This window comes from Calliphora vicina, chromosome 1, assembly GCF_958450345.1.
Source record: "Calliphora vicina chromosome 1, idCalVici1.1, whole genome shotgun sequence".
In the NCBI taxonomy this organism is placed as follows: domain Eukaryota; kingdom Metazoa; phylum Arthropoda; class Insecta; order Diptera; family Calliphoridae; genus Calliphora; species Calliphora vicina.
Window position 1 is genome coordinate 109,759,016 of NC_088780.1, and position 288,358 is coordinate 110,047,373.

The 288,358-nt window shown below is 29.9% G+C and overlaps 5 protein-coding genes across 6 annotated transcripts; 2 read left to right on the forward strand and 3 right to left on the reverse strand.

Annotated features, from left to right (window-relative positions):
• The first annotated feature begins 10,082 nt into the window (after nucleotides 1-10,082).
• On the forward strand, nucleotides 10,083-227,973 carry NK7.1. Of its 2 annotated transcripts, XM_065515479.1 has the most exons (5): nucleotides 10,083-11,082; nucleotides 45,008-45,078; nucleotides 124,664-126,178; nucleotides 152,468-152,826; nucleotides 226,374-227,973. In XM_065515479.1, exons 3-5 carry the CDS (start codon nucleotides 124,705-124,707, stop codon nucleotides 227,640-227,642), a joined length of 3,102 nt encoding a protein of 1,033 aa, XP_065371551.1. In that variant the 5' UTR covers nucleotides 10,083-11,082; nucleotides 45,008-45,078; nucleotides 124,664-124,704; the 3' UTR covers nucleotides 227,643-227,973. The 2 variants fall into 2 exon arrangements, with proteins under 2 accessions (XP_065371551.1, XP_065371552.1); XM_065515480.1 differs by lacking the exon at nucleotides 45,008-45,078.
• Nucleotides 227,974-231,807: 3,834 nt separating this feature from the next.
• spn-B (spindle B) lies at nucleotides 231,808-235,419 on the reverse strand. The gene is made up of 5 exons (XM_065505655.1): nucleotides 235,268-235,419; nucleotides 235,073-235,204; nucleotides 234,677-235,020; nucleotides 234,345-234,548; nucleotides 231,808-232,029 (listed from the first exon to the last, which is right to left on the reverse strand). Exons 1-5 carry the CDS (start codon nucleotides 235,320-235,322, stop codon nucleotides 231,808-231,810), a joined length of 957 nt encoding a protein of 318 aa, XP_065361727.1. The 5' UTR covers nucleotides 235,323-235,419.
• Nucleotides 235,420-239,795: 4,376 nt separating this feature from the next.
• ATPsynE (ATP synthase, subunit E) lies at nucleotides 239,796-240,592 on the reverse strand. Its single transcript, XM_065515484.1, has 2 exons — nucleotides 240,474-240,592; nucleotides 239,796-240,344 (listed from the first exon to the last, which is right to left on the reverse strand). The coding sequence occupies exon 2, from the start codon at nucleotides 240,286-240,288 to the stop codon at nucleotides 240,046-240,048; it is 243 nt and encodes an 80-aa protein (XP_065371556.1). The 5' UTR covers nucleotides 240,289-240,344; nucleotides 240,474-240,592; the 3' UTR covers nucleotides 239,796-240,045.
• A 162-nt stretch (nucleotides 240,593-240,754) lies between these two features.
• Nucleotides 240,755-241,682, forward strand: LOC135963565 (RWD domain-containing protein 1). Its single transcript, XM_065515483.1, has 2 exons — nucleotides 240,755-240,915; nucleotides 240,985-241,682. Exons 1-2 carry the CDS (start codon nucleotides 240,840-240,842, stop codon nucleotides 241,638-241,640), a joined length of 732 nt encoding a protein of 243 aa, XP_065371555.1. The 5' UTR covers nucleotides 240,755-240,839; the 3' UTR covers nucleotides 241,641-241,682.
• Nucleotides 241,668-243,449, reverse strand: CHORD (CHORD-like protein). The gene is made up of 4 exons (XM_065515481.1): nucleotides 243,308-243,449; nucleotides 242,639-242,978; nucleotides 242,165-242,576; nucleotides 241,668-242,094 (listed from the first exon to the last, which is right to left on the reverse strand). Exons 1-4 carry the CDS (start codon nucleotides 243,366-243,368, stop codon nucleotides 241,825-241,827), a joined length of 1,083 nt encoding a protein of 360 aa, XP_065371553.1. The 5' UTR covers nucleotides 243,369-243,449; the 3' UTR covers nucleotides 241,668-241,824.
• Between the last annotated feature and the right edge of the window lie 44,909 nt (nucleotides 243,450-288,358).

The window sequence follows — 288,358 nt, forward strand, 5'->3', positions numbered from 1 at the left end:
TAAAATATTAGGATGATAGGATAACGTTAACTGGTGGCGCAACGACGCTGAAGTTTTGAGGTGCATTTACAAGGGGAAAATATGCAATTTTTTCAGTTTTTGTAAAAATTTTGCCATTAAATAATGACTTTTATAATTTAATTTAAAAGAATCGAAATGTGTACGTAATTGTCGTTATAATAAGATATAAAAGACAAAAATTGGTGAAAAAATGTTAAAGTTATTAAAAAATCGCCAGGCCATTAACGTGTCTCAGGCCACTAGAACAAGAAATTTATGAACAAAATTAACATATTTTGAGAAATATTAAAATAAAAGCTTATTTTTACTTAAAATATATCCATATTTACTTGTACATGAGTTTTTGTCCTCGTAGGATACCGTTAACCTATTCGCAGGTATGACCAAAAAAATTAAATTTTTTTAACGGCAGTTTCAAAACTCCAATTTCAAATTTTTAAAAATTTTGTTAAACAAATTTCAGAATTTTTTGATCATCACATGGGGATTTATTTACAACATAATAGGGAATAAAAATGTGAAAAAAGTATGTCAATACCTCCTATAGTTTTTCCGTACCTGCGATATAAATTTTGCGATTAACCCTTAAGAGTACTTAACTTTTAAAATCACGAAAAACATATTCATTTTGACCCCAAGTACTCTTAAGGGTTAATTTCCATTTTTGTACTGTTATTGTGAATACTAGACTTCATTTTATATTTTTCTTAAGTTTCATCAAAATCGGCCGAAAAATATATAATATTTCGCTATCTTTCCATGAGAAATTCCAAATATTGAAAAAATTGACCTTTGACCTTCACGATTTGAGGGTTAAAGTTTTCCGATTTTAGTAAAACTTTCAGACTATATTTAAAATGACCTGGACTATATTATTCTGAATAGCTTTTACTTAAAAATCATTACAGTAAGGAAATTCTGGTCATTCCCCAAAATATGGCCAAAAAATTAGTTTTTCTCGAAAATCGCAAAATTTATATCGCAGGTACGGAAAAACTATAGGATGTATTGACATACTTTTTTCACATTTTTATTCCCTATTATGTTGTAAATAAATCCCCATGTGATGATCAAAAAATTCTGAAATTTGTTTAACAAAATTTTTAAAAATTTGAAATTGGAGTTTTGAAACTGCCGTTAAAAAAATTTAATTTTTTTGGTCATACCTGCGAATAGGTTAACGGTATCCTACGAGGACAAAAACTCATGTACAAGTAAATATGGATATATTTTAAGTAAAAATAAGCTTTTATTTTAATATTTCTCAAAATATGTTAATTTTGTTCATAAATTTCTTGTTCTAGTGGCCTGAGACACGTTAATGGCCTGGCGATTTTTTAATAACTTTAACATTTTTTCACCAATTTTTGTCTTTTATATCTTATTATAACGACAATTACGTACACATTTCGATTCTTTTAAATTAAATTATAAAAGTCATTATTTAATGGCAAAATTTTTACAAAAACTGAAAAAATTGCATATTTTCCCCTTGTAAATGCACCTCAAAACTTCAGCGTCGTTGCGCCACCAGTTAACGTTATCCTATCATCCTAATATTTTACACAACGTGTTTCTACAATACATAGAACAATTCTATAGGGGGGGACGGTCAAAATTCGCAATTTTATTTTTTTGGAGCACTCTAATACACATGCATACTTACATTTATTCGTAAAAATACACATATGTTGGGGTACTACACCACCCAGCAGTACTAGGAGGCTGTCACGAACTAGTGATTTTATCTATCATTTAGGGTGAAAATTAAATTTTTTTTTTAATTTTTTCGGAATACAGTGCACTCGCGATAATATGAACTAATTAAAACCAGACCAATTCATATTTGCAATATTGTTCATATTTGCGAATGGCATCTAATTCCCATCTACAGCTGGGGAAGTCCAAAAGTTATTAAGCACTTGAATTAGAATTTAGCCACTACCCGGTAGATAGATAAAATACGTTAAAAAAAACAAAAATAAGCTTAGTTCACTAAGTTCATATTTTAGAGTACCCTGTGGAAGTAAAAAGTGTTCATATATTGGGGTGTTCATATTATCGCGAGTGCACTGTATTATTAAAAAAATTTAAATCTTTTCTAGTCATGTATTAAAAATTAACATAAAAATCAAAATCATAAAATGGATTTTTACACAAATTCCAACTATCTCAACTTAGCATTATCTCATTTGATTCAAAAGTTATTATTTTTGCAACGCAAAAACTCAAATGGGGCCACTGTGCGGCGTTTGCGGTGATGATATGGACCGATGACGCCGCCAGCCGAAAAGCCCAAATAGAGAGGGTCCATGTTGATTTTGTAAAAAAAACTAAATAAATGATAGCCAATTCGACAGATGTAGCTTCAATAATATGTATCGATAATCAACTATATATTTTTTCAATATTTCTGAACTTTAATAGAAAATAAAACAAAAACTATCATTTTCTATATTTGCCATATTTTCGGATTGAAAATTATTTCTGATTCTTATTTCATTTCATGCCATTCAATATGCGAGTTTCAAAACAATAAAAAATAAAATAAAACAAACAACATTTAAGCGGCAAATATACACATACATACTTACATTTATTCGTAAAAATACACATATGTTGGGGTACTACACCACCCAGCAGTACTAGGAGACTGTCCCGAACTAGTGATTTTATCTATCATTTATGGTGACAACTCGTTATATAACTGCTTTAGGGTGGCCCTTAATAAACGAAAGTTGGATTTCTCACCCCCCAGTTTGGTGAACATTAGTAAAAAAAATCATCCTGAAAAATTTTTAGGTAAATCGTAACATTAGTAATTATCAGGGAAACCAAAATATGCAAATGCATGTTTTTTCTGGTGAGTCTAATGAGCACATGGATAAGATATTTACACGTTTCAGAACTATTTAAGAATTTTGGCATCGATTTGTTAGTGCATATTTTTGCATATTTTACCCTTAAATACATATTTTTGCATATATTTGTTTTAAGAGCATATTTATGTCATATTTTGCGTTTTTAGAGCATATTTTACTTGTTTAATAGCATATTTTTAGTTTATCAAAAACAAATTTTGTCTTACTTATTTTTCGCTGTTGTGTTACAGGTTTTTACTTCCTTTGTTTAAAATTCAAAATTGAAAAATATATGGCTTTTCACCAAAAAAAAATTTAAAAAACAGAAAATTTTTTTTTAAATTTAAAATAACAATTCGAAAATTTTTTTTAAAAAAATGAAAAAATAAAAAAAAAATTTTCCAAAAAATTAAAAAACTGAAAAAAAAATTTTGTTCTCCTAAAAATATTAAAATTTTTTATTTTGAAGTATAATTAGGTGAAGGGTATATAAGATTCGGCACAGCCGAACATAGCTCTCTTACTTGTTTTAATATAAAATAAGCACTATTTTTATAATAGCTCCATCTATCATATTTTAGTTCTAATTTAAACTTAACCGTTCTAAGGGTTAAAGAAATATTGTCTTTTAAATTTGCTCCTGTAACATCAGTTGATGTCGAAAGAACATTTTCTATGTATAAAAATGTTTTCAGATCCAATAGACAACGATTTTTATTTGAAAATTTAAGTAAATTTTTTTGGTTAAAAATTATGTAAAAGTTTGTTTTTTTAAGAGCATATTTTTTAAATTTTAAGAGCATATTTTAAAGTTTTTACTGCATATTTAAAGCGCCTAAAACGCTTTTTTTAGAGCATATTTCCGGTTTCCCTGGTAATTATATTTACTTAAAACCGGTTAACCGTCTTACAAAACCCGGTTTGTCAAAAAACCGAAAAGTTAAAATAACCGAAACCGGTGGAGTTTATAAAAACGAAAAAACCGGTTGACCGGTTTTCGGTTTCGGTTTTGGATACTCTAGTAAACGTTTAAAGTGACTACACTTTAGGTTACCTAGATACACTAAAGTGACAGTTGAATTCACCTCGGTTACATGGGATGTGAGTATACTTAGCCAAAAAGAAAATAAACTGTATGAGAATTATATCAAAACAATTAGTATTAAACCAGTTTGTACGATTTACTCACAAAACATTTAAACTTTAAATCACTTTAGTCACTTTAAATTTTAAAGTGACTACACTCTGGATTGCTCAAAGACACTAAAGTGACAATTGACTTCATGCTAGATTACCTGGGATGTACAACGTAACCAATTGACATCTATCTCCACTACAAAGACCACATACGAGTCAAATGACCTAAAATATATAAATTGGTATCAGGCATGTGGTCCGACAATAGTGACAATTATTCTCTATAAGGGATACATTGACTACTTGCTTAACTGCTGGGTACATAAACTAAACATACATAATTACAATGTATTTCAGTGTATCATCATCATCATTGTCAATGTAGTTCGCGGTATTCGTACCACCAGTATTCTAAACAATTATTTCTATTTGTTTATTTATATTATTTTGATGTTGTTACATATTTGATTGTAGTTGCTGGGTTATTTTGATATTATTATGTGTTTATTGCTTTAAATGACGAACCAAAAAAAAAATACATAGCTATTGAAAACATTAACCAACATGAATGAATGGTGATCATTTCATTGGTTACAAATAATTCTACTTAAATACTTGAACGATTAAATGTGTGATAAAAACTGCACTTAATTTTAGATTTGCCTTCATTATTTGTTTTATTTCATTTTTTTTAAGTTTTTGCTCATGTGGGAGAGGGTTAGCTATAATTGACAATACATATATTGTAATTAATGTAATATAAATTAATCTAGTTTATCCCTTTAATATTTTCTTATGAGTAACTGACTACTTACAATTCACATATATTTTGGGCTTATTTGATACGTATGTATTTGTAATACAAGTATAAATCATTTGGTTACCTTATACGTTCCAAGTAATCTAGCTCGAAGTCAATTGCCACTTTAGTGTCTCTAAGTAAGCTAGGTTGTAGTCACTTTAAATCTTGTTCTTCCCTTTAGATGGAGTTATTTTACCCATCAGATGTAATTAAAGTGTCCTAAGTTTGTAATCCGGAGTTAATTCATTGTAATCTACGTAGGGTTGTTGACTTCCTCTTAAGACATGCTCATGTTAAAAGGACACATAATTAATTATGTAACCAGTGGTGAACCAATCAATATGTTACCTATGACTAGTTCGGTATAGAATATGATTATTATATAAAATGTTAATCATTCAAAATGTAAAAATTACTCGCCGTACGCCATCGATCATATTTAATTTGAAAAATATGATTTCGTGATCAGTAACCACAAATTAATCTTCAAAATAGTATGTCATTTTGATCTAATATTCTCTTATTGGACGGAATTTAGCTCTCTTGGACACAAACGATGCTTCAGATTGCATCTGCGATAGTAAAAAGAGTGCTATATTCGTCTATGCCGAATTTTATATACCCCTCACCAATTTATACTTATAAAAAGCTGAATAAAAAAAAATTTGTAAAAAAGTGAAAAAATTTTGTTGGAAAACAATTTTTGTGAAAAGAAATTTTGGTAAAAAAAATATTGGTGATAAACAGCTGAACAAATCGAATTAGTCGCGCGAGTTTTATTGCTTATAACTCAGACATTTGTGGCAATCAAATTTGGACTTCAACAGACAGACGGACATGGCTATATCGACTCCGCTATCTATATAACGATGCAAAATATATATACTTTATGAAGTCGCAAATGAAAAATGTAGAAATTAAAAATGAAATGACAAACTTATATACATATACCCTTGCACTCATGGTGAAGGATATAAATATGATTTCTTCTAAAGTGTCTTAGAATAGGGATAGTATTGAGGAGGCTACATATTATTGAAGCTACATCTGTCGAATTGGCTATCATTTATTTAGTTTTTTTTACAAAATCAACATGGACCCTCTCTATTTGCGCTTTTGGGCTGGCGGCGTCATCGGTCCATATCATCACCGCAAACGCCGCACAGTGGCCCCATTTGAGTTTTTGCGTTGCAAAAATAATAACTTTTGAACCAAATGAGATAATGCTAAGTTGAGATAGTTGGAATTTGTGTAAAAATCCATTTTATGATTTTGATTTTTATGTTAATTTTTAATATATGACTAGAAAAGATTTAAATTTTTTTTTAAATTTTTTTAAAAATACAGTGCACTCGCGATAACATGAACACCCCAATATATGAACACTTTTTACTTCCACAGGGTACTCTAAAATATGAACTTAGTGAACTAAGCTTATTTTTGTTTTTTTTTAACGTATTTTATCTATCTACCAGGTAGTGGCTAAATTCTAATTCAAGTGCTTAATAACTTTTGGACTTCCCTAGCTGTAGATGGGAATTAGATGCCATTCGCAAATATGAACAATATTGCAAATATGAATTGGTCTGGTTTTAATTAGTTCATATTATCGCGAGTGCACTGTATTCCGAAAAAATTAAAAAAAAAATTTAATTTATTTTTAAATTTTTTGTAAAATATGACTCACAATCCCTAAAAGAAGATATATTTAGTGGGATTTCACGGTTATATGTCATAAATTTCCAAAAAAAATGCATGCAACAAATTTTTGGAACCAAAAAATGGGACAAGGACCGGCAGCTGGAAATTTTTGCATTAGGTAAATGAGTAATCAATGAACTTATTTTGAAAATATGGCAAATTTAGAAAATTATAGTTTTTTTTATTTTCTATCAAAATTGAGAAATATTAAATATCGATTTACCTTGACAAACACAAAGCACATACATAGTAGAATTTTTTATTAGTTTCTTAATAAATGGATATATCAATAGAATCAAAAAGAATGATAATCCGTTACCTACTTGTCAAGACACTGTATCGATAATCAACTACATATTTTTTCAATATTTCTGAACTTTAATAGAAAATAAAACAAAAACTATCATTTTCTATATTTGCCATATTTTTGGATTGAAAATTATTTCTGATTTCTTTGATTAATGATTGTAGATTCATGGAATTAGGCACTTATTTCTCTTATAAGAGCCCAAACAAAGGTGAAATTAATTAATTCTTAATTGTACTTTTTCATTATTTCCGATTTCTCTGATTAATGAACTCAAATGTCTCATACATAAAGTTTTCGATTTATCTGATTAATAGAATTTGGCACATATTTCTCTGGGTAGGTACTTTTTTGATACGTTTTAAAAAATTCACATAGAAGCACGAAAGTAGTAAAAATTCACAAACGCAATGAATCGTGTTGGCTGTCGCAGTGTAAAGTCAGTAGTGATATTGTGTTAATTATGTTGTGATAACACATCATTTATTTTACTTATTATTTATATTGTTCTTGCAGCAGTTGTATTTTTTAACAATTAAAAATGCCGACGGATTTATACTGTGATCATAACATATACATATGCTGAGTGTTTTCATACATGCGAGTTATTTTTTTAATTTCATTTAATATTTTTTTTCTTTTATTTTATTTTCCTCTGAGCTGTTTTTTCTTGCTTAATTCTTTTTTTTTTTGCATAATTTTATTTTTTTTTTGTTAATTTTATTATTATATCTGTTGTATATTGCTAAGTGGTTGGTTGGTGTGCCTTAGTGTGTGTTTTCAGCTTGAAGTCCCATTAACAACAATATGAAAAACAATTTACTGACATTAATGAACTTTAAATACTTAATTGCTTTTTAAAGCGATAAAGCGTGAGAAATTTGTTAATTTGTTTATTGTACAAGAAATTGTTAATTCTTACGTTTTTATTTTTCTTTCATTTAAATAATTTTCGAAAGAGTGGAAGTGGAAAAAATTAATAGTGCAAAAATTGTACATGTACGAGTATGTATGTATGTATATGAATTCATAGAGATAAAAGGAATGTTTGGTTTTTGAAAGTAGCCTTAATTTAAGCGGCTTTGAATGATTTAATAGAACGAAAAATCTTTAATGGATGGCTTAATTTTAAGTACATAATTAATCATTTTGGAGTTTTAGCAATTTTTGTGAATTGCTAAAAAATTTAATTTGTTCTACTGCAAATCAATTTGATTTGGTTACTCCTTGTCCCTGTGAAACCAGAGATGAAAAATTAAATTTGTGTTCGATCCATTATATAAAAATATAAAATCACGCAAATGTCCACCACAGTTTCGCTGGGTGGCAAGCATCCGAAATGTAAAATTTTCCTTGAATCATAAACCAGGCTGAATTTTATCGATGCCATGTATTATGTTGGTTGGCTTTGAGTGCCGATGTGTTTTGTGGCTTATTCGCGTAGACCTGCGACTTAAGAAAACCCTACAAGAAAGTCTAACAGTGTCAAATCGCACGATCACGTTGACCATGCCCTCATATCGGTCGTGCAGAATGTCCAATGTGGCATGAGCTGTGTGGCACTTAGCGCTTATTGAAACTACATGTCGTTGGAGTTCATATCATCCAATTGAGGCCAAAAGAAGTTGGCTGGCTAAGCCCAAAATCCAAACCAAACAGTAACTTTTTCTAGATGCATTGGAAGCTTTTGGATCTCGTGTGAATTGGTTAAGCCCCAAATTATAAAATTTCGTACTCATTCATCCAGAAGTGTGCCTTACCGTAAAATGGGCGAAGCGCGAGGAATTTTTCCCGAACAGAACACCAATTTTGAATTTTATCATTTGCGCATGTTGTTGAACGCTATATCCGTCAATAGTGATTTGCGAAACATACTGAATAAATGACAACCAATTCGACAGACGTAGACCGCTATCAACTGTCAAAGTCCGGAATTCCATATTGGAAGACCCTTTATAACATTTCCATCGCTTATCCAATTTTTACAGTATTGATCTCACAACTTTTAAAATTTATTTTCCTCCTGTAAGCAAGCATATTTTCAAATACATACATATTCCTAAATTTTGTACATTATTATTTTAATGTCATTTCACTCAAGTAAATGTTCACCTTAAAATTAATGCCATTTTGTTTTCATTATTGAGACATTATGAATCAATTTTAACTTTTAAGTTGGACATAATACACTCAGGTCTCGTTTTATGCTATGCGTTCCAAAAAAATCGCATAAACTGAATTCGCATAAAACGATACTCTAGCTTCATATAAAAATTAATGATTCGTTCGAAAATACTGAAAAACCGCATAAATTTAGATTTTAATTAAAAAATCAGAACAAAATCGCATAAAAAAGTCAACAAAAATACATTTATTTAATTTACTTAAACAATAAAAACAAAATACGTTAAAAAAAATAAACAAAAATATAAAATTAATTCATTAATTACAGAAAAATTGAAAATGATCCAAAAAATTAGCTATCACATTTTTTAAGGAAATTCTGTAAATATGTATGATTAATCTGATTCACTGAATAATTGTCTGCATCGTTTTGGAATTGGTTCAACGTCACTTTCATCACTAGATGATATAATCATATTGGCATCATATGGTAAAATATCATTTTCATCACTAGAATTAATCTAGTGAATTGGGGACGAAATCAAAGAATTTTTAGGAGCTTCAATTGCTTTTTTTCTTGCAAAATAATTTGTCATTAAACATTGCGATTTTGAATTTTTAAGTTGCTTATACAACTCTTGATATCCGGAAAACAGATCAAACTTGGTTTAATTTAAAAATGGTAAAAAAAAAGCTTTAAAAAACATTTAAAATTTCAAAATCTTTTAAAATTCTAAAAAAAAAATTTATTTAAAACCCGCATAAATTTGATTCCGCATAAAAAAAAATCCGCATAAAACGAGATCTGAGTGTACAAAACTTTTAAAATCAATATTTTCATGTCTGATATTTTAGATATAATTTATAAAATGATAATACAAATAATATTAAAATATGTACCTGTATTATACTAGGTCAACAGATTAAAAAAAATTGCTATATGCTTTAAAAAGTAACCTTTATCTTGGCATGTTTTTCCCAACATTTATAATAAACTAAAAATACATAAAAAGTTTATAAGATATAAATTTGTCTTCTCTTTCCAGATACTTATTATCACCTTTTGATGGAAATAAGATCAATAAATAAAAAACGCTAAACTTATCATTAAAAGTGAAAATTTCATTTAAAACATGAAACAAATTAAAGAGAAATAATTAAAAATATTACATATGCACAAATAAATTACAGTGTAAACAAAGTTAAGCAGAAATAAATAAGATAAAAATAAATGAATTATTTAACAATAAAAACAAGAAAAATAAATTAATTAATAAACTTAGCAAAAGCTATAGCAACAGAGAAAAAAAGACAAAAACAAATCCCTCCTACTGTGTTGTGACATACTAAACAATTTAATTAACTAAAGTGGATTAATTTGCACCTTGTTAGTCTAATTAAGGATTATAAACAACAATAGCAACAAAAAGTATACTACATATACCTACATACTTTTACAAAACAAAAAGCAAAAGCAAAAGAGAACAGAACAATAACATTTAGCAAGAATGAATAAACAAAACCCACACACACACACACACATTTAAAAAAATTAACATCGAAGAGGAACTAGAGAAAACATTTCGGAAGAATATTACAACATTATTATAATTATTAACAACAACAGCAGCAACCTCATTATCTGCTACATCAGCAACATCATTATCCACGTTACCAGCATCATAGTCATCGTCAACAAACTCCATCGTGAAATTACAACGAATTATACTCACTCTCTTGCACTCACTATTACACATTGCTACTCTCTTGTTTCAAATTACAAGGATACAAAAGTTTTATTTTACTCATACTGTTGCTGTGGTTTAATTTGTTATTGCTGTGTTTTTTATATTATTGCACATAATATAAATTCATAGAAAAGAAATTTGTTATATTTTTTTAATTTAGAAAAAATGTAACACAGCCAACAACACGTGAAAATAAGAATAAATATAAAATACGAGTACAAGTAAAATAAAAAAAAAATTAGAAAAAACTGTGAATAAAAGTTACAACAAGCTGCAAAAAATATATTTAGTACTGCAGTTGTTTAAGTGTAATTATAAACTAAATTAAAATAAATATTTAAAACAGCAAAAAACTAAATTATTCTGAAACTAAATAAAAAGGTAAGTTTATAAATATATAATTGCATATACAGTTTTTAATGGTTTTATAATGTGAACAGTTTAACCCTTTAGTAAACTACAACAGAACTAGAACAGAACAAGAACAGAACTAGAACAGAACTAGAACAGAACTAGAACAGAACTAGAACCGAACTAGAACAGAACTAGAACAGAACTAGAACATAACTAGAACAGAACTAGAACAGAACTAGAACAGAACTAGAACAGAACTAGAACAGAACTAGAACAGAACTAGAACAGAACTAGAACAGAACTAGAACAGAACTAGAACTAGAACTAGAACAGAACTAGAACAGAACTAGAACAGAACTAGAACAGAACTAGAACAGAACTAGAACAGAACTAGAACAGAACTAGAACAGAACTAGAACAGAACTAGAACAGAACTAGAACAGAACTAGAACAGAACTAGAACAGAACTAGAACAGAACTAGAACAGAACTAGAACAGAACTAGAACAGAACTAGAACAGAACTAGAACAGAACTAGAACAGAACTAGAACAGAACTAGAACAGAACTAGAACAGAACTAGAACAGAACTAGAACAGAACTAGAACAGAACTAGAACAGAACTAGAACAGAACTAGAACAGAACTAGAACAGAACTAGAACAGAACTAGAACAGAACTAGAACAGAACTAGAACAGAACTAGAACAGAACTAGAACAGAACTAGAACAGAACTAGAACAGAACTAGAACAGAACTAGAACAGAACTAGAACAGAACTAGAATAGAACTAGAATAGAACTAGAACAGAACTAGAACAGAACTAGAACAGAACTAGAACAGAACTAGAACAGAACTAGAACAGAACTAGAACAGAACTAGAACAGAACTAGAACAGAACTAGAACAGAACTAGAACAGAACTAGAACAGAACTAGAACAGAACTAGAACAGAACTAGAACAGAACTAGAACAGAACTAGAACAGAACTAGAACAGAACTAGAACAGAACTAGAACAGAACTAGAACAGAACTAGAACAGAACTAGAACAGAACTAGAACAGAACTAGAACAGAACTAGAACAGAACTAGAACAGAACTAGAACAGAACTAGAACAGAACTAGAACAGAACTAGAACAGAACTAGAACAGAACTAGAACAGAACTAGAACAGAACTAGAACAGAACTAGAACAGAACTAGAACAGAACTAGAACAGAACTAGAACAGAACTAGAACAGAACTAGAACAGAACTAGAACAGAACTAGAACAGAACTAGAACAGAACTAGAACAGAACTAGAACAGAACTAGAACAGAACTAGAACAGAACTAGAACAGAACTAGAACAGAACTAGAACAGAACTAGAACAGAACTAGAACTAGAACAGAACTAGAACAGAACTAGAACAGAACTAGAACAGAACTAGAACAGAACTAGAACAGAACTAGAACAGAACTAGAACAGAACTAGAACAGAACTAGAACAGAACTAGAACAGAACTAGAACAGAACTAGAACAGAACTAGAACAGAACTAGAACAGAACTAGAACAGAACTAGAACAGAACTAGAACAGAACTAGAACAGAACTAGAACAGAACTAGAACAGAACTAGAACAGAACTAGAACAGAACTAGAACAGAACTAGAACAGAACTAGAACAGAACTAGAACAGAACTAGAACAGAACTAGAACAGAACTAGAACAGAACTAGAACAGAACTAGAACAGAACTAGAACAGAACTAGAACAGAACTAGAACAGAACTAGAACAGAACTAGAACAGAACTAGAACAGAACTAGAACAGAACTAGAACAGAACTAGAACAGAACTAGAACAGAACTAGAACAGAACTAGAACAGAACTAGAACAGAACTAGAACAGAACTAGAACAGAACTAGAACAGAACTAGAACAGAACTAGAACAGAACTAGAACAGAACTAGAACAGAACTAGAACAGAACTAGAACAGAACTAGAACAGAACTAGAACAGAACTAGAACAGAACTAGAACAGAACTAGAACAGAACTAGAACAGAACTAGAACAGAACTAGAACAGAACTAGAACAGAACTAGAACAGAACTAGAACAGAACTAGAACAGAACTAGAACAGAACTAGAACAGAACTAGAACAGAACTAGAACAGAACTAGAACAGAACTAGAACAGAACTAGAACAGAACTAGAACAGAACTAGAACAGAACTAGAACAGAACTAGAACAGAACTAGAACAGAACTAGAACAGAACTAGAACAGAACTAGAACAGAACTAGAACAGAACTAGAACAGAACTAGAACAGAACTAGAACAGAACTAGAACAGAACTAGAACAGAACTAGAACAGAACTAGAACAGAACTAGAACAGAACTAGAACAGAACTAGAACAGAACTAGAACAGAACTAGAACAGAACTAGAACAGAACTAGAACAGAACTAGAACAGAACTAGAACAGAACTAGAACAGAACTAGAACAGAACTAGAACAGAACTAGAACAGAACTAGAACAGAACTAGAACAGAACTAGAACAGAACTAGAACAGAACTAGAACAGAACTAGAACAGAACTAGAACAGAACTAGAACAGAACTAGAACAGAACTAGAACAGAACTAGAACAGAACTAGAACAGAACTAGAACAGAACTAGAACAGAACTAGAACAGAACTAGAACAGAACTAGAACAGAACTAGAACAGAACTAGAACAGAACTAGAACAGAACTAGAACAGAACTAGAACAGAACTAGAACAGAACTAGAACAGAACTAGAACAGAACTAGAACAGAACTAGAACAGAACTAGAACAGAACTAGAACAGAACTAGAACAGAACTAGAACAGAACTAGAACAGAACTAGAACAGAACTAGAACAGAACTAGAACAGAACTAGAACAGAACTAGAACAGAACTAGAACAGAACTAGAACTAGAACAGAACTAGAACAGAACTGCACTCTAATAAATTTTCATGTAACTTTACTCCATTTATAGTAGGTAACTTTTCTCCTACTATATTTAGAGTAAAAATACATGTTATGTCTAAACTCAAATATTTACACACATTGTATTTAAAATAATAGATACAAAAACTGTAAATTTACCTACATATATGTGTAAAAAATGTTTAGCAACATTATGTAAAGTTACAGTTAAACTGCTTAAAGCTACATATAATACATGTATATTAGGGTGGCCCTTAATAAACGAAAATTGGATTTTGGCCATTCTCACCCCCCAGTTTGGTGAACATTAGTAAAAAAAATCATCCTGAAAAAATTTTAGGTAAATCGGTTGGGGTTAAGACGTGCCGCAAGCCTTCTGAAGTTTTGAGATGCATTTACAAGGGGATAAAATGCATTTTTTTCAGTTTTTGTAAAAATTTTGCCATTAAAAAATTACTTTTGTAATTTAATTTAAAAGAATCGAAATGTGTACGTAATTGTCGTTCTAATGAGATATAAAAAACAGAAATCGGTCAAAAAATGTTAAAGTTATTAAAAATTCGCCAGGCCATTAATGTGTCTCAGGCCACTAGAACAAGAAATGTAGGAACAAAATGAACATATTTTGATAAATATTAAAATAAAAGCTCATTTTTAATTAAAATATGTCCATATATACTTGTATATGAGTTTTTGTCTTCGTAGGATACCGTTAACCTATTCTTAGGTATGAACAAAAAAATAAAATTTTTTTAACGGCAGTTTCAAAACTCTATTTTCAAATTTTTAAAAATTTTGTTAAACAAATTTCACAATTTTTTGATCATCTCATTGGGATTTATTAAGAATATAATAGGGAATAAAAATGTGAAAAAATTATGAAAATATCCCTTATAGTTTTTCCGTACCTGCGATTTACATTTTGAAATTATCGAGAAAAACCAATTATTTGGCAATTTTTAGGCCAATGAGCTCTATTTCCTTAGTCTTATGAATTTTAAGCCAAACTTATTCAGAATATTATAGTCCAGATAATTCTAAATATACTCTGAAACTTTTACTAAAATCGGAAAACGTTAACCCTTAAATCGTGAAGGTCAAAAGTCAAATTTTTCAATATTTGGAATTTCTCTTGGAAAGATTTCGAAATGTTCGAAATGTTGTATATTTTTGTGCCGATTTTGATGAAATTTAACAAAAATATAACACAAAGCCTAGTATATACAAAAACAGCAGAAAAATTTAAATTAACCCTATATAGCACTTGGGGTTAAAATGACCCGAAACTTCTAAAACCATAAAAAAAATTATGATTTTAAAAGTTTGGTGTCATTTTAACCCCAAGTGCCATTAAGCGTTAATTTCCATTCTTGTGCTGCTACTATGAACCATAGAGTTTATGTTATATTTTTGTTAAATTTCATCAAAATCGGCCCAAAAATATACAACATTTCGAACATTTCGAAATCTTTTCAAGAGAAATTCCAAATATTGAAAAATTTGACTTTTGACCTTCACGATTTAAGGGTTAACGTTTTCCGATTTTAGTAAAAGTTTCAGAGTATATTTAGAATTATCTGGACTATAATATTCTGAATAAGTTTGGCTTAAAATTCATAAGACTAAGGAAATAGAGCTCATTGGCCTAAAAATGGCCAAATAATTGGTTTTTCTCGAAAATTTCAAAATTTAAATCGCAGGTACGGAAAAACTATAAGGGATATTTTCATAATTTTTTCACATTTTTATTCCCTATTATATTCTTAATAAATCCCAATGAGATGATCAAAAAATTGTGAAATTTGTTTAACAAAATTTTTAAAAATTTGAAAATTGAGTTTTGAAACTGCCGTTAAAAAATTTTTATTTTTTTGTTCATACCTAAGAATAGGTTAACGGTATCCTACGAAGACAAAAACTCATATACAAGTATATATGGACATATTTTAAGTAAAAATGAGCTTTTATATTAATATTTATCAAAATATGTTCATTTTGTTCCTACATTTCTTGTTCTAGTGACCTGAGACACGTTAATGGCCTGGCGAATTTTTAATAACTTTAACATTTTTTGACCGATTTCTGTTTTTTATGTCTCATTAGAACGACAATTACGTACACATTTCGATTCTTTTAAATTAAATTACAAAAGTAATTTTTTAATGGCAAAATTTTTACAAAAACTGAAAAAAATGCATTTTATCCCCTTGTAAATGCATCTCAAAACTTCAGAAGGCTTGCGGCACGTCTTAACCCCAACCGATTTACCTAAAATTTTTTCAGGATGATTTTTTTACTAATGTTCACCAAACTGGGGGGTGAGAATGGCCAAAATCCAACTTTCGTTTATTAAGGGCCACCCTAATGTATATATAATGTCAATATTCCCACCCCTTTCTATTCAAAAGACATAAAATTAATAAACTTATTTTTGAAGGATATTTTATTAAAAAGGAACTGATTTATTAAGATTTAACACTGAATAAATATAAAAAAATTAAAAGAATATAGACAGAATACATATAACACAAGTTTTTGGATTACGGAAAACATCAGTCAGACCAGATATTTGAAAAATATTGAACTCTTTTACGATGGTACATTCGGATACTTTCTGCTTGATCTTACCACTATCGTTGCAAATCTCTTCAATTCTTAATGCCATCATCTTGAAACAAATTCAAGCCATAATTTCCTTTGGACACTGTACTTTTATAATTTTTGTTGCGATAACTGTAATTTTCGATTTGCATTTGTCCAATTTAAATTCACAACTTCAGCATAAATATTGCAGTAATTACTTGTTCTTTGTTATGGTATTTGTTTCCGATATATAGACACTCTCAGCAATATTTAAATAAATTTCTTAAATATTGAAAATTTTTCTTTGAAGCAATTTTTTGACAATAAACGCTTTCAAACTTTTTATTATTTCAGGAAAATTTGTTTGACAATTCATATTTGTATATTACTCGTTTTGTGTTTAACCCCCAGTAACACGAAGTCTGGTTAGGTGTTAACTAATAGTTATACTGACAGTTTTCATACAAAAATAATTTTAACCAACCGTATAACTATTAGTTAACGCATAACCAGGATTCGTGTTAATGGAGGTAAGATATATATAATAAATTTTACGCACAATATATGTAATTTCAAAGTAAATATGTTTATTTATTAAAAACATGTTTATCAACATTCAATATACTTAATTTTGAATGTATTTTTGCAGGCAAAAGTATGTAATTAATTTCCATAAACAAATTATGTCTAAATTTGCGCATTTTCTGTAATTTTACATGAAAAATTACTTACTTTACAGAAGTAATTTTACATGCATTTTTTAGAGTGTGAACTAGAACAGAATACATAAAGAGACACATTTAAATTTAAATTAATTTATCTATAAACAGCATTTATTCCCCCTCTGAGGTTAATAATGTTTTAATGTAATGCCATAAAAGATGTCCTTGACAAATTCTTCAGCAGAGATAGATTTACACAATGACAAATGTACATAAGAGTACATTTCTTTAAGCTTTTATATAAAATCTGTTTAAAATTTACAAATAAATGTTAAAAGGTAAATTGTAAATTCATATTCAACAAATAAAAACGATATAAATAGAATTGAAAAGAGCAAAATCATTAGTAAATGAAATGTCTGACACAAAACTGACAAATAACTGACACATAATTAAATTTCTGAAAAATATTCTATAAATACTTTTATTGTTTGCACAAATGTCCTTTAAGTATTTTAGTTAGTTTTGATTTAACCAAAAAAAAAAACCATAAACATTTAAATATTATATTGATTACAATTGAAATATTTTATTATTTATTTAATAATTGATACAATCAGTTTAATTGTTAATTACATTTTTTATTTGTTTTTCAATTTAGTTGTTACAAAATGTTATCTATTCATCTAGAATAGTTGATAGTTTAAATGAATTGGAAAAAAAATAAATAAAATATTAATACCTTGATGAGTTTTGTGCAACGAAATAATAACTACGTTAACATTCTATTTCTATATTTTTTTTTATGTTTTTACAAAAAAGTAGCAACTGTTTTTAGTTATTGTAGGTATTTTTTTACTAATTTGTTGATAATTGCTACTGATAATAAATTGTTGCTGCAATAATAAAGTTTGTGTGTATTTTTTTACCCACTTCACCATAGTAAGGAGGTTATATTGGGTTAGAGATAATGTTTGTAACACCCACCTTTAAGTATACCAATCTGCTCAGGATCACGTTCTGACTCTATTAAAATTTAGCACAAATAAGTTGTATATGTATAAGCCGAACTCGCTCTACCAAACTTTGTGACGATCGGTCCATAATTAGTCTCTTCAACTCTCTGTTAGAAATGTTGGTATTCAAATAAAATTCAATACAAATAAGTTATATATATAAGTTATACATATACAAACGTCATGTCTCAAAATTGTATAACGATCGGTCCATAATTAGTCATAGCTCCCATATAAATTTTAAAAGAAAACTGTTTATAATCATCTTCTCGGTGTATGGTATCATATGGTCGGGCTTGACCGACTATACTTTCTTACTTGTTTGTATTGTTTTAGTTGTTGTTAAAAATATTATTGTAATTTAATGACTGCAAAACAATTGTTATAAATTATTAATTACTTTAAATGACTAAACGAACGCCTTTTATATGAATTGTTTTTAAAGCAATTACTATTCTACACTCATTCACTCATACATTTAAACACAGTATAGAATTATTTACTAAAACATTTTCAATGAGTACGAAATTTTATTTAATTAATTTATTTATTTGTGTAAGTAAACACACAAACTTTCTAGATAAGCTCTATGTAAATTTTCTAGGGAATCTCGGTAGAACAGATAATTTGAATATTTCAACTGAATTATTACGAATAAAATTAATAAATATTTAATGCGTGAAATTGTGCAAGTAGTTACGAAAGTTTGAAATTAAAATTCTATGAAATTTGTATTATTAATTAATATGAATTTTTAAATTAATTTAACAAATTTGTTGAAAACAATTTTACTAATAATGGGTATTAAATAAATATTCCAGTAATAAAATACAATTTAACTAATACATGAAGTTGCGAGGGTTACAACTAATGCTTTTTGAAAAAGTTTTTTAAACAAAAATATTATATTAATTCGAAATAAATTTTTAACAGAAATTAGAAGAAATTTGCTGCCAAATCTGAGATTTACACGTCTGACTTAGAACTTTGTTTGCATTCGAATGCTTAAACTCACTCATTAAACTAAAAAATAGTTAATTAAAAAAAAAAAAACACACAGCAAAGCAACCGGTTTTCTATGTATTTTACGAAATGTATCAAGCGACAAGTCACAGTTACTCTAGTAATCCTTGAAATAGGAACTGAGATAAGTTGATCTATCGCAGGGCATTGGAGGACAAAATGAAAAGTTTCCTTTTCGTAACATTTTAGAAAACAGCTAAACAAATGATGGAAAGCTCGTTTTCTCTTCAGCGTCCGCTGTGCTTACTCTCTCCCTTACAGAAGTTCCGAATTGGAAGTAGGTTTGTTCTATTTTTGTTTTCTGTCTTAAAATTTATCATTTATTCCTTTATACTAGCTTTATTCTAGGAAGCGATGTGTAATTTCTTTACAAAATATCTTAGATGGCGACCATCATTCTGTTCTTAGGTTTTCATATGGATTTTGGTGGAATACTTCTTAGAGAATTGTTCCACAGTGTTTCTGCATCGACATTAAATTAATAGCCCAGTTCCATTACGTGTTGTTCATTGGAAACCTGTACCTCTCTTCGGGAATGGCTTTTGATCTTAGGTATAAAACTTGCCACAATCGATTTATTGCTGCAAATATTTCAGTAACATATGAATTAAACAACAAGATCTGGCGATTATGCTGCCACCGTTACATCTAGAAAAAGTGGACTGGTGGAATCATTGGTCATTATCAAGGCATGGATTTTCATGCAATAAAAAATTAAAAATATGCGCTTATAATATGCACTATAAAGAGAGAAAATATGCACTAAAAATTACAAAATTATGCAATAAAAACAAGTTTTTTATTTGAAATATATTTATTAATAAAAGAAAAATATAAATTTCACTATTTTCAGATAGGGCAATTATATAGGGGTTAGGAGAATAATGGACCGATTCTAACCAAATTTTGTCGAATTATCTTTGACAAAAAGACACGATTTCGTTACATCATATGTATGTATACATCCGACGCGTCGGTAAATGCAGACTGTTCTGCAGGTAGTTTAACGATTTCCTGCAAGCATTAATTTTCTGGCATTAGGGTGGTAGGAACAAAGATCAGGTAGATAAATACTAGAACGGGATACTTGAGGTCAAAGGCCCTTAGAGCAAAACATTGGTCTTCCCGAGACAAAAAGATATAACGAAAAATGTAAAAAGGCGACCCCTACGTTCGGCAGAAAAAAAATTGTTCGTAACTGTCTTGCTGAAATACAAGACAGTACGGTGTAATGTACAGTGTACACTAGAGTGCTCCAAGATTGTATGGACGAAAAAAACTTTCTAGGTACAGGCCGTCCCCCCCTCTAGAATTGTTCTATGTATTGTAGAAACATATTGTGTAAAATATTAGGATGATAGGATAACGTTAACTGGTGGCGCAACGACGCTGAAGTTTTGAGGTGCATTTACAAGGGGAAAATATGCAATTTTTTCAGTTTTTGTAAAAATTTTGCCATTAAATAATGACTTTTACAATTTAATTTAAAAGAATCGAAATGTGTATGTAATTGTCGTTATAATAAGATATAAAAGACAAAAATTGGTGAAAAAATGTTAAAGTTATTAAAAAATCGCCAGGCCATTAACGTGTCTCAGGCCACTAGAACAAGAAATTTATGAACAAAATTAACATATTTTGAGAAATATTAAAATAAAAGCTTATTTTTACTTAAAATATATCCATATTTACTTGTATATGAGTTTTTGTCCTCGTAGGATACCGTTAACCTATTCGCAGATATGACCAAAAAAATTAAATTTTTTTAACGGCAGTTTCAAAACTCCAATTTCAAATTTTTAAAAATTTTGTTAAACAAATTTCAGAATTTTCTGATCATCACATGGGGATTTATTGACAACATAATAGGGAATAAAAATGTGAAAAAAGTATGTCAATAACTCCTATAGTTTTTCCGTACCTGCGATTTAAATTTTGAGATTTTCAAGAAAAACTATTTTTTTGGCCATATTTTGACGAATGAGCCGAATTTCGTTACTGTTATGATTTTTAAGCAAAACCTATTCAGAATATTATATTACAGGTAATTCTAAATATAGTCTGAAAGTTTTACTAAAATCGGAAAACTTTAACCCTTAAATCGTGAAGGTCAAAGGTCAATTTTTTCAATATTTGGAATTTCTCATGGAAAGATAGCGAAATATTATATATTTTTGGGCCGATTTTGATGAAACTTAAGAAAAGTATAAAATGAAGTCTAGTATTCACAATAACAGTACAAAAATGGAAATTAACCCTTAAGAGTACTTGGGATCAAAATGAATGTGTTTTTCGTGATTTTAAAAGTTGAGGGTCATTTGGACCCCAAGTGCTATTAAGGGTTAATTTCCATTTTTGTACTGTTATTGTGAATACTAGACTTCATTTTATATTTTTCTTAAGTTTCATCAAAATCGGCCCAAAAATATATAATATTTCGCTATCTTTCCATGAGAAATTCCAAATATTGAAAAAATTGACCTTTGACCTTCACGATTTAAGGGTTAAAGTTTTCCGATTTTAGCAAAACTTTCAGACTATATTTAAAATTGCCTGGACTATATTATTCTGAATAGCTTTTACTTAAAAATGATTACAGTAAGGAAATTCTGGTCATTCCCCAAAATATGGCCAAAAAATTAGTTTTTCTCGAAAATCGCAAAATTTATATCGCAGGTACGGAAAAACTATAGGAGGTATTGACATACTTTTTTCACATTTTTATTCCCTATTATGTTGTCAATAAATCCCCATGCGATAATCAAAAAATTCTGAAATTTGTTTAACAAAATTTTTAAAAATTTGAAATTGGAGTTTTGAAACTGCCGTTAAAAAAATTTAATTTTTTTGGTCATATCTGCGAATAGGTTAACGGTATCCTACGAGGACAAAAACTCATATACAAGTAAATATGGATATATTTTAAGTAAAAATAAGCTTTTATTTTAATATTTCTCAAAATATGTTAATTTTGTTCATAAATTTCTTGTTCTAGTGGCCTGAGACACGTTAATGGCCTGGCGATTTTTTAATAACTTTAACATTTTTTCACCAATTTTTGTCTTTTATATCTTATTATAACGACAATTACGTACACATTTCGATTCTTTTAAATTAAATTGTAAAAGTCATTATTTAATGGCAAAATTTTTACAAAAACTGAAAAAATTGCATATTTTCCCCTTGTAAATGCACCTCAAAACTTCAGCGTCGTTGCGCCACCAGTTAACGTTATCCTATCATCCTAATATTTTACACAATATGTTTCTACAATACATAGAACAATTCTAGAGGGGGGGACGGTCAAAATTCGCAATTTTATTTTTTTGGAGCACTCTAGTGTACACTGATATAAAAATATATCGAAAATAAAATTAAATATGCAATAAAATGAAAAATATGCTAAATATATTCATTTAAAAGAAAAATATGCAACAACAAATCGATGCCATTTTGTTACAAATTCTTCGATTCGGAAAGATAAATTGTCAAAAGTGATTTTAAGTTACTGACTACAAATATGCATTTGCATAGAAATCCTTACCCTGGTCATTACTTTTTCATAGAGGATGTTGGTCAGAACTTATAGTTCAGGTAAGAATTCACAGCATGCCACACAGATAAATTGATCTCAAAGATCACTGAATTATATAGTTATGTATGTTTATGGGGGATTTCATGTTAAGTGATACTAAAGATTCAAAAGAAAGCTTAGGTCTATTCCTAAGCATCCCACTAAGCGACCAAAAAGCTCTTCAATGAAAAGACCTAATCTTTCATTTGAGCAAACAAAAATTAAAAAAGGGTTAATTTTGAAAAAAAGCCAAGAAAGTTTTTGAATTTGCGAAAAAAAAAGTCAAAAATTTTATGTTTTGAGTTACAAAATATTTGTTTTGATAGATATCCAACTCGAATTCCACTAAGCGACCAAATAGGTCTTCAAGGTAAATATCGAAGCTTTCTTTTGAGAAAAAAGAACCCATTTTGAAAAAAAGTCAAAAAAGTTTGATTTCGAAAAGAAAATTGCAAACATTTTTAATTTTTTTTACATCATCTAGTTTGGCAAAGTAATTGGTAGAAATGAATTAGAATATTGATAAGCATGCATTTTCATGAAAATCGCAGACCTGGTGATAATGATTTAATAATTACCAAGGTATTTTCGGACAAAATTCTGAACAAAATTATACAAATTTAATTAAATTCATTCACATACGATTCGTGCGATATAAATTGTCATTTCGGAGCATCGACTATTAGTTCGTGGTTTTAGCCATTTAATCTATTATGTATGTTTATTATTTTTGGTTAATGTCTCATAACAAACTAATTTGCAACTGTTTTCTCAATAATAGCTACAATATAATATATGTAAGTCTAATTTATGTAATAAAGTTTGACACTTTTTGCCACTTCCCCTTGTATGTGATCATAATTATTTATGAACTCATATACAAAATACTACAGACTTTATTACACAGATTAATGATAAATTTTCTGCTCATTATTTATACAATCCTAAAAATACAAATATATGTAAGTATGTTATAAATGCAGACATATCCCAGTAGTTAAGAAAGTAGTCAATGTATCCCTTAGAGACAGTAATTGTCAATAATGTCTGATCATTTGGGTGACTCCAATTTATATATCTTGGGTCATTTGACACTAATATGTGCTCCTTGTAATACAGAGAGAAATCAATTGGTTACTTTGTATTGTACATTCCAAGTGTCTCTAAGTAGTCTGCGAGAAATTCGTACAATATGGTTTTATACAAATTGTGTTGATCTAATTCTCATACAGTTTATTTTCATTTTGCTTAAGTATACTGACATCTCATGTAGCCTAGCGTAAAGTTAATTGTCACTTTGGTATATCTAAGTAACCTAGAGTGTAGTCACTTTAAACGTTTATTTTTTACTGCACTTTAGAAAGTAGTTATTTTACCCACCAGAAGTAATCTATTGGATAGTTGTCGGAGGACGGTTTGTTTATAAAGCCTGTCTATGAGATGTCTTTTTAACTAACTATTGGAGGTTAATTAGCACCCGTACATGTTAAAATAACTAGTTATGCAGCTGATCAAGTAACCAGTTGGGCAGCTAGTAAAGTAACTGACTTTATGTAACCGTTATGTGAATACAATGCAGAGAAGCAAGCCGATTCAAAAATTTCGGCGGCGGCTTATGGGCAACAATTTTCGGCGGCGGCGGCTAGACGGCTCTACGCCGAGTTTTCTACCGGCTGAAAAAAAATTCAGCTTAGCCGAATTCAAACAATATAAAATTAGCTTTTTAAGCAAATTATAAAATATTTTCATATCAATTTGTCTCAACAGTATTCCTACTTTTTATAAATACCCAAAAACGCTACTTTAAATAAAAATATTTTTATTTATTAAAAATTAATTACAAAACAAATAAATCAAAAACCAAGTTAAGGGTATTCATTTCAAAAAAATGGAAAATTACAGAAAAAATCCACAAAAATTTGTATTTTTTTTAAATTTTTTTCTTGTGTTTGTATAAAAGTGTAAAACAATCAGAGTGTAATTTTCCCCTTTTTGGAAATGAATACCCTTTATATTTCTTTTGTGAAAAAATATAACTTTTATGAAAAGTAATAACTGTTACGGTTGCTGACAATAATAGATGTGTTCAGATTTTATATGTATATCTTAATTAAGCTTCACACAAAACAGTAAAAACAAGATAAATGCATATATATGGTATCACTGCCGTTAATTCAATTAAATACCGATTTTCGTTAGTATTCACTGATATTAAAAAATATCCAAAAATTAATTGAATCATAAATTTGTAAGTTAATATTTAATAAAATACGATAGAAAAAATGAGAATCGGCTAGCAATTGAGCCGCCAACCAGCCGAGTGATTCGGCGGCGGCGTGGCTTGTTGAAAAAAATTGGCTGAGCGGCTAGCCGTCAGCCGCGCCGATACGGCTTGCTTCTCTGATCCAATGCTTTGACTACTTCGGACCAGCTATCAGTCAGACTCGTTTTAATCAAAAAGGGTCAATAACTATAACTATAACAATAATAAATAGATGTCACCGTAAGTGATAGGTAAAATCACTATTTCGGGACAGTCAGCTGGAACTGCTGGTATAGAAATACAAATTCATGTGTATCTATTCATACATTTACATATACATTTGCAACATTATGTGGATAGATAAAATATATTTATGTATGTAATAATTCATGCTGTTTTGCGTACAATTAGTTGTTCATTTGTCACTTGTTTTAATTGAATTTAACAGTTTTTGTTAAAAACAAATGGATATTAAGCCAAAAGTACACAATAACAACAAAATCCAACCAACAACAACAAAATAAAAAAAAACACAACAACAACTTAATTAATGTGACAACAATAGAGCGCTTGTGTGTGTAATCTGAACCAGTTTAAATTTTTCTTTTATTCATTTGGTTTCTATCATTTTATATCTCAAGTTGTCGTTGTGGTTTTTAATTGTTTGTGCATGACAATTTAGATTTAACCTCTTCTGGGAGCATTGGAATTATATGTTTACAAGTTCTTTACACTAACTGGAACAATAAATTTAAAAATGTTTTCTGATCTCCTTATATCCAAGGTTGACTACCGATTCAAAACGGTTAAAAGCTAAAGGATTATTTCGGTAATAGTGATTTGGCGATAACGTTAGACCCCTTTCACACTAGGCAATTTAGTTGTGCAAGTCTCTTGTGTTTGTAGATGACAGAGGTAATGTCGGGTTAAGGAGAAGAAAATTTAGCATGCTATTTTGTTGTTGAGCAAGAGACTTGCGCAACTAAATTGCCTAGTGTGAAAGGGGTCTTATTTTGGCTTATTGCGGTAACGGTGTGATTTGAATGATTAATAAAGTTTACAAAAATTAAATACATATAAATTTCATCACGATGGGAAGACACTGATTTTAAAAGTTGGTTCACTTGACATGAAATCCCCCATATATGTACATTTTTAATTCCGTATATTTCATTAAACTTCATTATTGAAATCATTATTATTGAAATAGAATATCGGTTACGGTATTTTGATGTATTGGTATTTTCGATTATATCGGTAACGGTAATTACAGTTACTTCGGTAGCGCTGACGGTAGATCTAAAAAGGCATAAATAACTGCTAACAAACCAGCAGAATTTTGAAATATATGCTTTTAAAGGATTAATTTAAATTTATTTATACAAATACAAACGAAATATTTGATTACATTTTTCTTATTAATAGACAATCTGAGTAGTACGAGTAATATAACAGTTGTTTTTTTTATCTGCATTCATAAGATAAATAGTATGTAATGTTTTTGCAACTTTTATATTTCAATATTTATTTAAATTTATGTCTGTTTATTTTTGCACATAACCATACAAAATAAATTCATTCATTTCGCTGTTTATTAAGTGCTAATAATGTTCATTGAGCTACATTATGGTAAAAGCATATCTAATGACCGGAAATTTACCATATAATAGATAGTTCTATGTAATTTAATAATGTGAAGAGAACTATTTGAAAATTTAAAGATATTTTTTTATTTTGGGGGACCAAATTTCGGGAACAATGAAATATAATGATCCGAAATATAGGGGTCACTGTATCGCCCAATAAATAAGCTCTAAAATCTGTAACTAGAACTGACATTAGGACAAAAACAAGGACAATATAACCAAATCTAAAACTGACACTATACACTGAAACTACATTTGAAAATAGAACTGAATCTAGAACTAACACAAGAACTGACACATACTGACACTATAACTGACTGGACAGATCAGAGATGTTACAAAAACTGAACCTATTTCAAGCGTTTTGCTTGAAAAGTAAGCTTTTACATATCGAGCCCTTAGCGCCAAAGTTTCGTAAGCGACATTTTTATTTTTTTTTATTGCAGAAATTAAAATTTTATGGACCGACTGTTGTTTTAGCGTTCTCAGAATATCAAAATTGTTAATAACTTAAAAAATATAGGGGGTAAGATTTTATCGTAAGTCAATGTTTACATTTTTCAGTAAACAAATTTTATTGTAAACGACACACAGTGGTATAGAAAAAAAGAGGGAAATAAATCTGTAACTTCTAAATGGTTAGATTAGTTTGAATGAAATTTCATATGCGCAAAAAAAGAAAAAAATTGTAGAAGAAACTCGACAATTATGTTTTGAACGTGGACCTCATGGGCCCACCAGGACACCTCGGGTATGTTACATTTTTAAAACGATATTATTTCTTGGTTTGAGTTCCGATTTCAATATAGAATCTTCTCATCGAGCACTACGAAAAACCTCGTCGTAGCTATCAATTATCTCTGATAGCTTAGGAGATATTCGCATTTGAAAATTAAATTTTCAACATTTTTACCCACCCCACTCCAGTTTTTTAATAACAGCGTATCCAAATATTTCCCGATTTTCTCCAGTTTTCCTTTATTGGATTAACAACACATGCATGTGTCAAATAGAAAAAGAATTGTTTAAAAATAATGACTAAGTCCTAAGTTATATGCATTTGAATTTGAAAAATTTTAAAAACCCGATTTTTTGCATCGGGTCCCGATAACCCCGACCCTGGTATCGATATTACAGCCAAAAAAAACCAAAAATTCCCATTTTTGGAATTTTTCAACACTTTTTTGGAAATTGCGGGATTGCTGATAATAAATTTCAAAATTCGTTTATATTTTTCCATTTTAAATAGAAAAAATCTAAATTTCATTAAAAAATATTTATAAATATTTATCTATGCAAAAATTTAATAAAATACATTTTTTGTCATATTTTTCAATAAAGTATTACATGAATTTTTAATTGTCAAAAGTTATAAATATTTTTGAAAAATAGACAAATAGCTTGAACGAAATTATATTATATCACATCATAACATTTTTAATTATACATACATATGTATGTATTAGGGTATTCATTCGACTAATGATCGTTCGATTAATCGAATAATTTCTTACGAATAATTATTCGAACAATTTAAAAATGGCCATTTTCGAATAACGAATAATTCGAACAATTTTATATAGAATAATGGAATAAAACGAATAAATGTTCATACATATTTAAATTTATTAAATTGCTTAAAATTTTTCATAATTTCAAATTTAAATAAGTAATAATGACTCACAAAAATTTGACAAAGACAAAGGGACTTTCGATCACTATAGATGAGTTTTCCGATAGCTCCTTCTACAAATACATATATAAATATTAATGCAAGAAGTTACAATTCTAAAAACAAATCTTTAAAAATTTTTAACTTAGGACTTGAACCAATGAAAATAAAATGTACGGAATAAAATATTTGTTATTTAGCTGGCGAAATATTAGAAGAATCGCAATTAATAATCAAAATATTAACTTAGATTAAAGTGGAATTGAATGTGATGGAGAATGTGATTTTGAAACGGTCGTCGAAAGTGTTATTGAGGATGACATTTATAATGATTACATTGAAATAGATGAAGGCCATGATATTAAAATATAGCACTCTTTAAATGTTGTTAAATCGTGGTTAGCACAAGAAACAGTTTCGGTAATGGAATGGCCACCACAATTACCAGATCTAAATCCCATTGAGAACATTTGGGAAATCGTTAATCAAAGAATCGACACCGAAAATTGCACTAATTCAGATATTATTAATAATATTATGTTTCAAGGATTGGTAGATGCTTGGAACGCTATTCCTGCAAGTTTTATTGCCAATTTGATAGCTTCACAGCCTTGCCGATGTAAGGCCGTCATTGGAAATATAGGATTTGCCACGAAATATTAAGTTTTATAGACAGAAATGTTTTAAAAGCAATTAGTTGCATATGTTTTGGCCAATGAAATATCAACCCATACGTAGTTTTTTAAATTTTTTTTCTTTTTAATGCAAAAAATTCTGAATTAAATTTCATATTCTTATTTTTAAAGCATTAATTAAAAAATATTATAAGCAAATGAATATTTTTGTTTACATCTTAAAGTAGTTTAAACCACTTTTCTAAAATTCTGTTGCTGGTTGCATATGTTTTGACAACCACTGTATGTATATAAGTGATGTTATTAACCGCGTACGTAAGTGTTGCAAAATATTTAATAAATCGAATGATAAACACAAATATTGCAAATTAACGCTTTGTTGCAAGACAAGCATGGAGTTCGTCTTATACATGATTTTGAACATCGTTGAAGATCTTTGTCTAACATGGTAATAAATTTTTTGCGTATTTGTAAATGCGTCAAATATGCACTGACTGACTTCAAATTAGCCACGTTCACTGACAATGATATCAAACTTTGGACAGATTCGCTTTATTGTGTAATTCCCCAAGACCACTTTATTAAGCAAAGATTCGGCAACGTTGATAGAGCTTGATGTGTAATACAATTTGTTATAAATAATTTAGAAATAGTGAATAATTAATTGACTAAAGAATTAGTTACTCAATTTAAAACCCGAATTAATGAACGACATAAAATAGTTCTTAATACGTTTATATTGTATTTGAATTCAAGATCATATCCAACTAGCTTTAAAGCATTGCTCCAAAACGGAAACTAAAAGATTTGCTTGTCAATTTTTTTTGTAGATTGTTCGGGAGTTAATCTGATCAGAATATTTCTGTTGAAAATTTAATGATGGACTTTGCTTTCGAACGTTTTTTAACATTATCAATACTTGAATTGTTAACTTTTGTTTTTCTTTAACAATAAAATATTAAAAAACCGTCATCAAAACTTCATTCTTTACTTTTTTGAAAAAATTTTAATTATTCGAATAATTCGATTAATTTTAAACGTGTGATCGAATTATTCGAACAAGTTCAAATCTCTTATTCGAATTATTCGTTTTATTCGAACAGGAGAAAAATCGAATAATTCGAATACCCTAGTATGTATGTATAAATTTCAAAATAATCAGAAAAAAACTTCTCCTGTAAAATTTGTGTTTTGTCGCTTACGATAATTTGGCGCAAAGGGCTCGATATTTCACAAGTTTTAAGAAAATTAGGTGAATTGTTTGCTAAAACTTTGCACTTCGACTATACTTTTTTTTAAGAAAATTTAATGACAAAAAAACAGACACTAAATTGAAAATATAAATGTTATTTAACTGAAACTAGAACTGCCACTAAATCAAAAGTAGGTATGATCAAACTGAACTGACTTGAAGTAAAATTGGGTCTAGGCCAAGAACAGTCTCTAGAACTGACACTAAATATTGAATTAATACTTAGACCCCTTTCACACTAGGCAATTTAGTTGTGCAAGTCTCTTGCCCAACAACAAAACAGCATGTAAAATTTTCTTCTCCTTAACCCGACATTACCTCGGGCATCTACAAACACAAGAGACTTGCGCAACTAAATTGCCTAGTGTGAAAGGGGTCTAACTCTCTCGCACACTAAAACTGAATATGTGACTAATACGAGAACTGACACACACTGACACTAGAACAGACGAGGACTGACACTATAAATGGCACTGGAACTGAAAATACTACTAGAATAGAAACAAGAATAGAGACTATAACTAACACCAACAGGGACTGATACTAAATTTAAACCAGAACTGACTCTAGATTTGTAAAGAGTCTTTCTTTAAGCGCTTCATATCTATAAATATAAATAAAACAAAGTATGTGAACATTTTTATTTGGCCACTCAGCTCCATGTGAGATGACCATGCCCTCAAACAGCTCGTGCAGAATGTCCAATGTGGAATGATGTGTGGGACATTTAGCGCCTATTGAAACCACATGTCTTTGGAGTTCATATCATCCAATACAGGCCAACTAGAGTTGGTAACTGTAGACGGTTATGGCCTACCCAACGTCGTTCTCAAAGAAATATGAACACCAAATCGACACCAAATAGTGACTTTTTCGGGATGCATTAGAAGCACGTATATCTCGTGTGGATTGGTATCGTCCCAAATTGTTGACGTACCCAATATGGCCGCTATCAACATTCAGAAGTGCCTATTAGAAGACCCTTTAGTAGAACTGACACTAGAGAGACAATTAAAATGACATTAAAACTGACACTAAAGCTGAACATGGACGATAATGATAATTAATTTAAACCAAAAAAGTTATTTAGAAATTACACTTGATTTGACGTAGAATTGTCACTAGAAGTAACCTTAATCATTTAACTGAGACTGATGCAACAGCACTGACACTAGATTGCAACTAGAACTGACACTGAAACTGAACTAGAATTGATACTAAAACCTATCCAGACGTGACATTAGAACTGAACTTATGTTAAATAAAAATTGAAGTTAGAAACGTAAGTTACGACTCCGATAGAAATTTAAACAGACATAAAATAAAACAATTTTATTTAGCAAAATTTCTTCTAGGATTAAATTTGTACAACAGTCTCTTTATCAAAACTTTGTTTTATTGTATTTATATCTGCAATACAATTTCAAAAAATATTATTATTTAATGAAAGCTTTACAAACATGCTCGCAATGAAACCTTAACAACTTAACATCGTACAATTATTTACACAAGTAAGTTGTAACAATGTATGACATTCATTTAAATAATATTAATTAAAGAAAAATATAACATATTAATTTTCAATAGCCACTTTAACGGTTCACATTACAGAATACTAAAATAAAAAAACCAGCTCATTAAATTTTCTATAAATAAAAAAAACATATTAATAATAATGAATTGAAAACATACAAAAAATAAAAAATCTTGCATTAGTTTTACTCTATTTCCTGTGATTAGCAATATTTCAAGTGATAATTGCAATGTCAATTACAAAACCCAAGTAGGTAACAAATTGTATATAAAAGTCTTAAAATGGGAAGGTTGTCTAGAAGACATTAGAGAAGCAAAAATAAATTTTCTGAAAATTTAAGCTATTTTCATTTGATAAAATTCTAATTTTATCAAAGCCATCATTCACACAAATGTCAGCAGGTTGTCAACAGTACGAAAATGTCGTGGTGCGGAAATGTTGTAGAATTTACAATATAGTAGAACTATTGTCTTGCCGACAAACGCAAGAACAGAACTTCTTATTGAAGCAAATTTCATAAGATACAGATGAAATTTCATCTTCATAACTGGTGTAAAATACAAGATTTTTCATCCATGGGGAAAATTATTTATTTATCTTTTATTTCTGGGTGCACTTCCCACAACTTGACAAAATATTGATTGGATTTAAAAGTGCAGCAGCAAAAAGTAAGTAGTTACTTTGATCCGTTTTATTTCACAGCGTGAAAAAAGCTGATAAACTACTTTTTTTTCAATTAAAATAATAAAAATTAAAAATCCCATACAGCTAAGATAGATAGCAAGCAGGCTACTTGACTTGTATTTTCAATTTAAATTTATATGTATATTTTTGTATTTTTTGGTTTTGTGTTAATTTGTAAGTAGCAATACCACTTAAAAATTGCATCTAATAAAATAAATGATTAATTACATTTTAAGTGCAATTCGTTTGCTTTTTTAACCTTCTTTCTTTTACATTACTTTTCGTCATTTATAGTCAAAACTGGTATAAAACGGGCATATTAAAACTAAAAGACCTAAAAACATCAACAACAGCTTGTAGTTGGTTCCAAATGTACAATAAACTTATTTAAATGAATGAACTGACTGCCTGCCTGCCTAGCAGCTTGTTGGCAAAATAATAAAAATCAATTTAATGCTTTGGTGTGAGAATTGTTAAACACTCATGTTTTCATTAGGATGATGAGGGGCGCCTGACTCGAACAGTTTAGTATGGACGGTATTAGTATTCCAACACTCGAGATATTTTGAATATGGGAATTAAAACTGATCTAAAATGTTATTGGTAAGACATTAACTGAAACTAAAACTGACCACAGAAATGTGCAGCAATCCGATACTGATACTGAACTAGAACTGAACTAGAACTGAACTATAACTGAACTAGAACTGAACTAGAACTGAACTAGAACTGAACTAGAACTGAACTAGAACTGAACTAGAACTGAACTAGAACTGAACTAGAACTAGAACTAGAACTGAACTGAACTAGAACTGAACTAGAACTGAACTAGAACTGAACTAGAACTGAACTAGAACTGAACTAGAACTGAACTAGAACTGAACTAGAACTGAACTAGAACTGAACTAGAACTGAACTAGAACTGAACTAGAACTGAACTAGAACTGAACTAGAACTGAACTAGAACTGAACTAGAACTGAACTAGAACTGAACTAGAACTGAACTAGAACTGAACTAGAACTGAACTAGAACTGAACTAGAACTGAACTAGAACTGAACTAGAACTGAACTAGAACTGAACTAGAACTGAACTAGAACTGAACTAGAACTGAACTAGAACTGAACTAGAACTGAACTAGAACTGAACTAGAACTGAACTAGAACTGAACTAGAACTGAACTAGAACTGAACTAGAACTGAACTAGAACTGAACTAGAACTGAACTAGAACTGAACTAGAACTGAACTAGAACTGAACTAGAACTGAACTAGAACTGAACTAGAACTGAACTAGAACTGAACTAGAACTGAACTAGAACTGAACTAGAACTGAACTAGAACTGAACTAGAACTGAACTAGAACTGAACTAGAACTGAACTAGAACTGAACTAGAACTGAACTAGAACTGAACTAGAACTGAACTAGAACTGAACTAGAACTGAACTAGAACTGAACTAGAACTGAACTAGAACTGAACTAGAACTGAACTAGAACTGAACTAGAACTGAACTAGAACTGAACTAGAACTGAACTAGAACTGAACTAGAACTAGAACTGAACTAGAACTGAACTAGAACTGAACTAGAACTGAACTAGAACTGAACTAGAACTGAACTAGAACTGAACTAGAACTGAACTAGAACTGAACTAGAACTGAACTAGAACTGAACTAGAACTGAACTAGAACTGAACTAGAACTGAACTAGAACTGAACTAGAACTGAACTAGAACTGAACTAGAACTGAACTAGAACTGAACTAGAACTGAACTAGAACTGAACTAGAACTGAACTAGAACTATAACTATAACTGAACTAGAACTAGAACTAGAACTGAACTGGAACTAGAAGTATAGCTTCAATATTGATAATTTTATTGACCATATTTAAATTTCAACCACTGTATCATTCACATCTTTAGCAACTATTCGTATTTCGCAGGGAATAAAAACCTGGAAAGACACATGCACTTACGTCGTATAACTCTACTTTTATGAAAATGCATTTTATGAACTTTTTTTTGCTCTATTCCTTCTTTCAAACATTTTGAGATAACAAATGTAAATGGGCGGAGTCATGCTATTTAAAAACAACAGCAACAACAACTACCACAATAAACAATAATTTAAATACTTTAGACGGCTACTGTTGCGGTTTTGTTCAAATACGTTTCACTATACATACGAGTATTTTCTGATTTTTTATGCCGATCTGCATGTTTAACAGGCGTCTAATAAACAAGTTGATTATTAAGTACGACCGATGGACGGACATTCAGGCGGTAAGAAGCATGTACATATGTATGTGTGTATAAATTGTTGTTGTGTGCACTAAATAAACAACACAACACCGAGTACAGTTTAATAGTTTGATTTATATCAAAACGATTATTTACACTTTTAATACAGACTCGTAACCGAACACAGTGAATAGTGGCAAATGTACGCATATGATTGGAATTTATATGTGTACATTAGAGTGACAGCCGTTTTTTTTTTTTTAGATTTCAAAGAGTGCCGGGTGGAATATTGTGACACTAGGCCTAAATGTTAAGTGCTGAAAATTTGAGCCAAATCGGGCAACGATTTCTGGACGCGCATCGAGGTCAAAGTTCAGATATATGCAAAATTTTACTGTTAGTATGGAATAAATAGGTGAAACTCGTCAACTTTCTGCATTGTTTTCTAGAAATGTGTAGATTTATTTATATTAATGAATATTACATTAAAAAAAAATGTTTGGAAATTAACCCTGTATCTCCTTTGGTTCAAAATGACCCAAAAACTGTATTATCGCCAAAATTAGAGAAAAATGCAAATTTTTCAGTTTTTGAAAAAATTTTGCTACTAAATAAATACTTTTGCAATTGAATGCAAAAGAATCGAAATATGTACGTAATTATCGTTGTAATGAGATATAAATGACAAAATTTGATTAAAAAATGTTAAAGTTATTACAAATTCGCCAGACCATTAACGTGTTTCAGGCCACTTGAACAAAAAATTTAGGGAAAAAATTAAGATATTTCGAGAAAAATTAAAATAAAAGCTCATTTTTACTTAAAATATGTCCATATTTACTTGTATATGAGTTTTTGTCTTCGTAGGATACCGTTAACCTATTCGCAGGTATGGCCAAAAAAAATATTTTTTTTAACGGCTGTTTCAAAACTACATTTTAAAATTTTTAAAAATTTTGTTAAACAAATTTCAGAGTTTTTCGATCATCACATTGGGGTTTATTGAGATCAAAATAGGGAATAAAAATATGAAAAAATTATGTCAATACCTCTTACAGTTTTTCCGTACCTGCGATTTAAATTTTGCGTTCTTCAAGAAAAACTAATTTTTTGTCCATATTTAGGTGAATGAGTCAAATTTCCATACTGTTATAAATTTTAAGTAAAACCTATTCACAATATTATAGTCCTTGTAATTCTAAATATGTTCTGAAAGTTTTACTAAAATCGGAAAACGATAACCTTTAAATCGTGAGGGGCAAAGGTCGAATTTTTCAATATTTGGAATTTCTAATGAAAATATAGCGAAATGTTATATATTTTTGTGCCGATTTTAATGCAACTTAAGGAAAATATAACATAAAGTCCAGAATTTAAAATAACAGCACAAAAATGGAAATTAACCCTTAGCAGCACTTGGGGTCCAAATTACCCTCAACTTTTAAAACCACGAAAAACACAACCATTTTGACCCCAAGTCCTATTAAAGGTTAAAATCCATGTTTGCACTGTAGTTGTAAATGCTAGACACCAACATATATTTTCCTCAAGTTTCATGAAAATCGGCCCAAAAATATATAACATTTCGCTATCTTTGATTAGAAATTCCAAATATTGAAAAATTTGACCTTTGACCTTCACGATTCAAAGGTTATCGTTTTCCGATTTTAGTAAAACTTTCAGAACGTATTTAGAATTACAAGGACTATAATATTATGAATAGGTTTTGCTTAAAATTTGTAACAGTAAGGAAATTGGACTCATTCGCCTAAATATGGACAAAAAATTAGTTCTTCTTGAAAAACGAAAAATTTAAATCGCAGGTACGGAAAAACTGTAAGAGGTATTGACATAATTTTTTCATATTTTTATTCCCTATTTGGATCTCAATAAACCCCAATGTGATGAAAACTCATATACAAGTAAATATGGACATATTTTAAGTAAAAATGAGCTTTTATTTTAATTTTTCTCGAAATATCTTAATTTCTTCCCTAAATTTTTTGTTCAAGTGGCCTGAAACACGTTAATGGTCTGGCGAATTTGTAATAACTTTAAAATTTTTTAATCAAATTTTGTCATTTATATCTCATTACAACGACAATTACGTACATATTTCGATTCTTTTGCATCCAATTGCAAAAGTATTTATTTAGTAGCAAAATTTTTTCAAAAACTGAAAAATTTGCATTTTTCTCTAATTTTGGCGATAGTACAGTTTTTGAGTAATTTTGAACCAAAGGAGATACAGGGTTAATTTCCAAAAATTTTTTTTAATGTAATATTCATTAATATAAATAAATCTACATATTTCTAGAAAACAATGCAGAAAGTTAACGAGTTTCACCTATTTATTCCATATTAACAGTAAAATTTTGCATATATCTGAACTTTGACCTCGATGCGCGTCCAGAAATCGTTGCCCGATTTGGCTCAAATTTTCAGCACTTAACATTTAGGCCTAGTGTCACAATATTCCACCCGGCACTCTTCAAAATTTTAACAAAAATTTTTTTCCATACAACTGATTGTCACTCTAGTGTACATGTATGTATGGGTGAGTCCACAGAAAAAATAATAATTGATTTTAACCATTTATACCAGTGACCAGGTATACTTAATGAGAAAATATATTTTAAATAAATAGAATTTAAATGAATAGAATCGTCATTTATGTTTCTAGAAAACTAAAGTGGCTACCCTTCTACAACATTTTCCTTTTTCATTATGGATTCACCCATATGCATACCGTTAATTCTTGTTAATTTCATTTAAATGTTAATTGCTTTGCAATTTTTATGGCTTCAAACACTAGACGACCGACCAAATGCCGTCTATTTATTTATCGTTTCTTTTTTTATTATTATTAAATTTTTTGTCTTTTTGCCATTTTTGTGATTAATTTAATATTTTTATTTCTTAATAATTGCTAGTCGCCTTGTATTTTATGTTGTTTTGTTTTTGTTTTATGTAAAAAAAAATAAAACCAACAACAAGTATCCATTTATTATTATGAATAATTTTATAGTTGAGTTGTTGTTTTAGTTTCTGAATTATTTTGTCTACATACGCTGGAAAACTTTAAATGTCTTCTCATCAACATGTTGATTTCATTATAAATTTGTCTTTCTTTTAAATGAATGACAAGTAATTTCGTGGAATTTCTAAATTGATTAAAGTCGTTGTTTTATTTAGTTTTTTTTAGTGTTGTCACTGTTGTTGTTGGCAGTTGCTGCAAAATAAAAATTAAATAACAACTGACTACAAAGAATGAACTAAAATACAACGGGGGTCACTTGTAATTTGTATGAGATTTATTTTATTCCATTAGACAGACACATATGAGTGGCAGAAATCTATTTACATACAAATGGGAAGAAGCCAGGAATTAAAGTAAACCAAATGATGAATAGTTTAATAGAAACCGAACTAGAACTAGAACAGAACTAGAACAGAACTAGAACAGAACTAGAACAGAACTAGAACAGAACTAGAACAGAACTAGAACAGAACTAGAACAGAACTAGAACAGAACTAGAACAGAACTAGAACAGAACTAGAACAGAACTAAAACAGAACTAGAACAGAACTAGAACAGAACTAGAACAGAACTAGAACAGAACTAGAACTGAACTAGAACAGAACAGAACTAGAACAGAACTAGAACAGAACTAGAACAGAACTAGAACAGAACTAGAACAGAACAGAACTAGAACAGAACTAGAACAGAACTAGAACAGAACTAGAACAGAACTTGAACAGAACTAGAACAGAACTAGAACAGAACTAGAACAGAACTAGAACAGAACTAGAACAGAACTAGAACAGAACTAGAACAGAACTAGAACAGAACTAGAACAGAACTAGAACAGAACTAGAACAGAACTAGAACAGAACTAGAACAGAACTAGAACAGAACTAGAACAGAACTAGAACAGAACTAGAACAGAACTAGAACAGAACTAGAACAGAACTAGAACAGAACTAGAACAGAACTAGAACAGAACTAGAACAGAACTAGAACAGAACTAGAACAGAACTAGAACAGAACTAGAACAGAACTAGAACAGAACTAGAACAGAACTAGAACAGAACTAGAACAGAACTAGAACAGAACTAGAACAGAACTAGAACAGAACTAGAACAGAACTAGAACAGAACTAGAACAGAACTAGAACAGAACTAGAACAGAACTAGAACAGAACTAGAACAGAACTAGAACAGAACTAGAACAGAACTAGAACAGAACTAGAACAGAACTAGAACAGAACTAGAACAGAACTAGAACAGAACTAGAACAGAACTAGAACAGAACTAGAACAGAACTAGAACAGAACTAGAACAGAACTAGAACAGAACTAGAACAGAACTAGAACAGAACTAGAACAGAACTAGAACAGAACTAGAACAGAACTAGAACAGAACTAGAACAGAACTAGAACAGAACTAGAACAGAACTAGAACAGAACTAGAACAGAACTAGAACAGAACTAGAACAGAACTAGAACAGAACTAGAACAGAACTAGAACAGAACTAGAACAGAACTAGAACAGAACTAGAACAGAACTAGAACAGAACTAGAACAGAACTAGAACAGAACTAGAACAGAACTAGAACAGAACTAGAACAGAACTAGAACAGAACTAGAACAGAACTAAAACAGAACTAGAACAGAACTAGAACAGAACTAGAACAGAACAGAACTAGAACAGAACTAGAACAGAACAGAACTAGAACAGAACTAGAACAGAACTAGAACAGAACTAGAACAGAACTAGAACAGAACTAGAACAGAACTAGAACAGAACTAGAACAGAACTAGAACAGAACTAGAACAGAACAGAACTAGAACAGAACTAGAACAGAACAGAACTAGAACAGAACTAGAACAGAACTAGAACAGAACTAGAACAGAACTAGAACAGAACTAGAACAGAACTAGAACAGAACAGAACAGAACAGAACAGAACTGAACAGAACAGAACTAGAACAGAACAGAACTAGAACAGAACAGAACAGAACAGAACAGAACAGAACAGAACAGAACTAGAACAGAACAGAACTAGAACAGAACTAGAACAGAACAGAACAGAACAGAACTAGAACAGAACTAGAACAGAACTAGAACAGAACTAGAACAGAACTAGAACAGAACTAGAACAGAACTAGAACAGAACTAGAACAGAACTAGAACAGAACTAGAACAGAACTAGAACAGAACTAGAACAGAACTAGAACAGAACTAGAACAGAACTAGAACTAGAACAGAACTAGAACAGAACTAGAACAGAACTAGAACAGAACAGAACTAGAACTAGAACAGAAATGTCTTCTTGCATTTAAAAAGCTAAAAGCGATGAGTTTTCCGATAAATATGAGGAAAACACACCGCTATGAATTAAATTGTTAACTATTGTATTCATTTAGAGAAAATATGTACTGAAATGTATGTAAGAAAACTAAAAATTTTATATTTTCACCACTAGATTGACACTGACTCATGCTCACGTATCACAAACCAGCTCCATTCTCAGGTCAAATAATTATTAAACAAAAAAATAATTGTGATATTTGTTAAGTAAAATTAATTTTACTTTCAATGTGAATGTGAACATTTTTTAATTAATTTTTGATATAAAGATGTAGTTTAATTAATTTTGATCAGTAAATACAATCCTAAAATAATTTGTGTTAAAAAATAATCCCTCTCTACTTTAACCAAATTTTAGTTTTGCAAAACAAATAAAAACATTTCTGAATCATTCGTTTAATGAGTAAAGTAAAATGTCAGATATTAATTAGTAAATAAGTAATTGCGGTTTGTGAAAAAAAAAATATTTTTTTCCCATTTTAAATTAAAAAACCAACAACGGTCTTAAGTAGCTTAAAAAGCAAAATCAAAAGTAATGTAAAACGAGACAAAAAAACTTGATATGCATGTTTTCAGACAGGGTTTATAAAGAGTAAGATGTTTATAGTAATTTTGGAAAATAAACTAATTTCCCAGCTACATTTTCAGAGAATCACATTCTCATTACTGATTTTGCTGCTACTTCTGAATTGAATTCTTCATTTTACATGTTTTGTTAATTTTATTTTCCAAATTTCATCGTCTTCAATCCTTTATAACTCAGTTTTGGTGAAATATTTGCAAAAAAAAACCAGATTAATAAAAAAATTCATTAAACGATAACGGTGTTTTGTAGCTAAAAATAAATACAAATCAAAACTAAAAAAAAAACAAGTGTGAGAGCTATATTCGGATATTCGAATCTTATATACCCTTCATTGAAGTATAATTAAAAATAAAGATTGAAAATAAAACAAAATTCTTTTACCATAAATATTTTTTTTATATAAAATTGATGGTAATAAATCTCGGGTTAAAAAATATATTTCCCGATTTTGACCCATTGTAGGTTCGAATTACTATGGCGTTATATGTATGTATATGTCGTTGGATAGTTCTTTGAAATATCTAGCATTATATATCCCTATTGTATATAATTAGACTTAGTAATCCAGATAGAGATCAAAATTAGGTAAAATAATCGTGGTAGTCGTGGATTTTTGCTTATATCTCAGCCATTTGTAGGCCGATTTGTTCGAATTAAATAGCAATAGAACCGGGCCAGATGAATTATGTATGTATGTTATTTGGTAGCTACGGAAAGTTGATTTCAACATACTGACGGACAGACGGACATCCAGAATATATATGTACAAATTACAAATGGAATGACAAACTTATATACATAAGTGAAGGGTATAAAAATAATAATAAATAAAAATCATATCCATCATATTTAGCGACATTTAAAGCATATTAAATTTAAATTGACAAACAATAAAAACAACTGAAAACACTTCTTATAAAAGCCGCTCTGTGTTTAAAAAGATTATAGTTAAAATAATAAAAAATAAACGAAAAAAAGTAATAATTGACAACATAAAAAACGAACATTTCAATAAACGCAATTCGGCCAATGTGTTTATATTATTTTCCATTCTTGTCAAGCATTTTAATAAAACGTTTATTATTGTTTTTGCAAGACAAAATGAAATATTTGTGAAAAAAAGAACCAGTATAAAAAAATATGCTTGTACAACTGACAATCTATAAAGACATTTTAAAACAACTTATTCGACTGTTGTTCAAAAAAATCAAAATGTTCAAAGAAAAATTTAAAAAAATTAAGTTTGTAATAAAACATAGCAGCATTTACTGAAAAAAATCATTACAAGTGGCAACAACATGAATTTATCATTAGTCAAATTAAACGGTTGTTATTTTTATTATGCGACGGATGGAAAGAAAACAAAATTTTTCAATAATTTAACCCAGTGTGCGTGCGATTTTAAAGTGAGCTGGTTGGTGGTATGTTGCCTTAAATAATGCACATGTTCATAAATATAGAACTTATAAACTACTGGTGCGATTTGCGCCAAATTTTTACTATAAATAAAGGAACAGTTAAACTTTCAGACTTGGAAATAACAAGTTATTAATTATGTGTACTTTTAAAAAAAAATAGAAATCACGATTGCTTTAACAATCCGATGAAATATAGCATATATTCAATTGTCAATTTAGTGACCCTAAGTAATCTAGAGTGTAGTGCACATAACTTTGTTTATATTTCACTTTTGGAAATAATCTAAAAATCCTAAGAGTAAATTTGAACTTGGTGTACTTTTGTAAGCAGGAGCATCCTTTAACTTAAATTTTTGTTTTATTTCTCTTTAGTCACTACAAATCATGTATCGCGGGTTTATTGTGATTTTACTGTTACTTATTCGAACAAGTTCCTAGGCTTGATTATAGTTTTTTTCAGAATCTAGCCAATTCTGATACAATTTCTATATGATCAGTTTCAGTGATCAGAATAAGCCTCCTAGATAGGACCTTTAGGATAAGAATACCGACAAGAGATGACTGAACCGCAAACACCGCCCTTCAGGGGAAACTCAATTACAATCTACACCAACGTATCAAATAAATCAGAGAATTTTATCTGATAAACCTGGCCTCTTGGATCCCCTGATATTTGCAAAGAAAAATTCGGATTTCGAACCTTCAACCATAAACATTTACATGGCGTACCTTGCATCAATCAAGGCTATCAACTCCAAATTTCCTTCTCGATTGCATTTACTCAACTTACACAACACCTTGTCGAGTGAATGTGGGTTTCAGGTTGTGAGTGTATTCCGGGAAATGGCATTGCTGGACGTAACTCTTTCGAAAAGGGACGTTTACAACCCCTTGCTTGCAGAATCGAATTTGGCAGACGAATGAGCGTTAGAAAAGACGAAACTCAGGTGGTCTACTAAAGGGTGGTCGGTCCAACTTCGACTGACTAATTTGAAATTTTATTTGTTAGCATCACATTTTCATTTAAATGAATATGTTAATAAAGAGAACTTCCGAATTTAGGGTACCGAAAATTCTAGAGCAGTGAGTGCATCAGCGACATTTACACCCTCTCAGATGCATGGTTTGGTGTTGAATTATAGCTGATAAAGTTATCGGTCCATAATTTTACGAACCAGAAACCGACTGCGGGGCGATATATCGTACCATATTGGAATTTTTTTAGGTAGTTCCCAATAATCCTGATATACATATGTAAAGCATTGTTCACTTAAAATCCGGTCGCACTTAAGCTTTAATATCTACATAAAGAAAAATGCGATTCAATAATGTTCAACCATAAATTTAATTGAATCTAGTTTATTAGCAATTATGAATATGCAAAAAAAACTAGTTAAATATCTATATTTCTAATAAAAATTCTAGTTTTTGACTTGATTGTACCCATTAACTTTTGCAGAACTTTTCGTTCCACCTGTACTGCATATTTATTCCAAGCAGATGACATTTTTTATTGTCGATAATAGCGCTTCTATTTTTCTTTAATTTAGCTTTGACAATAGCCCAATATTTTTCAATTGGCCGAAGTTGGGGACAATTGGGTGGGTTCATATGTTTTGGTATTACATCGACTTTGTTGCAGCTTTGGAATAGTGGCTTGAGGCCAAATCGGGCCAAAACTTTACTTAAGAATGGTGTTGTCTCATAAAGGGTAGGAAATGTTTTTGTGAAAAGCTTTTACAGTGCGATCGGATTTTATGCGAACAATGATTTATTCATTTAGAAAAAATAAAATAACAAACTGTGAAAATTAATAAGTTATAAGCATTTCAAATCAGTCAGTTAAAGTTGGCCCAACACTCTCGCGCACTGCTGCGGTATTGACAGTTGAACAGTTTTCTTTTGGATTAAACCTCCCTGAATTTTTCAATTATATATTTCAATGTTGGTGAAGTTAAATCCATATTCTGACTAAATTTGGTACGAAATTCTCGAACTGTGACATTTTTTCTTATTTTTGAAATATTGTTCAACTCTCTCGCGTAGTGCTCCATTTTTACTAACCCTAAACTGTCAACTGTTAAATCTTACTTGAAATTTGGAACAGAACTATCTATTATTGTGTATCCACTTGGAATTAAAATTATACCAAATTTGTCTTATGGTTATTTTGGCCTCAACTGCCTAATAATTTTAATTTTAATTTCTCGATTATAAAATCAATTTTGAATATTATTAAGTTACAATTCAAAATTCTTAAAAATCCAACCTTTGTGAGACTTTAGCAACAAAACCAACCTCAAACGCCTTATACCTGCCATTAATCACATTTACTGTAGCGTACACAAAATAAGGTAGCTCTGAAGAGCTACAAACAAGACCTGGTGTTAAAATAATTCATTAGTTGTAACAAAAGTTAATAACGACATCAACAACAACAAAAATCACATTAAAAGCAACTAAAGACATTAATAAAAAAATGGCAGTAAATCAATCAAAATTGATTCGAAATAAAGTGGTCAAAAACAAGAAGTCAATAAAAAACATTTTTTCCCTTACAATGTAGTCGTTAACTGGTTGGCACTTATACAAGTATGAAGCTAAAATAAATGTGATTTTATTTTTTTGTTTACTTTACTTTATTTTGTTATTTTTATCGTAAAAAATGAATTATTTATATAATTCAACATGACAGACTTTGGAGTAATTCAAGCAATTTTGAATTTATTATATACATAAATAAATATATAAAAACAACTACATATTGTACATATACAATATTTATTTTGCCCTAAGGCAAAAAATATATAATACAAATTTAATTATAATGTTGGTTTTTCTCTCTATTTTTTTACAGGTCAGTGGATTTTTTTTTAAATAAATGTTTAGCACAATAAAGAAGCCGACGACAATGATCACTTAATGGTGGTAAGTTTTAAGACATAAAAAAATAATTACAATTTGTTGTCAAACATTTTCAAATATGTATAGATGATAAACAAAAAGCCATTGACTGTTCAGATGTACAAAACACGAATATGTGCAAAGCTAGCTAAAATCGATCTATATTATAGATAGCGTTATAGATTCTATAACGATCCACAATATATATAATTTATGGGGTCACAAACGAAAAATGTAGAAATTACAAACCGAATGACAAACTCACATATACCCTTATCCACATGATAGAACTAGAGGCACAACTGAGAGTAAGCTGAGAGTAAAATAATTACTCTCTGCCAAATTGTGTGGCTGACGCAACAACAAAATACATTGATTTACATGTATTTTGTTGTTGCAAGACTTAGGCTTTTCACAACAGAGTTAGATTTTGTATCTCAATAACGCTTCTATGTATATTTTATTCTGTGCCCTTACCCATCAAGGTGATCGGTATAAATATGTGTTATTAATTTTTTGTATGTGAATTCAGGATCGAATATATTTGATAAATAACTACACTATGCACGAAATTTACATTTTTTTGGTTAGCTCTTGTTTTCGAGATATACCGTTATTTTGAAAATTGTGGAGGTTGCAGAACAACGGTTTAGCTTATTGAGTAAACTAAAAAACCGAAATTCCACAATAAAATTTCCTTTAAGTAAGGCTCAAACTTTTATTTAATCTGCGCAGTCGTTTTGTTTTGTAAGATCGAACAGCATTAAATGAAATTAAATTAATTTTTTTGTTTTGAATCATACTAAGTAAAATAAATAATAGAATTCAAATATATTTCATTTAGTGGTTACGTCTTTTTTCTTAAATATTTTGTACTTTTCCCTTGTTTATGTATACCGCTTCACAGCGATGATGCATTGAACCAATTAAAGACTAAGTCATATATTTTGCCATTCCCTTATAACCGCATCTGAGCTTCCTCCGTGGTATCATTTTTAGTTTGTATTTTCCTATCTACAATTTCCCATCCCATAGGTTTTCTAGGGGATTGGTGCAGAAATCTCCAAAATTGGTCAGGCGCTGATCCAAGGGGTATAATCATCGAAAAATGGAGAAGTGAAAAAGGAAAAAAAAAATATTTTTTATTATTTTTGAAAGTAAATCTTCAAAATTGTATAATTCCTGATCGCTAAAAAAAAATTAAGGCATTTGCTTTACAATAAATCGTTATACACACACAATATTTTACAAATACAACTTGTATTTTCTTATTGATTTCCGCACCAGACCTACGAATTTAGCAATGAAAAAACTCTATTTACCTCGAAACCAGCAAATTCAATTAGGGAGCAGCCTGACTAACAGTCAGCCATTTTCCAACCGATTTTAACACATTTTTTTCTGTTTAAAATATATAACTAATATCTTTAAAATGTATTTGTATCCGACTCCAGTCTAAGTATCTCTTATGTTTCTATAGGTGAATGCAGTTCACCTATAGAAACAGTTAACTACAAAAACATAAAATATCAATTAACCTTAAATACATAATAATACAAAAGAAGAAAATTTAAATTCGTGTATTTAAAGAAAAAAAATATTAAAAAACAAACTTCATACAGAATTTCACAATTCTTCATAAAACTGAACCTGCCAACACAAAATACCAAAATCCATTAAAAAGCCTAAAAAGAAGGAAAGAAAAAAATTATGCAAAAAAACAAACTGCACGCAAAATGGTAATCATTTCACTTCTGTAGTCATGAGTTGTAATATGCATTGCGAACCAAATTAAAAAGGGTTTAAAATTAATTCATTTACTGAATACAAACACAACTTGGCATACTTACGAACGAGTATTTTTAAGGACTTCATCATGCAATTTAGCATAAAGAAGTCTGTGGGCAAAATGAGAGAAAAAAATTTAAACCATTAAGAACGTAGTGCAGCAACAGAAAACTCTTTAGTAATAATGGCAAAAATTTACTGTTGCATGTTAAATTTTCATATATATTTTTTGGTTGGCTGTAACTCTTGCAAGAAGGACATTGCAAAAGGGAAAATATGCTGTAATAAAACACTAACAAATATAATAAATTTATTACTTAATAACGTTAAATAAAACAATCCTTCAGCGGCAATGAATTGTGAATGTGGTTTTCTTAATTGTTTGATAAATATAATCAATAAAATTGTTAAATTAAAGAAACAAAATTAAAGTACTTTTGAAGGCTTTTTAAGTATTGTGGGTCACTTGCGAAAAAGATAACTCAACTAGGGTTAAAAAGTTTAGGGTATTACTATAGACTATAGTTATATTTGGCTGTGCCGAATATTGTATATCCATAATCTATGTGTAGTCCGAATTTTACAGAGCGATTAATTTCATAAAACTTTAAATTTTTTTGTTAAGATCATTATAAATAAATTATGTATTGACAATAAAATATTTTTCTGATATAGGGGTTTTATGAGGGGTAGGTTCAACTATGGACCGATAAATATAAAATTTGTTTATGTCCTATTTCATCACGATATTAATTATTATAAGACAATTAGGAATGTTCAAGTCATTTTCTGAGGTGTTCCTTGTATGGGGACTAGGTAAAAATGTTGCCTAATTTCCGCAATCATTTAACGATATTGCTCAATTTCAATGCCAAACAAACTTTATCAACAGAGAATTATTTCTAGCTACTTTCGTTTGGGTCCCAGACAGACGGACAGACAGACCTAGCTAGATCGTCTTAGAATCTTATGAGGACCCATAATGTGGATTAGCGACAAATATTTTGATGTGTTACAAACGGAATCTATGTCCCCTACATATTTTTTGATGGTGGGTATAAAAATTATTTTAAAATAATAGTATATGGATTGTTATCTTTCGAAATATATAGTACATTTCATAACAATTTGTGATGGCCGATTATCTGAATATTGCGTAGGGAACAGCGCACTGTGTATAAATCGCTACAGTAAGCTTACCTTGAAACAATTAAAAGATTTGTTATCTTCTATTCTTTCTCAATGATTCACAAACTAATTTTTGACAAATACCAATTTAAATTAAATAAAATGTCAATATTAAATACTATTAACATTTACTTAGTCCCCCAGAAAAAAAAAAAATAAAATTAAATAATCAATATTTTAAATGGTATGAAATCTGTTTCTGTTCTGGCTGTTTTGCACAATTGCATCTGCTTTTGATACTTCCACTCAATAACAACAGTGTTGTTGGTTTTATAAATACAAAAAAAAACTACAAATAAATAAATAAAAACAATATGTGGCACAGACTTTACAAAAAAATAAAAATAATTTTTAATAAAAAAAAAATGTTTTTTAAATACATACTTGGGTATTCATTCGAAAAATTATGGTTCGTTTAATCGAATAATTTCTTACGAATAATTATTCGAACATTTTAAAAATTACCATTTTCGAATAACGATTAATTTGAACAATTTTATGTAGAATATTCGAATAAAGTTATTAACTTGCTCAAAATTTTTCATAATTCCAAATTTAAATAAGTAATAATGACTTACAAAAATTGTATTGTTTCAGAAATTTGACAAATAACTAAAGATAAAGGGAGTAATTCGATCAATGTAGATGAGTGGTCCGATAGCTCCTTTTATAAATATATAAATATTACCACTATCCCAGAGAAAATTTTGTGAATTTTTGTAATGGCAACTAATTACCACATGCATTATTTTGTAATGAGTGGTGGTTACCCAGCACATTATTTTATTTTCTAGAATAGGTACTTATTTTTATACAGGTTGGTAATGAACTTTTGCATTTAGCACAGCTATCTTGTGTGTTTGACTGGAAATCGCACTAACCTCCCGTTTTCCAGTCTAACAGTCGCCACCAGTCAAAGCCATTAATTTTTTTGTTCATATCATATTTATTTATATGCTGATGTTAAAACTATTGTTAACTTACAATAAAATAACTCGTACATGGAGCAGTGAGTTAGCAGATTGACTATCAAACACAAGCAAATAATGTGACTGTTTTTTTTTAGCTACATATTCTTGTTTTGATTTTAACTACTTATACTGGTGCTGAATGTAAGTACATTTGTAAGCTTGAACCATGAATTTTTTAAAAATCTCGAACAAAGGTAAGTAGTGTTTCAGTCAAATAATAGGTAGTTATGCCTTGGCTGCAATATTACTTGTTGGCTTACTGAGTAAGTAAAGTTTTTGCTGTGATATTACAAGAACTTACAATTCTTTCAAAATAATTAATTTAGGACTTGAACCATTGAAAATAAAAGGTACAGAATAAAATATTTGTTATTTCGTAAAAATAAGCCTGCACAGAAAAAACTATATTTCAATTCAAACATTTATCACATATTGAACTGGTTTCAATTATTTCATAATTGAATCAAGTATTCATGTGCTCAAAAACTAAATATTCTGATATTTTCTATTGAATTTTGTGTTTTGAATTTGATAATTTTGACAATTGAATATACATTTTTCGTTATTGGTTGAATTTTAAATACAAAAATTATTGAATAGATCATTTTCGTAATTGAAAATACAAAAAATAACAAAAATGTGTTTTCAATTACGAAAATTATCTATTCAATAATTTTTGTATTTAAAACTCAACCAATTGTCAAAATTATCAAATTCAAAAATCAAAATTCAATAGAAAATATCAGAAAATTTTGTTTTTGAGCACATGAATACTTGATTCAATTATGAAATAATTGAAACCAGTTCAATATGAGACAAATATTTGAATTGAAACGGTTTAAGAAATAGTTTTTTCTGTGTGAATAATTTTAGAATTGATTTCGAAATAGAAAATTTAGGGTCTAAAAATGACGGGGTGGCCAATGCGTCAATCATGCAATGTCTGACTTCAAATTAGCTACGTTCACTAACATTGATATCAAACTTTGGACATTTTGTGTAATTTCCTAAGACCACTTGACTAAGCAAAGATGCGGCAAGGTTGATAGAGCTTGAGGGTATAATAGAATTTGTTATTTGTTAATTTAGAAAAAGTGAATAATTCATTTACTAAAGACCATGATAAAAATATAGAAGGTAGTTTCAATCAAAATTTTTTTTTTAAAATAAGGTTTTTTGAAGTTTCCTTTTTTTGTGAGCATTATAAAAAGCGTTGCCACACTCCAAAAAATGATTATGATTTTCGAGAATTTTTTTACAAAAAATGTGTAATTTAATTTATTATTTAAATAAAAATGTATTATGTTGTGTTGGGAGTTATTGATTCAATTCCTAACGTTCGATTACTTATTAAAACACGTTGACTATTTTTATATGTATGCATTTTCTTCATTTTTTTTATTACTATGTAAATATTTTATATCTTTTAAATGGAGGTTTAATTATAAGAGACAAGTAGCACACGGAAGAATGTAGTTTCAAGATCTAGCCGAGCACTCTCAGAAAATATAAAAAGTCTTTGAAATCGGATGGAAAACAAAAAATGGCACGCGTTTAACAAATTTACATGTCGAAGGTGCCCTACTTTGGGTCCCATAGCGCCGCCATTGAAGTATTTGTGGGGTTCATTTTCAAATCTTAAACTCGAATATTCCTTGGGTACGCCGTTTAGAAATACGAGATTTATTTTCAAATAATTTCGATTCTACTCCAGTGTGCATAGTTAATGGATTATGATCGGTAATAATCGGTGATATATATCCCAAAATATGTTTACATAATAAATAGTATTTTGAAGTTACCTTGTGTTCATTGGGACAGCATTCATATCCAATCTCACACGCTTTGTTTTAACTGAAATATTACTTTTAACTAAATGGTCGGATCACACCATTGGCTGTTTTGGCAAATCTTCTTCGCAAGCTTTACATATATCCATAAACTGTTGTTGTTGTTGGGTAAATATTTTTTCTATTTTTTTTTAATAATTTTCAAATTAATGAAAATTATGTATTCCCAAAGGGAAAATTTGAAATTGATATGGCATTACTATTTTAACGAAAACGTCAAAATCCTTATGCATGTCAGACGTAGAATTTTAAAAAATAAAGAGAGAGTGAAACTACCTTCTATTTTTCTACTATGCTAAAGACTTAGTTACTCATTTTAAAATTAATTACGCATTAATGAACATATAAAAGTTCTTAATACGTTTATATTGTACACGAATTCAGGATCATGTCTAACTAGCTCAAACTTTTTAAAGCATAGCTCCAAAACGGTTCAGTTTCCATTTTGGAGCTATGCTTTGCTAGTAAATTGTTTCTGTAGATTGTTCGGGAGGGAATAATTCGATTAATTTTAAACGTTTGATCGAATTATTCGAACAAGTTAAAATCTTTTATTCGAATTATTCGTTTTATTCGAACAAGAGAAAAATCGAATAATTTGACTACCCTAAGACATACATACAAATTCACATATTCTATATACATGAATACTTGATTCAATTATGAAATAATTGAAACCAGTTCAATATGAGACAAATATTTGAATTGAAACGGTTTAAGAAATAGTTTTTTCTGTGTGAATAATTTTAGAATTGATTTCGAAATAGAAAATTTAGGGTCTAAAAATGACGGGGTGGCCAATGCGTCAATCATGCAATGTCTGACTTCAAATTAGCTACGTTCACTAACATTGATATCAAACTTTGGACATTTTGTGTAATTTCCTAAGACCACTTGACTAAGCAAAGATGCGGCAAGGTTGATAGAGCTTGAGGGTATAATAGAATTTGTTATTTGTTAATTTAGAAAAAGTGAATAATTCATTTACTAAAGACCATGATAAAAATATAGAAGGTAGTTTCAATCAAAATTTTTTTTTTAAAATAAGGTTTTTTGAAGTTTCCTTTTTTTGTGAGCATTATAAAAAGCGTTGCCACACTCCAAAAAATGATTATGATTTTCGAGAATTTTTTTACAAAAAATGTGTAATTTAATTTATTATTTAAATAAAAATGTATTATGTTGTGTTGGGAGTTATTGATTCAATTCCTAACGTTCGATTACTTATTAAAACACGTTGACTATTTTTATATGTATGCATTTTCTTCATTTTTTTTATTACTATGTAAATATTTTATATCTTTTAAATGGAGGTTTAATTATAAGAGACAAGTAGCACACGGAAGAATGTAGTTTCAAGATCTAGCCGAGCACTCTCAGAAAATATAAAAAGTCTTTGAAATCGGATGGAAAACAAAAAATGGCACGCGTTTAACAAATTTACATGTCGAAGGTGCCCTACTTTGGGTCCCATAGCGCCGCCATTGAAGTATTTGTGGGGTTCATTTTCAAATCTTAAACTCGAATATTCCTTGGGTACGCCGTTTAGAAATACGAGATTTATTTTCAAATAATTTCGATTCTACTCCAGTGTGCATAGTTAATGGATTATGATCGGTAATAATCGGTGATATATATCCCAAAATATGTTTACATAATAAATAGTATTTTGAAGTTACCTTGTGTTCATTGGGACAGCATTCATATCCAATCTCACACGCTTTGTTTTAACTGAAATATTACTTTTAACTAAATGGTCGGATCACACCATTGGCTGTTTTGGCAAATCTTCTTCGCAAGCTTTACATATATCCATAAACTGTTGTTGTTGTTGGGTAAATATTTTTTCTATTTTTTTTTAATAATTTTCAAATTAATGAAAATTATGTATTCCCAAAGGGAAAATTTGAAATTGATATGGCATTACTATTTTAACGAAAACGTCAAAATCCTTATGCATGTCAGACGTAGAATTTTAAAAAATAAAGAGAGAGTGAAACTACCTTCTATTTTTCTACTATGCTAAAGACTTAGTTACTCATTTTAAAATTAATTACGCATTAATGAACATATAAAAGTTCTTAATACGTTTATATTGTACACGAATTCAGGATCATGTCTAACTAGCTCAAACTTTTTAAAGCATAGCTCCAAAACGGTTCAGTTTCCATTTTGGAGCTATGCTTTGCTAGTAAATTGTTTCTGTAGATTGTTCGGGAGGGAATAATTCGATTAATTTTAAACGTTTGATCGAATTATTCGAACAAGTTAAAATCTTTTATTCGAATTATTCGTTTTATTCGAACAAGAGAAAAATCGAATAATTTGACTACCCTAAGACATACATACAAATTCACATATTCTATATACATATATGGTATATATGGATTTATTTATTATACATACATACATATAAACAGAAATTCAATATTTGTTAAGTGGCTGGAGATAAATAATAAATTAAATCTTATTGTATCTTGTTTAAAGTTTCACACAACAAACACTCTGTTAAGTCTAATATACTTTTGGGGGTAGATAGGACATAAACAAACATAAATATGTATAAGAAAATTTATTATTATTAAATGACTTTATTTATTATGTAAAACATCAAATTTAATTAAAGAAATTTATAGTCAATAACAAATAAATAAAAGAAAATTCAAATTTAACAAGTTAGTGAAATAATAGTGTAGACTTTTAGCAATATTGTCATGCTATTATTCATCCTTATTCAAACAAACGCCCACAGTGGCGTTACAAAAATCAAAAATTTCATGTGCCCCTATTGAATAAATCTATTGTACAAGAAATTCTCAACGATTTCAAATATGCTACTCTAATTACAATTATATTTTTTATTCAGAAGATACAGCCCTTTAAAGTTGACCATTTTTAGGTAATTTGGTCCGATTTCAGATACAATATCTCAAAAACTAGGTAACGGATGGTCACTATTCTATTCTATTGATAGATCTATTTATTAAGAAAAGAATTAAAAAAAATGGTACTGTTTGCTTTGTATTTGTCCAGGTAAATCAATATTTACCCACTATCAATTTTTTCTATTTTTCTCAATTTTGATGGAAAATATAAAAAAAAACTATAAATTTCTATATTTGCCATATTTTCAATATACAGGTAGGCCTCCATTGTAAATCAAATTCGCGTAAAACGAGATTCTAATTTAGAACAAAATGCCAATAATTGGGGCCAATAATTTTTTATTTCGCGTAAAACAATACATCAGTCACATAACAAAAAAGAAATTGAGACCTAAAAATCGCGTTAAATAGAAAACACAAAAATATCGTCACCTTAAATGAAAGCGGACGTAACTACACAAAAATTCAAAATCGAGTTTTTGATTGATTGAACAATTGCCAAGAATACTCTATTATTATTGATTTTATAACGTATCCTGTAAAAACAATAAAAATGTAGTTACGTCCGTTTGCATTTAAGGCGACGATATATACTTTAAGTAAACTTATATGTACTTTTAAAAACATACTTAAAATAAAAGTGAAGTAATTAATCGAAAATTAAAGAAAAAATTTCAATTAAAAAAACAAAATATTCTAATACATAAAAGAGATCAAAACATAACAAAAAATTCATAAAAATTAACGAAGTTTTCAAAAAAGAAATCTGTTATTCGCTTGTGTTTTCTCGTTTCTTGTTGTTTGTTGCCGCGTTATATAAAAATCGTGTAAAAAAAGTCGCGTATTTGAAAAAATGGTTGCTAATTTCAGTTCGCGTTATATCGAATTCGCGTAAATAAAGTACCGCGTAAATGGAGGCTTACCTGTACATAATATAAACAAAGAAATTAATGGCTTCGCTTGGTATTGAACCACTAACATCACGTATTTCAGTCAAACACGCTACCAATCTTTGCTAAATGCAAAAGTTCATTACCAACCTGTATAAAAATAAGTACATACTATACTAATTAAAATAATGTGCTGGGTAACTAGTAGGGATGCCAAACGGGACTGGTTTTACAAATCCCGGGATTCGGGATTTCATAAATGTAAATCCCGGGATCCCGGGATTTTTCGGGATCCCGGGATTTTTCGGGATTTCGGGATTTCGGGATTTTTTTCACGTAAGAAAAAAAACTAAATTATTAATGAAAACAATTATTTATTATTTAATAAATTTATTTTAGTAATATAACAAAAACGAATTCATTGATTTAAAACAAAATATAATTCATATTTAATATAAATATGTAGTAAAATAAAAGTTTATAACAGAAAAAATAAAATTCATGTCTAAAATATATGTAATTTATATATAATGTGAGTTTGGTCGTTAATTTGAAGACATTAACGTATAATTGAAGATATTAACATGCGGTGCGTAAATAACTTCTTAAAAATATCAAGGCATCTAAAGTGTCATCAGATAGCCTCGATCGAATTTTGTTGCCAATGTATGCAGCTGACGAAAAACATCGTTCACAGTCAACGCTTGTAGGCAAAATTGTTAATAAGTTGTTGTATGCTGATTGCAAATACTTGCCTCTGTCACCCCCTGAAATAAACAAGTCTATTTCTTTTTCAATATTAGTCTCCATATCATTGGTGACAATATTAACAGTTTTGTTTGGGCTTTTGCACATGTCAATAGCATTATTTAATTTTATTATAATTGAAATATTGGGATCTTCATTTGGCTCCTCAAAAATTGATAGATCAGAATCGGAATCATCTTTAGTAGATCCACCAAAACCCTCTTTTTTCTTAAAATGTCCTATCAACTTCTTTAATTCATTTTTAATAACAAACATTTCGATTTTGTTATCAAATTCAGATTTTAATTTCGGATTTTTTAAAAAATTTAAAAGAGTTGAGTAGAGAGTTCTCCTTTCTCGTATTCGTTTAAGTAGAGATTTCACGAGTTCGTCACTTAACTTGCATTCAATTTTGGAAATTTCTTTAATCATGAATGAAAGTGCAGCATCAGCTTTGCAAAGATTCATATCATGGCGACAGAGGGCTTCAACTGTTACTTTTACAGGATTTAAAATAATTACTATATGTTTAAGTAATTCAAATTCTTCATCTGTCACCTGTTGGGTTTTTAAATCAATTAATGCTTTTTTTATTGGAATTTCCAATTCAGAAAACCGTTGGCACATATCAAATAATGTGTTCCACCGAGTTCGGCAATCTAATATGAGTTTCAATTCTTTTCCTTTTATTTCTTTCACATACTTTTGTAAAATTTCATTTTTTGTTGGCGACTTTCTAAATAGTTTTGCAATTGTTCTGATCTTTTCAATAAGTACTTTTATATGAAATTTATCAGTAAGATCATTTTTAGTATCTCTTAAAAAAAATGCAAAAGAATCAAGTGTTTCGTCATCATCTGAAGATGACAATTCATTTTCGTTTGTTAAGTCTAAAGATTTGTATAATACATCTACCAGTGCGAGGTGTATACCATGGGCTAAGCATATTTGCTGCTTCGGTGTAATCAGTTTGCCAATTTTTTGCATTGTAGAAGCCCCGTCTGTTGTGAAACCTACTACATCATTTGATAGTGACACTCCGAATTCACTTAAACGCTCCTCTAAATACTGAATGCAAACTACTGCAGTAGCGGACTTTTGTATTCTTACCAGGCCAAGATTAAAAAATTTGTCAGATGAATGCATAATTATATTTATATAACGTTTATTAGCAGTTGATGTCCATTCGTCAAACGATAAGCTAAATTTTAAATCATTGGCTCTAATTTTGGTTATTTCTTCCTTCATTCTGTTTTTACACTTTAAAAAATACTCCATAAATTTAGTTTTAATTGTTTCCTTTGATTTTGGAACTTCAAACCCTCGGGCTATTAAAGACTTTCGAAGTTCTGTGGATGTTATGAAAACCGAAAATGGTAAGCCATCAAGAGCCGTCATACGTGCAATACAAGCACCAAGTGAATCCTCTTGCAAAACAGCAAAATCTGTAATTTTTGATATTTTCGGTTGCGGTTCTTCATTGATACCTTTTTCCAATTTAATGTTGTGAATCTGGAAAATTAAAATATACATATGAAACAATTGATATAAAATAATTTATTTTTGAAACTTACACCAAGATGAGTTAGAAGACCTTTTGTTGAACCTCCATTTGTTTTTAAAATTTTATTGCATTCTTTGCATTTAGCCCTTGACGCACCTGTTGCATCACTTAAAAAATAGTACCACACAGAACTTTTGTGGGCACTTTTGGTTTTGTGATTTTGAAAATTCATATTTGTTATTTTTTCGCAAATACTTTATAGCGCTTAGTTTATTTCTCACAGGTATAAACAAACATAACAAAGTTGTTCTTATTTCGGATTCTTATTTGTTTATTATTTCAACAGGGTGTTACATATATATTGCAATTTTAATATTTGTCTTCCAGGGAACGAAAATAACAATTTTTAAAGGAAAACAAAGCAAACAATAAATAATTTTTGTTATTATTAGTTATTTGCTGATTATTATCAGTTATTTTTCTAATTAGGCAAATTTTTGTCTTTGGTAAAAATTTTTTTTTAGTTTAAACAACTTTGCTAATAAAAAATTTTCTATTTGCTTTAAAAAATAAAGAAATATAATTTTGTTTCGGGATTTATAAATCCCGAAAAATCCCGGGATTTTTTTTCACAAATCCCGGGATTCGGGAAATCCCGATCCCGAAAAATCCCGGGATTTTCGGGATCGGGATTTCGGGATTGGCATCCCTAGTAACTAGTTGACATCAGGGCTGTCAGATGTGGAGATTTCTCGCCAAACGTGGCGATTTTTCATTGCCTTTGGCGACCAAAATTTCCAATTGGCGACATGGCGATTTTTTGGCGATTTACAGACTAGTTGGCGATTTATTTGGCAATTTTTAACAAATTATTTGTTTTCTTGAAATAATTTCTTTGATATTTATTAACCCAATAATTAATAATTAAAATTAATCACGTATTATCTGATCATATGGATGCAGGTAGCATATACGATCAAATAGTTTGAACAATATTAATTTTTTCTTCTAAAATATTTAAGCCGTAATCTTTAAATAATAATGGAAATATTGATAACATAATATGTTCATTAAAATTGGCTATTGGATTCTTTTCTGCCATTGGAATCCATTGATTTTGGCACAGAATTTTGACCAGAATTACAAAATATAAAAATGGAGGAATATGATGTAGACATTTTAAAAGAAATTTCAACAAATTTGTTAGATTTTTGGCCACAAGTTTACAATTATTGCGATGCAGCTGGAATTGTTAAAAGCAAACTGAAATCTGGGAGTGAATGAATGTTTTTGTGTATTTATTTCATTTAATACTCAAACAGATAAAATGCAGTGATAATGAAACTGCAATTAATTTTTGAAAAAAAAACTTTTGATATCAATTTAATATAAATAACTAATGCACTATATTTAAACCGAAATAAATTGACTTTATAATTCATAAAATATGTATGTAGAATTCCAAAAAAATTATTTTGGCGATTTTTCGTTTAGTTTTGGCGATGGAGGTAAAAAAAATCTGACAACCCTGGTTGACATTACCAAAATTCTCAAAATTGTAGCTGAGAACTGTTTATTCTCTCTCTTATACGAGTACTGACAATTCAAAATTTTATTTGATTTGATTCAAAAACCTTATGTTTTGAAGAAAGTTTAAGGTTGGCGTAAAAAATTTCTGACGGCCCTGACAAATAAAAAAGTAAGTACATGTATATAATATAACCCTGCAATATTTCGACCAGCGGTACTTTGTTTTTGAAAAAAATAACATAGCGTTGTTTTCTAATCCAATTAGAATAAAAAGACTTTCGAATTAAAGTGTATTTGAAAAATTTTTAATTTTCTTGAATACAAATTAAAGGGTATTTATTATATGACGGGCTTATCCGGATGTACTTACTCATTTTTTTAAGAACTTTATGACTGAAAATGTAGCAGCATAAACAATATCAAGTTATTTTTAAGTAAACTTGCCTCTGGTTAAATTTTGTAGCAAATATTTTGCGTTTTAAAAATACTACAAGTATTTATAGCTGAAATAGTTTAACTTTACACTCTATTACTCTCTATTAAATACCAACATAGTTTTACTGATATTACACTGTAAATAAAGAGTTTTTGAATGAACAAACACAACTCTAAAGAATATGGCACAACTGTGTAAAACAATAATGTATTTAAATACTGCTAAATTAAATATAATTCGTACATTTTACTCAATTAAGGATTACACATACATAATTAAAATGATATCATTAAATAGAGCTATAAATAATATTTTAACAAGCGAACATGCGAGAATATAAGGAGTGAGATCGAAAAACTTTTAACATCCATAAATGTTAATAAAAAAGAAACCACTAAACCTACAGTTTTTTTTTTATTTGATGGAAATTATTATTACAATTTACAAAAAATTTGATTTTTATAGTTGTAATCAATTGTGATGAATTTATGAACATTTTTCCGGAAACCCTTCTATTAAGGTTTTTATAGTGCTTTCTGTCACTTTTGGACACCTTTTTTGTGCTCTTCAATTCTCTTTTAACAAGAGCCCAATATCTCTCCGCTGGCCTTAGCTCCAGGCAATTTGGAGAATTGGCCTCTCTTGGTACAAATACCATAGACCTTGCTTACCATAGCGACAAGACGCCAAATCAGGCCAAAAACAAGTGGACACATTAAGGAGTCTTATGAATGGAAGCATCCTTTTTTGTAAACATTCCTTGTTGTAAATTCCGGTATTTATAGAGCCCTTTGTAACAAATGTTTGGCTTCGTTTGCCGCAACTGCATATTGCTTGCTATAACAACAAATTGTTGGGAAAATTTTCTGTTTTTGGATTCTATACTTTTTTAAAACATTCCCTCGAGCATAAACAACATAAAAATATTGATCCGGAAGCTGCGAAACATACGTTTCGTCATCCATTATGCAGCAGTTATATTTTTTTAATAAAATTTGACTTCAACTTCCGTGCTCTGTCTCTGGCCTCTTAATTTTTAACAGAGTTCCTGTCAGGAGCCTTGTATGTTTTTAAATCTGCATTGGCTTTAATTTTTCGTACCAAATAGATCGAGTACTGAGCTAACCGGACTGCTTTCCTACCGGATGTGTTGGGAGCTCTTTTGAAAGTGATTTTTATTTATTGGTTTTAGAAACATCATGTGTAGCATTCCTTTTATGTGAACCAGGTAGAACATTGGAATCAGTTTGATGGCAGACTTTTGGTCAACTTTTTGTAAGACCTACTTGGGGTTTGTTGAAAATCTATATATATAAAAATGAAATGGTCCAAAGCATCAACATTACTAAATAGCTACCGGGTAGTCATCTAGTATTTAATAATTTTAGTATCAAATAATACTTTTTACAGAAAAACGTGTATTACGGTTTTTTCGATCTCACTTCTTATACAATAAAAACATCTAAATGTATTAAAATAAAAATCTAATAAGTTATAAACAACATAATTTGGCATCATTTTAAATAAAATGCCTAAAAGGGATGTGTCGGGGGTAGAATGTGGAAAATAGAAATAGAAAAAACACTGGGTTTAGCGGGGGTAACAAATTATATTTATTTTTGTGTTTTATACCAACCTTTCTTAACGAGATGAAAGTGTTAACTAAAACTATGTTACATTTCATGTTCTCAAAAGGAGTAGAGATAGATAATTAAAATTATAAATAACGAGTAAGCTCAGTTGTAAATCTTTCTCCACACACTGAGGGATATTAAAATAAAGGCATTATAAATTCTACGTAAACATCCCGGCCCCCTTGCTATATGGCAACATGAGGCAACCGGAAACTTCTTATAATTCAGTTTTTTTTTTTTTTATAATTCAGAAAAAAGGTTACATGAGTAGATATAAAAATTTTTGAGTACAAATAAATGATTGAGGTATTATTTAAATAACAATTTCAGTGAAAAAATTCAGTTTTGATAGAGGTAAAAATATAACATACAACAAAATGCAAAGTATAAAAAATAAAAGAAAACAGCATCCCTTTACACCCCGAATTTGCCAATGATTATCCAGCCTAGAACAGTGTCTTGGGCCATTGGGGATCCCACCGATTCTGGCTGAATACTAGGTTTTATGAGGCGCGGATAAACATCAGCGCCAAGAACGATGTTAATATCAATATGTTTACAGAAACTAGGATCTGCCAGACGTAGATTGGTATATAGCGAGACAACTCTTTCGTCAATGTTTTCCTTCGGTTGTTTGCGTGGTAAGTTTTTATCTACCCTTGCAGTAATACCAAATATAGGGGCATCATCAAAGCGTGGTCTTATTTCAATTTTACACCATCGATCTTCGCCAATTATCTCCACAGACATTTTGTAGCGTTCTACTAAAAATTCAGCTATAGAGCTTGTCTCAACACATGGATTAAGAATTCCTCTAACATTGCCCCAATCTTCTCCAAGTTGAATTTTCACAGTGACGGTAGGTAGGAGAGTAACAGTGCAAAGACTGGAGCAGGTTTGTGTTGACGAGGGTTGAGATGAATGTTTATTCTCACGCAGACGTTTATGACGGTGTAGTAATGTGTGGTGTCTACTTCCACATTGACGACAGCGATCGGTGTTTCGGCAGCGGTTAACCGAGTGAGAGTGTCCGAGACAATTTTCACAGTACCTGTGTCGTTTAACCATCTTTATTTTTTCCGTGACATTCATCCTTTTAAACTTGAGACATTTTCGAAGCGGGTGGTCTTTGTTGCATATGCGACAATCATAGGAATTTTGATAATGACGAGAATTGCGTACGTTACGAATGCTATTGCTCTCTTCTAGTGGTGATGGGCTTCTTCGATGATGACGTGGCATTGTATTGGCTGTAAATAGATATAAAAGGCATTATTAGTGTTGTTCAGGGTTGGGGAGTAAAACTAATTTGACAATAGGCCTTATTACGATGCCATTGGCAGTTCGAATTTCGGCGACTCTGACTCTGTTATCTTTACCCCGAATAACGTTTTCAATGCGGCCAAGCCGCCACTGATTAGGAGTAAGATTATCTTTCCTTATAACGACAAGGTCGCCGATAGCGTAGTCACGCTGGGGGTATTTCCATTTAAAACGCTTATGTAGCTCCTTGAGATACTCCTCTTTCCACCTTTGGGCAAAGTGGTGGTGTAGAATTTTCAATTTTTGCCAACGATTAACGTAGGTCAATGAATGGTTTGATAGGTCGGGTTCTGGGGGTGATAACAACGGGTTTCCAATTAGGAAATGACCGGGGGTAAGTGCACAGATATCGGCGGGGTTTTCGCTAATTGGGCTGAGTGGTCTAGAGTTCAGACATGCTTCGATTCGGGCTAGCATAGTAGAAAATTCTTCGAATGTGAAACTCTGATTACAAGAAACTCGTTTAAGGTGCATCTTAAAACTTTTCACACCTGCCTCCCAAAGGCCTCCCATATGAGGCGCACCTGGCGGGATGAAGTGCCATTCTAGTAAAGCAAAACTGTGTTTATCTAGCAACATCTTACGTAATAGTGATACGAACTGAGTCTTGTCAGTGTCCAGTATATGGGAAGCGCCGACAAAGGCAGTACCATTATCAGAATATATAGCACTTGGGGATCCCCGGCGAGAGAAAAATCGTGCAAATGCAGCTAAAAACGCCTGAGTGGAAATTTCACTCGTAGCCTCGAGATGAATTGCTTTTGTTGCAAAGCACACGAAAACCAAAACATATCCTTTCGTGACCTTGCAACCACGACCTGCATATGTTTTTATATCGAAGGGTCCAGCAAAGTCGACACCAGTGTTGGTAAATGGACGAGAAAGTGTAGTCCTCTCGGGGGGTAATGCAGCCATTATTTGCTGACTCTTCTGATGCTTTTGAATTACGCAAGTTCGACATTGTGATAGTATAGTTTTTATCAAAACTTTTAGTTTAATTACGTAGTAGTAGATTCGCATTAACCTATACAAGAGAGCATTTTGACCGTGAATCGAATATTTGTGCAGATATGTTAAAAACAGCCTGGTGTAGGATCCATGATAAGGCAATAGTATTGGAAACCTTTCATCGTAAGTTAAGGTAGGGGAGTTTGATAAACGGCCGTTAATTCTCATAATGCCGACGGAATCTAAAAAGGGATTAAGGGTTAAAATGTGACTTTTTCTGGGGATTTCAAGGCCTTGAGATAGTAAGCTATATTCATTTTCAAAGTATAACTTTTGGCAGGCAATTACCATACGTGATTTGGCATGTTCAAGTTCCGTTCGTGTGAATTCGTCAGTTGTGACTAGATTATGACGTAATCTTCTGTTGCATCTGTAATAAAAACGAAATATCCGACAAACTATACGCATAGCCTTGGGAAAATCTGAAAAATCTTTTAAAAAATCGGTATTATGAAGTTGAGTCACATGAACTCGAACAACTTTTGCTTCTTCTTCGGTAGAAAAACAAGACGCTGAAGATCTTGGCCATTGGTTTCGAGGAAGTCTGAGCCACGAAGGACCATGCCACCATAAATCATTAGTCATAAGTTGTGAAACAGTGAGTCCACGAGAAGCCAAATCGGCGGGATTACTTTTGGAATCAACATGAGACCAAGATTCTCTCCCCACCTTTTCGATGATGGAAGAAACCCTGTTTTCAACGAAGGTTTTCCACTTATTAGGGGGTTTTTGCAACCACGCCAAAACTATAGTTGAATCGGTCCACAGAAATAGATTATAATTTTTAAGATTGAGTTGAGATTGAATGGATTCAATCATGTTAGCCATCAATTCAGCACCACAAAGTTCTTTTCTGGGAAGAGAAATGAACTTTACAGGAGCGACTTTTGTTTTAGCGACTAGAAGATGAGAGGAAACATAACCTGAATTTTCTGCCCGTATGTACAAAGTTGCAGCATAGGCTTTCTCGGAAGCATCGCAGAAACCGTGCAACTCAATGGAAAAAGATGGATCAAAGTCAACGAATCGAGGAATTTTGATATGTTCTATACTTTCGTAGTCATCTAGAAATGTCTGCCACTGAAGTAAAGTTGCTTGTTTAATATCTTCATCCCAGTTAGTTTCATCCTTCCAAATTTGTTGCATTATCATTTTTGCTACTATTATTTTGGGGGCAAGCCAACCGGCGGGGTCAAATAGTTTGGCGATTTCGGACAAAACAGATCTTTTTGTGATTGAAGTTCGATCAGGAGAGTTCTTTAATTGAAAATAAAAATGATCTCTTCCTGCATTCCAACGCAAACCTAAAGTTTTTGTGGTGCTAGAGTCTGACAGTTTCAGGAACTCTGCATCTAAGAGATGATCGGGAGAAATACCTTTCAGTAAATAGTCATTGTTTGCAGTCCATTTGCGGAGAGAGAATCCAGCAGACTGAAGAACTTCAATAAGCTCATCTCTCGCCTTTAATGCAGCAGAGAGTGTATGAGCGCCGGTTAATACATCATCTACGTACATATTGTTGCGGAGAATATCTGAGACTGCAGGTTTTGTTTCTTCACATACTTTGGCTAATTCAATCAGGGTACGGATGGCCAGATATGGGGCACAATTTACGCCAAATGTTACTGTATTTAGCTCAAAATCCAGTGGATGGTCTTGAGGCGAATTTCGGAAAATAATTCTCTGAAAACGAGTATGTGATGGATCCACTAGTATCTGACGATACATCTTCTCAATGTCTGCATTGAAAACGTATCTGAATAGCCTCCACCGCAACATTAGTATAGTTAAATCTGACTGTAATACAGGACCAGGATAGAGTATATCATTAAGACTATTACCGTTTGATGAGGGGCTAGAAGCATTAAATACTACACGTAACTTCGTGGTAGTACTGTCGGGTTTAAGAACTGCATGGTGGGGTAAGTAATAATTGTTGTTGGTATTCGATGGGGTTACATTGACCATTTGGTTTAGGGATGCATATTCAGAAATGACACGATCATATTCCGCTTTCAGCGGGGGGTTTTTTATTAAACGAGATTCGCTTCTGATAAATTGGGATAAGGCAATGTGACGAGAGGAGCCAATGTTCATATTTTCAGGATATTCACGTCGAAATGGGAGCAAAACCACGAAACGACCCTTCTCCGTTCGATACGTTGTGGACTTGTACACCTCTTCACAATGAAGATCTTCATCAGAAAGTCGACTCTTCTTTGGAACTTCCTCAAGTTCCCAGAATTTCTGTAGTTGGTTATTCAAGGCGATTCCATTAAAATAGGTTGATACAGAGGGAATGCGATTTCCTGTGACAAGTTTTCCCGTAACAATCCATCCGAAGACGGTATGTTGTGCGATCAAATTCCGATTGTTGTCCCATCGCAAACCATTTTTTATAATTTTGGGGTATACATCACATCCGAGTAGTATGTCAATTTCTGAGCATTTATGTAAATATGTATCTGCCATTTTCAAATCTGCAAATTCGCTATCCTTAAGGGCTGATAACGGATAATAAGGGAGTTGACCTGTGAGTTTTTTAACGACAAGTGCATCTGCATATGTTTCAAAGGAGCTATCAATGGGTGAACCGATTCGGATGTAGCACAGTTTAGTCGAGGTAGCAGTCAATGCATCATTCAGACCGTGAACTTCAGTTTGTGATTGTCGAGTTTTTAAAGAAAGCTTATTTTTAAGCTTCTTAGAAATAAATGTAGCTTCAGATGCTGAATCTATTAAGGCCCGAACGGTATATTTAAGATCATTTGAGTAAATGTCGATAAGAGCAGTTCCTAGTAAAATTGTGGAGTTCGAAGTGGACTGTATTTGTGTAGTATACGTTTGACGCATTTGGGCGGCAGCTTCAGCAGAAGTAGATGGATTGGTGTTTAAACACGATGCTTGAGGGGGGTTAACTACACGAGAATTTATAGGATTTGAATTTGGGGGTAAAGCCACGGTTCGAGTGGTTTCTGGGGGGTTAAAATTCTCAGTGCGATGAAGCAAAGTATGATGCTTTTGTTTGCATATTTGACAAACATATTGGCTTCTACACTTCTTAAATTCGTGTGAAGTTCCTAGACAATTTGTACATCGCTTTTGTTTCTTAACGATTGAAAAACGTTCCTCAACGGACATTCCGAGAAAATTAGGACAGAGTCTAAGAGGGTGTACATCAGTACATATTGAACATTTCCCTTTGTTATCGATAGAAACACTGGTGCGATAACTTTTTAGTTTTTTCTGGTCTGACGAATTATGATTTTTCGAATTAGAACTTTTGTAATTATTGGAATTATTAGGACTAGCAAAAGTAGAACGTATATCAGCCACAGACTCTAGCGTTTGGAATCGAGATGTCAAAAAACTATTCATTTGCTGCCACGTTGGCAACTCTGTGCTGTTCGGTAGCGATTGTTCCCATAAATTGAGAGTGATTTCTGGTAGACATGTTGAGCAAATATATATAAAAATGATGTCCCAATTTCCTGTATCAATTTGGAGAAGGGTAAGATTCTTAACACAATCATTGATTGTACGTTGTATACGCCTTATATTGCTGCCGGTTTCCTTAGAAATGGGGGATATATTAAAAAGTGTTTTTAGCTGAGCATTGATTAGTATCCGTTTATTTTCGTATCGATTGACTAAATTTTGCCAAGCCATGTCAAAACCGTCGTTAGTTATAGGGCAAGTCTTAAGTAAGTCACGAGCCTCTCCCTGGGTCTTCTTTATTAAGTGACACATCTTCTCCACTTTAGATAATCGTGTGCTATTTCGGTATAACGCCGTGAACATGTCACGAAACGTTGGCCATGATTGGTAATCTCCATGAAATACCTCAGTGTCACAGGGAGGCAAAGAAATATTAGGCGTAGCATCAACAGGAGAAATGGTAAGGGGGTTTGGAGTAGTAATGGGACTAGCTTTCTGACAAAGGCCATCTAGAAGTTCGTTCGATTTTGACAAAACCTTGACATGTGCTTCGAATGTTGAATAGAAACGAGATTTTAAAGTTTCAACCTGAACTTCTTCCTCTAATTCATTAAATTTATTTAAAATGTCATCATAACATGTCCTAAAATCAGACCAGAGACGGACAATCTCATCCTTTTGAACCTCCAAAGTGTGAACGGAATGAAGATCAGCAGGAAGTCTTTCAAAATAGGCTTGAAATTCTACGACGCGGTCAGAAGCGCGAATAAATGAGTCTAGTATAGACATGGCGAAATCACAGAAATTGAGTAAAAACGAAAGATTTTATAACCTACTAATAATTTAATAGTGATTAATTACAAAACGGGATGTAAAAACTTATATCCGTATTTGGGTGAAAATAAAGCAACAAAATGCAATTAAAAACGATATGTGATTGGTTAGGGATTGGAATAGGAATAAACCAAAAAAAAAAACAAAACAAATTTATATATGTATATAATTATTTTTGTTTCCTTTAAAAATTGGTTTTATTTCATTTAAATGGTTTTGAAAGATGTTCGTGTATCAAAAAACTATTTAAGAAAAATTGTTCGTTGGTATATCAGTGCAGTAAGAAATATAACATTATTTATAAAAATATTTAGATATTATTCACTTGTAACAGATACAAATATGTATGTATGTAAATAAAGATTGTTTTGTTTTTCTTTTCCTTTTGTTTTATGTACAGATTCTTGTTGTATGAGGTTTGAACATACATATATTCTTGTTAAAACTGCTCTCTGTTTATACTAGCTTACAACCTCAAGTTGGGTTTGGTATGAACTGAGCGTAGTAAAATACGGCTCTCTTATATATGTTCGCTTGTACAACTTTTGGTTGGGCACTGTTTGAAGTTAAAGCTTTTTGATATTATTATTTTTTACTATATGTTGTTTACATTTACAACTTTAGGTTGCGAACGATCACTGTTACAAATCTAGAAGTATTTGTATAGACACAATTATATTTACAGACTTATGTTAGCAGATATTTCTATGTTTTTAATCCGAAGAATTTAATTTTTGTTTTTTGTGGAAATCGTTTGAGTTTAAGGGGGATATTTTGTTCGCAAGCAAAATAATAACTGTATAAGTAAATTTGTTTTTGCACTTTATATCATAATATTTTGTTAGCACTTTGTAAATTATTGATTAACACTTACTTTAATGTAGAGTTAAAGGTGATATTTGTTTTATAATACCAAAGGTGTATATCTTCAGCAATCCAATATTCATAAAACAAATTGGGGGGTTTATTCTGTGAATTTCCACGGGGTTAATTTTATCAATATTCCACTCTGAAATTAAAATATTTGTCTAAAATATTTTCACTTTCCAATCCGGTTCGAAGGACCAAAATGTCGGGGGTAGAATGTGGAAAATATTTTTTGCCAAAAAAAGAAAAAACACTGGGTTTAGCGGGGGTAACAAATTATATTTATTTTTGTGTTTTATACCAACCTTTCTTAACGAGATGAAAGTGTTAACTAAAACTATGTTACATTTCATGTTCTCAAAAGGAGTAGAGATAGATAATTAAAATTATAAATAACGAGTAAGCTCAGTTGTAAATCTTTCTCCACACACTGAGGGATATTAAAATTTTTTTGGAAGTATTCTTTGGAAGGAATATACACATACAATCACTTAAATATGTACTTTTCTATGTGTTTTTATTAGGTAGGCCCAAAGCCTGGAATTGTTCTCCGTCATTTATTAACTAAATGCTGAAAATTTTGAAATTGGATAATGTTTAGATGTTGCACATTTTAGAGTTTTGGGTCAAAGTAGCAATATTTTAAAATACGCAAATTGTAATTTAATAAAAGGAATAACGTATATATTTAAAGAAAATATCAAAACATTTTCGAAAAATATCAACTATTTTGGAAGTTATCACACATTTTGACCATAACTCTAGTTCTACTAAACCGATTTTGCCCATTTGGAAAAAATTGTATCCTCATAGGTCCTTTCGTCGAGGCCCTATCGTACCTTTAACGGATAGACAGACGGACGGACATAGCTACATCGTCTTAGAATTTTACCTGGACCCAGAATATAAATGAAATAATCTTTAAACCCACTCCATATTTCAATAACTTGAGACTTTAACAAAAATAAATAAAAAGCTTGAGTGTCTGTAATTCTCATTCGCTGTAAAATTTTATTAAAATAAAACAAAGTGTGCGTGAGATATCATCGACATTTTCTATTCGTTTGGATGGCCTATCGCCATTGTGGAGCGCATTCGAAATGTCCAGTTTTCTATAAGGCTGGCGCATAAATCAAGCTGTGGCTTATAAGAAAACCTCACAAGAAAAAGTCTAATGGGTCAAATTCGTTGAGAACCATGCCATGAAATCGCTCGTGCAGAATGCCTAATGTAGCATGAGCTGTGTGACACGTAGCGTCGTCCAGTTGAAAACATATATCGTTGGTGTCCATTAGAGTGTCCCCTAGAATTAAATTTTTTAAAATGTTGGAACGGTACCCCATTAAAACTTTCGTAATGACCTAAAATACCACCAAAAAATTTTTTAGCTTGTTCTAAGAAGGGCAACCCGTGCCGACTTTCGATTTAGTTTTGAGGTGCATTTATAAGGGGAAAAAATTAATTGTTTCAGTTTTTTTTTTTTAAATTTTTGTCATTAAATAATTACTTTTGCAATTTAATTTAAAAGAATCGAAATGTGTACGTAATTTTCGTTCTAACAAGATATAAAAGACAAAAATGTTAAAAAATGTTAAAGTTATTAAAAAATCGCCAGGCTGTTAACGTGTCTCAGGCCACTAGAACAAGAAATGTAGGAACAAAATTAACATATTTTGAGAAATATTAAAACAAAAGTTTATTCTTACTTAAAATATATCCATGTTTACTTGTATATGAGTTTTTATCTTCATAGGATACAGTTAACCTATACGCTGGTATAACCAAAAAAAATATTTTTTAACGGCAGTTTCAAAACTCCAATTTCAAATTTTTAAAAATGTTGTTAAACAAATTTCAGAATTTTTTGATCATCACATGGGGATTTATTTACAACATAATAGGGAATAAAAATGTGAAAAAATATAAAAATAAGTATGTCAATACCTCCTATAGTTTATCCGTACCTGAGATATAAATTTTGCGATTTTTGAGAAAAACTAATTTTTTGGCCATATTTTGTCGAATGAGCCCAATTTTCTTACCTTTATTAATTTTAAGTAAAATCTGTTCAGAATATTATAGTCCAGGTAATTTTAAATATAGTCTGAATGTTATCCTAAAATCGGTAAACGTTAACCCTTAAATCATGAAGGTCAAAGGTCAAATTTTTCAATATGGAATTTCTAATGGAAAGATAGCGAAATATTATATATTTCTGGACCAATTTTGATGAAACTTGAGAAAAATAAAACATGAAGTATTTAGTATTTACAATAACAATACAAAAATGTAAATTAACCCTTAATAGCACTTGAGGTCCAAATGACCCTGAACTTTTAAAATCACGAAAAACACAGTAATTTTAACCCCAAGTGCTCTTAAGTGTTAATTTCCATTTTTAAGTTGATGGCCCGGCCAAAAATGTACCGATGACGCCCCCAGCTCAAAATCTACACCAAACAGTAACTTAATGTGGATTGGTAACATCCCAAATTCTACAATTTTGTTTGTTGACGTCATCCATTAATCATCATAGATTTTTTAGACCTTGGAAACATCGAAAATCCAAAAAGTGCAATATAAGAACAACCCTAATGTGTATTTATAAAGTTAAACTGAAGATTATATTAAGAAAAGGCTACAAGAACGACAAAACGTTGAAGAAAATGAATGGAGGGAATAAAGCAACAACTTCTAGGAAAAAAGTATATGCAAGTCTACTTAATAATAAGACACGTAATACTGAAGAATACCTTGAATTTAAGCAGCAAATGTATTGCTATGACTGACTGTTCGACTGAATGGGTGTGTGTGCGAGTATCTGTGTGTGAAAGTAAGTGAATTTCTGTTTATTTGTGTATGTTAGTAGAAATTTAGAGCAAGGATATATTTTATTTTTAAACGAACGTACATATATAATGTTTTATAAATATATTCTTGTTGTTAAGTATTTTTTTTAAGAAACAACTTTATTTCTTTCTTTATTATCCTCTAAAATTTCTAGGAAAAGTGTTGTTCTCGTTCATAGCGTAAAGTGCAATAATGTTGCTTGAAATTTTATAATTTTGTTCATAACACTGTTGCCTGGTAATACATTTTAATTAATATTTTCAAGTATTTTGTACTAAAACAATAACAACAAATGTTTGTGTTTAAAATAAGGATATAAAATATAGTGAAAGAAATGAATGGGTAGTAAGTAGAAAGGAAAATGTTAATTAATTGAACCAAGATAAGAATGGAAAGCTCTGCTTAGTTTGGTAATTTAATAATAATAAAAACATATTTTTGGTAAATGTATAACAGTGTTTTAATTGTTATAACACTGTTATACAAAATACAAATACGTTACCGCTAATCTACAGTTACCCCTAAAATACCCCTTCAGCTCAACTATCATTACCGCTTAAAATACCGTTACCGAGATAAGCTGAAATACCATTACGGATTAATCACCGTGTCATTTATTCACGCTTAAAGTTTTGGGCCATGTATTGGGACATTTTCCCATATGTAAACATATACATACCGTGTGATCCATATGAAACTTTGTGTATGTAAAATACATGTTCAATTTTCGCGTGTATAACAGTGTTGTATTTTGAAATACAACACTGTGTGAGTGCAAAATAAAAAACAAAACAAAAAAGAGTAAAGAAAAATCATAACAAAATAAGTTTCATTGCATTAAATATATTTATTGTGATTTAAAAATGTTTTAAATAAACACATTGTTAAAAACAACAAACATATAAACTAATAGAGATTATGTCACATGCAATTACATATGTACGTTTGAACGTGGAAATTATGAATCGTATGTATAACGTGAATTTTGACATGCACATGGAATTCGAATACTTCTCCCAATACACATGCAATACATGCCGTCTGACCCCGCTATTAGTGATTAATAACATTTAAAGTTTTTTTTTCGAAAATATCGAATTTTATCTCAATGCATTGAGACAAAATTCGATATTCGATATCCCATATGAGTTGTCAATATATTTATCAGCTCTTGGAGTACTGACATATTATCAACCAAAATGGTCATATCACCGGCATATCTAATGTTATTCTGAAAAGAAACATTCATGTATATACAGTGGTGGCCACCAATTTAAGACAAATACTTGAATTTTTTTCATCAACTGAATTTTAAGTGCGATAGATCCAAAATAAAAGGACCTCTAAGGGTATGAAATGTATTATTAATGTTTCTACACAGAGAAAACAGATTCGTAATAGCAACCGAATTGGTTGCCAATCGAATGATTCGGTTGCACACATAGAATTTTTCGGTTCTAGCTACAGATAATCAGTGGATAAAGAAGAATTTCGATTGAAGCAACCAAACTTTTGTTACCACTTCTAAAATTGTGTAGCCACAACTGTGAAATTCGGTCACTAAGGCAGAATCATTCGATTGGCAACAAATTCGGTTGCTATTACGAATCTGTTTTCTCTGTGTAGTTTCTAAAAAATGTTTGGAAAAAACGGTAAAACATATATGGGCAAAGATATGTGGAAATACGTTGACACACCTCAGCGAACATCCGCTGTTAATAACATGATATGACCGAAACTAATTGAACTAAAAATACGAAATTTGGTCCGAATATTTTATAATAATAAAAATATAATGATATAAATATGAGAAAATATGTTTATTTAAAAAAAAAAATTGTTGGTCATGTTGTAGAAAAATCTTATGAGTTCGTGATGAATATGTATGAATTGATACAGTCGAATAAAACACACTTGTGTGTTAAAACAGTCCTCATGCATTCATATTTGTGGAAATATTTGAAAAAATAATTGACAATCACATGGAATTTAGCAAAAAAATTTTGTCTTAATTACCTGTCCACCACTGTATACATATATTCCATTTTTAACGTGGTTAATCGATTCCTGAAATATTCTTTAGGAGTTAAACTACTGTAAAGGGGACAATATGCGCCCTTGCCTAACGCCTCTGGATATTACAATATCTTCCGTCAGTTCTCCGTTGACATCAACATTTGCTGTTTGATGCCGGTACTTTCTTCAACACAAAGGGAAGTAATAATTTCTATTATTCTATTTCCAAATGTTATACAAAATATTTTCTATATAAAAAAACACAACATAAAATTGTTATACTACCAACCAACAAATCCATATTGTATTTCTACATTTTATACTTAATTACTCTTAGTGTAAAAATTCATTAACTTAATAGATAATATTAACCACATTTAATTTTCTGTTATTATGTTGCCTTTACCCACTCAGTCAGTCGACATCCAGTGAGCCAAAAAAGGAACAAAAATAAAAACTCACTTCCAACTAAACAATTTTATCGACTCTCTCCCTTTCGGTCGGTCCAACTCTCTGTAAATCCCAAAGAGTTGAGTATTTAGCAAAATGAACGATTGAGCCAGTTTTGTTGTAATTGAAGTGAGTGCATTAACATCATCAGCATTCCTACTTTTAACTTTAATTAATCCTTTATACTTTGTAACTGTAATGTAAACACAGTTATACATACACTCACAATTACATCAAATACACACCAGCACTCTGTTAAATACAGGAAATACACCAACCAACCCACCGGCATATATACCATGCGCTCCGTTACCCCAGATGGAGACAGAATACACACATTTACCCAACTCATCATCTGTTAGCATTACGGATACAACAACAATAATAATGATAACTTTAGTATGAGAGTTGGATACTAATTAATTGCTTGAGTTTTTATTACTAGAGATTTTCACAAAATGTTTTAAGAATTCTTGTTGTTTTTTTTTTATTTGGGTTTCCATTTTAATATAATGCTCTCTATAGTTGGCAGTGACAGGTTAATAGGAAAAAAAATAACTTTGCTTTTATTATAAAGTTACTTAAACAATAATCATGTTATTCAGATCTCTAAGTTACTATTATTTTCAAATGGTTTCCTTTGCATTACCTTTCTCCACCAAAGTCGCTAGTTAGCTATATGTATTATTTAAGTGAACGACAAAGAAATGGAATAATACAACAAATATTGTTATAAATAACATGACAATACGTGGCTCCGTCGATACATAAGATCAAAATAGACATACATATATCTGGACCAAATGTCAATATATTTATCAATGAATTTCACTTATTTATTTAAAATAAAGTATAATTTTAAACAAATTATGTGAATACTGTTATCATTTCCAAACTTGAGATAATTTACATTTTTTTTGTTTATATATTTCTCTCAAGTTTTATTACACAGTACAACACATGATTTTGGGACTCAATTCTGACAATTGCACGTGAAAGTCCATATGTAAACATATACATACCGTGTGATCCATATGAAACTTTGTGTATGTAAAATACATGTTCAATTTTCGCGTGTATAACAGTGTTGTATTTTGAAATACAACACTGTGTGAGTGCAAAATAAAAAACAAAACAAAAAAGAGTAAAGAAAAATCATAACAAAATAAGTTTCATTGCATTAAATATATTTATTGTGATTTAAAAATGTTTTAAATAAACACATTGTTAAAAACAACAAACATATAAACTAATAGAGATTATGTCACATGCAATTACATATGTACGTTTGAACGTGGAAATTATGAATCGTATGTATAACGTGAATTTTGACATGCACATGGAATTCGAATACTTCTCCCAATACACATGCAATACATGCCGTCTGACCCCGCTATTAGTGATTAATAACATTTAAAGTTTTTTTTTCGAAAATATCGAATTTTATCTCAATGCATTGAGACAAAATTCGATATTCGATATCCCATATGAGTTGTCAATATATTTATCAGCTCTTGGAGTACTGACATATTATCAACCAAAATGGTCATATCACCGGCATATCTAATGTTATTCTGAAAAGAAACATTCATGTATATACAGTGGTGGCCACCAATTTAAGACAAATACTTGAATTTTTTTCATCAACTGAATTTTAAGTGCGATAGATCCAAAATAAAAGGACCTCTAAGGGTATGAAATGTATTATTAATGTTTCTACACAGAGAAAACAGATTCGTAATAGCAACCGAATTGGTTGCCAATCGAATGATTCGGTTGCACACATAGAATTTTTCGGTTCTAGCTACAGATAATCAGTGGATAAAGAAGAATTTCGATTGAAGCAACCAAACTTTTGTTACCACTTCTAAAATTGTGTAGCCACAACTGTGAAATTCGGTCACTAAGGCAGAATCATTCGATTGGCAACAAATTCGGTTGCTATTACGAATCTGTTTTCTCTGTGTAGTTTCTAAAAAATGTTTGGAAAAAACGGTAAAACATATATGGGCAAAGATATGTGGAAATACGTTGACACACCTCAGCGAACATCCGCTGTTAATAACATGATATGACCGAAACTAATTGAACTAAAAATACGAAATTTGGTCCGAATATTTTATAATAATAAAAATATAATGATATAAATATGAGAAAATATGTTTATTTAAAAAAAAAAATTGTTGGTCATGTTGTAGAAAAATCTTATGAGTTCGTGATGAATATGTATGAATTGATACAGTCGAATAAAACACACTTGTGTGTTAAAACAGTCCTCATGCATTCATATTTGTGGAAATATTTGAAAAAATAATTGACAATCACATGGAATTTAGCAAAAAAATTTTGTCTTAATTACCTGTCCACCACTGTATACATATATTCCATTTTTAACGTGGTTAATCGATTCCTGAAATATTCTTTAGGAGTTAAACTACTGTAAAGGGGACAATATGCGCCCTTGCCTAACGCCTCTGGATATTACAATATCTTCCGTCAGTTCTCCGTTGACATCAACATTTGCTGTTTGATGCCGGTACTTTCTTCAACACAAAGGGAAGTAATAATTTCTATTATTCTATTTCCAAATGTTATACAAAATATTTTCTATATAAAAAAACACAACATAAAATTGTTATACTACCAACCAACAAATCCATATTGTATTTCTACATTTTATACTTAATTACTCTTAGTGTAAAAATTTTAACCACATTTAATTTTCTGTTATTATGTTGCCTTTACCCACTCAGTCAGTCGACATCCAGTGAGCCAAAAAAGGAACAAAAATAAAAACTCACTTCCAACTAAACAATTTTATCGACTCTCTCCCTTTCGGTCGGTCCAACTCTCTGTAAATCCCAAAGAGTTGAGTATTTAGCAAAATGAACGATTGAGCCAGTTTTGTTGTAATTGAAGTGAGTGCATTAACATCATCAGCATTCCTACTTTTAACTTTAATTAATCCTTTATACTTTGTAACTGTAATGTAAACACAGTTATACATACACTCACAATTACATCAAATACACACCAGCACTCTGTTAAATACAGGAAATACACCAACCAACCCACCGGCATATATACCATGCGCTCCGTTACCCCAGATGGAGACAGAATACACACATTTACCCAACTCATCATCTGTTAGCATTACGGATACAACAACAATAATAATGATAACTTTAGTATGAGAGTTGGATACTAATTAATTGCTTGAGTTTTTATTACTAGAGATTTTCACAAAATGTTTTAAGAATTCTTGTTGTTTTTTTTTTATTTGGGTTTCCATTTTAATATAATGCTCTCTATAGTTGGCAGTGACAGGTTAATAGGAAAAAAAATAACTTTGCTTTTATTATAAAGTTACTTAAACAATAATCATGTTATTCAGATCTCTAAGTTACTATTATTTTCAAATGGTTTCCTTTGCATTACCTTTCTCCACCAAAGTCGCTAGTTAGCTATATGTATTATTTAAGTGAACGACAAAGAAATGGAATAATACAACAAATATTGTTATAAATAACATGACAATACGTGGCTCCGTCGATACATAAGATCAAAATAGACATACATATATCTGGACCAAATGTCAATATATTTATCAATGAATTTCACTTATTTATTTAAAATAAAGTATAATTTTAAACAAATTATGTGAATACTGTTATCATTTCCAAACTTGAGATAATTTACATTTTTTTTGTTTATATATTTCTCTCAAGTTTTATTACACAGTACAACACATGATTTTGGGACTCAATTCTGACAATTGCACGTGAAAGTCCATAATTATTCATAGCTCCCATATAAGACCCGCTTCCGAAAATCACTTTAAAGTGAATAAATCTGTTAAAAATGATGGTATACATACAAAATTCATGATAAATAACATTCATATAGATACAAATCACACGACCTAATTTCATGTTGATCTGTCCATAATTGGATTTGTAATCCAGTTATTGAGCAAAAAAAGTGAAAAATTGGTAAAAAAATTAAAAAAATGGGAATTTTTGCGATTTTTAAGGCACTGGATGCACCTTTTTCGGATAGGTATGTTCCGTACTTTTTTTCTACGATTCAATATCTACAACTTTGTTTCAACCACAAAAGAGATATTCCGTACGGTATACGAGATATAACCGTGCTAAAATATAATAAAAGTGATAAAAATCCACCTTGAGGGAAAAAAATTCGTATGGCCATTAAATTAATACGGCAGCCAACTTGACAAAACTAATGATGCAGAAGTTCTTATTTTTGAGGCTACTTTCACGTGCAATTGTCAGAATTGAGTCCCAAAGCAATGAACTGAAAAATGTTGTACTGTGTTTTATTTAAAATTCATAACAATAATGAAAATATTGGAAAAAATTTGTTCTTCTCGAAATTCGTAGAATTCAAATCACAGGTACGGCTAAACTATGGGAGGTATTGATATATATGTTCCATATTTTTATTCCTTCAGATATCTTCTACAAATTCTAAAGAGCTTTTCTAATAATTCTTAAATTTGTTTAACAAAATGTTGCAACCTTTGAAATTAGTCTTAAAACTTTCGTTTAAAAAATCAAATTTTTTGGCCATACCTGACAATAGGTTAACGATTTCGAATACCAAAACTTATATAAGAGTAAATACGGATATTTGTAAGGTAAATATATGCTTATATAAGAATATTTCTCAAAATATGCACATTTTTTCCCACATTTCGCCTTCAATTGGTCTGAGACACTATAAGTTTTAATAACTTTTAAAATGTTTATCCAATTGTTTTCTTTTATATCTCATTAGAATGATAATTTCGTTCATATTTTTATTCTGTTACATTAAAATGCGAAAAGAATTATTTAATGGCAATAGTTTTGCAAAAAATTATTTGTTTCCCCTTCTAAATACATCTCGAAATTCCAGAGATCCAGTAGAGCTTAGTTTATACTGAATTAAAGCAATACAGACAGTAACTGATGACCTGTGTGCACTGTTTAAAACATTGGTCTCCAAATGTGAGCCCGCGGGCATTGCCTATGCATTAGTGAATTATACATGTGAAGCCGAAATTAAAAAACGAACATGAGTTATTTTACTAGGTGGATCATCATCTGATCGACATTGATGCCATATTTTCGGCATATATTGGCAATTTTGTTGTTGCTTAAATGTATTAAATTAAATTTTAGAACAATATAGAAAATTGTTACTGCTGATTGGGTAGAGCTTCACAAAGTCGTATTTGCCTTGTCTACAGTTTAAGTTTTTTTTTTGTATATCCAGCTTGAGCTTGTCGTTAATTCCTTTTGTTTTGTTGCTCTCATTTAACAAATTAAATTGTATTTTATTTCATTTATTTCCCTTCTGTTTATAAGCCAAAGAGTAGTGAGTGGTAGTGGCAATGTAGATGAAGCGTTGATTGTGGGAGGCAAAAAGGGACAATTGAAAATTAACAGTGGGATAGAAATGTAAAAACAACATTGCAACAAACATTTTGATGGTGATCAAAGAATAAAATACTTGAACGCCCTAAAATATTGGTCTAACACCCACCTTAAAGTATATCGATCGACTTAGAATCACTTTCTGAGTCGATTAAACGATGTCCGTCCGTCTGGGTGGTTGGTTGGTTGGCTGGCTGGCCATGTAAACCTTGTGCGCAGAGTACAGGTCGCAATTTTGGAGATATTTCGATAAAATTTGGTACAAGGACGAAGGCTATTGAAACTGGCTGAAATCGGTTCATTATTTCACCTAGCCACCATACAAATGTCCTCTCGAAATTGGACTTTATCGGTCATAAATGTTTAATTTATATATGTATCTACACAAATTTCGAGTGCTTAAATCACTTAAAAATTTTGGTATATATACAAAATTAAACATAAATAACTTTCATATTGACATACATAAATCACACGACCTAATTTTATGGTGATCGGTGCATAATTGGTCATAGCTCCCATATAAGGCCCACTTTCGAAATCACTCACGAATATAAATTATTGATATTTTATTTTTAAAGAAAAATATTGTTACTCATTTACTTGGTGTAGGGTATTATATGATCGGGCTTGACCGACCACACTTTCTTACTTGTTTTGAATTACCTTTAGTTGAGTTTTTTTTCGATATTTTTGGTATTTGCATCGGAAACAATATGCCATGTGTCAATGAGAGTCAGAGAATTGTTTTCTTTTTTTGATAAATTATGGCTCAAATTTTATGGAATTTTATTTTAATATCAATTCGAATTAATACACTATGCAACAAATGAAGGTTTTTGGAAAACCAAACAAACTGAACGGTATAGATTAGATTCTATTACAACCTGGTAGTAAATTCCTATACTCAGTTTGGCGATTTTGGTCATCAATTTTTGTTTGTGGGCCTCCAAAGAATCTGAAAATCAGTGTGTCCTCAATAAATATAACTCTTGTTATACTTACTATATAAAATCCCCAAAATAGAACTCTTTTTCATACTTTTATCCTACCGTCAATTTAGTGTAAGAGACTTCATAACTTACAGACACTACGAAACAAACATGCAGACAGACATAAATAAACTTCCATTTATATTTATAAAGTTCACAGAGAATTGTATAGAAAATTACTTTCATTACATTTAAAAAGTCATTAAAAATGTTCTGGTTGTTGCTGTTGATGGTCTATTTTTAGCTACAAATAAAAAAAACCCCAACTCTACTTATGGCCATCGAAATGTTTCGGGTAATTTTACCACTTTTTTACGTTTTATTTTATATGATTTTATTATATTTTGTTAATTTTAATGGTTGTGCTATAATTTTTGCGTTCTTATGGCTATTAAAAAAGCTCAAAGCAGAAGAACAAAAACCGAAAAAAGAGAAGATAAAATTGAAATTGTGTGGATGTGAATATAAATGTTGCAAAAATATACTGTACTGGCCATTACGCTCACAGTCAGACAGACAGACGGCTTGAAATTTGAATGGAAATAAACATAAATGGATAGTTAGTCAGTTAGTTATAATAACGAAAAATGATAATGATGTTCTTTGCGTTTATGGTTTTTTCAACATTTAATTTTGCAAAGCTTTTTCTTTTGTCTTTAGTATTTTGTCAATTGTTTTAAACGCTCTGGGTTCCTACTTATTATTACTATTAGAAGTATTTTAACCATTAACTTCAGACTGGCTAAGCTTACTTAACAAAATTGTCAGTTAACTTTTTTTTAATATAAAGAGTGAGTCAAAATAAACTTATACACACTATTACATCCTTGGTCCAAAAAATTATTATTTTTTTAATAACATTAACATTTTAAGATATGTCAGATGTTATATTTTCTAAATCAAAATGGTCACGGAAAAAAAGTACGTTAAAAAAATAATTATGACTTTTCAAAAAAATCAAATATGGACTTTCAAAAAAATAGCAAAATATCTGAAGGTTCATAATCACACTGTTTCAAAGGCCATTAAACAGTATAAAAAGACTTGAACATTGAAAGAAAACCTAGATCAGGAAGAAAAAAAGTCTAATAGATATTGGTAAGGCAAAAGAAGTCGAACAACTCTTTCGAAAAAAATCTTTAAATGATTTCTTTAATGTTTAATGAATTTGTACAATAGTTGAATAAATTTACGTATTTTTGAGAATTTCTATATTGAACGGTTTACGTTTTATTATATTTAATACAAGTATTTGTTTTTTCGGCTCACTCTTTATTTATTAAAAAAAAACAATTCTTTTTAATTTGCAGACGAGATAAAGATCTGATCACATAAATTTTAATGTTATAAAATGAGTTTTTTTTTAATTATTTATTAATTAGAGTCAACACACCTATTTAAAATTAATTTGTTTTTATGTAGCTTTTTAATTAATTAATACTTAATTTGTTTTGAGATAGAAATAGATATAGTAGCAAAATTATAAATAAAATACTGGTACTCTCTATTGGTAGTTTAAATTGAAACTGTTAGCTACTGTTTCTATAAAAGATATTAATGATTTTTTATATATATACATAGCGTTACCGGTTTATATTTAAAAAGTTTTTGTCATACAATTAACAAGCACATTAGATAGTTAGATTTTGTTAAAATTTGTCTTCTAGTGATAAAACTTTTTGTTGTGTTGAAAGGTTTTGCTGTGAAAAAAACTAATATCTAAATCCATTTTCTTAATAACAACTGAATAAACAACTGAATATTCAGCTCAAATATGTTTTATATAAGCCGAACTCGATCAGACAAACTGTGATACGATCGGTCCATATTTAGTTATAGTTCCCATAAAAGTCTTCTTCCTAAAATTACTTAAACTAGCATAAGTCTCTTTAAAATGTTTGTATTTGTCACTACCATAGAGAAAATACATAGAGCGGAAACTCTCCTGTCAAAGACCTAACTCAATTGTCAAAACCCTAAGTGGTGAGAATGTATTAGTAAAAAAAACTATGTGGAAACAAAAACAACACTCGTATGTGTGATTATTTAGAGTAATTTTTTGTTTGAGTTTTTTTCGAATTTCCGCTCTATGTTCTCTATGGTCACTACCAACTAGAGATGCTAAACGGGGAATCCCGTTCCCGAAAATCCCGGGGTTTTCGGGATTTTCTAAAGTGGGGCTCTTGAGTGGGGCTCTAGAAAATCAATTCTTCAACTTTTTTTGTAAGTTATCTAACAAAACTCAATTTAAATCCTCTTCAAATGAAATTGATTTTATCTCAGATGAAGAGCTCGAACAAAATGAAAATATTTCGATTGCTAAAAAGCTAAAAGATATTATTAATAAATGTTAAAACCCCAAATAAGGTACCGTGAAATAACTCCCAAATGAAATAACTCCTCACAAAAATATGAAATAACACCCAACAAATTTTTCATACAACTTAGGACTTATTTCATTATGAAACAACTCCCAACGCATAGGAAGTTATTTCATAATTTTTTGTTGGGAGTTATTTCACAATGCAATAACTCCCAATGAAACAACTCCCAATGAATTTTTTGTTGGGTTTTATATCATTTTATTTTGGGAGTTAGGAGTTATTTCACTGTATTGGGAGTTATTTAATTTTTGTTGGGTTCTACTTTGCAATAGCAGAACCAAAGGCTTTCTCCTCTGGGGTGTATCAAAAGCCGGCTTCGCTCAGAAAAGATTCTTTTTACATCGTCGGTCTTTGTCAGGTTGCAACGATTTCTTAATCTGGTGCGAAATGAAAATCGGCTTTCTGAAATATTATAAATCTTTATGCTATGAAAGAAATCTTTTCTGAGCGAAGCCAGATTTTGATACACCCCGGAGGAGAAAACCTTAGCATCCGGCCGAAGGGCGTTTTGACACACCCCAGAGGAGAAAACCTTAGCGCCCGGCCGAAGGCCGGCAATGCAAAAAATTTTTCTGAGTGAAGCCAGTTTTTGACACATCCCAGAGGAGTAAAACTTTGCGCTGCGCCATATGCCCGCAATGCAAAAAATGTTTGGAAAGCGAAGAATAATTGCACTTCTGAAGTTCCTTATTTTAGATTATATAAATAAATTGCTTCGGATTGGGAATTATTTCATTTCTATTGGTATTTATTCCATTGGGAGTTATTTCGCTTTTTTGGGAGTGATATTTTTAAAATTATGAAACCGCCGATTATTGGGAGTAATTTCATTTTACCCTTTGGTAGTTATTTCATTTTTCAAGTTTGGGAATTATTTCATTTTTGATGGGTATTACTTCATAGGGAGTTGTTTCATTGGGAGTTATTTCATTTGGGAGCTATTTCACGGTACCCCAAATAACAATAACGAAACCAAATTATAATGTAGATTTTCAACTTGCAAAAGAAATACATCATTTTATTTCTAAAGGAACAAGGGGAAAATACTTGCAGATTTGTTATAAGTATTTGCTTATACTAAAGTACGGTTTTTCACCAGTATGTCGATTTTTTTCACGAAAAAAAAAAAATCCTATCGCATTTCGTATTTTATCCAATGATATTTCAGTATATATATTTTTTTTATTGGATAAATGATAAAAGAAATGCGCAAGATAGGATTTGATTTTAGACCTATGGTTTCTTGGAATTTCATAGAATTTTGCGTAGATTGCGTTTCTGCTATACGATTTTTTACGTTTTGATCGTCCATACAAATCGACCCGGCATAATGTACATACGTTATTGTTATTTCTTCTTATATAATGACTCATGCAAGTATTTTATGCATTTTAGTGTCTATTAAAAATGAATTGCTAAATGAAAAATTTACTTTCAATTGTAAAGACATAATTATGTACGTTTCATTCTTATAATTTTCGGGATTTTAGATTTCCCGAAAATACCGAAACCCCGGGTCGGGATTCTTTACCAAATCCCGAACCCCGGGATTTTTAAAAATCAGTCCCGATTAGCATCTCTACTACCAACACACAGTGGTTTAGAAACTTTTTTTTTTTGGAAATAATTCTGTATCTCGGAAACTAATGGAGATATTATAACGAAATTTCAGAAGGAGCTGAGGTATTTTTGAGTTGATTTGCAGTTGTTCAGCTTGTGGAACAAAAGGTACTTTTTTGAACTTTTTCAATAATTGTTTTTTTGGTAGTTTTATAATATTTGGATTTAAATCTTCTAGAAACAATCAAGTTAGGAAATTTTTTTTAATTATTTTACTAAGTAAATTGGTTCTAAAAAAATGTATGCTTAACAAAACGTACAACACTAGTATAAAACGAAAGAAAAAAATTATTTAATTTCAATGTGTATCTGATGTATTTAAGTTATTTGATGTCTATAGACAGTTTATTTTTTATATAATTTGTAGCATTGTAATTGAATATTGTGAAAATTGCAAACGAAAAAGCAGTCAGTTAAAAAAGTCAATACTAGTTTTTGAGTATAACCGACCCTAAATGTTAAATTACTAAAAGCTATCAGGGGATTAATTTCGACTGAAGATTACTTTTGCACCATCTTTAAATTCTGAATCCTATATACCCATTACACGCATGTATGTATTTTAAATTCTTATTTGACAAAGAAGTAACTTTTCTCCAAATCTGAATTCATTAGAAATGTAATAATTAAACTAGCTGTCTCGGCATATGTTGTTCTGCCAAAACTCACACAATATTCTAGATATGCAATAATACATTTTTACTTCTTATGGGAGGTGCCACGCCCATTGAACCTATATAGGTCAATTGTGAATCTAAACCAGAGACCGAGAACACATGCGATTGGTCAGTTGTTGTAGGAAGAAAAATAAGAAAAGAGAAAAATGTATACTCTCATATTCACTACAACACAGGCATGGAAATTTTAATTTTGAAATGGTGGTATTTTAATTAAAAATAATATTTTTAAATTTAAAATTCGTAAATTTTCTGTTAGACTTCTCTACTTACATCAATTTAAGAAAGCATTTTAGATTAAAATTCGTTTCTTTTTGGAAATATACCTATTTAAATGAAAACTTTCTGAGATATTTATAAAAATATTAAGTTTTCCATCCCTGCATTAGTAATCTTCATGTACAAAAGTATGAAACATATGACAACACAACCTTCTTCAATGAACGCTAAAACGAGACCGTTAAGGAGGAGTTCAGTTACAAACACACGTACAAAAGAATTATATATATATACTAGTTGCCCCGGCAAACGTTGTTCTGCCATGGCACACACAAAGTTTGAAGACTCCCACTATAATAGTACTCCACATATGCAATAATAAATTTTTAGTTTGTATGGGAGGTGCCATGCCCATTGTTCCTATATAGGTCAATTGTGAATATAAACCATCCAGGGACCCACTCAAACACACACAACAAATTTCATCGAAATCGGCAAAGCCGTTAGGAGGAGTTTTGTTACTAACACACGTACAGAAGAATTATATATGTATATAAAGATATAAGAATATAATCTCTCTTTCATCAGTAAATAATTAATGAAAGAAATTATCAATTCACCAGCAATATTTCCTTAAATGTTTAAAATATAATAAATTCAATAAAGAATTTAATAGAGATTATTTAAAACAGATTCATTTAACAGACAAGAACAACAACTGCAGAACCTGCTGCATATTCAACATTTAACATACATTAATTAATGATAAATTGCAAAAGAAATTGACTTGTGTCACTTAATTACAATAAAACAAAAAGAATTATAAACGGCTATAAAATCGTTCTTTCGTTTTTCCATGATAATGAAGCAGCCAACTATATAATTGGAGAAATTCCAGACTAAAGGGAGAGCATCAACAAAAACGAAAAAATACATATATATGCAACAATAAAATCAAGTGAATGTCAACCATAATTACGAATACGATGATGTTGTTCATAATGTTAATGTTTGTTATGTTGATGATGATGACGACGTTGACAATGTTGCTGACGAGGGCGATAATTATGTCTGTGATATGATGGTAATGGTGATAATAATGTTTTACGGCTGTTTTATAGACATTCATACAGAATTGTACATAAATAATTACATACAACAGACTTTCCCAACTCAACAACTTTATGTATGTATGTGAGGAATTAATTGTAAAGCTAAGATCTGGGATAACAGTTTTGGCAGCTTTATACTATGATAATAGCTAATGAGTGAACAATTAAAGCGTTAAGTGGATTATTTTGTCAAAAAAGTAGACATATAAAATATGGTCCTTCAAACCAAGCATATTGATCAGTCGTTGCTTAGTTTTGTACTCCAAACGTTACTTGCGATGGCTCAATTTGATATTCTATATAGAACATAAGTATATGTTTGATCATTATTCGCTTTTCACAATTTGGCCCTTCGAAGCGTAACTTTGTTTTCTTAGTAAACTAGAAACTTTTATCAATTAATGCAAATAAGTAAAAAAAAATGGTCCTTCGAACCAACTATTTCATTACCCGGTATATTACTATAAATTCGTTTAAAAATAGTAAGCAGTTATTTCAAAAGTAATCAATAACTTTATAAAACGACAGCTAAGACTCTCTGACATTTATTATACATTGAATTCAAAAAACGTTAACAGTGTAAATATCATTAGATAAAATATGTACAATAACTACTTATTTAGATGGAATGGTTGAATGAATGAATGTATAAAATGTCTGTTTTGTTGCTGACATTTTGCACAATCAAATACGCTTAATTAATGTCAGGCTTTTAACATTAGTTATGCACACTCATACACTCGTAGAAACAATTACATTTACGTCTATCTCTTCTGCAAATCTGACAGTATCTTTCGCATACACCCCCAACACTGTCACATAATTATTATCATTGTCATTATTAATATTATTGCTTTTGTTTTGTATCAAGTAGTCGTCAAGTCACCCATAATTTTACTTCATCATCATTATTATATTCTTTAGTTATGCAGAGTGATACTCATGTAATAAACTGCAAATGCTTTGGTGGCTTGAGGTTGTTTTCAACTTTAAAATTATAATGCAAAACTATTTGTAAAAGTTGTAGGAAAATTGTTTATGTTAAAGTAAACAAGTAAGAGAGCTATATTCGGCTGTGCCGAATCTTATATACCCTTCACCAAATTATACTTCAAAATAAAAATTTTAAATATTTTTAGGTTGGTTTTTTAATTTTTTTGAAATTTTTTATTTTCGAATTGTAAATTTTAAATTTTTTTTTTAGTTTTGATGAAAAAAAAATTCGGGTTAAAAAATATTTTTTCCGACTTTGACCCATTGTAGGTACTGGTCTAATATACGTCGTTGCAAAGGTCTTTGAAATATCTATCATTAGATATCCATATTGTCTATATTAATGACTTAGTAATCCAAATATAGGTTAAAAATAGGTCTAAAATCGAGGTTGTACCGGGTTTTTCCTTATATCTCAGCCATTTGTCGATTTTAAATAGCAGCCGAGCCGGAAAAGTTCCGCAGATATTGATGTATGTATCGTGTATGTAAGTTATTTGGGGGCTTCGGAAAGTTGATTTCAACAAACAGACATATGGACATGGCTTAATCGACTCCGCTATCTATAAGGATCCAGAATATATATACTTTATCGGAAAATTATATTGTGGGAATTACAAACGGAATGACAAACTTATATATACCCTTCTCACAAAGGTGAAGGGTATGCAAATTAAAGGAAAATTAAGTAAAAAAATATTGAAAAATATTTGAACTGAATTCTTAAGCCATGGATGTGTAAATGTAAACTATTAATATTTTCTGGCATCGTTAAATCATTATAATTTGATATCAAACAAAATGTTAAAATTTCATACTTAGATATATCAAATCACAAATTGTATTGAACGCGGTTTTTGTCTTCAATAAATTTATATGTCATTTATTCTCACTTATGGTGTTTTCTTTTCTGACACAAAATGTTGCCTATATATTGTGTACCATTTATTAAATGTTACCCATACCCTCATAATGTGTTGCATTTTTAACGATCACAATAGAACAAAATCATTACCATTTATGCAATTTTCTTTTATGTAGCTACTAAATATTAAAAAACTATACTTTTTGCTTACAAAAAAAGTGGTGCATTTCTAACCCTTTGATAAAATTGAGGGTGAAACATGTAACATATCTTCAGGGTTTTAGGGTAACATTATTAGAAAAGAACACGACCAAACTACATTTTTTCAGAAAAGAACACAAAGAAAGGTAAAAGGCAGAATAAATGCAGCATTTATGCCAGAAAAGAAAACACCATTAGTTAACGAACATTATAGTGTAATCAAAAAAAATTTTTGTCAAACTCAGAATGAACTTGCAAAATCATTGGGAGCTATTTAAGCAGCACTTTCAAATCGTTTGTGAACAGATGGGAAATTGTGTACCATACGATTTGAAGATTTTGCATGTTCGAAATGCTGTTTGAACTCTATAAAAGAAAATCATTTTTGCACCGAATCATTACTTGCAATGAAAAATTAATCCATTACAATAATCCGAAGCGTAAGAGAATCGACACCAAAGCCAAATATCCATGGCGCTGAGGAAGGCGCGGATCTAGGGTTGAAAAAAGTAATTTTCCCCTCCACAAAACCGAAAGGCAAAATAATTTTTTCTTTATTTACCTCCCCCCAATGGCTGACCAGGGGGTCGATTCTGGTTCTGTGAAACGGTGAAATGAAAAGTTTTTTAATATTTTCATAGAGATTCTGTTTCTCGTTTATTGAAAAAATGATAAATAAATTCAAATGTTTTCATATGAAAAGAAAAAATTGATGAACAGGAATCGCAATTTGTGTAATTGTGAAATGATAATATAAAAAGTTCTTATGAAAACGAAGTTTTTTTCATTTCACCGTTACACAGAACCAGAATCGACCCCCAGGATGCGTGCCTGCGCATGCTCAAAATATGCGGCCGATCGTGAATGATTTTCGGATGTTGGCCTTATATGGGAGCCATTACTAATTATGGACCGATTATCATAAAATGACGTGACATGACTTCCGTATATATACAACTTATTTAGAGCGAAAATTGTGTAGAGAGTATGGAGACTAGGTGAAATAATGAACCGATCTCTGTCAGTTTCAATAAGCTTTGCCCTTGTATGTACCAAATCTGATCGAAATAACTCCAAAATAGCGACCTGTACTTTACGCTTAAGGTTTATATGGACAGGCAATCAGCAATACGGACGGATGGACATCTTTAATCGACTCTGAAAGTGATTCTAAGTTTATCTGTATAATTTAATGTGGGTGTTGGACGAATACTTTTGGGCGTTACAAACATCAGCACAAACGTATTATTCCGTTCTCACTAGGGTGGTGTAGGGTATAAATATAAACTATGAACCTACATAAAAACTAAACTAAAGCGAATTTTGAAATTTGTAGAACTTGAAATACTGCTACTTTGACCCAAAACATGAAACTTCAAATAAATTGTGCAACATTTAAAGATTATCCAAATTTTTTCTTAAATTTTCGGTGTTTTAAATTTTAGACCTAAGGAGTACCGAAAATCGAAAAAGTTGAAAATAAATTTCATCTTAAAATTCAAATTGAAAACGTTTTTCAGTAGGTTTTTGTTCAAAAACTATGCTGGATTCAAGGATACATATACAATGCTAAAATTTTATTTGTATACAATTAAAATTTAACCCCTTATCACAGCTAAGATTAAACAAAATACCAGAATAGAGAAACCCACTCGTTCTGAAACAAGTATGTTGCAAACCTGATAAAAAAAAATAAATAAGTATTATGAAATTTCTTTCACAAGATTATATGCCACAACATAAAAAAAAAATATTGAAAGGAAATATTAGTGGCACGTACAACAAGAAAAAGACGCAACAGCCAACAGCCCATGCCACAGAAAATAAGTGTGAGTAAGAAAACATTTATTAGACCGTCCTCTGACTGAATGAATATTTCTCCTTTTGCATGACTGGTAGCTAGTTCGTCGTTTGGCTTGTATTAGCTGGTTGTTTGGTTGGTTGGTGGTGCTGCTCATTAATGATGAGTGTTTTTGAGATGATTTCCGTTTTGATTCATAAAAATTCATGATAATTAAATACAGTTGAAAGATATTTATACAGTTTATAATAATAATAATAAAAATAATAATCACATCCTTTATTTTTTGCTGGTTGCTGCCACTGCTGTTAACTGAATGTGTCTGGGCTGCATGTGTGACTGTCCGTCAATTCCCTTTCATATCCCCTTTGCTCTATTCTCCTTTTCATAATGGAGTTATTGTGTTAATATTGTGATGCTAACAAATGTCTAGTAAAATTATCTGATTTAAAAGTTAAATCAATAAACAGCCAAGCGAACTGAAAATCATTTAACTGTAAAAACATTTTCATTTAAAGGAAATTAATCGTTTCTTTATGTAATTGCTGCTAAAGTGATTTTTTTCCATTTACTTATAAAAAAACGCAATTAATTGTATATATTGATATGTCTACCCAAACGGGGAATTTAGTTACGTAGGATTAAAATAAAAAGAGATTAAAAAACAAAACGAAAAATAAGTAATGAACTGTAACAAATCTAAAAAGGAGGCATATTAAGACGCAATTAAAAACAATGTATAACAATTCATTCTCTATACTTTTTCCTTAACTTTCTTTAATTTTATTGCTTTGTTTATTGTTATGTATATTTTTCTACCTTCTTAATACTGTGTAAATACTTTAACTTTTATTTTTCAACCCCACTTAAGAATATACGTACGTCACAATATAATTTACTTTAACCTATTAAAGATCACAGGGTATCTAAAGACTATGGTCCTTCGGACTTTACATTAATTAACATTATATCATGAAACACGACTCTGAGAATCCCAGTATATATTTATTTCCTATCCTTTTTTGGACTGGGTTTTCATTTTATTTCTCTTTGTATCTTTTTATATATTTTCTTTCCAATTTAATTCATTCTTTTCACACCTAGGTTTATTCCTAAAGAGTATGGATCCTATGAATCTCCGAATGGAATTGTACTTAATATCTAGCTGTCTATCTATCACTGAAATGCAAATAAAATGCAAATATTTATAAGTAGCGCACAGTGGTATAGAAAAAAATAGAGGGAAATAAATATGTAACTTCTAAACAGTTAGTCCAATTTGAATGAAATTTGACGTGTGCAAAGTGGAAGTGTTCTAGAATTTAAATATTGTACTTGGACCTCATGGGCCTACCAGGAGCGCGGCCAGGGATTCCCAAAGTAGGACACCTCGGCTATGTTAAATAATAAGAAGCAAAATCACATTTAACAGCTAAATCATTTGCATCAGAGAAATAAAGTTATTATAATTCATATTCTATGTTTTCTTCATACCGACCACTGATGCATTCGAATGTGAATGACAGCTATATTCGGTGCAGCCTAGAATCACACTGCAACTCTTTCTTTTGATTGTCTATAAGCCAGTGTAGATTTATTGTATACTTGCATCATTGGGTGAGCTGGTTATACAGACAGTAACGACAGGCAGCAAAAATATTTCTTATAAAACTCAATAATTAAGCAACAATATTTCCTGTAGTAGATTTCGTTTAATTTTATTGATTTTATAAGATTATAAATTAAGTTAAATAAACTATGATAAACAGAAATCGAAAATAGGTTCTACAAATCCAGTTTCGCTAATAATGTATTCATACAAATGTTAAGTAAACAAAATCTTCGCCAAATAAGTTCCAGTTCGCGATATCTCAGATAAGACTCGATGTCCAGTTATATAATGAGCCGGACATTCACATAGAAGATGAAAATCTGTGTCCAATTTGATCATTGAATCTTTCACACTGCCATCGAAATACACGAAATATTGTCACACATTTTATAGAAACAAGTTTTTCTAGCATCAGATATCTAATTTGTAGCATCTATCTTAAACTCTATGAAGCAAGTGTCTAAAGATTCCATTTTTAATTGCACTGAGATCAGGCTATTCAAAGCAGAGCCTGCTTGGGTTTGTTCGTCTGTAGTTATCCAAACCAGGGCAATGACAGACAGTTCAGCATTCTTTAACTTTTTTAAAAATGTTTAAAGACAAACATTTCGAACACAAAATTAGCATTTAAAGGGCAGCCTAACAATCCAAAAAAAAAATACTAACAATAAAATTCCTAAAAACCAACAAAAGAGAAAAAACAAAAATGTTTATGAAATCTGTGCAAATGAAGTCGATTTATGCTTTTAAAAAATCATCAATCATGGCTTTAAGTAAAAGTTAATTGCCGACTCCAATCTAACAAAATGTAAAAACAAAACAGGCACAAAAAAACTCACACTCTCTGACTCACTCACTTTACCTAAATACACGCAATGGGCTGGGGTTATTAACGAAATTGAAAAATGTTAAAGAAGGCATAAAATCATAAACAAGCGGAAAAATACTAAAAATAGCAACAAATCTTCAACAAGGAAACTACTACAATGGGAAATTCGCAATAACAACTAAGAAAATATCAAATTCAGAAAAAAGGAAATCTAAATATTGGGTTTAACGTTCAGATATGAAAAGGAATCATTTTGGTTAAAGTCTTTCTTAAAATGTTATACGACTGTACTTCCAACGAAGCTAAAAATTAGGGAACATGTTAAATTTCAGATATTAATTACAGATATTATTAAATGGTGGCCAACTAAATTTTTTTGATTACTATGAGTTCACAATCATCAGCGATAGTCGGTCCTTCCCACCCAGTAACAGCTATTCGTTTTGCTCATCGCTGATATCGACTATATTATTAGGGAAGAAATGTAGATAGGCTTAATGATATTGAATTATGATCGCTTTACTTCAAAATATTTAAGTGAATTGGACAAGCGACATATCATCAGTTTATACTAGGGAATTCAATTAATAGGGTTTCCTGATTTAATCGGTTAATCGAGCAAATAATTAATCGAGGTTTAAATTTAATCGGTTAATTAAATTATTCGATTAACTGAATAATTTCCATTTTAATTTTAAATTGAAAAGAAAAACAAGTAAGAAAGTATGGTCGGTCAAGCCCGACCATATAATACACTATACTAAGTAAAAGAGTAAAAATATTTTTCTTTTAAAATTTCAATAATTTTTATTTTTAAGTGATTTTCGGAAGTGGGCCTTATATGGGAGCAATGACCAATTATGGACCGATCACCATGAAATTAGGTCGTGTGAGTTATGTCTATATTAAAGATAACTATGTTGAATTTTGTGTGTATACGAACATTTTTAAGCGATTTATGCACGTTAAAGTGATTTTCGGAAGCGGGTCTATATGGGAGCTATGACTAATTATGGACCGATCATAACAAAATTTGGTGACATGAATTTTTATGAACATTTATGACCGATAAAGTTCAATTTCGAGAGGGCATTTGTATGGGAGCTAGGTGAAATAACGGACCGATTTCAGTCAGTTTCAATAGGCTTTGTCCTTGGGCCGAAAAAGTAACATGTACCAAATTTTATCAAAATATCTTCAAAATTGCGACCTGTACTCTGCGCACAAGGTTTACATGGACAGCCAGCCAACCAGCCAGACGGACGTACATCATTTAATCGACTCAGAAAGTGATTCTAATTCGATCGGTATACTTTAAGGTGGGTGTTAGACCAATATATAATTATATAAGCATAAATTAAATGATTTCTTTTTAAACGATTTTTTTAGATTTTATAAAACTTGAATGGAAAAAACTCTCTCACTGATTGTAGATGATGGAGAAATCGATAGTAAGGCATGATAAAGAATATCCAATTTCTCAGTTAATTTTTAAGTTTTTTTTAAGCATATAAAATCCTCCATCATATCATGTGAGTCCTTTTTGCATTTTTTTAGATTTTGAATACTTTAATAGTTGCTTTAAGCTGTGATAAAAGACTCGTTTCAGTAATGTCTTCAGTTTCGCCTATTATCGTTCTTCGACTCATTAGGACAAAGTTTATCATAGAACATTCTAGAAAAATGGTCATTTGCAAATTTCTTAGTGTCAGTTTTCGTACTATGCTTCAAAAAACTATTGCTAGAAGAGAATGTTTACGAGTCGAGAAATAAATTGTGTGTGTTTAAAACACTATAATAAAGTTAAAAAAAAAACAAATTTCGGTTAATCGGTTAATCGACACAAATTAATCGGTTTATTTGTTATTTGAAAATCGTCAATTTTGAATTATTCGAACAGTTAATCGACCGGAATTATTCGGTTAACCGATTACCCTAGTTTATACACATGTGGGCAATACTTAAAAACTGTCAAGTTGGATAAAATTCAACAAATGTAAATAAATAAATTTAAATTGTACAAATGTATCAAAATAAAATCTAATTTTATTTTGTATTTAAATTCTCATTGGGTCTGAAATTTCTTGATGAATATTATTTTAAGTCATCTATTACTTCTAAGAATAGTCATTTTTATCAGTTGTCATTGATAAGTACTTAGTAATAGAATGTAATTTTCCAAGTATTTCCAAAACATGTGAATATCATATATATGGGTATTTGTTTTCAATTCTAACAACTAATTCCCGTATTTCTTTCTGTCTATTTTTAGGTGAGTACCTCTTTGTTTGGACTTAAAAACGATAAGATTGGAGTAAGAAAAAATTATAAAAACTCAAAATAAATAAGTTTAAATTATTATGAAGTTGAGAAATTATTTTAAAATCTAACATTAATATAAAACTTATATGTTTTAACTACTTAATTTAAAATTTAGTAATAAATTATCAACATTTTAATACATTAACCCATAGATAAATACACATAGATCGAAAACTCTCCTATCAAAGACCTAACTCAGTTGTCAAAAACCTAAGTGTTGAGAATGTATTATTAAAAAAAACTATGTGAAAGCAATAATAACACTCCTATGTGTGATTATTTTGAGTAATTTATTTTTGTTTGAGTTTTATCTAGTTTCCGCTCTATGTTTACAACTATTTATTTTATATTTAATCATATAGACACAATTATATCGACACAAAGTTCACACTGCAATTTTCTGCTTATTTTTGAGCCACCTTTCACAATTTTAAACCTAGAAGTTTGCTTTAGGTTATAATTATAATGACTCACAATAACAATTGTGTTTGTTTAATTGTATCTAAAGCAACTATTTTTAAACCCAAATTTATTCCTATTTTATTCTTCTTTAAAATGCTCTTTTAAACAATAAATTTGACGTTTATTATAGAAATGCAAAAATAAAAATTCAAAGAAAATAAAAATGAAAAATTGAGTTCAAGACCAGTTAAACGAGAAAAAAAAATCTTGAAGAAAAAAATGAAAAAAACTAAAAAAAAAATTCCTTGAAGAAGGTAATAAAGTAAAAATATACTTTATAAGTACAGTAGCCCAATAAAGTCTACATACATGAATTCAAATTAAATTTCTTTCGTTGAAAGCTGTATTTGTAAGTTAAAAGTAGTGAAATATATTTGTTAAAAAATAAATTCACACTAAAAAAAATTAAAACAACATCACTTAAGTCGGGTTTAGCAACATTTCCTATCACTTCCAAAATTTCAAAGTAATTAAATTTTTTGATTCTAAGTCAAATAACGAACATTTTTTTTGGTTTTTTTGGCTTTAATGTTCAAAATATTATGAAACTTAATAGTCCCGCCCACCCAAAAGTAGGCGTGACCGAGAATAAATTTTTCGTTATTTTACTCAGAATCAATAACTCTAATAACGGTGAACTTTTGGGCGTTATTTGAATTTTTGTTTTTTGCTAAAATCGACATAAGACATTTATTATTATATATCTCATAAAAAAAAACTAAAAAAACTGCTTTAAATTAAAGTAACATAATAATTTTTCCTGTATGTAGACTTTCTTGGGCTACTGTATGTACAAATTTATTATAAAGAAATGTCTTACAACCCAGCTGGCCAAGTCGTCAGAGACTTGTCGCTAAAGCTATGATTACCGACGACGTAAAAAATATCTTTGTTAAAGTTAAGATAAGCGTGAAGTTGTCTTTTTGGGGACATGATAAATGACAATGTTTTAAATATTTAAGAGAGTTAATAGTTACATTTCGTCTTCTCAAAAACTGTTTCGTCGACAAGATGAGCGAGCGATAAAGTGTTGTATGTTTAACAAAGTTGATAGAAACTCTGTTGATGACAAAGTGGGACTCATAATGTTAAATTCAGTTTTCTGCAAAACTATTTTGACGACAAGATGATTGACAAAGTATTGAATGTTTCCATTGAAATAAAAACTGATTTGATGACAAGTTAAGCGGCAATATCATGAAACTAGTGATCTTTTAAACACTTTTACTGGCAATATCCTGAAATTGATTTTCTATTAACCTATTTAAGGTATAAAATTAGCGACAAAGTATTTTATTTTGTATATTATCAACTATGTTGATGACAAATTGAGCGACATAGTCTTAAGTCTTGTGTTTTACTTTGTTAACGATAATATGAAAAATGTATTTTTCTAAACAACTATTAACAAGATTAGCGACAATGTTGTGAAATTTGCCTTTAATTGACCCTTTTCGGAACAAGTTAAGTGTTCTCTGTTAAAATAATTGCAACTCATTTGATGTAATTTTATGTTGTCTCATAAATATCAGCTGATTTAATAAAAAAAACTTTAAAGTTATCGTCTTCTAAACCCTTTTTTTTGACTCAGATGAAGTCAAAATGTTCAAACTAACCTTAAATTTTGATGAAAATGTCTATGAAAATATTTTGATGATAATAGAACCAACAATTTCTTAAATATTGTGTTCTATCAACTCATTTGATGACAAGAATGAACGACAGTATTTTTTGAAAGTTGTTCTTTATTAATATTTTTCGAAACAAAATGAGCGACAAGGTCTTTGATGTTGCCTTCTATGAATTCAGTTGACTACAAAATGAACGAAATAGTTTGAAATTGTGAAGATCATTTCTTTGGAAATATCTTGACGATAGCAGAAGGAGTCTCGAATGTTTTCTTCAATAAACTCAGTTGTTGAAAATAATGAAAAGTTTAAAAAGTGGTCAATTACGATTGGTTTTAAATGAAAATTAAAGAGCATAATGGAATGCGGATACATTGAGGATGAACATTATCTTCCATATAATCGCCCAACATAATGTTTAACGATTAAATTAACAATAACATCGCGTCAATCACAAACTAAGCAATGTTTTCGCTCCTGTAGACTTTCGCGAATGTCGCGACACTTGTCGAAAACATTGTAGATCATTTTTGTTGGCAGCTTTGCAGCCATCGTAGAGGATGTCTTGTTTCGAAAGCTTCATGGAAGATTTGCTGTAGCCATCGCACAGTGAGATTTTAAAATCAAAAATTACATGTGCCCCTCAAAAATATTGAATAAACCTATTTTACAGAAAATTGTCCAATGATTTCAAATATGCTACTCTTATTACAATAATATTTTTGGCTCAGAAGATATAGTACTTCAAAAAAAAATTTTAAATCTTATTTGGAATATTTTAAAAAAATTTAAAAATAAATTTAAGAAAAAACTAATTTTTAAATCTTTTCTTGAATAGTATTAAATCATAAAAAGAAACATAAGAAATCAAAAATTTTAAAAAAATATTTTATTTTACTTCCTATAAAATTGATTTTTCCACAAATTTCAACTTTGCTAACCCATAAGTAGGCACATACTTTTTCCATAGGTTGATCAATTATCTATCATATGCCTTTTAAATTTGTTGATTACCTCATTTAATTCAAATGACGCCACTGTGCGTCATTAAGCTTGCTTATCTGACAAGAGAATAGAAGTTGTCGTCCATATAATCGTTGACGCATAATATCGCCCAATTAATCTTGGACGATAAAATTCAATATATTGTCGCTCTCGTGATCGCTGTCAATGATGAGCGACATTGTCGCTGCAATGGGCGTTTGTCGCAACACTTGTTCGAAATTATCGTCGATGATTTGCTATGGCTATCACTAATGGAAATGATATCTGAAACACATGGCCAACTGGTTAAACGAAAATATGAACGATGTACTGTAATACAGACATAATGTCTTTTTATACTCCTAAACATACAAGTCATAAATGATTTGACAATAATGTGAAACAGAAAACAATAAAATGATATTTCATTTTCCATGTATTTATTCTAAATATATATATAAATTTATATTATAAAGAAACCTTTTCTTGTGGTACCATTCATACATTTCACAAAAAAAAATATCAAAACGGAAATTCTTACTACAAAAGGATATAAGAGCACACATACACAAACATATTGTTATTATTTCATGGCATTGTAGTCAAAGGTATTTATATACAATTGATTTGATTCCTTTAGTTAGTATCATTAACTATGTATGTATGTGGAAAATAGATTTTTTAACCCCTCATGTATGCAACTGATTTGTGGTAATTTAAGTCATTACTTTACATTTATCTTGCTTGAACACTCTTACACTTAGATACATACCAACCTAAAACTTTGAGTATGTCATGTTCTATTTTAGTATTTTTCTCAAAGTATATTTTTATAAGTTCAATTTACTTGTAGATTCCTGTCTGTGTGAGTTCAAGTAAATGTTGTATTGTGGAATTTAAAAGGAAATGAACAGTTTTTAATGCTTCCGTTTTACTTATGATCAAAAGCAAAAGTAAGTAAATGAGTGTTGTTATCAGTGTTGCCAGGGGTAGCAACTAATTTTTGCATAAAAAGTTACATTTACGAATTCTTCTTTAGTAAGTACTAAAAGGTGTTTGTTTTAAGCCCGAAAGAGTTAATTGTCATACAGCGCTCACTTTTTGACATTTATGATCATTATACTATGGAAAATCATCATGAATTGATTGCCAATTGAACAACGCTAAATTTTAACTTATAGACGACTGTTTTATCGCAAAATTGTGTTGAGCGATTGTGTTCTTGCTTAACGGGTTTGTTAATAAACAAAATGCACCGTTTAATGAGGTTTACACGCTGGTGGCATCACCGCATCGTATTTCTTCAAAAATGAACCTGGAGCTCGCGTTGCGGTCAATGGAGATCGTTATCGCAACATACGCCCATGTTCTGAAAAGCGCATTTGAAAATGCCAAACAATTGTTCTGACAAACGAAAACGCTAGAAATTTGTCGTTTTCAAACCGCTAGTGTATACTGAAACCAATTGCAAATCGCGTGGTTTTCAGGACATGCTGAAATGCGTTTTTAAAAGCGTAAGCGTTTTCCAGAACATGGGCGATAGTCAATGACTTTTTGTTTGAAAATACGGATGACGTGGTTCCGGGTAAGATGTCTTTCAACAAGACGGTACCACGTACCATACGGCGATAGCAACCATTGATTTATTGAAATCAAAATTTGGCGACAACTTGATTTTGAAAAATTGACCTGTCAATTGGCCTCCAGGGTTGTGCGAATTAGCACCTCTCGATTTTATTCTGTGGGACCACGTGAATTTACTGGTTGATGCTAATAAAACAGCAATTGACACCTTGGAGTCCAACATTTTCGTATTATTCGTGAAATACGACCGGCAATGCTCGAAAAAGTGTCCCAAAATTGGACGTCCAAGAACAGCCGCGGTGGCCATATGCAGAAGTTACAAAAAATCTAAGAAATGTAACAAAACGGCATCACTGGTTGTTATTCTCTCACATACACTGTGATTTCTTTGAATTTGATGTCATTTCCTGTATAAGTAAATAATTTGTATGTATCTAACCCTTTTGAAGTGTATTTATTACTTAAGTAAGTAGTAGAAATGTGTTTTTGCTCAAAACTGAACTAAAAATATTCTTTCAGTATTTTCCTTGTGCATGCAAAGTGGTTTTAGAATAAATACTTTGACCTAGTAATAATTCTATGTAGCTAACTAGTGTAAAAGGTTTCCCATAAATTTACTTTAGGATTTCAAATATTAAGGACATTTCTTTTTAAAATCAATTAAACATTTAAATGAGATTAATACTGTCAAAAGCAAGTGAATGATAATTAGTGAAATTAGCTAATATCTCTCCATCTATTCATTAAATTTCTTAATTAGATTTTGAAAAGCCATTTCACAAAGGCACAGGGTTACCGTGGGGTCAGCAGAATTGCTTAAACGACCTGGTTTATGCAGATGATATTTGCATGTTAGCATGCAAGTTTCAGGTCTGACAATAAATGTTGCAAAAACAAGGACGACTATTTGTATAAACAATACAAGATATTTTTTTAAAAAGTGGCAACCAAATAGAGGATTTAAGCCAATGCTATCTTGGATGCATTGTATCTAAAACTACTGGGTCAGAGGAAAACATTGATAATTTAATTCAGTAACCACGGCAAATGTCTGGACTATTAAGGTCCATCTGAAGCTCGTCTTCTCGTTCAACGTGTAATTTTACACAATCTTGAACACAAACGTCGAATCAACTCTCCTCTGAGACGTGAAACACTGTCCCAAGAGATATATCAGGCTTTGAGAACAATCTCATCAGCAACCTATGTATATCCATGGAAATAAAAATATGTAAATAACATCACAAGAAAAGCCATAGGTGGAAACCATTAGGCTCATACTTGAAGAAAATAAATCAGCGACAAATTATAGGTTATGATTACAAGTTGGAGCGAAGTGAAAATGATGATGCGAGGCAAGAGCCCATAAAGAGTGAGTCATAAAAAACGTATACACACTTTTCCAGCCAAAACTTATCCTTGGTCCAAAAAATATTTTTTTTTTTTTTAAATGTGTCACAAATCATTAATTTTCATTTGTTATTTCGGTCATAATGGTCACCGAAATAAAGTACGTGAAAAAATATTTAAAAATTTTCAAAAAGATCTGAAGGTTCGCCGCCATACTGTTTTCAAAGCCATTAAACAGTATCAGGAAAAAAAGTCTAACAGATATTGGTAAGGTCGAACAACTCCTTCAGAATATCAGCTCATAAAGTTAAATTCTCTGATTATTTTGTGCGCAGAGCCAAAGCTAATGCTGGCTTGAAGTCGTTCAGAAAGATCGCAATAAATAAAAAAATGGAGGTCCAATTTTTAATCAAACCTGTTGCGTTATTGATGATGAAACTTATGTACTGGCAGACTTTTCACAATTTCCCGTTCAAGTTTTTTTATGTGGTTGATGGACGAGGTAATGTTTAACGATACCGGAAAAAACCAAACAAAATTAACCAAGAAGTTTCTTGTGTGAAAAGCCAATTGCAGTTGTGGCAAAAGAAGTCAATCATTTGTGATATCAGGCACTATAAACACAAAAATATATATTATGGAGTGTCTACAAAAACATCTTTTACTTAGTTTAGAACAGCACAGAGTGCCTTCATATTTCTGGTCCGAAAAAATGCCCTTGATTGGTATTCAAACAATAATAAAAATTTTTTACTACGGGAGGCAAATCCGCTCATCACTCCAGAACTATTGCCTGTGAAAAGGTATTTAAACAAGAGAGTAAATCGATCACTGTTTGTGTTAGATAAGTGGAACGACATCCAGTTGATCTTGTGTGCAGTATATTTATGAGTGCATCCACAGAATGTTATTGCAAAGAAACTCCATTGCATTTGTTTAGGTATGGCTGCCAAACTTTTGCCACCTCTGTAGGATTATAGGCTTTACGAATGTCTAAAGAAACCTCAATGAAGACAGAAGTATATCTTATGAATAGGAACGAACCCAAATTGGCATAATTACTTGTTAGATTATTTTCATTTTGTTTTGCAACAGCAGCTTGAGCACAATACGAATAGTCGAAGGGGGCGAGACCATCAGAACATTTTGTCTACTTCATTAAAGTATTTCGGCAGATCCTACCTAAATTGTATGTAGCAAATAGTCGATGATTGTTACATAAGCAATTTTTTCTGAATCAAATAAAGTCTATATGTTGTTCTAATGATTGAAACAGCAAGAGCTCTTTCCAAAACAAAATCGAAATCCTAACAATTCAGTTAGTGCGGCTTTAAGCACTACGACCCATTGGATCTTTTGTGTAGCCCTAAATTTCATCATAATGTATTCAGGCAACGCACATTGGAAAATCGGATCAAAAATCTGTAAATTTTGAATGGATGAAAATTTTTTAAACATTTTTATTTTGTTGAATATTTGGGACTTTAAGCTTTAATATGTATATTTAATCATAAAAATCTAATTATTAAAAAAAAATTTACGAACGGTTAAAAATACATTTTTGATTTTTTTGGAGATTTTGTATAAAAGTAATAGTACTACAGTAGCTCTAACTCACATATTTTTAGACCGATTTCAAAATTTTAAACAATTATGGATAGACATCGAATAATTCAGTTAACATACTAATTATAACTTCTGCAAATAATTAATACTTGACATCTTAGTTTTACGACAGAACTTGTTTTATGGTTAATTTCAATCATTTGCAAAAATCAATTATGAGATGCATTAACCTTATATAATCCACTGTGCAAGGTAATGATGTTACTTATCCTGTTACCATTTCAGTGATTCACTCCTTACCAAAAACTTATTAATATTCGAACTTACCAAATTATGAAGAAGATCTGCAAAGAAATATTTAGAAAAAAAAAATAATTTTCAGTCATGATTAATTAATGCAAATAAGATTAAAATATAATAATAACACTGTGCTAGTTGAAAAAACTGTCAAGCGGCGCACCCAGTGGGTTATACTAATTCGGGTAAGAAAGATTTAATATGTTTTTAATCTTCACAGTCGTTTTTGAAATATAAATTTTTTTGGCAAACTAAAAATTATTTTTTTTCCGAAATTTCCAAATTTTAGTTTTTGAGTTACACGAATATATGTTGTGTAACCTCCTCCATTTTCGAAATAACGGTATACATATCTCGAAAATACGAGCTAACCTAAAAAAAACGGTTAGCACCACTGAATTCAGCGTACCCGAATGAATTAAACCCACTGAGTGCCCTTCTTGACAGAAAAAAAAGTGTCAATTTCGAGCACAGTGTAATTATTTAGACTGGTCATAATTTCACAGCCTATGATTTCACAACATAAAAAGGTATTAATTTTTCTTAATGTCAAATAAACAATTTAAGACAAACTGCCAGTTAGGAAACATGAGAAGTTAAAATTTTGTTTGAAACCAAACCCTGGCTTAAGTTTTCACACTTATTAAAAGTCTTTGTCATTCTAACTTAAGTGTATTTTGTCGTTCTTTTATTGATTTCCTTTTTGAAACAACTTTTTTTTATACAAAAAATGTACAAAAAAAAAGAAAATTTGAAATGTTATTTCATATTAAGAGAATACTTTTAAAATACTTCCTTCATATTATTTGTATTTTCGTGTATATAATATTATAGCTTTTAAATATAAATACATATATGTATGTACGTTTGTATATAATGCATGTGTGTATATATTTATATACCTGTGCTTCATACAATGTTGATCCTTGTCAAATGTCAAATTAAATTCCTGTTAGAATGCTCGTTCGTTCAATCTAGTACATTGTTGCTAAACAACAAGAGCACGGCAGCAATGGCTGTAGCAAAATACAGTAGCAATAGCAACAACAGCAGCAGCAGCAGCGGCACACAGCAACAGCAACTACAACAATAACAAGAACCACTGAACATTAAAAGCAGAACAGAACAACAAGTTCATTTAAACGATACACACAAAAAAAAATATTGAAAAAAACACACAGTTTAAAAAGCAGTCGAATACATAGTAGAGTCGAGAGTAGAGCATAGTAGAGTGTTAACACTGGCATTGATTTCATTTGGCCTCGTGCCAATTTTCTTCAGTTAAATGAAATACAAATCCTTACACATACAAACAGTCAAACAAATACTAACAAAAATATCCTTCCAAATACCTACCTACATACAAAAAATTAAAGGAATTAAAGTTTTACAAAATAATGTATCTTTAAAACGAGTAAATGGGAAATAAAGAACTCACGATTTTATTTATTTAAATAATACATTATTATTGTATTTAATAATAAACAATTTTATTGATTCAATAAACGTGTCCTGTTAAAAAGAAATTTTTACTTTTAAATAAATAACAAACAATACACAATTCAACAGAACAGAACAGAGCAGAACCAGCAGCAGAACGAGCAAACGAACGAACGAACTGTCATGAATACTAAAACCCAGAATAGGTTTAAACGCCATAGAATATTCTATTCTATATTTATTCTGCTTCCTTTAAACATACGACTGGGCTATAAGTACGAGAAGTATTATTGTACAAATAACGAACAACAACAAGAACAATCAAACACCTACTTCATACTTGTAGTTACATATACCCACACTTCAGTCAGTCACTCATTCACTCACTCCATCCATCATTCATATGGTTCCACTTCATCATCATTCCAACATACATACTTTGAGCATGTTCTAACAAACACTCTATAAATAACGTCGTTATGAACGCGTGCTGCTGATACAGTCAGCTCGAAAGTATTTCTTTCCTCTGCGATTTTTTGCCTTTTCTGTTAGCTGTATTGATAGAGCTTTAAAGGAATGCTGTCGCTGTCGATGTAATTAAGAGGAAGTCGTAATTAAGAAAGTAGCGTCAGTAACGTGTACAATATTTAATAAAACAATTGCTTTATTCTATATATCATAACGATCTACTAAACAATTTCCTTTGATCACACAAAGAAATTTAGTTTCCAACAGTCTTGAGGATAGTGGAGACCACTCTGTTACTATTAAGCTTACTGATTTTTCATATCCTTAGATCACCGCAGTTGTTAACTATGACTCCTAAGAACTCAAAACATTTCTTGTTAACATAGTTAACATAATTCCATTCTTTAACCCAGTCTTAAATTACACGTCCTCTGATTTGTCCTTGAACTCTGCAATTTAATCAAACTTTCTCTCAACCAACTAACTTAGATCAGCACTTATTCTACCATCTGGATCATTCCGATCTATGACAGCTGCTCGTTGGCTGAACGTTTCCAGTTCAAGATTTTCTAATGATCTCCTTGTGGGACTGACTATTATTATTTATTATTTATTTATTAATAGATATAAGTAAATTTTTGTACATTTCAGGAAATTTACAATGTTTTTACTAATCTATATTTGGCCTAACATAATTGTTGTGAGCCAGATTGGCACTATTCTAGTAATAGTATTTTTATTTTCTTTTTTAATTATAATTAATTTATCAGATTTCTTTTAATATAATTACAAACTATTTTTAACATTTTGTACACGCAGAGAAAAAATATAGTTGGGCATGGTTACTGTAACCATTTCAATATTGTTACAAGTTTTTTAACTATATTATAGTAACCATTTACATGATTGTGGTAACCATAATATGGTTAATTTACGATTCACATGATTGTATCAACCATATATATGGTTACAGTAAACAAATATATGTTTGTGACAACCATTCATATGATGAAGGACTTATCATATTATGTTGCTCTCGGCTTAAGGCTTATCATAATCTGAGAACAAAATATTATGATAAAATTATTCATCATAAATATGGTTGCCACAAACATATATTTGTTTACTGTAACCATATATATAGTTGATACAATCATGTGAATCATAAATTAACCATATTATGGTTACCACAATCATGTAAATAGTTACTGTGACTATAATATTGTTAAAAATCTTGTAACACTATTTAATGGTTATAGTAACCATGCCCAATTATATTTTTTCTCTGCGTGTAGAGGAGATTAAAAATCAAATTCATTTATTATTAATTTTCTATACTTTAAGCAAATTTCAAGGTATTTATATAAAGAATATGGGTTTATGCCATTTAGTAAATTTAAAACTTCATTATTATTTAATTGTGTTTTACCAAAATATTTAAATCTAAATTCATTATAAATTGGACACGTACCGATGAAATGCTGCGTGTTTTCAGATTCATCTAGATTGCAAATTGTGCATATGCCAACTGAGTCGTTTCTAAAGGCTCTTGCATTAATATCAAGTAATCCACCACGAGCTCATACAATTAAACTGGTTGCTCTTACTGAACTAATCTGGTATTCAAAATGACCTCCTGCTTCTTAATTCTTGTCTAACCCCAGTGAAATTATTCACAGATTGTTCCCGTAAGGGTATCTTCCCAGAATAACATAAATGATTTAGAATTTGACCACACTCTGCCTGTGTTTCCTGACAAGCTGTCTCTCCCTTGCCATTAACAGCGTAGGATAGCTCCGTGGTTAGGTCAAATACATGCCTTTTTTGTCTTCACCTTCTTTGTTCGACATACGTTGTTAATATATCATGGAAGAGTACTAGGTTCATCTTCCACGGAAACCTGGCGAACTACACTTGCATTTCTAATGTCTTGTGGGCAAGGTTCGCGAATGGAAGTTACTGTGACAGCATGCTCCTTGTCAGTTAAGTAAAACCAAATCCTTAATCAACTATGTGGCACTGGTTAGACCTGACTACGCAACGATATACGTGTGTACCAGAATCGTTCCCTCCCAATGTCTTAGTATCCCCAAAAGCCAAACCTCCATCCTGTTTCCTAGTCCTCAGGTCATCCCACCGGGCAGTCATATTGTTATTATACTTATCCGTTTTAAATGAATTGATGTTGCTCATATGTTGATCCCACTCGATACACATAAACAGAAATCATTTGCAAAAAACAAAGAATTAATCCATAAAATTAAAAAAAGGGTCAAGGTCATATAAACAAAATTTATTGTATAACAGTTAACTGTTTTAAAAAATATATTTTTTATTACAAACAGTCAGAGGTAATTTCTAACACTTGGATTAATGAATGAGTTATTTTCGGTATCTGCTTATACATTTAATATAATAAATACTGAATTAACTTTCTAACAAGAAAAAAAAAACAGTTAAAAATTTTATCATAAATTTCCCCCAACAATAGCTAGATTCAGACCACTTGAATCGAGAAAATTAAATAAATTTTAACTTTTTAAGTAGATTTTATATTGAAAAACTATTTCTTACGATTTTGGATTCTGGTCGGAATTTTAATTTATTATAGCAGCATTTTCAAAATTCCTATTTCAAATAATGTGAAGCAAATTGTAAAAATATTATAAATTTTGTTTGCTGTGTTGATGGCCAAGAAAGAATATGGCCCTTAATGCAATGGGGTCCTAAATAACCCCAATTGATAGTTTGTAAGGTTTTCTTAAAAATCCACAATGTTTTTAAAGTCTTTAAGTTCATTTGGCATCTGAATTACTTAGATTAACTGAGGGAGTTTTGAGATTTTTCGAAACCTCCAAATCTTTCAATTCTCTGGGTATTTTTCTAATGTCAATAATGATTATTGTGATTATGATGACGATGTTGATTGTAATATTTCGTTTCTTGTCTTTTTCTCCTTCTTTTTCTAAATTTTTTACGGAAAATAAAACGTTATAACAAGCCATAAAAATATGCCTGAGAGTAAAATAAAAATGTTGGCAAAAAATAAAGTTAGAAAATAACAAAAATATAAATAAATGGAATTGCTGGAGAACGAAGAATGAACATAACTTAAACTTTGACAGAACAATAACAACGAACAACAACAGTAACTGAAACAAAATCGAAATAGACAAAAAAAAAATGATAAATACTTCTTCCTCCTTTACAAACTGTGGACAAAATCACGGGAGAAAATTTCCAAAAACACTGAGAAAAAATATTCAAAATTTTACCCTGAGATAACTAAAATAAAATTAGAAAATACTATTATATACAATGTTTTCTATAGAAAATACTGTTATACACAATGTTTTCTATAGAAATTACTGTTATACAGAATGTTTTCTATACAAAATTCTGTTATACTTAATGCTTTCAATACATTTTCTATAAAAATGGTAATCACAATATTGTCTATAGTAAATATTATTGTTTTTTGAATAGAATCAAACTGATTTCCTTTGAAATGACTAGAACTCGTATGATTTATATGTATGTATATGTAGTTAAAATCATAGAGGAAACACATAGAGCGGAAACTCTTTTTTCAAAGACCTAACTGAGTTGTCAAAAACCTAAGTGGTGAGAATGTGTTAGTAAAAAAAACTATGTGAAAACAAAAACAACACTCGTATTTATAACTTTTTTGAGTAATTTTTTTATTTAGTTTTTTTTCGAGTTTCCGCTCTATGTTCTCTATGGTCAAAATCATTAAAGTGAATTAAAAATATTTCAATTCATGTATATACGGTTTTACTTCAAATAATCTTAATTCTAATTATTTCAGCTCAGAGATTGAGAATAATAAATTTAAATTTCAGGAATTTAATACAAGTAAATATGAAATATTTCTTAAGATTAGGCTTTATTTGCTCTCAGTGTAACGATTTAGGACGAAAATATTTGTGTTTGTTATTGGTAAGATAGACATTCAGTCAGTCATATACAACAATAAAATCTATGCCAAAAGGCATGTTGCCATCTCAACTCACCAATACACATACAATTCTAACAAACGTTTATAAATAAATTTATAAAGTATTAGAACTGAATCTACCATTAGCTATTCATTCATTCACTCAATTCAGGCAGTCATTCAATATGAGTCAAGGAATGACTGAATAAAAAAAACGTAGTAAATTTTAGTAGAACGCAAAAAGTTTAAGTATCTATGTACCTACATACATCTATATATAAAACTCTTAAGGAAACAGAAAATTATGCTGATGTCAGACAAAAATCACCCACATTTGTTATTGTGAAGGGATGAAATAATCTGTTACATAAAACTCACTTACTTTGTACAATGTACAATTTCGAGAAGCATAAGAAATTCATGTTTATTTGATTACAATAAATTGTCGATTCAGTTGGTGTTTTTTCTTCTAATATTTTTTTGTTCGTGTGGCGTTTCTCAGAACATATGAATTTTTAATAACTTTAAGAACACAACTGACTGGTACTTAGAGACTAAAGAAAATAATTTTGTAAAATTCTAAAGCAAATAGAAAACAACACATCTTTAAAAAGGTTCTTTTTTTTGGGAGGGGGGTTATAATAAAATGATTAAGAAATTATGAGATTACATACTTATTGAAATTCAAATGTTTCCTTTGTTTGATATTGGGGGCAACATTGTTGCAGCAACATGTTGTTTCAAGGATTATGCGCTTTAACTTTTAAACTATTACTCTCCTGTGACATTAAAACATTTGTATGGATATGGATGTGTATGTGTTTGGCTGTTTTAGTAGAGTGGCTTATATTCTTCAACATTCTTTTAATACACTTAAATTGTTTTTCAGTCTGTATGTAAGTTCTGTATATAAGTCATACTGCTACTCACTCAATGCTCTTTATTTACTAACTGGGGTAATAAAAAGCATTAAAGGACACATTAAGCTTAAGGAAAATAAACAACATGTCAATTATAATTTCCGTTTAAATTTTATTAGGACACAAACCGAGAGCAATATGATTCATTGTGTTTTCTTCCTTTTGTTTTTTTTTTCTATCGTTATTTTTCTTTTAGTTTTATATGTTTGTTAAGAAGAATCAATATTGGCAACTGTGTGGAAGGAAATTGAAACAAATGGATTTAAGAATTTGAATTTTTCTTTTGTAGTTGTTTGAATTTAATTGAATTTAAGAGCGACAAACTAATTTAAGAAGAAATATTTTTATATGCACAGAATAAACTATTTCTTAAACCGTTTCAATTCAAATATTTGTCACATATTGAACTAGTTTCAATTATTTCATAATTAAATCAAGTATTCATTTGCTCAAAAACAAAATTTCTTGATATTTTCTATTGAATTATGAGTTTTGAATTTGATTATTTTGACAATTGAATATACAATTTTCGTTATTGGTTGAATTTCAAATACAAAAATTATTGAATAGATAATTTTCGTAATTGAAAACACATTTTTGTTATTTTTGTGTTTCAATTACGAAAATTATCTAAATTTAAAATTATCAAATTTAAATTTAACGAAAACATATCAATAAATACCTGAACGTGATGGTTGCATAATTAGATTTGTTAATTTTTTTAAATTACCTATCACAAATAGTATTTATTTGCTTAATTTTTTTTTTTTATAAATTTTTTAGGTTTTTTTCTCACAATATGTAATTTCAACACGTGACTATAAAAATACCTTTTAATATTTCACATTAATTTTTTTCCTGCTGATTAAGAATATTGTGCTCTTTAAGCTGGCACTTTCAGTTTTCACGATACTTGAAATTTGTTTTTTCAATTAATCCGCAAAATTAGTATGTTTGGCCCCTCTGTGCGGCGTATATAACGCCATAGTACATAAGACTCGGCACAGCCGAATATAGCTTTCTTACGAGTTTTTTTTAATTAGATATTTTTGTGAAATTGATGTAGTATTTGGATTTTTTAAAGGATAATAATAATATTTTTAAAAATTAATTATTATTCCTATGAAATAGGAAAACGTTATTTCTGATATTAGCGAGTTTCTAGACTCATGACTAATCTATGGGGCCAATTAAGATTACCAAAACGAGAGAGCACACGATCAGTTAATGTCTCATATAGTAATTGAATTGTTCCACGTGCTGTACGGCTGGTACTGTCTTGTTGGAAGTTATTTAGGCAGAAATATCTATATTAGGGCGAGCTATCGAGCGCCAGTATCAGTCACTGCTTTACCATACACATTATGAATCCATTTCTTATTCGACAATCATAGGTAGGTGCTCTGAACCCCTAATGAGGCAATTTACCAAAACACGTTGATGGAAATGTGCTTCATCGCTAGAATCATTTTGATCGAACTGTGGCCACCAAACTCTCCCATTTCTTATGTACAATCTTGCTTACGTTGGTCTTAGGAATTTTGGATAGAGTACTCTGTATAATATCAAAAATGGTTTGTTGATCGTTCCCTATATTGCAAAATTACATGTTATAAGTGGTTTTAAAACCATTTTATGTACATGGCTTAACTTTGGTTGGTCTCTGATTAACCTGTATCGTCATATAACGTTTCTTTTGGTGTATACATTTCAAATAAACCACCAAATTTTTAAACAAAAATTTGTTTAATCAATTTTAAATGATTTTTTATTAATTAGAAATTTTAACATATTTCCCCGAGAATCTTTTATAAAAATCATTTTGTAATTCTTGTAACAAATTCCTTAGAATTTATTTCACAAATTATTCATTCACCATAGTAAATTTCATTCACCAAAGTATGGTGTACAGGGGGTTGTTAAAATTTTATCATATCATTGTTAAATACATATATTTGGTGACATTTTTCCTACAGCCATCCTCTTGCACCACTAACTTGCTGTTGGCAAAAGCTTCAGCTGCAAATATTTCATTTATAAGTCTACATATTTCATTAGTTCCATGAAGTATAAAAGCAAAAAGAATACGAAATATGTTGTGTGTGTGGAATATGTGTATCGTGAAAGTTATTTCATTACCAATTTTTAGCTAATTAAATGACGCAGTTTCAGCTAAAATAGCAAAAAAGGGAGACAAACATACAGCAACTCATATAAGTCTACCCCAAAAATAAAAAAAAAACAAGAGAGCTATATTCGGCTGTGCCGAATCTTATATACACTTCACCTAATTATACTTCAAAATACAAATTTTAAATATTTTTAGGTAAGCCAAATTTTTTTTAGTTGTTTTTTTCATATTTTTAAAAAAAAAAATTTCGAATTGTTATATTAAATTATTTCTATTTTTTTCAAATTTTAAACATTTTTTGTTTTTAAATTTTTTTTTGGTAAAAAAAAAATGGGGTTAAAATATATTTGTTCCGATTTTGACCCATTGTAGGTCCAACTTACTATGGTCTTATATACATCGTTGCAAAAGTCTTTGAAATATCTATCATTAGATATCCATACTGTCTATATTAATGACTTAGTAATCCAGATATAGGTCAAAAATAGGTAAAAAATCGAGGTTGTCCTGGTTTTTTCCTCATATCTCAGCCATTTGTGGACCGATATTGCTGATCTTAAATAGCAAACTTCTCGAAAGCATGTCTGACAGAATTAATTACTCCGCTATCTATAAGGATCCAGAATATATATACTTTATAGGGTCGGAAATTACATTGTGGAAATTACAAACCTTTCTCACCAAATTATACTTTAAAACGAATATTAAAAACAATTTTTGTTAAAAGCAAAAATGGTGGAAAATAGATGAACGTAAGCGAGGTAGTTGGACTATAGCGGATATATAGATGATCATGTATGTAAGTTATTTGGGTGATTCGAAAAGTTGATTTCAACAGACAGACGGACAAACGGACATGGCTATATCAACTGCGCCATCTACAACGACCCAGAATATATATTTACTTTACAGAGTCACAAATGAAAAAAGTGAAAATTACAAACGGAATTACAAACATAACATACACCATTCATGATGAAGGCTATAATAATGAAAGGGAGCAAAAAATCAAGGACTAAAAAAAAATATCAACTAATTAAGGAAACTGTGGTATGTTACGGAAAAGCAACAACTCATTACACAAAAAAATGTTAAGCAAGTCGAAGTAAAAACAGCAAATCACGTTTAAATTATTTGTTGCTATAAAACTAAATTTCTCTTTAATTCAACATTAAATTTATTTAACAAAGCCAACTAGACAGCAGATAACTTTCCACTTAGTTGACAATAAAAATAAACAACTTAATTTTAATTCAATTGAAAACTTGACAACTTGACATTTTACTACAATGGCCAACAAAACATCAGCCTACTAAAAATATACATTCACCCAAAAACAAAACTAACAACAAAACCCTTATTAAATTTATCAACAAAATCCCATAAGTGCCAGTATACATGGATGGTTGTAAATAACAATATACATATATCTAAGAGTATATGTTTGTGTGCGAGTGTCCTTTCCTAGTCATCATTTAAACTTATAATTGACCAAAAATACCCCCAGAGATTCATCCCGCCATACATGCACAAACACCCACACACCCTCCCTCATAAACACAGATACAATTATAAATAAGTGTTAGTAGATGTGTGTGTTCTTAAATAAAATAACCCAGCTGTTAGGCAAGTAGTCAATGTATCCCTTAGAGAAAGTAATTACACTTGACTGACTCCAATTTATATATTTTAGATCATTAGACACGCTCTTTGTAGTGCAGAGAGAAGTCAATTGGTTACTTTATACATTCCAGGTAATCTAGCGTGAAGTAAATTGTCACTTAACTGTATCTAACTATCCTAGAATGTATTCAATTCTATTTTGTACTGCACTTTAGAAAGTAATATTTTACTCACCAGAAGTAATCTATTGAAGCAATCGGTCATTGGACTATATATTAGATATCTTTATGATGATCTAGTAACCAGTTAGGTAGCTATTAAGGTAACTGACTCTATTTAACCAATATGTGAATCCAAAGCGTTGACTACTTTGGACCAGTTATCAGAGAGTCTCACTGTAATCAAAAAGAGTCAGTTTAGGACATGCACATGTTAAAATAACTAGTCACGTAGCTAGTTATGTTACTTGTTGTCACCCTAAATGATATGTAAAATCACTAGTTCAGGACAGTCTCCTAGAACTGCTGGGAAATTGAAAATGTTTAATAGAAAGAAAATAAAATCTAAACACGTTTTAATATAAATGAAACTATCGCACACACACCAGTACTAGGGTTCGGGATTTCTTAAAGTTATAATATTATTTCTGCACATATATAGTAGAGTAGCTTAGTTGCGATTTATTGCCAATTCAAATATTCGATTAAAACCAACTTTTGAAATCGATGTCTTCCGATCGGGATGTTCTATTGGATAGTAATTCAGACACCTGTTTTCTCTCAAAAGAAAGCTTAGATATTTCCTTGAATACATATTTGGTCGCTTAGTGGGATACGAGTTGGATATCTATCAAAATAAATGTTTTGTAAATAAATGTTTTTTGAAAATTTAACTTTTTTCCAAAATGGGCCCTTTTATTAATTTTTATACCCTTCACCTTCGTGAGAAGGGTATATATAAGTTTGTCATTCCGTTTGTAATTTCTACATTTTTCATTTCCGACCCTATAAAGTATATATATTCTGGATCCTTATAGATAGCGGAGTCGATTAAGCCATGTCCGTCTGTTTGTCTGTCCGTCTGTCTGTCTGTTGAAATCAATTTTCTGAAGACCCCAGATATCTTCTGGATCCAAATCTTCAATAATTCTGTCAGACATGCTTTCGAGAATTTTGCTATTTAAAATCAGCAGAATCGGTCCACAAATGGCTGAGATATGAGGAAAAAAACCAAGACAACCTAGATTTTTGACCTATATCTGGATTACTAAGACATTAATATAGACAATATGGATATCTAATGATAGATATTTCAAAGACATTTGCAACGACGTATATAAGACCATAGTAGTTGAACCTACAATGGGTCAAAATCGGAAAAAAAATTTTAACCCGAATTTTTTTTTCACAATAAAAAAATTGAAAAAACAAAAAAAAAATTTTAAAATTTAAAAAAAAAAATTTAAATTTAAAAAAAAAAATAAAATAACAATCGAAAACATTTTTTTTCCAAAAAATGAAAAAAACAACTGGTAAAAAAATTAAATTTTGTTTACCTTAAAATATTTAAAATTTTTAAGTATAATTTGGTGAAGGGTTTGGATAAGATTCGGGACAGCCGAATATAGCACTCTTACTTGTTTTTTTTTTTTTTTTTTTGCTCAAAAGAAAGCTTAGGTCTATTCCTTTAAGACCTATTTGGTCGCTTAGTGGGTTGCGAGGGGGATCTATCAAAATAAATATTTTGTAACTCAAGACATAAAATTGTTGATTATTTTTTTCAAAATCGAACTTTTTTTCCAAAATGGGCCCTTTTTGAATTTTTTTTTGCTCAAAACTTTTGTTTGAAGGTTAAATGTATTTTATCTTTTATTATTTTCCAGGCTTTTGTTTAAGAGCTTTGTTTGTTTGCTTATGTTGTTATACTACTAAATAATAATTTATCATTCTCATCAGTGAGAATCGGAAGCGTGTCTATATGGGAGCTATGACTAATTATGGACCGATCATAACAAAATTTCGTGACGATAAAGTCCAATTTCGACAAGACATTTGTATGGGGGCTAGGTGAAATAATGGACCGATTTCAGTTTTAATATGCTTGGTCCTTGGGCCCAAAAAATAATATGTATTAAATTTGATCGAAATATCTTCAAAATTGCGACCTGTACTCTGCGCACAAGGTTTACATGGACAGCCAGCCAGACGGACGGGCGAACGGACGGACATCGTTTAATCGACTCAGAAAGTGATTCTAAGTCGATCGGTATACTTTAAGGTGGGTGTTAGACTAATATTTTTGGGGAGATACAAACATCTGCACAAACGCATTATACCCTTCCGGTACCGTGAAATAGCTTCCTAATGAAATATTTCCCAATGAAATAACTCCCAATGAAATAATTTCCATCAAAAATGAAATAATTCCTAAACTTGAAAATGAAATAACTACCAAAGGGTAAAATGAAATTTCTCCCAATAATCGGCTGTTTCATAATTTTAAAAATATTAGTCCCAAAAAAGCGAAATAACTCCCAATGAAACAAATCCCAATAGAAATGAAATAATTCCCAATCTGCAAAAGTGAAATTATTCTTCGCTTACCAAACATTTTTTGAATTGCGGGCCTATAGCGTAGCGCAAAGTTTTAATCCTCTGGGATGTGTCAAAAACTGGCTTCACTCAGAAAATTTGTTTTGCATTGCCGGCCTTCGGCCCGTCTATAAGGTTTTCTCCTCTGGGGTTTAACAAAAACTGGATTCGCTCAGGATAGTGTTTTGCATTGCCGGCCTTTGGCCGGCCGCTAAGATTTTTTCCTTTTGGGTGTATCAAAATCTGGCTTCGCTCAGAAAATTTTTTGCATTGCCGCTAAGGTTTTCTCCTCCGGGGTGTATCAAAATCTGGCTTCGCTCAGAAAAGATTTCTTTCATTACAGAATGTTTTTACAATATTTCAGAAAGCCGATTTTCATTTCGCACCAGATTAAGAAATCGTTGCAACCTGATAAAGGCTGACGATGTAAAAAGAATCTTTTCTGAGCGAAGCCGGTTTTTGATACACCCCAGAGGAGAAAACCTTAGAGCCCGGCCGCAAAAAACTTTTCTGAGTGAAGCCAGTTTTTGATATTTATGGGTTCTGCTTTTGCAAAGTAGAACCCAACAAAAATTAAATAACTCCCAATAACTCCTAATTTCCAAAATAAAATGAAATAAAACCCCAACAAAAATTTCATTGGGAGTTGTTTCATTGGGAATTATTGCATTATGAAATAACTCCCAACAATAAATTATGAAATAACTCCTTACGCGTTAGGAGTTGTTTCATAATGAAATAAGTCCTAAGTTGTATGAAAAATTTGTTGGGTGTTATTTCATTTTTTCGTGGGGAGTTATTTCATGTGGGTGTTATTTCAAGGTACCTACCCTTCCCACTATGGTGGTGTAGGGTATAACTATTTAGAAAGAAGTGGCCTTATAGTCGATGCAGATAGCTGTCTCTGGGATACGCTTCACTTTAGAACAGAGTAGCCGAAATTGGTTTGATTAGTTCTTGGCCTCAAAAGATGAGCAGTTATTTTTGCTCGGAATCCATATGTTGTCAGAAAGATTGAAAAAGGTTATCGTTAACAATGGCCAATACTTTGAGTAAATATTTTTTAAATATTGTACAAATCTTTCAAAATAAAAGCTAACAATTTTAAAAATTCCGCATTTTTAAATTATACACCCAATACTTTGTTCATCCTTGTCTCATTTGGCTTTGAGCGATTTTGTAATATTCAATTAATTAATATTTTTTCTCATAAATTTATTTATATTTCAAATTAGTCCAAACTAAATGTTGCTATTACCATTTAAATAGTTAAGTAACTTTTAAATGTTTTTCCCCAAAAACAAAAAACAACAGCAAAAAACCTTAAATACACATAAACTATATAAAATACATAAAGCTCTTCACCACAAAATCACTCCCCCTTTAAAGGTGTTTTTGATTCTTTTAATGAAAATGAACTTTCATAAATTTTCCAAAAAAAAAAAACAACACACACACATATTCAATTTGTTACAAATGTTTAAATGTATTTAATTGTTGGTTGGGCGTTTGTATGTTTGTTTTATGTATGAGTATGTGTTTTGGTTTCAAATTAACACAATTACAAATGCCAGCAACACTGTATACATATTTTTCATACATACACTTACATACTTATACACACATAATCTATTTATTACATACATTTACTCAAACATACAGCCATCCCTACCTTTACACTTCGGTTTAGTAGGAAAATAAAATTTTCTAAATTCTTTTCCTAGTAAAACGTGTCCTTATAAAATTAAATTAAACTGGAATTGAACAGAAAATTATTCATATGCACATATCGCTCATTTGGTGCAACAACGTCATAATTCAAAAAAACAAAATTTAGAGTTAATAGCACCAGTGTATAGCAAATGAGTTGTTTTAATAACTGACAAAATTACAGGCATGACCGCCATAGATGCATTTGTCCTAATTTCATAACATTATTCACCCCTATCGGCAATAAAATGTGAAATTTCATGAAATATCCATTTTCCTCGAAGGGAAAATTGCTATCGTGAAATTCCCTGAACTTTTCATTAACAATAGTTGATTATGTTCGTAACATATGTTTATTGTTTACAAAATTCCATCTAAAAATTGTCAATGTTGGGGAATTTTTTCACGTGAACAAAGATGATGAACGAAAAACGAGAAAAGGGAACATATTTCAAGCGAAATATTGATACGCAAAAGGGGTGATTGTATATTACATGCAATAACGTATTAACGTATTATTATTAGTTATCACCATGTTGCAGCAAATGAGCGATATGTAGAAAAGTTAGCATTTTTTTCAAAAATAAATTCACTCACGTTTAACACGGAGAAGAAATGTAAGAGTTGAATTTACTCAGACATACAGTTAGTGATAATACAAAGGAAACATTTCCAAATATTCAACTAATAGGTCAAAATCCGAAAAAAATCTTATTAAATTTGATTTTATCGAAGTTCAAAGTTCAAATGTTTTAAAATGCACTTAGTTTCAATATATTTTCCTAAAAGTCCTATTGTTTTGAATTCTAGATATTGAAACAAAAAAATTGTTGTTGAACAAAGGATATCTTGAAAACGTCATCTTCCAATGGCTGGTGAACAACACATAAAACAAGTTAGAAATTAGCCTCTGAGAAAATGACAAAAAAGATTAAAATTTCAATGATTTATTTTTGTAACTGATTTGTAGAAGTGGGCCTTAAATGGCAGCTCTGACCAAATTTTTCTGAACAGATTTAAATGATCCAAATTTAAATTTTTATACGGACAAGATAACTGTTAGCAAGTTGTTTTTATTTTATTCATAATTTTATAGTGATATTTAAAAAAAATAAAATCGATCAAAAAAAGATCGAGCAAAATTGAACTAAAAGAGACAACCTAAGCATGTAAGCGTATTTTTTGTAGATTTATATATTAAATGTCAGCTCATTCGGAACATAAATGTATTTTTGGCGATTTTTAAAAAAAAAATTACCGCCGTCCCTTATAAACAGTAATTGTCACTAATGTCTGATCACTTGGCTAACTTCAATTTATATATTTTGGGTCATTTGACACCTACATATGTGCTCTTTGGAATGCAGAGAGAAGTCAATTGGTTACTTTATACATTCTAGGTAATCTAGTGTGAATTCAATCGTCAGTTAAGTGTATCTAAGTAATCTAGAGTGTAGTCACATTAAACGCCTATTTTGTACTAAACGCTTTTGTGAGTAATTCGATCAAACTGGTTTTAACAAATTGTGTTGGTATAATTCTCATACAGTTTATTTTGATTTTGCTACTAAGTCTACTGTATTTCCATGTAAGCTAGCGTGAAGTATATTAGTGTCTCTAAATAACCTAGAGTATAGTTTAAACGCTTATTTTGTACTGCACTGCTGACAGTAGTTATTTTACCCACCAGAAGTATTCTCTTGTTGAATTTAGTTTACAAGCAATCAGTTATTGGACTGTCTATGAGATGTCTGACTCCATGTAACCGTTATGTATATCAAATGCATTGTCCACTTAGGACCAGCTATTAGACTGTCTATTTGTAATCAATGTAAGGTTTATTGACTGCCTGCTTAGGACACGCACATATAAAAGTAACTAATAACGTAGCTATTTATGCAAATATTTGTCATCTTAATTGATAGTTAAACTGCTGGTTAATATGTAACGCCATGATATTACCAGGTTTTCAAGCATTGTAATTTTCCAAGTATTTAACACATGAATTCGTAAAGAGATTTTTTTCAAATATTACCAAATAAAGTCTTGTCATATATATGAGGAAACAGTGTAAATTATTTAAATTGCTCATATTCATAGTACCTACATTAGAAAGAGTGTTTATGTAAAATGTTATAAAAAATACATGTATGTGTATGAAGTAAAACATTTTTGTATATATACAATTACAATTTCATCTACATTCTCTATCATTCGTTCGTTAGTTTATACATCATTATTATCACCATGAATTTTGTAGTCATCATCACCATGTTGCTGATGATGAAACTGGTGGTGGTGGTGTTAGTGTTAGTTAAAATTATGAATATTTTTAGTAAAATTTTATGTAGAGATTTTCATTATAAAGTAAAAGGTTGAAGGTTGTCAAATTACAACAATTTATCTACAATGTAAATTTATGTTAGGATGACCCCGAAATATAAACTTCTTTACATTTTTTTAACTAATATAAGGAATTCGAAAAAAACTAAATTTAAAAAATCTCAATGATATCAACAAAAACACAACTTTAAGTTGAGTTGGCAATATCGAAATTTGTTTTGGACCCCACGAAAACTGTGCAATCCTAATAAACACACATATGGGCAATTCCACGAGAATGACTACCACGACCGAAAACCAAAAACCCTTGAACCTTTTTTTCAAGATGATTTGAGTAGGAGAAAACACTAAAATATTACTATGTGTAAGTATTTAGAGCTTATTACAAAATTTTATTGCCATAATAATAGTTTAAACTGACTATATTTAATTTTTTAATTTAATTGGCATGTTTTAGGCTAAAATTGCGGTAAAAACTAAGTTCCGAATTAGCATATAGTGTGAAATGAATTTGACTCTGATTGTTTATTTGCTATTATAAAATTGTTTATTGACACCGAATTTCCCATTCCCATTAATTTTTTCAGTTTTTGTATACATATATTTACAGAATATATATTGTTTTACTATAAGAGAAAAATCTGTCACGTACGGTGTCACGTACGATATTAAATTTTATTTATCATAAAATCATCCAAAGGTTGTTTTTATTTAAATATGACTGATTGTAAAGGAAAAATATTTCGTTAAGTGTAAGAAATTAAAAGAAAACATAACGCCTCTCACGATTCGAAAATTTTCGAATATTTCTACATGTATCTCAAAATGAGTTCCGTTTTATGTCACGTACGATATACCATTATTTCGTTCAATATTTTGGACAACAATTTTTCGAAAGAACTTTTTAATATTTTAAAATATAGTACCCTGTGATTGGAACATAAAGACCAAATTATTTTTCAGATACTCTTATTTTTGCAAAATCTATTTCACTTTATAGGCGTACAAATGTCACGTACGATGATATGGAATTGCCCATATGCAGAATTATAATGTTAAAAGTGTAATAGAGTCAAATTATTATAGTATTTTAATTCCGTAAGTGTATGAATGTAAATGAATGAATGCTTATGTGTGCTTAAAAGTATTTGAATGTCATGTTAAAATTTATTCATTTATTTATATGTACTTCATTTTTTTTTTGCTCCTCCTGCTCAAGGATACCAATTGGGATTTGAATAAATTTAATAGTTTTAACAACTTAAATTAGTTTTAGTTTCAACTGGGGTTTTATTATAAAGTCATTCAAACATATGTATTCATAAAATGAATATTTAAATAATCTCTATCTATGTAGGTGTTTCTTGTACATACTTATACACATTTGTTAATGTGCATGTTTTATTATCTGTGTTTGTAATTAATTGCCATAATTAAATTGTTATGTTTCAACTAAAGGATAATATAATATGATTATTATGTATAATAATATTATTTTGTTCTATTCATTTCTAAACAATTGTCAACGTAGTTGTATGTTGTACGTTGTATGATACAACTATTGTGGTTGTTTGAGCACAAATTTCGCCAAGTCGAAAGTTTATCTTGTCAAGCATTGAAAATGCCAAAAGAAGAAGATCAAAACAAAACATTCCAAAGTCTATTAATATGTAAAATTAATAATGTAAGCGAATAATAGCAAACAAATGTCTGCATTGTGTAAAAATGCAAACAATTGACAAATATTTAAAACCAATTATCATTGTTCATAAATTAAATAAATCAACTGATTTAATTCGGTAACACTGGTTGTTTGGTTGTTATTTTACACTAAAATGAGCTAATTTTTTAGTTTATGTATAAATATGAACTTTTGGTAACACTTAAACATTAATACAACATTCGAAAAACATATGTAAAAATGTTGTAGTTGTTGTACAAAACATTTGTATATAAATGATCAACAATATTTGTACAACTATTGTAAACTCAGACGACTTACATATAACTCATACGACTGTACAACGTCAGTTGTGAATTGAACAAATGTTTTCTAATATAATCATAAATTGAAGTAAAATTGTATAATGAATATGTATTATATAAACATGCTAATAGGCAGATAGATTTTAACAAAAACAAAACTCTCTGTATAATTAGATAATAACACTTTAATATAAATAAATTCTATAGAAAATTGTTTGTAATTAAAATGTTTCTTATGGCAGCAGCAGACGATTAACTAGCATACTGAGAAATTATTTTTAAGACAAAACTAGAACTTAAACTAGAACCTACACTAGAATTTATACTACACTCTAAAAAATGCATGTAAATTTACTACTATAAAGTAAGTATGTTTTCATGTAAAATTACACAATATGTGTAAATTTAAGCCCAATATGTTTATCAAAATCAATTACAACTTTTTTCAGCAAAAATACAAACAAAATGTTGTATTTTCAATTTTTATAATATAATAGGCATTTTGTGTTTAAAATTACATTACATTGTGCATAAATTGAAGTTTTACACATAAAGTGTGTAAAATAATTTAAACGTTTAATATACAAATTGTCAACATTTTATTTACACACAACATGTATTTTTACCCTAATTATAGAAGGAGAAAAGTTTCCTACTATTAATGTAGGAAATTTACATAAAAATTTATTAGAGTGTAGAACATACACTAAGACTTACAAAAGTACTTACTCTATAAGTTACATTTAAACTTATACTAGAACTTATACTACAACTTACTGCAAAGCGTACACTAGTACTCGCATTAGAATTTACTCTAAAAATACAATAGAACTTACATTAAAATTTACATTACAACTTATCCTAGAATTTACATTGGTACTTACTGTAAAACGTACACTAGTAATTAACCCCCATATGCATAAACAGTTTATAAATTTATCAACGGTTTATCAAACAAAATTTCCATACAAAATTTGTTCTATAAACCTTTGATAAATTTATAAACTGTTTATGCATATGGGCGTAAGTACACAAGAAATACACTAGAACTTGCACTGGAATTTACACGATAATTTACACTATAACTTACACTAGAATTTACTGTAAAACGTACACTAGTATTTGCACTAGAACATACACTAAAAATACACTAGAATTTACATTAGAATTTATACTGGAGAGTTCACACTAGAACTGACACTGGAACTAAGGAGTGAGATCGAAAAACTCTTAATATACATACATGTTGATAAAAAATAAACCAATAAACTACAGTTTTTTTATATTTAGTTAAATTACACTGTACAACACCAAAAAAAATTACAAGGTCCGACCAATAAATTTTGATAGAAGAGACAAAAAAAAGACACGTGTATCGGCGTTTTGAAAGTCTACATATTCTAAATGTTCCCCGTAACATTTTGCATAAATTTGCTGAATACATTTTATACCTAAAATGTTCTTTAAAATAAAATTCTTAATAAATGCGAAATTAACCATCGGCTCTATTCTGTTATTTCTTATTTCTGACTTTCTGTTGAATTTTCCGTTTTGGTGCATTTAGGGACTTATAGTAAAATTTTACGGATAATATTTTTGCATTTTAACCTCTTAAATCCCTGTTGTAATAGTGTTTTTGCTCATTTTTAAAAGAAGGACAAAAAAGACCCACGACTTGAGGATTTAGAGGGTTAACATATCCTACAAAAATATTCTCCGTAACATTTTACATAACTTTGCTGAACACATTTTATACCTAAAATATAAAGATCACATGGTTTCTTATGACGATTAACAATAAGAATGTGCCAGAGTTGTGAAACTTTAACCCTCCCTCAACTGAAATTCTGATGTAAACTTTCAAAACGCCGATACAAGTGTCTTTTATTTTGTCTCCTCTATCAACATTTTATTGGTCGGACCTTGTAATTTTGGAAAAAATTTAATTTTGTTGTATAGTGTTATTATTACAACTTACAAAAAATATTATTTTTATATTTCTAATCACTAGTGATGAATTTATGATCCTTTCCGGAAACCCTTCCATTAAGGTTTTTATTGAGCTTTCTGTCACTTTGTTCGAACAGGTAGTCCATCACCGTTTAAAATCTACCACACTTTTGGAAACATTTTTTGTGATCTTCAATTCTCTTTTAACAAGTGCCCAATATCTATCTCTCCACTAACCTTTGCTCTAGGCAGTTTGGTACAAATACCACATTATTGTTCTTGGACCACTCAAGATCTTGCCATAGTGGCAGGATGCCAAATCATGCCAAAAATAAATATTATCAATGGAAGAATCTTTCTTTTGAAAATATTCCTTGATGTAAATTTCGGTATTTATAGAGACCTTTGTAACAAATGTTTGGCTTCTTTTGCCGCAACTGCATATTGCTTGCAATACCAAGAACTTTTTGGGAAAATTTTCTGCTTTTGGGTCTTAAACTTTTCTACAAAATTCCCTCTAGCGTCAGCAACATAAAAATATTGACCCGGAAGCTGCGAAAAATTTTCCATACGTATGTTTCGTCATCTATTATGCTGTAGGTATATTTTTTGTATAAAATTTTACTTAAATTTTTGTGCTCTATCTTTGGCCTCTAAATTTTTAGCAGAGTTACTGTCAGGAACTTTTTGAGCCTTGTATGTCTTTAAATCTGCATTTTTGTACCAAGTAGTCCGAGTACTGAGCTAACCGGACTGCTTTTCTACCGGATGTGTTGGGAGTTCTTTTATGTTTTCTATTTATTGACTTTAGAAACATCATGTGGCCCATTGCTTCTACATGAACCAGGTTTCCAGGCATCAACGGACAAGTTACTGTTTAATAACATTCGAATCAGTTTTGTTGCAAATATTTAATAATTTTAGTACGCACTTTTTTCTCGTCACTCATTTTAATCAGATTACCAACAAATGAACATAATTAACTTAAAAAAAAATCAAACAATACTTGGGTTAAAAGTTTTATTGAAAAACATGTGTTAAGGTTTTTTCGATGTCGCACCTTATAGTGATTTATATAATTACAATAATCTTCAATTAAAAGACCTTACTGATGAGCAACTTATTTATACACTTATACAATTATTGATAAATAATTCAGAATTAAATAAATAAAACTATTTGAAGCAATTTTCTTAAAGCTTAATGTAGTGAAAACTACACAGACTAGAATCTTAATTACATTAAATAAACAAATCAATTAATATAAAATAGCATAAATAATTTCATAAATAGTTAATTGAAATCTAAGAATAAAATCATGTTTTTTTCATCTACTTGCAGAAAAGCGCACATTCTCTAATGAATAACAAAATTATTATTTTATGTCGGGCAAAAATGTTTTACAAATGATGCCAGAAATTGAATGTGACATTGTGGCAGCCGCAGCAACAACAGAAATGGTTAGTGGAGCATCACATGTACCCATATATGAAACAACAGTAGTACCAAAACTATATAATCCTCATCATCTACAACAACAGATACAACAGCAGCAGCAGCAGCAAGAGCAGCAACAACAATATTATCAACATCAAAATCACTATAACAACATTGCTAGTGGTAACTACAAGTTGCAAGAATATCAACAACAACAACAGCAGCATAAAATGGCAACAAGTTCATATGTGTATCGTAGTCCTTTAACGATACCACCCGTAGCTACACATACAATGTATGATAATATCAGCAGTAGCAACAGTAACAACAATAATTGTGGCACAATTAACAATAACAGCATTAGCAGTCATAGCAACAGCAACAATATGTTGGAAAACTATAATAACAATTATAATCATACAATGAATTTAGCAACAACAACTACACCTGCTAAGTCACTAAGTCACAATATGGCAGCAACAACACATACTAATGCAATAGCTACAGCAACAGCAGCTGTATCACCAGCAGCAACAGGTGGTTGTGGTGATGCCAGAAATACTATTGCAACTACTAATACAGCACCTAGTCCTAATCAATACAATACTAAGGAAAAATTCCATGACATGCAACAACAACAACATCAACAGCAACCAATAACGCCAACAGCGAACACAACATTTTTACAAAAATCTTTAGAGGCTCCCATTAAACAAATTAATTACAGTAATGGATATGCCAGCAGTGGAGGAGGAGGAGGAGCTGGCAAACATATGTCCACCCCACCGCCACCACCTATAGCAATCCTAGCCAAGACTCCACAACAAAGGCAATCTCAATCACCCAATGTCTCCACTGAAGCCCATTTGTTGGCTACCGATATGGCCACACCACCCTCGTGGCATCCTCATGTCTATGGCCGTCCACCTAATCGACCTACTCCTCATACTATAGCGGATATTCTAGGTCTACGTGATAACCAAAATTCCTCTTTAACCACAACACTACTCAACTCATCGCTAATGCATGACACTCAAGACGAATCTTCAAATTCGTCCGTTACAAATCTACCACCTGCTCCAGCTAAATCACCAAAAAGTATTTTACGCAACTTTCAGCAACAATACTCAGCACAAATCAATCAATACGATCAGTCACAGCTGCGCAGTGCTTCGGTGAGTGAGACCAGCGAAGACGATCAGCTGGCTACCAGTATTGCTGTGGGCTCAGAGTTGACGCCGATGGTGCCTCAAGCACCGCCAGTGTTGGATCAACCGTTAAATTTATGTGTGGCTAAGAAAACTAGAGATTCGTTGTCACCACCTCCTGCGGTCAAGCAAAATCAAATTTTGGGTATAACCACCGCCGATCGAGAGAAGACATCGTCGTCGTCGCTGTTGGGCAAACATTTGAAGAAAGGTAAGTGTAATATGGAATATATGAAAATAAGAGAACTAACAACACTACTTAAACTAAAACTGACTACACATGAGGAATGCTAATCCCGAAATACCGATTCCGATATTTTTCTAGCTTAACAAATCCCAGGAAATTACGACATTTTTGATATTTAGGAATCTCCTAAAATGCCTAGAAAGCTATATTTTAGCATACTTATAATACTAATCTTGCTTCAAATCCTAACGGAGCCGGAGCAGTTCTATGAACAATGTTGACTATGAACATTTGGGGTATTCACATGGTCTGCTATTAGTCACATTGACATAATGTCCTAATATATTAGAATAGTTTTTGTTATGATTTAAACAAAAAAAAAGTATTATTTTCTGAGAAAACAAGACACATAGTTCAAATAGTGTTATGAGGGCGGATGAGGGAGCAATGCGTAGCCTAACTCATGAATTTTTAACATGAAAACTACACATGTGTGCATCCTGGCATTGTCCTTGTGAAATAGAACTTTTTCCTTGTCCAAATAATAATTTTTTTTCAAATCCTCATTAAATCCACCCAATAATTTGGCATAATATTCGCCATTGAGTGTTTTACCAAAAAACGGTCTTCTTTGGCGACGATTCACCCCGAAAAACTCACTGCTTTGACTGCGGTATGGTCTCGCGTGTTGTGGTGGATCTACGTTCCATTCACGGCACAAAAAGTCGTACATATTGCGGTTGAACAACGTCAAGCACTCCATCAAAGTTGTCACAACATTGCGTTTGTCATCGATTGTGAGCAAACGCGGCATCCATCTTGAGGAAAGCTTTCTCATACCCAAGTGATCATTCAAAATTGAAACCAAAATTCCACAAACTCTCTCTTTGTCATTCCGTTTGTAATTTCTACATTTTTCATTTGCGACCCCACAAAGTTATAGATAGCGGAGTCGATATAGCCATGTCCGTCTGTCCTTTAAAATCAACTTTCCGTAGCCCCTTAATAACTTTCATCGAGTCAAAATGGCTGAGATATAAGGAAAAAAGCAGGACAACCTCGATTTTTACTATGTCAGTAATATAGACAATATGGATATCCAATAAAATATGAGGCCAAAGTATGTCGGAGTTGCAATGGGTCAAAATCGGGAAAAATATTTTTCACCTCGAATTTTTTTTACCAAACAATTTTTTTTGTTAAAAAATTTTATAGATAGTTTTCATTGCATTTTATGTAAAACAAAAATCCCTAAGTCCTCGAAACCCGAAAAATCCCAAATCCCGGGATTTGTAAAATCCAGTCCCATTTCTCATCCTACTACAAACACTAAGAATGACACTGCCTTTGACACTAGAAATAATACCAGAAATATAAATGCGAATGCCTTGAGTATAGGACTTTACCGCACCTGAAATAGAACAGAACTTTAACTGAACGGATGTTTGATTGTAACAAAAACAAAATACCTGTAAAACGTCCACTCAAAACGCTCATTCGCTATAGAAAAACAGCACATTAAACTTTGGCATTTCTATTTTAACCCTCCGTTAGTCGCAATAATTTTCAATCCAATGTATCAAATTCATATCAATAAAAAAAGGCGCTTTTGAAAATAATATCTTCACTTTTTATTTTGAAAACATAAAAACAATTTTAAATGCAATGTGTTTAAAAGACTAATGCAAACAAAATGCAGTAAAAATATTATTTTATCAAAAAATAGATTAAAATTTAGGGTGTTTTGATGATCTGTTGCCTGTATCAACCAGATCAGTTGCGAGTAACGGAGGTTTAAATGAAAGAATATTCCATTTGCAACCTGAGACCATATTTTATTTTTCAAACCAAATACAGCTACAACAACTTTGTATTTAAAATGACAAAATTCTACGATTGCCCCTCTTCTACTCATGCTAAAAAGACTTGCCTTTAGATTTTTAATGACATGTCATATTTTTGTTGAACAAACATGAGATGAAGCAAAATATATGCCATTTAAATGAATATGTTTAAATAAATATAACTCATTTTTATTTTTTATATTTTGTTGCTCCACAAGTGACACAATTTTAAAATGATCACAACAAAATTAACAAAAATGTAGAGAAAACATTAAATAAAGATTAAATGTGATTTAACTACAAAGAAAATATAAATAAATGAGAAATGAATAATAATTTAAATCATTTAATGTTTGTTTGTCGACAACGTCATAGTTTTGAATTTACGCTTCCAAAAGAACAAAACAGACGATATTTTTTTGTTGGACAATGAAATGCCGAAACATTAAGAAAAAAAAATAAAAGACAACATTAAAATGAATTTAAATATGAGTTCATCATCTTTGAAATCTTCAAAAGACTACTCGCTGTTGGTTACTCATATAATGAATGATATTTTGGAATCTTTTCTTATTTTTTGTTGGTTCTTGTTCATAATGTTCGGCCACAAGTCACTTTAAAAAATACGAATGTGGAAGAATAGAAATATATATGTATATGGGTGGGGGTAAACAACAGAACTTTAAGCAATAAAATCATTTCACATAGAAATTAATAAACAGATTCTCTTATAATTTTTACACCCCCTTGGTAAATAATCTACCTTAAATAAATACGGTTAAATAGTTTATATGAACTAATTCATTAATTGCGCATCACATCGACATTCTCTGATATATTCTTCATCATTATTTCGCAATTTTAACGAAAACATTCTTTATATACTCTGGCTCTTTAACTTTATTAATAAATATGAATCCAAACCAAAATATTTCATTTTCACTCAAAACAGAAATTCCCACTATAAAGCATAAATATTAAATTCTACTGGTGTTGATTTTTTTGTTGACTTATGCTTGTGTTTATTTTGTTGCTGTTTTCAAATTAAAATTAATTTAATTGTTTTCATATTAGAATGTCATTTTAAGATAAAATGTTGAAGAATTTATTTAATGCTTTTTAACTAAAAATAAAATCTCCATATTTTAGCACACGAGTATTTTTTGTTTTGTTTTATTTTATTCGTTTTATTAATTTAAGAAATTGTTTTATTTTTTGTATTTTATCTCATTTAATTTGCTCATTTTAAATTAAGTGGCTCAGTAGGTTGTTATTTTAGACGATTTGGTTCATGCAGTCTGTTGATATTTATTATATCAAATTATAGATGACTGAACTTAACATATCAGCATCATATTTTTTTCTTTTGAAATGTAGTTGATTCACACTGGGAGATGTTGAGTTCAAAACCATTTAAATGCAACAACAGCCAATTAGTTTTAATTTTAAAGTCATATAAATTAATATTTTCTATTGGCTTTTGCCTATAACAAGAAAACGATTGGCATTTAGTAAAATAGTTTTTAATATTTTATCTTATTACTTAAAATATTATAATTCAAAACTGTTTGCATATTTGTTTAAGAACTCATAGCTTTGAGAATAAGCATGTTCTTAATATTTTTACATTATCTTTCATATAAAAAATTAATTGGACTAAAACTGAATTCAGTTCTGTTCTAGTTCTGTTCTAGTTCTGTTCTAGTTCTGTTCTAGTTCTGTTCTAGTTCTGTTCTAGTTCTGTTCTAGTTCTGTTCTAGTTCTGTTCTAGTTCTGTTCTAGTTCTGTTCTAGTTCTGTTCTAGTTCTGTTCTAGTTCTGTTCTAGTTCTGTTCTAGTTCTGTTCTAGTTCTGTTCTAGTTCTGTTCTAGTTCTGTTCTAGTTCTGTTCTAGTTCTGTTCTAGTTCTGTTCTAGTTCTGTTCTAGTTCTGTTCTAGTTCTGTTCTAGTTCTGTTCTAGTTCTGTTCTAGTTCTGTTCTAGTTCTGTTCTAGTTCTGTTCTAGTTCTGTTCTAGTTCTGTTCTAGTTCTGTTCTAGTTCTGTTCTAGTTCTGTTCTAGTTCTGTTCTAGTTCTGTTCTAGTTCTGTTCTAGTTCTGTTCTAGTTCTGTTCTAGTTCTGTTCTAGTTCTGTTCTAGTTCTGTTCTAGTTCTGTTCTAGTTCTGTTCTAGTTCTGTTCTAGTTCTGTTCTAGTTCTGTTCTAGTTCTGTTCTAGTTCTGTTCTAGTTCTGTTCTAGTTCTGTTCTAGTTCTGTTCTAGTTCTGTTCTAGTTCTGTTCTAGTTCTGTTCTAGTTCTGTTCTAGTTCTGTTCTAGTTCTGTTCTAGTTCTGTTCTAGTTCTGTTCTAGTTCTGTTCTAGTTCTGTTCTAGTTCTGTTCTAGTTCTGTTCTAGTTCTGTTCTAGTTCTGTTCTAGTTCTGTTCTAGTTCTGTTCTAGTTCTGTTCTAGTTCTGTTCTAGTTCTGTTCTAGTTCTGTTCTAGTTCTGTTCTAGTTCTGTTCTAGTTCTGTTCTAGTTCTGTTCTAGTTCTGTTCTAGTTCTGTTCTAGTTCTGTTCTAGTTCTGTTCTAGTTCTGTTCTAGTTCTGTTCTAGTTCTGTTCTAGTTCTGTTCTAGTTCTGTTCTAGTTCTGTTCTAGTTCTGTTCTAGTTCTGTTCTAGTTCTGTTCTAGTTCTGTTCTAGTTCTGTTCTAGTTCTGTTCTAGTTCTGTTCTAGTTCTGTTCTAGTTCTGTTCTAGTTCTGTTCTAGTTCTGTTCTAGTTCTGTTCTAGTTCTGTTCTAGTTCTGTTCTAGTTCTGTTCTAGTTCTGTTCTAGTTCTGTTCTAGTTCTGTTCTAGTTCTGTTCTAGTTCTGTTCTAGTTCTGTTCTAGTTCTGTTCTAGTTCTGTTCTAGTTCTGTTCTAGTTCTGTTCTAGTTCTGTTCTAGTTCTGTTCTAGTTCTGTTCTAGTTCTGTTCTAGTTCTGTTCTAGTTCTGTTCTAGTTCTGTTCTAGTTCTGTTCTAGTTCTGTTCTAGTTCTGTTCTAGTTCTGTTCTAGTTCTGTTCTAGTTCTGTTCTAGTTCTGTTCTAGTTCTGTTCTAGTTCTGTTCTAGTTCTGTTCTAGTTCTGTTCTAGTTCTGTTCTAGTTCTGTTCTAGTTCTGTTCTAGTTCTGTTCTAGTTCTGTTCTAGTTCTGTTCTAGTTCTGTTCTAGTTCTGTTCTAGTTCTGTTCTAGTTCTGTTCTAGTTCTGTTCTAGTTCTGTTCTAGTTCTGTTCTAGTTCTGTTCTAGTTCTGTTCTAGTTCTGTTCTAGTTCTGTTCTAGTTCTGTTCTAGTTCTGTTCTAGTTCTGTTCTAGTTCTGTTCTAGTTCTGTTCTAGTTCTGTTCTAGTTCTGTTCTAGTTCTGTTCTAGTTCTGTTCTAGTTCTGTTCTAGTTCTGTTCTAGTTCTGTTCTAGTTCTGTTCTAGTTCTGTTCTAGTTCTGTTCTAGTTCTGTTCTAGTTCTGTTCTAGTTCTGTTCTAGTTCTGTTCTAGTTCTGTTCTAGTTCTGTTCTAGTTCTGTTCTAGTTCTGTTCTAGTTCTGTTCTAGTTCTGTTCTAGTGCCCCTAAAAACGGTAAAATCGTTTATTTATATCGTTTATTTAAAATTGTTGATTTTGTTTTAAAAATGTTTTCTTATACATTTCGATGCCATTAATTTAATTGATTTAACAATTTGTTTTATTGTTGTTTGGAATGGAAAATGCAATTACAGAAAAACACAGTTTATTGATGTTGCTGTATGTTCAAGTATGTGGCGACCGGGTCTAAATGCTTTTAAGCTTACTTAATTGTTGTTGTTTTTGTTGTACTTCAATGTTGTTATTTAATGAATTTTCAGTGCAAATGTTTTTTTTTTTGTTTGAATTTAAATGTACGAGTATTTATTGCTGTACACTGTTGCATTTTTGGAATTATGGTCGATTACAACTTAATGTGTTGTATTTATTGTATGATTGATAGATTGAATTAATAGGGGATTTTTTGTGTTTAAATATTGTTATAGGATTTGGATATTAAAATTTATAATGCACCCTACTTAAAACATTTATATAATAAAAGAGATTGGTTACAAAATTATGAAAACTATTTTCTAGAATTTCTTTGGGTTTTTATCACAAAAACTTTCTTGAGTTCTTCTTGAAATATTCGTTAATTCTTTTTGTTTGCTTACTTGTAGCAATAATAAAATTTCAATTTGTTGCCTTATGTAGAGAGTAGTACATCAATTAAGAGTCAATTGAAGTGGGTCAGTAGCATAGTATATTGAATATTTTTCTGAGTGCAATGTTTTCAAATAATTACAATATTATTTAAGTTTTCCTTTTTTGTTTACTTTGTATTATTAGTTTTATATTTGCTTGTTAAATATTTATTGATTACAATTGTTTTCCAGTCAGTCACATTGGTTTTTATTTAATTTTATTACTTTTACGCTGTTTTATTTTATTTTTTCGCCATTCTCCCTTAAACGACTGTGACGAGTGTTAATTGCTGTGTTGACCCAAATAGTTTTTTGCTCGTATTTTCATTTACTCGAACAAAAAATATATAAATGTCATTTTATTAGCCGTATTGCGCTGTTATGACTCCATAACTGACTCACTGGCAGACTCGCTGGTGCAACTGACTGAGCTTTGAATTTTAATGGCATTTTTACACAACTTTTTGTGTAATTGTTTTGTTTTTTTTTGTGTTGTATTTCTTTAATTGCTTATTGTTTATTTTATTTAATTTTTATTAATATTTAATTAAATTATTTATCCATGAATCATGATTATTTTATTGAAAAATAATAATAATAAATGTTTTTCTCATTTCGTTTTGTTTTTTTTTTAATTTTTTTTTGTTGAAATTAATGTCATTTTAATTAATGTTTTAAAATATGTATTGCATGTATGTATTTCCCTTGCAACAAAACCTTAAGCTTCATAATGCGAATTAATTAAATCTGACTGTAATTAATTCATTAACTACAATTAAAATACAAATAATTATTATTGTTTAATTAAATATAGATTTTGAGGTATTTGTTTTTTGCGTTACATTGTTGCTAATATGTAACAACATTTTTTTATTGTGTTCTAGAATCTAGATTATAGAAGGGTTTATATAAGGAGTGAGATCGAAAAATTCTTAACATACATATATGTTTATAAAAAAGAAACCACTAAACTTACAGCTTTAATTTTTTTTTTATTTGATTGAAATTATTATTACAATTTACAAAAAAAATTATTTTTATAGTTTTAATCACTAGTGATGAAATTTTGAACCTTTTTCGGAAACCCTTCCATTAACGTTTTTATAGTGCTTTCTGTCACTTTGCTCGAACATGTAGTCCATCTCCGTTTAAAATCTACCACACTTTTGGACACCTTTTTTGTACTCTTCAATTCTCTTTTAACAAGAGCCCAATATCTCTCCACTGGCCTTAGCTCCGGGCAGTTTGGAGGATTTGCCTCTCTTGGTACAAATACCACATTATTGTTCTTGTACCACTCAAGGGCTTGTTTGCCATAGTGACAGGATGCCAAGTCAGGCCAAAAATAAGTGGACACATTATGAAGTCTTATGAATGGAAGCAGCCTTTTTTGTAAACATTCCTTGATGTAAATTTCGGTATTTATAGAGCCCGTTGTAACAAATGAGTGGCTTCTTTTGCCGCAACTGCATATTGCTTGCCATACCAAGAACTTTCTGGGAAATTTTGTCTGCTTTTGGGTCCTAAACTTTTCTTCAACATTCCCTCGAGCATCAGCAACATAAAATTTTTGACCTGGAAGTTGCGAAAAATCTACCAGAACATACGTTTCGTCATCCATTATGCAGCAAGAATATTTTTTTATAAAACTTGACTTCAATTTCCGTGCTCTGTTTTTGGCCTCTAAATTTTTAGTAGCGTTCCTGTCAGGAACTTTTTGAGCCTTGTATGTTTTTAAACCTGCATTAGCTTTAACTTTTCGTACCAAATAGTCCGAGCACTGAGCTAACCGGGCTGCTTTCCTACCGGATGTGTTGGGAGCTCTTTTGAAAATGCGTTCTATTTTTTTGGCTTTAGAAACATCATGTGGACCATTCCTTCTACCTGAACCAGGTTTTCTATCAACTGACAAGTTCTCCCGGTACTGTTTAATAACATTGGAAACAGTTTGACGGCAGACCTTTGTATGCTTGGCCAACTTTTTGTAAGACCAAGTTGGGTTTTGTTGAAAATATTTAATAATTTCAGTACGCACTTTTTTCTGGTCACTCATTTTAATCAGATTAACAAAAAAATTAATATAATTGACATTACACATAATAACTGACATGTTTTTCAAAGGTAACTTGATCAAAAAAAAATTCAAATAATACTTGGGTTAAAAAATGTAATGAAAAACGTGTGTTAAGAATTTTTCGATCTCACTCCTTAAATGAAATTTGCACCAAGGTTAGTTCAGACACAATTTTTCAACAAGATCGGTCAAGAACTGTCTGAGTTAGAAGGGGTCAAAATTTGACGCATTATACCCTCCCCACTATGGTGGTGTAGGATATGAATACAGAGAGTGAACACAGAGAAAACAAATTCGTGATAGCAACCGAATTTGTTGCCAATCGAATGATTCTACCTTAGTATCTGAATTTTACAGTTGTTGCTATAATATTTTAGTAGGGGTATCAAAATTTTGGTTGCTTCAACCGACTTTCTGTTGATAGAACCGAAAATTTCTATATGTTTGCAACTGAATCATTCGATTGGCAACAAATTCGGTTGCTATCACGAATCAGTTTTCTCTGTTTACTGTTTAGGCATCACTGGCGCAATGAGAACCACATCGACAGAAGCTATTAAAAATATTTGATCAATATTATCGATTGCATTACAGTTGAAATAAAGGGTAAGCATGTGGGTTTAGGAAGTAAATTGGCTGTCATATGATCAAATGTCAAGAATTAAGCAGTCATCTTTTGATATTCATTTGTTGTTGATCGGCTTTCTGATTTAATCGGTTAATCGAGCAAATAATTAATCGGGGTTTAGATTTAATCGGTTAATAATCGGTTAATTTTAAATTATTCGATTAATCGAATAATTTCTATTTAAATATTAAACTGAAACTAAATCATGAATTTTGTGTACTTATTGAAGTATTTTATTAATAAAAAGAACAAAAACATAAAAAATAAACCAAAACAAAAATTCAACCAAAAAGTAAATAATTTTCTTTAGTTTTAATAAAACTCGACTTGGAAAAAACTCTCTCGCTAATTGTAAATGTTGGAGAAATCGAAAGTAAGACGTGATAAATAATATCCAATTTGTCGGTTATTTTTTTAGTTTTTTCTAAGCATATAAAATCCTCCATTATACCATAGGAGTCCTTTTTAGATTTTAAATCTTTTAATAATTTCGATAAGTTCTGATAAAAACTCGTTTCAGTAGTGTCTCCAGTTTCTTCTATTATCATGTTCTCATCCGACAATTACATGTAAATTAAATATACATATGTATCAGTTATTATACTCACTAAACATATTTCTTGAATGTTTGAAAAAATATGAAATTTTACTTTGACATTTGTATTTGAATTAAAATGGAAAATTAAAAACAAAAAAATATGTTAAAGTGCAAAAAAAAAGAAATTTCGGTTAATCGGTTAACCGACACAAATTAATCGGTTTATTCGTTATTTGAAAATCGGCAATTTTGAATTATTCGAACAGTTAACCGACCAAAATTAATCGGTTAACCGATTAACGGTTAACCGATTGAATACCCTAGTATATATACATTAGAGTGACAGCCGATTTTTTTTTTAGATTTCGAAGAGTGCCGGGTGGAATATTGTGACACCAGGCCTAAAAGTTAAATGCTGAAAATTTGAGCCAAATCGGACAACGATTTCTGGACGCGCATCGAGGTCAAAGTTCAGATATATGCAAAATTTTACTATTTATATGGAATAAATAGGTGAAACTCGTTAACTTTCCGCATTGTTTTCTAGAAATATGTAGATTTATTTATATTAATGAAAATTACATTAAAAAAAAATTTTAGAAATTAACCCTGTATATCCTTTGGGTCAAAATGACCCAAAAACTGTATTATCGCTAAAATTCGAAAAAAAATGCAAATTTTTCTGTTTTTGTAAAAATTTTGTTACTAAATAAATATTTTTGCAATTGAATGCAAAAGAATCGAAATGTGTACGTAATTATCGTTGTAATGAGATAGAAGTGACAAAATGTGGTTAAAAAATGTTAATGTTATTATAAATTCGCCAGACTATTAACGCGTTTCAGGCCACTTGAACAAAAAATTTAGGAAAAAAAATTAACATATTTCGAAAAAATTAAAATAAAAGCTAATTTTTATTTAATATATATCCGTATTTACTTGTGTATGAGTTTTTGTCTTCGTAGGATAAAGTTAACCTATTCTCAGGTATGGCCAAAAAAATATTTTTTTTAACGGCCGTTTCGAATCTCCATTTTCAAATATTTAAAAATTTTGTTATACAAATTTCAGAATTTTTTGATCATCACATTGGGATTTATTGAGATCATAATAGGAAATAAAAATATGAAAAAATTATGTCAATACCTCTTACAGTTTTTCCGTACCTGCGATTTAAATTTTGCGATTTTCGAGAAAAACAATTTTTTTGGCCATATTTTGGCGAATGAGACCAATTTCCTTACTGTTAATAATTTTAAGTAAAATCTGTTCAGAATATTATAGTCCAGGTAATTTTAAATATAGTCTGGAAGTGTTCCTAAAATCGGAAAACGTTAACCTTTAAATAGTGAAGGTCAAAGTCAATTTTTTCAATATTTGGAATTTCTAATGAAAAGATAGCGAAATGTTATATATTTTTGGGCCGATTTTAATGAAACTTGAGGAAAATATACATTGGGGTCTAGCATTTACAACAACAGTGCAAAAATGGATTTTAACCTTTTAGAGCACATGGGGTCAAAATGGCTGTGTTTTTCGTGATTTTAAAAGTTGAGTGAAATTTGGACCCCAAGTGCTGCTAAGGGTTAATTTGCATTTTTGGCCTGTTATTTTATATTCTGGACTTTATGTTATATTTTCCTCAAGTTTCCTGAAAATCGGCGCAAAAATATATAACATTTCGCTATCTTTTCATTAGAAATTCCAAATATTGAAAAATTTGACATTTGACCTTCACGATATAAAGGTTAAAGTTTTCTGATGTTAGTAAAACTTTCAGACTATGTTTCAAATTACCCGGACTATAATATTCTGAACAGGTTTTACTTAAAGTTAATAACAGTAAGGAAATTGGGCTCATTCGCCAAAATATGGACAAAAAATTAGTTTTTCTTGAAAATCGCAAAATTTAAATCGCAGGTACGGAAAAACTGTAAGAGGTATTGACTTAATTTTTTCATATTTTTATTCCCTATTATGATCTCAATAAATCCCAACGTGATGATCAAAAAATTCTGAAATTTGTTTAACAAAATTTTTAAAAATTTGAAAATGGAGATTCGAAACGGCCATTAAAAAAAATATTTTTTTTTGGCCATACCTGAGAATAAGTTAACTTTATGCTACGAAGACAAAAACTCATACACAAGTAAATACGGATATATATTAAATAAAAATTAGCTTTTATTTTAATTTTTCTCGAAATATGTTAATTTTTTTCCCTAAATTTTTTGTTCAAGTGGCCTGTAACACGTTAATGGTCTGGCGAATTTGTAATAACTTTAACATTTTTTAACCAATTTTTGTCATTTATATATCATTACAACGATAATTACGTACACATTACGATTCTTTTGATTCAATTGCAAAAGTATTTATTTAATAGCAAAATTTTTACAAAAACTGAAAAATTTGCCGAATTTTGGCGATAATACAGTTTTTGGGTCATTTTGATCCAAAGGAGATACAGGGTAATTTCCAAATTTTTTTTTAATGTAATATTCGTTAATATAAATTAATCTACATATTTCTAGAAAACAATGCGGAAAGTTAACGAGTTTCACCTATTTATTCCATATAAATAGTAAAATTTTGCATATATCTGAACTTTGACCTCGATGCGCGTCCAGAAATCGTTGTCCGATTTGGCTCAAATTTTCAACATTTAACTTTTAGGCCTAGTGTCACAATATTCAACCCGGCACTCTTCAAAATTTTAACAAAAATTTTTTTCCATACAACTGATTGTCACTCTAATATACATATGTGTCTATACGACATCCAACTTGGTTCTAGAATGACGGGCGTCTCTTAACGAGATGACGAGATATTCCGCGATTGGACTTTACTGGGTCGCCATTAGTGTTTATGAACCGGTTAACCGAAAAACCGGTTTTTCATCGAAATCTCGGTTTTCTCGGAACCGGTTAATTTAAAATGTTGATTTTCGGTTAACCGGTTTATCCGGTTTTTATCACTCGGTTAACTGGTTTTTAAAATATGGGATTAAAATTAATAAATCTCATATTTTGGTGCAATTTTAATATTCATTGTATACACATTATTGGTCTGATTTGAAACCTAAACTGCTGATTTACAATACAAAGCTCTTTAGATTAATATTTCTAAGAATTAAAATGATTCTAAATAGAAGAGGACGATGAGTTTACTTAAAAACTTTTTCAGAATAAATTTCACATAATGAAACTATGAAAAATTAAAATTAAATTCCGCATAATTCTATAAGTTTAGGCTAAATCTTACTTATGATTCATTAAAAACTTAGTGATGATTTTACCAAACATTAAATTGAATTCGATGTACATATCTTCTTTCAATAAATTTGACTTTATTAGTGTTTTTTGTTCTTAAAATTTTAATTTATTAATCATTACAGTAGAGACAAAAAACGTTCTAAAATCCATTATTTGAGATATTTTTGAAAACTGATAATGATGTTTTTTTATAATGACAAATAATCATAGCTAAGAGTGTGCGTTTGCATTTTATAGGTCCTTTTTTGGGACTTGTAACATTTTCTGGTTCATATCAGAAAGTCGAGGTGATAATAAATTTCAAAATTATCAAATATATAAATAAACAAATTATGATTTACATTAATGAATAAACCAATAATTAAAACAAGTATTATATATTTAGTAACATAGTTATACTCAATTCGATTGACTGAGATAATAATTTTAAAATTTTTACAAAATAAATGGACTTAGCACTTTTGTATATTTATAGTTATTTAATATTAACCATTCCTGACTACTATAAATTACAAATTTTAAAGCTGTATATACTTTATTGGACATTTTATGTTTTCTACACAAACATGACGGCTAACCGGTTTAACCGGTTTTTTCGATGTCGGTTAACCGAAAAACCGGTTTTTTAAAAAGGCCAATTTTCGGTTAACGGACAAACCGGTTTTTTTAAAAGTCGGTTTTTTATAAACACTAGTCGCCATGTTGTAACACATCACTGGATTTCGCTCTTGGTGTAAACGCAGTGTCTTATAGGCTGATAGTGTACAGCTACTATATTGGGTTGATATTCGGATCTATACTGATCAGGGAATGTCGAGACATTGCGAACTTGGACTCTACTGGCTACTATGTCACATCGCAGGCAGAATGTAGTAGCTGTGGTCACTAGTCATTGGTCACAGAATCATATCATGACTTCTTTAAAAGTTGTGAGAATGAGTAAGAGTAGAAGTCGATTTAGCATCATCTCTACCACAGTCCAAGCGGATTGGGGATTCGAGACGTTACTTTGACTTTTTGGACGGCTTGTCAGGTATCACATCGTAACCGAAACAAAAAAAATATGTTACCCTTTTTAACGATACACTCCTTAAGTATTATGCTGTACTATTTAGTATATTTTCTATTATACTAAATATAAATACACAACAATAGCAATTGTAGTAAGTAATTTACAGTAAATTAACATTTTGATTATTATTTGTTTAATTACATTCTATAACTTATTCAATGAGTAGCTAAATAGCTACAAATATGATGTGTACTATTTACAATCACGAATAATTCCTAATATATATATTTATTATTACAAACACCATTATACTTTACTATCTAAATATACTATGACTGTCAGTTCATAGTCTTTTGTAATTCATGTGTTTTATAACAAAAACACAACCATTTTATTTCACATTAATGACTAAAAACAACGAATAATTCTAAATTAATCAGCTGTATTTTTTTTACGTAAAATTTTCATTGTGCAAATATAAATATTATTATATTGTTTCTTAATTATCTTGTTAATATTAGAAATAAGAATTATTTATTATTTTGCAACGCTTTGAATCGGTAGAACTATTTGATCACATTAGACAAGGTTGACTGTATTTTATGAACTTTATAACAAATTAGTTTGTTTTTTGTTTGTGATTTTAATTAATGCGTCATATTTGTTGGCACATAAATAAAAGTCATTTATTTTTAATTGTATAAAAAAGCAAATACTTTTCAAAACAATAAATTAAAACACAATAGTAGTAGAATTTAAAAACTAACACTCAATTATTTGTAATACAATTATTAAGTGTCACATTTAAACATATCGATTTCCAATGTAAGAACTTTATGGTGTGATGTTTTCAGTTTCCGGATCATATGCATAATATTAAGATTATCTTTGAAAATTTATCAGGGAATTTTATTTATTTAATCATAAATAAATTTAACACAAGAAAAATTCTTTATTAAATTGATGTATTTATTGCACAAAATTTCTCAACTAACTTTTTAAGCACAATTAATTGCCATAGTTTTGTGGGAAAATTTATTTCTTAAAAGACCCACGACATTCAAATCTCAACCTCAAGTATGCAAATTAATGCTGGCAATTTGGGCGTTAAAAATATTTAAAAGTGGCGCTGCGCTGTGCTCGTTAAATTCAGTTCACTTTTTACTTTGTTGTTGGAGAGAATAGTCATATTTAATTTGCTATGAATTTTAACATTACTAGTTTCAATTTGTTATCATGTCTAAATATAATTTTATGTTTAATGAAAAAATATTGTTATTTTATGCAAGTATACTTAAGTCTATTTTGCAAATGTAACATGTGAGGGTTGCTACTTCAATTTTGAGAAAACAACATGTAAAAACAAATATTTAACATTAACAAAGTTTCATCGAAAACAATAAAACAAAGTTCTAGTTCAGTTCTAGTTCAGTTCTAGTTCAGTTCTAGTTCAGTTCTAGTTCAGTTCTAGTTCAGTTCTAGTTCAGTTCTAGTTCAGTTCTAGTTCAGTTCTAGTTCAGTTCTAGTTCAGTTCTAGTTCAGTTCAGTTCTAGTTCAGTTCTAGTTCAGTTCTAGTTCAGTTCTAGTTCAGTTCTAGTTCAGTTCTAGTTCAGTTCTAGTTCAGTTCTAGTTCAGTTCTAGTTCAGTTCTAGTTCAGTTCTAGTTCAGTTCTAGTTCAGTTCTAGTTCAGTTCTAGTTCAGTTCTAGTTCAGTTCTAGTTCAGTTCTAGTTCAGTTCTAGTTCAGTTCTAGTTCAGTTCTAGTTCAGTTCTAGTTCAGTTCTAGTTCAGTTCTAGTTCAGTTCTAGTTCAGTTCTAGTTCAGTTCTAGTTCAGTTCTAGTTCAGTTCTAGTTCAGTTCTAGTTCAGTTTTAGTTCAGTTCTAGTTCAGTTCTAGTTCAGTTCTAGTTCAGTTCTAGTTCAGTTCTAGTTCAGTTCTAGTTCAGTTCTAGTTCAGTTCTAGTTCAGTTCTAGTTCAGTTCTAGTTCAGTTCTAGTTCAGTTCTAGTTCAGTTCTAGTTCAGTTCTAGTTCAGTTCTAGTTCAGTTCTAGTTCAGTTCTAGTTCAGTTCTAGTTCAGTTCTAGTTCAGTTCTAGTTCAGTTCTAGTTCAGTTCTAGTTCAGTTCTAGTTCAGTTCTAGTTCAGTTCTAGTTCAGTTCTAGTTCAGTTCTAGTTCAGTTCTAGTTCAGTTCTAGTTCAGTTCTAGTTCAGTTCTAGTTCAGTTCTAGTTCAGTTCTAGTTCAGTTCTAGTTCAGTTCTAGTTCAGTTCTAGTTCAGTTCTAGTTCAGTTCTAGTTCAGTTCTAGTTCAGTTCTAGTTCAGTTCTAGTTCTAGTTCAGTTCTAGTTCAGTTCTAGTTCAGTTCTAGTTCAGTTCTAGTTCAGTTCTAGTTCAGTTCTAGTTCAGTTCTAGTTCAGTTCTAGTTCAGTTCTAGTTCAGTTCTAGTTCAGTTCTAGTTCAGTTCTAGTTCAGTTCTAGTTCAGTTCTAGTTCAGTTCTAGTTCAGTTCTAGTTCAGTTCTAGTTCAGTTCTAGTTCAGTTCTAGTTCAGTTCTAGTTCAGTTCTAGTTCAGTTCTAGTTCAGTTCTAGTTCAGTTCTAGTTCAGTTCTAGTTCAGTTCTAGTTCAGTTCTAGTTCAGTTCTAGTTCAGTTCTAGTTCAGTTCTAGTTCAGTTCTAGTTCAGTTCTAGTTCAGTTCTAGTTCAGTTCTAGTTCAGTTCTAGTTCAGTTCTAGTTCAGTTCTAGTTCAGTTCTAGTTCAGTTCTAGTTCAGTTCTAGTTCAGTTCTAGTTCAGTTCTAGTTCAGTTCTAGTTCAGTTCTAGTTCAGTTCTAGTTCAGTTCTAGTTCAGTTCTAGTTCAGTTCTAGTTCAGTTCTAGTTCAGTTCTAGTTCAGTTCTAGTTCAGTTCTAGTTCAGTTCTAGTTCAGTTCTAGTTCAGTTCTAGTTCAGTTCTAGTTCAGTTCTAGTTCAGTTCTAGTTCAGTTCTAGTTCAGTTCTAGTTCAGTTCTAGTTCAGTTCTAGTTCAGTTCTAGTTCAGTTCTAGTTCAGTTCTAGTTCAGTTCTAGTTCAGTTCTAGTTCAGTTCTAGTTCAGTTCTAGTTCAGTTCTAGTTCAGTTCTAGTTCAGTTCTAGTTCAGTTCTAGTTCAGTTCTAGTTCAGTTCTAGTTCAGTTCTAGTTCAGTTCTAGTTCAGTTCTAGTTCAGTTCTAGTTCAGTTCTAGTTCAGTTCTAGTTCAGTTCTAGTTCAGTTCTAGTTCAGTTCTAGTTCAGTTCTAGTTCAGTTCTAGTTCAGTTCTAGTTCAGTTCTAGTTCAGTTCTAGTTCAGTTCTAGTTCAGTTCTAGTTCAGTTCTAGTTCAGTTCTAGTTCAGTTCTAGTTCAGTTCTAGTTCAGTTCTAGTTCAGTTCTAGTTCAGTTCTAGTTCAGTTCTAGTTCAGTTCTAGTTCAGTTCTAGTTCAGTTCTAGTTCAGTTCTAGTTCAGTTCTAGTTCAGTTCTAGTTCTAGTTCAGTTCTAGTTCAGTTCTAGTTCAGTTCTAGTTCAGTTCTAGTTCAGTTCTAGTTCAGTTCTAGTTCAGTTCTAGTTCAGTTCTAGTTCAGTTCTAGTTCAGTTCTAGTTCAGTTCTAGTTCAGTTCTAGTTCAGTTCTAGTACCACCTAAGTTGCTGTGCGACATATAGTGTGCTAAGACAAGCGTACTTTTCTCTCGCAGAGTCTTATATAAGACATGGGATTGCCGCTTGGGGTAGCGCTACACATTGCAGAAGTTTGCAAAAATCACAAAACCAAATAATAAAATTACTGTGGAAAAATCATCGTTTCTCAATAAACACAAACATATTTGCAAATACCTCAACCAACAACAACACGTTTCTCAACACAAATGTCAACAACACAAACATCAACAACTATATAACAAACAACACAAATAATAATACAACAATAAACACATACAATAACAACTCAACTGTCCTGAACACCAACAGCTCCAACCAATTAAATTTAAACAACAATATATACAACACTAATAGCTCAACTATGTACACAACTAACAACATATCATCCTCTAACATAATCAATAACGACAACAACTCAAACAACACCATCTTTATCAGCACAAACCAAATATACTCCTCAACAAACAACATCCACAACAACACACAAGTATACCCAACAAACACCATCATTGTCAGCAATCACAACAACACAATCAACAACGCAAACATTTCAAATACCACACCAACTTCAGTAATGAACCAACAAATAAACTTAAACAATAATTCAACTCGGAACATAAACTACACCAATACCAATAACATCACAAAAGAACTAAAACTACTTAATGTGAATAGCATATACCACACAACACTGGCGAATGATTTCTACGACGATCGCAGATTTCTACACGAAATAGATCACATATACAACACGAGACGGCGAGCGGAAAAACGGTATAAGGTGGAACGATTCTACAACGAATATGGAAGAAATACACTAGGCGTAACTCTCCCCACCATAATAAATAAACTTCCACTTAACATAATAAACACCAAAAATGAATTGAAAAGAAAAAAACTCATAAAAAACTTTTTCATATGTTCGCAATGAACAAAAAATATCAAAATTTATATTAAACTCTCATTTTATGTAATTTTATTAAATTTTTTAATAATATTGTCCTGCTGTCAAGCTAAATGGCTTAGCGGGTTTATTTTTAAGAAAATTTTGTAATTGTAAATTTGATACAAATAAAAATGAATTAAAAAAAAAAAAAAAAAAAAAAAAAAAAAGTTCTAGTTCAGTTCTAGTTCAGTTCTAGTTCAGTTCTAGTTCAGTTCTAGTTCAGTTCTAGTTCAGTTCTAGTTCAGTTCTAGTTCAGTTCTAGTTCAGTTCTAGTTCAGTTCTAGTTCAGTTCTAGTTCAGTTCTAGTTCAGTTCTAGTTCAGTTCTAGTTCAGTTCTAGTTCAGTTCTAGTTCAGTTCTAGTTCAGTTCTAGTTCAGTTCTAGTTCAGTTCTAGTTCAGTTCTAGTTCAGTTCTAGTTCAGTTCTAGTTCAGTTCTAGTTCAGTTCTAGTTCAGTTCTAGTTCAGTTCTAGTTCAGTTCTAGTTCAGTTCTAGTTCAGTTCTAGTTCAGTTCTAGTTCAGTTCTAGTTCAGTTCTAGTTCAGTTCTAGTTCAGTTCTAGTTCAGTTCTAGTTCAGTTCTAGTTCAGTTCTAGTTCAGTTCTAGTTCAGTTCTAGTTCAGTTCTAGTTCAGTTCTAGTTCAGTTCTAGTTCAGTTCTAGTTCAGTTCTAGTTCAGTTCTAGTTCAGTTCTAGTTCAGTTCTAGTTCAGTTCTAGTTCAGTTCTAGTTCAGTTCTAGTTCAGTTCTAGTTCAGTTCTAGTTCAGTTCTAGTTCAGTTCTAGTTCAGTTCTAGTTCAGTTCTAGTTCAGTTCTAGTTCAGTTCTAGTTCAGTTCTAGTTCAGTTCTAGTTCAGTTCTAGTTCAGTTCTAGTTCAGTTCTAGTTCAGTTCTAGTTCAGTTCTAGTTCAGTTCTAGTTCAGTTCTAGTTCAGTTCCAGTTCAGTTCTAGTTCAGTTCTAGTTCAGTTCTAGTTCAGTTCTAGTTCAGTTCTAGTTCAGTTCTACTTCAGTTCTAATTCAGTTCTAGTTCAGTTCTAGTTCAGTTCTACTTCAGTTCTAGTTCAGTTCTAGTTCAGTTCTAGTTCCGTTCTAGTTCAGTTCTAGTTCAGTTCTAGTTCAGTTCTAGTTCAGTCCTAGTTCAGTTATAGTTCAGTTCAATTATATTGTACATGAACCACAATTCGCCGTAACCCAATATTTTTTAATGTACTTAATTTTTTATTATTATTGAAAAGTTTTTTTGTTCTTTATTGTTTAGACTACTTGTTTGTTTAACTAACTTTTTCTGCTGTAGTAGTTGTTGGTCGTATTATTGGTGTTGTATTTATAATTACCACCCAATATGGCATAAAAATAAACTTGTGCAAAAACAAAAAAACAACACATTTTAACAAGTCGACAACACAACATCCAGAACTAATCAACCTACACTCTACACAGAATATTATTAAAAAGAAACAAGTAAGAGTTTTATATACAACTGTGCCGAATTTTGTATACCCACCATCAATATGTGACAATAAAATAGGGTCCGATTATAAGACAATTATGAATGATCAAATCATTTTCTGACGGGGACCTTGTATATGGACTAGGGACAAATAATGCCCAATTTTCGCAATATTTTACATTATAATTTTAGGGTACTTAAAACTAATTTGTGCAAAATTTTATCAGGATTGCCGCATAATCAACATATTTATGACTGCCCAAATAGCATTGCTGCGAGACATTTGCATGGGGGCTAGTTGAAATTAGAAACCGATATTGTCCATTTTCGTTTGGGCCCTATAGTGTTTTCAACAGACTAATGGACGGACATTTTTAGATCGTTTATAGTCTTATGAGGACCCAGTATATTTATGTACTAATGTGGGTCTGCGATGTATATTTCGATGTGTTACAAACGGAGTGACAAATTCAATATTTTTTGATGGTGGGTATAAATATAATAGTATTTCATTATGAACGTTTTTATTTTTAGTTTGTTTTGGTTTCGTTTTTGAAAATGTGTTAAGCATGCAAATCATGCATTTATTTCAACAGCATGTCGATTAATATGACTTTTTATTTATTCAATATCAATTCAGACACAAATTTTGCAATTATTAACAACAGCTACAACAGCAATAACAAACAAGCTAAACATTTAATGAGATACAAGCTCGCACAGTCAGACAGACACACGATCACTCACATATTGCAAACAACAACAAATCGTTAAAGTGCGAATATCAAATTTAAATAGAAATTTGAAAATTTAAATAGAATTTTATAATTGTGTAGGCCGGCCTTTTTTGTTATTTACCGAGTTCCTAAGAATCTTTAGCTTTTGCCGTCAGTCTAATGCGTTAGACATTAGTGTAGCAGCAGCAACAGCAGCAGACAGGTCATTTAGTCTACTAATTGCAGTTATCAGGAAAACTGTTGAACAAAATAACTAGTTTTTAACATACGAGTATTTAAGAAGATTTAAGGAGAAATTTAGTAAGCAGAAGGGACTTTTTAACTATTCAGATGGGTTCCTATTAATCCGGTTTATAATGTATAGTAGATGATGCTGATTTTGAAGTAATGAAAATTGGTTTTAAAATTGTTTCGCTGGGTTTTTTAAAAAATAAATCAATATGTATGTTAATAAAACTTTTTCTTAGTATAGTAAATAAACTTTATAGAAAATTTATTTTAAAAAAATTGCAAACATTACATACAGTTTACAAACTATTAAGAATGTAAATAACAATAGAAGAATTATGAACAAATATTTCAATTGCAATAATTTACAAACAAAAAAAATAGAAAACATTTATTAATAAATGAACAAGCAACAAACAACAGAAACTATTAAGAAACGTGTAAAAAACAAACAATTTACAAATTTATACAATTGCAATTAAATTATAATTGAAATAAGGCATTGAACAATGAAATAAATGAACAAATGAATGATTGATACTAAAACTAACAGGGAGTAAAGATTAGCAAATCAACAAAAAAAAGTCAGCTAAAATTGTACATTTAGCTTGTTGTACAAAAGTAATTTTCTAATTTAAACACGTACTGTCAGAAATTAATTCTAGACAATAACACCCACTTTATATTGTTGGTGCTGTTTATATTATTTTTAGATATGTTTGTTTGTTTTATTTTATTTTTATAGACGAGAACAGAAACTGCAATGAATATTCAAAAGCTTAAGTTAGTCAAGAGTCAGTCAGCAAGTCAGCCAGCCAGTCAGTCCAATCAAGCCAAGTCAGTTACTCAGTCGCCCAGTCAGTTTCTATAGTATATTTTCTATATATGAATATCCGGTCTTTGTTTTCATTTTAATTATTAAGAATTTTATTAGATTAAATTCTAAATAAACATGCGATTTATTGATGATATCAGGATGATATTTAAATAGTATTTTAAAAAGAAACATTAGATATTCGTAATAATAGGATTAAAGCTTAATAACAAATGATACTCAATTTATACAGGTTTTACAATTATTTTAGTTTCAATTTTAAATTTGTAAATATTTGTTTTTTTTATGTATATAAAACAGAAATCAAATTCATACGTGGTATTTGTCGAACTTCTGTTTCAAATTTAAAATCCCCATTCATAAGTTTAGCATGGTATTAAATAATAAGGATTATGTGACAAAAAACTGCATCAATTTAGAGATCTTCCAATTTTTTATGTATGTCCAACAAAGAGCTGACTGAGTATAATTTGATTATGGTCCTTCGAGCTTTGCGTTAATGATGTTAAATACAAATTGCCCCAAAAACTGTCCGATATTATTTTCCTACAACTTTTAACGAAACGTTAAAATTTCATAATTTGTTTAAGTTTAATATTTTTGCATTTTACCGCATTTTTAATGGTTCTAAACAGAGATCGAAAATAACGGGTTCACTTTCATTTCAATGGTAAATTCTCATTCGCAGCCATTTAAAAATAATTTTTTGTGATATATCACGGAGAGAGTGATTTATTCGACATTTTACGATTAACGGTTAATCGATTAAATACCCTAGAGTTAACTAATAGTTATACTGATAGTTTTCATACAATATTAATTTTAACCGGCAGTTAACACAAGTTAAAACATTTGCAAATTAAATGTTATATTTGTGAATACTAACATTGCAATTCAATAAATAATATTACTTTTCTGTTGCCTTTTGGTACATAAAGCAGCATCAATAAATTCAAATCCATTAAATAATTTCAATTAAAGAAACAACAGAAATGAACAACACTTGTTTAAAAATAATTATAGTGAAAATCTATACAATTTATTACTCAATAGTTTTATTTGCAGACCTATAAACTTATTAGAATGCCTTTTTTATGGAAAAATATGCGCCTAAAATATGCCCAAAATATGACCTACTAAATTTAAAAAATACACACTTATTTTTTTGTACAGAAACACAAATAATAACTAACTATGAATCGCTCAATGTCTAAAAATTACACAACAGAGTTCCCAGCAGATAGGATTCTTTCAATTATACAAAAAATTAAATAGTTAATGATTTAAAACTATAATTGTTCTTGAATCTTGGAATAAATATTCATCTTAATGTTTGGAGCATAAAACAAACGAATTGACATAAATTCCTTAAATTCCAGCTCGTAATAAATGACTTTGAAGAGCGACAACTGTATGTGTGAAATATCAATAAATATAATATAAATCGTAATTACAGTGAAAAAAATAATAATTTTTTTATACAATTAATGAATTTTAGGTAACAATGTCTAAACTATTTTGAAGCAAATTGTTTGGAAATTATAGTTTTCAATTGCAGACAGAGAAATTAAGAATTAGCCTACGAAATGCTCCCTCTTCCGTCCTATTCACCGGATTTGGAAAGAATTTAGTCTACAATATTTCATGTTTTTTCTATAAAAATCGACAAAAAACTTTTTACCGAGACAACGACTACAAAAAAATTATATTTTTATTAAAAACCGAAATAATTTCATCGTTGCAGTCAAATCTCTTTCCGCCGAGACAATACTTCAGGTTGGGAAACAGGAATTAGTCACTCGGGGCTAAATCCGGAGAATAGGGCGGAAGAGGGAGCATTTCGTATTCTAATTCATGGATTTTTGCCATATAAACTGCACATGTGAGTACTCTTTTATGCACCCGATTGTGAGCAAATGTGGCAGCCATGTGAGATGCCAATGGCTTCCATAATCTTTAGCACTTTCAATCTCCGATAGGCCAACACCATATCCTGTTTTTTTTCAATTGTTTTGGGTGTCGAGACCTCAACTGGGCGTCCAGAACATTCGGTATCTTCTGTGTATTTGTAGGGCCAAAACGAAATTCAGTAAACCACTTTTTAACCATTGAAATTGATAGTTCAGAGTTCACATAGTATATATCAAAGTTAGCCTTAATTTGAGTGATGTTGAGCAGACGAAAAAGTGCTGCTGAAGCACACCGATTGCTCATCAAAGATTATGGTGAATGTAATCCGTCGGTTTCAACGTGCGCGAAATGGTTTGTGCGGTTCAGAAGGGGTGATTTTGACACGGAATATAAATGTCGCCCAGTTCAGCCAAAAAAGTTTGAATACCAAGACGTTGTGGCGATTGTTGTCAAACGCAACAAGAGCTTGCAAAATCATTGGAAGCTACGACTTGAAGCTGTGAGACCTTGAAAGGCGATTTTGTATGTCTAAAATAATGCTTGAACGCTATAAAATAAAATCATTTTTGCACCGAATCATTACATCCGATGAAAAATGGAACCATTACGATAACCCGAAACGTAAGAGATCTTATGTGAAGCCTGGCCAATCAGCCGAATCGACACCAAAGCCAAATATCCATGGCGCTAAGGTAATGTTCTGTATTAGATGGGACCAAAAGGGTCCTATCTATTATTAACAGCTGCAATTTAGCCAGACGATCACAGGAAAACTGTACCGAACGCTTGAAGTGAGAATTGGCCGAAAAACGCCCAGACATGAAACCATAATATTCCATCAGCACAACGCTAGGCCACATGTTGCAATACTTGTTAAAAACTATTTAGAAAGAAGTGGTTAGGAAGTATTACCTCATCCATCTTAGAGTACAGACCATGCCCCTTCCGACTACTATTTGTTTCGATCTACTATGAATCCAAATAAATTTTTTTTTTTTTTAAAAATTCGGACCAACTTCGATGTCATGCTTCTGTATCGGTCTATCATTGACCGTAGCTCCCATATAAGTAACCTTTACGAAAATCACTTTAATGTACATAAACCTAATAAACTTTTTGGTAACGAGAAGGAATTTGCATCAAGTATTTTTTTCAACTCAAACCACTCTGAGATATTTTAGAAAGGTCAGTACATAATTGAAATGATATAAACATGGCAACAAGTTCTCCAATCCGTCTGTAATACAATTCCCACAAAATAAATTTTCTAATACACTGCAGTTCTTATATAAGCACTGATCCCGATAAAAAAAATATATTTAGTGTACATAAGCTAATAGTTTTTAATAAAACTCAGAACAATTTGTATAATTATTACGATTTTATCATGCCAGTACGGTAGGGTATCATATAGTCGGAAACACGACTATACTTTCTTACTTTGTTATTCTTATAAAATTTATGAAAACAAATTAAAAATGGCAACGAACAGAAAAACAACACAAAGTGGCAAATTGATGGAAATAAAAATGAAATGAACAAACGTAATAAATGGCAGGCAACACATTTTTCAAATTTGTTAAAATGCATTGAATTTTAAAAGAGACTTAATAATAAATAATATTTGTTGTTGTGACTTGATATTGTCGATGTAAATTGTAGTTAAATGAAATTTAAATGTTCAACTGCATAAAGTGACATTTAAATAACTTGGTTGGCTTTACATGTTAATGGAATTATTAATACAAATTGAAATATTAGTTATATATAAATATATTTACAAACAAAACAATACTTAGATTAATAAAGACAGACAAACTGACAGACAAACTGACAGACAGTCATTAAAAGCACTTTAGCGTGGTCACCTCTAAATCTTTTATAATGGAAGTTGAATATTTTTTTATAGTTAGAAAGAAGCAAATGTAAATTTAAATTATAATTAAAGTTAATTGTTTCTAGGCACTTTGTTGCAGCCATACAAAGGGGTATTTTGAATTAACAATGACATTTAGTAAAGTAATTTGAATATCAGCTGCTTTTGAGTTCATTTAGCAAAATGGTTTTGCCACCATTATACGTTTTAAATTGTGAATGAGTTGTCATTTGTAATAAATATTGTAATCTATCAATATTATATAACAAATGTAATGAAACATAAACGAAAAAATTGTATAATTAAATAACTGCTACAATAAAAAATGCAAATATACTTAAACCTTAAATTACGGTTTCTGAAAATCAACAACTAGCTCGAAAATAAATTCCAAAGAAGCGAAAAAGTAATCGAATTCGCAACTAATTACCAAAGAATTTAACATATGGATGGCATAGAATGAAAGTTTTTTTCTGAACAAGCCGAACAAACTTTTGCGATTTCTTAAATTAATTCTTGACTGCTGCAGATAAATTGATATGTTATTTACGTATTTTAAAATATTTTAACTCACTGTGAGGTTAAACATTTCAATTAGTCAAAGTATAGCAAAAATATGTTAAATTAGTCACAAGTGTATTAGTATTTTCACAATACAATAAAAACCATTTAATTATAAAATGTCTGGTTATAAAATCATTATTAATGAAAAACATTCATAATGACTTCACTACAGTAGAGGACATTTAATTACGAACAAACAAATTATAAAAAAAACAGAACATTATAAAAAAAAAACTTAAAAAAAACTAAAACGAAAAGGGAAAAAATAATTTAATCAACAGAAAAAAAAAACTAAGTAATAAAGAAAATCGTGAATTAAACATGTGCAATTAATTAATGAACAAAACAAACAAACTCAGACATAGTAAAAAGGGGTGAAATTAAAGTTGTTGAACACAAATAAAATGTATTTATTATTAACGACAAGCTTAAGTAATTAAGAACAAATAGTTAAACTGAAAAATAATGATTAATTTATAAATATAAATATGTAATAATTAACATTTTTTGTTATTTGAATTTCAATTAATTCTAGATTCTAGTCAAACACCTGCTAAAACTTGCGCCAAAAAGAAAAAACTCTCCTCCGCCATAGCGCCGCCCTCGAGTGTTACACTGCCGCCCGATGTTAGTCCCTCGGGCAGCAGTGACAGTTTGATACGTGAACGTTTGGCTCCCTCCTCCATGAGTACAACACCGCCTGCAGCGAATATGGAAACAACAGAAGATGATTCGGACTCGGGTTCGACGGATGCTAGGCGCAAGAAAAAGGCGCGCACCACATTTACGGGCCGGCAAATTTTCGAATTGGAAAAACAGTTTGAAATCAAAAAGTACCTTAGTTCGAGTGAGAGAACGGAAATGGCGAAATTGCTAAATGTTACTGAGACCCAGGTGAGTGTTGTTTAAAGAACGTATACATAATAATTAATTAAAAAAATTAAATAACAGTCATACGTATTGTAGGAGACCAATTTTAATAATAATAATAATCATACGTATTGTAGCAGACCATTTTTCGTATTTTACAGGAATAAGAAATAACTTTTTTGTTAGTTATCAAAATAATATTTAAATAGTACTATTATAACCAGTGATGCCAAGTGTAGGGAATTTTCCCTTTTTGTAGGGATTTTTTCCCAAAATTTCACATGTAGGGAAAAAGGGAAAGATTTCTTACTTTTGTCGAATTGTAGGGATTTTTTGCAATGGCAATTTAAAACTGTATTTTCCAAATATATAATTAAAAAACATAAAATTTGTTTAAGCATATGGTATAATATGAAGTAAGTAATAATATGGCATCTTTAATATCATCACCGCTTTCAAACTACAGTATGCCTTAAAAGTGAGTAAACACCAAAAATTTTTTGATTTTTTTAAGATAATGAAAATCCTAAAATCTATCATCGATTCAAATTTAACAGTTTCGGTTTGTTGGAGATTGAGTTGAATAATAGATTCGGTTCTCAAAAAAAAAAAAAGATTTAAATAGGAATATAATGATTTTTATGATCTTAAAAAAATCACTGGTATATACTCACTTCTGAGGCTGTGTGTATATAGTGATTCTCTCAAGGCGTATTAACTCACTTACGCACTCACCTTGTTAATACGCCTTGGGTTCTCGTTTTTACGGTATTTGACATTTCCTTAAAGAACTAGCTACAAGAGTAGATTCTACTATAAATTTTCTTTTGAAGTAAACACTTGTTTGGTTTTATGCATTCTTTTACATACATACGTACACCATCTTCGCAGGTCTCATCGATTTTAATAAGTAAGTTTTTAAGAAATAATTAACATTATAAATTAAAACATAACTAATTTTAGACAAAATTTCCGATTCGTCTTCTGATTATGATGGAAACAAAGTAAAGAAATACAGCTCAAGTTGGTTGAGAAACGAGAAGCCAATGGGACGGCTGGAGCCGGTCAAAGATGGCGACTTTAAATGCAGATGCAAGGCTTGTGTGTTAATACCCAAATGTACCAAAAAATCTTTCAAAAACAAAAACCCGAACAATGGATTCTTTTTTTGGCAAGCAAGCCCTGGAAAAACCAATGATGTGGCCAATTTCAAAATCCGATTAAGCCTTTTTTTTGATTGAACACAACTTAGCTGTTCAAAATATAAAAAAGTAGTGAAGGGAAAAATGTAGGGAAAATCAAAAGTGAGTGTAGGGCAAAAAAGGGATTTTTTTTCATAAGCGTAGGGTTTTCTGAAAAAATCTACTGGCATCACTGATTATAACCCTCAGAGTACTAATATTTATAGAAAAAACTGTTAAACACAATATCTTCTATAGAAAATACTGTTATACACAATGTTTTCCATGGAAAATACTGTTATACACAATATCTTCTAAAGAAATTATTGTTATACACAATATATTCTAAAGAAATTACTGTTATACACAAAATTTCCTATAAAAAATACTGTTATACACAATATTTGCTATAGAAAGTGCTGTTATACACAATATTTGATATAGAAAGTGCTGTTATCCACAATATTGTCTATAGAAAATACTGCTATACACAATATTTTCTAAAGAAAATACTGTTATACACAATATTTGCTATAGAAAAATTTTGTTATACACAATATTTTCTATAGAAAAATTCTGTTATACACAATATTTTCTATAGAAAATACTGTTATACACAATATTTGCTATAGAAAGTGCTGTTATACACAATATCTTATATAGAAAATACTGTTATACAAAATATTTTCCATAGAAAATACTGTTATACACAATATTATCTATAGAAAATACTGCTATACACAATATTTTCTGTAGTAAATACTATTAAACCAATAACTTTCTCATAAATCAGTTATTTTAATTTTGCTTCGTTATTTATTTTTTTATTGAATATTATTTCATTTGTCGAAAATTTTGATGGCCGTTTTGCATAACTATGGCTGCTTCTATGCCCGAGTGGGTGTGGGCTTTTTTGCATAGACCTTTGAATCTAATGGTGTTAAAACACATAATCTAGGGGGGCAATTTTGATCACCAAAACGAGAGAGTACACGACCAGGAAATGTCTCATGCAATACTTGAATTCTTTCACGATCTCTGTGTCATGAGGCTCTTTTATATAGTCGCAATAACGAGCACCAGTAACCGTCAATGTTTAACCAGACTCATTATCGAAAAAGTAGAATGCAATGATGACTGCTGACACGGAAGACAAAGATCTCCCAGGCCAGCCAAAGAAGTGTAAAGACCAAGTATTTAAGGCATTACTCCATGAAGATTGTTGCCAAACTCGACAAGAGCTTGTAAAATCATTGGAAGCTACGCAAGCATCAATTTCAAAAAGATTGCGAGCAGCAGGATTCATCCAAAAGCAGGGAAACTGGGTATCATACAAAATGGAGCCGAGATACCTTGAAAGATGATTTGGTGTATCTGAAATGATGCTTGAACGCTATAAAAGAAAATCATTTTTGCACCGAATCGTTACTTGAGATGAAAAATGGATCCATTACGATAACCGGAAGCGTAAGTGATCGTACGTGAAGAACGGCCAACCACCCGAATCGACACCATGGCGCTAAGGTTATTGAAAACACTCGGCCACATGCTGCAATATCTGTTAAAAACTATTTAGAATGAAGTGGCTTTGCTCACCCGCTTTATAGTTCAGACCTTGCCCCGTCCGGCTACTATTTGTTTCGATCGAAGAACAACGCTTTCTCTGAGATACGCTAACATTTTAACCAGACTCATTATCGAAAAAGTAGAATGCAATGATGACTGCTGACACGGAAGACAAAGATCTCCCAGGCCAGCCAAAGAAGTGTAAAGACCAAGTATTTAAGGCATTACTCCATGAAGATTGTTGCCAAACTCAACAAGAGCTTGTAAAATCATTGGAAGCTACGCAAGCATCAATTTCAAAAAGATTGCGAGCAGCTGTATTCATCCAAAAGCAGGGAAACTGGGTATCATATAAAATAGAGCCGAGATACCTTGAAAGACTATTTGGTGTATCTGAAATGATGCTTGAACGCTATAAAAGAAAATCATTTTTGCACCGAATCGTTACTTGAGATGAAAAATGGATCCATTACGATAACCGGAAGCGTAAGTGATCGTACGTGAAGAACGGCCAACCACCCGAATCGACACCATGGCGCTAAGGTTATTGAAAACACTCGGCCACATGCTGCAATACCTGTTAAAAACTATTTAGAATGAAGTGGCTTTGCTCACCCGCTTTATAGTTCAGACCTTGCCCCGTCCGGCTACTATTTGTTTCGATCGAAGAACAACGCTTTCTCTGAGATACGCTAACATTTGGAACAGAATATACGAAATTGGCTGGATTGGTTAATTGCATCAAAATATGAGTAGTTCTTTTGGCTCGGAATTAATATATTGCCAGAAAAATGGGAAAAGGTCAAGGACCAATACTCTGCATAAATTTGTATTGTACAAATATTTTAAAATAAAAGCTCCGCAGTGTTAAATAAAACTGCCAGTAGTTTGTTTCTTTGGTTGGCAAATTTATTGGAAAATTCAAATCTTGTGTGATTTATAAAACTAATTCTGAAAATTACTCAAAAATATAAATTAGTTTTAACAAATGCCGACTATTTTGAAATATAAAAATAAAAATTGTTTATTAACATAACATCTTTAATTTAATGGTTTGCTAGAATGTATTAGAATTTGTTTAAGTTATTTCTATTCCACAGAAAACACAAAATATATTTCAATAAAATACAAAAGATTTATATCCAAAAGAATTTAAATTTCTTTACAAAAGATTTGCATCCATAGAAAATCCCCTTTATAATCCCAAAACATTTTAGCTGTATAACATAACAACTGGAGACAATTTTTTAAACCACAATACTATATTTTATTAAAAAAAGAAAAAATATATAAAAATATACAAAAATATAGGTATATATAATGTTTACATTCAAATAAAAATTCTAAAATACCAAACACACTAAGTAACCAATAAAAATCAAATAAATTTTAAATACAACACACAGCCGAAATTGAAAAATGACAACATGAAAATAAAATCAACAATTTTAATCTAATGTACAACAGCTAGATAGATACATACATTGATATAAACATACAAGCTAAATCCCAACATTACAAATAGAAACAGATATATACATACATATGTTGGAATCCATATTATACTACACTTTTGCATACTTATCATATAAAACCTTATGCAGACGTATCTACAGATGTATAAATAAATACATATGCGTTTATATCATTGATCGGTAGTCATAGGACACCAGGGGCCGAACATAATCGGTTATTTACCTGTATTTAAATAAACGAATTAATATTATTAAATATGAAATTGAAATCATTGTCAATAGCTGATCGGATTTCAACAGAGAAAGACAGTGCACAGCATGTTACATTTTCTCTTTATGCCGACCACTGGTATATATACATTAAATATATGTATACAATGTAGTTGTGTGTAGAGAGAAAGAAGATATAAACAAATTTAAACTGTCATCAACAAACTGTAAAATAGCCTTAAGTCAGATAAAAATCAATTAATTACTCAGCCGCATACCACATAACTTAAATACTTTTTGCAGTTGATGATGATGATGATGTTGCACAAATAATCAACATAATACATACAAGTGTACAAGCATAGTTATAAATGTATGTGTGACTGCATGTTTGCAGACAGTTTAAAGAATTCATTGCAGAAATTTTATTTTGAAATTTTTTATTAAAATATCATAGCTTTAAAAAAATTACAATAGGAACCATTTTGCAATGAAATATTAAATTTGTTATAATTTATTTAAAAAATATGGGACAAATATGCGATTTAAATTTTGCGATTTTAGAGAAAAACTAATTTTTTGGCAATATTTTGGCGAATGAGCCTAATTTCCTTACTGTTATGATTTTTATGTAAAACCTATTCAGAATATTATAGTCCAGGTAATTCTAACTATAGGAGGTATTGTCATACTTTTTTCATACTATTATTCCCTATTATGTTCCAAATAAATTTAAGGTGATGATAAAAAAATTCTGAAATTTGTTTAACAAAATTTTTAAAAATTTAATATTGGAGTTTTGAAACTGCCGTTATTTTTTTGGTCATACCTGAGAATATGTTAATGGTATCCTACGAAGACAAAAACTCATATACAAGTAAATATGTATATCGTCACCTAAAATGCAAAATAACGTAACATCACTTTTCATAAGTTTATAGGAGAAGCAAAAACCGATATAAAATGAAAACTACTTGAGATATTGAAACAAAATTTTCAAATCTGAATTACAGTGACTCTAGAAATATATTTTATGAAAAAAAACTAATTTTTTCAAAGCACACTTTAAGTTATGTGGCTTACGTTTTTTTGAACTGTTATTTTCTGAAACAAAAAAACGTATCATCAATATAAATGTTTATGAAAAAATAAAAACTTAAATAAAAATATTTTTTTTTATTTTAAATAAAAGCAGTTTATATATACATTTTTAATAGTATTATGTTTTTTTAATTTTAATTACTAACAACTACTTTTTTAAACTAAAAAAGGTTCTTCATTAAATTTTCATTAAGACTGCAAAAAATATTCAATTGCAACAAATTTATTAAAAAAAAATTAGGATACTACATAAAATAAGGTAAAAACGATTTATTAATTAATTACTCAAAGCGTATACGTTATTTTGTTTAAGAAAATCATATACTTGATGATACTTTAGTTTCAATTTTGGTTATAACTAGGTTATTTTTGAAATTTTGCACACATATGTAATATGATGTAATGAATCGTAATCAATAATAAAATCAATTTCGAATTTTTTGATGATATGTTGTTTTGCATTTCGGTTCATTATTTCACCTAGCCCCCATACAAATGTCCTCTCGAAATTGGACTTTATCAGTCATAAATGTTTTATTTATATATGTATCTACACATATTTCCGCTCCAAATGTTGTTACGAATTATGTCACCAAATTTTGTTACGATCGGTCCATAATTAGTCATAGCTCCCATATAGACCCGCTTCCGAAAATCACTTTAACGTGCTTAAATCACTTAAAAATGTTGGTATATACACAAAATTCAACATAAATAACTTTCATATAGACATAAATCACACGACCTAATTTTATGGTGATCGGTCCATAGTTGGTTATAGCTCCCATATAAGGCCCACTTCCGAAAATCACTCACGAATATAAATTATTGATATTTTAAAAGAAAAATATTTTTACTCATTTACTTGGTGTAGGGTATTATATGGTCGGGCTTGACCGACCATACTTTCTTACTTGTTTTTTAATAAATTTGTTGCAATTGAATATATTTGAAGCCTTTATCAAAATTTAAGATTAGTTTAAAAAAGTAGTTGTTAGTAATTAAAATAAAAAAAACATAAAACATTAAAAATGTATATATCAACTGTATTTATTTAAAACAAAAAAAATATTTTTATTTCAGTTTTTTATTTTTTCGTAAAAATTTATATTGATGATACGTTTTTTTGTTTCAGAAAACAACAATTCAAAAAAACGTAAGCCACATATCTTAAAGTGTGCTTTGAAAAAATTAGTTTTTTTTTATAAAATATATTTATAGTGTCACTGTAAATCCGATTTGAAAATTTTGTTTCAATATCTCAAGTAGTTTTCATTTTATATCGTTTTTTGCTTCTCCTATAAACTTATGAAAAGTGATGTTACGTTATTTTGCATTTTAGGTGACGATATATATTTTATAATACATAATAAATACCATTATTTTGCAAAAGAGATAGTGTACAGTATAAAGGACTTCATTCCTTTGAATATCTTTAATATCATACATTTAACAATTTTTAAAATGCGCACACCAAATGTTTTCAAATACAAACAACAATAATATGAAATCGTTATGCATCCCACGTAACCAGAATATTCGAAAATTGTATCACCATCAAACTTTATTCGAACTGTCGAGAACGACTATTGCAAGCGATTCGAAAAATATTCAGTTTGTGCAAGTAAAACCATCATTCTCAAAGGTTCGAGAACAATTTTTCTGATTTGCATTTCGAAAAATAATGGAGCATTAATTGGTAAATATTGTAAATGTTATTAAAAATTCTTTATAATTTTTGCGAAAATTTTTTCGATTATTCGATTGTTTGGTGGATGTGAGTGTATGTTGATGATGAAGTCATAAATGGTGCATGACTATTTATTAGGGTGTCCCTTATTTTGCAATTGTCGATGCTCCTAAGGTCTAAAATTGTTTTCCGTCATCTAAAAATGAAATTCGAGTAAAATTGGATATCGTATGGGAGGCTGCACATTTTATTTGAAGTTTATAGTTTTGGGTCAAATAGCTATATTTTTCAAAAAAAAAAAAAATTAAAATTAAAAAAAATAACACTTTTTTATTTCATTTTCATTCTGAAATCGACAACCCATTATTGATACAAAACAAAATCATATTGGGTGTATGACTTTAAAATTTTTAGCTTTTATTTTGAAACATTTGTACAATATAAATTTATTCAAAATATTGGCCATTGCTAGCTATGACCGAGCTAACAATGGCCGAGCCAAAAGAACTGCTCATCTTTTGAGGCCAAGAACGAATCAAGCGAATTCAGTTTGCAATGTAAACTATTTTATTTCCTCGAGGGCACCCAATTATACAAATTTGTTTGGGCATAATTTTGAATTAAGTGAAAGCATATTGTTGTTCGTTTGGTCGTTCAATTATCAAGCGAGTAAGTAAGTGAATGTATGTATGTATGTATGTATATCTATGATGACTTTTGGCAATATAAGAGTAAAGGGAGACAGGAAATGAAAAGAGGGGATCTTTTGAATAAAATAAAAGTGATTACATACGTCACGCGACGCGGCAAATTACATTTTGCATATTAAGTACACAAAATGTAAACATTTACAAACATTTCATTACATTTCAATATTATGTGTGAACGTGTGCATTATATGTACAACTGCAACAACAACTAACCAGCAATAAGTGTTTGCCTTGTTGCAACTGAGAGGGGTAAAATGTGAAAATTTGGGAGGGAGTTGGTTGCAGAATAAAATAATAATCATGTCTAGTTGTTGCAAATTTTGTGTTTATAGACATTGTAAATGTTGTAGTACCAGAGTTCAGGAATATGAGTAGAAATTAACTTATGCGTACACATGTGTATGTGCAAATTTTTGATAGAGTCTAGCCAGCCATGCCTGAAATACTAAAACAACACAAAATTCAATTTCAATTCGTTTTAGTTTCAACTCGACCTGTTATTAGTGCGTATATAAATGATTATGTTTTTTTATTTGATTTGTTTATGTATGTGTCTATTGTAAAGCTTAATTTATTTAATGCATTAGTGCTTATTAGACACATTTTACATGCAGCAGTTTGTAAATGAAGGAATTTATTTGATTTTAAGATATAAATTCCACCAAAAATTATATAAAAATTATTTTGTATTAAAATATAAACATATTTTTTAGCAATGCTTTAACTTAATTAACAAATGTCACTTTTTTGTAAAAAAAAAATACAAAAGTTAGTAGCTAATCTACTGCTTTTTGGAAAATATTATTGGAACAAATAATTTTCTAAAAGACTACATTTTGATGAACCATATTCTGTACCAAACAGTACGAAATTCAATACTTTTCTAAAAAGTAGTATTTCTACTACTATTTTCAAATTGCAAAATAATGATGTTTTCTCAATTATTTTTACCTAATAACTCAATCTAGTTAACATTTTTCTGAAAATACCACTTTTTGTTAGAAAGTAATAGCAAATTTACTATATTATTGTAAATTGTTAATGAAAAGAAATCGTTTTCTAAAAGTTTAAATTTTGATAAATCATATTCTGTACAAAAAAGTAAGAAATTCAATACTTTTCTAAAAAAGTAGTATTTCTACTACTATTTTCAAATGGCAAAATAATGATGTTTTCTCAATTAGTTTTACTTAAAAACTAAATTATATTAAACATTTTTCTGAAAATACTAATTTTTGTTAAAAAGTAGTAGCAATTTACTATGTTTTTGGAAAATGTTAACGAAAAGAAATCGTTTTATAAAGCCTCACATTTTGATAAATCATATTCTATAGCAAAAAGTAAGAAATTCAATACTTTTCTAAAAAAGTAGTATTTCTACTACTATTTTCATATTGCAAAATAATGATATTTTCTCAATTACCTTTACTTAAGAACTAAATTATATTAAACATTTTTATGAAAATACTACTATTTGGTAAAAATAACAATGAAAAATAAATCGTTTTCTAAAAATTTAAATGTTGGAAAAAGTAATGAATTCAATACATTTCTAAAGAAAGTATTATTTCTACTACTATTTTCAAATAGCAAAATAGTGATGTTTTCTCTATTACTTTTACATAGTAACTAATTTCTACTATAAATTTGTCTGAAAATACTACTTTTTGTTAAAAAGTAGTACCTAATTTACTACTTTTTGTAAAATCTTTATAAAAAATTTCATTTCCATCAACATACAATTTTGAAAAATCATATTTTATACACAAAAGTTGTGAATTCAAAACTTTTGTGAAAAAGTAGTATTTCTACTAATATGAAACTACAATTTTTTTTTAAAGTAGTAGCTAGTTTACTACTTTTCTGAAAAGTTATAGTAAAAATTATCATTTCCTTAAACTGTTGCATATTACAAATTCTTTTAAAACTCTGCATTGCAACTACAATATATTTAAATAATGTAGCCCCAAATTAAAATCAACATAATACTCGTATTATGAGTCTTTGCTATTTTATTATATGGCACTATACTCGGCATACAAATGATTTCTATGATATGTTGTGTCTATTTAACACAATTTTAAACATATTTAACATTTAACTCGTAAATGTTGTTAAATGAGCCGAAAGTACTTGAGTTTATGAGATTCTCGATTTGTATTAAAATAGTTGAAATATTTTGTTGCATGTAAATGTATGGGTTTGTCATGTTTTTGTGCAAATTTAGCAGTCATCAAAAATGTCAGCCATGAAATACGATCAAGTTAAATTAGCTAAAAATGAAAATACAATTTATACAACTGGCAAGTTGCAACAGACAGGCATTCGAACACTAACGTAGTGTAGTGTTGCATTTGTGTATATCCAGTTTGATTTTGAGGCAACAACATTGTAGCCTGCTTCAGCCTCATGGTTTTTCTTGTATTTCTTGTAATAGATTTTGACCTCAAAGTATTTGGTTGTTAAATCTTGTTTTGTTTTTCCTTATTTTTTGATTATACACTTTAATCTTTTCTTTTTTTTATTTGCTAAACGTTAAAAAATAAAATTAAACATTTGCAACAAGCAATAATAAATTGCATTTGAAATAAAAATATTTGTTAGTGTGTGCCAGCCAACAAAACCAAAAAACAAGTGTAGGCATTTAGTTGGCAATTTATTAAATTTGTTGGCTAAAATGAAAAAGTCTTGATGTCAGAAACAAAAACTAAGTATTCAATTTGTACTCTGCAAATACCCCACCCATGTTTGCGACGTCTTGTGTGATGTGTTTTTCTGATTATTTGACAGCTCAAGCAATTTGCCATGTGTAGTCGTAGTTCGTATTCGTATTGTTCATTGCAGTGAGTGTTTTGACAAATCAATAAATTAGTGAAAGGTTTTCAAATACATATAAATAAATACATTTTTAATGGAGGAGAGAAATTTTGATTTTTAAAATGACAGCTAGCTGTCACTGAAAGACAATAATAGACATAAAGTTAGCTACCATTATTACTGAATTACACTTTCAAACATTTATTGTTTGACATTTACTTATACAAAGGTGTGACAAGTAAATTAGTGCCGGAAGAATTAATGCCATGACTTCTTTTCGCATTTGGCTAAATGTCAGCAGGACAAGAATAAATGTCAGCAAGACAGAACCAGCTTGATGTTTATGTAAAGCCTTGCAGATTTCCGAACTATGATGAACTAACTGCTGACATTTGTCTGCATATATGAAAAACGCAAAGCTTGTGATCAACTATTTTATAGGAGTACATAATCCTATACATAATTCTATTACCGCTACTATTTAATTTTTTCTCAATTCATTTGAAATACTTCTCAGCAAATACTGCTCATTTCAACAGTTTTAAAGTTTATGTTTGCCATTTAATATCTTTATTTTGGAGATTCGTTGAAAACATAAATTTATTATAATTAGTCAATAAATCTCAATTAATATCAGATGTTTGTTTATTAAATGTGTGCTTGTGTTTATTTGTGTGCACATAAGGGTGGCCCTTATTTTGCACTTTTTGAATTTTCGCTGCTACCAAGGTCTAAAAGTGTTCTCTGTCATCTAAATGGCAAATGCTGAAAATTTGAACAAAATCAGAAATCATTTAGATGTTGCGATTTCCAAAAAAAATTTAAAAATTTTAAATGTTGAAAAAATATCCAATCAAAAATAGATAACATAGAAAAAACTATTTCCTCAAATGTTACAATTTAACTGGTTTCAATTATTGCATAATTGAATCAATTTTTCATATGTTCCAAATTTCCAATATTTTCTACTGAATTTTGAGTTTTTGAATTTGATAATTTTGATAATTGAATATACAATTTTCGGTATTGGTTGAACGTTAATAAAAAAGATTATTGAATATGCAATTTCCGTAATTGAAAACACAACAAATAACTAAAATGTGTTTAAATGAACCACCCCTACCACTACGAAACGCAAGATCTAGCAAAAACATCGCCACTGTCCGTGAGAGTGTACAGGAGAATCCGAGGCAGTCGATCTCGCGTCGGACACAAAAACTCGGCCTTTTGCAGGCCACAAGTTTTACATCGTTATTTGGGCCTGCACCGATATAAATTAGTGTTCGCTGAATGGGCCCTGGAGCAGTTGGAAAACCTTCTTGTGGGCGCCACAACTCACAGCGGTCCTCAAAGCCAACATAACCTATGCCAGCGGTGAAATTCAGTTTAATATTTTCGTCAGATTCCATGATTTAAAAATGTAAGTTTGCGGGAAAATTTCCAATTTTTTTTTATCAAATTAAAATTGGTTATCGATGTCAAAATAATTAAACATCTATGGGTACATGAAATACAAATACTACTGTTTATTGACATTTTTTGGAAGATATATGTAGCTACTTTGACCCAATACTCGCAGCTTCAAATACAATTTGCGAGAACATCGAAAATTCAAAAAGTACAAAATAAGGGCCAACCTAGTGTACATATGTACCTATGTACTTATATGAGTTCATTTTGCTGCAAGGCATTTTAGTACCTACTTAAATTGCTGTTGTTGTTATTGTGGTTTACAATTATTACTGCCTACTCCTAATACTACTTTCAACATGCAATATACAGAAAATACACAAATTTGTGCGAGGGTAAAGTAAATAAAATATTTGGTGAAAAGTACCAAAATAGATATTTGTTACTTTTGAAGAAGGTTATATATCTTTTTAGTCTAATTTTTCAAGTGTTTAATAATTTTAGTAATAGTTAATTGAGCTTGAGATCAGTTCTATCAAATAATATTTGTCTTTTATATCCAACCTGGAAACCTAGATGATCCAAAACTAGCCCATAACAAGAGAAATTTTGAAATATCTTGAAATAAAATATATATACAATATGAGGACATTTTGGAAACCCCGTGACCTAACTTTGAAGCTATATTTAAAGAACAACTTTGTGCATTTGAAATAAAATATTTAACTACTGTAGCAAATACTTGAAATTACACTGAAACTTTAACTAAAAAGTACATCACACATGTACTTTTAATAACCCCCTCTAAACAAATTTTCTACTTTTTCAAACAGCTATTATCCAAAATCTATTTTCGTTTATTACATACAAAATCTATTACATTTGCAATCAATATACATAATCGCACTTAATTTTATATTTTGGTATTTGGTATGCAAAAAAGCCACAAGGATATTTGAGTGTTTAAACTAAATTATTCACTCATACTCACTCTATAAGAGGGAGAAAAGTATATCGATAAAGTCATTGATTTTATAAATTTCAATGTAATTTATTTATATAATGGGATTTATACAAAATAATAGCAATACCAATAATAATAATTATTAAACAAACATATTGTTGTCCTTATTTTTGACCATATTGTAAATGATTATTATCAAATTCAATAATATTATGTGAGTGAATAAGAGTATATGTGTGTATTTGTTTAAATTACCTTAAGTGGTATTTGTTTAACATCATTATGCCTATTATCCCAGAACAAAAGCTAAGAATATGAGTTTTGTAATTATTTGTGAAAACTTTGTAAATTGCATTTTAAGTGTTATTATTAAATGTATTTAATATTTAGATTTACTTTTTAATTACATTGTTCGGTTTTGAGGTAGAGAGTTTATTTGCATGAATATAATTGAGTTAATTAATTAGAAACAGAATTGGCATTATACCAACCAATTATGCTGACTTTTGTTAAATATACAGTAAGAACAGAACTAGAACAGAACTAGACATGAACTAAACGTAAACACTAGCACTGAACACTAAAACTGAACACTAGAATTTACTCTAAAGCCTCCACTAGAATTAACACTGGAACTTACACTAGAACTGAACTAGGCCATTACTCTAACCCTTAATTTTTAGACTTAAATTTCCAACTGGGTGTAAGTTGTTTAATAAAAAATCTTGTATTTTTATTAATTTCTAAATATTTCATTAAAAATACCAATTATATTTTTCTATAAAAACCTCAATTATTTAGAAAAGTAGAAAAAATAAACAAAACAAATAATGGCGACAATTATAACTACAGATTTGTTTCATAATTATTATTTAATATATTTATTGTTTGCCATATTTTAACCGCAAACTTATGAACCTTATCGCTATAAATTTGCTAAAAATATAAAATCATAATAAAAACATTAAAATATGGTTGCAAAATATAAACTGCTATTTATTGGGTGTAAGACTTAAAATGCGGGATTTTTTTAAAATTTTTAGTTTTTATTTTAAAACATTTGTACAACATAAAATTATTCGAAGTATTGGCCATTGTTAGCTATGATCTTTTCCCATGTTTCTGGCAACATATGGATTCCGAGTCAAAATAACTGCTCATATTTTGGGGCCAAGAAGGAATCAAGCCAATAAAGGATACTGTGGTCCAAAGTGAAGCGTGGTCCAAATACAGAACATTATCTTAGCGCCATGGATATTTGGCTTTGGTGTCGATTCGGCTGATTGGCCGTGCTTCACATATGCAAAATGATTTTCTTTTATAGTGTTCAGGCATAATTTAGGACATGCAAAATCGTTTTAAGGTCCTCGGCTTCATTTCGTATGGTACCCAATATCCCTGCTTTTGAATGAAACCAATCTCCATGGAGGAATGAATGCCTCCAATTCGGGGTCTTAAAATTGTTTGTGTGACCTGTGCGATCTTTGTCTTTCGTGTCAAAACCACCACTTCTGAACCGCACAAACTATCTCTTGAAATCGATGGAACACATTCGCCATAGACTTTTGTGGGCAATGTGTGCTGCAGCAGCACTTTTTTTCAAATTAAAGTAGTAAGGCAAAACGTCCCTCAAATGACGCTTTGTTGGTACAAAAGTCGACATTTTTAAAGCAAAAAAAACTTGGTTGTTTACACTATAATGTTCAATAACTAAGTGAGAATAAATGACAGAATGAAACCAAAAACCGCGTTCAAAAGATACGTCATCTATCGTAAATCCCTCATTTTTAAGTTATACTCCCAATATTAAAACATTTGAACAATTAAATTAAAATAATTATATACATACATATGTACAATGTATTTTTTAATTCACACTAATCCCTTGGGAAAATCGATACTACACTAGACTACAATATTTAAAAATACCCCTGAATATAGATTATAAAAACAAATAGGGTTATTTAGTGTCACATATAGCTGTAATACAGTGTAAATAAATTATTGTATTTAATTCATAATAAATATTACTCATACGTCACATGTGACCTTTCGATTTAGTTACAGTTTGTATATATTTTTATAAAATTTATATTTTTTGCTCTTTTTTAATGAATATTAAAATCAACAAAGTACTTACTGAACAATAATTTTAACAATTAATTATATTTTTATGGATTGAATTAAATATCATTTTGTATGCTGTTCATGAATAAACCACAAGAGATTATAATAAACACACGATTTATTTATTTAAGCAAAACACTACATGAAATACAAATTAAATTCTGCCATTAAATCACCACACCACAGCCCAATGCTAACATTTACAGGTCCAATTGTTTCAACTACAACAATTTAAAATATCCATTTTGAAAATAAGAAAATAAATCTATAATTTTATCAGATGGCCAAAAATTAAAGGTCCCTGCATTAATTGTGCAAAAAAGTTAAAAACAAAAACACTTTAACATTCAACGTTCATCATCCTCGTCATTGTGGCACATGAAATGCACAACCATCGAACGAACCATATTTTCAGTTCAGATAATTTCAAAATCAACATTTATGAATAATTGAGTAAATACATTAAATAAAACAACAAATAAATGAAACAAAATATACAAATAAAACCATGAACAAACAGTGTTTACGATGAAAAACCACAACTTAATTAAAATGAAATTTATTTTCATTTATAATTACGTCTACAACAACGTGTACGAATACGTAACACTACGAGAGATGAAAAATCAAAAATAAAATCAAAAAAAAATCCTTTTAAAATATAACAATATTCACCTATTAGGCACTATTCTGAACAATTAGTTGAATAGATTACAACATCAATTTCGAAACCAGGTACTTTTGGACTTAATATTCAGTCTACAATGATCTTTAGCATCAGCACTTAATTACTTTTTATAACATGAAAATACAGTTTATTATATTCCAATTATTATATTCATTTCTGCTTAGAAGCCATAACTATTGTTGTTTATAAAAAGGATTTTTTTATAAGAGTATCATTTTAGTACCCTGATAAAATTCAAACTTACATATAAAGTACATATGTATAAATAAGCTAAAAAAAAGAATTGCTTGAGTACCTTTCGACAAACATTCTTTTATAAATATTCATATTTAAATATTACTCCATTCGTTTGGAAAATACTTGTGGTACTTTTTCTCAGCAGCCATTTATTTTTAGATAATGACTATTCGAAGATAAACTTTCAAAGATATCATTTTTGTTACACAAATGTCCGGCTACTATTTATGAACAATTTTACAAATATGTATGTCATCATCATAAAAAGAAACCACAAAATTTTAAATTTAAATAATTCAAATTTATTTTATTAATTTCGCTTTATAAATAACATATTTAATTATTTTCGCTGAAATTAACGCATTTCACACGAGGCAAATCTAGGAAATTTTAATAATTTATTAAAACAATAATAATACCAACAGCTAAAATAAATGCATAAATATTTTAATTAATGCCATTTAAATATATGAATAAGTATAAATGGTGGCCTAAACAACACATGTGTCAATATATTAAATACTTGTGCATAAATATTTTCAACAAACAAAATGAATGCTGTTTTTTAAATATTTTAAATTCAATAAACAGAAAAACATTTAAATCTCATACATAAATATGAATGGGGATGAAAAATTCTCTGATGTATAAAGGTCGTTCATGAAAAATAGGATGAACCAATAAAATTACAAATTCAGTGGGACGAAAAAGTAGCACAACTTTGGCAATTCTTGAAACGATTTCAGTTTTATGGTTTTTTTTATGGTTTTATTGTGAGATCGAAAAATTCTTAACACACGTTTTTCATTAAAACTATTAACCCAAGTGTTTAATGTTAATTATGTTCATTTGTTGTAAATCCGATTAAAATGACTGACGAGAAAAACGTGCGTACTAAAATTATTAACTTGGTCCTACAAAAAGTTGGCCAAACAATCAAAGGTCTGCCGTCAAATTGAGTCCAATGTTCTTAAACAGTATCGGGAGAACTTGTCCGTTGATAGAAAACCTGTTTCGTGCAGAAGGAATGGTCCACATGATGTTTCTAAAACCAACACATCCGAGAGTTAGCTCAGTACTCGGACTATATGGTACGAAAAGTTCAAGCCAATGCAGGTTTAAAACAAACAAGGTTAAAAAAGACTCTGTCAAAAATTTAGAGGCCAAAGACAGAGCACGGAAATTGAAGTCAAATTTTATACAAAAAATATACCTGCTGCATAATGGATGACGAAACGTACGTATTGAAAATTTTTCGCAGCTTCCGGGTCAATATTTTTAATGTTGCTGATGCTCGAGGGAATGTTGTAGAAAAGTTTAGAAACCAAAAGCAGAAAATGTTCTTGGCATGGCAAGCAATATGCAGTTGCTGCAAAACAACATTTGTTACAAAGTGCTCTATAAATACCGACATTTACATCAAGGAATGTTTGCAAAAGAGGATGCTCATTTGCTTCTAGTTCTGTTCTAGTTCTGTTCTAGTTCTGTTCTAGTTCTGTTCTAGTTCTGTTCTAGTTCTGTTCTAGTTCTGTTCTAGTTCTGTTCTAGTTCTGTTCTAGTTCTGTTCTAGTTCTGTTCTAGTTCTGTTCTAGTTCTGTTCTAGTTCTGTTCTAGTTCTGTTCTAGTTCTGTTCTAGTTCTGTTCTAGTTCTGTTCTAGTTCTGTTCTAGTTCTGTTCTAGTTCTGTTCTAGTTCTGTTCTAGTTCTGTTCTAGTTCTGTTCTAGTTCTGTTCTAGTTCTGTTCTAGTTCTGTTCTAGTTCTGTTCTAGTTCTGTTCTAGTTCTGTTCTAGTTCTGTTCTAGTTCTGTTCTAGTTCTGTTCTAGTTCTGTTCTAGTTCTGTTCTAGTTCTGTTCTAGTTCTGTTCTAGTTCTGTTCTAGTTCTGTTCTAGTTCTGTTCTAGTTCTGTTCTAGTTCTGTTCTAGTTCTGTTCTAGTTCTGTTCTAGTTCTGTTCTAGTTCTGTTCTAGTTCTGTTCTAGTTCTGTTCTAGTTCTGTTCTAGTTCTGTTCTAGTTCTGTTCTAGTTCTGTTCTAGTTCTGTTCTAGTTCTGTTCTAGTTCTGTTCTAGTTCTGTTCTAGTTCTGTTCTAGTTCTGTTCTAGTTCTGTTCTAGTTCTGTTCTAGTTCTGTTCTAGTTCTGTTCTAGTTCTGTTCTAGTTCTGTTCTAGTTCTGTTCTAGTTCTGTTCTAGTTCTGTTCTAGTTCTGTTCTAGTTCTGTTCTAGTTCTGTTCTAGTTCTGTTCTAGTTCTGTTCTAGTTCTGTTCTAGTTCTGTTCTAGTTCTGTTCTAGTTCTGTTCTAGTTCTGTTCTAGTTCTGTTCTAGTTCTGTTCTAGTTCTGTTCTAGTTCTGTTCTAGTTCTGTTCTAGTTCTGTTCTAGTTCTGTTCTAGTTCTGTTCTAGTTCTGTTCTAGTTCTGTTCTAGTTCTGTTCTAGTTCTGTTCTAGTTCTGTTCTAGTTCTGTTCTAGTTCTAGTTCTGTTCTAGTTCTGTTCTAGTTCTGTTCTAGTTCTGTTCTAGTTCTGTTCTAGTTCTGTTCTAGTTCTGTTCTAGTTCTGTTCTAGTTCTGTTCTAGTTCTGTTCTAGTTCTGTTCTAGTTCTGTTCTAGTTCTGTTCTAGTTCTGTTCTAGTTCTGTTCTAGTTCTAGTTCTGTTCTAGTTCTGTTCTAGTTCTGTTCTAGTTCTGTTCTAGTTCTGTTCTAGTTCTGTTCTAGTTCTGTTCTAGTTCTGTTCTAGTTCTGTTCTAGTTCTGTTCTAGTTCTGTTCTAGTTCTGTTCTAGTTCTGTTCTAGTTCTGTTCTAGTTCTGTTCTAGTTCTGTTCTAGTTCTGTTCTAGTTCTGTTCTAGTTCTGTTCTAGTTCTGTTCTAGTTCTGTTCTAGTTCTGTTCTAGTTCTGTTCTAGTTCTGTTCTAGTTCTGTTCTAGTTCTGTTCTAGTTCTGTTCTAGTTCTGTTCTAGTTCTGTTCTAGTTCTGTTCTAGTTCTGTTCTAGTTCTGTTCTAGTTCTGTTCTAGTTCTGTTCTAGTTCTGTTCTAGTTCTGTTCTAGTTCTGTTCTAGTTCTGTTCTAGTTCTGTTCTAGTTCTGTTCTAGTTCTGTTCTAGTTCTGTTCTAGTTCTGTTCTAGTTCTGTTCTAGTTCTGTTCTAGTTCTGTTCTAGTTCTGTTCTAGTTCTGTTCTAGTTCTGTTCTAGTTCTGTTCTAGTTCTGTTCTAGTTCTGTTCTAGTTCTGTTCTAGTTCTGTTCTAGTTCTGTTCTAGTTCTGTTCTAGTTCTGTTCTAGTTCTGTTCTAGTTCTGTTCTAGTTCTGTTCTAGTTCTGTTCTAGTTCTGTTCTAGTTCTGTTCTAGTTCTGTTCTAGTTCTGTTCTAGTTCTGTTCTAGTTCTGTTCTAGTTCTGTTCTAGTTCTGTTCTAGTTCTGTTCTAGTTCTGTTCTAGTTCTGTTCTAGTTCTGTTCTAGTTCTGTTCTAGTTCTGTTCTAGTTCTGTTCTAGTTCTGTTCTAGTTCTGTTCTAGTTCTGTTCTAGTTCTGTTCTAGTTCTGTTCTAGTTCTGTTCTAGTTCTGTTCTAGTTCTGTTCTAGTTCTGTTCTAGTTCTGTTCTAGTTCTGTTCTAGTTCTGTTCTAGTTCTGTTCTAGTTCTGTTCTAGTTCTGTTCTAGTTCTGTTCTAGTTCTGTTCTAGTTCTGTTCTAGTTCTGTTCTAGTTCTGTTCTAGTTCTGTTCTAGTTCTGTTCTAGTTCTGTTCTAGTTCTGTTCTAGTTCTGTTCTAGTTCTGTTCTAGTTCTGTTCTAGTTCTGTTCTAGTTCTGTTCTAGTTCTGTTCTAGTTCTGTTCTAGTTCTGTTCTAGTTCTGTTCTAGTTCTGTTCTAGTTCTGTTCTAGTTCTGTTCTAGTTCTGTTCTAGTTCTGTTCTAGTTCTGTTCTAGTTCTGTTCTAGTTCTGTTCTAGTTCTGTTCTAGTTCTGTTCTAGTTCTGTTCTAGTTCTGTTCTAGTTCTGTTCTAGTTCTGTTCTAGTTCTGTTCTAGTTCTGTTCTAGTTCTGTTCTAGTTCTGTTCTAGTTCTGTTCTAGTTCTGTTCTAGTTCTGTTCTAGTTCTGTTCTAGTTCTGTTCTAGTTCTGTTCTAGTTCTGTTCTAGTTCTGTTCTGTTCTAGTTCTGTTCTAGTTCTGTTCTAGTTCTGTTCTAGTTCTGTTCTAGTTCTGTTCTAGTTCTGTTCTAGTTCTGTTCTAGTTCTGTTCTAGTTCTGTTCTAGTTCTGTTCTAGTTCTGTTCTAGTTCTGTTCTAGTTCTGTTCTAGTTCTGTTCTAGTTCTGTTCTAGTTCTGTTCTAGTTCTGTTCTAGTTCTGTTCTAGTTCTGTTCTAGTTCTGTTCTAGTTCTGTTCTAGTTCTGTTCTAGTTCTGTTCTAGTTCTGTTCTAGTTCTGTTCTAGTTCTGTTCTAGTTCTGTTCTAGTTCTGTTCTAGTTCTGTTCTAGTTCTGTTCTAGTTCTGTTCTAGTTCTGTTCTAGTTCTGTTCTAGTTCTGTTCTAGTTCTGTTCTAGTTCTGTTCTAGTTCTGTTCTAGTTCTGTTCTAGTTCTGTTCTAGTTCTGTTCTAGTTCTGTTCTAGTTCTGTTCTAGTTCTGTTCTAGTTCTGTTCTAGTTCTGTTCTAGTTCTGTTCTAGTTCTGTTCTAGTTCTGTTCTAGTTCTGTTCTAGTTCTGTTCTAGTTCTGTTCTAGTTCTGTTCTAGTTCTGTTCTAGTTCTGTTCTAGTTCTGTTCTAGTTCTGTTCTAGTTCTGTTCTAGTTCTGTTCTAGTTCTGTTCTAGTTCTGTTCTAGTTCTGTTCTAGTTCTGTTCTAGTTCTGTTCTAGTTCTGTTCTAGTTCTGTTCTAGTTCTGTTCTAGTTCTGTTCTAGTTCTGTTCTAGTTCTGTTCTAGTTCTGTTCTAGTTCTGTTCTAGTTCTGTTCTAGTTCTGTTCTAGTTCTGTTCTAGTTCTGTTCTAGATATGTTCTAGGTTAGATCAATAGAAAATTCATTATTGGAACACCCTAATAATTTATAAAAATTTAGTTAGCAAATCATATGTGAGAGTATATAAAAACACATTTCCCCGTACACACACACACTTCTCGCACCTATAGAGAAAGACATACATACAGATATTTTCAAAAGCTTGTGTGTGTGTGATTATAATGGCCAACAGCAACAAAGTTTATTATTGGCCATATAGACACATTAAAAATTAAAATGAACTAAAAAAACTAAACGATTTTGTGTTTAAACAACAAAAAGCACAAGTGTTGGTTTAAATTATTATTATTACACATACACACACATTCTCACAGAATACCAACTGTTTTCAGCTTTATTTATTTAAACAATTTAGTTATTATTGTTGTTGGTTGTTGTTTTTTTCGTATTTGTTAAAAGGCGGAGCATAGATTTTGTTTAAAAATGTGATAGATATTTTGGCACGTATTTCTGTTGAGAGAGATACAGGAAAATAAAACAAAATAAAAAAATAACATAAACATTTATTTATTCATTTGTTGAATTGTTTAGTTTTTTTTATACAAAATCACATACTCTGACACATTTTTAGAGGCGTGATTTAAGCAAAATTTTTTAATTGTTGCTATTTTTGCTTAGCTGTGTAGTGTTTTTAATGCAATACTTAAATACAATATTCAAATTTACTGTGTAAATAATTAAATACACAATTTGTTAATTGTTTTTATGGTATGTTTTTATGCTTAATTTGTAAATACATATTTCATTTGCCATTTAAATATATATTTTTTTTTTCAACTCAACAATAAAAAAAGAATGTGTTTAAATAAATATAAATCTATATTAAATAATGCTAATACGCCTTATTTAACCAATTTGATTTTAATTAGTTTTTTGTATATTAATTAATTTATTATTTCTATATTTCGCAATTACTTTTAAGCTATTATGTTTTAGCTTACATTTTAACGTTTTTTTTTTTGTAAATTTTGTTGTTGATTTTTTAATTATGTGTGTATTTTAATCCATTTTTCCCATAACTAATTATGTTAATTGGCTTTGGCTAAATGCAACCAGCAAAAAAGAAGTAATAATAAATTGTGTACACTGAGAGAAAATATTGGGCTAAAATGTACGGTTTGCAGAGTGCTGTTTTCTGGAATACGAATGATTTAGTAATTACAGTTTAAGTGTTAAGTGAGTTATTGAAATTAAATTTAGAAAAAAGTTTGAAAGTGCTACAATTTCAAATAACTTTTCTCTGACTGTCTATGACCTCATTTTAAAGCTACGAACAAAAAAGTAACATAGTATTTTCATTTAATTACGTTTTCAACATTTAACAGAAGGATGAAATTACTCTGTCAAGAGCATATTTATATAAGTACCAATATACGCAAGTACATTCCTATATATATATGTAGATAAATGCACGGGTATACATTTTTGAACATAAGTATGAATTAGTAACATTTTCAATAATGAAAACAGGAAGATGAATCATTATCATGTTCATCTAATTTAAATGAGAAAAATAGGTTCAACTTCACCATGAAACTGTGGAGGGAAAGTTGGTTGGAAAATTAAATATATTTCTACATGAACCCATTAAAATTTGGCATTTTTAAACAAATTTAAAAAACATTTATTTATTTCTTTAAAAAGATATGCTGTTTTCTAACATTTTCCCAAAAAGTAATTTTGTATATGTTTGTAAAGTTTTAATTTCCAAAACAAAGAAAAATTAAATTATATTTTAAATTAAATGAAAATTCATTTTGGTACTTTTTCATAAAAGTAGTATTTTGAATAAGGCATATGAAATGTTTAGTACTTTTTTAAAATCAAATCAACTTTACAAAATGTTCATAAATCAAAAAAAATGTACTTTAGAAATTTGTCAAAAAAAATACTTAAATATATTTTAGGTACTTTTTAAAAAAGCACCAATCTTATAAATTATACATTAATTAGGAAAAGTTAAAAAAGTACTATTTGAGTACTTAAAAAAAGTATTTTATAAGTGCTTTTTAAAATTATATTATATTAATATTTACTTAAATAGGAAATGGCAGTTTGCTACATTTTCCAAAAGTACTTTAATACTTTAATTTTTTAACATTCCATAATAATTGATCATGTTTAAATCTTTGCGGTTTGGTGGTTAGTTTACTAACCACATTTTCTATAGTCTTTAAAACATAGTTTATTGTCATCCATTGCCATTTTGCTAAACAATTATATTTTTTGAAGTCATCGTTTATGATTTTTTGCAAAACTTTGCCGTCAGGGTGCTCTGGTTAGATAAATATATTAATTTGAAAATATTGTAAAAATCAGTTTTTTTAAGAGACTTTCAGTCATTCAATAAAAAACAATTAAGAAAGTATGGTCGGTCAAGCCCAACCATATAATACCCTACACTAAGTAAAAAAGCAAAAACATTTTTCTTTTAAAATTTCAATAATTTATATTTTTGAGTGATTTTCGGAGTAAGCCTTATATGGGGGCTATGACCAATTATGGACCGATCACCATGAAATTAGGTCTTGTGATTTATGTCTATATGAAAGTTTACTATGTTGAATTTTGTGAGTATACCAACATTTTTAAGCGATTTATGCACGATAAAGTGATTTTCGGAAGCGGGTCTCTATGGGAGCTATGACTAATTATGGACCGATCGTAACAAATTTTGGTGACATGCATTTTGTGTATATAAAACTTATTTGGAGTGCAATTTGTGGAGATACATTTATAAATTAAACATTTATGACCGATAAAGTCCAATTTCGGAAGGACATTTGTATGGGGGCTAGGTGAAATAATGGACCGATTTCAGTTTCAACAGGCTTGGTCCTTGGGCCGAAAAAGTAATATGTACCGAATTTTATCGAAATATCTTCAAAATTACGACCTGTGCTCTGCGCACAAGGTTTACATGGACAGCCAGCCAACCAGACGGACGGACATCGTTTAATCGACTCAGAAAGTGATTCTAAGTCGATCGGTATACTATAAGGTGGGTGTTAGACTAATATTTTTGGGCGTTACAAACATCCGCACAAACGCATAATACCCTCCCCACTATGGTGGTGTAGGGTATAAAAAGCACAGAGTGTTTATTGTTCATCGTATTCAGTGTTACTTTGATATTTCGGTTGTTTGGTCAGAAAATTTAGTCAAAAATATTTGATTTCAAAAAAATTTCTACGAAACAAAAATTTTTATCATAGTTATTTATAATGCCAAACCTTGGAATGAGGTGGTTTTTCCATGTTTTGATTAATGTTTTCTTACTTTTTATAATAAACTAACCTTGATTAAAGTACAAATGCAATTGTTTTGATTTTAAACTTATAGACAAAAAAAGCGTGGCTGAAAGAGTTAAATCAAACCAAAAATTGATTTGTTAACTTTTCAAAACAATACGATGTCTTTAACATTTTCACAAGATACCTTAAGTAAAGTGATAAGGGACTTTTCGAAAGAGAGATCTGAGACTCAAAGAATGAAATCTTTTAACTCATGGTCCGAATGTCTTCTTCCATGTGTCATCTGTTTATGGGACAGCAGAGCAAAAGACTGGCCATCACGATAGACTGGCCTCTGAGAGAAAACACGACGGTTAAACAACAAAACGTTATAAACCCACCTTTGGCTTTTTTGAATTATGAAGCAGTATGTGCCTTTATTTCACGATAGTTTCCTAAAAGCTGGCATTTTTCTGGTCCACAAATAAGACTTTTACTCAAAGACAACGATTTCATACATTCAATGATTGATTGACAGTATGGAAATATTTTTTTGCAGTTGTGCAAAATTTCTGAAAAGCGAAAAACAAGAAGAACTTTTCCATTAAGATTTAAAAGTTATGGAAGTTAGATACCAAGGACGCTGGGAAGAACACATGATGACAGGTTACTGTTTGATTATCACACGGGAGTGTCCTAAGGGCCTCCATTATAGAAAATATAAAAAATAAAATGTTTAATTTCTTATAGTTTCTGGAAAACTACATGTATCATTGAAAAAATAAGTACGAGGTTGGCTCTTAACTGAAAGGGCTACACTGCTCCTGTTAACAGACATCTGACAGTTGTCTCCTGTCCAAATTTGGGTTGTGTCTGGCAGCCATTGATAGCAGACTACCTTCTGACCTCAGGAGAAATTGGAAAAATTAATTTTTCTGCGAAAAAAAACATCACTCAAATAAAGGTTAAACTTGATAAATACTATGAGAACTCTGCGCCATCAATTTCAATGGTAAAACAAGGTTTACTGAATTTCGTCGAGGCCGTACTAGCACGAAAAATGCCGAACAATCTGGAAGCCGAGTTGAGGTCTCTACACCAGAAACAATTGAAAAAAATCAATATGATGTTGGCCGATCGGAGATTGAAAGTGCGAGAGGATGATCACTTGGGTAAGAGAAAGCTTTCCGCAAGATGGCTGCCGCTAAAAAGGATACAAAATGCTCCTTCTTCTCCGGATTTAGTCCCGAGTGACTACTTCTTGTTTCCAAATTTCAAGAGATGTCTCAGTGGAAAGAGGTTTAACTCTAACAATGAAATCATCTGACAAAAAATACCTATTTTGAAGGGATACAATTTTGGAAGGGATACAAAATTAGAGAAACGTTGGACAAAGTGCATAGAGCTCATTTGTTGTTGAAAATTCAAATGATTTTTTATTCAAAAGCCTGACCATGACCCACACTCGTATATCAGGGTATCGAATATACTTAAAATCAGTTTTAGTTTTGGCGGCTCCAAAATCTTTGTAGACATGTGATATACATTAAACTGAAAAATGTACTTTGGGACTTTTTAATTACAACAAGTAAGAGAGCTATATTCGGCTGTGCCAAATCTTATATACCCTTCACCAAATTATAATTTAAAATGAAAATTTTAAATATTTTTAAGTAAACAAAATTTAATTTTTTTTCCGAAATTGTTTTTTAATTTTTTTTTTTTAATATTTAGTGAAAAAAAAATTCGGGTTAAAAAATATTTTTTCCGTTTTTTACCCATTATAGGTCCAATTTACTATGGTCTTATATACGTCGTTGCACAGGTCTTTGAAATATCTATCATTAGATATCAATATTGTCTATATTAATGATTTAGTAATCCAGATATGGGTCAAAAATAGGTCAAAAATCGAGGTTGTCCTGGTTCTTTCCTTATATCTCAGCCATTTGGGGACCGATTTTCTCGATTTTAAATAGAATTTCGGAGATGTTAATGTATGAATCGTGTATGTAAGTTATTTGGGGGCTTCGGAAAGTTGATTTCAACAGACGGACATGGCTATATCGACTCCGCTATCTATAACGATCCAGAATATATACTTTTCCCAAATGAAAAATGTAGAAATTGCAAACGGAATGACAAATTTATATATATCCTTGCCACTCATGGTGAAGGGAATAAAAAGACACATCGAAATATTGGTTCTTATAACTTCAAAGACAATTTAGATATATCCGTACGTCTCTCTGAAGGCACGATAGGGCCTATAGGGAAGGAACTAGGATAAAATATAGCCAAATTTTCTCAGTTGAAATAATTGGTATTGAAAATGGCTCAAATAGTTTTTGCTAATAACTAACTGATGTGTCGAAAAATTAAAAAAAATAGGATGAAAAGTAAAAGCTCAAAAGTTTTGTATCAAAATATATGAAAAACTTGTACATAATAATATAAGTACAAAACTCTTAGTTATTTAAAAATCTTTCAAACTTTAAACATATACTTGCATAGAGAACAGTCAATTTGGTACTTTTACAAAAAAATACAATACTATTAATACAATGCATTAGATTATTACTCAAATGTCAAAAGTGTCATAATATTAATTTAATTAAATTAATTTTCTGAAAAATAACTTGATATAATCTGGAATTAATTTCTAGGAAAAAATCGCATGCTAACCTTTTAAATATTATTACTCTTGTAATTACATAATTGCATAAATATATTTGACAGATAATTTTCTATAAATAAAACAATAATGATTATTATTTAAAGGTATTGTTGCTGAGAACCAAAATTACACAAGTATCATTGATATTATTATGTATGCTTGTTAAACTTATTGTAGGCTCAATATGTAGAGTTTAATTTATCAATATAACAACAATTTTGCAGTGAACATAAGTACGAGTATATACATATCGATATCTTAGATTCGAAGAATGCTAAGTCCTTTTTTTAACAGACAAATACTTGACAGCAACATTTCTATTATTTCCATTGCGAACAATTTGTCATATTTTAGCTCAGGTGGCAATGAAAGGCACTGATTTTTTTGTTTTTTTGGCAGGAAATATACCTATTATTAATAAGATACTGAAAGTGGGTTATAAAAAGTTTTCAAAAAATGTATGACTCTCAATATATCTGCATTAAATTGCAAATAAGGTAATTTATGGAATTAGCTTTGACCGTCATTTCGAATTAAAATATTAAGAAATATTGCACACAAGGTAATTAAAAGAAACTTCAAAGAAAATTTTTCAAAAAATAAGTAACTCTTCCCTCTAAGTAAAGACGACGTTGCACTTTTTTCGACACTGTACGTTTAGAATTTGTAAACAAACGAATAAGAATCGACAATACAAGATAGTAAAATTATCCGCCGTCTCATCTCGCCGTGAATTACAAGCCCAAAATTGGACGGTTTTCAGACAAGAACCACAGAAAAATGTAAAACTCTATTTTTGGGATATATCTTCTATATATATATAAATGAAATGGTCCAATTGGCTGATTTTTTTTTATTCGATTCAAAAATTTCAGTAGATGGTTTGAGTCCACTAAACTGTAATAAAAAAAGCTCCCTAAAGTATGCACTACAAATTTAGATATTTTATTTGCAAATAAATAAGAACAGGCAGGTGTATTTGGGTTGGTGAAACTTGAAGAACTAACATTAGTAAATGCTACCGGACGAAGCCGGGCGATCAACTAGTATACATATAAATATAGTGATGCTACAGATCATAGTAATATAAAAATAAATCTCTGAATTTCTGAATGGACTTAGTACTTTTGGCTGCCACAAAAACATAAATACTGTAAACGTATTTGATGCAAATGGAATATCTATCTTATTATAACGTTTGGAATTTAAAACTCAATTTTTATAAACAAATGACTTAACACGTTTTCACTCTCAGCTAACGATATCTATATAGATTTATTGTAAAATTTTTACAAGGAAAACTTAATTATAAACCCATACATTTAACTATTTACAGGATAATAATCCAGCAGTTAAGCAAATAGTCGATGTAACCCTTATAGACAGTAATTACCACTAACGCCTGATCCTTTGGCTGACTCCAATTTATATATTTTGGGTCATTTGACACATATTTGCTCTTTGTAGTGCAGATAGGATTTAGATTGGTTACTTTATACATCCCATATAATCTAGCGTAAAGACAATTGCCACTTAATTGTCTCTAAGTAATCTAGAGTGTAGTCACTTTAAACGATAATTGTGTATTGCATTTTTTATGAGTAACTCGTACAAACTTGTTTTATACAAAGTATGTTGATATAATTCTCATACAGTTTATTTTATTTTTGCTTAAGTATTCTGACATCCCTTATAACCAAATAATTATTTTGACCACGTTGACTACTTTAGACCAGCTATCGGACAGTCTCATTGTATTGCAAAAAGAACACGTAGCTAGTTATGTTAGTAGTTATCATCCTAAATGATAGGTAAAATCACTAGTTCGATAATATTATATATTTCCTAATATTTCCTATCCGTCTATAAGCCAACATTATTAGTCATGTAATTAAAAAAAAAAAATAAAACTTAGATTTTAAATTTTCCCAAAAATAGTATGAAATTGTTTTTTGGAAGCGCCTTAATAACGTAGATTTATATATATTGTAGATAATTACAATTCAATGTTGAAGGCAAATAGCCAACAAACATTTTAGTTTAGCTCCCTTTTAAAATTAGGAAATTTTGTATTAGATATCACATAAAAGTTAAAAATAAATCAATTCCCAACTAATAACGAAAATTGATTCTTAGAAATATACTAAAATATTCAAATTTAAGTATTAGTTATTGTCTTAGACAGGAAGATCCTGCCTGACTGAACTTGAAAAGGTTTACTTGGTTTGGATTTGAAGAACGATTAGTATAATCCAGTGGTGGCCAACGAGAGAGGGCTTAGAATGCATATGTAGTAGTGAAAAAATAAAAGAGTACCTTTTTCGTGCTCTTCAATTCTCTTTTAACAAGAGCCCAATATATCTTCACTGGCCTCAGCTTCAGGCAGTGTGGAGGAATTGCCACTCTTGGTACAAATACCACATTATTGTTCTTGTACCACTCAAGACCTTTCTTACCATAGTGACAGATGCCAAATCAGGCCAAAAATAAGTGGACGCATTAAGAAGTCTTATGAATGGAAGCATCCTTTTTTGTAAACATTCCTTGATGTAAATTTCGGTATTTATAGAGCCCTTTGTAACAAATGTTTGGCTTTTTTGCCGCAACTGCATATTGCTTGCCATACCAAGAACTTTTTGAGAAATTTTGTCTGCTTTTGGGTCCTAAACTTTTCTTTAACATTCCCTCGAGCATCTGCAACATAAAAAAATTTACCCAGAAGCTGCGAATTTTCCATACGTACATTTCGTCATCCATTATGCAGCAGGAATATTTTTTGTATACAAATTTACTTCAATTTCAGTGCTCTGTCTTTGGCCTATATAATTGTTGAGCCTTTTATGCTTTTAAACCTGCATTGCCTTTAACTTTTCGTACCAAATAGTCCTAGTACTGACCTAACCGGACTGCTTTCATACCGGAGGTGTTGAGAATTTTTGAAAATGCTTTCTATTTTTCTGGCTTTAGAATCATCATGTGGACCATTCTTTCTATCTGAAGCAGGTTTTCTAGCAAGGGACAAGTTCTCCCGATACTGTTTAATAACATTTGGAAACAGTTTGATAGCAGACCTTTGATTGTTTAGCCAACTTTTTGTTGAAAATATTTAAAAAGATTAGTACGCACTTTTTTCTAGTAACTCATTTTAATCAGATTAACAACAAATGAACATAATTGACATTAAACATAATAACTGACATGCTTTACAAAGGTAACTTGATTAAAACAAAAATCAAATAGTACTTGGGTTAAAAGTTTTAACGAAAAACATGTGTTAAGAATTTTACGAACTCAGTTCTTACTTTGAAAATCAGGCAACTAATAGACGACAGTTTTATCGGAAAATTGTGTTCATCATTGCTAATTTTTAGCTTAATAGCAAAATTGCCGCATATGAAGTGAGAACAATCCACAACAGACCCTACAGACTACATTACATCCAGCAAAATACACATTTGGTGCGGTTTATACGCTGGTGGCATCATCGGACCTTATTTGTTCAAAAATTAAGTCGGAGTTAGCGTCATTACCCCACCATGTTCAATGATTTTTTGTTTGAACATTTGGATGGCATTTATCCGGTCGGCCATCAAAATTTGGCGATAATATGATTTTGAGAAATGGAGCTGTCAATTGACCTCCAAAGTTATGCGATTTGACACCACTCGATTATTTCCTGTGGGCCACATGAAGTCACTGGTTTATGCTGATAAACCAGCAACAAATGACGCCTTGGAGCCAACATTGTCCGTGTTATTCGTGACATACGGCCAGCAATGCTCGAAAATGTGGCCCAAAATTGGACGTCCAAAATGCGTTTCGTCAAGAATAGTTATATGCCCGAAATCATTTTCATATGTTAATACACATTACTTATTTGTATTATTTTTTACAATTTCAAGTTCAGACTAAAAAAAAAACACCCTTTATAAATTATTGAAAATTATAATGTGGTAATTTTCATTATTAAACTTAGGAACATGTTGTATTGAATTCAACAAGAGTTATAGTGGCAAAACAAAACAGTAGATAACTTGACTAAACAATAGAGGAGTGAATATTTAAGATTAGTTTTGATAAACATCAGCTGCATTAATTACATTTGCAAAAGAGTTACTAATTGATATGGTTATGCTATTATTTTATTTATTTATGAAACATTTTCATTTTGATAAGAAAAGGTCTACTATTGAAAAAAATAACTTAATGTGTTATGTTTTTAAAACAATTCTCAATGAGCGGTACATGACAATAGAAAATCCTCGAGGGCAAATGACGAACCATCTTCATAGCTATTCTTCGACAACATTTTTCATTCCAAGCTCAACTAAATATTCTATTGATTCTACCTTAGAAAGAGTGAAAAAGTATGTTGCTAAGAAGTTCTTACATTTTTTTATTATTAAAACTAAACAACTCTTTTCTAACTTTCAAACGGTACTTTATATGGTACTTTTATAAGAACTTTCATTTTTTTAAAGTTATTTGAATCCATAACTTACCATCAAATATATTTTATAAGAAATTCTGAACACATACCTGAAAATAAACAAAAACAAATTATTAGAATATAAATATAAAAGAAAGCATATTAAAAATAAGGGTCCTTCTGACCAAAACAATAAACAATATAATAAAAACAGAGTAAACAATATAATATTTTATGAAATTGAAAAAAGTAAATGTACTTTACAAATGGTAACACTCCAAGTAATTACAAAAATATATTGAACAATTAACAGTTTATAAGTATTTGGCTGTTCCGAATTTTGTTTACCCACCATCAATATGTGGGTATTTTAGAAAATATATTTTCCCCACCTAAAAGTGTGTCCATGTAAAAAATTTCAAAGATAATTCGACAAAATTTGGTACAAACTCTTCCATTGCACCAAGGACGAAACCTACTGGTTATAATCGGTCCATTTTTTCTCCTAGCCCCTATACAATTGCCCTATCTGAAAATAGTTAAGCTCTCATAAATATCTTAGTTATATAGATATCCAAGCTAAATTCAGCAAAAATAAGTTTTATATAAGCCGAACTCGCCCCATCAAATTTTATGATGATTGGTCCACAATTAGTCATAGCTGTCATATAATGCCCACTTCCGAAAATCATTTTATTGAGTATAGATTTCATAAAAATGCTGATATTCAAATAAAATTCAACATAAAATATATACAGCAGTCATGCCACCTAATTTTATGGCGATAGGTCCATAATTAGATTAGTGTAGGGTATCATATTTAAACCAAAAATACATAGCTGGTTTGAATATTTCACCAAAAACGTTTAATTGGTAAATGTAATATAAATATCACTTAACAAAAACTGTGCAGATGATGCGTGTAACTAGGTATAATAACTAGGTATAATTAATATTTTATTATAATTAATTTTTAAATTTTGTAAGAAATTTGTTAAATTTTCACTTCATACTCGCAGTCAGGCAATACGCCATATGTATGAGTATATAATTAAACATATGCGGTTAAGTAATTTCCATTTAACATTTCAGAATGTAAGTCTGTATGAAGATTTATGTATGTTAGGCCGACTCACAGAAAAAAGTGATGCAAACCTTGGTTTGTTTTAGGATATCTGCCAAAATATTTGATGTCTAGTGATAACCTTTTTAAGATGAACAAATTTTCATTCAAAATCCTTGAAAAATCGTATAAATTATGAAATATCTTTGTATTAAGGGTAAATTTGGATATGAAAAATATAGAACTGAAGAGAACTTTCATCTTATACCCCATATTATGTGTTGTCTTGTGAGAAAATAAAAATATTTTCAAAAAACTAAAATGTAAAAAAAATGCGAAAATATTCGAAGAGACGAAAAAAGTCGACTTTTCATAAATTACCAAAAGTCGAATGAATAGTCGAAAAGTCAACTATTCAAAAATATAATAAAAAGCGAAATTTCGAAAAGTCGAGTTTTTATTTCAACTATAGAACGCACTTTTCCTCTTTTCCACTCCATACGAAGTGAGTCGCTTTAATGTATGTATATAGAGTGTAATTGTGTATGTGATATCATTTATGTATAAGATGTATGTAGGAATATGTGTTGCTGTTAGGCAGGCAATAAGCACAAGTGCAAATGTCATTTCTATATAATTTCTATGTACAACAATGTGTGCAATACTTCCATACATACATATCAATGTACATTAGAATGGCCCCATTTGCAAAAAGCCAATAAATTTGTTGAAATTGCCAATTAAAACAAAAGTTTTAAATGTTTGAAAAAGTATTGAAAAATCTGCATATACGAAACTAAATATTAAACAAATTCTTATATTAACGAATTCCTTTCATTCAATTATATTTATGTGATAGCTAAGCTACATATAGTTTCTTTGCAGTAACTATCAGAAATATCAGATAAACTAAGGGAATCATTCTTTGACATCCTCTAAATGGGTTCATCCTATTATTCGAATAATCATGTTCATGTATGTGTTTTGCAAGCGTAAGTGTGTGTAATGTTAATGTACATTACGATATAATCAACAATGACAACTTAATATTATTTAAACACATAAATTATAACGACAACATTATTGTTTTCTCCAAACAGCACAACAGCAAGTAGAGAAAATGGGAAGGAAAACCAAAGAGCAAATAGGAAGTTCGGTTAAAACCTCAGATAACAGTCAGTTACAAAACATATACACACACATTTACATGCATAACAATATAATTGAGAAATAGTTTAAATGTTAGGATCTTCACTTTGTAGGCCTTCTAAAAAATCCTATTTACACATACTAAATTATTCCTTACATTTCCGCCAAAACTTATCCTTGTTCAAATATATGTCTGATATTATCTTTTCTAAATCATTATATTTCAACTATTATTTTGGTCAAAATGGACAGCGAAAAAAAGTACGTGAAAAAATAATTAAAACTTTTCAAAAAAAATCCAATACGGACTTTTCAAAAAAATAGCAAAATATTTAAAGGTTCATCGTCACACTGTTTCAAAAGCCATTAAACAGCATAAGGAAGACTTGAACATTGAAAGAAAACCTGGATCAGGAAGAAAAAAAGGTTTAACAGACATTGGTAAGGCAAAAGAAGCCCAACAACTCTTTCGAAAAGTACCGACCACTTCTATCAGAAAAGCAGCTCGTAAAGTTAAATGCTTTGATTCTTTTGTGTGTAGAGCCAAAGTCGTCTAATGTTCAGAAATTTCCAGATTTTATAAATTAGACTTTTCACATCTTCCGGTTTAAGATTTTTATGTGGCTGATGGGCGATATGGGACAAAAAAACAAACAAAATTCCCCAAGAAGTTTCTTGTGTGGCAAGCTATTTGCAGTGATGACAAAAGAATCCATTACGGAGTGTCTACGCTTTTACCTTCATATATCTGGCCCGATTTGGCATAATGCCAATTGTGTACCATTTTGTATCACGGGATGCAAATCCTCAAACTGTCCAGAACATCGGTCTGTAGAAAGGTATTTGGCTCTTGTCCAAAAAATAATTAAAGAACACAGGAAATGTATGCCAGGACATGTCCAATTTTAAGCGTAGATCGACCACCTTGTCCAAAAAGGTAAAGGAAACAACTATAAAATCGTTAATATGCGGATTTCCAGAAAAAGTGGATAAATACCAAGTAATATACCCGTATTTTTGGGAATTTTTATATTGAACGGTTTAAGTTTTATTTAACTTAATACAAGAATACGTTTTTTCTGACTCACTCTATATCCTTCACCAAAATATACTTAAGCTGACTATATCGGATATATTCGTGTATCAATTATGTTTGTAAGTTATTCGTGTGCTTCGGAAATTTGATTTCAATAGACAGACAGATAGAAAGGCGGGCAGGCGGACAAGGCTATATCCAATCCGCTATCTAAACGATCCGCAATGGAGTCGCAAATTAGAAATGTAGAAATTATTATTTATATCCTTACAACAGTGACACTCTTCTTTAAGGTTGTAGGCTGCATTTATTAAGAATATTTTCGCAAATACCCGTCTTTAAATGTTATTGCTGAAGGAAGATGAAGACATTCTATGAGGCCTTGCTTGGCAGTAAAATTTTAATGATTTCGCAATGCGGCTGTGTGTACTTGTGTCTGCAAAACAAGGCCTGTGGGGAGGCGATTTCATTAGATATTTTTCCCGCTGGGATAGACAGACAGTTTAAATGCATGTGTAACATACACATGTGATAATTACCTATATTGTATACCTACTTGCAAATTATTAGGATTTAAATAAGGAGTATAATTTTTGTCATTAAAGTATGATGTACATAGATAAATATATTAACGCAAGTGTGATTCATATTTAATTGCATGAATGCTTAAAATTATTTAAAGCTAACATATGTCCGTCCGTATGTCTGTCTTTGTTGAATAGGTTTGTTTGGTATTGAAAATGGGCAATATCGGTCCATGATATAGCCGTCCGTCTGCCTGTCTGCCTGAAAACACGATAAAGTCTAAACGAAACGAGCAAGCTGGCTGGCATATACTCTCTGTTGATAACGTTTTTTTTTGGTACTGATAATGGGCAATGTTTACTATTTATAAGCGTACAGATATGTATAATAATGCCTTTAAATGTCAATTTTAAATAATCCACGAGTCACTTTATTAGCATGTTAACCCATTACTTTGCAATGAAAGCATTTTCTGAAAAATGTGGTTTATTATTGTATAATTTATTAATGCTGACAATTAAGCAAAACAAATATATGTAATTTCAAAATATATAACAGATTTGTATTTATTAACAATTGAGCCATCTTTGGCTAGACTTTTTGTTCATTTGTACACACTAATTGGTTTCAATTTACACAGAAAAAAATATGACTAAAATATTTTCAAACAAATGCATGTTTGAAATCAGATTTGTATTTTATTATTTATTTTATTTGGTTTCATAAATATTTTAGTTGGTTTTAAATTTGATGGTTAACAATGCTAACAACTTTTTTTAATAATGAGAAACGTCTATTTGTTTTGTAAATATTTTAACATAATGTACTTAAAATCAAGCACGTTTTCATTTTGTGATACATTTTTATAATATTCAAAATAATAGACAACACTTGTACATAACAATATATTTTCTTTATTAAAATTTTGTTTGAATTTTTTTATAAACTCAAACAATTTTTTAAATTATTGAAAAAATGTTTGTTTACTTTGAAACAAAAACAAATTTATAGTGAATTTTGACAAACAGCTGTAAAATAAAAATAAATTATACATATATTTTGAAAAAAAATATTTACATATGTACACAATTTTTAAGTTTTGGTCGTCATGAAACAGACTAGGAGTTCAAGGGCTCAATAACTCCTCACGTTTCAAGATTGGTAAGTATGTATGAACTTAAAATTCTTTATTATATCATTGTTAAACATTCCGGTATAATTGCAGACGTTGTTAGCTTCCTATGACAGAAATTTGGGAGAATACGACATAATTGGTAAGACGATTGATTTTCATTAAGATGAATGTGAAAACTGGTTTATCTTCCCACAGGTGAACAATATCCATATAACTTGGATTCCCGTTTGCTGGATAGTCCGTAAGTGGGAGAAACTAGTTCATATTTTATATGACAGTATTTTCTATAGAAACTATTATATATAACAGTATTTTCTTTAGAAAATATTGTATATAACAGTATTTTCTTTAGAAAATATTGTGTATAACAGTATTTTTATATAGAAAATATTGTCTATAGCAGTATTTTATATAGAAAATATTGTGTATAATAGTATTTTCTTTAGAAAATATTGTGTATAAAGTATTTTCTTTATAAACTATTGTGTATAAAGTATTTTCTTTATAAACTATTGTGTATAACAGTGTTTTTCTATAGAAAATATTGTGTATAACAGTATTTTATATAGAAAATATTGTGTATAACAGTATTTTCTTTAGAAACTATTGTGTAAAATAGTATTTTCTTTAGAAAATATTGTGTATATCAGTAGTTTATATAGAAAATATTGTTTATAATATTATATTATAATATATAATTAAAATATTTATTGATTTTGAATTTAAATGTTATTAATATTTTAATTGATTTAATAAAAAATATTGTTTGAATATCTAGTCAAAACCAATTATTTGTTTCTATGGTTTTATTAAAAATATTGTTTGATTTTATGTGGAATTTCATATAAATGTTTCATTGATAGTTAAAATATTTTAATAAGAAAAAAAATTTTTTTTTTTCAATAAAATATTTACAAATTTTGTTGTTTGATTTTGTGATTTTTGTGATAGGTCCCATTTCAATAAAATATTCAATTGACTTTATGAATTTTGTGATTGGATTTGAATTTTTGTTTTTTCTGTGTAGTATTGCCAACAATTGACATTTAAATAGTTTTCGAAAATAAAAATTTAATTGCCAAATTTCTATAAATTTGAAAACACAAAAAACACCCAACAAAATATTGTTTTGTAAAACATGCCAGCAAAAAAGCTAATATTTTTAATGATTGACGAGGGTTAATCGTAAAGTTTTGGAAACATTTTTAAACTTAAAATTAAATTCCTTAGAATCTTTCCTTTAAAATGTATTTAAAGATTCGAGCATTGAGTTGGTATTTAAACAAACGTTAGAAAATATATTTAAAAATATTATATAAAAATAATAAGCGTACCGATTTCTAAAATTAACTCAAGACTTAAAGACATTTTTTGGAGTTTTATATGGCTCTTAGGGAGGTAATGAAACTGTTATAAAACTGGTCATCAAAATCGGTCCTAATTTATACAAAGAGGTAAGCATGCTATATTTAGCAATACCGAATCTTAAATACCCATCACCAAACTATACTTAAATATTAAAAAAAAAAATTTATTATGAAAAAAAAAAAATTTTAATTTAAACTAATTTTGATGAAAAAATAGCTTATTTGCTTTATTTTTTTGTTGCCGATTTGTTCTCGATTTTAAATAGCAATCTAAGTGGGACGATAGCGGATATACTGATGTATCAATCATGTATGTAAGTTATTTGGGAGTTTCGGAAAGTTAATTTCAACAGACAGACAGGCCGCTATCTATAACGATCCAGAATATATATGGGCAATTCCATATCATCGTACGTGACATTTGTACGCCTAAAGAGTGGAATAGATTTTTCTGAAAAACAATTTGGTCTTTATGTTCCATTCAGAGGTTACTATATTTTTTAAAATATTAAAAAGTTCTTTCGAAATATTGTTGTCCAAAATATTGAACGAAATAAGGGAACACATTTTGAGGTACATGTAGAAATATGCGAAAATATTCGAATCGTGAGAGGCGTTATGTGTTCTTTTAATTTCTTACACTAAACGAATTATTTTTCCTTTACAATCCGTCATATTTAAATAAAAACAATCTTTGGATGATTTGATAATAAATAAAATTTAATATCGTACGTGACATACCGTACGTGACAGCTTTTTCTCTTATAATAAAACAATATCTATTCTGTAAATATATGTATACAAAATCTAAAAAGTGAATAGAAAATATACATTCGGTTTCAATAAAAAATTTGACAATAGCATAAAAAACAATCAGAGTCAAATTCATTTCATACTACAAGCTAATTGGGAGCCTAGTTTTCGCAGCAATTTTAGTTTAAACTATTATTTTTGTCTTTAAAATGTTGTAATATGATCTAAATACTTTCACATAGTAGCATTTTATTATTTTCTTTTATTCAAATCATCTTGAAAAAAAGTTTCAAGGGTTTTTATGTTTTCAGTCGTGGTAGCGATTCTCGTGGAATTGCCCATATGCTAAATGGGGTCTCAAATGATAAATGCAGAAATTGCAAACAATATAAATTACCTTATTCAGATAGTTCAAAAATACAACAAATGATAATAAAATCATTTTTTATTTTCATTTTGTAAAAATTTCTTCACCAAAAAAATTATTTCATAAAAGTTTTTTACAAAACAGATTTCCTTTATTTTAAGCTTTCTCACCACATTAACTTTTTTTTAAAAAAAATACTTATATTACTTCACTAAAACAATGTTTCATAAAAGCTTTTCGAAAAAATATTTTCTACAAAAAAGCTTTTTTCACAAAATGTCTTATAAAAACATTTTTTTAAAAGATTTTTACAAAAATCTTTTTTCACAAAAAACTTTTTCACTAAAGATTTGTTCAATTGTAACACATTTCTTTTTTAAAAAAATAATACATTTTACATGATAGATGGCGAAATATGCCTTTGCTTTTTAAAGCTTTTCCCAGAATTTTTTTTAACAGAAAAATTTTTTCTCAATAAATTCTTTGACTAAAAAACATCACAACAAAAAAAGTCGTTTTATCACCAAAAAATTAAAATTAAATGAAATTCAATCGTGAATTTTGAAATCTTGAAAAAAGCACAAACCAAAAATAGTAGTCGTAATTGTTTATTGAATTTTCCATATGACCCTCGCACTACTATTAAATAATAAAATAAGCAAAACAGCCAAATAATTAATATGTATTTCTAAATATTATTCGAACATAAAAATATTTAAAAGCCACTAACAACACAACAAGAAAACAAAACGAAAAACCATATTCAAACGTCATAAAAACTAAAATATTTTCACAAGAAAATCAATTGGGCTACAAATTGAAAAGATCATTAAATACTTTGGCCAAATACTCATACACACATTTTGCTTGTAAATAATTCCGTATGCTGTTAAACTGTATAAAAGAACAAGCTAAACGAATTTCAAATACCCTGCTTTAAATAATATTATTTATAAAGAAGAAAAACAAGTGTAAAGGCCCTGATGTTATATTTCAACATCCTCTACATTTAACAACAGACACATGATTGTACAATAAACCAAATGTAAAATTAATGGAAAAATCATTTAAAAACAAAATAATAAAAAAAAACTTTAGCATTAATTAGTACAGCGACAAAATATCACAGAACAATTTATTTTCTTTGCTTTCGTTCTTAAGGCAAAAGAAAAATCTTTACCACTACCCAGTATGTGAAAAACATTTCCTGTTTGAAAAACCATTGCCTCCCCACAACACTTGAGCAACGAAATTATTACCAACTCGAACACTCAGCCAAACATATAAATGTCTATTTCAAACTTAATGAGATAAATGTTAATGACGAATGTCTGTCAAGAATAAGAACATTTTACAATAATCTCAACAGCAGAAAAAAGAAATTGAAAAAATATTAAATCAAAACATAAAACATTTTGCGGATGTATCGCTTAGTGCTGGTATACAAAACTCATCATCATCAGCAACCTCATCAATTTAAAAGTACAATCATTACACAAACACACTCTTCTTTTCTGAAAAAAGAATAAAAAAGCTAGCTGCTGCTCTTAAAACAGTCAGGCCCAGTCAGTCAGACCGTCCGTCCGTCCGTGTGTCTGTCAGATTTGAAAAGAAAAACATGAAATTCTATTTAAATCACGCACTTAATTAGTAATTTTTTTTTTTGGTTTGGTGATTTTTACTTCATTTTCGTTTCTCTGGTATTGACTGTATAAAGTATAAAAAACAATATTTTTTTTGTTATGAATGTTGTTCCAATGAGTATGAATGCGGCGTATTATGAAATTTAATAAAATTATGCCAAAATGTAAACAGATTTTAAAATGGGGAGGACTAAAAAATAACCAAATGATACTTTCAGGCCATACGACAACAATCTAATGTATTTTGTTATGAAAAGAGAGCCAGGGAGGCAGTAAGCTATAGATCGAAAGGGAATGAAATGCAAACACCTTGTTCTTTTAATAACTTTATAATTCATAACAGACTTGTGGCTGTTTGTTTTAGGCCTCAATCATACACTCGACTGCAAATGCCATAAAACAGATGGGGAGATAAAAATAGCAGGCACAGAGTGAAAGTAACAGTTTAACGCCATCTATCAGATATGATTTCGGGAAAGGGTATTTAAAGAATAAATTGACAAAATTTAATAAAATTTCAATATTTTATGAGACATATTTGGTCGATTCACAAGGTATACTATCATGTCATATTCAGCCCAATTATGAATAAAAAATTCCCCGGGAGATTTTTTCCCATTGAATTTGAATAGGAAAAAAAGGAAAAAACTCCCAGGAATTTTTTTTATTCATAATTGGGCTGATTATCATAATGTCCTAATATTTCACCACTCGGCGGGTCGGCTTAACCGACTCTTAGGCGTTCGGCGCAAGTCTCTTCTGCAGAAATACAGAGTAGTATTATTAGTGTATCCACTAGCAAGTCACTTGCGGTAGAACTTCTGCAAGTATTTGCTGAAGTATTTCCACTCAAATCGAAACTTGCGGAAGTCTGCTTTCAGATGTAGTTTGTAGATATTATTACGAAGAACTTGCTGCAAGAAATTGCATACGTGTTTCCACAAAATGTTAGTACAGCTTGCAGTAGAGTTTCTTTTTCACTTATTGACCAAACTGCGTTCGGAGATTGTACATCTATAACATTGGCTATTGCCTTTAAAACGTTTTGTCCTATAATTCAGGATAACTTTGTTGTTTTTTAATTACCAAAACTAAAAGCAGAAGAGAAAACCACAAACCATTTACCCGACGAATACCTGACTTCTTCTGCAAGTCTTCAAAACACTTGTAGTTCACAACAATTCGTTCAAGTTACTTCCAGCTGGCAACAAACATGTGTTTCCACATAATTGCTGCAATTAAATTCTGCAAGCCGTGACTTCTGGAAGTCGACTTCTAATACGTGTTTCCACGACAAAAGCTTCTGGAAGTCACTTCTGGAAGCAACTATCGCAAGAAAACTTTGTAGTGGACACACGGCTTTAGGACATTTTTTGCTTGAAAGGCAATAAAAACATTTTCAAACCATTGTGAAATATTAGGACATTGTGACAATATGACATGATAGGAGACCTTGTGAATTGACCATATGTTTATTGTGTTATCATAACCAGCCAGCAGAGACCTGCACCGAACGCCTGAGAGTCGGTTAAGACGAGCTGCCGAGTCGTGAAATATTAAAACATTATGACATGATGTTACAATCAACCAATTGTATTCGCTTTAAATTGTTTTTCTGACCTGTATGAGTATGACCCATTATGGAACGATCTTATTTGATCATTTGTAAATAAATAATTTTCATCGGCTCTTGCTGGATATGAGTGCCGACCACTGATTTACACACAGGAATCCTCACACATTCAGGTCATATTATTGTGATGCCAACTAACAATGTTAGAAATTGTTTAGAGGAAAAATTTAAATTTCTTCGAGGTAGTCTTATATTTTGATCCATAACTATTTGTTTACTGAATCGGTATTTCTTATTTTTAATACCTAACTACTTAGGACAATGATAAATATTCTAGCGTAATCTCTTTAATATCCGTTGTGTATTTCGGATGTGAGCGTGATTTACACAAACACACAGACGAATTTAGCTAAATCGATGAAGTGGCAAACTCTTTCATCAAGCATGTTTGCCTTAATTTTATTTGAAATTCAATTCACATTGAAAATCAACAGCTAGGAAAACTACTACTACATGAAAACATTTACTAATTAATTTCAAAATTGTGTTGCATATTTTTTTTCACAAATCTTTACACTAATTGTATGAAAAACAAACTAAAAAAAACCCAAGAACTTTGAATGAGAGAACGAGTGTTAATGTGCAGCAATGATTGATAAATTTGTAATTGTGTATGATAATTAAAATTAATGTATAAATCGAACAATATACAAATAATCTTAAAATAAACTGTTTAATAGTTTATGAGTTTAGAATTTTTCAAAATTTATGGTGAAATCTTTTTAGAAATATTAATGACTAAGGAAAAGTTTTATTTATACGAAATAAAAACATTTAAACTTCTTAATAACACTTTCAGTTTTTAGATTTAAGATTAATTAGGAAAAGTATATTGTGATCATGTTAATACTTTTAACCTAATTCTTTTTTTTTTTTTTGTTTTTTACTAAAAAAATTTTAAGGAAATTGTTAAGAGGCGCTGAAATTTTTAGTTTTAAAAACAAAAAGAAAAACACAAATTTTTGTTTTTAAAACTACAAATTTCAAAATTCAAAATTTATGATTTATTGCTGTGTTCTCGTAAAAGCTTCTTAATGAGAAAATTATATTTTGATGCTATTATATGTGTTATAGTTAGAAAATTTTATTTTTAAAACATAAATTTCGATTAAAAAAAAAGAAAATCCACATTAAGAACAAAACAAAAAAGAGGCGGTCGGCAGCAGGCCACTTAATAAATTTTACGTTTCATTATTTTTTGTTTTGATTGTACAGCAGTATTCAGTATTGAAAGCATGTTTAAATTATAGTTGGTTGGGTTGGCCCATTCGCTGCGCTATTTGCTTTATAATTAAATATTTAAATGCTCTAGTTGTAAAGGCGTAAAATTATTAAATTCATTTGGCACTTTTGTTTCTTAAGAGTCATTTCAGTGCATACAAAATGTATAAAAAGGTTTAGATTATAAGGCGAGTCCTGCGCCACTTACCAAGGATTCAATATATTGATTTAATAGAATGAAGAAATTGTTGTTTTATATTTTATATAAAAACTATTTTTATTGTAGAAGTCTCTTGATATCTTGAACTTTATTGACCGCAGATATAAAAGGGTTAATACCAAATAAGCATTTTTACTGGAATTCAAGCCTTGAATTATAGTCAAGCAATTGAATTACAGTTGTATTCTCCAGTAAAAAGGAAACATAAATTCAAGCCATATGTTTTTTTTCACTTAATTACATTTGCATTCAAGTCAAATTCCAACAAAATGTTCTAGTGCTTGAATTTTTGGGGCTTTTCGGCGGGACATTTGTATGGTGGCTAGATGAAATCATGGACCGTTATTGCCCATTTTCAATACCAAACAAACCTTATCAACAGAGAGTATTTGTGGAAAAACAGCCAGCTAGTTCCTTTTGTTTGGAAACTATCGTGTTTTCAATATACAGACGGACGGACATAGCTAGAATCTTAGTCTTAGAATCTTATGAGGATCCAGGATATATATGCTTTTTGGTTCTACGATTAATATTTTGATATGTTGCAAACGAAATGACATTGATGATGGTTAATAAAATTGGGATTTGAAATATGATTGAAATTTTATGATTTGTGCTATCAAATTATAACGAGTCAGAAAACGTATACATTTTATATTTGAACATCTATGGGTTAATGAAATTAGTGAGACTTGCGAACTTTGGCAGTTGATAGCGGCCATATTGTTGAAGCGGCCATATTGTCGAACTGGATGTCATTTCTGTAATTTTATGTTGAGACATTTGTTCGATGTTATATTCCATACATAATGGCATCGATAGGCAATTCAAACGAATAGTAAATTACGATGATATCTCATACATACTTAGTTTTATTTAATTAAATACCCCAATAACTATTTTTAATAGTAATTTTTTTCTACATTAAATTTTTTTGGAAAATATTGCTACCAAAGATTCGAAAGAATTAATTTTTAATTCATCTTTCAAAATCAAATTTAATATATTCTTTAACAATACCTTTCATTAAAGCATTCAGCACGAATTAATTCGTTATCTTCATTCCTTAGTACTGCAAATGTATTGACTTCATTCCTTAAAAAATCCATTCTAATTCAAATCCACTAAAAAATAGCTTTAAAAATTTATTGAATGAAGAACAAATATCTTAATTCAATTAAAATTACGATGAATGAATTATATTTAAATAAAAGCCTTTGAATGAAGCTAATGAATCAGATTTTAGGAATGAATTTAAGGAATGTCTGAAATATTTTAATTCCGATTTAAGATTTTAGTGAATTAAGCTCAAATTGAATTAATTAATTCGAAGCTTTGATTGCTCTAAATGTTGTCCGATTTTGGTAAAAAATTTAGATGACGGAGAACAATTTTAGACCTTTGGAGCATGGAAAATCGGAAAAGAGCTAAATAAGGGCCACCATAGTGGACACATTGTGTTATCCTACGAAATTTTAAATATTTTTCAACTGTTACTAAACATTTCGCACATCTCAAAACATCCAAAATGAATTGTAGCCTCAAACAATCAAGCAACAAATTTTTAAACATTTTATTAACAAAGAAAATAAGTATGTTTTTTTTCTTCAAATATTCTAATATTGTGGTCAACCAGAACAACTGAAATCATTCATGAAAAAACTAAACGGAATTTTAAAACATTTTTTATATTGCTTTCATTTTAATAAAAACCATATATTAAGATTTTTTATGAGGATTTATTACATTGAATACAAAATTCCATGAGCTGAAAATAAATAATACATCGATCAACGCAAACATTTGTTTAAAACACAGCACCAGAAACTGAAACGGAAAAACCATCAACTAATGAAAGAAACATGTTTCATAAATTTTCTTCGATTTAACATTAAATCATTATTTTTATTCTTAAAAAAAATATTTATTTATTTATTTGTTTCATTAAATGTGTTTGATGATGTGAATTGTAATAAAATGTTAATGATGAAATTAAATTTTTGTTCATTTTTGTACCCTTCACCATGAGTATATGTATATATAAGTTTGTCATTCCATTTGTAATTTCCGTCTGTATGTTGATATCAACTTTCCGAAGCCACCAAATAACTTACATACACGACTGATACATCAATATCTGATTTTAAAATTGGCCCACAAATGGCTGAGATATATGCAAAAATACGCGAGTACCTCGATTTGTTCACATTAATTCTTTTTCACCAATTTTTGTTTTCATCAACTAAAGTTTTTAACAAGCAAGAGTGGTATATTCGGGTGTGTAGAGTATTGTATACCATTAACGAAAGATACATTTTTTAAAATTTTTTTTACACAAACATTTTATTTTCTGATAAAAATTTTATTAGTGAAAAATTGGGGGAACAAAATTTTTGATGGAGAAAAAAATTACTATGGCGTTGGCGTTGGCCTTTGAAATGCCTATAATTAGATATCCATATTGACTATGTTAGTAATCAAGATATATTCAAAAATCGAGGTTGTCGTTGTTTTCTGCTTATATCTCAGCCATTAGTAGGTCGATTTTCCCGATTTTAAATAGCATGCGAACCGGGACTATAGCGGACATATTGATGTATGAACCATGTATGTAAGATATTTGGAGGCTTCGGAAAATTGATTTCAACATAAATACGGACATGGCTATATCGACTTCTCTATCAATAACGATCCAGAATATATACTTTATGAGGTCGCAAATGAAAAAGGTGGAAATTACAAATGGAATGCCACTATTCATGGTGAAGAGTATAAATATTTATCTTAAAGCATAATTTGTTGAAGCGTATATAAGATTCGTCACAGCCGAATATAGCACTCTTGTTTTTTTGTTGGCTTGGTTTAATTTTTTTTTTAGAAAAAAAATATGCATTTGTATATTATTAGTCATTCTGTGTTTATTGTGTATTTTATTTAATTAATTTTATTTCTTTTATCATAATTTCATTTAACATTTTTATGTTTTGTTCTTTTTTTTGGGGTTATTCAGATTTATAAAGTAAATACATATTAATTAAAATTATACCTAGAAATCTAAGAAAATTAAGCTGGAAACGATTTAGAAATACATACAATTTTTGAATCGAGTTACGAGATGATCCCCGCAGGACCATTGAATTTTTGTATACAATATTACAATAGCGACTTGCAATTACTGAAAATTACTTTTCAATGAGTACTACATACAGTCTGAATTACTTGGGAATAGTCATATAATGACTTATTTATTATATGTTATATAATTAATTATTTTCTAGTCATTTACACATTGTATTGTATGTTTACCGATTTTCCCTGTAAGTCATAAGGAAACTTATACAAGGTATTTATTAGGGTATTCATTAGGGTATTCATTCGACTAATGATCGTTCGATTAATCGAATAATTTCTTACGAAAAATTATTCGAACAATTTAAAAATGGCCATTTTCAAATAACGAATAATTCGAACAAATTTATGTAGAATAATCGAATAAAACGAATAAATGTTCATATATATTTAAATTTATTAAATTGCTTAAAATTTTTCATAATTTCAAATTTAAATAAGTAATAATGACTCACAAAAATTGTATTGTTTCTGAAATTCGACAAATAACAAAAGACAAAGGGACTTTCGATCACTGTATATGAGTGTTCCGATAGCTCCTTCTATAAATATATAAATACTACTGCAAGAAATTATAATTCTAAAAACAAATCATTCAAAATTTTTTAATTAGGATTTGAACTAATGAAAATAAAAGGTACGGAATAAAATATTTGTTATTTAGCTGGCGAAATATTAGAAGAATCGCAATTAATAATCAAAATATTAACTTAGATTAAAGTGGAGTTGAATGTGATGGAGAATGTGATTTTGAAACTACATACTACTACATACAGTCTGCATTACTTGGGAATAGTCATATAATGACTGATTTATTATATGTTATATAATTAATTATTTTCTAGTCATTTACACATTGTATTGTATGTTTACCGATTTTCCCTGTAAGTCATAAGGAAACTTATACAAGGTATTTATCCGTTTCAGATTATTTTAAGAATTTTGACATAGATTTGTTGTGCGTGCATATTTTTGCATTTTTTATTTTTTACAGCCCATTTTAACATTTTAGATAATATTTGGCTTTTTAGAGCAAATTTTGTCTTTTGTATAAATTCCAATTTTTCTAGTTTTATATTTATTTTTTAAAAATTTGTTCTTTTCATCAAAAATTTTTCTACTAAATTATAGTTGATTTTATATTTAGCATAAAATATTTTAAAAAAATTTGTATAACTTTAGATAATGTACACGCAGAGAAAAAATATAGTTGTGCATGTTTACTGTAACCATTTCAATATTGTTACAAGTTTTTTAACAATATTATAGTCACATTAACTATTTACATGATTGTGGTAACCATAATATGGTTAATTTAGGATTCACATGATTGTATCAACCATATATATGGTTACAGTAAACAAGTATATGTTTGTGACAACCATTCAGTACTTATATTTGGAGTCTACGTCAGAGCAAAAATTTAAAAATTCGTCTTCATTTCTTCAAAAAATGCAATGTTCTGCTTATGTTTTCAGAAAGATATCTACAATCATTTTGACCATTGACCCCAGTAATGAATAAATATTTTCAAAATGTATACTCCTGACCTGGCTGGTGAAAAGATTAAAATTGCCTGATTGTGATTTTATTTTCAGCAGAAAATCACGCAAACTTTAGCTAGAACTAGTCGTTAGTTTTTTTCCCGTTTTTCTCTGTACCAGTCTAATCTTACATTTTAAACATTCACCTACACTCAGAGAAAAAACATGGTACGAAAACTATACTATGTTCTTTGTAACAATACATTGTTGTCGTAAACATATAATTGTTGTTTTAATTTAATTTCAACAATATTACTGTGAACGTTTATATTTTCATTGCAATTATAAATATGAATATTGTTCACCGAATCATAATTATATTTGGAACACCTAAATAATGATAAATAGGTAAACATATTATATTAGGTATGAACATTAAATGTTTAGTTTCTATACGCGTAGTCAATAATAATATGCTTAAGATGTAAACAAAATATGTTTACATTTAATAGTTTTGTTCTCAACATTTGTGAGTGTTTGTCTAAGCTATGCTACCCAGCAGTTCTAGCAGACAGTACCGAACTAGTGATTTTACCCATCATTTAGCGTGGGAGCTAGTTACTTCAATAGCCACGTGACTAGTCATGTCCTAGGCAGGGGGTCAATTGTCTCTTTTTGATTACAATGGGACTGTCTAATAGCTGGTCCAAAGTAGGCAACGTATTGGATTCACATACTGGTTACATAGCGTCAGTTACCTTACTAGCTTTGTAACTTGTTACTTGATCAGCTACTTGACTATTTATTTTAACACGAGCATGTCCTAAGCAGGGGGTCAATTGACCCTTTTGATTACATTGTGACTATCTAATAGCTGATCGAAAGTAGTCAACGCTTCTGGTGGATAAAATAAAGTGCAGTACAAAAAAAAAATATGAAGTGACTTCACCATAGGTTACTAAGAGACACTAAAGTGACTATTGACTTCATGCAATGTTACATGAGATATCAGTATACTTTAGCAAAAATAAAAATAAACTGTATGAGAATTATATTAACACAATTTGTAAAAAACTAGTTTGTACGAATTACTCACAAAACGTTTAAAGTGACTACTTGTCTTCACGCTAGATTACTAGGGATGTACAAAATAACCAATTGTCTTCTCTCTGCACTACAAAGTACACACACGTGTCAAATGACCAAAATATATAAAATGGAGTCTGCCAAGTGATAAGATAAGTGGCAATTGTCTGTCTTTAACCCATTTCGCTCCGAGAAAAAATTTTTATTTATTTTTTTAAAAAAGATAACTTTTTTAGGGCAATTATGACCCCCTGATTGCAAATATCTGGTCAAAAAAAATTTCCAATTTTTCGTTTTTTCAGAAAAGCCAGTTCAAAATTTCGAACAGTTTAGTTTAAACATATGTGATGTCCCGCATTTGCATGTAAATCATGGTTTTTATATTTTGTCAGGATATAGTTTTTTATTAGCTAAAAGATGAGACTTAACATTCATACCAAAATTTTTCAGAAATTCCACCTTTTTCATATATAAACATTTTTTTTAAAAATTTTATTTTTACTGTTCGAAAAATCGAATATCTTTAACTTTCCTAGAGCGAATAACAATAAATTTGAGTGAATTTATCAATAATATATTAATTGCAAATTTAGTAGCTTAAAATAAAAAACCTATTAAAATAAAGTTTTGTATTTTCAAAAATAAATTTTAATAATAATATCATTGGATCCATAATATGATTACTTTGGGTCATATTATAATTGATTTATATCATAAAATGATTATTTCAGAACCTATTATGATATTTTATGATACTAATAATGATCATAATATGTTTGGACTACAATAATAAATCTTAGCATAATATGTTGCTCTTAGATTATGTTTACCACAACCATGTTTTTTCTCTGCGTGTAAAAGTTGAAAAACCAACAATAACCAGTCTGTAATGAGTTGTTTTATTGTTTTATGTTGTCGCTCAAGGGGTGTTCTTGTGCCACAAAATAATTATTGTTGTGTCTTTTATTCTTCATCTCTTGTATGTTTGTTTGTCTGTCTGTCTGTCTCTCTGTATATTGAGTTGGGGTTTGGCCCCAGCACCACACATCATGCCGCACCGCTCCGTTAGCATTCTGTACCACCACCACCAACACGACAACACAGTTGTCAGATTGTTAACAATGCTATTTAAAATATTTATAGACAGTATGTGGGCAATTGTTGCGAGTATTATTTCAATTATAATTTATAATTGAATCAAATGGAAATCATATAGAATTAAGCATTTAAGAAGAATGATTTTATTTTAGTTTTCTTTATCGTATGCATACAAATTCTAAGTAGTTTTGTTGGTTTTATATAGACATAACTTGTTTGAAAATGTTGTTCATAGAGAGCTGGAGATTATATGTAGTTGTAGAGGGATTAATGTATTTAAAACAATATATGGAAATTAAAAATTTAAACATACTTCTAAATATTAAACATATTAATAACTAGTTTAGAGTGTTATATTCGGCATTGCCGAATCTTGTATACCCACCATCAATAAATTGAAATATGTTATTCATTCGCACAAAAAATATATTTTTGCTTCGATTATTCGAATAATTTTTATTCGAATGACAACCCTAGTTACAACCCTTAAGGTGTGTTTGGCGTAATTTTCGATCTTGAATCTACAAACCAGGGGCATAATTTCCGGGATGTGCGGATACACAACTTCGTTTAAAATGGATATGTATCCGATCTAGTCATAGTACAATATATTTTATGATATGAATTGAACTTGCCTGAAGAACATTCCTTATACAGCCTCTTAGAAATTGTTTCCGATAACTTAAAATTAAAAAAAGTTCTTTTCTCCCAAAAAATTTGTGAAAAATCACCTTTTTTTAATTCAAATGCATATACTTTGGACTTAGTCATTATTTTTAAACAATTCATTTTCTATTTGATACATACATATGTTGTTAGTCTAATAAAGGAAAACTTGATAAAATCGGGAAATATTTGGATACGCTGTTATAAAAAAACTGGAGTAGGGTGGGTAAAAATGTTGAAAATTTAATTATCTCCTAAGCTATAAGAGATAATTGATAGGTTTTTTGTAGCGCTCGATGAGAAGATTCTATGTGTAATTTTTTTGAAATCGGAACACAAACGAAAATGTAACATACCCAAGGTATCCTACTTTGAGGACAATTGGTCGCGCGCTTGGTGGGCCCATGAGGTCCACGTTCAGAACTTAAACTCGACAACACTTCTTCTTTACGCATGTGAAATTTCATTCAAACCAATTTAACCATTTAGAAGTTACAGATTTATTTCCCTCTTTGTTTTATACCACTGAGTGTCACTTACGATAAAATTCGTTTACTGTAAAATGTAAACATTGACTTAAGATAAAATCTTACCCTCTATAATTTTGAAGTTATTAATAATTTTGATATTCTGAGAAAGCTAAAACATCAGTTGGTCCATAAAATTTTAATTTTTGCAATAAAAAAATGTTTTGAAAATGTCGCTTACGATAATTTGGCGCTAAGGGCTCGACATATTTTCTGTTTAATTTTTTAGTTTTTGTATACACATATTTACAGAATATATGTATGTTCTTTTACTATAAGAGAAAAATCTGTCATGTACGATATTAAATCTTATTTATTTTTAAAATCTTCCAAAAATGGATTGAAAAGGAAAAATATTTGGTTTAATGTAAGAAATTAAAAGAAAACATAACCCTCAAAATTACTTCCGTTTTATGTCACGTACGATATACCCTTATTTCGCTCAATATTTTGGACAACAATGTTTCGAAAGAACTTATTATTTTTTTTAAATATAATACCCTCTGAATGGAGCGAAAAGACCAAATTATTTTTCAGATACTCTTATTTTTGCAAAATCTATTCCACTCCATAGGAGTACAAATGTCCCGTACGATGACATGGAATTGCCCATATTATTTTTATTTTAGTCTTCTTTCTTGTAAAAGTTAGTTTTATATTTTACCAATCCCAACAAGTATAACCGCATTCTATAAATTTGTTTTTATAAAACTTTAATGCTTAAAATCACTGAAATTTACTATATTTTAATATAAAATCTAGTAAATCTTAGGAAAATAATTTATGTTTGATAATTTCAAAACTGAAATTACGAAATATAGTTTTTATAAAAGTTTACATTGTATTGTCAATCTCTATATATTTTTGTTAATTACTCCATTTAATTTTCTTAATAACATTAAAAGAATGCAAACATTTGCCCCACTGATGTCTGCCATAATTAAAGCAATAAATTTCAAAAATATACATTTATAGTGTACATTAGGGTAGCCCTTAATAAACGAAAGTTGGATTTTGGCCATTCTCACCCCCCAGTTTGGTGAACATTAGTAAAAAAATCATCCTGAAAAAATTTTAGGTAAATCGGTTGGGGTTAAGACGTGCCGCAAGCCCTCTGAAGTTTTGAGATGCATTTACAAGGGGAAAAAATTCATTTTTTTTCAGTTTTTGTAAAAATTTTGCCATTAAAAAATTACTTTTGTAATTCAATTTAAAAGAATCGAAATGTGTACGTAATTGTCGTTCTAATGAGACATAAAAAACAGAAATCGGTTAAAAAATTTTAAAGTTATTAAAAATTCGCCAGGCCATTAACGTGTCTCAGGCCACTAGAACAAGAAATGTTGGAACAAAATTAACATATTTTGAGAAATATTAAAATAAAAGCTCATTTTTACTTAAAATATGTCCATATTTACTTGTATATGAGTTTTTGTCTTCGTAGGATACCGTTAACCTATTCTTAGGTATGAACAAAAAAATTTAATTTTTTTAACGGCAGTTTCAAAACTCCATTTTCAATTTTTTAAAAATTTTGTTAAACAAATTTCAGAATTTTTTGATCATCTCATTGGGATTTATTAAGAGTATAATAGGGAATAAAAATGTGAAAAAATTATGAAAATATCTCTTATAGTTTTTCCGTACCTGCGATTTAAATTTTGAAATTTTCGAGAAAAACCAATTATTTGGCAATTTTTAGGCCAATGAGCTCTATTTTCTTACTCTTATGAATTTTAAGCAAAACTTAATTAGAATATTATAGTCCAGATAATTCTAAATATACTCTGAAACTTTTACTAAAATCAAAAAACGTTAACCCTTAAATCGTGAAGGTCAAAGGTCAAATTTTTCAATATTTGGAATTTCTCTTGGAAAGATTTTGAAATGTTCGAAATGTTGTATATTTTTGGGCCGATTTTGATGAAATTTAACAAAAATATAACACAAAGCCTAGTATTTACAAAAGCAGCAGAAAAATTAAAAACCCCAAACTTCTAAAACCATAAAAAATTATGATTTTAAAAGTTTGGTGTCATTTTAACCCCAAGTGCCATTAAGCGTTAATTTCCATTCTTGTGCTGTTATTATAAACCCTAGAGTTTATGTTATATTTTTGTTAAATTTCATCAAAATCGGCCCAAAAATATACAACATTTCGATCATTTCGAAATCTTTCCAAGAGAAATTCCAAATATTGAAAAATTTTACCTTTGACCTTCACGATTTAAGGGTTAACGTCTTCCGATTTTAGTAGAAGTTTCAGAGTATATTTTGAATTATCTGGACTATAATATTCTGAATAGGTTTTACTTAAAATTCATAAGAGTAAGGAAATAGAGCTCATTGGCCTAAAAATTGCCAAATAATTGGTTTTTCTCGAAAATTTCAAAATTTAAATCGCAGGTACGGAAAAACTATAAGAGATATTTTCATAATTTTTTCACATTTTTATTCCCTATTATACTCTTAATAAATCCCAATGAGATGATCAAAAAATTCTGAAATTTGTTTAACAAAATTTTTAAAAATTTGAAAATGGAGTTTTGAAACTGCCGTTAAAAAAATTAAATTTTTTTGTTCATACCTAAGAATAGGTTAACGGTATCCTACGAAGACAAAAACTCATATACAAGTAAATATGGACATATTTTAAGTAAAAATGAGCTTTTATTTTAATATTTCTCAAAATATGTTAATTTTGTTCCTACATTTCATGTTCTAGTGGCCTGAGACACGTTAATGGCCTGGCGAATTTTTAATAACTTTAACATTTTTTGACCGATTTCTGTTTTTTATGTCTCATTAGAACGACAATTACGTACACATTTCGATTCTTTTAAATTAAATTACAAAAGTAATTTTTTAATGGCAAAATTTTTACAAAAACTAAAAAAAATGCATTTTTTCCCCTTGTAAATGCATCTCAAAACTTCAGAGGGCTTGCGGCACGTCTTAACCCCAACCGATTTACCTAAAATTTTTTCAGGATGATTTTTTTGCTAATGTTCACCAAACTGGAGGGTGAGAATGGCCAAAATCCAACTTTCGTTTATTAAGGGCCACCCTAGTGTACATACTTAGTATATATATATGTATTTTTAAGTGCTTACATATTAAATGCATTTAATTATATTTATTTTTTAATATATGATCTTTTAAATGTTTATAATTAATTTTTGTATTAAAAATTATACACGTACAAAAGTAAATACACAAATATACATACATATTCGTACATTCATAAAATGGTGAAATGCAGTAGCAAAAGTCTATCTATGTATTTATGATGATGCATGTTTAAAATACGAATGTTGCACTTATAAAGTATTGAAATATGCACATAAATACATATTAATATGTATATAATAATGTTAATGGATATGTATATGTTTGTATGTAAATAAACAAATAATAGCCAACCACTGCTAAACGATGAGTCGCAACATGCCACACGCCATTAACTCGAATAACCATTAATGTGCGTAAAATAACATACAACACAACACAGCAGCAGAGCAACAGCAACAATAACATTAGCAGCATGTACTACATACAACAAGTACAATATAGTAAAATACATTAAACTATTTGCAGCCAATATTATTCACACACATCCATACTCTTATACTAACAAATACTAGCAACATATTGAAAAGAGCCAACACAAATTTGTTGTTAAAGCCAGGACGTTAAATAAATTAAACTATTGCACGGAATTTCTCTCTTTTGATCAAACCGTAAGGCGTCATAATGCAATTACTTTATTTAATCAAACCAAACTTTATTCAACATTCACAACGACGATCTACCTTTCGTGATTCGGGATCTTTTATCATCAATTGCTCCACCTGTTACATGATTCATTACTGTGTCAAGAGTAAAGACGAGTCCTGACGGACACCAGTCTGGATATTTATATTGGCGCTTAATTGGTTGTCTTGAATGATCCGACAACTATCTCCATTGTACAGCTCTTTGACTAGATCACTTTCTCCGGCACTCTTTTACATTACAGTGCACCATATATCGATCTGTGGTTTAATATATCGAAGGCTTTTTCGAAATCAATGAAACATATGTATAAAGGAGTTCCACAATCCACTGATTGCTCAGCTATAATGCGCAGGATGGTGTTCAAGTGATCAATGCATGTACTTCTAGCTCTAAATCCTGCTTGCTCTTGGCTTAGGTTAGGTGCTAGAGATTCTGACAGCCTAATATTTTATTTTTAAAGAGAAGTATCACTCAGGCAGTTAATGTCTATATATTGTGTTACTTTCTTTGGAAAGGAGATCAATTGTAGAAGGAAAGGTGATGAAAGAACTGATGTTTATTATCATTAAATGTCATATCATGCATAAAGATCAACGCGCTAACCAATTAAGCTGATATTTTGTTGACCATGTTGAGCAGTTCTCCAGTTCTTGCACTGCATTAAGTTACCCTTTTTAGGGAGGAGAATAACGATGTGAAATACATAACTCTCAACAAATGTGAAATAATTTTGGGGTATATAAAAACCGGCTTCGTTCAGTGCATTGACGCATATGGGCGTGCGCTAAGGTTTTCTCCTCTGGGGCATCGCATAGTAATGATTTCATTTCTGCTGATATGTTTCGAAATACTTCAGAAACCTTCTTGAAAAAAATCCTTACTAAGCGATGCCGGTTTTTGATACAACCCAGATTAGAAAAATTAACTGGAATCTAGAAGGTAGAACAAAATCTAATGGAGATTGAAGTCATTCCGATACAAATGTTGACAGGTTTCCAATATTAGAAATTTTTATTGGATTTTTTTATTAGTATCCAATTACATGTTAAAACCAAAGAAATTGTTTAGCTTTTTAATGAAGTATACATTCCTAAAATTTAATAATTTGTTCTGGGCGGGAATTACCGGGATCCCGGGAAATTTCAAAATTAATCCCGATTTCAAGGAAATGATTTATCGGATTTATTCGAAAAAAATATTTAAATGTGATTTCCTCTCATATAAAATGTATTTGTGGAGAAATTTGTAGATACCCATATAAATCAGACATTTATGACCAAAACCTATTATTTCGGGAAGACATTTGTATGAGGGCATGGTGAAATAACGGATCGACCAAACAATTTCAATAGGCTTCGTCCTATAGCCGAAACAAATAATTGTGCTTACTTTTATCGAAATATGAACTCAGAAAATTATTCTGAGTCGATAATTTAGCTTTATCAAATGAAATTTTTTTTTAAAGAATTTACTATTTCAAATTTCTGCATTTACAACACTCGAATCTATTCATACTTTTCACTTTATTTGTTTTATTTTATTGGCCATTTAAAAATATATGTATATACATTTTTTCACTGTTGTTATTCCTGATGTTTTTGAACATTCATAAAGTAAACACTCAATATATTTATTACCATTTTTCACATTTTCATTATTTCATTTTGTTAATAAGACGACTGCAACAACAATTATGATGATGATGAAAATGTTTAACACAAAACAAAAAATTAAAATGTAAATGAAAATGAAAATAACACAATACAAAACGTTTAATGGATTTAATGGTGTGGCAGACATTTATATGGTAACAACTTTTATAATAATAAACAATATCGCCACCACCAAGACCAGCACCAGCACTATTTATTATAGGACTACTTGTATGTTAAAAGAAAGAATGAAAAAAATAAATGTAATTATTTAAATGTTTAAACAAAAAACGAAATATACGGAAATAGACAGAAACCGCGAAGCACTTTACAAATTGTATAAATAAAATAAAACAAACAGACACCCAGTGTAAATTAAACTCTTGTAATGAGAAAAGCAAAAATAAAATATAGACTCCTCGTACTCGTTTAATGTATAATACATATCTAAAATAAAATTATAATTGAAAGTGGAATTGATAATTAACTAGTGGGAAAAATTTATAGGGCTTAACTTTGTAGGCCTTCTAATAGACCATTTTACTCATTCTATATGATTCGATACTCATTCCACTTTATCTTGTCTCAGATGGTGTTCTAGAATGATTTTGTTTCTCCAACATGATTGGTTTGGACATTTTTTTCTAAAGGATTTTTATTAAGCGATTCCTATCTTTAAATTTAAATAACGCAAAGTGTGTGTGAGATATCAGCGACATTTTGTTGGCCTATCGATGTCATTATGTATGGAACATTGAGCAAATGTCAGCCGCGGCTATGCCGAGTGTTGGGAATCGGATATGTCAACAATTCTGGCGCATAAATGTTGCCTTTTGAGGGCAGCTGTGGTTTGTGGCTTAATCGCATATACTTAAGAAAACCCCACAAGAAAAACTCTAACAGCGTCAAATCGAACGATCTCGGTGGCCAATTCACATCACCTCCACGTGAGATGACCTCAAATCGTTCATGCAGAATGTCCAATGTGGCATGAGCTGTGTGGCACGTAATGACGTCCATTTCAAAGCACATGTTGTTGCTGTCCATATCATCCAAAGAAGTTGGAAATCATCGACCTATAGCCGTGACGGTAATGGCCAGGCCAATATCATTCTCAAAGAAATATGGACCGATGACCAGCCCAAAATCCACACCAGACAGTGACTTTTTCTGGACGTTCGTGGAGCTCATGTGAATTGTTATCATTCCAAATTCGTAAATTGTGTTTGTTGGTCATTCATCCTGAAATGGGACTCATCGCTTAAAGTGGGCAAACGCACGGAATGTTGACCTAACAGAACACCCATTTTGATAAAACAATTTTATCATTTGCTCTTGTTGCCGAACTCTGTATAAATCCATAGTGATTTGGCAAAACAAACTGAATAAATGACAGCCAATTCGACAGATGTAGCTTCAACGGAAGTCCCTACTGGAAGATCATTTATTTTGCTCTCTTTATTGTAAACCTTTACATGAAACCATAAGAAGGTACAAGATTGATTTTGTACCTTCAATTCACGTTGATTTTTTAGGTTTTATGCTGAATTCAATAAGAATATTTTCCCTAATAGCCCTCTTTGAAAGCTTGCTTCCGCAGACCTTCATTAAGGCTTTCATTTTCAGGCATTTTAATACAAATTCCTATGTAGACATTAATGAGGCAGATCTTATTACTGGCCTTCAACGGAAAATTCTACTATGACTTCTTAAGAAGGCCTTCTATCAGCCCTCTAACAAAAGCGAGTATGCAAGGCCTTATTTCCCAATGACACGCGATGTAAAAATTTCCTTGTGTCTTCATAATAAGGCCTTTAGGAAGGCCTCTTTACTGCATCCATTTCCCGCTGGGTAGTATTATAAAATTAAATATTAATATGAGTGTGTGCGTTTGTGTCTGATCATCAGACATTTAAATAAAATTATTTTTTAACGAACTGGGATTCAAAATCACATTACATTTATTAATTATTTATCCATAATAAATTTATTCAACGAAATGCTTTTTTAATCTTTTAATGTCATTAATGTCATTTTGTATGTGTTGGGTTAATAATATATGGATGGCCTTATATTTTTTAAAGCAAATATTTATTAACACTGCACAAAGTCGGCAAATTTTTGAAAGTGCTATTAAATGCACGATACATTTTAAAATGGGTATGTAGCATTCCGAATTACCCAGCAAAAACTTAACTTAGTAAATCACATGATAATCTAAATGTATTTAAGCCAAGTTTAGAAACATTATAGTATCGCTTTTTTCATTCTATTTCGAGAAATCCTTCGCATAGAAGGGGAGTTAATGGAATCCAACATTTTTTTTTCTGTGCTCGTTAAAGTGGAAGTGGGCCTATGATCAATTATGAACCGATCGGCATGAAATTAGATCGTTAAATCGATGTCCTTCGATACCGATCGACTCAGAAAGTTATTCTCGGCATACTTTGAGATGGGTGTTGGAATAATATTTTTGGGTTTTACTAACACGGTGGTATAGTCTATAATTAAACAAAGAATTCAGAGAAACTAAAGTACAAAATGTGTTTTCTATGGAAAGTAATGCTTTGTGTTTTGACGATATGTTGACGATTTTTTCTGAAAATTTTACGATTTTACAACTAAGCATCTGGCGAGTAATCTTACAATTACAATACGACGAAATTAAAGTTTCGGATCCGATCGGCTAACGGCTTGATATTGTAGATAACAACTTATCAATTAGATAAATCGGCTAACTTGCGATGTAGTTTTTGTTTCCATCAGGTTTATGCTTCCTTCCCGGTTCTTCAAAGTTCTGCTTCCTTAAGACAAATTATTGTTAAAATACGTTTAAGGCTATTTTCGGCAAACAATGGTTTGTTGTCTAAAATGAGCTAACAAATAATAAGCTAGCTATGTGATTGAACGATACTTTCAAAACCATCGCTCTGACTCCTAGATATTAAGGAAGTCAAACTGGAAACGGAGACCTATTAGAATAGTTGGAAAATTCTTACTTTTCCAAGAAAACCGAATTCTAATAGAACTATGACCAATAATAACCTTGGCGATATTCTGGATCTTTAAATGTCATAGCAATTTACATTTCTTAACTTTCTTACTTATAAACAATCTTAATTTTGTTAATTGCCGCAAATGAATGCTAAAACTAATTATGATATTATCCATCTACGATCTACCTCACGATGGATGCAGATTTGTATTGTGTTGGTGTGATTGCATTTTTCGTACATTTAATCTGTTTTAATTAAATCTGTTTATTTTTTGCTTCGGCGACAAAATGTTGAGTGTTTTAATTGAAATACATAATGATGTCAGATCAAAAAAAGTTTTGTGTTACGGCAAATATATTTAAAATTATGAGCCGTTTTATGAATCATAAATTCAATTAAAATGCAAGTGTAACAAGTTCTAAAGAGTTTTTTTTTTAATTATACTTAAATTCTGATGTGGTACAGAATACTCTTTTAGTATACATAGTTTACTTTGAAGATAATGGGACAAATTGTATATTAGTCTGAAAGGCAAATACACTATTTTCTATTACAAAGATTGGGTGTATATCTTAAAAATCCGGGATTTACAATAAGTAGATGGCTTTTGAAAGCGGTTTTTGTTTTTGATAACTTATATGTCATTGTGAAGGGTACATATCTGTCATTGATTTTCACTTAGTTGTTTTTCCTTCGAAAATGTTAAATTTAGTACCAACATTTTAGAAATTTTTCAAAATAAATACTAAAAATTTTTAAAAATCTTGCATTTTTAAGTCACACACCAAATATTTTTGCAGTACAAAAACAGCATCCTTAGACAATGGAAGGAATCAATCTGAGAAATCATAATGGATTCTAAATTTGCATTGTATCAAAGGTAAATATTGTAAAGTTATGGTTCTTACAAAGAACATAATTTCTCCGAGTAACCAATCATCAAATATGTTCATATTGTATGAATACTGGTTACCAAATTCCTCGTTTTTCTACTTATTTTTTATTTTTTTTTTGGATTCTAGTAATTAATTTAAATTTCTTTTTAATTTTGTTTAATATGAGTGGTGATTGAAATTCGGTTTTTTGTGCCCACGACAAAAAAAAAAACCACACCACACAAATTTATTGTAGACATTTAATTATATTTAGAATACAACAAGAATTGCTGTACTTAAAGCTAATTTCACTTTAATAAATATTTAATATTTATCAAAAAATATCATGTGATGATAAACATAAATCAAATTACTCGTCATTAAAATAGTAGTGCCTGCCACAAAACTGCACTGAAACGAAAAATAAGTTGAAAATTACGCATCGTTAAAGTTTGAAAAAAAAAATATTTATATCCAACAAAGCACAAACAGATTGCATTATAGCCAAAACAGAATAATGAAATAATGTTAAAAAGGAAAAAATTACAGAAAATCTCTAAACTCAGGGGTATAATAATTTAAAAGTCAGAAGCTACTTGTAAACTTGTTGCTGGAAAATCAGTGAGTTATTAATATAAAAGGATTTTTTATAAGAATAATCAGCAAAAACACGAAGAATACTCAAAAATACTTTCCAAACATATTTGATCAGAATTTTGTATATATTGTTGTAATTACCTCATACTATGAGAATAGAGTGAAAGAGAGAACAGGAATAGTCCTGACTGTTTTTTAATTTACTTTTTTTAAGCAGCGAAATAAATGTAATGTTAGATACATATATAATGAATTATGAAAAGTGAAAGTTTAACAACAAAATTATAAAACATTTGTATAAATATTAGGGTATTCGAATTATTCGATTTTTCTCTTGTTCGAATAAAACGAATAATTCGAATAAGAGATTTTAACTTGTTCGAATAATTCGATCACACGTTTAAAATTAATCGAATTATTCGAATAATTTTTGATGTCGGTTTTTTAATATTTTATTGTTAAAGAAAAACCAAAATAATGTTAAAGTTAGCAATTCAAGTACTGATAATGTTAAAAACATTCGAAAACAAAGACCATCATTAAATTATCATCAGAAATTTTCTGATCAGATTAACTGCCGTACAATCTACAAAACAGTTGACTAGCAAACCCTAAAGTTTCCGTTTTGGAGCTATGCTTTAAAAAATTTGAGCTAGTTGGACATGATCCTAAATTCAAGTACAATAAAAACGTATTAAGAACTTTTTTATGTCGTTCATTAATTCGGGTTTTTATTTTTATTATTCTTCTAAATACTTTGAATTTAATATTGTTTTTATGTTTTCGAAATAAAAAGTGAAGAGATTGTTTACAAACGCGCCTTTCTTTTATTGATATCAATTTGATACATTGCGACTAGTCTCGATTGAAAATGATTGCGACGGAGGGTTAAAATGAGTAACTAATTCTTTAGTAAATGAATTATTCACTTTATCTAAATTATTTATAACAAATTGTTTTATACCCTCAAGTTCTATCAGGGTTCCGAATCTTTGCTTAATAAAGTGGTCTTGGGGAATTACAAAAATCTGTCCAAAGTTTGATATCATTGTCAGTGAACGTGGCTAATTTGAACAAATACGCAAAAACTTTATTACCATGTTAGACAAAGATGTTCAACGATGTTCAAAATTGTGTATAAGACGATGCTTTTCTTGCAACAAAACGTTAGTTTGCAAAATTTATTAAATATTTTGTAACACGTACGCGGTTAATAACATCACTTATATACATACATATATTTTAAGATCATAGCCTTTCTCACATTCTCCATCACATTCAACTCCACTTTAATCTAAGTTAATAATTTGATTATTAATTGCGATTCTTCTAATATTTCGCCAGCTAAATAACAAATATTTTATTCCGTACCTTTTATTTTCATTGGATCAAGTCCTAAGTTAAAAATGTTGAAAGATTTGTTTTTAGAATTGTAACTTCTTGCAGTAAAACTTATATATTTATAGAAGGAGCTATCGGAACACTCATCTACAGTGATTGAAAGTCCCTTTGTCTTTAGTTATTTGTCGAATTTCAGAAACAATACAACTTCTGTGGGTCATTATTACTTATTTAAATTTGAAAAATTTTAAGCAATTTAATAAATTTAAATATATGGGGCATTTCATGTCAAGTGAACCAACTTTTGAAATCGATGTCTTCCGATCGGGATGAAATTTGCACCAAGGTTAGCTCTATTGGATATTAACTCAGACACAATTTTTCAACAACATCGGTCGAGAACTCTCTGAGTTATAGGGGGTAAAATTTTGACAATTTGGTCAAACAGGGGTTTTTTCTTATCCATGTAACTTATTACCTATTGTTCTTAGCAAAATGTGTCCCAAATAGTATAGATAGCTATTTCTTCGATCTTTCGAAAAAAAAATATTTAAAAAAAAAAATAAAAAATTTTTAATATTTTTTTTCCGAAATCAAAAACTTTTTTGACTTTTTTTTTAAATTTTTTCTCTTTTTTTTTTTTTTTTTTTTTTTCTTAAAATAAAGTTTAGATATTTTCCTTGAACACCTACTTGGTCGCTTAGTGGGATGCGAGTGGGATATCTATCAAAATAAATATTTTGTAACTCAAAACATAACATTTTTGACTTTTTTTGCAAAATCAAAAACTTTGTTGACTTTTTTTTTTCAAAATGGACCCTTTTTTAATCTTTTTTTTAGGTCAAACAAAAGCTTAGATATTATCCTTGAAGACCCTTTTGGTCGCTTAGTGGGATGCGAGTGGGATATCTATCAAAATAAATATTTTTTAACTCAAGACTTACAATTTTTGACTTTTTTTTTTGCAAATACGAGTGGGATATCTATCAAAGGGATATCTATCAAAATAAATATTTTGTAACGCAAGACATACAATTTTTTAATTTTTTTTTGCAAAATCAAAATTTTTTTCCAATATGGGCCCTTTTTTAATTTTTTTTTTTTTGCTCAAAAGAAAGCCTAGGTCCATTCCTTTAAGATATTTTTAGTCCCTTAGTGGGATGCGAGTGGGATATCTATCAAAATAAATGTTTTAACACAAAAATTGTATGTCTTGAGTTACAAAACATTTATTTTGATATATATCCCACTCGCATCCCACTAAGCGATCAAAACCATCTTAAAGGAATAGGCCTAAGCTTTCTTTATAGCAAAAAAAAATTACAAAAAGGGCCCATTTTAAAAAAAAGTCAAAAAAGTTTTTGATTTTGCCAAAAAATCAAAAATTGTATATCTTGAGTTACAAAATATTTATTTTGATAGATATCCCACTCGTATCCCACTAAGGGACCTAAAATATCTTAAAGGAATGGACCTAAGCTTTCTTTTGACTAAAAAAAAATTTTTAAAAAAGGGCCCATTTTGAAAAAAAATTCGAATTTGCAAAAAAAAGTCAATAATTGAATGTCTTGAGTTACAACATTTTTATTTTAATAGATATCCTACTCACATCTTCCTAAGTGACAAAATAGGTCTTAAAGGAAAAGACCTAAGCTTTCTTTTGAGCAAAAAAAAAATTTTAAAAAAAAGTCCCATATTGGAAAAAAATTTCGATTTTGCAAAAAAAAATTAAAAAATTGTTACAAAATATTTATTTTGATAGATATCCCACTCGCATCCCACTAAGGGACTAAAAATATCTTAAAGGAATGGACCTAGGCTTTCTTTTGAGCAAAAAAAAAAATTAAAAAAGGGCCCATATTGGAAAAAAATTTTGATTTTGCAAAAAAAAATTAAAAAATTGTATGTCTTGTGTTACAAAATATTTTGATAGATATCCCACTCGCATCCCACTAAGGGACTAAAAATATCTTAAAGGAATGGACCTAAGCTTTCTTTTGACTACAAAAAAAATTTTAAAAAAAGGGCCCATTTGGAAAAAAAATCGTATTTGCAAAAAAAAAAGTCAAAAATTGTAAGTCTTGAGTTAAAAAATATTTATTTTGATAGATATCCCACTCGCATCCCACTAAGCGACCAAAAGGGTCTTCAAGGATAATATCTAAGCTTTTGTTTGACCTAAAAAAAAAGATTAAAAAAGGGTCCATTTTGAAAAAAAAAGTCAACAAAGTTTTTGATTTTGCAAAAAAAGTCAAAAATTTTATGTTTTGAGTTACAAAATATTTATTTTGATAGATATCCCACTCGCATCCCACTAAGCGACCAAGTAGGTGTTCAAGGAAAATATCTAAACTTTATTTTAAGAAAAAAAAAAAAAAAAAAAAAAAAGAGAAAAAATTTTAAAAAAAAGTCAAAAAAGTTTTTGATTTCGGAAAAAAAATATTAAAAAATTTTTATTTTTTTTTTTAAATATTTTTTTTCCAAAGATCGAAGAAATAGCTATCTATACTATTTGGGACACATTTTGCTAAGAACAATAGGTAATAAGTTACATGGATAAGAAAAAACCCCTGTTTGACCAAATTGTCAAAATTTTACCCCCTATAACTCAGAGAGTTCTCGACCGATGTTGTTGAAAAATTGTGTCTGAGTTACTATCCAATAGAGCTAACCTTGGTGCAAATTTCATCCCGATCGGAAGACATCGATTTCAAAAGTTGGTTCACTTGACATGAAATTCCCCATATATATATTATTCGTTATTCGAAAATGGCCGTTTTTAAATTGTTCGAATAATTATTCGTAAGAAATTATTCGATTAATCGAACGATCATTAGTCGAATGAATACCCCAATAAATATTAAATTTAAACAAGTCACATTTCATAGCCAAAAACAAAGAAATAGTACTATGTCGAATATTTTGTTCACCTGCGGGAACGCGACTAATAAAATAAATGTGGTAAAAAATACTGTAAAATTTAATCTAATTTTGTTACTACATATTATAATATGCTAAACAGAACAAACTCATTTAGATTAGTTTCTTGAGCTAGGTTTCTCTTATGGGAAACTACTTCTTAAGTTCTCGGCCTGTGATAAAAGCGGTTTAAAGGTATTTTAAAAAATAAAATCGAAAAAGGTTTTATTTCCAATAATTGCCCAACTCTTCTAAACATTTATTTTCACTTATTTGATAATACAAATGTTTTGTTAAATTCCCTTTTTTTAATGTCCCAAATACTTTATTTGATATAAAGTAGCTTTAAATCTACAAAAAGATTTATAGCTTAAAAGGAAATACTTCAAATATTTGTTTTTACTTTGTTGTACAATTACAATATTTAAAACTTTATAGTTTTGCAACAGGACAACAGTAATAACAACAAAAAGCCAACGAAAAAGGAAATTCAGTATAACTTCAGCCTTAAAGTCAGTCAGTAACTGTGGTAGAAAGAAGCATCATTAATTTACTGCTGCTTAACATCAATTATAAAAACCTTAAAGTAATTTGTTCTTCCTTTTAAGTTGTATTTTTCCAACAGAATAGAAGAGAAGAAAAAGTATAAAGAAAACAAAACAAAAAAACCTTCTGAAAAATGTTCTTAATTTTCAGTGTTTTCAAATAGTAGTTGCAGCAAAGAAAAGAAAAAAAAGAGAAATAAAAACTGAAATGCAAAAAAAAAACTATATAAACAGGCCTTCATGGTTCTTTGAATTTTAATTGGTTTGCAAGCACAATCATCATCATCAGCTGCTGTTGCAAGAGCAATAGCACTGCTATTATGTAGTAGTTGCTAATATTCAAAAAAGAAAAGTAAGGAAAAGCCAAAAAAAAAGTAGCATTTAAAGTGGACTAATGTTTGTGAAGCTACGACTGCACAGTGGGTTATTGCAATAGGAAATCTAAGTTTTTCTAAATGCTTAAATTTAAAGCTTTCATGATTTACTTAAGTTAGAATTTGAAATTTGTTTGGTCCCATTGTTAACACTTCCTTTACATACCACCCAAGCAATTATATTAAACATAAAATGTGACTTTTGCCGCCTTTTGTTGGTCTTATTTAAGAAAATAGATAGTAAATGTAAAATGTTCACCAAGAGAGGAAAAGGTAAAGAAAGAAGGAAAAAATTTATAGTCAAGCTGGCTTCTTTATACCACCCTGGTCTGCTGTGGGTCACTGGCTGTCTGACTGCCTTGCTGGCAATGCAATTGGGACAAGGTATCACAAAATTATTTCAACTGTTGTCATGTCTTTCATGATTTTGTTTGTTTTTAATTTTTATTTCTTATATATGTATTTCTCTACAGTTGCTTTCTTACGACCAAAGATATAACGAACAAGTAAGAGTGCTATATTCGGCTGTGCCGAATCTTATATACCCTTCACCAAATTATACTTCAAAATTTTAAATGTTTTAGGTAAACAAAATTTAATTTTTTTTCCAGTTGTTTTTTTAATTTTTTGGAACAAAATTTTTTTTTGATTATTTTAATTTTTTTTTTAAATTTTAAATTTTTTTTTTAAATTTAAAATTTTTTTGTTTTTTCAATTTTTTTTGTGAAAAAAAAAATTCGGGTTACAAATTTTTTTTTCCGATTTTGACCCATTGTAGGTCCATCTTACTATGGTCTTATTTATATACGTCGTTGCAAATGTATTTGAAATATCTATCATTAGATATCCATATTGTCTATATTAATGTCTTAGTAATCCAGATATAGGTAAAAAATAGGTCAAAAATCGAGGTTGTCTTGGTTTTTTCCTCATATCTCAGTCATTTGTGGACCGATTTTGCTGATTTTAAATAGCAAAATTCTCGAAAACATGTCTGATAGATTTATTGAAGATTTGGATCCCGAAGATATCTGGGGTCTTCAGAAAATTGATTTCAACAGACAGACAGACGGACATTGCTTAATCGACTCCGCTATCTATAAGGATCCAGAATATATACAGCCCAATTATGAATAAAAACTCCCCGGGAGTTTTTTCCCTTTTCTCATTTTTCCTATTCAAATTCAATGGGAAAAACTCCCAGGGAACAAACTCCCGGGGAATTTTTTATTCATAATTGGGCTGATATACTTTATAGGGTCGGAAATGAAAAATGTAGAAATTACAAACGAAATGACAAACTTATATATACCCTTCTCACGAAGGTGAAGGGTATAAAAACGAAAAAAATTATATTAAAAAGAAATCTTATGCAAATACTTGAATTGTATTTGGCGGCACTCTAATGTGGCAACATACATTTCATTTCGTTTTTTTTTCATTTAGCCAAAAGTATGAAAATTGTTGAGATATAAAAATTATACTAAAAAGCAGCAACATCAACAAATATAAACAAACTATATACTTTAGAATATTTAATGTACGGCGACACTATTGCAAACGTACATGTACGAAAATGCACAATTCACTAAACACCCAACAAGCGGAATGGGTGAGGTGAGCTTTAAAGGAGTGTATACTTTAATTTGGGGCCATCTTTGATGAGAATATAAAATTTCCATAAAAACTTATACAATTAAAACTTGAATTTGTCTTAAATTTTAAATATCTAGTTTTAAAGATTACGAAGCTAAATCTTAAGTCCGCGACTTTTATAATTTCCGTCTCTTAACTGAAAATGCAACACAGCTCATGTCCACAGGCATCTGTCAGTTGAAGCCTGTGGACAGGATTAACAAGCTGCGTCATTTGGTTTGTGTTTGATAGCAGAATTACAAAAATGTGAATTCTGTCTGCATTAAGCATCACTCACATAAAGGATATGCTTGATAAATACTATGGGAAATCTGCACCTTCAATTTCAGTGGTAAATAAATGGATTTATGTGCCGTTTGGACGCACAGTTGAGGTCTCTCGAAACAATTGAAAAAAATTACGACATGGTGTTGGCCGATCGAAGATTGAAAGTTTCAATTTTTAACGATCACTTGGGTATGAGAATTTGGCTACGAAATGCTCCAACTTCGATCGGCCAACACCGATCGAAGTTGGAGCATTCGGCGGAAAGAGATTTGCCTCTCACAAAAAATACATATTTTCATGACTTCGACAAATCTTATTTTTTGGAAGGGATAAAAAAATAAGAAACATTGGACAAAGTGCACAGAGCTCATAGGAGACTATGTTGAAAAATTAAATAATGTTTTATTCAAAAACCTGTGTATCATTCAGTAGTACCTGGTCCTTCCTCACACATACAATTCTGTAATGTTCGATTTTCGTATGAACTTTTCAAACGCTCTCATTCGTAAAATGTATTTATTTTCATGTATAGAAATTGTGAATTAAGACGCTCAATTTTTAACAAATTTTTTGCTTCATTACTAGTCTATTATAATAGTTGAACCTCCTGCAATTTGATGGCCCAATGGGTCATTTTCCAGTTATCACACGCTCCTACGTAGAAATATATCTCCTGGATATCAAAAGTAGTGATGAGGTCGCAGTTGCCTGGCTTACAGCAATATATAATTACTGATGGTACAACTCAGATTGGTCAACACTTTAGTATTTTTCCAAGGCTATGTAATGCAGAGATTTGATTATTTTCCAAACAATCTCAACAATGTGATATGCAGATTATGCTATGCCTAAATTATAATGTAACTTGCAGAATTAAGGCATTCTTGAACTTTGTATCCATTCGGACAATAGCTTAGGATTCGGGATTAATCACCAACTCCATAATGCGAACTGTGTTTATCTTGAACCTTTGGGTTTTCATATATAAAAGCCTTGATTTGTGATACTATTAATGATCAGCATACGAATGAGAAAGATCAGCAAATGAAATTTGAAGATTTCATTGAGAATAAAAATGGATTTAGTGTCCTTGATGATTGACATTTTTAAGGATCAGCTAACGGATGATAAATATCACCAAATTAAATTTAAGGATTTTATTGAGAATTAAAATGGATTGATGAATGACAAAGATGCTCGACGCTCTTATCAAACACACAATATTTAAGTAAAAATAACGGCTTCAAGATCTCAGAAGATTTTCTTTGTTTCCATACTCTGATCATATCCCTGTCAGCATGACACATATCAATAGGTTATTAAGAGAACAACCAAAAAGTACTTCTTCTTACTACTTTAAATTATAACTAGATGTTTCAAATCTTCAAAAAGTAGCAAGTAAAATACTACCTAATTAAAGCATTCTTTCAAACACCTGACCACCAAACCAAGAGAAAAAACTGAAAATCTAGTCAGTCAAGCAAATATCTAGTTGTATTACAAACGGTAGCCAAAATACACCAATACGATATATTAGATACACGATTTTACACTATACATTTTAAACGAGTATAAAGCAAAACACAGTCAAATGGGAGACAAATATTTTGCTATTGGATGATTTAAATTTTTAGTGAATTTGATTTACGCAAAAAATATTTGCAGCATTAATTGTAATAGTACGTAAATTTTCTATTACATTAAGTGCGAAAAATATGCAGCTGCATTAATCCTTAGATTAAATATAGAATATTTTTAATTAAATTTATTGTAGCGGTTTCATTTTTTTTATATTTTTATTACTACATACATATTATTAAATTTAATTTTGCCTTAGCGTCATATGAGTGTCGCACAATCTATGCAGAGGGAAAAAAGTTAATGGGTTTTTAAATTACATTAATATGAATTTGCCAAAGTGGTGATATTTTTTTTTGTACAGATACTTTGTTGTGTGGAAAACTTTTTGATTTCATTAGAGAGAAAAACTAAATATTAATAAGTAATGGTATGAAGAATGTTTTCTTAATGAAGTGGTAAATTTAATAGATTTTTTTTTAATTTCCTGTCAGAAATTAATCATCATTTTGTGTTTCAGGTTTAGATGTTAAATTTTTTTAACAGATTTCAAAACAATTTTACAAAATGAAAAAAGTTTTAATTGTTTGTTTTGGCGATCTAAAGACGGATGTAATACTTAAGGTCAAAGGTGAATATGATCGATGTTTTCTAAATATCAAGCATGAATCTAAATAAAGAATTAGATTTTGGGATTGCATTTATGGAATGAATGACTGACATTTTTATACCCAACATCAAATATGATGGGGAGTATATTAATTTTGTCATTCCGTTTGTAACACAACAAAATATTCATCGCAGACCAATAAATATTCTGGATCCTTATTAAATTCTAAGACAATCTAGCTATGTACATCCGTATGTCTGTCTCTGTTGATAAAGTCTGTTTGGTATGGAAAATGAGCAATAGCGGTCCATGATTTCACCTAGCCCCCATAGAATGATGTTCCTCAGAAAATGACTTGAACATTCATAATTGTCGTATAATAATTTATATCATAATGAAGACCTAAATCTTTCTACCAACTTTTGTGAGAATCGGTCCATAATTGATCTATCCCGCCATATAAACCCTATACACTAATTGGTTTCGAGATTTATAATTTTAGCTAAAAAAATTTATTTTCCAATAAAAACAACTAAGAAAGTATGGTCGGTCTAACCCGACCATATAATACCATACACTAAGTAAATGAGCAAAAATAGTTTTCTTTTAAAATATAAATCGGAAGTCCGGAAGTCCAAACCGAAACCGGTCGTGTGATTTATGTCCATATGAAAATTATTTATGTTGAATTTTGTGTGTATACTAGGGTATCCATTCGACTAATGATCGTTTGATTAATCGAATAATTTCTTACGAATAATTATTCGAACAATTTAAAAATGGCCATTTTCGAATAACGAATAATTCGAACAATTTTATGTAGAATAATCGAATAAAACGAATAAATGTTCATATACATACATATATTTAATTTTATTAAATTGCTTAAAATTGTTCATAATTTCAAATTTAAATAAGTAATAATGACTGTATTGTTTTTGAAATTCGACAAATAACTAAAGGCAAAGGGACTTTCGATCACTGTAGATGAGTGTTCCGATAGCTCCTTATATAAATATACAAATATTACTGCAAGAAGTTACAATTCTAAAAACAAATCTTACAAAATTTTTAACTTAGGACTTGAACCAATGAAAATAAAAGGTACGGAAAAAAATATTTGTTATTTAGCTAGCAAAATATTAATCAAAATCGCAATTAATAATCAACATTTTAACTTAGATTAAAGTGGAGTTGAATGCGATGGAGAATGTGATTTCGAAACGGTCGTCGAATAATAATATGATAATGAGGATGACATTTATAATGATTACATTGAAATAGATGAAGGCCATGATCTTAAAATATATGTATATAAATGATGTATAAATGACGCACGTAAGTGTTGCAAAATATTTAATAAATCGAAAGATAAACACAAATATTGCAAACTAACGTTTTGTTGCCAGAAAAGCATGCAGTTCGTCTTATACATGATTTTGAACATCGTTGAACAATTTTGTCTAACATGGTAATAAACTTTTTGCGTATTTGTAAATGCGTCAATCATGCACTGCCTGACTTCAAATTACCCACGTTCACTGACAATGGTATCAAACATTGGACAGATTCCCTTTATTGTGTAATTCCCCAAGACCACTTTATTAAGCAAAGATTTGGCAACGTTGATAGAGCTTGATGTATAATACAGTTCGTTATAAATAATTTAGAAATAGTGAATAATTAATTAACTAAAGAATTAGTTCCTCAATTTAAAAGCCGATTAATGAACGACATAAAAAAGTTATTAATACGTTTATATTGTATTTGAATTCAGGATCATGTCCAATTAGTTCAAATTTTTTAAAGCATAGCTCCTAAAGGGTTTGCTAGTCAATTGTTTTGTAGATTGTTCGGGAGTTAATCTGATCAGAATATTTCTGTTGAAAATTTAATGATGGACTTTGTTTTCGAATGTTTTTTAACATTATCAATAGTTGAATTGTTAACTTTAGCATTATTTTATGTTTGTCTTTAACAATAAAATATTAAAAAACCGACATCAAAACTTCATTCTTTACTTTTTTAAAAAAAAAATAAATTATTCGAATAATTCGATTAATTTCAAACGTGTGATCGAATTATTCGAACATGTTAAAATCTCTTATTCGAATTATTCGTAGATACATATATAAATTAAACATTTATGACCGATAAATTTCATTTCGGGCGAACATTTGTATGGGGGCTAGGTGAAACAATGGACCGATTTCAGCCAGTTTCAATAGTCCTTGGGCCGAAAAAATTATATGTACCAAATTTTATCGAAATATCTTCAAAATTGCGACCTGTACTTTGCGCACAAGGTTTACATGGACAGCCAGCCAGACGGACGGACGGACATCGTTTAATCGACTGAGAAAGTGATTCAAAGTCGATCGGTATACTTTAAGGTGAGCGTTAGACTAATATTTTTGAGCGTTATAAACATCTGCACAAACGCAGATGTTTATAACGCCCAAAAATACACCCCACTATGGTGGTGTAGGGTATAAAAATGCCATATTAACGACGCAAATCGAAGCACTAGCTACGCAACTTCGAAACCATGTGACGGAAAATGATTTTAGAGAATTAAGCTTAAATTTAATAAATTAATTCGGAGCTCTTGTTAGGTACGAGTTATACAATTTTTATCTGCACTCTTTTTCTTTTCATAAATAAATTCTTAATATATTAATAAATTAATAATATAGTTTACATTTAATAAAAATGCATTAGTAATTTTGTCCCAATTTGAAACTGCTCAAACTACAATAAAAGTATTTCTTTTTTTTAATTTCCAGGTTAAAATATGGTTTCAAAATCGTCGTACTAAATGGAAACGGCAAGATAATGTAACCAACTCAGAGGCTGCCGAGGTAAAATCGGCCAATCATGGTAAAGCAACAGCAACAACATCATCAGCAACATCCACATCCTCCACAACAACAGATAACACAAATGGAAATGGCAAAACACCGGCAACAACAAATGGTTCAGTAACCACAACAACAACATCATCAAATGCTGAAACGATGGTAGTGGCAACAACAAAGAAGAATTCACATAATTCACCTGGCAGCAATAGTAGCAGCAACAACAACAACAACAGCAGCAGTAACACAAACAACAATAATAGTAGTAGCAATAGCAACAGCGGCAGTAATATTGAAAGTAAACGAAATATTGCAAATGAATTAAGTGCAAAATTAACCGCCAAACAAGCGACAAAAATCAAAAAACAATTGAATGCAATACTAGAGAAAACCTCAAAAAACGCTGCTGGCACAAAGAACGAACACAACAGCAATGCTACAGCAGCTGCTGGAGGAGGAGGGGGTGCATTAAATATTTTCACGGCAGACAAATCAACATCAAACAATACAAAGGCATCGTATAATAGCACGAATACAAAACAACAACAGACAACACAAAACAATCATCGTCATCAGCACCACCACCATCATCATCAAAATCATCACAGTCACAATCATCATCGTCATATACCACACCATCATCATGCTATTCCATTAACGGTAGAGCCTGCAGCACCCCTGGAACAGACTGAGAAATTAGAAATCAAACTCGAAGAATCACCGCAACATCGTGAACTGCAATTAACATTGCTGAGAGCAGCACATTGTCAAAGTCCACACTATGGTGAAATGGATTTTGAAAGTAAATTGGCTGCATCAAAAATTTCAAATGCTTTAGCAATGGCCAAACTAAATGCCAGCGAATCTACACCATTGACCATTAAAGAAAAATCCCATAAAAGAGCTGAAAATACTGACGAAAAAAAGTCTTCAAACAAATTAGAAAGTACACAAAAATTAATTAAACCCAAAACTGATAAAGAGGAAACTAAATTAACAACAACTAGTTGTAAAGTGAAGGAGGAGAATGAGCAGGAAGATAATTCAATTATGTTATGTGATACTCTCAAGGATCAGCGTACGGAAGATAAAGATCATCAAACGGAATTTGAGGATTTTATTGAGAACAAAAATGGATTGACACACGACAATGAAACAGAAGATGCTGACAACGATGCTGAAATGAAAGAAATTTAAAATTTACTCAAATTTAAGAATATTATATTAAAAAAGATCTTCCAGTCAAAAAAGAAAAGTTAAATGTGTGCCAAAAATATAAAGGAAATTCATTTATATATTAAATACAATAAAATAATTATTTAAAAACACATAATATCTAAATACATAAATTCAATTTAATACATACTGCTAAAAAAAAATTAATTTGAAATAAAGGAAGCTCAATTATGTTATTTAAAATAGACATTAAACTTGTAAGATATTTTTAATATGTAAATACATGTATGTCACTATTTTTTAATTTTTTTTTAACTAAAAAGATCGAATAAAGTAAATTAAGTACTACATATTTGCTCTACTGCCTACAATACTTTATGGAGTTTATACTACACACGATAATATGAACTTGTAATGTGTTTTTATTGTAAATATAAAGTATTTAATCTTGTCGTTTTACAGGAGCTAGTACTAATTATTTAGATAAAACATACTATTCACACTTAAGGATTATTGGAATGCTATGATTTTCTGGTTTGAGGCCCTATATATATATATATATATATGATTTTCTGGTAACGGGTAGCTTTTTTACTGTCTGAGTATAAAATCGTGGACAATTTGTATTATTTTTCAATGAAGTTATTCAATGATGATAACTTGAAATTAATTGAGTAGTGGTAACGGCCACTTTTTCAGGCATTGCTGGCTGTTTGTCACGAATAACACGAACAATGTTGGCCTCCAAGGCGTCAATTGTTGCTGGTTTATCAGCATAATCCAGTGACTTCACATGGTCCAAGAAAAAATAATAGAGAAGTGCCAAATCACACGACCTTGGAAGCCAATTGACAGGTCCATTTCTCGAAATCAAGTAATCGCCAAATTTTTATTTCAATAAATCGATGGTTGCGGTCGCCATTCTGTCACCCAAATCAATGTCATCCATATTTTTAAACAAACAAATCATTAACCATGGTGTGGTAAAGATCTCCATTGACCGACGACTGATTTTGGATAATTTGAAACAATCTGATATCTGCAGATTCTGGATTTCCGAAGAATTCGTTTATTATTATTTAATTGTTAATGGTTTGTCTGTGAAAACCATTTAAAAGATCCATACACTCTATCAAGCTCAATTCTTTTAATCTAATAAAGTTTTCGACATTTCTTGAACAATTTTAGCATAACTATTCTTCAGCTTTAACATACGAAATTTATCCTGGAGCAATGGAATTTAAAAAAGTAACACAATACTGCTGGCCTTGTTAGTATTTTCGAAGCGATATATATTGAATACGCTGTTCTTGACTTAATCCATATCGAAAATAATTTGAAACAAAACGAAAATCTAAATCTTTGAGTTTTCCAAAGATTCTCACTGCAAGGAATTTATGTCTTTTAATGTGTATCTTTCTTTTTCTTTTCAAATCCCAAAAATCCTTGTAAATTATAAACAACTGCATACTTTTTCGTTAAGTTTGCGAGGGCATCCAAATTTATTCCTTCGCGATGTTTATGTTTCCTATTTTATTATTCTTTGGAGTCAACTATTGACGAGAATTTTTGTTCACTTCATGTGTTAACAGATGTGTAATTTCAAAATAAAATTATATCCAACACATTGTATGTTTTTATCTTTATTTTTAAATTTTATTAAATACAGGGATAATGGATTCTTTAATGCATCTGAAATTTACATCACCAAATTTGGATAAAGTTTAAAACGAGATCAACATTTATTCCAGATACTTTAGCATTAATTTTCGTTCTCAAGTACAGTATTTCAGAAGAGTCAAAGCCATCCAGGATTACAAATTTCTTCCACTGAAACTGATCAATACCATTCTGCCCCCGGGCAAATTAAAATTAAACAGCAAGTAAAAATTGTCTTGGGGTGGGCCATTTGACCATTGTCAGAAAAAAAATGTCAAAGCTGCCTCAAAATACATATGTATGTGCATAAGGGTGGGTCAAAAAACGTGACGAAGCTTATAGCAAAATCATAATCTACGGACAATTCTAAGAACTTTTTCCCAAGAAACCTTGGTTTTAAAATCTAAATCGAGCTTCCGGTTATTACGAGAAAATTTGATGCTCAGGAAATCCGAAAATAATGCTACTTTTTTTGATATATTCATTGTAATTGGTGAATTGTGGAAGAAGACTTATTTAAAATAAAATTTACTCAGCTTTCATATCTGTGCTGATTTTAATAAATAATGTTTTGGAGTTGTTTGTCAAAATAATAATAGTCTAACTGTCTAAACATTCTGTCTAAAAATCTAAACATTTCAAGATTTTGCAACCCAAAAATTAATTTAACTAAATTTAATTCAAAGTTGAGTTAAAACGCAATTGTTTTGATTCAAAACTTAATTAAAAGAAAATTAGTTTTGAAAAATTTAAGTCAAAACTGAAAATCGAAAAAATTTTAATCGATTTTTTATAAAAACTCACTCTTTTATTCCAAAAATGAATTAACTTTTTATTGAAAGATAATTAAAGGACATAAAAGATTTAATGGTATATTTAACAACGTCTCGAACCTTCAAATTGAATGGTTATTGCTTTTCACGTACAAATGCTCTGCACTTCTTTTTTTCACGATCAAATTGAATCGTTGGTGTTTTCACGTACAAATGCTCTGCAGTTCTTTTTTTCAGTAGCGACTTTGACTTTATCCATAACAATTCCCCTAGTTTGCCGTACTCTGTCAGAAATTCCGAACCTTTCGCAAGCCATCGAAAAAGTCGGAGTAGTGTGCCATTCCGAGTATGGACCTCGTTTTAAAAGAATTTCTTTTGCTTAAAATTCTATGTCATTTCCAATATCCATTTCTGACTTACCGGACCTGTATGACTACCTGATGGCTGTGTTATAAGCAACTAAGACATTTCTTCAACAGGTTCAGGAATAGTATGTTTTCTATTAGTGTGCTGATCTAGCATTCACTCCTTTAATTGTTGTTAATTGGAATCAATCCACATGAAAAAAAGTGTGTATTGAAATATATGTATTTTTTTAATAAATTTTTTATTATTATTTGATTTAATTTCTTTTATAAAACAGTTAATGAACTTTTTAAATAAAAATGTGCGTTTTAATAAAAAATCTATTAAATTTTTTTTTTTTAATTTTTCCATTTTCAGTTTTGACTTAAATTTTTCAAAATAAATTTTCTTTTAATTAATTTCTGAATCAATTGTTTTTTCACTCGATTTTGAATAAAAATTTAGGCCTAATTTTGTAAATCACTTCACAAAGTGATATTTATATGGAAAGCAAAAACAAAATTTCAATAATTTTAAAAATTTGTTTTTGTTTTATATACCAATTCTTAACAGAACAAACGCACCAAAATTCAAACGTTGATTTGCCTTTCATAATTTGAAAATTTTGTATATAAAACAAAAACAAATTTTTGAAATTTTGTTTTTGCTTTCCATATAAATATCACTTTGGTGACGTGATTTACAAAATTAGGGCCTTAGTTAATTTTGTGTGATTATGTTTTCTAGAATTGGTATTTCCAAACAAGTTTATTTACCGGGCAATTTCTACAAGGCAATACATAGACCTAAACTTACACACATATTATATGTATTATATTTAAAAAACACTCTTAATATTTCATGTGATAAATTGAAAAATATGTAATAAAAACTCTTATAAAAACTGTAACTAAAAGTATACGATAATATGAAATCAAACAGTCATATATAACCACATAAATTTTAACATACTACATAAATAAACTAATAATTTAAATTTTTAAATAACACCCTAGATTTTAAATCACTTAAAACATAAATAAAAAAGCTCAATTTGATCAGTTGATCGATAACAACTTTATGAAAATAAGAAAATAATATATTTTTAAAATTAACTTAACTTCATCATTACTTATGTATGCTAATATTTACTAATACATAACTATAATAACTAATATTAATTATAAATGTGTAAGTAATAACAATATTCTAACGAACAAAATTCTAATCCCTTATACTTATATATTAAAAACAAAGAAAAATATATGTGTATATATAATAACTTATTAAATGTACAAATCTTATGTTTAGCTTTAGATATTATTAATAATAAAACAACAAAACAACAGTCATAAAATATATGCCAAAATTCAATTGAAAATAAAATTTTAAGCATAGATTTTATTTACTTAAGGCACATCAAAAACTCCCTCTTCGGTTATTAGAAATTCCGCATATTCTATGGGTGTTTCGGGGGAATAAAGAATTTCTAATTTACGCACAGTTAACAGCTTGTCATGGTGTTGTATTTGTTTGGGTATTTTACTGATACGCATACGAGTACGACCCAAATGGGCCCAGGATAGACCCAAACATGGTACTTCAGGCTCTTTGTCACTGACCGTGGCCACCTGATGATAGAGAAAGGGGGTGATATTGTTATGAATAATTTTATTGATTTATAAAGTGAAGTTTGGATTAGTATTTTGCTGGTGTTGTTGGTTGTTAAAGATGAACTTGTGAAACAGTTAAGTGAAAAATTAAAATTAAAACGAAAATACAGGCAGATTAGATACAAGGAATCAACATTTGTGAAATAGAACGAAATCATAAGGTATACTGAATTATTTTTGCAACGATAAGTAAAAAGGTTAAATATATTATAGTTGTGTTGTTGGATATTGATGGTGATGTTTTAAAAGGTTAGCAAAGAATAAAAATTAAAACGAAAATACAAGCAGATAAGGTACAAGCATAAACATTTTTTAAATAATTCGAAAATTTTATTAATTTTTAGTTATAAGGAAATTATATTTGTAACGATAAATAAAAAAAACATAGATTCACTGCACTTATTATATAAGGTATGTTTCATATTTATAGCAACAATTATTTTTTCTATACGACTCATTAATCTTTTATGTAATCTTGAAGGTGTCTATGGAAGACTTATTCATCATTCCATTCACTATTCATCGATATGACATTTGTTGATATATTGTCTAGCATTGGTATTGATACGTCACATAACTGTTTTCACATTTTGAGTTGTTTATGTTAATCCACATGCGTTCGTTTTATTATAACCTTGATTTGAGGTTATGAGAAGACACAGTAGAAATATGTATTTTGTGAAGAACTCAGGAAACCCTTAAAACTCAATTGAAGTAATTCTGGTGGAGGACCACATAAAAATAATTTTTGATGGAAAATACCGTACAAAACTCTTTAGTGAAGATGGTAGAGCACCATTATTTAAAAACTCGAAATCAAAATTTCATTTTACCTACTTCTTATTTGAGTTAAATGTGTTAATAAATGTGTTATTAACACATTTGAGTAGATTAGTGACGTTTCTTTATGGAATACATATGTAGGCTTATTTTCGATTCTGTGAAAGTAATATCAATAGAGTTCCAAGTTATTCAGATCTGTTAATTTTTAGTTAAACTAAATGAATTTCGATTCTTGTCGTTGGATTCTTGTGCTGACAAGTGTACAAAAAGCTACCGAAACTATCAGTAATAGTCGATATTTGCCCTCAAAACTTTTAAATTCTATTTGTTCTTATTAGAAAATATAATTTAAAGTTAACTCCAACATTGGTTTCATACTTAAAAAAATTATTTAATTTCACAATACTTGGCACCAATTGTTTTGCGAAGTATCTGACAAACTAAAGCCTTCTGGTATAGTCCATGGCAGTAACCTAGAACTTACATAATTTTTGAATACGTTAGAATCAAAGAAATATGTTTAGTGTCAATCCCGACTCAAATCCACACATAATATTATCGTCTTCTACACAATTGCATTCACAAAATCCTGGCTTAATTCAAAAAAAATATTTATTTCTAACTATCTTAAAAAGCTACAATATTGATAATAATTTATTCATGAATATTTTAAATTTGTTAAGTAAAAGTTTAGTTCGAAATTTAAAAATTGGTCCCAAATAAAACTAAACGTATTTTTTAAAAATTTAAAGATTATTTTAATAGCTTTAAAAATAAGATTGTTGCCATAGAATCCAATCATTGTCGGAATCGGTTGTGAAAACGACTGAAAAAATACATGGGTCCCGTGAAGTTGAAAGTTATCGGTTTCATATTCGCTCTAGAATTAAATTCTTGACCGATAAAACAAAAAATTACATTGGAATTCATAAGTCAAATATACCTTTTTGTCGTTTTCAAAACCGACAATGATTGAATTCTATGACAACCCCGAATATTTAATTTTTATCAGGTCTAGAGAATGATCTAGAGATTATTTTAACAGTTTTAAATATTTTTCAAAAATAACATTAGATTTTCGAATTTGATTTCTAATATTTTTCAAAAATAACATCAGATTTTCGAATTTGATTTCTAATTTTCGAACATAATATTACAATGTCATTCAATTCGAAAGGAAAGCTTTTCGAATTACATACAATGTATTTAGCACACATTTTCGAACATTTTCGTTTTCGGATTGAGTTAGTAACCGCCCAGGTGTAAGTATGAATGCCTTATTTAAGAATATTCGGACTATGAGAACTGGTTCAAAATTCAGTTACACATTTTGACCTAAACTAACAAACAAACGAACATACATAGCTAGTTAAAAATAAAATACTCTGTTGAAATAAAATATTTAACATCAATTTTTAAAATACTTTCATTAAGTTAAGTAGAGTGCATTGCAAAATACAAATAAATAATCAACAAATATACAAACTCACCTGATTAACACAAATCACGGCACAATTATATTTATCTCCTAAATGTAGTAGATAATTTGCCAATTTACGCATATCTTTAGCACGCTCAATATAATTTGTAAAAGTACGAAATACAGCAGCAACAGAGTCAATAATAATTAAGCCAATACGTACCGAAGACATCAAAGTTGGCAAACGTTCGGAAACACATTTCAAAAGTTGTTCCTTAAGGGAGTCCAATGTACAAATGATACAAACATTTATTGGTTTACAAGAAATTAAGAAAATATCTTAAATATTTTCTTTGTTTTTTAAAAAGTTGCCAATTTTCTTAATTTAAAGAAAAAACTTACGCTTTGCAAGACATGTTCCACATGAACATTGGCCAAATAGTTAATATCCAGCGAGGGATAAATCTTTGCAAAAGTTTTGGACATTTCAAATAAACGTTTGGAAGGAAAAGAATCCTCAGTGCAAATAAATGCAACACCACCAGCTAAACCTCCCAATTCTTGAGGCAGTTGTACAGTCAAAGACAACTGTAAAAGTAGCTGGGTCTTGCCGGCACCCGAAATGCCACAAAATTCAGTAATGCCTCGAGTGACAATACCGCCATGGGTACATTTATCTAAAGCCTTGCAGCCAAAACTTAAACGGCACCACTTCATGTTATAGGGTAGACTTAAAAGATCTGAAACTGAAAAAAAAACATCAACAATTTGTATTGATAAAGTAAATCATTTTCTTACCCTTGATCTGCTCTTTTGCCACCATTTTGGCCGCTGAGGATTTCAAAACATAAATATCATGTGGTGAACTTTCTTGCAGCAATAAATGTGCCATAGGTGTTAAAATGGCCTGTTCAGCACTTTTGATTTTAGCTTATTTCAAAGGATAAAAATAATTTTGTTTAACAATTTAATATAGAAAACAATGTATGGTACCTTTTTCCGCTACTTCTTTGGCTCCGGCACTTAAATCCTTTAAGAAGCTGGCCATTTTTATTGGGAATTTCAAGCAGACTGAAAAATTACTGCAGTAAGTACCGTTAAAGTGAGGCTATCATATTTCTGTTGTTGTTACGGTTTGTTTTTTATATATTATTGACTCGTTGGCTGAGTCTTTTGCGTGTTAATGCCTGCATTGCATGTCAATGGCGGCGAAAATTATTACACTTTCGCAGCAATAATAATAACTTTATCACACTTTTGAAGAAGATTTCGTAACAAACACTTTTTATTTTATTGATTTTTTATTTTCAATGGCGGCGAAAATTATTACACTTTCGCAGCAATAATAATAACTTTATCACACTTTTGAAGAAGATTTCGTAACAAACACTTTTTATTTTATTGAGTATTTTGTTAAAACTTGCACACTTTTTTCTATATTGACTTTTATTTTTTACGAATACGCGACGCTACTTTAATGTTATGTTGTTTATATATTTCGTTTTATTTTATTAACACTTTGCAAATAACGATAAATTTATATCGTTTTACAACACTTTTCACTTTATTAAAACACTTTTTAACTGCTATCACCCGGAAAATAGAAAATTTTCACCATTTCGATCAAATTCCCGCACAATTTTGTTTTCCATATTCTGACAACTGAGTTGCCACACGTAGTACATGGAAAAAACATAACATCAATGATGTTGCCATATGGATTGTCTTTAATTTTTTAAAGGTTGTTGTATTTGCTAATCTTATTTTGCTAGTGGCAGGATTCTTTAATGTGTCTTGACTATGTTTTAAAGCATGTGGCAACATTTATTAAATAAAGTTGAGCACTTTATTACAACGCTGTAAAAGAATTCATTCTCTAATTCTATTTTAGAAATTGAATTATATTTTAAAGAATTAACAATTCTTATAAGGCAATCTGTAAGATATAATTCGTATAATTAATTCTTAAAGCTTTTGATGTTGTTGAATCCACCAAGAAAATTTGTTGAAACTATAACAAAAATAATTAAGTAAATCGCTATAAATTACTACAAAACAAATGGTGTTTTTGCAACAAATACTATGGACACAGAACCAAAGAAAATCGACGGCCTTATTGCAAACTGTAACGGTCATAATAACAAGAAGCATTTAAAAACATTCACAGCAAAAACATTCAAGACGTGACTCAGGTGCAGCCAACATGTTTTCTTTACAAACTTTCTTCAACAATTCGTTCGGAATTTTCCATAGGCCCACAAATCTAATATATCTTTTTGATTAAGTTGTGTGCATATGAAGTCGCGTACAAATTGGAAATACTTCTTTAGTCGATCAAATTGAATGGGATATGTCAGAAAAGAATAATAATCCCGAGGAGTTTGCTATCAAACTTTGTGCTGAATTGGGTATGGGTGGTGAATACAGCATTCGTGGTCAATTGTCATGGCATTGTCGTACTTATGCATTTAGTGAAGCACCACTTTCCACCGTTGATGTACTATTTCGTAATCCAAGTGATGCCGGTGCTTGGTCACCATTTTTGGAGACTTTAACAGATGCTGAAATGGAAAAGAAAATACGTGATCAGGATCGTAACTCTAGACGTATGCGACGACTGGCTGGTAAAAAGGGAAAAATAACTATAGTTTTTTTAATTTAAAATATAAAGAGTAATTTACAACACTCAACAACAGAAGCAATTGGTTTCTATGGATAACTGGTAAAGATAAATAAAAAGAAAAAACTACGTTTTTTATACTACTATATATTAATTTTTAATTGTATTATTAATTACTCTTATCAATTACATTACAAATAACATAAAATAAAAACAGTTCAACTGCCTATCATAATAAACATCTACACCAGACATGCGCAGCCCATACTACAATTGTGGAAAATAAAATCACACGTATTCTTATGCTCTTACATTTTAGTAGTGGTTGTCCACATATTTGTTTTCACATATGTGAACAACAAACTATATAGTTTTTTCTACTAATACATTCTCACCACTTAGGTTTTTGACAACTGAGTTAGGTCTTTGACAGGAGAGTTTCCGCTCTATGTCTATTCTCTATGGTAGTTTCATTCTCTCATTTTTTTCAAATCCTATTTCTGACATGCTTAAGGATTTTGAAGTTTTCATAAAAGTAGTAATGCCATATTAATTTTAAATTTTCCCTTACATTCTTTTGGAATATATATGTACATATATATATTTTTATCATGATATATAGTATATTTATCACTCTTTCCAAACCACAACCATTTTGACATTTTCCTGTGTTTGTTTTCTATTGTCATATTACTGGAACCAGCTGAATGAAGTATCCTGTAAAAACTGCTCCCTTCAAAAAACTCTTCAATTCAAGATGAAAAAAAACAAGATTAATGGGATCTAGCGTTGTCATTTTACAACGGTTTCACACTATGTTAAAGATAAAATGCAACCTATTTCTTTAATCTAGTTACTAGTTACTAGATTCTAGTACGAAAGGCTGAATGTTAAATAGGCTTCATATAAGGGATGCCAGATTCGGATTCTCAAAAAGCTAGACATTGAGTTTTAAAAAGATGGACAAATCAAAAAAACTGTATATTAAAAACAAATTGTAAGAAAATGTTAATTTTGGTTTTGTATAAATACTTACAGATTTGGCCAATTTCTAAACCTTGAGATTTTTACAAAATTTTAAAAAACTTTACAAGATTCCTCTAAATTTGTTTGTATTAATATAAGCTCTAATCAGATCGAATGACATTTGCTATCATTCTTCAGTATAGAGATTGTTTAAAATACTAAAAACCTTCACAAATAGCGTTGCTAACTAGTATTGAAAATACGAAACATACAACTTTTCTTAAATTCCCGAAATTCACCTTTTGTAAAAAAAAATAGGACCATATCATTTGACAAATCCTTTGGTATTTATTTATTAGCTTCACGAAGGCAGCAGTAATTGATATAAATATATCATTATTGCATATTTCTTCAGATATTTAAAGGTTTTTGTAAATCTTCCCAAGAAAATTGTACATTTCTTAAATTTAAAAATGCATTTTTTTAAGAACAGGAGTCATCACCAAATTCGTAACGTTTTTCTAAAAACCTTTTATCTTATAGTTTTTTTTTCATTATGCGAAATTATTTTAAAATGCTGTTAACTATGCTGTAAAAAAATCATTCTCAAAAACTAATTTAGTTGTATGAAATTCCTGCATTATGTTTTGCACAAATATATAAATATGCTTCTGATAATCCTTCACTTTTACATTCTTCGTATTCCTTTAAAACTTTTTGGCATTTATTTGTTCCTTTCTTCAAAAAATACATAAACTTTTTTGCATAAGTTATTGCGGTATACTAATTCAATTTGAGGTAATAATTAATAAGGATATTTTTGTCGAAAATGTATATTTAGCTTGACAAATTAAATTTTAGCTTGAAACAGGCCAAGTCCAGCCTGGTTGGCAACCACACTTCAGGTAGACTAGCTATAATTGGAGGAGCCATACATTTTCAGGAGTTTGCAGTAAAAATCAAGGAAACAACTATTCTAAAACCATTTTATATAGTCGGATTACTGTATATTAATCAAATTACGATTCCATGGCATTATATAATCGCTGGAATTTCGCATATAAAAATTCATATGTCATTATTTATAGTTCATAAGCCTGTCTTGATTGAAATTAAAATCAAATTGGAAAGAAGAAGTTATACACATACATAAGTGATTTGAAAATTATTGCCGGTGATCTGTAAATCAAGTGTTTTCAAAAACGAGTGATTTTCAAATACGAACGATTGACACATTACATTGATTTACTGAACACCAAAAAATGAGAATTCGTTTTAAAAACAAAATACGATGAACCCGTTAACAGAACTATGGCACATAAATCAATTAAGTTAAAATAACCAAATGATGAGGCCCACTTTCCTAAGCTAAAAGTACGATTTTGTGGATTGTGTATAAAAATACCCACTTCGGCATATGTGGGTTGTAAAACGTATGAAATACGAATTTAGTTTTTCAAGTAAAAATGTAGTTTTTTTAATTATTGGATATAATTATATTGACCTAACAATACATAAAAATAATTATATTCAACATAAACTAAAGTTTATAAAGTATAGGGTTGTTTAATGACCATATGAAAAATAGGCAATTTTTCTGATTTTCAATTGTGTTGGGCACCTCAAAACAGGTAAGTAATCATTCGTACGTTTAACTTACTCATTAAAAGGCAACTTTACATAGCTATGCCGTTGAGTACAAAAAACAAACAAAAATGGACATTTGTTTAGATTTTAGTTAGAATTGGAAGAATTTGTAGTAGATTCCCTTCAAGGCTTAAGATATTTTCTTTTTTCTATAAAAACAACATTCCCTGGAATTTACACCAAAGAGTTGTTCTACATATTAGTAATTTGGCAATACCTTTGTAAATACAGACCTTGCTGATAACTCCAAACACATCATCAAAAACAAGAGCGGAGGACAATCTCACATTTTTATCGCATTCAGTTTTTACTTTATTCTTAAAATTCAACAGTGGCTGCACATTGATTTGTTCTTTTTTAAAGAAAAAATTGTGGTTTAAAAAACGCACCGACATGAATACACTACACTTACAGGCAACAACATCTTGTATAGATTTAAAATCCAATAATGTTATTTGCTGGTAATTATGCTTTTTTTTTAGTATGAGTTATTTAATTTAAATAAAGTTTTTAAGAAATACATTAAAGTGTGAATTTACTACTTCTTGGTAGGTTTAGACAATTCCTCCAAGGCACGAATTTCAGCGGCAGCGCTGCGTTTCTTTTCTTCGGCCAATTTGGCATCACGGATAACCTTTTGTTGGGCTTCAATTTCGCGCACCTTCTCTTCCTTGTGGGACAAACGGTTTTGATGGAAAGCACCATAACCAATGCCGAGGATCAACAAGGACCATCTGCCGAATTTGATCAAAGGAGATACACGCACGGGAGCTTGAGACATTTTGCTGTTTTTTTAGTTATGTAATGCAGCGACTAACGTTGAAGTTAGAGAAAAACCTTAAAAACAAAAGAAAATTTTTTAGTAATTTGAACAAACCTATTATATTAAGACGTTTAGAAAGTTTTATGTTAAAAGAATTGGAAAATTTCTTTATAATTTTTCCACAATTATTTAATAAAATTTACCTAATATCTCAAATTTTGCGAAACAAAAGCAAATTCACAAGAGACGATGATAAAATTGTCTAACCTCAAATTTGCCAAGACAGCTGTCAAACTGACTTTTATACGAATGTCACTTTAAAAAAGAACAACAAAAGTGGCATCCTTTGATTTAATAGTATTGGCAATGTAAATTTATTAAAATATTTAAAAGTGGCATCTTTGTATGGTTTGGTTTGTTTATAAAATATTTTTGACATTTTTGTAGAGTTTAACCTCAATCACATTTGCTGGGTATTATTTGCCACGGAATAATTGGGCATATTTATTTAATTATTTTGTAGTTTTTCAATATTTATATCCTATTTTTGCTTATTACTACTATTTAAAATGAGTAGAAACTACCAGGAAGATCAAAGCAATGAAATCGAGGCCTTGGACTCCATATATTGTGGCGATATGGAGAGTAAGTAATTTTTCAACAACATTGAGTTTCTTTTGTTAAATTTTATTTAAACATTATTTTTCTTTGTAGTTTTGGAGACAGAGCCTTTTCACAAATTTCAAATACCCATAGCCACCGAAGAGTACGATAAGGAGCAAGGTGATAATGGTTTGGCCTGTTACTTGGTGTTTACCTATACACCCACTTATCCCGATGAAGCTCCACTGGTGGAAATCGATGAGCCGGTAAACTTTGATGACGGCTATGAAAAGAGACTTTTGGAACATGTAGAAAAATCAATAGAGGAATATATTGGCATGGAAATGATATTCAGTTTAGTGAGTACAGCCCAAGAATGGTTAAATGAGAGATGGGATGAATTCACAAAATCCAAAGAAGAGGAGGCCGAACGTAAACTTTATGAATCCGAAGAAGCAGAGCGTAAGAAATTCGAGGGCACACGTGTTACCGTGGAAACTTTCATGAAATGGAAACTCGACTTTGAGGAAAGCACAGGAATAGCGGCCAAACGTGAAAAATCAACAGAATCGAAAAAACTTACAGGCCGAGAGTTGTTCATGTGCGACAACACCCTTAATGATTCTGATATTAAATTCTTGTTGGAAGCTGGTGACAGCATTGAAAATGTTAAAATCGATGAAACCTTGTTCCAAGGAATTGGTGAAATTGACTTGGATGAAGAGGATGAGGATGATGAAGATTGGGTACCCGGTGATGACGATTAAATTAAATTGAATACTCTATAATATATCTTTGAGTTTTAAGAATTTTGTGTCTATATTTTTTAAAAAAGAGAAAAGTTGGTAAGAAAATCGTACGAAAAATATGAAAATAGTCGCTTTAAATTGAAATATGTATGTATGTAGTTGAAAATATCCTTCATAAACGAATTTATGCAGTTAACAAAATCTAATCTAAATCATTTTTAGAAGAGGCCAATTCGGACAGTTGAACACCAGCATTAATCGTCTCGATGTCATCCAAATTAAAGCCATCATCATCGGACTCGCTTACCGAGGCAGTGTTTGTTCTGGTCGGTTGTTGTCCGGCCTTAACGGGTGGTGGTAGTTTTTCTCGTGGAAAATCTAATTTAGACCATGAACCTGGCTCGGCCTTAGGCATGGTAATTTCTACTTTAGTACCAAACATATGGACAGTTGTATTGTCAACATCTATAATCTGTAAATGAAAAAATGAATTAAGTGTTTTCTGATACTGAAATTTTGTAAATTGTTAAAGAACTACTTACACCTCTCAGTTCCAAATCAATTTCAAATTTAGCATTCTCTTGATCCGGAAATACTAAAATGCAATGTAATCGCACTGGATTTACTTCTATTGTACTCTCGGCATAATGATATTTTTTGGCATATATTGAGACAATAACATCTTTAGCTGTCTGATGCCAATCGTAGCGACATTGTACCACTCTTTTGTCATGATTGTCCTTAATGTATTTATGATGTCCATAAACACAACCTTTTTGTGCCATAAATACGGCAAAGTCTGAAGTTTTACGCTGACAACATGACCAATATTTCATGCCTTCATGAAAAATGGGAACACCACTGTGGTACTGACATTCGCCATTATCGGAATCGGTGCCCGTATAGGAATAAGTACAGCCAGAGTTTTTACACGTAGTGCCAATGAAAATTTCACTGTAAAATTTATAATACAAAGTTAAACCAATTTCCTGACGTCAAATAAATGTCCATCTTACCTAGAATTCAGGCTGTCATTTAAGGCTGGTTCTTTGGCAACCAGATTATCTATTAAATCTTTTAATGCCGGCGCTACAGTTGCTTTAATGTCAGTCATTGCTGTGTCAACAGGTGGTCTCTCCATTGATTCTCTAATAGGTGCTCTGACCACCACCACCTCATCTTTGTTATCGTTTTTTGGTTTTTCAGGTTCTGGTGGTTTGATATTTGAATGTTTTGATAGAGTGCAACCTTTAATACTTAAAAATTCTGTAAAATCTACTGATTTTTTGTTGCAACAAGACCAGCCTTTATAGGCATCATGAAAATAAGGTTCTCCTGGGTGGTGTCGACAAGAATCTGGAAAAAAAATCAAACTCCAACATTAGTCATAGAATGAATATTCTATTTATTGTGTGTGCTATACACACACAATAAATTGGATTGAAATAAATTTGCCAGGGGGTTTGGCCTTGACAATATATACAACCATCAAAATGAAACCCCAATAAATTTAGATTTTCATCGAAAATATTTAGAAAAAATTATACAACTAAAAAAGTAACAAATATTTCTTTAAATTGTAGTCTATATCAAATTTTTTAATAACAATTTCATTCACAATTTATAAAATGTTTAAAAAATTATGGGTTAGGTTTAATTTTTCAAATATCTTTGTGTTTACTTACCGTCTTTGTTGTTTTGTGGTTCGTATTCCTGGCCACAGCCTCGATTATAGCACCGCAACATTTTTATTTATTTATAGTTAAAGTACTTTATATTTTAACTTTTATTTAAAGTATTTGTTTATTAATGTTGAGGATTTTCGCTTCTAGAAAAGCCGAAATGAACAAATGTTTATCATATGGTTGAGTCTCAATCATAGTGTTCCCAGATGAACGGATTTGTCCCCAAATTGGGGATTTCATATACATATATTTAAATGCTTTCAAAGGTTCTATCATCTTAAACAACTTGACAAGCAATCAATCAATTCGTTTAGTTAACGGACAATTTATTGCCTTGTTCGCTGAGCGAACAAATTTATGACTGGACAATGAGGTAAATTGATGTAAAGATGTTTTGCTGTGGCTCATTCTGATTAGATTAATACAGCAAACAAAAAAAAAATAATTAAAAAAATTTTGATGTAAATTTTAGCGATAACTCGATTTTCAGAGTGGTTAATCGATTTATATACATATACATTTTGGGTACAGAATTGGGAAATATAAAAAATTCAAATTCGTATTTTCTGTGGAAACTTATGAGTTCAAACTTATCTGGCAACACACAACCATTTAGAATTGTTTTCAAAGAAAATGACAGCTTAAAAGAAAATCGCCAATAAGAAGCACAGTTGTAATTTAAAGTAGCATTTATTATTAATGAACAGTAGTATTAAACATAGTCGTTAGAGTTTATATATGTAATAATAATTGAAAAATGTAATATAAAATCGGCATTAATCAATACTATGACAACAGCATGTATTTTAATGAGTTTGGTGGTGATACATCACTTAAAACGTTAAAATGTTTGCATGCTGTTTTAGTTTAGGAGTTATAGGACTTTAAAGTCATATATATTAATAAAAATTAAATGTCGCTCGTTAGTAATTGCATCAGTAGAGAACGGCCGGACCGAATTAGACTAATTTTTTTTTTAAAATGAAAATGTATTTTGAAATGAAAAATTGACACCGCCCACTTTTACGCCCACTTTTTTCGATTTATCTAAAATCGGAAAACGGCTACATCGATTTGCCAAATTTTGTTTTTAAATGGTCACAGTATCCAACTTAAGTTTTTACTGAAAGAAAAATTGACCACGTCAATTTTGTTTTCGATATATCTAAAATCCAGGACGCCTGGACCGATTTAACTAAAATTTTTTAATGTTCGCAATACATAGTCCGCAAAAGTTTTTACATAAATAAAAATTGTCCACGTCCACTAATACGCCCACTTATTAAATACATCTGCAAAATACATCGGTCTGTGATCAATTATATTTCAGACCAAAATTCGATTACTTATATAAAAACTCACAATAGCCTAAATCGATAATAACTTGGACAATAAACGATTAAAATATCTAAATTCGCTAATAACTTGGCCAATAAGCTTTAAATCAAGAAAAGGAGCTCGATCTGTGATCACTCATATTTCTTAACAAAAATCGATTTTTTATATAAAAACTCAAAATATTTAAATTCGCTAATAACTTGTCCAATAAGCGTCAAGAAAAAGATCTGTGATCACTCATATTTCTGACCAAAAATCGATTTTTTATATAAAAACTCAAAATATCTAAATTCGCTAATAACTTGGCCAATAAGCGTTTAATCAAGGAAAGGAACTCGATCTGTGATCACTCATATTTCTTAACAAAAATCGATTTTTTATATAAGAACTCAAAATATCTAAATTCGCTAATAACTTGTCCAATAAGCGTCAAGAAAAAGATCTGTGATCACTCATATTTCTGACCAAAAATCGATTTTTTATATAAAAACTCAAAATATCTAAATTTGCTAATAACTTGGCCAATAAGCGTATAATCAAGAGAAGGAGTTCGATCTGTGATCACTCATATTTCTGACCAAAAATCGATTTTTTATATAAGAACTCAAAATATCTAAATTCGCTAATAACTTGGCCAATAAGCGTTGTTTTTTTTTATATAATGTTTATTTAACCAAAATTTATATACATTCTTAAACTATAAATAAACAAATAGTAATACTTAAATTAATTTATATACACTGTCTCATAAACGGAATCTCAAGTTGAAAATGGAAAAATAAAAACTAATTTTGAAATTTGTAATCAGGAATCCCGCAATTTCCAAAAAAGTATTGAAAAATTCCAAAAATGGGATATTTTCGGTTTTTGGCTACAATATCCATACAAGGGGCGGGGTTATCGGAACCCTTTACAAAATAATTAAGAACATATTGGGCCATCTAAAATAGGTTACTATATTTTGATATCCACTATGCGATTTGAGAATTTTTGCCCTAAATTTTAATTTTAGATAAAAAATTGCCGTTTTTTGAATGAACCTGGTTCCCTCGGTATCAAAAATTATATTTTTTTTTCATTTAAAATATTTGATGTAAAGTTAGCTTTTCAAAAAGTACAAATGCATTATATATCCTTTTAGAAATTTTTTAGATAACTTAAAAAGAAGTACTTTTTTCCCAAAAAAATAGCGAAAAATCGCCTTATTTAATTTTTTCAAATTCAAATGCATGTAACTTTGGACTCAGTCATGATTTTTAAACAATTCTTCCTTTATTTGATATATACATCTGTTGTTAATGGAAGAAAAATGCAAAAAATCGGGAAATATTTGGAACCGCGGTCATCAAAAAACTGGAGTAGGGTGGGTAAAAATGTTGAAAATTTAATTTTAAAATGCGGATATCTCCTAAGCTATAATAGATAATTGATAGCTACGACGAGGTTTTACATAGTGCTCGATGAGAAGATTCTACATATGTAATTTTTTTTAAATCCGAACACAAACGAAGAAAAAGGATCATTTTTAAAATTGACCATAACCGAGGTGTCCTAATTTGGGGACCCCTGGCTCAGCTCCTGGTGGGTTCATGAGGTCCAGATTCAAAACTTAAACTCAACAATACTTCCCCTTTGCGCATGTGAAATTTCATTTAAATCGGACTAAGGGTTTAGAAGTTACAGATTTATTTCCATCATTTTTTTCTCATACTAGTTATAAATAATAATAACTTTCTATTTATAATAGAAAAAGGTTTATTACATTTTGAATTGACATGACAGTACTTCAGAAAATTTTAATACAGAGAACGTGGTTTTTAGGGAAGCAGGTATTCGATACACCCGTGAGCAATGCAGAAAATAGGAATGAATTAACAGAAAAATATTTATGAAAATATAAAGTGTTCTTGATTGGTTTTTCGAATTTTAAAATATACATATGTTTAAATCCAAATAGGTGATCTATTCAACAGTATCAGAAGATATTTTTAAGTTTAATAGTAAAATTATTTTAAATTAAATTTGGTATTTCAAATCGGATAACCTTAATTGCTGACGCGTCGGCTCTAAAATTTGTAAATGCGATTACATTTTTAAAAATTCTGTAACGCGGTACATTTTTTATTAATAAGATATGTTAATTTATTTTTATTGTGATTTAAAAATTTATTAAATAGATTTAGTACAGTATAGTTAAAAACAATAATTCTATAAACTAATAGAGGTTATGTCACACGCAATAACATGTGTACGTGTGAACATGTGTATCGTATAACCCATGATAAAAATAAAGATATATTTTTGGAAAATTTTCAAAGTCGTTCGTAAATTCTTAACGTCTAATCATCTTTAAAGGAGTTAACATCATAGGCCTTGGTGTTTCCTACAAGTTTCCATTATTTATTACAAAAGCAATAACTCAAATGTTCTATGAGTAGTTGATGTAAGTACATTAGGGCCATAACCAAATTTTGGCCCTAGCACCACACGATGGCAAATGTTGTGTTATTTACAATAACTCACCTACAAAATCGATTTTTTAAAGTTATAATTTTCTAACATTTTTATTACTTTTTTTATAGTAAAAAAACGGATTTTTTCCCTATACCGCAAATTTTAAATATAGATTCGAGCCAGGTTGACATATGATAAAAAAAATTATTTTCATTTTTTGGATAAAAAAAATAAAAAACAAATATCTCCAAACTTTATCGCGTTTTGTGGGTGAACTTATTTGACAACCGCGAAAAAGTAATACCATTTTTTTAAATAACTTTCAATGGTATCTATTCGACTATGCTAGGGCCATTTTGATATTTGCAAAAAAATGTAAAAAAGTTACATGTACAACACACCCAGTTCAAAAGTGACACAACTCAAAATTTAAATTTTTCAGAAATCACAAAAAATTATATACCAATTGAAACATAATGAAATACATAATTGTTTTTTTTAGCAACAGTTAACAACAACAAAATACACTGATATTTTTTTTGCGATGTTGTATTCTCTGCAATAATTATGAATTGCCTAAGTCAAATATTTGTTAGAATGTTACATTTATACACAATACCTATTTACATACATATGTGAAATATTTTGATTATAATCTCTTATAATGAAGTATGTGAAAAAAGCATAAATCACTCTTTGTGCCGTAAAACTGAAATATCGTATTCAATACATATTTTGTCATTTATATGAAGTCTAGTGTCGTGTTCTTATTTAAAATGAACTTGTTTTCCATTATTTGTTTGTAGCAACAAATAATCACAAATATCAACTTACAAACATTTTTTTAAACATATTGACCTTGAAACACCTTGACCTGATTGCTGAAGTTCTGAATAAAATGTACTATATCTTTTTTTGATTTTGTTTTTTTCTAATATGCAGGCATGCAAACACGAGCATTTTGTTTGTTGTCAACAATTAAAAGGTAATAAAATTTAATTAATTGTTTAACAAAAGTAGTTATTTTTTTGTATTTATTACTAAAGCTTATTAGATTCAAAGAATAATTTTAAGTTTGAAAAGTTTATAAAAAAACATATACATATGTACATAAACAAACTACATAATTTCAATACCATGGCAAGTGTTTTGGCCTACGTGACCGAATGACCAACAATTTTTTGCACAACAAATACTCTAAAAATTAAAATTTTTAGATATTCATACATATGTACATTAGGTTAGCCCCGTTTGTATGACGGAAAGATAAGGTGTCGATGTTTCCAACTACAATTAAAATTTTGATTGAGGAAACCATTTCTCAAAATGTTAGTTGTGGTTTGGACAAAAGGGCCACTTTTGAAGGTTTATATGATTTTTTGTAATATTTCACGCAAAGGAAACTTATGAAATATTGGTATCATATGAAAGATGCTTTCAACGTTGTATCGTGTAAATTCAAAAAATATTCGAACTTTTGTAATTTTTGACAAACATTTTAACTGATATTTCACAAGTTTCCTTTGCGAAAAATATGAAAAAAATCATAAAAACCTCCAGAAAGGATTCTTTTATCCTTTGATCCAGCTCACCAGGACAAATAATTTGAGAAAATGTATCTTAAAATTAATACTTTTTGGGGCCGCCCTAATGCACATACATTTACCCCTACGCCTACCCAACAGTTAAGCAAGTAGTCAATGTATCCCTTATGTACAGTAATTGTCACTAATGTCTCATCGCTTGTCTGACTCCAATAGATATATATTGGGTCCTTTGACACCTATGCGGTTTTTGTAGTGCAGAGAGAATTCAATTGGTTACTTTAAACATCCCATGTAATCATAGTGTGAAATCAATTGTCTCATAATAATCTAGAGTGTAGTCACTTTAAACATTTATTTCGCATTGCACTTGTGAGTAATTCGTACAAACTGTTTTATAAATATTGCGTTGATAGTTATATAGTGTTCATACATTTTATTTTCTTTTTGCTTAAGTATACTGACATCCTAAGAAGTCAATTGTCACTTAAGTGTCTCTAAGTATCGTAGAGTGTAATCAAGTAGTTATTCTACCCAAAAGACGTTGTCAGGTTTATCTACAATCAATCGTTTATTCGACTGTGTATGAGATGCTTTTCTAAATTATTATTTGAGGTCAATTAGCACCCGTACATGTTAAAACAACAAAATATGTAGCTGATCAGGTAACCAGTTGGGTAGCTAGTAAGTTAACTGACACTATGTAACCGGTATGTGAATATAATAACCAGTCACGTAGCTAGTTATTAGGGTATTCGAATTATTCGATTTTTATCTTGTTCGAATAAAACGAATAATTCGATAATTTAATAATAATAATTCTAACTTGTTCGATTAATTCGATCACACGTTTAAAATTAATCGAATTATTCGAATAATTTAAATTTTTTTTAAAAAAGTAAAGAATGAAGTTTTGATGACGGTTTTGTAATATTTTAGTGTTAAAGAAAAACAAAAAATAACGTTAAAGTTAACAATTCAAGTATTGATAATGTTATAAAACATTCGAAAACAAAGTCCATCATTAAATTTTCAACAAAATTATTCTGATCAGATTAACTCCAGAACAATCTACAAAACAATTGACTAGCAATCCCTTTAGTTTCCGTTTTGGAACTATGCTCTAAAAAATTTGAGCTAGTTGGACATGATCCTGAATTCAAATACAATATAAACCAATTAAGAACTTTTTTATGTCGTTCATTAATTCGGGTTTTAAATTGAGTAACTAATTCTTTAGTAAATTAATTATTCATTATTTCTAAATTATCTTTAACAAATTGTATTATACATCAAGCTCTGCCAACGTTGCCGAATCTTTGATTAATAAAGTGGTCTTGGGGAATTACACAATAAAGGGAATCTGTCCAAAGTTTGATATCATTGTCAGTGAATAATTTGAAGTCAGGCAGTGCATGATTGACGCATTTACAAATACGCAAAAAGTTTATTACCATGTTAGACAAAGATTTTCAATGATGTTCAAAATCATGTATAAGACGAACTCCATGATTTTCTTGCAACAACACGTTAGTTTGCAATATTTGAGTTTATCATTCGATTTATTAAATATTTTGCAACACTTACGTACGCGGTTAATAACATCACTTATATATATATACTAGAGTGCTCCAAGATTGTATGGACGAAAAAAACTTTCTAGGTACAGGCCGTCCCCCCCTCTAGAATTGTTCTATGTATTGTAGAAACACGTTGTGTAAAATATTAGGATGATAGGATAACGTTAACTGGTGGCGCAACGACGCTGAAGTTTTGAGGTGCATTTACAAGGGGAAAATATGCAATTTTTTCAGTTTTTGTAAAAATTTTGCCATTAAATAATGACTTTTACAATTTAATTTAAAAGAATCGAAATGTGTACGTAATTGTCGTTATAATAAGATATAAAAGACAAAAATTGGTGAAAAAATGTTAATGTTATTAAAAAATCGCCAGGCCATTAACGTGTCTCAGGCCACTAGAACAAGAAATTTATGAACAAAATTAACATATTTTGAGAAATATTAAAATAAAAGCTTATTTTTACTTAAAATATATCCATATTTACTTGTATATGAGTTTTTGTCCTCGTAGGATACCGTTAACCTATTCGCAGGTATGACCAAAAAAATTTAATTTTTTTAACGGCAGTTTCAAAACTCCAATTTCAAATTTTTAAAAATTTTGTTAAACAAATTTCAGAATTTTTTGATCATCACATGGGGATTTATTGACAACATAATAGGGAATAAAAATGTGAAAAAAGTATGTCAATGCCTCCTATAGTTTTTCCGTACCTGCGATATAAATTTTGCGATTTTCGAGAAAAACTAATTTTTTGGCCATATTTTGGGGAATGACCAGAATTTCCTTACTGTAATGATTTTTAAGTAAAAGCTATTCAGAATAATATAGTCCAGGTAATTTTAAATATAGTCTGAAAGTTTTACTAAAATCGGAAAACTTTAACCCTTAAATCGTGAAGGTCAAAGGTCAATTTTTTCAATATTTGGAATTTCTCATGGAAAGATAGCGAAATATTATATATTTTTGGGCCGATTTTGATGAAACTTAAGAAAAATATAAAATGAAGTCTAGTATTCACAATAAAAGTACAAAAATGGAAATTAACCCTTAATAGCACTTGGGGTCCAAATGACCCTCAACTTTTAAAATCACGAAAAACACATTCATTTTGACCCCAAGTACTCTTAAGGGTTAATTTCCATTTTTGTACTGTTATTGTGAATACTAGACTTCGTTTTATATTTTTCTGAAGTTTCATCAAAATCGGCCCAAAAATATATAATATTTCGCTATCTTTCCATGAGAAATTCCAAATATTGAAAAAATTGACCTTTCACCTTCACGATTTAAGGGTTGACGTTTTCCAATTTTAGTAAAACTTTCAGACTATATTTAAAATTACATGGACTATAATATTCTGAATAGCTTTTACTTAAAAATCATTACAGTAAGGAAATTCTGGTCATTCCCCAAAATATGGCCAAAAAAATTGTTTTTCTCGAAAATCGCAAAATTTATATCGCAGGTACGGAAAAACTATAGGAGGTATTGACATACTTTTTTCACATTTTTATTCCCTATTATGTTGTCAATAAATCCCCATGTGATGATCAAAAAATTCTGAAATTTGTTTAACAAAATTTTTAAAAATTTGAAATTGGAGTTTTGAAACTGCCGTTAAAAAAATTTATTTTTTTTGTTCATACTTAAGAATAGGTTAACGGTATCCTACGAGGACAAAAACTCATATACAAGTAAATATGGATATATTTTAAGTAAAAATAAGCTTTTATTTTAATATTTCTCAAAATATGTTAATTTTGTTCATAAATTTCTTGTTCTAGTGGCCTGAGACACGTTAATGGCCTGGCGATTTTTTAATAACTTTAACATTTTTTCACCAATTTTTGTCTTTTATATCTTATTATAACGACAATTACGTACACATTTCGATTCTTTTAAATTAAATTGTAAAAGTCATTATTTAATGGCAAAATTTTTACAAAAACTGAAAAAAATTGCATATTTTCCCCTTGTAAATGCACCTCAAAACTTCAGCGTCGTTGCGCCACCAGTTAACGTTATCCTATCATCCTAATATTTTACACAACGTGTTTCTACAATACATAGAACAATTCTAGAGGAGGGGACGGTCAAAATTCGCAATTTTGTTTTTTTGGAGCACTCTAATATATACATATTTTAAGATCATGGCCTTCATCTATTTCAATGTAATCATTATAAATGTCATACTCAATATCACTTTCGACGACCGTTTCAAAATCACATTCTCCATCACATTCAACTCCACTTTAATCTTAGTTAAAATTTTGATTATTAATTGCGATTCTTCTAATATTTTGCCAGCTAAATAACAAATATTTTATTCCGTACCTTTTATTTTCATTGGTTCAAGTCCTAAGTTAAAAATGTTTAAAAAAGATTTGTTTTTAGAATTGTAACTTCTTGCAGTAATATTTATATATTTATAGATGGAGATATCGGAACACTCATATACAGTGATCGAATGTCCCTTTGTCTTTAGTTATTTGTCGAATTTCAAAAACAATACAATTTTTGTGAGTCATTATTACTTATTTAAATTTGAAATTATGAAAAATTTTAAGCAATTTAATTAATTTAAATATATATGAACATTTATTCCTTTTATTCGATTGTTCTACATAAAATTGTTCGAATTATTCGTTATTCGAATAATTATTCGTAAAAAATTATTCGATTAATCGAACGATCATTAGTCGAATGAATACCCTACTAGTTATGTAGGGTAATAGGTAAAATCACTAGTTCGATGCAGTCTCCCAGAACTGTTGGGTACTCTCTTACTCACACTGCTGAGCGCAAACGTGCAAATAATTGCATTGAATACTACAATGAAACAAGTGCTGCCTTGATGCTGTTTAATTTTCATTAAAAAAATTACGTTAATGTGGTTAAAGAATTAAAATTGTTTTTGATTATGTAGTTATTTCTTGGTCGTTATCTACTTGGTTAGGTTATCTGCCCCCTACTCGTGCATACTTTAGATTGTACTTAGGTCATATGTGTTTCACCGTTATATTTGTAATATGTTCTTGAAAGTACAATTTATATATCACGATGAAATTTGCACCAATGTCAGTCAAGAACTCTCTGAGTTAAAATTTGACATTTTGGCCAAACTGGTTTTTGTTTCTCATCCATGGAACTTATTACCTATTGTTCATAGCAAAATGTGTCCCAAATAATTTAGATTGCTAATCTTTCTAAAAAAGAAATTTAAAAAAAAGTCAACAAAATGTTTGATTTTGCAAAAAAAAGTCATAAATTGTATGTTTTGAGTTAGAAAACATTTATATTGATAGATATCCAATTCGCATCCCACTAAGTGACCAAAAAGGAGAGTTCTTGACCGATCTTGTTGAAAAATTCTGTCTGAATTACTATCCAATAGGAGTTACTTTGGTGAAATTTCATTGCGATCGGAAGACATCGATTTCAAATAGTTCATGAATATGAAAGTATGTCAATGTAATTTCCGTATATCGGCACCTTAAATGCAAACGTACATAACTACTAGGGTATTCAATTAATCGGGTTTCTGATTTAATCGGTTAATCGTGCAAATAATTAATCGATATTTAGATTTAATCGGTTAATTTTAAATTATTCGATTAACCGAATAATTTCCATTTTAATTTTAAATTGAAAAGAAAAACAAGAATTTTGTGTACTTATATACGCATTTTGTTAATAAAAAGAACAAAAACATAAAAAACAAACAAAACAATAAATAAACATATGAATTTTTTAGGGAGATCTTCTTAAACAATCTTTTAAAAAAAGGAATATAATTTAAATGCTTTCTTTTTAAACGATTTATTTTTTAGTTTTAATAAAACTTGACTTGAAAACACTCTCAATAATTATAGATGTTGGAGAAATCCAATGTAAGGCATGAAAAAAAATATCCAATTCCTCAGTTTTATTTTTAGTTTTTTCTAAGCATATAAAATTCTCCATCATACCATAGAAGCCATTTTTGCATTTTTAAAGATTTTGAATACTTTAATAGTTTCGTTAAGTTGTGATAACAGACTCGTTTCAGTATGTCTTCAGTTTCGTCTATTTCCATATCGTTCTCCGACTCATTAGCACAAAGTTCATCATAGAACGTTCTAGAAAAAGGGTCATTTCCAAATTCCTTAGTGTCAGTTATCGGACTATATTTCAAAAAACTATTGCTAGAAGGGAATGTTCACAAGTTATGGAATAAAATTTGTGTGTTTAAAACTATATTTCAATATAAAGTTCAAAAAAAAAAAATTCGGTTAATCGACACAAATTAATCGGTTTATTTGTTATTTGAAAATCGTCAATTTTAAATTATTCGAACAGTTAACCGACCAAAATTAATCGGTTAACCGATTAAAGGTTAATCGATTGAATACCCTAATAACTACACTTTTATTTTAAACAGGAATACAAACTAACGGGTGCAACAGGCATGATGGAGGGTAGAAAAATGGTTTGGGGCATAGAGAAATACACATAGAGCGGAAAACAGAAAAATACTCAAACAAAAAAGCTACTCAAAATAATCACACGAATGTTGTTTTTGTTTTTACATTTTTGACAACTCAGATAGGTCTTTTACATAAGAGTTTCCGATCTATGTGTGTTTATCTATGGTTTAGGGTAGTATTTTTATATTTACAGTGTTGCATTAGTTATAGATTTTTAGATGTTTTAAAGTCGCTATTTTGTTATTACAATATTGTATTGGTGTATAATATTCGATTTCACTATAAATATAAAGTGAAACAAATATTTATAAAAACTAAAAAAACACACATTTTCCCTTTTTACAAAACTATTCTAACGATATACGATCATCCTATATTTTGGTAATAGGATGATCCACAACAATTCCACAGTGAGTTATTTTGCTAGATCAATAGTATAGTAGTCTACAAGACATACTACTATTAAGTTATTTTGTTTCCATGTATTTGATATTATTATTTTAAATATACAAGATTTCACGCCTTTTTAAAGAATGCAATTGTCTCTTGATTTTTATAACTAAGAGAATAAACAGAAAAAAAGTCAGCAGTTGTTATAATATTGAACTACGTGTTGGCATTTCATAGCATTTTGGCACTTGGTTAAGTTGTTGATATTGTTTAATAATGTTACATTTTTATAACAATTTCGACGGCAAACACAATACCAACATTTTTTTTTACATTCATTCATACGATTTTGATATTTTGTTAAAAGTATTTTTGTTTATATGTCTGTGTAGACATGTACCTACATACATTTTCATATTCATATTCTCATGGCAAATGCTTAAGGCTTTAGATAATTAGTGCCATATTTTCAAAATGTAAAATACAATAAAGAAACTACAAAATATTCTTACCACTATGAATATGGCGTGTCAAATCTGTTTCTTTTTCGCTTTTTCATTTATTTTTCCACACAATTTAAGTAGTACGTACAACACAATTGAATTTACTTACTTGGAGTTTTCTGTAACAGATTTTATTATAGTTTGACAGTAACACACAGACACTGGTATAAAATATTCATTGGCATTGAAATCAAAACTAAAATATATGAATATGAATTGTTGAAATAATTACATAATATTCATAATATTCACATCTGTAGTTTGTAGTGACGGTAAGAGAAATATGAAAAGAGAATTGTTAAACAAATCACAAAATATAATTCAAATTTATTTATTCATACATGCATGCTCTGGCATGTTTGTAATTATAAATAAATATATTACTGTAACAAGATTATAGCTATATTAGTTAAATTATAGCAGCAATATGATTCTCATATAATTATATAAGCTTTTAAATACATATGTACATACATATGTTTAATTTTATTTGAAAAAAGTTACGCTTGTGTTTTTAATCTTTTGTTATGTGACAAATTAAAAAAAATTGAAGGTCTTTCCGAATGCTTCAACATTCTTCATTCACAATTTTTATGTTTTCAAATGTTTACCAATTATCATCATAAGTACCGATTTAATTCACATCATAAATATTTTAAAAAGTGAAAATTTTCCGATATTCAAATGCCTTCCTGAATTTACCAAATAGATGATTAACTACCTAAAACAAAAAAGCAATTAAAAGTGTATGCCTAAATAGTTTTTTTTCATTTATTGGTATTTATACTTAAATTTTAAGAAACTTTCTTTTGATTATAAACTGTTAATTTTCATTAATTTAAATTGTTGACTCATAACTTGTTTTCTGCTGAACTGTTTTCAATAATAATAATTAGGAAATTTATAAATACTCTAGGTGAATCTAATTACATATTTTTTTTTACAATTTTGAATGGCAATATATTTTACACACTCAGATAAAAGGACATAACTAAATCGCCATAGAATATCATTACCTTAGATCTTTATCCTACCAGCAAGATTGGCCGATAATGTACATTTATTTCTAAGATAAATTCAAATTTACTATGTTTTCTATTAAAATCTAAAGCTCGGACACGTATAACTTTTTTTTTTTACCGATTTAACATTTCCCGGTGGGCAGAACACCCGCCGATCACTGACCTTAATATTTGTCGCATAGTGTTATAGTCATATTTATTTAGTAAATATGACTAGAGTCAACAAAATAAACGATTTTAATGCTGGATTGATGCATAAAACATAGGTATGGTTTCAATTCATATCATAAAAGATACTATGACTGGAATCTAATACAGATCAATTTTTAACGATGCAATGTATGCATACGATGAGGTAAATAGGCACCTAGTTTGTAGATTACAGCACGACAATGGCTCCCGAACACACCTTTAGGGCTGTAACCAAGAGTTTACAATCCAATGAGGTACGTGTTTTAATAGGAAACATATGAAAAATTGTAGATCGCAAAAAACGGACTCAAAATATCTCAAAGTAGACGAATGTAAGGTTACTATCTGTTTCAACTTTCATTTTTGGTAGATATTTTCAAGTGTGGATAAAGTTAAAAAATATTAGTCCAATACCCTCCTTAAAGTAAACCGAAGGAAATTTTGAGTTGATTTAACGATGTCCGTCCATCTGTCCGTCTGGCTGACTGTCCATGTAAACTTGTGGCTAAAGTACTGGTCGCAATTTCGAAGATATTTCGTTAAAATTTGGCACATATGTCCTCCCGGCCACAAATGCTTGATTTCTGTAGATATCCACACCATTTTTAAACAAATAATTTTTATATACCATAGCTTCCATGTAAGACCTACCTCCAAAAATTACTTAAATGAGCATAAAACTCATAAAAATGTTGGTATCCAGGAAAAATTCAACACAAATAAGTTTAATATAGAAAGAAATCACTCGTCCAAACTCTTCAAAATGTTGGTATCCACAAATAAGTTTCATATAGAAAAAAATAACGTAACCTAATTTTATGACGACCGGTACATAATTGGTCATAGCTCCCGTACAAGGCCCACTTCCGAAAATCACTTTAACAAGCATAAATCTCTTAAAAATGTTGGTATGCAAATAAAATTTAACAGAAACCGGTTTTATATAGAAAACGATTACACTTACTTGTAATAAATTTTGTAAGCCACCTACCAACTATGAACCCATATAAATGTAGATCAATTTAGAAACAACTTAACTCTGACTGTGTAGAATTTTATTAAGATATCTCTGCGCAATTTTGCAAAATTATCACGACTATATATTTTATATTAATAACATATTTGTGTCCGCATTCATTTCATATTTTAGATATAATTAATAATATTAATATAATATAATAATATATTTTTATTTCAAGATTTTACTATTAAATTGTTATATTAACGCAAATCTCTTTTTTAGGAAAGAAATATAAGCAACCCACTCATTAAATACCATAAACTATTTATTAAAAAACAAAGTTATATTTAAAAAACGTACATATCTACACAAAACAAATGTCTAAATTCATTTTTTAAAATTTGCTTAAAAATGCAATTCTAATTTCCATAATAACAAAACAGCGCTTATAAATAAAAAATATACATACATTTGTTTTGTATTAAATATTTAAGCATCAAAATTAAAATAATAAATAAATTTTTGAAAAAAAATGAGGTCTATGAACTTTAGTTTTATAAATAAAACTTTATGTCAGCAGCTGTGTTGAATACAGAGCGGAAGTAAGCAAAAAAAAACGTCACAAAGTTGTATGAAAAAAAGTCACACTTCTAAAGATTTAATTAGTCATTAGTTAGAACCAATATATGCATAAATTTTAATAAAAAATTATGTTCTTTAAGCGGATATTTTTTTCATAAGTCACACGTTTCAAAAGCTGGTTTTTAGTACCATTTTTTTTAAGGTTAACATTGAGTGGCAAACGAATGGAAACTTTTGAAATGCTTAAGATTTTCTTTGTGCTAAATTCAAAATGTTCTATTGTTATCTAATACCGTCAAATGTTATCAATAAATATTATAAAGCATTTATCTCAACAGGTTTGATTAAATTAAAATCAATTTTAGTCACGTAGGTAGGTTATTTTGTACGAAAACATCATTTCATAATTGTCCCCTAGGTATCAAAAAGTATACATTTTTTTCATTTAAATTAGCTTTTTAAAAAGTACAAATTCATTATACATCCTCTTTTTTCATTTAAAATATTTGGCGTAAAGTTAGCTTTTTAAAAAGTACAAATTTTTAGATAACATAAAAAGAATAAAAGTACTTTTTTCCCCAAAAAATTGCGAAAAATCGCCTTTTTTAAATTCAAATGCATGTAACTTTGGACTCAGTCATGATTTTTAAACACTTTCTTTATTTGATATATAAATCTATTGTTAATCCTATAAAAGAAAAATGGATAAAATCGGGGAATATTTGGAACCGCGGTCACCAAAAAACTGGAGTAGGGTGGGTAAAAGTTTTCAAATGCGAATATCTCCTAAGCTATAAGAGATAATTGATAGCTGATCGGAACACAGACGAAGAAATAGGATCATTTTAAAAATTTAACATACCCGAGGTGTCCTACTTTGGGAACCCCTGGTCCCGATCCTGGTGGGCTCATGAGGTCCAAATTCAAAACTTAAACTCGACTATACTTCCTCTTTGTGAAATTTCATTCAAATCGGAGTAGGGGTTAAGAAGTTACAGATTTATTTCCATCTTTTTTTATTCTCATACCACTGTGCGGTGTCAATTTGAAAACAAAAAAATTACACCATTCTGTTGGCGAATTGACACCATCCGTTTTCGATTTGACACCGTTCGTGTACGATTTTATAATAGACCGTTGACGATTTCACACCAGACTATTGTCAATTTGATACCGCACCGCTGTCAATTTGACACCATATGTTGTCGGTTTGATACCGTTCATGTACGATTTCGTAATTAAAATAAATAATAGTTCCTATATATTTAAATGTAATACGAATAAATACTTAACAATAAAATACATATCGATGGCTTAATATAAAAAGGCGTAACTAATTTTTTTTTCCAAAATATCTATGTAAAAAGGGTATATTAAATAACTTCATTTAAATAAAAATAAATAAATTTTAAATGAAAAATAAATTGCGAAGTCTCTTCTTTTTAAAAATTGCATTGAAACTTTTCTTGTGTTTAAAATTTTATGGATTTTATTAAGTTTTTTCCTTCTGCTGTAAAGTAACAAAAAATCGAGTTACGCCTTTTTATATTAAGCCATCGATATAAAGATTCCAAGTTTAAATGTGGCAAAACATTGAGTTACGCCTTTTTATATTAAGCCATCGATATAAAGATTCCATGTTTAAATGTGGCAAAACATTGGTGTCAATTGTCGGAGTTCCTGTATGTGAAATTTCAAATATCATCCCTAATAGTAGCACTGCTTCCACAGGTCCTCTTTCTGTATTCTACATTGCTGTTAATTATATATATGGGGCATTTCATGTCAAGTGAACCAACTTTTGAAATGCACCAAGGTTAGTTCTATTGGATAGTAACTCAGACACTCTCTGAGTTAGAGCGGTCAAAGTTTGACATTTTGGTCAAGCAGGTGTTTTTTCTTATCCATGTAACTTATTACCTATTATTCTTAGCAAAATGTGTCCCAAATAGTTTAAATAGCTCTTTCTTCAATCTTTCGAAAAAAAAATATTTTAAAAAAAAAATAAAAAAATTTTAATATTTTTTTTCCGAAATCAAAAACTTTTTTTTCTTAAAATAAAGCTTAGACATTTTCCTTGAACACCTTTTTGGTCGCTTAGTGGGATATCTATCAAAATAAATATTTTGTATTGCAAGACTTAATTTTTTTAATTTTTTTTGCAAAATCGAAATTTTTTCCAATATGGTCCCTTTTTTAAAATTTTCTTTTTGCTCAAAAGAAAGCTTAGGTCTTTTCCTTTAGGACCTATTTTGTCGCTTAGTGGGATGAGAGTGGGATATCTAGCAAAATAAAAATTTTGTAACTCAAGACATACAATTATTGATTTTTTTTTTTGCAAATTCTAATTTTTTTTCAAAAGACAGCTTAGGTCCTTTAAGATATTTTAGGTCGCATAGTGGGATACGAGTGGGATATCTATCAAAATAAATAGTTTGTAACTCAAGACATACACTTCTACTAGCCAGCTATTAGGCTAGTAGATTTAGGAGCGTTTCCACTCTATGTAAATTTCTCTATGCTCATAAGTAGTATTTAAATCGAGTGACTTTTAAAAGTCTCAATTTAAGTTGATTGCGTCAAATAACTTCTACATTATAGAGATGTTATTTTGCATCCATATCTTAAGTTGTTATTAAATCGTCAGTTACGAGTTGTCATTTTATGACCTTCGATATATAGGATTTAGAGTAGTAAAACAGTAGCGCTCTTACTTATTTCCATTATTATTTGCATGTGTATTAACAAACTGAATACATCCGCAAATCATATTAACCTAATAAGTTTAAAAAATCATAACTATTACTATAAAAATGAAAGTAATCTCTAGATTATTGAATAAGATTTACATTTGAACGTTTTATTAAAAAATAAAATAAAACAAAGCAAATTAACAACAAATTTAATATGCATACAATTTCATTTAAACAAATAATAATAATAATTATGCCACCTCACTGCGTACACGGATGTATAATTGCAGCGATTAGATACTGAAAATGTTATTAATTAGAACAGCACGCGAACCTTTTTTTTAAAAAAGAATTGCAATTCTTTTCAGTACAAAGTAAACAGAAAATAATAAGATTTCTATTACTCTCGTTTTTTTCCGAATTGTCATTTGTTTATATCTATGGACGGCATAAAGAGAACTTTGCCAAGTTTGTAAATGTATTTATGTGTTGGAAGTGAGAGTCTCTTTCAGTTTTGATAGTAACATTTTGGCAGACTTAAATTCAGATATATATTTTTGGATAATTTAACACTTATGTGTCGTTGCAAAGATAAGTCAATTGGATAGTTTTAACGCCTCAAGTAACCTACCGTATAGTCAATTGTTACTTTAGTGTAATCTGGAATGTAGTCAGATTAAATGTTTCATCAGCGGAGCAATCTATTCCGACATTGCTGCTCCGCATCCTTTTAGTACGTGCCGGAATTGAGATAAATTTCGGACCATGATTTTGACAGGATCAGTTCCAACACATGTCCACCTAATTAAGCTGCAAACTTTGTAGCTGTGTCACATCAGGAATTGCTCCGGGCTTAATAATCAAAGTTAGTGGTCGTAGAGTTTTGGTGGAGCCATCGCATCTGTCAACAAAAATACCGTACAGTAAAAAGATCATTCTTTCGATCTCGACACTAGAAACCAATATTTTCAGATCGCGGGAAACGGATTTAGAGCTTTAGTAGCCTATCTAACAGACTACTATTCCGACATCAGGATCTTTCTAAACGGTGAAGCACGTCTGGTCCTAAGGGACTGGATCGATCTGACGATTTCTTCGTTTCTGATAATTAACCAAAAGAAAGCAGATTGAATTCCCTGATCACATCTTCAATGATCTTCCGAATTCCTCCAACATAACGTCAAACCTGTTTTTCCTGGGATGTCATCACACAGTTGAGGTCCTCCTGAGGCAAGTCAGGAGTAAACGTGGAGAATATTCAGAGGTATGTGTAGGATCCATTTGATCGAAGTTCATATTGGGCAGTAATAGTCAGTAATGAACAGCAAAGAACACAAAACAACATTAGTCTTCAGCTTTTGAGTTCTTTGAAATGGACCCCTTAGTTGCGGTCGTTGATATAGTCTCCTTTGAACTCTATGTATTTTCTCCAATGTTTCTCCAATTTTTTTATCCCTTCCAAAACATAAGATTTGACGAGGTCTTCAAAATAGGTATATCTTGTGAGATGGTTTCATCGTTGGAGTCAATTCTCTTTCCGCCTAGCCATTTCTTCAGGTTTGGTAACAAGAAATAGTCACTCGGTGCTCAGTAAGGAGAATAACTCATGGATTTTTGACATGGAAACTGCATATGTGTGCACCCCTCGATTGTGAGCAAACGCGTCACCCATCTTGCGGAAAACTTTCTTATATCAAAGTTATTATTCAAAATTGAAACCACTGAACCATGTGTGATGCCTATGGCTTCCACAATCTCTCGAACTTTCAATTTCCAATCGGTCAACAACAATTTCAGTTGTTCCCACTGTATAGATCTCAACTGGGCGTCCTGAACGTTCGGAATCTTCCGTGACGAAATTCAGTAAACCACGTTTTTATCATTGAAATTGATGGTGCATAGTTCCCATACTTTTTTAAAAGATTAGCCAGTCCAAAACAAACTAAAAGACGCAGCTTGTTCCTGTCTTGCTCCTGTCGACAGTTATCCATTGCCAGATACCTGTCGACAGGAGCAGTGTTGCTCCTTCAGTCAAGAGGTGGGAAATTCAAAATGTCACGAACTTATTGAACCCCTCCAGTATATACATAAATATTGCAACCTGCTCTAGGTCACATCAAAATTATTATATTTATTTAGCTTTATTTAATTATATATTCAGTTTAATTTTTAATCTAATTTTTGCAAGTCCTTTCAATAGATTAACAAAGATACTCGAAACTGTAAAATTCTGTCTTATCATCAATCATACTCAAATTATGGAGCAATCGTGAGAAGTTAATAAATTTTAAAATTACTCAATTAATAAACAAACAACAACATAAAATTATTTTTTTTTATTTACGCTTAACAATCATTAAACCAGAAAACAAATTGTTAAATTCTATAATTTTGATTTCATCACTTTAAAAACTAAAATTGGTGGGGTTCTTAAACATAAAAATTGTAACTGGTTAAAAGCTTAAGGTCATGCAAATTTGTGAATTTTTTTAATTTTTTTTAAATATTTTTTTTTGGTAATTGGAGTAACTATTACAAAATTTTGTTATAACCACAAACAAAATACGGCATTAACAGACGATATGAATCATGCAGTCGGGGTTTTTCTTTTTTCATTTGAAAATGAAAACCAAAATAGTAACAATAATTCTATTTTGTTAAAATGACAAAATTTTAATAATGTTTTCGTTGTTGCTGTTGTCTGTCTGTCTATGCCATTCGCAATGTGCAACACCTTACGGGAATTTGTGGCGGTGGGTGCTTGTCATAACTTCTGGATTTGAGTGCAATTTTTTTTATTTTCTTTTGTTTTTTGTTTAATAATTTGCATAAATTTGCGTGTTGTAAATGGACATTGTTAAATTTGTTTGAAAATAACGATAACCTTAGTAACCTCTTTTGTTGGTTGTATTTTGTTTTTGGAAAAAATTAAACTATTACCCGAAATGGTAATAAAAATACCAGGGAGTACATAGTATTGGAAACAATAAAAAAGTTTAAACACCCAGGGAGTAGAAACAAAAGAAGTGTCACTTTTAAAGTTCGGTGAAAAAGGGGTTATAAACCAAATAAATATTTCGATAAACATACATACATAGTTATACTTTTCAAAAAGCAGAGTATTGTCTAGTCTTGTTTTGCGATTTTCTGAACGAAAAATTCCTTCTACAAAAATACAAACATAATATTAAAAACGATGTAAGTAAAATGGTCAGTGGTTTACATCCATAGTTAATGTTTATTTAAAATGTATTTCCATGTATTTTCAAATGTTAATAAATAAATAAAATCATACATCTTAAACTTGATTTATAACCTTTGCATGTTACAACTCTCAGAGCATGTAGTAGAAGTAGTTTTTGATTTAATCTTAAATGTTTTCTTGCCATAAATAAAACCAACAAATAAATGCTCCTTTATTTCCCCTACACCCTACATACAACTTTATTTACGTCCCATTTATATTTTACAGGATTTAGAGCAACGCCTTAAGGAGCAATTTTGATAAATGTGTTGAAAATTATAGCTAGAGAAGAAAATATTTATGAAAAAATAAAACCAAAGTGTGTGGAAATGCACACTTTTGTTAGTGATGTTAAATAATTTATTACTTTTTCGATATAAAAATGTGTTGTAAAGCGAACCCATTTTAAGCAGAACTAAATTATTTATAAGCAACATGTTGCACGGCTTTGTTTGAGTGTTTATGATGGGTGACTCATTGCGGTCTTTATCAAATCAAATCGCAGTTGTTCTTGATAATTTTGTATTAAATTTTGAATATTTATCTTATTTACCAACTAACTAAGTTTAATTTCAAATTTATTGCAGCAGCGTGCGAATTTTTCTTTAGGGTACAATTTAATCGGCCTTGATTGATTAAAATTTTTAGGCTGTAAATCATATTACGTATGGCTTGTACGTTTCATTAACAGGGGAAGTATGCGTCACGGAATGACGGAATTTATTGATAGTTTTTTGTGTTTAACAACAAAAAAAATCTTCACGTCCATTCATTGACCAAATCTTAAATTTGACATGTGTAATGGCAAGTTTTGTCACATGTGTGTCTAAAAAATGATTTTTTCATATATTATGGGTGTATGAATTTAAAAATGTCAAAAATTGTACCAACGAATCGTCATATGCGTGCGGGAAGTTCTCCTTTACTACTTTAATTTGAAAAAATAGTGCCTCTGAAGAACACCGATTGCTCACGAAAGCTTATCGGTTCCAACGTGGGAAAGATGATTTCTGCGGTTTAGAAGTGGTGATCTTGACATGGAAAACAATGATCGCCTAGGCCAGACAGACATGTTTGAAGACCAATAACACTACGCTACACAGTGGTGGAGAAAAAAAGAGGGAAATAAATCTGTAATTTCTAAACGGTTGGTCCGATTTTAATGAAATTTGACATGTGAAAAGAGGAAGAGTTGTCGAATTAAAGTTTTGAATTAGAAACTCATCAGCTACTCCAGCAGCAAAACGGTTGCGAGCAGAAGAATTCATCGAAAGGCAGGGAAATTGGGTACCATACGAGTTGAAGCCTAGAGACCTTGAAAAACGATTTTGCATGTCTGAAAAGCTGAACGCTATAAAAGAAAATCCGTTTTGCACCGAATCATTACATGCGATAAAAAAGTGGTTCCATTACAATAACCAGAAGCGTAAGAGATCGTATGTGAAGCCAAATTTTCATGGCGCTAAGTTAATGCTCTGTATTTGGTGGGAGCAAATAATGAGCCACTAAAATCTGGCAAGACCATCACAGGGAACCTGTACCGAAAGCAACTGATTCGTTTGAAGCGAGCAATGGCCGAATAACGCCCAGAATATGCAGCCAGACAAGAAACCGTAATATTCCAATATGACAACACTAGGCCACATTTTACAATACCTGTTAAAAATTATTTAGAATGAAGTGGTTGAGAAGTTTTGCCTCACCCGCCTTATAGTCCAGACCTTGCCCCGTCCGACCCCTAATTGTTTCAATCGATGTAGAACGCTCTCTCTGAGATATGCTTCACTTTGGTATAGAGTATCCGAAATAGGCTTGATTCGTTCTTGACCTCAAAAGATGACCACTTCTTTTGGCTCGGAATTCACTCGTAAATTCTGAATTACTTGTTAATTCTAAATTAAGATTTTAGTGAATTTCGCTCAAATACATTGGGTCAAAATTATTTGTATTCTTTATAGAATAAATTAAATGGAAACAAATATGCAATACTTCCCTTGCAATTGTTAACATGTTATGGTTAAACCATTTAAATAAGAATAATCATAAACAAATTTACAACAAAAATTTTACTAACAATAGAAGGCGTCCATTTTAAAATATGTACTCGTACAAAAATGTCTATGAGAAGTTCACATTTAGCTTTTGGGAATTTATTTATTTATTTCATTTTATTACGATTCGATTTTCTTAATTAATTAATGCCCTCTATTTGTACTCAATCAGTAATCAATACACAACAAACATGTGTTGCAAAATTTTGTCGTTTAATAAATGTTGTTGTGGTTGCTGTTGCTGGCAACAATATAACAATTGTTGCAATTGTTCGTTCTTATTATTACCCTTGTTATGGCTTGTTGCTACAATTTCGTTGCGGTTTAAATATATTTATTTTTCTTTAAGGAAAATATTGGCCTAATGCTGTTTGTTGTTGACGGCGTTTAACAAGCGGGACATTTGAGTTTGATTTAATTTCCATACGTGTCGATTGCGAATGAGTGAATGAATGAATGTTCAAGTAAAAATGTGTTGTAATATTTGTCGTTAAAATGTAATTTATAAAATGTTTTTAATTTTTTTTTCTGGGTGGGTCTTTCATGTTAAAAACTTTACTAATTGTTATTTTATATGAAAGATTTTTTTCTTATTTTTTTGTTTTAACGAAAATTCTAAGTGAAGTTGGGAAATACATTAGCGAAACTATTTAAGAAAATATTTCATGTTAATTGCCAAGTTATGTCGAGTTTAATAACTATATAATTGTTATTCAAAATTTATACAAAAATTTAATTAATTGTTATTAAAAATGTTGCAAGAAAATGGATGCCAAATACATACTACATATTTTATGTATCTATGGTACGTATGAACAATGTTTAATTTTCACGAATAGAAGATTATAGTGCGTATACGCACTGTTGTATTTATACGCATGTTTGGGTTTCAGATTTATTTCTTGACAAAAGTGATTCGTTCTCTTATAACAACTGGAGGGCGCATTGTAGGTCTACGAAATTTAGAACACTGTTATAAATCGAAACATTGAAGAAATTTGGCAAGTTTTAAAAAACATTGGCTCAAGGACTCATATACCTCTCATATATTCTAAAACGTAAAAATTACATTACATTGCACATGTTTTGAAAACAAAATTCTGAAACTTGATAGTATCTATTTATATGGTTGTAAAATGCCATTTATTTGTTCATTAATTGGGGCAAGGACACTTGCAACTGTCGTACATTCTTATTATTAAAAACGCTTTAAAACATTTAAAACCAATGAAACGTAGATTAATTTTTTTTCAAGAAATCCGCTTCTACTCAATATGGGATATAACATAAAACATCGTCGTTATTCAAATGCCATCTTCCATTTTCCAAAGATTTTACTTAAATATGGGCCAAATATAAAATTCATAATGGGACAATGTAGTTTTCTCTAGATAACTGAAATTTATGGATATATTTATGTACATTTTTCTAACTAATTGTCCAATTTTTATAAACTAAAAAAAAACATTTCTATCAGAAAAGGGATAATTAGTATTATTAGGGTATACTTTTCAAGAATATATCTCGAAATTTATGATCCAAATTTTCGAATTTTGTTTTCATAAAAATTAGTTCATACTAGAGGGCTGCACAAGCACATTCAGTTTATCGTCTTCACTGAATGACCTACTGCACTTCACTCGACAATACAGTAAAATTCCTACGCTTGTAATCTATATCATACACACACAAAATAAAACGAATGTGAGTTTGCCCTGCAGCGTATATGTTTTACATTTTCAATGATATGATCAAAAATTAATCGAATCATTCGAATTGTTTTTGTTTTCATGAATGAATTTGTCTATGTATGCATTTCAATGTGTGTGAATGTGTGCGGCCTAAAGTGGGTTTTTTCGCTGTTTTTTGGAAATGGTACAGTTTTTACTTTTTTTTTATTTTGTAAAACAATAAAATCTTATTCCTAGTATTTAGACATTCATATACACACGAACATTTAATAATACAAAAACTCGGTGTGAACTGCTTCATTGTGACCTGAAATCACATACCATTAATTCGTTGTATATTTACTCTTATTGTCAGATACTGTCTCTCATTCTATACTCTGTTGTTTTGTTCTGTCGTTGGTTGTCATTGTTCTTCATTCCCACTCATTCTTTTTGTAAATAAATACCCAACGATCTGAAGTAACTGTTGTGCTGGAGAATGTTTTGAGTAGCAGCCCTTTAGTTCATACTACTGGGAGAAATGTGACAATAATTGAAAATGGGATTTTAAGAATGTCTTAAGATAAATGTTACTTTTGTAAACTACATAGCATATTCTTCAATATATAAAAAAATATTTCATTTAGTATAATACAGATACATAGTATTGGAAATGTGGAAGTTTTTAAAATTTTGACTTTCTATTTTTAAACATTTGTGTCATGTAAATTTATTCAAAGTATTGGCCATTGTTAGCTATGACTTTTTCCCATCTTTCTGGAAACATAAGGATTCCGAGCCAAATTTTTGAGGCCAATAACGTATCTAGCCAATATCGGATACTCTGTTTCACAGTGAAGCGTATCCCTTAGAGATCGTTCTGCTTCAATCGAAACAAATAGTAGTCGGACGGGACACTGTCTGGACTATTAAGCGTGTGAGGCAAAACTTTATTCTAAATACTTTGTAACAGGTATTGCAACATTTGGCCGAGCTTTGTCGTTATGGAATATTATGGTTTCATATGTGGCCGCATATTCTGGGCGTTTTTCGTTCAATGCTCTCTTCAAATGAATCAGTTGTGTTCGATACAAGTTTCCTGTGATGGTCTGGTTAAATTTTAGCAGCTCATAATAGATAAAACCCTTTTGCTTCCACCAAATACAGAGAATTACATTTGGCTTCCGGTTATTGTAATGGATCCATTTTTCATCACAAGTAATGATTCAGTGCAAAAATGGTTTTGTTTTAAAGCGTTCAAGCATTATTTCGCACATACAAAATCTTATTTCAAGGTCTCACGGCTTCAATTCGTGTGGTACCCAATTTCCCTGCTTTTGAATGAAACCTGCTACTCTTATGAAAGCATCATTCCATAAAATAAAGTTTTTACGGCCGCAAGGGGTAGTAAAATCTTGTGATCATTCTTTAAAATATTAATGTATAGTGCTAGTTTCTCAATTCCGACTGTTTTAAAGGATACTCAAACATTCACTAATCATGTCGATATACTAAGCTTTTGGCTGAATAATCGCAATCAACTATTGCACGAGTTCGGGTCACCCGATAGACCAGACAACAGCGTAACTATGCTAAATATATTCTTTCGAGCTCGTGCTGTTAAAAGTGTTTTAGCCAACCTCAATATAAATAAGTCTCCTCGGCCAGATGGGTTCAGAACTTTGCAGATTACACAGATATGAATCAGCTGGTTCCAGTAATATGACAATAGAAAACAAACAATAGAAAATGTTAAAATGGTTTGAAAAGAGGGACAAATATATATCACTCTCATTGCCTATTGAAAATTTTATTTTTTTTTTGTCTCGCTCTGTACACCACAACAATTGAAAAGTGGTTGTAGAATGTCAAAATAACAATACGACACGATATCAACTCTTGGAGAACTGTCATTTGTTACATATCTATAATAATCATTGAGCAAAATATAATAGAAATAACACGAAGACCTTTTTGAGAAAAGCGTTAAAAATGTGTTCTAAATTAGATGGATCAGATATTTCCTTGACATTGGGGTAAGAACTGAATTTATGGTGTCTTTTTTTTAATTTTTAGGGGTGAACAGCAGAGAGCCTCCCACTAGCTTCCATTCCCACACAAATAAATTGAAAAACACCTCACCTGTATGGTCTAATTTCATGTTACACACAGTAATTTGTAGATATTTAAAAGGAATATTGCCTTCATTAAGTTATCGTAATTGTATGAACAAAATAAAAATATGAACAGCTTTTTAATGTGCATTCTTATTTATAATCGTTTTAAAACTCCAAACAATCTGTCATTTTCAAATTCTAAACTAGTTTTAGTTTTAACATTTCTTTCTTAAATTAATGTTGAAGTTAAAACCGTAAAACATTTTTACACTTCATTATTTTTAAAATGCTCCATTTAATTGTAAACAATTGCTTGCTGAATATATATTTTATTGTTTTTCTCATTTATGGTTTAACAATAATAAACCTTTTTTTGTTGTTAAATAGTTATAGATCTAACAATACAAATTTATGACTTTTTTATGAACTATATGTTGTTTCGTTTTTAAAACTGAGAAGAAAAAAAACTCATTTTAAACGCCTGTTTGCTGTCACGATTAATTGTTTTGTCATTTTGACTGAAGTTCAGGTACGAGTATGGAGAGCAAGTTGAGACAATATTTAACAACACACCTTACAAGTTTAAGTCAAGAACAATCACGGTCAAAACAGTACCGAAAAATCTTGCCACTTTTTTTTTTTTTTTTAGCTTTGTGTTAATATTTAACACAAGCAAATCAAAAATAAAAGAAGTGAATGTTAAAATAAATAAATAGTATTTAAATATCATATGCAGTTTAAATGAGAAACAAATCGAAATTCTTAAAATTGTATGCTTTAATCATTTATAATAAAACTTGAGGGGTACACTGGCAGTGTTAAGATAAATATTAAAGCTCAGCTCATAAAGCACTTCTTTGGATAGGAGGTTTGCAGCAGTTCATTCTATCAAATTCAGTTGTAAGTGTAAATAACTTACTTTTTTACTCCAAACTTAGTCAAAAAGATCTCATGCTGTTTTAGAATATCAATATAAAAACATTCAAAATATGCTTTAAAAATATGTATGTACCTAATCCAAAATGCGCCATATGTTTTAAAAGCTTGCACTTAATAGAAGCATAATTTAGTCTACAATGCTGAATGCACTCGCATTGCAATTTCAACGTTAAAAAAATTTATGAATTTGAAAAATAATTTTAAAAATTACTGTGTATTTATTGTTTTTGTTTGGCTGTACGTACCAAATATAGTTTAAATTGAACTTAAATTATAACACTTCTTTAAAATATGACCATATAAAGTAATTTTCTTTGAAACGAAATGAAAAACCTACTAATCTAAATAAAACCACAATATTTATAGTATATACATAAGCATTTATAGACTTTAGTACGAGCTGTAGTTTGGCTAATGTTGTTAGAAATATAAGACAACAACGCTAAAGTACAATAGAAATCACCTAAAGAAATCATTTGATGTTTGGTAATATCTCTTTTTTCTTGTTTGGTTTATTTTTCCAAATGCAAAACATACAAAAATAGATTTACATACATTTGTTTGCGGTTAAATTGTTGAAGTTACACAAATATGTAAATATACACGGAGAGAATTGAATAGTTTGAAATGTTCCCAATATAATTGGATTTTCATGACTACCACTAGGATAAAGATTGTCAACTCAGCTACAGCTGTATCAATCTGAAGTTTGTTTTCCGAAAACAAAAATAGAGGGAAATAAATATGTAACTACTAAACTGTAAGTCCGATTTGAATCAAATTTCACATGCACAAAGAGGAAGTGTTGTCCTCAAAATAGGATATCTCGGGTATGTTACATTTTTAAAAAGATTCAATTTCATCGTTTGTGTTCCGATTTCAAAAAAATTACACATATAGAATTTGCTCATCGAGCTCTACAAAAAACCTCGTCGTAGCTATCAATTATCGGATACAAATATTTCCCGATTTTCGCCAATTTTCCTTTATTGGAGTAGCAACACATGTATGTGTCAAATAGAAAAAGAATTGTTTAAAAATAATTACTAAGTCCAAAATTATATGCATTCGAATTTAAAAAAATTTAAAAAAGCGATTTTCGCTAATTTTTTGGGAAAAAAGTATTTTTTTTGTTTTTAAGTTATCGCAAAAAATTTCTAAATGGATGTATAAGGAATTTATACTTTTTGAAAGGCTTACTTTTCATCAAATATTGAAATGAAAAAAAATTTAAAATTGTTGATACCGAGTGTGAAATTCAACTTTAGGGAAAAATTCTAAAATCGCATATTCAATATTAAAATACAGTAACCGATTTTAGATGGCCCAATATGTTTTTAATTATTTTGTAAAGAGTTCCGATAATCCCGACTCTGGTATGGATAGTATAGCCAAAAAACTAAAAATTCCAGTTTTGGGATTTTTCAACACTTTTTTGGGAATTGTGGGATCGCTGCAAATAAATTTCAAAATTTGTCTTTATTTTTCCATTTTGAAAAGAAAATTCTGCATAACTGTAAAATTTCACTAAAAACTATTTATAATTAAAACATTAATTTCAATTTGAAAAATTTTAATTTTTAATTGTCAAAAGTTATATACATTTTTAAAAAGTAGACAAAATCCTCTATCCATTGATATATAATATGTCTTCCTTATGTTTTTTAGGTGGAAAATTAATTAGGGAAAACTTAACAACTCGCAGAGAATTTACATATCACTGTTATTTACATTCATAAAAATTCTGTAAGTAGGCAACATACTTTTTTATTAACGAAGAAATAGGATCGTTTTAAAAATGTAACTCACCCGAGGTGTCCTACTTTGATAACCCTTGGTCGAGCTCCTGGTGGGCCCATGAGGTCCAAGTTCAAAACTTAAACTCGACAGCACTTACTCGCTCTAAACGGACTTACCGTTTAGAAGTTACATATTTATTTCCCTCTATTTTTTCTATACCACTGTGTGCTGTGCATATATATATATGGGGGATTTCATGTCAATTGAACCAACTTTTTAAATTGATGTCTTCCGATCGGGATTACATTTGCACCAAGGTTACATCAAAATAAATATTTTGTAACTCAAGACATACAATATTTGACTTTTTTTTGGCAAAATCTAACTTTTTTTCCATAATGAGCCCTATTTTTTTTTGCCCAAAAGAATGTTTAGGTCCATTCCTTTAAGAGTATTTTGGTCGCTTAGTGGGAAGACATACAATTTTGGAGTTAAAACATTTATTTTGAAAAAAAGTTGGATTTTGCAAAAAATGTCAAATATTGTATTTATTGAGTTACCAAATATTTATTCTGATAGATATCCCACTCGCATCCCACTATGCGACCAAAAAGGTCTTCAAGGAAAAGATAAAAGCTTGTTTTGAGCAAAAAAGGGCCCATTATGAAAAAAAAGTCAAACACGTTTTTGATTTCGGAAAAAAAATTTAAAATTTATTTTTCCGTGAGATTGAAGAAATGGCTATTTAAACTATTTGGGACACAATAGGTAACAAGTTAAATGGACGAGAAAAAACACCAGTTTAGCCAAAATGTCAAATTTTTACTCTCTCTAACTCAGTGTCTAAATTAATATCCCATAGGACTGACATCGGAAGAAATCGATTTCAAAAGTTGGTTCACTTGACATAAAATCCCCCATATACCTAATTTTTTGTATCACTGTGTAATCTGTAGCTTTCAAAAATCATGATGAAAAATATACAAATTAAGAGAATTTATTAAAAAAAGCTCAGTGTTTTTTTAAAAATACAGCATAAAGAAGTCGGAAAGCTAGTCATTACAGTAAAAGAAAAATCGTATTCTTTCTCTAAGTGTACAACTTCTCTGAGTGTGTGTAATACTTCAATGCACTCAGCATCTAAATTAAACGCATTTTCATTTCCATTGTAACGCTAAGTAAAAGAAAAAAATTAGCATTTTATCCATTGTTGCATGTCGTTGTTTTATTTTTTCCCTTGTTTCTCTTCATGTCTATCTATCAATTTTGGTGTTGCTCTGTTACGAATCTTTTTACACATGTGAACAAAAATTTGTTCATTCTGTTAGTTTGTTTTTTTCTTTATGCAAAAGCTTGTATTTAAATTTGTGCATTTTAATTTTTGGTAGTATGTACATGAATTTTTCTCTAGCAAACGTGAATATTCCTTTAAATGCGGCATATTGTTTGTTTAAATGCAAAAAAAAAAATTAAAACAAAGCTAAATAGAGAATCTAAAAGTGACTAAATATTTGTACGATTTGTAGTATTCAGCCAAGGCGCTGGATAACATGTTAAACATTTATTCTTTGTTTTTTTAGATTTTCATTTATGGTATTTTTTAATAATGTGTTAAAAATGTGACATTTTTGCTGGTATCTTTTGTTTTCGCTTCGATTTAAATACACAAGTAAATTGTGGTAAATACATATATTTTGTATGTTAAATGGTGTGAATAGAAAATTACATGAAATTGTACATAAATGAATATGTAGATTGTACATATAAAACTATTAAGACAACAAGGTTGAGGTGAAGTCTAAAAAGTGATTGACAACTGCTGCTTTGGTTTTTTTTTTTGTTCAAATTGTAATACTTTTATGCACGGAAAAATTATAATTTACATGACTCATTTACACTTAATTGATGGTTGAAATATGTAAAATTGTCATAAAAATGTGTACTAGATGAATTTATTTACATTGTTACATTTAGCAAAGGAATTTGCTAGAAAATAATAGCAATATTTATAAAATATTTGGATATGTTCTTCCGGATTTATGAATAATTATGATTACTTAAAATTAAAATTACTTAATTTATTTGGTGGGAGCAAAAGGGTTCTATCTATTATGAGCTACTGAAATCTGGCGAGACCATCACATGTCCCCTTTACCGAACGCAAGTGATTCGTTTAAAGTGATCATTTGCCGAATGACAACGCTCGTCATGTTAAAAACTATTATAGTCCACATCTTGCCCCGTCCGAATACTATTTGTTTCGATCGATTCAGAACGCTCTCTCTAGCATACGCTTCACCTTAGAACAAAGTATTGGCTTGATTCCTACATGGCCTCAAAAGATAAGAAGTTCTCGAAATCCATATGTTGCCAGAAATATGGGGAAAAGGTCATAGCTAACAATGGTGAATACTTTGAATAAATTTATATTGTACAAATATTTCAAAATAAAATAAGTAAGAAAGTACTGTCGGTCAAGCCAGATCATATAATACCCTACACCGAGTATATGATTATAAACAATTTTCTTTCGATATGAAACTTATTTGTATTGAATCTTATATGAATATCAAAATTGTGTGGGCCATATATGGAGCTATGACGAATTATGAACCTATCGTCACAAAATTTGATGATTAGCGTATTTATGAAATATATTTTTTGTATTGCATTTTATTTTGATACTAACATATTTCATAGATCAAAGCACTTTAATCTGCACATTTTCGAGAATGGTGCTAATATGGGAGCTATGGAAAATTGTGGACCGATCGGTACTGAATTTGGTACTACGAGTTCAGTTTATATAATACTTATTTGTGCTGAATTTGTTCAGATATGTATGAGAGCTTAACTATTTTCAGATAGGGCAGTTGTATGGTGGCTAAGAGAAATAATGAAATAATTCTAACCAAATTCAATAGGCTTAGTCCTTGGAGCAATGAAAAGCTTGTGCCAAATTTTGTCGAATTACAAGATTTACATGGACGGACAAACGGACGCGTCCGGACGCACAGTTGTATAGAAAACAAAGAGGGAAATAAAACTGTAACTTCTAAACAGTTAGTCCGATTTGAATGAAATTTGACATGCGCAAAGAAGTTTTGTGGAGTTTAGTTTTGAATTTGGTCTTCTGTGCCAAAAACGGGCGCGGCAAAAGTAGGTCGCGATTTCAAAAATATTACATACATATATCGTCCCCTTAATAAAACAATAGTGTATAATTTTTTGCCATTTCGAAATAATTGAGTTTAAAATTTTTGTGTTAGTTAGGGTATTCGAATTATTAGATTTTTCTCTTGTTCGAATAAAACGAATAATTCGAATAAGAGATTTTAACTTGTTCGAATAATTCGATCACACGTTTAAAATTAATCGAATTATTCGAATAATTTAAATTTTTTTTAAAAAAGTAGAGAATAAAGTTTTGATGTCGGTTTTTTAATATTTTATTTTTAAAGAAAAACAAAAAATAACATTAAAGTTACAATTTAAGTATTGATAATGTTAAAAAACATTCGAAAACAAAGCCATCATTAAATTTTCAACAAAAATATTCTGATCAGATTAACTCCCGAACAATCTACAAAACAATTGACTATCAAACCCTTTAGTTTCCGTTTTGGATCTATGCTTTAAAAAATTTGAGCTAGTTGGACATGATCCTGAATTCAAATACAATATAAACGTATTAAGAACTTTTTTATGTCGTTCATTAATTCGGGTTTTAAATTGAGTAACTAATTATTTAGTAATTTAATTATTCAATCATTCGATTTATTAAATATTATGCAACACTTACGTACGCGGTTAATAATATCACTTATATACATATATTTTAAGATCATGGCCTTCATCTATTTCAATGTAATCATTATAAATGTCATCCTCAATATCACTTTCGACGACCGTTTCAAAATCACATTCTCAATCACATTCAACTACATTTTAATCTAAGTTAAAATTTTGATTATTAATTTCGATTCTTCTAATATTTCGCCAGCTAAATAACAAATATTTTATTCCGTACCTTTTATTTTCATTGGTTCAAGTCCTAAGTTAAACATTGTTATAGATTTGTTTTTAGAATTGTAACTTCTTGCAGTAATATTTATATATTTATAGAAGGAGCTATCAGAATACTCATCTACAGTGATCGAAAGTCACTTTGTCTTTAATTATTTGTCGTATTTTAGAAACAATAAAATTTTTGTGAGTCATTATTCTTATTTAAATTTGAAATTATGAAAAATTTTAATCAATTTAATAAATTTAAATATACATACATATATGAACATTTATTCGTTTTATTCGATTATTCTACATAAAATTGTTCGAATTATTCGTTATTCGAAAATGGCCATTTTTAAATTGTTCGAATAATAATTCGTAAGAAATTATTCGATTAATCGAACGATCATTAATCGAGTGAATACCCTAGTGTTAGTAGTAGGGTGATCGGCCAGGTTTTTAATAACCGGTTTTTTTGGTTAAGTCGGTTTCGGTTTTTTTTGAAAAGCTCACATTTCGAATATCGAAGAAACCGGATTTTTCTCCTCGAATAACCGGTTTTTTCTAAAAGTATGTTTTTATGGTTTTAATGCATTAAATTCTTTCAAAAATATTCAAAATCCAAAAAACTTTAAAAAGATACTCCAACTATTATAGAAGAATTTTTATATTTAGAAAAATGTCGCAAGTGATCTATATTATATTCTATATTCTTCCATTTTTTTTAAACCTCACGTAGTTGTTGACTTTTGAAATTAAATAAAAGTCGTAAAATATCAATCACTCATTTTAGAAAAAAAAAAATTTAATATAAAAATGTGTCAAATTTGATCCGAATATCTTAAGAAAACAATAGCTTTGGTATTTACAAGGGGAATCCCAGTTTTCATACAAATATAATGTTCAGCAAGTATGATGAAAAGAGATGGATATATGTTAGTGCTACCAAAGCTCTGAAAACATTTAACTTAATTGTGCGAAACAAAAATTAAAGATTTTAACTCCAGGTCAAATTTGACCCAATGACCTTAAGTGCAAAAAAATTTATAAAATTCATAAAATATCAAAAATATCAACCACACACTTTTAGAAAACTTCAATTTTAATATCAAAATGGGTCGAATTTGACCCGAAGACCTTGTGAACGTTAAAAGAAGTAATCCAAATTAGAATTAAAAAGTATTTAAGCGTTTTAAAAAGGCTTATTTTTTGTAATTTGAATATATGTATATTCTTTATCATAAGTAGAGGTCTTTAATATAAAATAAAACTTATTTTCTTCTTATTTCTAGGCGTTTGAATATTTTGCCAAAAAACCGGTTATTATTAAAAAACCGAAACCGGTTTATATTAAATTGCAATTTTTCGAAAAAACCGATAACCGGTTTCTAAAAATTGTCGAAGAATCGATCACCCTAGTTAGTAGACATCTAGAACAAAAGTAATATTTCAATTGATCTTTTGACCAAATTTGTGGAAGTAGAATTTCACCAAATTTTGACAACATATAGAATAGGGATGCCAATCCCGAAATCCCGAAAATCCCGGCATTTTTCGGGATCGGGATTTCCCGAATCCCGGGATTTGTGAAAAAGAATCCCGGGATTTGTTAATCCCGAAATATTATGAGATTTTTGATATTTTAGGAAGATATTTGGAGCACCCAAAATACTTAGAAAGCTAAATTTCAGCATATTTATAATACTAATCTCGCTTCAAATCTAAACGCAGCCAGATTTTTTCATTTGAATCAGGGAGCAGCACGCCTCCCTTGCATTGACAGGCTTTTACACAATTTACACTTTTACGAAATTTATGTTCAAGTTATTTTCTGAAGGGGACTAGAGGCAAATGTAGCCCGATTTCCGCAGTACTCTACAGTATAATTTCAGAGTACTTACAACTTATTTTGTGCAAAATTTTATATGGATTGCCGCATAATCAAGATATTTATTACTGCTCAAACAGTACTCCGGGTGACAATTGTATGGAGCTAGGGGAAATCATGGACCATTTTATTTTAATTTAATGCATTAGTTTTTGATTTGTTATATTTTTACATAAATATATTAATGAAATTAATAGTTTTTATTGTTGAATTTGGTGTTTTTGACGTTTAACTAAAATCCAGAAGTCCCGAAAAATCCCGGGATTTTTTACATTTACATTTCTAAAATCCCGAATCCCGGGATTTGTAAAACCCAGTCCCGTTTGGCATCCCTAATATAGAATCAGTTATGTAGATTCTTATTATGCAATAAAAAAAAAATAATGGTGTATATGCTTTTACACTATTGTTTTATTGAGAGGACGATATATTGTATAACTATACAAATGTTATTGAAATTGGAGGTGTCAAATCTAACTGCCCTTAGAAACCAACAGTGAGTTAAATTTTAAAACCTAGAGTGATAGTATCTCAGTATCTCTTACCTTTATTATAACTAACAACAAACTGCATTATTTTTTTAAATATGTTTAATTTAAAATTTATTCATTAAAATTGTTATGAAATACACTTACACATACATATCTATTAATTTAAATATTTACAGTAATTTAAAAGCTAAAATGTATTAGAAAAATAAAATTAAAATACATAGAATTAGAAAATAAATTACACTAAGATAACAATTAAAAAAAAAATTAAATATATTCTCTATTTTACGATTAAAATAAAATTCATTATTTTATACACAAGTTTGTTTTATTTATAATTATTTTATTTAAATAAATGATTGCTATTATTATAATTATTATATTTTTTAAAAATTTTTATTTCTTGGTTGGTTTTTTTGTTAAATACAATACAAATACTAAAACTATGACTGGTTTTTGCATTTGCAATAAGTCTAAGCGACTGCCGCCGGTTTTGCCTCCTCCTGCCTGTCTGCTTGCCTTCAGAAGCAAACGATCGTCTTTAGTTGCAGTTGTGATTCTTGGCTGCTTCAGTAGAATTTCATAGCGATCGATCGATCGGTCGATCATATTGTCGTTGATGATGATGTTTTGTGCTTCTTATTGTTGCTGTTGTTATTTTTTCAGTTTTTATTTAAAACTAAAATCTAAATCGTTGTAAATAGGGAAAATTATAATAGTTATATTCCGCATATGTTGTTGGTCCATTTGCTCGATACGCCGAAGCAGTGAAGTAAGAGGTTCCTAGTTATGAAATTATAAGAAATATACATATAAATATTTTTACTTTCATTTATTACTAACACGTGACTTTAAGCATTTCACGTATGAGTGTTAGAAGTTCAGTGGTGTCAGTGTTTTTAAGCGTGTGTATATATTAGTTACAGGGGGCATGTTTGTTCCCAGCAATTACGGAAATGCAAATTAGTTACGGATAACTTTAACAGGTGTATTATTATATGAGTAACAGCTGAATTTACATATTTAAATAATTACTTCATCTTCATGCATATTTATCATACTTTTTAACCCATTAATATCTAATGGAGGGGTTAGGTAGCTGTTTCAAGATATACTATTTATCTTATTTTGCTTGTTAGTAGTATGCATATTGCAATTATAATTTCGAAGTATTTTTATTGATTGAGTTTTTTTTTGTGAAATTTTTGGATTTTTTTGTAAAACTTTTTATTTAACGTTATTTTTGAAATTAGCATTTTTTGGAGAAATTATAGATATTAACTTTTGTTAGTGAAATTAATGATTTTTTTTTTAAATAAGAGAATTTTATGAAATTATTTTCAGCAAATATATAAAATTAGCTATTTTTCGTGGAATTGAAATTTTTGCGTTTGTGAAAAATTTTAGACTCTGTTAATTTAGCGATTTTTTTTCTAAAAATAACGATTTTTCTGGAATTTGAGTTTGGTAAATTCGCGTTTTTTTATTTTTTTTTTTTTGCAAAATTTAGGTTTTTTTTAAATTACCGATTTTTAGTGGAATTGACTTTGATACAATTGTCATAGACATATTTATATGAAACTAGACCATTTCAAGTTGAAATTGTGAAAATCCAAATTAACATAGAGAAAAACAAATAGAAATTAATATTAGGAAAATATAAATTGAAGATGTAATTGTAATTCAGAAAAGGGTATTAATATTGAGAAAAAGCAAATTTAAATTATGAAATCCAAATTAATAATGAGGAAAGACAAATTGAAATGCAGAATAGCAAATCGAAACTGAAAAATCGAAATTAATATTGAGAAAAAACCAATTGAAATTTTTAGTTTTCTAAGAATATGAAAAAAGTGGTCTGTTATTTCAATGAAATGGCTGAAGCAAAACCTTGTGAGAATCCCTGCTTTATGGGTTAACATTAGTAGTATTTAGTAACTAAACTGTAATTTTTAATTTATACGCTACGTTTTACATCATTTTATTTGAACTTTTAGAAAACAACATGTAAAATATCGCATGTTGTTATAAGTATTAACAAAAAAAGTTACCAACCACTCACTGCAGACCGCATCTGTTTGCGTTAATAAATATTCATAAATACACAGCTACACGTAACTATTTATGAATATTTAAACTAATATTTATCTGCAGCTATAAAATATATATTTACTCTTATATTCGTTAAGCATTATTATATTGAGGGGAAAGGTAAATGTTTAATGAGTTGTATAAATACAAATGTGTGTTTAAAAATAATTTATTTTCATTTAAATGAAGTGATTTCTAGTTACATTTTTAATATGTAATTTTTCTTCTTCTCCACAGATGTTAATTTGACGCCAGGGTGCAGAGGAGAACTTAGCAACAAACGGACCTGCCGATATCTCAAGCAAATGAACCAGCCAACAACTTGTTGCATTGTTTTTTTTACAGTTGTAAATTTAAACAAATTGTTTTAAATTAACTGGTTTTTTGTTTTAATATCAGCTAAAACGATGTTTGTATATATGTACGTGTGTGTATATTTTTGTATGTAAATATTGACTTGTTTAAATTTTTTCACTTTGAATTTTTGTATTATAGGGGACTATGTGTGTTCGTCAGGCTATACGTAACACATCTGTGTATATAAACCTCTCTTGACACCATATTAAATTAATATTTTCTTATTGGACGGAATTATACTCTTTTGACCATATTAGACCCGCTTTTCGAATTTTGGAAGTCCGATTTTATATTAGTGGTCAATTCACAAGGTCTCTTATCAGTCATATTGTCATAATGTCCTAATATATCACGACTCGGCGGCTCGGCGGCTCGGCTTAACCGACTTTTAGGCATTCAGCGCAGGTCTCTGCTGGTTGGTTACGATAACACAATAAACACAGCATACAGAGTAGTATTATTTTAGGACATTTTTTGCTTTAAAAACAATAAAAACCATTGTGAAATATTAGAACATTATGACAATATGACATGATAAGAGACCTTGTAAATTGACCATATGTGTTATTAATAATTGTATCAGATACAAATTAAAAAACTCAATACTTATGTATATTGTATCCGTCAATTTTAATTTTAAAAATTTAATTTCACATTGTTATTTAGTGCTTCCTAAAATAAGATTTGTATTGAATTTATGAAATTTCCAGATCCTAACTAAAATAAATATTTAATATATGATCGCTGATATATTAAATATTTATTGAGATTTCCAATAGATGCTGTATCTTTTGAACTCGGTTTTTGTTTTTTAATAACATAAATGTCATTTTATAGGGTACATATCTGTCAATTATTCTCTCTTAGGTATTTAACAATATATTGAAAACAACAAAGTTTTTTTTTGCTTTGAAAATGTTGAATTTTGTAAGAACAGAGCAAGCAAGAACAGGGAAAGCACACCGATTGCTCACCAAAGCTTATGCTGAATGCGAGAGATGATTTGTGCGGTTCAGAAGTGGTGATTTTAACACGGAAGGCTAATATGGCCCTGGTCAGCCAAAAATGTCGATACTGCCTTTCCCTGATTATTTACTACAAAATATTATATATTATAGCTAATAACCATCACACAGTGGAGCAGAATCTAATTTTTTTAGAAATAAATCTGGCATTTTTAAACGGCTGGTCCGATCGGGATACAATTTGACGTGGGTGTAGCAACGTTTGAAGGACGGAAATTTAAAGTGGCATATTTTTGAATCTAATTGAGATATTGACTTGCATTTTTTTTGTAAGACCAAAAATTAACTTATCTAAACAATATATATATATATATCAAATTGTTCCTAACATTTGCAATCATATTAAAATTTTTATAAAAATTTTAGTTTTAAAAACTCAATAAATTTGTCATTTTAAATGACAAAGTGTAAAAAAAACTTGTCAAAAGGTCAATATTGCTCTGAAACCTTTATATATTACTGTTATTTTAGTTGCCTAACTAAATTACGCTCTACATTTTTAAAAAAAGCATGTCAAAATTTGACATGTCGAGTACACATAGCGCAGCCCATGAAGCATTTGTAGGGCACATTTTAATAACTTAAACTCGAATAGTCCTTGGCTACGCCCACATCAAATTTTATTCTGATCGGACCAGCCGTTTTGAAATGCCTGATTTATTTTAAACAAATTTTGATTCTGCCCCACTGTGCATCAGAAAATAAGTGGATCCCTTATTAGCGATATCGTGTTTCATAGTTAAAGAAAAACGTAAAAATCGTGTTTTAGACAAGTCTATTCAGCACATGATTAAAATGTCTAAATTCATACTTGTTTGTATCCCAAGATTCGTTGACTTATCCTCACTGCTTGACACTGAACTGAATACTTAATAATTTAGTGAAGGGTGTTAAGTTTTCGTTCCTACTCCTTTCCATGTTTAGTAATCTATTTAGTATTAAATACCAAAGAAAAACTAATTTAAGAAGATACACGTACACTTTGCCGATTAATAAAACGTTTTACTACTGCTCTATGACTGCGATCAAATATTGTTCGCCAGTAGTTTGGTTTAGTTATCTTTGGTCTATTCAGGTACTGAATGTGGGTCAAATGATCTTAAATCGATTATTTTTGTAAGATTAAAAACAAACTATGATAAAAGTCTATCGAAGTAAAGTGTGCTTTAAAATGTGTTGGTATTTATGACCACAATGAATGAGTAAATTACTTTAAATGCCAATATATAAATTTGCATAAATAATTATTATCTAAATGCTTTAATGATGATTTCAATAAGCAAGTTAAAGTTTAAGTGCAGTAATTATTGAAAAAAAATAATTAAAATGTGTAAGTTTTGATTCAGCTGTTGTAAGACTTTTCTATAGCTTTCTATCAGAAGTCAAAATTGTTTGAGTTGGACTCTAAAAAATAAATAGAGTCCAACCAACTTTTGAAATCGATGTCTTCCGATTAGGATTAATATTGGTTAGTCCTACTGGATAGTAATTCAGACACAATTTTTCAACAAGATCGGTCAAGAACTCTCTGAGTTTTTAATTTTGGAAAAAATTTCAACATTTTATTATTGTTTTAAAATTTTTTGAAAGATTGTAGAAATATCTATCTAAACTATTTGGGACACATTTTGCTAAAAACAGTAGGTAATAAGTTCATGGAAGTGAAACATTTTTACCCCCTCTAAATCAAATAGTTCTTGACCGATTTTGTTGGTTCACTTGACATGAAATCTCCCATATACTTATATATGTATCTAAACAATTCCTAATAATTCAATTCACAATCTATTCTATGAGTTACATGGCATTTGAATTTACAATAGTTGTACAAATTTAGTTTGGTAATTAAAATATTTACCTATTTATTTGAAAATTGCTAATTACATATATGTAATATATGATATATCTAATGAAATTAGAGCAATTAAGTACTCGAATCGTATAATCTTTTTGTTCCACATTGCAGACCTACTTGAACATTTGTATCTTCAATACAAGTTTCACTTTATAGGTAAATTAAATATTTCCAAAAACACTACATAACTACAAAAATTGTAATTATAAATTATTTAGTTATAAAGTAAAAGTAAACGAACGCGTTTATTGTTAAAAATTAATTAACAATGTCACCAATTTTATCAACCAAAACCAAACAATTAACACTGACAAAGTAAATCATAGAGCAGTCTAATGCACAGTCATGCAACGGTGATTAAGACCCTCATCATTGTATGACAATTAATTTGACAGTAATTTGATAGTGTTTGCTTCATGTTGTAATGATATTTAGATACAACATTAAGCCGCTTTCAAAGAGAAATGTAAATTGAATAAATAAGAAGGTTGTATTAGACTTTTTCAAAATTGCTGAGATTAAAATTAATCTGTCGTAGATAAAACATAATAACAGTATGTACCAGGGATAGAAAATAAAAATTCAAATAGTATTTATTTTTACCCTTACAGTACTAAAAGTACTCCTATTAGCGTAGTTCAAAATATATTCAAAACACTTTCTATAAAAAATACTAAGAAGTACGGACTTGCTTATAACGTATAGAATATCATTCTGAGTCTGATTGCAAAATAATCTATTAAGATAAATTCGAATAATCGAGGTAAAATATGTTTTTATTGAATGAATAACATTTTTTTAATTTAGAATAAAAAATTATGCAATCAATAATTGTCGTTTAATCGATTAATTGAATAAATTTATGGCCTGTTCCACGATGTAGAAAGAAAAATGAGTCGAAAATTTGTATGAAAAACACTCAGTTTTAAAAATTCTTTCGTATAGTTTTCATACAAATTTATTGGAATCATTTTTCTTTTGACATCGTGAAACAGTCCCTTATTTTCAAATTAAAATTAAAGACAGATAGTATATCGTCCCCTCAATAAAACAATAGTGTATAATAGTGTACAACATTTGCATAATAAGAATCTACATAACTGATTCTATATGTGGTCAAAATTTGGTGAAATTCTACTTCCACAAAGTGGGTCAAAAATTCAATTGAAATATTACTTTTGTTCTAGATGTCTACTAACACAAAAATTTTAAGCTCAATTATTTCGAAATAGGAAAAAAATTATACACTATTGTTTTATTAAGGGGACGATATATAAACTAATATATGAAGAAAAATATCTCATCAAACTCATTAAAAATAGACTGAAAGTGTTTTACGATCCAATTTTCGTGGATCTTTTCACAACGAGTCGATTATGAAATGATTCGTCCAACAAAAGTTGAACAAACGCAATCAATTATGATCAAAAGCGGCATCCATCTTGCGCAAAGATTTCTCATACCCAAGTGATCATTTAAAATTAAAACCACTCCTCTCGTTTCGGGTATAGAGACCACAACTAGGCGTCCATAACGTTCAGTATCTTCCGCGATTGTACGGCCACAACGAAATTCAGTAAACCTCTTTTTTACCATCGAAATTGATGATGCAGAGTTCCCATAGTATAATTATCAAGATTAGCCTTGGTTTGATTGATGGTGTTTTTCTGCAAAAAATAATGCTTAAGATTTTAATATTCAATGGCTGTCTAAATGACTCTGCCTGCTCAAATTTTAATAGGAGTCAACTGACAGATGCCTATTGACAGGATCAGTGTATCCGTTTCATTTAAGAAGCGGGAAATTCAAAAGGTCGCGGTCTTATTGACACGCCCTCGTATATTTCAATACAATTATTGAATATATTCCTGCAATTTAAACACTAAAGAAATTAATTTTAAATACAGTTAATAAAATTTAAGCTAGTTAGCAAACGTTAAATTAGTCACTTCGATTACTCATTTTACAAACTAAACTAAATTAAATCAACGATTATCTTTTAAATGTTACCAAAAACTTAATGTTGGGACAAGTTAAGTTTGAATTCGTTTACAAATTGTCACACTTTATGTTAAACATCGATCAATACAGTAATAAAATGATTTAACAGTACCAACTTAAACCAACCAGGGATTTATTCATGTCCTGGTATTGGTGATTTAACGAAGGTTATATTCGTTGAAGTAACATAATCTAGCTGACGAATGCCACATTGATGGACGTCTGTCTGATAGTTGAAACAAGAGTCAACAAGAGTTTAAATTGACTAAATGAATGACTGTTTGTATGAGGAATGGACAAATGGCTCAAAGGAGGGTTGGTAGTGGGTGGGTTGCGAGGATAAATAGTTATGTTACAGTTTCTTTAGTGCAAACACATGATTTGTTTTGTTGCCTTAGCAGCACATTATAATTTGTTATTGGTACTTACTGCCAGACAGATAGACAGACAGACGGACGAACGTACTGACTGACTGCACATTAAGCCAGACTCAATTGTTTAAACTGCGTTTATTTTTTGCTGCTTAGATACATGTCTTCAATTTCGGTATATTTTTTTGTTTGTTTGATTTAAATTGTGGGCAATTTTCCAATTTGTAATTTAAACATACAAACACAGGCAGCAGTTTAAAAGACTGATTAGATAATTCAATAGTAACCATTGTTAAGTCTTAATCCCGCATACAATTTAGTTTTATACAATACTAGTTACCGCCCCGGCCCGGCTTCGCCCGGTGCCTGTTCTTATTTATTTGCAAATAAAATATATAAATTTGTACTGCATACATTAGGCAGCGTTTTTATTACAGTTGACTGGACAGAAAAAAAAAATTCCGTGTTTAACCCTGAAATTTTGAATTTTTTTTCTTTACAAACCATTTCCTGAAAATTTCGAATCAAATAAAAAAAAATCAGCCAAATCGCTCCAGCCGTACTCACATGATGGATAAAAAATATACATACATATGTTTTTGTTTTGATAAGTTTTATCTATTTCAATGAAAACATTCCTTGAATTTCTGTGCTTATATGAGCAAATGTTTATTTTTAGTTGGGCGTGATTGTGACCATTTGTTAAAATGTTTCATAGCATTTAACCAACTCTAGTTAATCATTTCAATGAAGGAAGGTTAGTTATGGTACTTTTTTTTGTATAAATTTTTTGGCACAATTGTCTGTCACTCTATTAGTTACAATTGTTTATAGGTTTTTTTTGACCATTTATGAGATGCATAAAATATTTAATTTATTTAATGTCCTCATACATTAAATGAATGACAGCATATTAGTTGTAGTTTGATTTAAATGAGCCAGCCAACTTATGTGTATTTAAAACTTCCATGAGTTTCAAATCAGGTGGTTAAAATCAAATGTTTTTATGGTTAATTTTAGTATTTTTTTTTTGAATTTTATTTTGCATGCGAACGTGTTTGGTATGTCGGTGTATAGCGAGGGTGACGCCCTAACACATTTTAATTTATTTGAAAAAAAGTTTAATAAACGTTCAATAAAATTGACCTAGTGACAGAATGAAATAGATTTCAAGTGACATAAAAACCAAGAGCAAAAACTTGGTTTCTGTGATAGTTTAACCAAGATATTATGGGAGTTAATTAGCAAACATTAACGATTTTTACAACTAGTTGCTCTATATTCATATTAATATCGCTGGAATATGCTGGACATTGTATGGTAATGAAGTAGAATTGCCTAGTGCTAAAAAAATGTAATTAAGGAATACTTCCTATCCAAATTTGCTATCGAAGGTAAAATAATAGAGATTTTTAGTTAAATTTGAATTATTTTTTTATGCTAAATTTTTGGCGTACTTTTAAATAAA

Excerpts from the sequence above, each read along its gene's own strand:
- NK7.1 (XM_065515479.1), top strand. The coding sequence starts at position 124,705 with ATGTCGGGCAAAAATGTTTTACAAATGATGCCAGAAATTGAATGTGAC. Across the intron at positions 126,179-152,467 it reads GGGCAAACATTTGAAGAAAG|ATTCTAGTCAAACACCTGCT; the intron begins GTAAGTGTAATA and ends AATTAATTCTAG. Across the intron at positions 152,827-226,373 it reads TAAATGTTACTGAGACCCAG|GTTAAAATATGGTTTCAAAA; the intron begins GTGAGTGTTGTT and ends TTTAATTTCCAG.
- spn-B (XM_065505655.1), bottom strand. The coding sequence starts at position 235,322 with ATGGCCAGCTTCTTAAAGGATTTAAGTGCCGGAGCCAAAGAAGTAGCG. Across the intron at positions 235,021-235,072 it reads GGCAAAAGAGCAGATCAAGG|TTTCAGATCTTTTAAGTCTA; the intron begins GTAAGAAAATGA and ends TTTTTTTTTCAG. Across the intron at positions 232,030-234,344 it reads CCGTGATTTGTGTTAATCAG|GTGGCCACGGTCAGTGACAA; the intron begins GTGAGTTTGTAT and ends CTCTATCATCAG.
- ATPsynE (XM_065515484.1), bottom strand. The coding sequence starts at position 240,288 with ATGTCTCAAGCTCCCGTGCGTGTATCTCCTTTGATCAAATTCGGCAGA.
- LOC135963565 (XM_065515483.1), top strand. The coding sequence starts at position 240,840 with ATGAGTAGAAACTACCAGGAAGATCAAAGCAATGAAATCGAGGCCTTG. Across the intron at positions 240,916-240,984 it reads ATATTGTGGCGATATGGAGA|TTTTGGAGACAGAGCCTTTT; the intron begins GTAAGTAATTTT and ends TTTTCTTTGTAG.
- CHORD (XM_065515481.1), bottom strand. The coding sequence starts at position 243,368 with ATGTTGCGGTGCTATAATCGAGGCTGTGGCCAGGAATACGAACCACAA. Across the intron at positions 242,577-242,638 it reads AATGACAGCCTGAATTCTAG|TGAAATTTTCATTGGCACTA; the intron begins GTAAGATGGACA and ends TAAATTTTACAG. Across the intron at positions 242,095-242,164 it reads TTGATTTGGAACTGAGAGGT|ATTATAGATGTTGACAATAC; the intron begins GTAAGTAGTTCT and ends TTTCATTTACAG.